The 267,286-nt window shown below is 40.2% G+C and overlaps 23 protein-coding genes and 1 non-coding gene across 43 annotated transcripts; 9 read left to right on the plus strand and 15 right to left on the minus strand.

Moving 5' to 3' along the window:
• The first annotated feature begins 1,159 nt into the window (after positions 1-1,159).
• Positions 1,160-3,447, plus strand: LOC147303956 (type-4 ice-structuring protein-like). Its single transcript, XM_086279837.1, has 4 exons — positions 1,160-1,245; positions 1,995-2,063; positions 2,166-2,289; positions 3,051-3,447. The coding sequence occupies exons 2-4, from the start codon at positions 2,015-2,017 to the stop codon at positions 3,250-3,252; spliced, it is 375 nt and encodes a 124-aa protein (XP_086135963.1). The 5' UTR covers positions 1,160-1,245; positions 1,995-2,014; the 3' UTR covers positions 3,253-3,447.
• Positions 3,448-3,491: 44 nt separating this feature from the next.
• Positions 3,492-10,348, minus strand: pabpc1b (poly A binding protein, cytoplasmic 1 b). The gene is made up of 14 exons (XM_086279832.1): positions 9,567-10,348; positions 8,033-8,226; positions 7,123-7,238; positions 6,739-6,878; positions 6,521-6,615; positions 6,289-6,426; positions 5,951-6,046; positions 5,465-5,831; positions 4,919-5,029; positions 4,657-4,802; positions 4,462-4,546; positions 4,203-4,333; positions 3,988-4,080; positions 3,492-3,888 (listed from the first exon to the last, which is right to left on the minus strand). Exons 1-13 carry the CDS (start codon positions 9,757-9,759, stop codon positions 3,988-3,990), a joined length of 1,905 nt encoding a protein of 634 aa, XP_086135958.1. The 5' UTR covers positions 9,760-10,348; the 3' UTR covers positions 3,492-3,888.
• Positions 6,119-6,255, minus strand: LOC147303958 (small nucleolar RNA SNORA5). Its single transcript, XR_015127054.1, has one exon. It is a non-coding gene; the product is annotated as a small nucleolar RNA SNORA5 (small nucleolar RNA).
• Positions 10,349-12,120: 1,772 nt separating the features above from the next.
• Positions 12,121-20,960, minus strand: ywhaz (tyrosine 3-monooxygenase/tryptophan 5-monooxygenase activation protein, zeta polypeptide). Of its 2 annotated transcripts, none has more exons than XM_086279834.1 (6): positions 20,823-20,960; positions 18,651-18,982; positions 16,978-17,101; positions 16,172-16,335; positions 13,786-13,881; positions 12,121-13,687 (listed from the first exon to the last, which is right to left on the minus strand). In XM_086279834.1, the coding sequence occupies exons 2-6, from the start codon at positions 18,978-18,980 to the stop codon at positions 13,610-13,612; spliced, it is 792 nt and encodes a 263-aa protein (XP_086135960.1). In that variant the 5' UTR covers positions 18,981-18,982; positions 20,823-20,960; the 3' UTR covers positions 12,121-13,609. The 2 variants fall into 2 exon arrangements, with proteins under 2 accessions (XP_086135960.1, XP_086135961.1); XM_086279835.1 differs by having other exon boundaries at positions 20,753-20,841.
• A 4,544-nt stretch (positions 20,961-25,504) lies between these two features.
• Positions 25,505-28,173, minus strand: znf706 (zinc finger protein 706). Its single transcript, XM_086279779.1, has 3 exons — positions 28,062-28,173; positions 26,364-26,499; positions 25,505-26,238 (listed from the first exon to the last, which is right to left on the minus strand). The coding sequence occupies exons 2-3, from the start codon at positions 26,496-26,498 to the stop codon at positions 26,143-26,145; spliced, it is 231 nt and encodes a 76-aa protein (XP_086135905.1). The 5' UTR covers position 26,499; positions 28,062-28,173; the 3' UTR covers positions 25,505-26,142.
• Positions 28,174-36,272: 8,099 nt separating this feature from the next.
• grhl2b (grainyhead-like transcription factor 2b) lies at positions 36,273-56,955 on the plus strand. Of its 2 annotated transcripts, none has more exons than XM_086280525.1 (16): positions 36,273-36,631; positions 38,314-38,485; positions 39,023-39,090; positions 40,431-40,803; positions 41,411-41,469; positions 41,608-41,764; positions 42,543-42,654; positions 46,573-46,667; positions 50,310-50,468; positions 51,318-51,375; positions 51,552-51,691; positions 54,564-54,601; positions 54,740-54,831; positions 55,594-55,679; positions 55,809-55,873; positions 55,963-56,955. In XM_086280525.1, the coding sequence occupies exons 1-16, from the start codon at positions 36,612-36,614 to the stop codon at positions 56,075-56,077; spliced, it is 1,809 nt and encodes a 602-aa protein (XP_086136651.1). In that variant the 5' UTR covers positions 36,273-36,611; the 3' UTR covers positions 56,078-56,955. The 2 variants fall into 2 exon arrangements, with proteins under 2 accessions (XP_086136651.1, XP_086136652.1); XM_086280526.1 differs by lacking the exon at positions 36,273-36,631 and adding an exon at positions 36,690-36,919.
• Positions 56,956-59,369: 2,414 nt separating this feature from the next.
• LOC147303962 (neurocalcin-delta B) lies at positions 59,370-80,383 on the minus strand. 2 transcript variants are annotated; one of them, XM_086279819.1, is made up of 4 exons: positions 80,193-80,383; positions 64,955-65,385; positions 63,033-63,138; positions 59,370-61,479 (listed from the first exon to the last, which is right to left on the minus strand). In XM_086279819.1, the coding sequence occupies exons 2-4, from the start codon at positions 65,330-65,332 to the stop codon at positions 61,385-61,387; spliced, it is 579 nt and encodes a 192-aa protein (XP_086135945.1). In that variant the 5' UTR covers positions 65,333-65,385; positions 80,193-80,383; the 3' UTR covers positions 59,370-61,384. The 2 variants fall into 2 exon arrangements, with proteins under 2 accessions (XP_086135945.1, XP_086135944.1); XM_086279818.1 differs by having other exon boundaries at positions 64,955-65,388; positions 80,193-80,382.
• Positions 80,384-89,942: 9,559 nt separating this feature from the next.
• On the plus strand, positions 89,943-108,733 carry LOC147303963 (uncharacterized). 11 transcript variants are annotated; one of them, XM_086279617.1, is made up of 8 exons: positions 89,943-90,117; positions 90,249-90,364; positions 100,132-100,298; positions 104,950-105,328; positions 105,423-105,594; positions 106,541-106,719; positions 106,794-106,890; positions 107,926-108,733. In XM_086279617.1, coding segments are annotated over exons 2-8 (1,152 nt in total). In that variant the 5' UTR covers positions 89,943-90,117; positions 90,249-90,363; the 3' UTR covers positions 108,083-108,733. The 11 variants fall into 11 exon arrangements, with proteins under 11 accessions (XP_086135743.1, XP_086135749.1, XP_086135750.1 ...); XM_086279618.1 differs by having other exon boundaries at positions 90,102-90,117; positions 90,249-90,370; positions 102,359-105,328; XM_086279625.1 differs by having other exon boundaries at positions 90,102-90,117; positions 90,249-90,370; positions 100,132-100,294.
• Positions 108,734-112,459: 3,726 nt separating this feature from the next.
• On the plus strand, positions 112,460-115,556 carry psmg2 (proteasome (prosome, macropain) assembly chaperone 2). Its single transcript, XM_086279923.1, has 7 exons — positions 112,460-112,681; positions 113,477-113,648; positions 113,943-114,001; positions 114,105-114,223; positions 114,305-114,484; positions 114,720-114,840; positions 114,940-115,556. The coding sequence occupies exons 1-7, from the start codon at positions 112,625-112,627 to the stop codon at positions 115,018-115,020; spliced, it is 789 nt and encodes a 262-aa protein (XP_086136049.1). The 5' UTR covers positions 112,460-112,624; the 3' UTR covers positions 115,021-115,556.
• A 1,752-nt stretch (positions 115,557-117,308) lies between these two features.
• On the minus strand, positions 117,309-135,666 carry ptpn2b (protein tyrosine phosphatase non-receptor type 2b). Of its 2 annotated transcripts, none has more exons than XM_086280034.1 (10): positions 135,442-135,666; positions 134,820-134,910; positions 134,631-134,731; positions 129,906-130,004; positions 127,983-128,120; positions 127,156-127,365; positions 125,273-125,434; positions 123,575-123,771; positions 122,847-122,942; positions 117,309-118,256 (listed from the first exon to the last, which is right to left on the minus strand). In XM_086280034.1, exons 1-10 carry the CDS (start codon positions 135,526-135,528, stop codon positions 118,235-118,237), a joined length of 1,203 nt encoding a protein of 400 aa, XP_086136160.1. In that variant the 5' UTR covers positions 135,529-135,666; the 3' UTR covers positions 117,309-118,234. The 2 variants fall into 2 exon arrangements, with proteins under 2 accessions (XP_086136160.1, XP_086136159.1); XM_086280033.1 differs by having other exon boundaries at positions 123,566-123,771.
• A 2,985-nt stretch (positions 135,667-138,651) lies between these two features.
• rnf19a (ring finger protein 19A, RBR E3 ubiquitin protein ligase) lies at positions 138,652-167,041 on the plus strand. The gene is made up of 10 exons (XM_086279063.1): positions 138,652-138,832; positions 156,453-157,329; positions 160,607-160,815; positions 160,970-161,114; positions 161,243-161,405; positions 161,696-161,810; positions 161,985-162,143; positions 162,907-163,126; positions 163,729-163,872; positions 163,997-167,041. Exons 2-10 carry the CDS (start codon positions 156,722-156,724, stop codon positions 164,781-164,783), a joined length of 2,550 nt encoding a protein of 849 aa, XP_086135189.1. The 5' UTR covers positions 138,652-138,832; positions 156,453-156,721; the 3' UTR covers positions 164,784-167,041.
• Positions 166,679-178,810, minus strand: spag1a (sperm associated antigen 1a). Of its 2 annotated transcripts, XM_086279065.1 has the most exons (8): positions 178,391-178,808; positions 177,193-177,292; positions 175,957-176,109; positions 175,612-175,769; positions 171,577-171,718; positions 170,665-170,791; positions 170,417-170,554; positions 166,679-169,282 (listed from the first exon to the last, which is right to left on the minus strand). In XM_086279065.1, exons 1-8 carry the CDS (start codon positions 178,743-178,745, stop codon positions 169,277-169,279), a joined length of 1,179 nt encoding a protein of 392 aa, XP_086135191.1. In that variant the 5' UTR covers positions 178,746-178,808; the 3' UTR covers positions 166,679-169,276. The 2 variants fall into 2 exon arrangements, with proteins under 2 accessions (XP_086135191.1, XP_086135190.1); XM_086279064.1 differs by lacking the exon at positions 166,679-169,282 and having other exon boundaries at positions 169,289-170,554; positions 178,391-178,810.
• Positions 178,811-181,546: 2,736 nt separating this feature from the next.
• polr2k (RNA polymerase II, I and III subunit K) lies at positions 181,547-183,562 on the minus strand. The gene is made up of 4 exons (XM_086280165.1): positions 183,443-183,562; positions 183,174-183,242; positions 181,831-181,923; positions 181,547-181,648 (listed from the first exon to the last, which is right to left on the minus strand). The coding sequence occupies exons 2-4, from the start codon at positions 183,232-183,234 to the stop codon at positions 181,626-181,628; spliced, it is 177 nt and encodes a 58-aa protein (XP_086136291.1). The 5' UTR covers positions 183,235-183,242; positions 183,443-183,562; the 3' UTR covers positions 181,547-181,625.
• Positions 183,563-183,629: 67 nt separating this feature from the next.
• Positions 183,630-191,801, plus strand: stk3 (serine/threonine kinase 3 (STE20 homolog, yeast)). Its single transcript, XM_086280164.1, has 11 exons — positions 183,630-183,919; positions 186,261-186,341; positions 186,467-186,595; positions 187,035-187,149; positions 187,468-187,632; positions 187,777-187,944; positions 188,042-188,179; positions 188,508-188,633; positions 188,727-188,928; positions 189,032-189,222; positions 189,351-191,801. The coding sequence occupies exons 1-11, from the start codon at positions 183,897-183,899 to the stop codon at positions 189,507-189,509; spliced, it is 1,497 nt and encodes a 498-aa protein (XP_086136290.1). The 5' UTR covers positions 183,630-183,896; the 3' UTR covers positions 189,510-191,801.
• Positions 191,802-192,347: 546 nt separating this feature from the next.
• Positions 192,348-195,365, plus strand: LOC147303970 (2-iminobutanoate/2-iminopropanoate deaminase-like). 2 transcript variants are annotated; one of them, XM_086279565.1, is made up of 6 exons: positions 192,348-192,534; positions 193,265-193,370; positions 193,472-193,526; positions 193,614-193,682; positions 194,407-194,462; positions 194,964-195,365. In XM_086279565.1, the coding sequence occupies exons 1-6, from the start codon at positions 192,470-192,472 to the stop codon at positions 195,018-195,020; spliced, it is 408 nt and encodes a 135-aa protein (XP_086135691.1). In that variant the 5' UTR covers positions 192,348-192,469; the 3' UTR covers positions 195,021-195,365. The 2 variants fall into 2 exon arrangements, with proteins under 2 accessions (XP_086135691.1, XP_086135690.1); XM_086279564.1 differs by lacking the exon at positions 192,348-192,534 and adding an exon at positions 192,541-192,760.
• A 131-nt stretch (positions 195,366-195,496) lies between these two features.
• On the plus strand, positions 195,497-207,336 carry LOC147303971 (uncharacterized). The gene is made up of 8 exons (XM_086279569.1): positions 195,497-201,198; positions 201,367-201,457; positions 202,091-202,178; positions 202,857-202,898; positions 203,055-203,096; positions 203,411-203,453; positions 206,095-206,150; positions 206,603-207,336. The coding sequence occupies exons 1-8, from the start codon at positions 201,195-201,197 to the stop codon at positions 206,687-206,689; spliced, it is 453 nt and encodes a 150-aa protein (XP_086135695.1). The 5' UTR covers positions 195,497-201,194; the 3' UTR covers positions 206,690-207,336.
• On the minus strand, positions 195,670-199,185 carry LOC147303972 (uncharacterized). The gene has a single exon (XM_086279563.1). It carries the CDS (start codon positions 198,209-198,211, stop codon positions 196,688-196,690), a length of 1,524 nt encoding a protein of 507 aa, XP_086135689.1. The 5' UTR covers positions 198,212-199,185; the 3' UTR covers positions 195,670-196,687.
• LOC147303973 (uncharacterized) lies at positions 207,116-214,790 on the minus strand. 2 transcript variants are annotated; one of them, XM_086279566.1, is made up of 5 exons: positions 214,638-214,790; positions 214,414-214,510; positions 211,472-211,750; positions 208,034-208,087; positions 207,117-207,935 (listed from the first exon to the last, which is right to left on the minus strand). In XM_086279566.1, exons 2-5 carry the CDS (start codon positions 214,502-214,504, stop codon positions 207,922-207,924), a joined length of 438 nt encoding a protein of 145 aa, XP_086135692.1. In that variant the 5' UTR covers positions 214,505-214,510; positions 214,638-214,790; the 3' UTR covers positions 207,117-207,921. The 2 variants fall into 2 exon arrangements, with proteins under 2 accessions (XP_086135693.1, XP_086135692.1); XM_086279567.1 differs by lacking the exon at positions 214,638-214,790 and having other exon boundaries at positions 207,116-207,935; positions 214,414-214,516.
• A 1,173-nt stretch (positions 214,791-215,963) lies between these two features.
• Positions 215,964-219,005, plus strand: rpl30 (ribosomal protein L30). The gene is made up of 5 exons (XM_086280944.1): positions 215,964-216,068; positions 216,185-216,233; positions 216,691-216,836; positions 217,989-218,119; positions 218,914-219,005. The coding sequence occupies exons 2-5, from the start codon at positions 216,213-216,215 to the stop codon at positions 218,964-218,966; spliced, it is 351 nt and encodes a 116-aa protein (XP_086137070.1). The 5' UTR covers positions 215,964-216,068; positions 216,185-216,212; the 3' UTR covers positions 218,967-219,005.
• Positions 219,006-223,603: 4,598 nt separating this feature from the next.
• Positions 223,604-238,213, minus strand: laptm4b (lysosomal protein transmembrane 4 beta). Its single transcript, XM_086279646.1, has 7 exons — positions 237,944-238,213; positions 236,529-236,646; positions 231,784-231,857; positions 231,567-231,689; positions 231,225-231,323; positions 229,510-229,605; positions 223,604-226,394 (listed from the first exon to the last, which is right to left on the minus strand). Exons 1-7 carry the CDS (start codon positions 238,034-238,036, stop codon positions 226,320-226,322), a joined length of 678 nt encoding a protein of 225 aa, XP_086135772.1. The 5' UTR covers positions 238,037-238,213; the 3' UTR covers positions 223,604-226,319.
• A 3,994-nt stretch (positions 238,214-242,207) lies between these two features.
• On the minus strand, positions 242,208-250,746 carry mtdha (metadherin a). Of its 2 annotated transcripts, none has more exons than XM_086279695.1 (12): positions 250,291-250,746; positions 249,311-249,409; positions 248,946-249,057; positions 248,558-248,719; positions 248,237-248,299; positions 247,838-248,011; positions 246,834-246,911; positions 246,380-246,451; positions 246,158-246,285; positions 245,945-246,055; positions 245,761-245,860; positions 242,208-244,869 (listed from the first exon to the last, which is right to left on the minus strand). In XM_086279695.1, exons 1-12 carry the CDS (start codon positions 250,666-250,668, stop codon positions 244,802-244,804), a joined length of 1,545 nt encoding a protein of 514 aa, XP_086135821.1. In that variant the 5' UTR covers positions 250,669-250,746; the 3' UTR covers positions 242,208-244,801. The 2 variants fall into 2 exon arrangements, with proteins under 2 accessions (XP_086135821.1, XP_086135820.1); XM_086279694.1 differs by having other exon boundaries at positions 246,834-246,917; positions 250,291-250,745.
• Positions 250,747-252,165: 1,419 nt separating this feature from the next.
• rrm2b (ribonucleotide reductase M2 b) lies at positions 252,166-257,598 on the minus strand. Its single transcript, XM_086279696.1, has 9 exons — positions 257,444-257,598; positions 256,725-256,889; positions 256,420-256,536; positions 255,987-256,120; positions 254,771-254,865; positions 254,515-254,648; positions 253,391-253,495; positions 252,849-252,962; positions 252,166-252,750 (listed from the first exon to the last, which is right to left on the minus strand). Exons 1-9 carry the CDS (start codon positions 257,474-257,476, stop codon positions 252,598-252,600), a joined length of 1,050 nt encoding a protein of 349 aa, XP_086135822.1. The 5' UTR covers positions 257,477-257,598; the 3' UTR covers positions 252,166-252,597.
• Positions 257,599-257,798: 200 nt separating this feature from the next.
• Positions 257,799-260,862, minus strand: LOC147303978 (nuclear transport factor 2-like). Its single transcript, XM_086279912.1, has 5 exons — positions 260,738-260,862; positions 259,290-259,410; positions 259,127-259,198; positions 258,859-258,957; positions 257,799-258,074 (listed from the first exon to the last, which is right to left on the minus strand). The coding sequence occupies exons 2-5, from the start codon at positions 259,392-259,394 to the stop codon at positions 257,958-257,960; spliced, it is 393 nt and encodes a 130-aa protein (XP_086136038.1). The 5' UTR covers positions 259,395-259,410; positions 260,738-260,862; the 3' UTR covers positions 257,799-257,957.
• Positions 260,863-260,980: 118 nt separating this feature from the next.
• Positions 260,981-266,924, minus strand: bloc1s4 (biogenesis of lysosomal organelles complex-1, subunit 4, cappuccino). Of its 2 annotated transcripts, XM_086280918.1 has the most exons (6): positions 266,530-266,924; positions 264,801-264,872; positions 264,603-264,704; positions 263,730-263,873; positions 262,955-263,089; positions 260,981-262,011 (listed from the first exon to the last, which is right to left on the minus strand). In XM_086280918.1, exons 1-6 carry the CDS (start codon positions 266,869-266,871, stop codon positions 261,913-261,915), a joined length of 894 nt encoding a protein of 297 aa, XP_086137044.1. In that variant the 5' UTR covers positions 266,872-266,924; the 3' UTR covers positions 260,981-261,912. The 2 variants fall into 2 exon arrangements, with proteins under 2 accessions (XP_086137044.1, XP_086137043.1); XM_086280917.1 differs by lacking the exon at positions 263,730-263,873.
• Between the last annotated feature and the right edge of the window lie 362 nt (positions 266,925-267,286).

Here is a 267,286-nt window from a genome sequence, read left to right on the forward strand (position 1 = left end):
CTGTGATGGCAAAAAAACAAACAAAAAAAGCCAAAAACAAATTCCAGTCCTGAAGACGTCTGAGAGAAACTAGCTCTCAAACATGATCTCCGTTAACATGTTGCTGTTGACTTTGTGGTTTCTGGGACTCATTTTATTATTATAAAATATTAGGACATTTAAAAAACAGAAACGAAGCTTTTTTCAGAGAGCAGAATTATTCAGACACAGTGACCTGCCCCTTGATCATTACATCCAGTTTTGAAACACCAATGACAAAAAGACTCATCATAAGGCTTCAAACCGGGACTAAATTAACTAATGGATGACATCACGACAGCTGCGTCCATCTTTTATACCACCTATGCTTCTTAAAAGGCAAAGCTATATTATTTCACCCATTGTTCGCTGGTTTCATGTCACCAGGTCGTCTCTAGTTGCTTCCTGTAACTGTTTTACTTTTCAAAGATGAACATAAAATAACAAAACCCGGGACGGTAGAAACTTGTGCTTCAGTATGTGGCTTACATATTACTACGCCATGGATTTTCAATAGTTCTTCATCTGCTTTAGTTTGGTGCCACCCCAGTCCAAAAATCATAGAAAGGCTCCTGGCTTAGGGAACTATAGAAACAGAATATACAAATGGCAAGATTTTTGATTTAACCTCTGTGAACCACACATGGATTTATTGAATTTATCCAATAAGATGATTTGATCTGGACCAAAGTGGTCTTTCTTTAGAGAACTCCATAGTTTACCAAAGAGTCCAGTGCTTTGTACACACACTGAAGAACACATCAATAAACTAATCAGTCATAAGAACTCAGTTTACTCAATATACTCCTGAGCTTTCACAATGTGTGCACATCTTACTGAGAAATGAACACAGAAGCACAACACTGACATCAACCCTGATTTTATAATCACACGTATCACATCTGTTAAAGATGATGTCACCAAAAGTTCCCCCAACCTCACTGGCCTCACTGTGGTAACCTTGATACTGTTCTTGATGATTAAATATTTTTGCCTAATCATCATGATAAGAGCCACACTCATGTTGGCTGTTGGACTTTGCTTGGGTTTGCCCAGCTGGCAGACAGAGCAGCAAGGTTCAGCATCCAGTAATGTTTTTTTTCTTTCTTTCTTTGTCTCATCCAATCAGATCTCCGTCTGACAGGAATGCATCATCACCCTGGGCTATAAGAAGTGTAAGAGTCCTGAGTAAAGCCACCATCTGGTCCACATTCTCCTGCAGCACAGGTGAGTCTGATTTATTTTCTAATAGGTTTGAATTAAAACCTTTTCTCTCCTTTCCCCCAAAAAGCCTTAAATTGTTTATATTTTCTGAGACTTGCTGTAAAAGTGCACCTCGTAGTATGTGAAATGTCAGCATTTAACAGTGACGTGAGGCAGAGCTCAGAGGCAGCAAAAGTTTATTTAAAGACAGGCATTAAATAAGCCAACTCCTACAAACATTTACTATGCTACTTAAATGCAATAATAGAGCAGAACGTAATATAAATGCTGGAAATGTAAAGAAAATGACTTTTAAAAGTACTCTCATGTGTAGGATTGATCCTTAAAGTTATATTTTTACATAAAAATTCTGGAAGAGGCCCTTTTTATGTGCTCTAAGTAAATTATAGCATTTCTTTTGCTAGTTAACAACCAAAGAAGCAAGAAGCTCATTAAAAATAAACAAAAAAAACCTCATTCCAGTTTCTACCCAGGTTGAGCTTCAAGGCTTAATTTTCTCTGTGATAAATTATTTCAAAGGTTTAGAGTATATAAGCTATAATCACTGACTGCTGAAGTTTGAAAAAATACACAAAACATTGATTCTGTTTCCATGTGACAACAAGTCAAACCAGGATTCCTAGACAATAACTTTGTCATTGACTCACCTGATTAAACATGGTGTGGATTTTGTGGGTGACTTCAGGCAAATACTGCTTTTTAACATCTAACGCCTCAAGCGCACTGCTCACCAAACGTTATGTGTTGTGCAGGTGTAATCCAGTCAGCAGTCATGAAATTCTCCCTCATTGTCGCCGTTGTCGTGCTCGCCCTGGCACAAGGTATGACCAGATTTTGACATTTTTGTTAAATATCTATCGGGGAAGGTGGGAAGTTTAAAAACAAACAAAACACTTTATTTCATTTCTGTTTTTTTCCAACAGGAAGCTTTGCACAGGAAGCCTTAAATCTTGACAACCTCAGTCAGTACTTTGAGGACCTGAAGAACAAAATGCCTCAAGACCTGAGTGAGATCATCCGCAACCCAGATCTGGTCAACCAGGCTCGGTGAGTAACCAACTATCTGCAAAACGTCTTCACATGTAGACGTGTTCAGAATGATTAAAACTGGACTTTGTCCACTGTTAAATAACCAGCCAACAGCTCCTCTGTGCCTCTCAGTGATAACGTAATCATGCAAGGCAGACCAGACCCACACAGTAACCCTGAGCACTGCGTGTGTGATAGAGATGTTCTTATCTCTGTGTTTTTACTAGCTGCGATAAGTGCAGGGAAGCTTATTGTAATAATAGACTAGTTACTGTATTTATTTACAATTACTTGGCATTTTTTTTGCATATATATAAATGAAATAGTCATTAATATGTGATCATATAAACCAAGCAGTTTGTAATTATGATTATCAAGCACTTTTTAAATAAAATAAGATTTATTTATATATCGCCAAGATGCTTTATACTATAAGGTAAGGACCCTACAATAATAAAGAGAAAACCTCAACAATCAGATGATCCCTCTATGAGCAAGCACTTGGCAACAGTGGGAAGGAAAAACTCCCTTTTAATAGGAAGTAATCCCCAACAGAACCAGGCTCAGAGGGTCAGCCATCCTCCGTGACTACTGTGATTAATATGCAGTACATGTAGCTGAAATATGAGTATTTCTACCACTCATACTCTACATGTATTTATACCTAGATTGTCAATAAATGAGAGGTGTGAGCATGTAAAGAAGCCTGCCAGTAAACATGGCCAGTGGTGCGTTTCTGATTTCTAAATGTAACAGTGAGTCATTTTCTACCCTAACAGGACTTTCTTGGAGGAGAGGAAAGCCCAGCTGGAGCCTCTGGCCATTCAGATCCAAGAACAACTGAGGGCCGCTTCCACCAACGTGGAGGAGCAGCTCAAACCTCTGGCCACCCAGTTGCAGCCCATGTTTGAGAACCTCCAGAAGCAGGTGGAGGCTATGGTCCAGACAATGAGAGATCAGGCCGCTGCCATCGGCAACTAAATGAAAACGATCAGCTTCTCTAGCAGACGTGCCACCACATCACCATCTTTTGTCGTGGACTGAATTCATACAGCTGCTCGTGTTGGATGGCTGACTTGACATCAGGGAGCCTAAAAATGTGTTTCAGTGCTTGTTAATGTTTGACTGTTCCTCCTGTCACAAAAGCACAAATAAAGAAAAAGACTTGAAACACAACTTCTGTGGTGGTTTCATAATGTGAACTAGTGATGCCTCAGATCGAGCATGTAACAGATGTGTTTTATTATTCGTTTTATTCAAGCAAGCAAAGGTCAGGGGAAAATTGACAACAACAGGTCCAAACATTCAAAACAGAAATTGATAAAATGGCAGAAAGGAATGCTTTCAATCTTTTGTTCCACAGAATTCTCCTTTAAAACCCCTCAAAACTGAGCATTTTTTATTTGAACTTTTTCCCTTTTTTCCCCCCATCTTTCATTCAACAAACCAGACCTGATGTTTCTGTTCATTGTAGGCCGGGCTGGAGATTTGTTTTCATTGTTATTTTTTTTAATATATTATTTATTTTCTTTTTACTTTGTTTTGTGTGTTTTTCAACTTTTTCCACTGTGAAATTCTTTTGTCCATCGGTGAAGCTGGTCTCAAGGTTCCACACTCCTGCGGAAAAAAAAAAGTGACGTTTTCTATTTACAAGAGGCTCTAAATGAAATGAAAGCACTAGCCTCTCCTTGTTACAGCAGCTCTGAAAAGTCATACCTAAACACTTGGGACACCAGCTGAATTGGTCACTGTCTTCTGGGCGGCTTCCTTGGCCTGATGAGCCTGCAGTACAGCCACAGCCTCATCCACCTAAACACAGCAGGTCACCTAATGTTAGCAACAGCGAGCACTCTGCTCTCCTTTTTAAGAGGAAGACTCTTAAAATAATTAACGGCCTGACATTGTTGATAATAACTTGCGTAAGTACTGACCTTTGAGCGGAGAGACTCTGGGGACTCCAGCATGTGGAGCAGCTCTGAGTTGTCGATCTCCAGCAGCATGCCTGTGATCTTGCCTGCCAGGCTGGGGTGCATGTTCTGGATCAGTGGAAACAGACGCTCACCTATTGGAGGGACACATAAGAGATTTAAAGACAGGATGAACAAAGAAAGGCCGTGCCTGTACTCAGTACTACTGCTATAGATAGGCTAAGGCTACATTTAGTCATGGAGAGCTGCTACTAAACCTTACCCAGCATCTGCTTCTGCTCCTGAGGAGGAGCAGCAGCCAGCATGGAGGCAGTCAGAGGCTCCTGTCCCTGGACGTGGACTGCAGGCTTTGGGAAGATTGGAAATTTAAAAAAAAAAAAATTTATGTACATCCCAGTTTTTCCTCAGTTGTAGGGCAGAAAAAAAGCCATTAGTTCTAGATAATGAGCATTCCTACCTGCTGCATGTTAACTTGTGGCTGAGTGTTCATGTGCTGTTGGGTATTGCGAACTCCTGCTGCATACTTGTACTGAGGTACTCCACGCACGGGGGTAGCTGCTGCGGCAGCTGCAGTGGCTGGTCGGGGGCCCATGGTCTGAGTGGCTGAAGGGGGGAAAAAAGAAAAAGAAAAAAGAAAAAGGATGAGCATGAAATATAATAACTAACAAGCAGAAGAGTTACAGGACACAACTGTGTGTGGACAGTGTCAGTGGACTGACCGACTCGCTGGGTGGTCATCATGCGGGGCACCTGGGAGGAAGGCCGCACTGTGCTGAAGGTTTGAGGGCGAGGGCCTGAGGGACGTATTCCACCCGACATGTTCTGGAAGTCTATGGACAAATAAAATCAAACTGCTATTAATATCCCATTTATAGTTCATTAGTTAAATTCATTCAAGCCCAACACACACTCCAGAAGGTGCATTTGAATATTTTAGCAGCACAAACATCTCATTCTCATTTCAGCTCCTTTTCATACTTGTTCTGCTTTCTGACCAGATAAAGTGAAAAGTATGTAAATGAAAACAGCTTTATTGGGAATTTGACTATATTAAGAAACAGTGCTGTCTCTGAACATCTCTAAATGAGCCGTTCAACTGAAGTAGACTATGGACACAAAACGCAGGTGGTCTGCTGATTTTTGCATAATTGGTGAAAATAATAGACAATCTGTATTTTACAAAATAACATATCTTTCAAGTCTCTTTTAAAACAAGAATAAATATCAACACAAATATTACAAAAGGACAACCTCTGAATACTCACGCTGTGGTCGAACATTTTGGGTGGTCCAGCGTGGGCTCGGGCGGAGCTGGGCCATCTGGCCAGCAGCTGGGTAGTAAGCGGCACGGTTCTGGGCCTGGGGGATGGCTGCCATGAAGTAGCCGGACGGCGGGGCGGCCTGGTACGGGTTAATGACTGGATTTGGCACTGCGCGCACACTGGCCATGCGCTGCATGTACTGGTTGGTCAGGTGGGCTTGACGCTCCTCTTTCCTCTGGGCCAGGGCCACGTACAGCGGCTTGGTGGCTACGATACGTCCGTTCATTTCTGTCACAGCTTTGGTGGCCTCCTCTGGGGACGAGAAGCAGACAAAGCCAAAGCCTTTACTGCGCCCTCCTTCCATCATCACCTGAGAGAGAAGAGAAAAGGCATTTATAAATACTACATAGTCACCAACTGCCAGTATCATAATAGAGAGCATTAAAAGATCATTAGTGCCAGCTCATAAAATTCTATTATCGGTCATACCTTGGCACTGGTTATGGTGCCGAATGGCGAAAACTCCTTCCTCAGACGTTCGTCGTCTATTCCATCGTCAAGGTTCTTCACATACAAATTAACACCCTGCAAATAACCAAAAGTAATCTTGTAACTTCTTATAAACACTACATATACAAAGTGATCTCCAGCAGATGTTTTTGTCTGCAGCACATTTTTATCCCCAGGATCCACGGTGAAGGAAAGTGGGGCCCATGAACTACAGTGTCACTGTTGCAGCCATTTTGGCCAGTGCAGCCCACCAAAGAGGGAGCACTGAATTTGACAAAGCTGCGGTCTCTGGGCAGACTTGTCAAGAAGAAACGAACCTGGTAGCGAGTCATGCGGTCTTGCTTCATCTGCTCAAATTTGCGCTTCAGCTCAGTCTGTCGCTCCACCTTCTTCTGGGCGCGGCCGACATACATAAGCTTGCCGTTCATCTCCTTCCCGTTCATCTCATCCACCGCCTGAAGAAAGCATGAAATCGGGTCAAGTTTGTGAACATTTTCTGGCGGATACGATGTTTACTTTTTTTGTTGAAAGAAATTAAACGTGGCTCACCTTTTGGGCATCCTCGTGTCTTTCAAAGCTAACGAACCCAAACCCTCGAGACTTTCCATTTTCGTCCGTCATGACCCGGATACTCATGGCATTACCTAAGAAACAAAAAAACCTTATTGCCTTCCTTTTTTTTTTTTTTTTTTTTTTTTTTTAAATACCTCTTTATGCCAACACTGGAGCAGCTGAAACCATTTTAAAGTTGGGACACGCCGACTTACCATATTTACTGAAGAGCTCCCTCAGCTTCTCATCGTCCATCTCATCGCCAAAGTTTTTAATGTAGACATTTGTAAACTCCTTGGCTCGGGCACCCAACTCAGCCTCGCGCTCTTTGCGAGATTTGAAGCGGCCCACAAACCTGCATTAAAAGGATATTTTAAAACTTACAAGCGCATTCATTATGGGGGACAGTAAAAATTAGTACAGTTTAATTACTGCATAACTGTTATGACTTATTTGTATATTACAGCTATACACTTTTATCACAAACAAACTTCATCAACATTGCACTGAAACATCCAACACTGTTGGTTAACATGACTCAGCAGCTTTCAGAAATTATACATCCAAACACCTGGAAGCCAGTGAATACATTCACTTACACTTTCCGGTCATTGAGCAGCATGCCATTCATTTTCTCAATGGCTCGTTCAGCCGCCTCCTGAGTCTCAAAATGCACAAACCCGTAGCCTTTAGAGCCATTCTCGTCACAAACCACCTTACAGGAAGAGAACACATGCAGCTTTTAAAAACACACACAGACACAAACATGCAGCAACAAGTATACTTAACCTGAACAGTCTGTAGGATCACACTCACATTAAAACATTGTTATTATTATATGGTCATGTTATTGTATATGAATGTTTATATTGTTTATATTGTTATTGGTTGTGTATATTTGTGTGGAAATATTCTATGTACATATATTGTTTAAAATTCAGATCAGATGCCTAACTGCATTTTATTATTTTGAGTTGTGCATTTTTCCAGCGATGATACGTTGAATCTAACCTGTCTCACCGTTACCTTTTCTAATATTTCTGGCTTTGCAGCCAGTTTTATCACGAAAAGTATACCCTGAAAAATAACCTGCATATTATGATTTGTAATAAACCAATTAGAAAATCTAAACACGGTCTAATGAATGAATGTAAATCTTTCTCTGGATCCAGTGTGTCACTTTACATCCAAACTGACTGGTTCAGGGATGCAAACCCTCTCCTCCTTATAATCTGTTTTTCTCTACATCTCCACATTACTATGTTGCAGCTACAGATCCAAATTGACGCGTTTTTCCATCTTTCGTGACGTGAGGAGTGAGTATTCCGGTGTCAGCAGAAAAGGTGAAAAAATGTGTTAATGGGAGAATGCTTTTCACAACTCTGTAGCACATAGTCTCTAGTAGAGCTCTTGCATGCGAATACAATCATACGACCTGCTGAGCCACCTCCACCTCTGCTTTCAGGTTACCTGTAACAAAAGGGAGAGAAAGGGGCAGAAAAGCTTTACCTTGCAGGACAGGATGTTGCCAAAAGCGGAGAAGGTGTCATAAAGAGCCTTGTTGTCAATGGACTTGTCAAGATTCTTGATGAAGATGTTTCCCACGCCGCTTTTTCTCAGTGATGGATCACGCTGCGACCACATGATGCGTACAGGCTGCCCCTTTATCACGTCAAAGTTCATGGTGTCCAGTGCACGCTCAGCTGAAGAGAGATGGAGAAGGGGGGGGGGGGGTTAAAAGAAATGATTAGGTCTGAGTCATCCATTGTGTTTGGGTGTGATAGCAACCAGCTGATATGCAGGTTAGTCTTGAGAGGGGGGGGGGGGGGGGGGTTGTGAAAAGCTGTTTAGCAAACCAATGTGAGAAATCTTGATTTACAAGATTTTTTTTCCCCTGAGCCATTTCAAAGAAATGAAAGCAGCATTAATTCTGTAAAGGTGTTAAGGCACATTAGCATGTGTTAGTCCTCCTTTCAGGTATCATCCCCCAGGGCAACTTCACAGTAGGTGCTTTAATCGACTTCCTTCAGTTCAAACTGGTCCTTCTGGTCACAAGTACATCAGCATATGTACATTAGTAACCTCTTGCGTTCTCCCCACTGAGAGCAGCACAGCAAATATTACATCCTGTGCATTAATTGGGGCTAACCTTAGTTCATCTGCACCTTAATCTCAATATTAAACCCCTCTGGTGAATCTAGATGCTGTCAAGCATCCCCACTAGTTTCCCCAAACTTAGACAAATAAACCTGAAGGCATTGCTGTACATATGCATTTCAACTGGCAACAACTTTAAAATCAGAAAACATCCTTCAAATAAAGTGTGTGTGTGGGGGGGGGGGGGGGGGAGAACACAAGTGGAGTCAAACCATTAGGTAAATATGAGATGATGGAACAACATCTGAACAAACTGAAACATGGTCAAAATTCTGGCCATCGCTGTTGAAGATTAGAAACATACTCAAGAGTCCCTTTTCTCTTTGCTCAAACAGTGTTAGGCAGAAAACGTTTATAGAGGTGGATGGAGGCAGATTTGTGGCCTCTAGACAGAAAAGCATTTTGCAAAAAAAAAAAAAAAAAAAAACTTGTTTGAAAGTCAGCACTCTTATTTTTCCCTTCCTTTAAGCCTGAGATCTGTGGACTCATTGGTTTAATTTAGCACTTTGTGATTTTTGTCTTGAAAGGTTCTATACAAATAAAATTTTACTTACTTATTTTTCCCTGATGCTGATAAATGTTTACACCACCACCTCTAAACTGTTGTCTAATCGTTTTAAGGGTAAGAGTTGGGGTGTTGTCCGCACAGAAGGGAGATAAAAGTGGACCAAGTATTCGCTCGGCAGCCTGCAGCAATGCTACATTACTGGGGAGGGCTGGGCGGACTCGGTGCTGCTACGCCACTGCTGGGAGGTTCACATGAGGAGACCCTACCTACAACATGTCGGCCGCAGTCACGTGTAGTAGGAATAGGCTAGCTCTCACTTGTCACTGATTTCTTATAAAGCACATTTTCTCAAATGTTATATTTAAATAAATTACTTACCGTCCGCCGGTTGCTGGAAGTTTACATAGGCGTATCCCAAGGAACGCCGGGTGATCATGTCCCTACAGACCCGGATAGAGAGGATTGCTCCGGCTGGGCTGAATTTCTCGTACAGCATGGCCTCGGTCACATCTTGATGCAGATCTCCGACGTACAGGGAGGCCATGGGGTAACTGGGAGCACTGGGGTTCATTTTCCCGTGGCTGTGGAGGCTAGTAGAATAATCGTACGAAGCTATATGTTCTTAAAGAAAAAGTTTGCGACGATGAGCCAATACCTCGGTTGTCCAACGGTCGCTAGCGTCACGTCGGTTCGGGGCAGAACGTGATACAACCGTTGACTAGTCAAGTCAGTTGCAGTGTTTTCGGGTAAAAGAATTTATAAGACGGAGATGCTAAAATGGCAAAACGTCGACTTCTTATTGGCTTAAAACTGTCATTCAAACCTGACATGCAGAAATAAAAGCAAATATAGCGGTACTTGGCCTCGCTACGGAATCAGTAACACGTCGACTAAAAAAATTCGATACGTTAGGCAGCCCCTGCTTGTACGTTACCGTCCAGTCCTCGAATGCCTCCTCCAGCTTCACCGACTTGTTACAAAAAGAAAAGTAAACGGAAAAAAAAAAAGATTTTTTGGCGTTTTTTTATGTTTTAAATTTTTTTTGTATTTTTATTTTTTTATAGAATGTGTGCCGAGCGAGCTCAGGAGCACACACGCACTCACACAGCACTGACAGCCGGGGTTGAGGGGGAGGAAGTCCTCGGGAAGTTGTCTGATATATACTACTGGGCGCGTCACCGAAATGGACCAATCATTGTTTGGCGAGAGAGAAAGAAAAAAAAAAAGATAACAAAGGGGCGTTGACCACTACTCTAGGCGTGATGATGAAATCATGAAAAACGTTTTGTTAAATCCTCAAAATGCCTGATTGTGCCCACCAGAAAGCTCTCTTGTTAAGTGATGATGCAGAAGAACGAGCTAAATTCGCGCTCTTTAGTATCAACTGGCGGGAAAGGCAATGCCCATATTCATATACATACATGCAACATTCCCAACTGCTAATCAGTTTTAACACTGAAACTGCGATAGGCATGGCTGAGACACCCCTCCCTCATTTGGCAAGAGTCTGAGGTTATTTAGGACTATATGTAAGGGTTTTAAGGAAGGATGCACACCCCTTTAACTCTACATTATTAAGCTTTCATACATATTTAGTGACTTAAGTCATTAAATGATACCTTTACAGAAATGAAAGAGAGCTTCAGTGACTGTCACTGATCAAAGGTGAAAAGACCCACTGATCTGAAGTGGCCCACTGATCAAAAAAAAAATACCCACAGATATAAAGTGAATAAGTGAGAATATTTTCTCCCACATTCCACCTAAATGCATCACATGTGCCCTTTAATACATCACTATCTGCAGAGGGCAGTGTTTTCAGTCCAGGAAGCATCCATCTCTCGTCAGACCAGAATACAACTGTGTCTGATCTTTAGTGTTAATTTTGCACCTCAAACTGCTTTATAATTCTTCTACAGGCAGTGATATGATGAGAGTACAAGGTTTTATCCCATATAAAGGGTGAAATTTGACATGCCATTCAAATTTTATTCACTTCAGCCACCTAAAATCGCTTAAATCTTCCATAGGAATTAATTGGTCAAGTAGCAGCTATGGTGCAGATGATCAAATACACTCGAGTACGTGTGAGCGCTTCTATAAAAGCAGACATTTTGACATTCATGTGTGTGAACACAATGCCACAACCTTCCCAGTAGTGGACATCCCAGCCGGAACAAGGAACAAGTATGGCTTGTTTTAAAGTTTACTTAGGAGAAACCCTCTTCTCTCTCTCAAAAGAACACGAGTACAGTAGGTCTTTGTTTAATTGAGTCGAAACAAGGATGGATGAGTTCTTGGACAATGTTCTTTGGACAGATGATTAAGATTACGCATGGCAGTGGAGGAGTCCTAAAATGGGCAAATTGCACTCACTCATCCTACTATGAACTCCTCTATATGCCAAAATGATTTGTCTGATAACTAAAGTTTGACCAAAACTGCGGTCATTGTCTTGCTGCAGACGCAAGCACAGCAGGAAATCTATAACAGAATGGTTGAAAAACAAAGGAATCAAGGTGTTACAATGGCTCAGTTATGTCCACACCTCAACCTCATTCAAATGCTGTGGTGGGACTTTCAACAGAGGTGTGAATTCCTGCAAATCTCCATGAACTGAAGCAACACCCTAACATTGTAAATAAAAGTGGGCCAAAATTCCTCCATAACAATGTGTGAGAGTGATAAAGTTCAAATTAACGTAGCCGAGGTCTGTTCTACAAGCTATTGAGTCATAGGATGTGCTTGACTTTTCCCCACATGACTGCTTGAAGCCCTGTGGAAACTTTTCACATGACTGTATGGAACAGCCCTCATTTCTTTGCTTTAAACATTATTTCATGCTTGGGCCATTTGTGGGTTTGTCTCAGTGAAATCTGTGAACCAACAATTCACATCACACATAAAGAACAGAGAAACCGAGCACACCATCTTAATTTGAATGTTTTAATTCCACTTACATGAAAGCACATAACCAAATAACATACCCAAGAGCATTACTCGCCAAATCCTGCATCCCAACTTTTTTTAAAACCAAGATACTGTACTTAGAAGAAACTGGCACTACTTTGTGATCACTAAATGACCTTAATGCAATTTCCTATCAACTTACCTAAAATTCTCATTTTTATATTTGCCATGGTTTGAAATTTTGCCTTTTCAAAATGTACTTTCAAGGAAGATAAATGTAACTGTATTCCACCTAATCCTAAACAGAGATTGCCAGTTTTAAAAGCGATGCCTAACCCTCACACCAGACTACTGAGAACCACATACATTCCAGGAGTCAAATCAATACTCAATAAGGGAATAAAATAAACAAAAGAAAATACAAAAAACACCTGAATAGAAAAAGAGTAGAAAGCCACATTAAAAGCACATGGCAAAAAGTATCCTCTGCACTGCTGAAGAGATAAAATATCAAAAGTTACAGTATCGAGCCATTTTATCAAGTTGTTAACTTTATCTTAGGCTGTCTATATAGCTTGTCACGTGGTACGCAAAACTGCAGGACATTACAGTCTACTCGTTTCACTGATGAGTGAAAAGATGTCAGTAAAATGGAATGTAACCCTCTCAACAAACCAAAAGTAAATTACAGCTTTTGTAAGTGGTCATTCATATAGAAAACCTTTCCTATGCCTGAAAGCACTGTAAAAACCCATTGAGCCATGACACATGTACCATCCATTTACACAAAAAAAAAAAAAAAAAAAAATCTCTACCTGCTACACTGGACACTGACAGGGCCGTATGGATACAAGCAATACCGTAATAGGTGAAACCTGCCAACAGTATGTGTGTACTGCTATTGTCAGATGAAGAAAAAAAAAGTAATGAATTCAGACTACTGTGACCATTTTTTTCCCTTTTAACACGTGCCTCAAAGGAGTTTTGTGGACTAAAGTGTCACAAAGGTTGTAAATGTTCAGTTCAAGTAAAAACATACAAATTATTATCAAAGTTACACTTCGAGGTTGGTTGGTTTGCTTTCCTGCAACAGCAGCGGTTTGCTACAGTGAATAAGGTTCGAGAGAATGGGGCAGATTTGGATCCAAAGGAGGGATTTCATTTGGACTAAAAGAGACAAAATTATTTAAAGGAAAAGAATTCTAAAGGAAATGAACATCCACTGGGTCACACAATGAGTTATGTTAAAAAAAAATAAAAACAACCAATCTATTCCATTCTTTTCCCTGTGGAGGTGTTGATACACTTAACACATACACTTCAATGCTTCAATGTATCTGCACACACATACTGTACTTTACACACAGAGTGGAGTGTAAACATACATATTTGTGCATGTATGTGGACACACAACCACACACACACAACTTAGGCTGGTGAGAGGTTTTAAAAAAAAAAAAACAAAAAAAAAAGGGAAAGAAAACTGCGGGGTTTCTTTTCTCGTCTGAAGTTCAGTTCTTGTCTTCAGCTGGCTGCTCCCCCTCTTCTACCTCAATCCCGCCCTCACCGCTTGGGTCCGACATCCACAGCTGCATTTAAAAAGTGCAAGATAATAAATTTAGCGCTCATGTATAAGCATAAGGGAAAACCAAATTTTAATATAGTTTCATCAAGAGGAGACACTCACAGTCAGGTTGTCACGGAGCAGCTGCATGATCAAGGTGCTGTCTTTGTAAGATTCAGTGTTGAGTGAGTCCAGCTTGGCGATGGCATCATCAAAGGCCTGGAAGACACACAGTGAAACAATCAGGACTTCCAAAACCCAGAGTACAGTCTTGAAAGTGCCTACAGTGAGCTTGTATTAGCAGGGCCAAAAACAATAAGCTAAACAGAAAGCAACAACAAGCAGCCATTTATAGATCTCTAGGATAAAAGGGTACATCTGTGTTGTGCCTGATACTGTAAACTACTTTGATTATATGGGGTGGTCTTTTAGAAACAAGTACAAGTGTTTGCACAAAACTGTGCTCTGGCAGACCATTTATTCACAAATCCATAAACACACTCAATTATTTTAGCCTTTTCCTAACTGTATCGAATGACAAAAAAAAAAAAAAAAAAAAAAAAAAAAAAAAAGTGTCCCAAAGACGTCAACACAAGAAGTTATATAAAAATCTAGCGGCGAGCTGTTATGTGATGCCAGGAATGTCCAGACTACTGCGGTGTCCATCAAATTATTTATTTTTTCTTTCAATAGTATGTTCTCTCATAGTGTGATGAAAGGTATTGCAGTGAGGTTCAGCTTTACCTGTGGTTGCTAGGATATTTAAAAGTAGAACAGGAGGCAGAACCTTAAGCTTTCAGGCTCCTCTTCTGTGGAACCAGCTCCCAGTTTGGATTCGGGAGATAAACACCCTCTTTACTTTTATGATTAGGCTTAAAACTTCCCTTTTTGATAAAGCTTATAGTTAGGGCTGGATCAGGTGGTCACAAACGCTTCCATAGTTATGCTGCTGGGGAATTCCAATGGTGCACTGACTGTTGGTTGTTGGCTGCCCCTGCCAGAATTATCCATCTGTCCATTCGCTTCCGCTTATCATTTTCAGGGTCACGGGGGGAGCTGGAACCTATCCCAGCTGTCTTAGGGCGAGAGGCAGGGTACTCCCTGGACAGGTCGCCAGTCTGTCGCAGGGCTAACACTTAGACTGGAGACAAGCAATCGCATTCGCTCCCCCATTCACACCTATGGGCAATTTAGTGTTTCCAATTAACCTGTCCCCACTAACTGCATGTCTTTGGACTATATTCGCGTAGTTTCTCCCCGGGTACTCCCGCTGCCAGAATTATCTTCCTCTTGAATTCGTTTTTTTCCTTAAAGTGACCTTTGTTGTATTTATAAATAAATCTGAACTGAGCTGAAAATTGAATTCAAAATACGAATCCGTTGCTTTATTGGAGGGTTTTAGTCTTCTTGCCTGGGCACAGTAAATTTGTGGGATCCTGACATGTGGTTGCCATAGGTTAACATGGAAATTACAAGAAATTTCTAAATGATAATCATTAGCAGCTTTATTTTACTTTATAGCAGTGACTTTGGTTTAATAGTGTGTGGCGATACTAACAGATTCCATCTAAACCTAAATCTCACTTTGATTTGATTGGTCACTGTGAAATAAAAGTCTGAATGAATTATATCACTATTTAAAAAAAAATTCAAAGCTTTATCCCACACCCGACAGTTACACTGTTACCCCTATCTTTAGTCTTTGAGTGACACGGACAACAGAAGACCCAACGGCCAACCAGTCACTCCTGTTATACCCGTTTTACTTCTCTGAAGTGTGCTGGCTGTAACACATTCATAGTTCGTACATTACAGTGCACTAACTAAGCATGGTCACAAAAAAACAAGAATACAGGCAGGCACAAAGACACCCATTCGAGCACTTACTGTCCGATCATTTGGACACAAGTGGACCCTAACAGAGTCGTGGAAGTGGAAAGGCTTAATGTTGTCTTTGGTATCAATTACATTAATCAAGGGTCTGTACTATTATCAGCAATTCCTCAGAATGTTGTGAAAAAGAAACGCTGCCTTTACTCCCCCATTTTTCAAGGTCTCCTTTAACAAAATCCTAAAGTATAAAGAGTACTGTAAGCAGAAAATTTTAAAAGACTCATCATCCTTTCCGCTGACAAACTAACAGTGTAGTTTCAAGCATAACCTTATTTCCACCAAAGGGTTAGGGTCATACCAATCAGAGTCAAGTCAGAGACATGGAGATTAGCAGCAGTGCGAGGACCGGAGATAGCAGAATATCAATTTAATCTTCAGACTCATGGCAATGATAGGCACAGAAACCACTGAGTGACACTCAGCTACGAGAGAGTGCACGCGTGCTACTAAGTGTATTTATTATTTTTATGTATCCATAAGGTGATATGCATGACATTAATAATGGCCTCAAAATCAGTACCTGTACACCTCTGGTGGAAAAGTGGTACTAACATCATTTTCATGATGCTTCAGTGCTTTTTAAAGAGAGGGACAACAAACAGAGGACCCTTCTTACCGTCTTGGCCAGTTTGCAAGCCTCCTCAGGCAGGTTTGCAATCTCGTAGTAGAAGACGGAGAAGTTCAGCGCAAGGCCCAGGCGGATGGGATGTGTAGCCTCCATTTCCTTTAGGCTGATGTCATAGGCATCCTGGTAGCCACCTTGTGAGTTCTTAACAATTTCTGCACAAGCAAAAAAGCAGATATGGTTTCAAATGAGAAAAATTATTTCTTGGAAACCACACACTGAATTTTTAGAAGTTAGACAACAACAAAAATACATTAAACAAAAAGTAAAATCATCTGATTAATATTTCTATTCAGCTCCACTGTCAAGTACAGGTCCTCAGAACCAAAAAGATGAAGTATCCAATCATTTGAAAGCGGATTTGATGGATATTTTATGGAATATGTAACAAAAGAACACAATCTTTTACAAAACCACCCAAAATTAACAAAAGAAAAGTAATCTAAAATGCCTTCTGGCAACTAGAAGCAGCCAACACCCTGCTGCTGCTGCAGTTGCCATGACAACCTCGCAGCAGCACTTGCCAGCATTTTGGCGGACAGTTGTAGGTCAAGGACGAGAAGCGCGTTAGCATTCTGGCTAAAAACAACACCTGAACCAGTCCTAGGGTCTCCTACCCTAAAAAGGATGTTCAGGACGCCCAGTCAGCACACGTTCATCCCACCGACCGGCAGCTGCGTGACACACCACCGCATGGTTTTCATAAACCCTGAACATAAGCACTCACTATCACTACCTTGAGTGACTGCACGACAGGATAAGAAGAAGGGGCGGTGTATGATGTCTGTTTTATTTACCGTTCCTCTCGTCTCCGGTAGCCACCTCAGCCAGGTAGCGGAAGTAGTCTCCCTTCATCTTCAGGTAGAAGACTTTGCCCTCTGCGCCTGATGCTTGGGGGATCAGATATTTGTCGAGCAGGTCCTGCGAAAAGAAATGTGGAAGTTTAACTCTAAAGAACACGTGCAACACACACAAACCCCAGCAGTTATAAGTGAGCCAGTGACATTTTTAACTCCTTTTCCCTAATGGCTGCCTCACTGGGCCAGGGTGCTGTTATGGAGGTGCTCAGTATCATTCAGTTACTTCATCCAGAGGGGATTTGCTCACATGGTTGAATGTATTCCAAATCCACCACCATACACTGGAAGTCGCAACAGCAGTTCTCATGCTTTTGAGATCAACAGCGATCACGTATCTGCAGCAGGTGGAGAAGTGCTCCACATGCTGCTATGTAGATCTCACCCAGGCTGCACTGCAGAACAAGACCTACTGTTTGCTGCAGTCCAACCGAGCTTTGCTATTTTTTCTTTACAAAGTATACTTGGTAAATAATTTAAATATCTTTTTATAAGTTTGTAAGAGTGAATGTGTCTCCCTTTATATGTGCATTTCCCCATTTCCACCACAATTAACATGAAATATGTAGAAATCACTCGACAGGTATGTTAAGAGTACACACCTGTCCAGTGAAACTATGAGCAGGGAATATTCCTCTTCCTTTAACGTAGCTGCCAATCATATTCTAGGCCTTAAAATTCTAGGCTACACCCATCTGATTCATCATGTGGACTTTGGCAGGAAGTGCTGAACTTTTTAGTCCTATTTCATGCGCTGCAATTTTAATGCGTACTGGACGCTTCCTGTGTATAAGTTAATATAAAACATCAAAGACAGTTTCATTTGAGTAAAATATACTAATCTACTATATCTACTTATAGTAGAGCTAGATATGCTTTACAACATGCAAACTTTCGTCTATGGAGTTGAATCAGTGTAGTGGGCCTATATGTTTAAGTTTCCTTTTAAAGGTCACAAGGTCACAGGGCTGTGAATCCGCAAATACAGGATGTATCCAAACTACCCAAATACTGAAGTTTATCTGTGTGATATTCAAACAACTGCTAGGAAGAGTGCCTTCATTTGCCTACTTGGTGCTTTGTGTTCATAGTTCCAACTGTGTAAGATGGGCCTAAATACTACAGCTAAGATATTCAGAGGTGAACAGCGACGTAAGTAAAGCCATATTAACCTAGACAAGTGCTTGTATGCTGAGAACTATGACTAATATTTAAATCCTGTTAGCTGCAGGTTTATATTGTCCCTCTTTAGATCCCTACCACATAAACACAAGCACCACAACATACCTGTAGGTGTCACTAATGTGTAAAAAGCATGGTTCTACTACTACTTTTTGTAAGGGATGTGTGTTTGCTTCCATTCATAAGGAAGCTGTTCTTTTTCTTTTTAAACTGCTGTCGATGTTGGCTTTTGCAGCTTGATTATTTAAATTAAATAAATAAATATACACACACACACACACACACACACACACACACACACACTAGACAGAGGTGACCAAGACCGGCCACTATCTGAATACAGGTTGGACTAATACAAAGAGGAGCAGCTGCTGTGCATTTATATTTTCTTGCAACAAGCATTTAGCTTCAACACCTCTGCTCCTCCTTACCCGAACTTCCTGGCAGATCTGTTTGAGCTCCCCCTCGATCTTCTCTCTGTACTCCTTGACCAGCGTGGCCTTCTTTTCGCTTTCAGGCGTCTTTTCGGCTTCAGCCTTCTTTTCGGCTTCAGCCTTCTGCTCGATGCTGGAGATCACCCTCCAGGAGGACCTTCGAGCTCCGACCACATTCTTGTAGGCAACAGAGAGCAGATTGCGCTCCTCGTTGTTGAGCTCCTGGTTCAGCTCTGTGACAGCCTTCATGGCTGCAGCCATGTCCTCGTAGCGCTCAGCCTGCTCGGCCAGTTTGGCCTTCTGTACCAGCTCCTCTCTGTCTGCCATGACTGTCATGTGGGGGTGGAGGAAGGAGAGAGGAAAGGGAGTCAGGAAGGACAAAACAAACAGGAGTTAAGGACGGTGTGTTAAGGGAGGCCAAGCAAAGAAATTGTAGAGAGAGAAAAAGTAGATTTCATTACTATATGTGAATAATGGAGGACTACTGTGCAAGTAAATGTGCTGTTATTCCAGCATAACCTCATTTCTCAGGTATGTGTTAAACATTTTGACTGTGAAGACATCCCCATTTTTAACAAAAAAAAATATATTATATATTACAGTTAGTTAACTGTGAGAAAATAGAACATTTATAACCTTGAAGCATATTACATAATCAAAAACTCTGACAGGAATGTAGCTAAAACAACTGTGTCGGCTGTTAAGAATTCATGGGAACACTGGGTGTGTCCACACCAGCAAAGCACCTTTTTTTTTTCTTAAATACAAATCAATCTGCTTGTCTCGTCTTCACTCGATCGGGCACAGACTTGATTTAAAGTGGTGACTAAATCATTTGGACTCTAAGTCTTTAGAAATACAAAGGGGGAAAGTGCCTATAATCACGACTTGTACAGCAGATACAGTTTTAGGCTTCTTCTGACTCACTATCCTGAAGACAAGAATAGGCAAAATGTCATAATAGATCACAGGAAAAGTGTAGTCGGCATGTAAAAAAAATTATAAGTGGTTATGAAATTCCAGAAAATTTACATTAGATGATGGACATTTCCCCAGAAATCAGTGGTCATCAGTGGTTATTTTTTTATTAGTCTACAGACTATTTTATATCATTTAGTTCTTCCATCAAAATGTCCCACAGCATAAGTTGTCAACATTGTCCGTTTTCCTCTACAGCCAGTTAACACGCATGCCACAGTGCTGAGCTAATCTCAGACTAGTTGCATATTAACTTCTATCAGTCAACGATCGGTTTTAGTTTTAACTTAAATGATTGTAAATCGGCTCATAGCACAGGACAGGAAGTCTAATTTACTGTAGTAGAATACAGACAGTAACCTATGCTGAGGAACTCGTTTCCTTTTTAAAAAAATATGTAGACCCCTTCACAGGTAAAAGATGCTGCAGTATAAAAGGACTACGTGTGCGAATAAATGTGCAGCCTGTTTACAAAGCAAAATATATAAAAGAAAAAAAAATCCCAAACCTATGAATTCATTTCAAAAGCCACAAAATGGGTGAGAAAATTTTCCCTGCATGCTGCCACCTGCACCCCTTAGAGGAATGTCGGCCACCCAGTTTCACGTCACACTCATTCACACACCTGCCCACCCAACGCGTACCATGTAAGGCACGAATGCAGACCGAACAAAAAAAATCATTTTCAAGAGCTTAATAAACGATATGGATTACACAGTCTCTGCGTTTAATTTGGGGAAAGCTTCCTAACGCTGCAGGCGGCTATAGGATAATAAGTGTGTCACTGAGTCGGTTAGAGGAATGAAAGGAGCCTCGCTTCGTTCAGTCCTCAGTGAACGCCCTTTTTCGCTTCCCGGAAAGCAAACCAGACCGCTTCTTCTAGCCACAGTTATTCTCACATTTTAGACTGCTTCATTCACAAAAAAATGCCGCTTAGCAGGGCCGAGAGGCGTCCTCTAAAAACAGCGAGCGAACAAAAATAGATGGGTTAACGTTGCCGTAAGTAACGCTTCCCTGTCAGGCGAGCACCGAACAATGACTGAGCAGCGCGGAGCATCAACGATTTCCACTTACAGCCGCTAGATGCGGCGATTAATGCAGGGTTTAAAAAGATACCTTACCAGAAGCACAAGCAGGGACTCTCTGGATAAAAACACCACCGAGCAAGAGCAGTAAATAGATGTAACTAACCTGCGAGTGTCGTTAGACGGTGTTGTTCCTGATTCCCGGCCGCACAGCTGATGATCTCTCCCGCTCATCCACGGGGTTTCCCTCCAATCAAAGACACGGCAGCAGGGTCGAGCCCGGATGGGTGACGTAAGAAGGGAGTTGCTATGGTAGCCAAATCTAAGGGCAATTTTTTTTAAGACTGCGCCGAATGAGCAAAAAACAAATAAACGAATCTCACAGAAAATTAACAAAAATATGATTATGATAATGTAAAACATTATGTAAAAAATCTTCTAAATATAGATTTAATTTTTTTTTTATATTTACGTACAAACGGCATAAACGCTTGGTTTGTCCGGTACGCCCGCAAGGATGCTTGGGAGATGTAGTTTATAGTTATTATAAATCAAATGAAACTTTTCAGGAGAATTTATACTTATATCTACCATACTTATATCTATCAAGACACTGGAAGGAAAAACGTTTGTGTTTTAAAAAAAATAAATCCTTTGTGAGTGTGTGTGTGTTTGTGTGTGTGAAAGGTCATTATGCAAGAAGATAGAAGCCAGGAGGAGGAACCCGGAAGTGGGGCAGGATTGACATAAAGTGGTTTTGTCTACCTTATTATATTTTCAAACGAGCATATTATTGGCCCGTGGCTTAGATATTAATGTAATTTCAGTTTCACTCTCATAATTTGCCGTTTAATAGAATAGAATGCCTTTATTGTCACTATACAGTTGTACAATGAGATACAGAGCATCTCCTACTCAGTGTAAACATGCTGGGGGTACAGTTCTGCAGCGCTATGTACTCTGCCTTTACGGCCGTTTGTGTTAGCTGTGCACACCTGCCCACAAAGAATACGCATTTTTACTGAGACTGAAAACGTGATAAAAACGATTATGATAACGTGTGCTCTCTATATATGTCATTACTTTTAGAAACAAACACTAAAATCGCAAAATGGCATTTAATTTTTTTTTAATCCAGAAAAAGCTGCAAATAGCGGTGTCTTTGTACACCTTTATCATGTAAAACTATACCCATCAGAGCTTTCTACAAGGAGTGGTCTAACATGTATAGAGAGGAACTGATAAAATGAGGAAATTATGCAAAATTATGTTGGTGTCAGGCTAATATTATGTATACTGAAACTGTTTTATCTAATGCCTATATAAATACTGAGGTACTGTGGCTCTTCTCAGTAGAAAGGCTTCTTCATTCAAATGCCTTGACCCATTGAGTAGTCCAGACATCAGTCATGTTTTTCTAGTTATTCTAGTTTTACAAATTTCAGGTTTAGGTCTATTGTGATGGATCACTTCCCCTGACCTTGTAAAACTGGTTGAAAGTAGCAGCGATCCAAGCAAGTCTGTTATCAGGGTTGGGGATGGACGAAGACACCAATCAGACCCTGCAGTACTTTCTTAGAGACATAAATCATGCACAGAAGTTTTAGAATTAGAGGTGTGCTAATCAGTGGCCAAGCAGAACTAGAGTAAGGTAGATAAGCAGTGTTTGACAAATACAAATAAATATTCCCAACCTCCTGCTGGACATGTTGATCACTAGCTATTATTACACCACACATAAACTAAATGAATGAAAATATTGTTCCACAGAAACACCGAAACAACACAGCAGGTGCCACAATGCCCAGACACTGGAGTTGAGCTGGTGCTTCAGTGTTTCTTTCTCACTAGAGCGATGAGAGCTGAAAATAGATGATCTATAGCCACAGGGAAATTCTTAACCTAATTAAGTTGTAACGAGTTTGTACGAGTGCTCTCATTTTTTTCCTGTGACTCTTGCATGTTGAGATCAAAGACAGGCTGTAGAAAAAAAAATCTTACATATGTGTATGTGTTTATATGAATGAACATGTGTTGTGTTTTTGATTCACAAGTTTACAGATGGGAAGGCAGGATGTGGATTATGTGTGAGGAGGCTGGGGAACAATGTGGGTTGTGAGTCATTTGGCCGAGCTGCTCAAACAACTAAAACAACAGGCAGCGTCTCACTGACCGTGGTGTGTGTGTGTGTGTGTGTTTGTTACTTCTGAGTAGTCAGAATTAAAGGAAGTCAAGCCACATTTCCCCCTAAATGATTTAATTATGACAAAGAAGACAGATGGTGTGGTCTTTATGGTTTGAGTGACTTCACACATGAAGTGCAATGGTGTGGTTGTAGCCATGTCTGCATGGTTGGCTTACACACTATATTCTTGCAGTTATTGTGTTTCAGCTGAAGTGAAGCGTTTGTCATTACTGGACATGTTAAAGACCTCTTTATGCAGACCGAGTTGCATAATGGTTTAGAGGTTTTTGATTGTTAACTGCTGCACATTGAGCCATTTCAGCTGATCCAAGGTAACAGATGCACAATTTGAACTTGTTTTTGATATTTGGTACCGATTCTGTCACTTCCTGTACATATTTGTGTTTAAACTGGTGAGTAAAGCTCTGTGTAGCTGGGAGAGGAGATTAATTTATTCAGTTAAAAATGTCAGAACCTCCTGGGATGATGTTCATGTCAGCTGCCAGTTACTCTCTGTGAGTCATCCTGCCATCCCTACAGTTAAAGCTCTGTATCCAGATACATTCAGTTCTTGGTGGGTGAGAGCTGATGACACATAAATGACATTCATTTACATAAAAGTTTTATGATTTTCCTCATTTTCTGTCGCACAGTAAATACTATTAAAGTGGTGGATGCTTATAATAAACCGGGCCAGCCTACATGTGAGTAAGCCGTAAGCCAAAAACTCAGGCTTCACACATTTTATTCTACTCCCGGGGTGTGTCCGGTATTACTCACTCAGCCTATGCAGCACACCCAAAGCGTCCCACACTGCCTCACAAAAAGGAGTGTAAAACCAGTGGTCATTATCCAAGCACGGTATGCTGTCATGCAATGAACTGAAGTAAAAAAGACAGCCTTACAGTCACGAGACTAAAAATGTAATAACTGTGTAACTACCAGTATTTATTTATCCAGCCTGTTTTCATCTGTTTTGCTCGACAGTTACTATGTAACTAACAGCACAGAGAAAATGACGTGATCAGTGATCACTGTACACTCACTGGCTATTTTATTAGGTACACCTGATGGTTAAAGAGGTATCACAGAATTAAAAAAGGTGCTGGAAATATTCCTCAGAGATTAATGTCAATGCTGACATGATAGCATCACAGTTACTGCAGATTTGTCAATAGCGCATCCCAACAATGCTCTATTGGTTTGAAATCTGGTGACTATGGAAGCCATTTGAGTACACTGATCTTATTGTGATGTTCAACAAAAGTTTGACATTATTTGAGCTTTGTGATATGATATAATCACATATCAGATGGGTACACTGGTTATAAAGGGAGCCATAATACTCAGGTAGGCTGTGGGGTTTAAACCATATGCAGCCTGAACTATTGATACAAGGCATGATAGGTCTATACCTTCACATTATTGACACCAAGTTCTGATTCTACCATCCTAATGTCACAAAGGAATTTGAGACCGAACGATTGCCCAGTCTTCTTCCAGTTTTGGTGAGCTTGTGTGAATTGTAGCCTCAGTTTCCTATTCCTACCTGACAGGAGCGGCGCCCTGTGTGGTCTTCTGCTGCTGTAGCTCATCTGCTTTTAGGCTCAATGTTTGCATTCAGAGATGCTCTTTTGCATGTCTTTATTATAGTGAATGGTTACTTGAGTTGCTGTTGCCTTCCTATTAGCTTGAAGCAGTCTGGCCATTCTCCTCTGAACTGTGACATCAAAAAGCGGATTTCACACAGAGACATTTCACTGGACATAGCCATCTGTCAAAAAGAGGAAATGTGGGAAAATCCCAGTAGATCAGCAGTTTCTGAAATACTCAAGAGTAGCCCGTCTAATACCAATCACCATAAACCGGTTAAATCACATTTTCTCCCCATTCTGATGCTCAGTTTGAACTTCAGCAAGTTATCTTAACCATGTCTAAATGACTAAGACATGAGAAGCAGCAAATCAGAGAAAGTCAGATTAAAGTTGAAGGAGCGCACAGAGCTTGTTTTACACAGGATGCACTGAGCTGTACAGAGGCTCAATATAAGATGCATAAGAAAGAATTTGAACTGAATCTAGCAGAGTGTAAAAAATAAAAACATGGCACTGGAAATGATCTCCAGAGATCCACTTTAAAGCCGTTTTCAGGAATGGAATCGAGGCTCACGCCTGGACTTGTTCAAGGTTGTCCTTTCCTCACTTATAGCCCAAAACAGTAGATAATCCCATCTCACTATTGGGAATACTCAGTTTGGTTTAAGAAAAGGCGGTGCCTGGAAAGAGTGGAGCTGGACGCCCACTCGCTCGCTGTAAATCCACGGTAATTGCCCAAGCTAGTCTCACAATCGGACATCGCACAGACTTTGTTCTGCTCTGCCCAGATTCTGAGTCAAAGACCATTAATCCCGAAGGGCAAACAGGTTCTCACATGCAGCCTCGCTGAGTAATAAGAAAAGAAACAGTCAGGTTTAGAAGGCAGGAGAAAGTAAAAAAGAGACTTTGGAAGGAAGACAATAAATTACTCGGCACAAAATTAAACAACCGACACACAAGCAGAGTGAAGGAACACAGGGACTGTTTGTGATAACATTACCTGCTTAAACACATAATGTATCAGTGAAATTCATCCTTGCCAGAAAACATTATCACACAAAGCAGAGCTACAACAAAGTGAACCTTTAATAAAATGACTTAACAATTCATCATTGGAGCATACATTCATTGGTTTACAATTCATCCAGCAGCTTGGAAATGGCTATCAAAATGTCACTTTTTTTTTACTGAAACAATTACGAAATTATGATGAATTAAAATGAGAATATGCAGTAATAACCAGGCAGACACGACCGAGGACGATTTATGCTCTGAGCACTTATGGATAAAGATTCACAGTCCCAGTTTCCATTCAGCGCTCAAAGCACTAATTAAGAAGACGAGGTCAGTTTTGTCACCGCTGTAACTTCAGCAAACACTGTGCATTTATCTCGAGCGATCAATCCACCAAAGCTAAAGCGTAAAGAGACAAGAGCGGGCAGCAAGAAATACTCCAATACGCCAGTTTGTTCAGGGAAGCTGAATAAGAAGCCATCTCCTTTTACAACTTTTCATCGTTCACAGGTCGTACAGGTCTGCTGTGACATGTATTCGAAGACGAGCACACCGGACTCGACCCGGCCTGTTAAAGAATTAATAGACAAGTGCTTCATGTTGGTCACGTGAAATCATCCGTTGCTGTCAGACTGAGACGAGAGCAGAGCCGGCACAGGGTTGAAGAGTTTAGTATCCATGTCGACGACCACCTACGCCTCCACTCCCTCTAACTCAGGGGGCAGAGGGGATTTTGGGTGTTTGCTCTCAAAGTGCTGCTTGAAGGTTTTGGGGTCCGGCATCTGAGACTGTGAGAAGAAATGAAACATCCAACAGTTGTTAAAGGAAAGGAGGATTTGGAGGAAAAGGCACTGCATTTGGTTTCAAATATGACTCCCACCCTCATTTGGGAGTTCTGAGGGGTCATACTTACTCTGCACACAGCGCAGGTGAATACGAGCGCTGCCTTGGCCGCCGTCTTTTGATCGTGACCTTTGGCCTTCTTCATCTCCGCCTGCTTCTTGGCGTTTTTCTGCTGGGACTGAATCTTCTGATGCCCTCGTGCCATGCTGGGAATGCAGAGAGAGGAAGATGTAAGGACAGAATACTTATGCATGAGCAATCAGTAAGTAAACAACTAATTACGGTTATTTTTGTGTGTAAGGAGCAGCTTAATAATACCATGTTTGCTCATAAACAATTAGAAAACAGTGATCAATCAAGGACAGTGCAAGGACTTCCTTAAATGCAGTTTAGGGTTTAATGCAGCAGTGTCAAACATAAGGCCTGGGGGTCAAAAGAGGCCTGGCACAGACTCAAACGAGCCCACTGAATGGCTTTGGAAAATGTGAAGTATGGCATAAATTTTGGACTTTTAACTGTATTTTAAGTTTCAGTTTTACAGCATTACCTTCACTGATAAACATCACCCTAATGGTCATATTACACCAAATTAAGTTATAGATAAACAATCACATGACATTTTTACGGTCTACTATAGATAGTAAGTAGTTAAACTTCTTTATGCTGACAGAAACACTGATTTCACTGCTTCGGCCCACTTAAGATCAACACGAGCTTTATGTGGCCCACAATGTAAAATAAGTTTGACAGTATTAGTGCACTAAACATTACAAACACTTACCATTGTGATTTTCTCATTTCAAAGAGAAAGTAACTTTCCCCCTTTTTGGGGGACCAGGACCAGGTTTGTCAGCTTTATGCTACAAGGTAATTACATTTTGGCATTTTTACAAGCTTTACAACCAAAGGAACAAGTTTTCTCATGCTCTTACAGGCTTTTAAATGTTGATCTTAGCTTTAATTGACTAGTTTAGCCTGTTCTCTGCAGATCAGATTGTCAGTGAGTGAGAACCTTGCTTGATAACGGTTTGGGTGGATACCAGTAAAGGTTTGGTTATGTAACCAAGATGTCTGTCGAGGCTCATAACTACAGGACAAACAGTCACTGAGTGTGTGGTACCTTTAACCCATAGACCAAAAATAAGGTTCTGCTGAACAACAACACAATGCTGGGCCACAAAAAAAAAGCAACAGATTTTATCATTTAGATTGCTTTTAGGGGGCAGAAATACACCCCCCCCCCACACACACACACACACACACACACACACACTGTGACTGACAGACTGCACTGTGGGGGTCCAGGGACTTGGTAATGTGGCCTTGCTCACTAGACGCTTCCATAAATAGCCCTCTGTTGGTCAGCAATGTTGTGAAGTGTTGTAAAACCACGTTAACGCCATTTTTTTTTAAACAAGCTGCTCTTTAAAAACTAAGTAGCTCCACTGGTTCCTGTTAGTCATTAAAAATGGCTAATGTCGGTGATATATTTACTCAGCTCTTACTGCTTTTTGAGGTTTCGTCGTTTGTCTGCTGCTCTCCTCTGTTTTACAACACAATTTGCAAGTTAACGTCACTTTGTCTTCACTAATCCAGCTGCTAGCTGACAGTTGGTAGCGTTTACACTGTACGTGCTATTCGTGTTAGCTTCGCCGACCGGTTTAACCATATGAAGATTTCACTGCTCGCCGGGAGTAGCATTCTTACAGACAAGCTATATACTCTTATATTATAGCGAATAAATGTTTACAGAGATAAGAGCCCTTACCTTTTAAAAATGGGAGTACGTGTCGTTTGCTAGGTGCCTGCACACTCAAATGTGACAGCTGCACAGTTCACACTAACAGGTGAACGTCATGCTCTGTTCATTGACCATGACAAGAGTCGGTAATTATATACTTTCACTGATTTTAGCGACTAAAAATGTTTACTTAAGAGACTGTATTTGGACAAAAATTATAAAAACAAAATACAAGATAAAACATTTTCTCATCGTATATAAAACTGCATTGCGAATTACAGGATAAGGTAATAATCAGTCATTAAAGATATCAGAAGTGCACCTGTGCTCGTTTGTTCATTAAGTATCATTGTAACATAATATACCATAAAAGTCCTCTTCGTGGTCAGCCAAAATTCTTTTTCTGAGATGCAGAAAGTAAAGGAACAGCATACGAGGTTAACCAAATCTAAATAAAAGGTGAGCTGATATGTACAAATATTGAAGGGATCCCTGAATGCACCGTTGTTCAAATCGACGTGCTGAAGACACAGAATGTTGCCACTGTCGCCCCCTAGTGTCTGAATTACAGAGGTACAAGTGTTTAGATCAGTCACTGTAGTTTCATGTACAGGATTCCACACCAACACTGACTGAGAAATCAAGTCAAGCTTTTTGATTTAAACATAATATGATGGGCCTTGAGTTAAAATTCATTGTGTACCCAGTTTTGTATCATTAATACTGATCTTTAGAGCACAAAAGTGCAAATATTACGCTTGGGTTTTCATCTTCATTCATTTATTTTGTGAAAATAAATTTTGTGAAAATGTAAAAGTAATCGTTTCACATAATTGGACTTATTTTATTACCATTAATTAAAATTGGACATTAGTCAAAATTGGACATTATTCCTCTGTACTGACACATGGTAATCTTACTATTGTATACACTGCTCAAAAAGAATAAAATCTTGATGAATGAAATATTCAAATAGAAAATCTTTATTTACAATATTTAATTTGTTGTGAGCAAATGAAGAATAATTATCAACGTCTGCATTTTCAACTCTAAATCATCAACCTTGAAAAGTTTTCCCTGTAAAGTTTTCCCTTAAGCTGTGAAAATTATGAAAATGGGAAGCAGGCGCAGCAATTTATTGAAACATCTGTAAACACATATGGAAATACAAGATAAAAGGCAGAAACAGTGTTTGTACAACTCCATCGAATTGAATGTCAGTAAGTTGAAGAACAAAGATGTTCATACCAAAGTATGAACATCTTTGTTCTTCAACACAGCCTGAACTCTCTTAGCCAAAATTTCTTGCAATTTCTTGAGGAGTAGTTCTCCAGCTTCTTGAAGGACTCTCATCCAGACCTCATCTATGTACAGTCACAATGATTTCAATCAAACATTTCAGCAGTCTGTAACTCTGTTACCACTGATTTTCAGCCATACTTCCTTCCCCTGAGACCATTTCTGATGAGCCTTCAGTAAACAGATGGATCAACTGAAGGTCCAGATCTATCTGCTGGATTTTCTTCCTGTTTTTTAAGAACACGACTTTCAGATACTGCTCATCTCCTGTAGATTTTTTAGGTCTGCCACTTCTTCTTTGCCCTCCACTTATCCGGGTTCCTCTAATTTGTTGAGGCCACACTCCACACCATACAGAGATATGCCAGGTTTTCAGCTGGTGGTGCTGATGGTGCTATTTTATATATGTCAGGTCAGGTAACACTTCATAATAAGGTCCATCACTAAGGGCGTAATTCACCTGTAATTAAATGGAATTTCAACGCACTTTATTTGAAATAACAATGTAATTATATTTACCTTAAATACTCAAAAAATAAAAACTCAAATACTTACACTAGAATAAAGGGGTAAGCTGTGATATTTTCATTTTGCTGTAATTATTATGAAGTGTTTCATCACTGGTGTTGTCTCTTCTCTGTGTCTTTCACTGGGATTACAGGTGGACGTTTGCTTGCTACACAAGCAAACAGTTGGTACAGAAAGAGTCCCAAAATCTCCACAGTAAAAGAAATGAGCTCCCTCAGAAAAACACTAGGGGGCCTCTTTGGAGGAGGAACCGGCCGTGCTCCACAGTGAACACTTGTATGATGTGTGGAGGAATTTGTTAGTGTGCCACCAGCGTCCACTAACACTGGAACGCACATGATACCAGGAGTAAAATTTAACATCCTGACGTGTCATCGTAACAATCTCACCTCAAAGGTTTGCTGCACTTTTACATTTATCATACATATTTTAACCACGCAGTGCTATGCAAACACTGCAGCAGCACGGCCTGTACGCACCATCATGTGGTTCACTGTGCTGCATTAGATGTTTATCTCTTCTGTCGTTGACACTGGTCACAGTGAAGCTGTTCACCGCCACTCGTTATTTGACTAAATTCAGCTAATATGTAAATGTTCTGCAACTGCAGTCATCACACGATGGATATGCAGACAAGTTGTCTCGATAACACCAAATTATTAATAAGAGTGTGAATAAAAAAACAGGAAAAAACCTGCTGTTTGTGTGTTTTTGTTCATTTCATCACATTAGAGTAATCCAGCCACTGTGTTTGGGTAGGAGAGAGAGAGGAGGATCTATTTTTATCCACTATCAGGCACTATGGTCCATTTTCCTGTTGGAGATTATCTCAACAGGTGTCATGAATTTCTTGAGAGAAATATTATCATTGTGAGAAAAGCCTCCAGCAGGCCTGTTGCGCACCCCCTCCACCTCCCCATACCAAGAAAAGAGAGATAATCTTTTCAGTCTTTTGTGAAAAGAGGGAAATATCTCTCAAGAGAGAAGGATGTGATTATGCTTTGAGAAGGGGGGCAGACAGTAAAAGAAAGAAAAGCGTGTGTAGGGGGTGGGTTGACAAAAGCCACACATTGCTCAGATTCCCCCACCCTGGAGGATGTTGTGCAGGGACTTGCTAGCTTAGGTTTGGGGTGGGGTTCTCCAGCCTTAGGGGCTGTGTGAAAGCAAATCTTCCAGGTGTCAGCTTCAACAGTGGAGGAGAATATTATCTGGCTGTCCATTGTGAGTATGAATAAGCAGGGTTTGCCACAGACAGCAAGAGATGTGTTTTTTTTCTCCTCCATTTGGGTCTTCTCCTCCCACCATGAGGGCTTTCCTTCCTCACACTCAGATCATGGTGTAAATTACTTTTTTGCTATGTTGCTGTCAAATGTTTACTTTTTTTGGTTGTTTATACACTTTATACGAGGTTAAGCAGAATTAAGAAGAAAAATAAAAGAGGCTGGCAGCAAAACCGCACACAGAGGGAGAAACGTCCCCTGTCAGAGGTGAACAAGGCCTCCTTTTCTCCTCTGGAGGCTGTTTAGTGTAGAGGAAGTTGGATTTCATCTTCCCCATTAGCCACTTCCTCTCACTGCTCCCCCTTTCGCGCTTTCCCTTTTTTTCCGAACCAACAGGTTTAGCCGCAGTCCACACCACGGCTCGCATCACTGTGACATGCCACAATGTTGCCAGACCAGTCAGGCTGTACACAAGCGGTGACACAGTCACAACAAATCCACTAGCCGACAACTTTCACTGCTGCTTCAGCAACCCGGCTTTATTGATGTAAACAACACGGGAAGCGCTCGGAAGGTTATTTCACGGCAAGAAAAGAAAGAAGAAAAGAAGAAAGAGACATCAACCCGATTAAAGATTAAACCGCCGATATCAACCCAGTCTGAGGAAACGAGTGTTTCTGTTCATTGTTTCATTAAAACTGATTCCGAGAAATCACATCACAAGGGCATATCATGCCTTCGGGGAGAGGGAAGTTAATTTCTTACCTCCGCGCAGTCACACACGCCTACATCCTCGCAGAGTGCAGCTGAAGGAGAGGTGAGGTCTTGGGTCAGGCAGACATAAGCTGGTCAAACAGAGGCTGATTGTGAAGGTGGTGACAGCTCACCAGCAGCAGCTCTCTGATATTTCAACTGTGACCGTTGGTGAACGGAGTCAGCAGCACTGGAAGGCAGCTTTAGCACAAATTTAAAGGAATTTGTAGTTTATCAGACAAAGCAGATCTTTTTTACGGTCCTGGAAGTTACCAAAATCTGACAATGTGAAACTGAGGTTTGTACATTGCACACGGTTAGTTTAAAGTGCTCTGACAGACTAATTAAAGGGTAGAAAGAGGGTAAGTAAATAGGTTGGAGACTATGGCACACACACACACACGGACACACACAAAGAAATACTGAAGGATTAAAAAATGAAATATGTGAAGAGCAGTTTATAAGGACAACAAAATGTTTTTATGAAAGTTTTGGACAGTTTTATTAACTATAATCCTTTAGAGACCAGATACCAGTAGAGCGCTGGTTATTTACAGAGTTATCAGAAATTCAGCGAATCGATCCGTGGCTCACACACTGAAGTATCTTTTGGGCAGAAGTCCCAAATTTCCCCTAAAGCATCCATCAAGGAGTGAATGTTACCAGAAGTGCTCACACAAAGAGAAAAGTGGTGTATGAATGTTTGGGTGATTGGGTGAATGTGACTTGTAGCAGGAAGCACTTTGCGTGCTCGAATTGAGTAAAAAGGCACTGTGTCAGTACCACTGCAACGCTTTGTTTCATTACTGAGAAAAATTGGGCTTAAGGGTGGTTGGACTGCCTGCATGTGCTGCAGACCATCAGAGCTGCAATGCTGGAGAAATTGTGGTTTCTAAGTTACCTCAAGGATCTTTTCTGTTGTGGTTTTGCAGTGTAGTGGTTTGCACAGTCACACATTCACCTAATGAGTGAAAATGCCCCGATTTGGTCCTGCGAGGTGTCTGGTGCAAAAACCTGCCAAATCAAAAATGCAGACTTAACTGCTCTGGTGACTCTTGGTGAATATGGGAGCAACTTAAAGTAGTAGTTTGAATGTCATTAGGCAAGCTGCAGAGGTTGGGAGTCTATCACACAAAGACAAAGAAACACTTCAAATTAGAATCACCAGTTAACCAGAGAAGTCTCTCAGTGGATTGTATGAGGGAAACCCACGCGTCCAGAGCCTGCATCAATGACACCCACTGCATCAGCAGCACAGAGACACCTGGGACAGCTCGTTACACTGACAAAGTCAATCCATCCATTTTCTTAACTGCTTGTTCAATTGTGGGTGGCACCGTGTCCAGTGTGTACCCTTTAGGCCTATGATCCCCTCCAAACCTTGAACTGGATAACCAGAAGAAGCTTAATGGATGTCATCAGTATTAATTCTGACACCAAAGCTAATATTATTCGAGCACCCATGCTGCAGTCAACCTTATCCTCTATGTTTGGCTTCATTCATGTTCAAGCATGTGTTTGCAACCCCTCATGTCATTCATCCACCCCCTCCCTCCACCTCTTCTTGATCTAACCTCCATCTGAATGTCAACATCCCCCCTCCTACATGCACACATACCCACACCCCTGTCTCCTTCTCAGCTGTGGGCTTCTCAACTCAAACAGGTAGACTCAGACACAAAATCCCAGCCAAGTCCAGACAAGCTGCTGCTCCTGCGAAAAAACGCCTGGAATGCAGGATACACCTTTCACCTCACAGTTGGACACACACACACACACAAACACACACGAAAAGTATGTGGTGGCTCGTGGCCCCTGACTTTCCAGTCTTGCTTTGGCCTGCTTGTGGCAGCTTGTACGTTAGCCCTCGCACGATTTCAGCTGTCATCTCGCCCCATGGCTGAGATTCCAGCAGGCGGGAGTCATGTAGGGGAAGGTAAAGATAAGAGAAAAGCTCATGTACAACCATTATTTTGATCTCACTCTGTTTTCTGTGCAGCGTTAATGAGTCGTGCATGGATTATGAGTCAACACAGACTTGGGTGCATTTAGGTAAAAGCCGCTCTTGTGTAATGTAACAGCCCTCGCTGTAATTTTGCACCTCTCTGGTGTTGTTGAATCTATTTCTTCTGTAATCACATGCATCTTAAAATGCAGCAATAAAGCTGGAAGGAGGTAGGCAACAGAGCTGAATAGAACATTTTTATTTCCTTCTTTTGTCTCTCTGTTGCTCTTTCACTCAGTCTGTGTGTTGTCAGAAGAAAGGGACCCCACCTGTATTTATCTAGCAGTCCCATTTACACACACACGTACACAGAGAGAGCTCAGCCAAGGCCCAGGTGCTCTGTAAAACAAATTGGACAAGGGAGGATAGTAATCACCAACAGGGCACGCAAACACACGCATCCTCAGACACACAAACAGGAACACACATGCACGCACACACACTGCTGACGGTTTAACTGAATCTGAAACGTAATTTTTGGATTTCCATATAAAGGCGCCCGAAAGCATTCATAAGCAAAAGGCTGGCATGTTGTCATGCAAACACTTCCATCAAACCAGTTTGGAAACGTCTCCCCAGCCGTTTCTCAAGCTTCAACAAAACTCAGGTGCAGACTTAGACAACTGCTCGGGTTCGGAGGAGATGAAACGTGATTTGTTTCCCCCTGAAATGCAAAGGAGAAAACAAAGGCAGCAGAAGAATTTCACTTTTTATACGCTTACTTAAATATTTATACCACTAATACTCTATAATAACATATAGATATACAGGTCCTTCCTTTAAACTTCTCTTTGAGTAAAATAAAGGAGTTTTATACTTTAAGCTGTATCAGTAATGCAGATTAAACAGAATCACAGGTCTACTGGGATTTTCCTTATATATGAGCAACACTCAGCACAGAGTCATTGTCTCCCAGTTTATTGCTAATTTTTATGGAAATTTCCCAAAATGGTAAATGATATAACTCAATGAGAGGTTAAAAAAACACAGGAAAATTAACAGTAAAAAAGTAGCATGGATAAAAATGCTTCAAACTGGTGCACTGAACTGTATTTTTACAGATTTTGACTGTGCACAGCACTGCATTTTTTGTGGGTAAATATGCACATTTTAAATAAAACACTTCTCAATCCTGCGACTAAAAACATACAAAAAGATGTAACAATGTAAATTAAATTATACTCATTTTTGTTGATGTAAAAGCAAATTATGGTGAGGCTACTGTGAACATGTGTTACAGTCTTTGTAACTCAGTAACTCTGTAAGAGCTAAGAAAAGCTAAGAAAAAGGGGGGAGGGGGGTGCAAATAAAAGGAAATCATTTTCAGCTGGATTCATATGTTTGACTCTCTGACACTCAGGACTTGGGAGAAAGATAGAAATGAGATATTCTTATAGTATGGGGTTAGATTACCTGTCATCATTCTCTTTTACTTAGACTTCATGGTATTAAATTCATTAATGCATTACACATTAAAACTCATGTCCAGGGGGTCAAAACCTAAAAATAGAAGAAGCTGTAAATCTGTTTACAGCGTTATCTGTTTAAAATCTTAAACTATCAAACTATCAACTTTCAAAAATAACATATATCACAATTGTGCTCAAATAATTAATTTCCTACCACTTATCCTGTTTCTCTTTGACCAAACAAGTCGACATATTGTTTATATACTGAGTATATATAGTATAGTTTTATTTGCTGTGTCTCTGCTCTGTGAATGGACACTTGTGTCCATCAACCGTCTTCATTAAAAAAAGAAAAATGAAGTTTTATATTCAGCAATTATAGATTGTTTGCACCGCACCTGACCACTTCCACAGTCATTGTATGACACACACACACACAGAGACACACACACACTGTTTGCTCTGGCAGGGTATTCCTAAACACTGGGATCTCCTTATACAATAGCTTCATTAAGGGGACAATGGCATTGTGTCAGCTAATGACAGGGCTCCTCCCTGCCTTCGCTCTGCTCTGAGATTACCTGGAACACACACACACACACACACACACACACACACACACACACACACACACACACACACACACACACACACACGAGTCACTATTGAAATCTGAGGGGTCAGAAGTAAAATCAGCCGATGGGGGAATGAAAGACAGCCTGAGGCAGTGAGTGGCCAGTTCGAGGCTGTGCAGTCACGCCTCGAGTCCTCCTGTTTCAAACATAATCAATCATAACAGAATCAAATCATATCTGAAGCCGTAAAAATCCGTAAATCTAATCTGTTTCCTGTGTGTCTTCGTTTTCTGTCTTTGCTTCGCTCGCAGGTAAGGTGGGCCTCTACCTGCCCCCAGCAGCCAATCGGATCTCCTCTCCCCTCGACAGCAGCCAATCAGCGGGCAGACTCGCCCTCAGCCTCAATTGTTCCACTGTGAAAGAATTCAGAGCCACAAAGTTGACCGGCTGCCATTAAAAGAGAGTCATGGCAAATATCGCAATGCGCTAAGTATGACACGCTGATGTTTGTCACCGTAATCTACGTTTAAGGTGAGCGAGAGAGACGCAGAGGGATTGGCTGCTGCCTTACCTGCCCAGGTGGAAGGAGCGGAGGAGAGGCAAGCCAAACACAAACACAGGGAGAGAGAGAGAGGAGAGAGAGGGAGAGAGGGGCAGGGAGAAAAGAAGCGGGGCGAGAAAAAGTCGACTTACCTGTAGCCCAACTTCTGGCAACTCACTCTCACTCTATTACCTGCTCCGACTTGAAAGTCCAGTTTCACAAGGAAGAATCGTAGAGGAAGCTAAATATGTCACAGGAGACAGACAAGTAAGTGATCGAGCCAGAGGAGAGGATCTTTGCTGATTTCTACATGCGGGGGGGAGAAAGTTGTTCAAGTGTTTTCTTTTGAGTCTGTTATTAAAACGAAGCTGCTTTAAACCCGGGATTACCTTTGTTTAGGACACACACACTTTAAAAAATAATAATAATAAGGGGGGTGTAAAATGGGGCTCGCGTACCGGTTTCGCTCCGTTTGGACTGTTTATGACAGATATGAAGCTGTTCTAGGGCCTGGAGGAGAAGCTGACAAGCTTGGCGCCGTGGATTTCATTAGAGGTGAATTCGCCATTTTTGACTGATGGGAAAACCTTCAGGGTGCAAGGACTGTTATTTTTAAACACTTTAACTAAAAAAATATACTTTTTTGTGCTGCTTTTGGATATCATTGCATCGTTTCATTCCCTCCTCCTATTTAAGGCCTAGAGAGCGTGTTGGATCTGCTTGTGAATGGGAACAGTTTGTAAAGCCTGCTGGTCTCTTCTGTTGTTTTCTAACGGGATATACAAACTCCTTTATTTATTAACAGTTATTTTAAAGAAATCAACCTTTGGACTGCAGCGCTAAAATTTTAATAGAGTCAGAAGGATTTTGCTCTTGAAAATTAAAAATTAAAATTGTTATTTTTTCCTTAACAATCATAATAATATTAATAATACAGACCAGATGTTACAGGTGTCCTGCTTTCTCCAAATTCTGTGTAATTTAAATTGTAATTGTGTCTAATATTGTTATAACAGGGATTAACTGCATTAAAAATAATCTTATGCCTTATTTCATTTAGTTAGATCATTCCCAACACGATAATCAATTATTATTTCATCCATTATCATCACTATTAGAAGTATATGTTGCAACAAATATGGTTGTCAAAGTGTGGCTGCATAGTTGATTTTCCAGTTTTTCTGCAGAGCTGCTGTCTCCCGCATAAGTGGAAGCAGCAGGTGTCTGCCTCTATTTTGACACACAGCGTTAACATTTACTCAAACCCAGCAGATTAAAGCTCCAAAACTCCTAAACATCGCTCAGACGTCTGCTTTCCGGCGACCCTCTTTCACAATACAAGCTCGATCCAAAGGCAGGAGCATTATTTATTTGCAGCCGGGTAAAGAAAGCATGCCATCGTGCCTTTTTGTGTGACTCAGTATAAGGAAGACACAGCGGAGCTTCTCTTTTGCCCTTTATTTTCTGTATAAAGCTTTTGCATCACTGGTCGCAGTGCACAAATAGAGAAAGCGGATCTTTCATACACTTACACAGAGATCTATGAAAGAAAAAAATTCTCATTAATATTTCCTGTGTAAATGTCTAGAAGTGTGTTGAAGCCACAAACATGAAAGCCAAATGAAAAATGGCCACTGTCAGACATGACAGGAGCATTTCGTTGTGCAAGTTGCCACATTCGGAGCCTTTCCTGTGATTGGCTGAGCTCAGAGAGATGTTGTGGCAACACTGTGTGTATTTAACTGGTCTCTGATCTGATCTTAAGTGAGCCTAAAGAGCAAAGAGGAAAACACACAGAGAAAAACAGACAGGCGTGAACGCTGCTCTAGCTAATTAGTTCATCCATCACAGTTCAGCCTGGAAAATAACAGTTGTCATGTTTTTTTGATCGCCTACCAAAAAAAACTGTACATGTGTAAAACAGTGTTTAAATCCCTGTGCTTCTCAAGCAAACGTCTGGTAGTGGTGGTCCCCAACGAGAGGAGGGCGTACACCAGCGAGGATGAGGCGTGGCGGTCGTACCTGGAGAACCCGCTGACAGCCGCCACCAAGGCGATGATGAGCATCAATGGAGACGAGGACAGTGCCAACGCCCTGGGTCTGCTCTACGACTACTACAAGGTGCCCAAAACCCTCATAAAGAGCACCTGTTGTCCTTCGCCTTTGATTCTTTCATGCATCTGTACCATTAATGAAACATTCAACATAGCAAAAGTGATAATGAACTCGGTGTGTGTGCAAGTAAGCCCTGTCTAAAAGCTCTGAACACAGTTTTTCTACTGATTGACGTTTATGATGTCACTGAGATCAGATATCCCCAATATGGTCATCTCAGGCACTCACCTGCTGATCAGAGCTTTTTGTTTGTGAGGGGCAGCCAATCAGAGGAAAGCTGGCTGAAAGGAGATGAAATAATAATTAAAATGTAGCAGCATATTAATTAACATATTTTGGACATTTCCTTTCTATTTAGATTTGTCAAATAAGTTAAATCAGACCACAATGACAATTGTTTTAACTGAATCGACTGAAACATTACACAGCACAGAGGTCTGACGTAAACAGGTGACATGTTGCATGTGGGACACTAAACTGGGAGCTACAGCTCCCTTATAGGCTTGACCGAGAGTGACTTGACGGTCCTCCTTTTCTCTGTAGGTGCCCAAAGAAAAGAGACTTCTGCAACTTTCCAAAGCCACTGAAATTACAGAGGAACAGGAGAAGAGGTCAGTGAACACTCGCCTCGTTCGAAACACCACGAAAATACGCCCAACATGGTGGTCGACGTTTCCAGCAGCAGGTGGAAACAAACAAGGGCGCTCAGTGCAATGAAAGTAGACAGTTAAAAAGATGTTCTATGAAAACTGTTTAATACAAAAAGCCATTTCTTCAAAAATTGCTTTCAGTTACAATAGTAGCGAGTCATCTAATCTAAGGTCGCAGTGATATGAGACAAACACCAGGAGCATGAACGTGTGAAAATATCACAGATCAGTGAGTCTTGTTTCACTCCAAGCACTGATACTGAAAGAAAGAAGCCCAGACTGGACTGAAGCCAATGAAAGGCTCCCGCTCCCTGAGGAAAAAAGAAGAATACAAAAGATTTGATGATATAATACGCTCCGGCTCTGGGAGCAAACTGCTGTTATCTACTTACTGATCTGTAAAAAGGGAAACATCGCCTCATTTCCATTTAGACAACATGCTGCGTGAGTGTTTAGAGAAACTGTGCCTGGGAGCATCATTACATTTATTTTATTATTATTTTTCAGCTCTTCAACGCTGACTTGCAAATTAGTGCTAACCTTTAAATGAAAGCAGCTTCTCATTGGAGTTTTCTTCTTCTACATAAACCTGCATGTGTTGTATTTTAGTGGCGAACGCATTTTTACATCTTAAAATATGAAAAGGGGACTTTTTTAAAGACCTGCATTGACCCTCTGTAACCATGTTTATTAGAGTTAAGCCAAAAAACGACCCCCTGAAGTTAAAAAACAGCAAAGAAGCACAAAATACAGTCGCAATGTGATTTTTCTGGGAATCGGCTAAGTCACTGCTGTATTCATATAAATTACAAAAACCTGCATTAAACATCATCAGATTATAATCAGTGGTCTTGAGATCGCAGTTCATCAAATGCTTAGCCTTTTATGCCCTCCATGCAGGCTTTTTACCTGCATGCAACCAAAACCTGATTGTTCATAAACCAAAAAGCTTCCTGAAGTGCCAAAGCTTTTGCCTCCTGCAGACAGATTTTGCATATTCATATACAGATATCTATTTATAGTGAATGCATGTTTTACCTGTTTTATTCCATTTGTTGCTTTAGCGTACATCAAACCCACACAAAAGACACCACAGGGAACCTTTCTTTTACTAAAACGAACATCAGTTTTAGGGCTACTTATGATTATTTTTTTTATTTTATTTTTTTTTGTTGAGGCCGTAAAGAGAGCAGCAGACATTTACCTCAAGATGTAGCTCACCCAATAATTTTACTATCTAATAGTTTGTGCGTTTCACAAGGAAACACATGTAATCCTATTAATTTCATGTTTTTATTCAGGCCGATGTTGCAGAACAACCCCAGCAGCCAAAGCGAGGTGGAGATGGTGGACAACCGCGTTCAGGTCCTCAAGTCCGTCCCCGTCAACCTGTCCTTGAACACCGAGCACCAGGAGACCAAGCGGGAGCAGTTCAGCGGCTCGACGGGGTCGGGGGACGGAGGTTCTCCGGCTGTTGCCGTGGTGAAGGCCGAGGTATATGCGCCCGTCTTCATGCCAGGAGGGGGGGCTCACTACAGGGTGGAAGGAGAAGACTCGGCGCGGGTGATCTACGAACAGAGTCCGTATGAGGTGACCACGGTCAGTCACAACTCGTACGCCAAAGACGACGAGCAGAGCCCGCCTGACAGTCCGTACGAAGAGGAACGAGACGCGGTGAGAATGGAAAGAGTGTGACATGAACAGACACTGATGAAGATAAACATAGAATCGGCTTCTTTTTAAGGGAACACTGAACAAAAAAGCACACTGTTGGTGCTAAACTTGTTGGGCATTGTAGTTTATGTGCTGTTGATGCCAGTAAATCTACAAGATAATCAGCGAATATAGCAACTGTCCAAAGCTGCTCAGTAGACCACAATGCATTGCAATGACAGGATCAGGTCTGCTTCTTTTCTTCTTTTTGCTGTGTTGTTATTATAATCCTATAAACCACCGCTGCATGAATGATGAGGTGCTAGAAGGCATGCCGGGAAGAGAAATAAAGCAGGCACTAAAACAGGAAATGTAACACAAGAGGACTGCTGATGATTTGAACTGTATATGCTGGACAGAGACTGATAAATGTACAAATATGAATCACTCAGAGGTTAAAGGCTCACTACATTCGTCCATCCGATGTGCTCCCTGTAGCTCGGAGGTCTCCAGCTGACCAGGACCTTCACGTCTTTCCACCTGCAGCATTGTTTGAGCAGTTCCTCTAAAATGTGCCTTTATATTGAATAATTTCCTCTTTTTCTGTGTTTTTGTGCCTTTTCAACAGAAGTACCACTCGCCTTCCTCTCTAGCCACAGGTGACTTCTTATTTCATCAGGAGGGAATGTAAGTGACTCAAGCCCACCTGCTATCACAGTGGCTGTGGCGTAAATGTTCACATGCAGACCATTTTGTAACCAGAAGAGCCTTTCGGTGCGATTGTCATTTCCAGTCACGGGGCTCTCGGTGTGTTTGTGTGTACAGCGACAGCTTCCAGTACACGCTGGACGCCACGCGCTCGCTGCGTCAGAAGCAGGGCGAAGGGCCGATGACCTACCTGAACAAAGGCCAGTTCTACGCTGTGACGCTCAACGAGCTCAGCGCCAACAAGCGCCTCCGACACCCCATCAGTAAAGTCCGGGTGAGCATGTCCACATCCGTCTTTAATCTCTCTTTCGGCATTATGACCTGTAGCAAGTAAAATTGCTAAAATTGCTAAAATATAAACTCAGATGTTATGAATCGGATACTGCCCAGAAGAATATGTGGAGATCAAAAACAGAGCTAAAACAAAGGTAAGAAATTAAGGAGAATCTGTTGTTCTTTTCCTTATTTTATGTGATTGGCTGCTGATCGTATTACACATTTCCAAACTCCCAAATGAGGTCACCATATGCAGGAGTAATCCCCTTGAGCTAAAAGGCTTCAAGCTCCTCCAAATGTTCACTTTTAAAGCGGATTTTCTGTTATTTTCTCTTTGTGGTGTCAATAAGAGTATTATCGCTAATGTAGTCATCTCAAGGCCCGGCTCTGGCTGCAGATGGAAAGTGCAGATAAACTCTCAGATTAAGATAGAGTCCAGTATGAAGCTGTGAAGTAGCAAAATATGTGCCTTTAACTTCATAAAATGTGATTTTTTTTTCATAGCTTGGCCATTATGATGTGAGCAGTTTGGCTAGGATAAGCAGGAAACAGTTAACCCTAATCACTCAGACAGAGTTTATTAAAACTTGGGTAAATTTTGAGGTGATCATCCCCTTTTTGTTGTTATATTGATGCAACTCTCTGGAGATAATCTGAGTCCAAAGTTACAAATAAAAGCCAAGCTGTAATATAAAAATGAATGTCAGATAGGACTGGTGTTGTCTGACTCATAAGTCGTGTTAACGTTTTGTTTTCTGTCTCGTCTCCCTCCTCAGAGTGTGATCATGGTGGTGTTCAGTGAGGATAAGAACCGAGACGAGCAGCTTAAATACTGGAAGTACTGGCACTCCCGGCAGCACACGGCCAAACAGCGAGTCCTGGACATCGGTGAGACTTTCACTGCCTCCCTCCATCTTTTTGTCTTCATGTTCCTTCCCATGTTGAACAGATGAGTGAATGAAAACGCACAAAGCAAAGGACAAGATGACACATTTATGCTGGAATGTGCTTAACCAATAAACACAGCATTGCTAAACTGAGAGCAAACAAGCCTCCACCCAGATGTCTGTCTGTGGCCGTACAGCTGCCCACCATCAGACAAAAGGCTGGGCCGTCGCACACGCACACACACCTGAGTCTCCTAATGTCTACGTATGGCTGAGACCCACCACTTAAATCCTCTAATCTCTTTCACATTACCTGGGAGACTGAGCAGAAATAATTGTGAAAAGAGAGAAAAACAATAATCCAAAGCAGGGTTCAACTTGAAGTTGTGAAACTCCATCTCACAGCGTTTCCCACGGGTAAACGCGTTCTCATCTGAAGACTCGTAATCGTCACACTTTTGACCTTTTGTCTGCCGTCGATTTTCAGTTGATGCATTTGAATTTGAACCGTCTTTTTCTACGCCTTGTTGAATGAGTGTGTGTGAGAAGCGAGTAGGCGGTTTGCCTTTTGACAAGCTAGGGCCTGCTCGGAGAGCGGAGATGTAGAGGTATGTGGGAGAATTCGATGGGAGAAGCACACACAGACATAGGCAGCTTGTCAGGACAGGGAGAGGAATGCTAGCCACACTGTTACCTTAGCTGGTCGTGGTCTGTTGGAAGTAATTCTTCCCCAGTTTAGATCTTCATCTTAATTCTTATATTTATACAACCCGAGACAAGTCCCAATCAGCCTACAATTCACACACATCTTTACATCTGCCGGGAGAGACGATCCAGAGGATGCCAAACCCGTTAACATTTTGGACTTCTTTCATTTTTAGTCAAGAAAATATTGGTCAGTTTGCTCTCGGATGGGTAGATCCACTGGAAGAACTGAACATTTTCAAAGACAGTTGTGTCAGGACCACTTTAGTGAAAGTAGGCTCTAATCAGAGACAAAAGATATATGATTAATGCTGCTGTTGTAGTCATAGAGAATTCAGGCCAATATTTAGCTTGAATATATTAAGTCACATTTAAATAATATGTTATGAGCTTTAACTTGTTGCGTTTTTAATGTTTGTTCTTGATTTTTTTAAGCTGATTTTGTAAATGTTGTGCTCCATTTTTTCTCCCTGGTTTTGTGAGTCTGTTCTGTTTGTCTGTCTGTTGGTCTGTGTGGTTGGGCCGGCCCGGCATGCGTGGATTAAGTTAGGCAAGTAAGCACGATGTGGAGCAACAGTTTTCTGACAGTTGTTTAAGGTATATTAGTAAGATAAACATATAATCAAGAGTTCAACTGGAGGCTTGTTTTGTAGTTGTAGTTATGTGTGGAATAAATAACCTTTTCCCCTTTTTTCCTTTACATCCACCTTGCTTTTTATTACGTAATGACGTGCACGCTTCCTCCTGAAAAGCTTGGGTTAAAAACTTTACTTTACAAAGAAGATTTGAAGGTTGCAGCTATAGTAGAATTCAATTTGAAGTGGTAAATCCCAACTTCCAAATCAGAATTTTCAAGTGGAACACCCATCAAGTCAAATTTCCAACTCAGGAAGTTGGAGAAACCCCAGCAACTCCAACTTCACAATCCAAATGCATGTTGACATTAGTAAAACTGTAAAACAGCAACCACTGCTATGTATTTGTGGCTTGCTTATTTAGTGTGTCACAAATACACATGGAGCTCAAGAGCAAAATAAAGTCTGGACCCATAAAGGTCAGGAGTGACATCTGATTTCCGAGATAAAAGTATGCACAGCAACTTGGTTATAGCATGAGGACAAGGAGCTAGGATGGAGGATGGGTTGCAAAGCAGCTTGCAGAGGCAGCAACTGAGTTGAGCACTCAAAGCACTTTCTAGGATTCACATGGGCCAACTCAGGATTCAGTATCTTGGCATTAAATGTTTTCCTAAAGCCCTGTGGAAGATCCATTATTGACTTTTAGTCGTGTTTGTTTGGTTTACTGTGTATTCAGGACAGACAGAAAGTATAGTAGTCTTGATGATAAACAGAGCCTCCTGTTTCCTGACTGTGACCACGGATTTGAAAGTGATATGAGGCATCTAATAACAACATTTCTCAAAATGCTGAACTGTACTTTTAAAGGGATCTAGAGCCACTGTGCTGTTGCTGTGACAGGGCACCCAGGCAATCCTAGAAGATAAAACCTCAGTTTGCAAAAGGGCTCAGTGTTCAGATCCTGGATAGGAGCCCACTTTTTCTAGACGGGTTCCCAGACTACGATAAGTGCAGAAATGATCACACAGCGGACGACAATAAAATAAGAGATTGTTATAACTAAATGAAACGAGAGATGAGTCGCAAAACTTAAATAAAAAAGAGGTTAACTAAAGGGAAAGCATGCTAATTTAGGTGTTAATGAGCCAACATAAGAGTTTCTGTCATCCAGGACTGCTTTGCCCAGGTGCACCAAATGTAGCTGTCTGCTTTCCTGGTCCCTTCATAGACACATAGGAAAACACAGTTAAGAGAAAGAGTAAGATTATATGGCACATTTTATTATCAAATTACATAAATAGTCTTCAAATAACTGCAAAGCAAGAACTTGAATTCATCTCAGCATTAACATGATTACTTGGAAATTAAAGGTATTTTACTGCTGTTTTCATGTAATCGCATGTGTGCGTCTGTTTGGAGGAAGTGTGGTAGCTTTTTCAGCCTGCAATTCTTTGACACCCTGTTTGGCATTTGCTAGTGTAATGAGTTTCTGTTTATAGGTGTGCATATATGATACAAAGATCGTTATCATGTATCAACAGAGAGATATTATCTGCACACGGACACGCTCATCTTTCAAAAAGTATACATTCGTTAAAGATCATGCTGACAAACCAGGCCAGCGATCGAGGACGGGCCGTCGTCCCCGCAGCTTCAGCTAGCTCAGACTGCGCGGCGGTAACTCGAAGATATTCGGTGATCTGAGGTGAATAGCGAGTCGTGGGGGTTAGTGGGGATGAGGCGGGATCCGTCGTGCCCCTGGGCAGCGTCACAGAATGGATCATTTGAATGAGCCTACTTAAAGTGGGCTGTTAGCAGACAGGCATGTTGTTGCTGCTCGCCTTGCAGCTTTGTGCACCTGTTCAGAAAGCAGGAAGTATTGCTGTAACGGTGGTTAGGTTGAGGGAGGAGATGAGCAGTCACTGACAGAGGGGGCGGGGGGCATTGAACTGATCACAATTGGATCTCATCCTCCCACACGAAGATTTTTATTCCAAGGCTATTTCTTGGAGATGATGGATGGATGATGGATTCTATACTTTACTTAGTGGCAAAAAATTGTGTGGCAGGCAATGCTTTCTTCATTATCTGCATATTTGTGGCGTTCCTTCCAAATAACGATATAAACCTTTGGAAATGGGCCACATGAGCACAAATCTCTCCGCAGTTTTACAGTCTAAATCCTCAAAATGAAGGGACGCGTGAAATCTCTTTGCTAAAATAGACAGATGTAAATTCATTCTTACAGTAATGATAGTCATGATTCACTCTTTACATTGAAATAAAATCCCGGGCCACATGTGAGTCATTATGCCAGCATACCACAGCCCTGCAAGTCCATCCTGTTTGTAAGTCTGAGGTCAACAATATGAATCTGATGCACTCATCTGACTGGCTTTTAATGTGGTCCTCTGCGGCCAATAGTCTTCTGTGTTTCCTCCTGCTGCCTTTGAAGCCCGAGTCTCTGTTTGCTCTTGCCGATAAGGCTTTATCTCACAAAAGTGAAGCGTGTCATTTCATTGCTTATCTTAAATAACAATAGCTACCTGCTTTTATTGACCGGTTTGAGGGGCGGTATGACTGTTTGCTGAAGAACTCATACTTGAAATGAACCGTGTCCCCGTGTGTCCCCACAGCTGATTACAAGGAGAGCTTCAACACGATCAGCAACATTGAAGAAATCGCCTACAACGCCGTCTCCTTCACCTGGGATGTGAACGAAGAGGCCAAGGTACAAATTTATTACGGCTGGGTGTGTGTGTGTGTGTGTGTGTGTGTGTGTGTGTGTGTGTGTGTGTGTGTGTGCGTGTGCATGTGTGTGTGCGTGTGTGTGTAGGAAATAAATGTCATTGTAATTTTCCCAGAAACTCCATAGTATTTACTCTTGCTGGAGGCGTGTTGGAAATAAGAAAAAGCAGTGGGACAGGTTTTTTGAGCTGATTCAGTTGTTGGCAAACAAAAGCACTTTCGAATGTGATGCAAGCACCTGCCTGACCCGTAGGCATCACTAACGCTCTTGCGCTCATTTTGAAATCAACAATTGATTCCTAAAACGTTGGCAAATGGTTTCTGCCGCTGTGATCGGAGTGGTTTTGACTGCGTGTCATAAAACTGCCGGGCAGTGTTGCGTAGCTTTGCTCTGTTTGTCCTCCTTTGTGGCCACTCCTTAAACGGAGCCCCGCCGGTGTTTGAACTCCAGAGTGCCCCCAAGGGCCAACACACACACTAGTCTCCGTCCCCACCCTCTGTTGTTTGTTTTGCCCTCATTTCTGTGTGAGCACCAGCGACTGTGTGAATCACTCCGTGTTGTGTGCCTCTTTCATTGTAATAGCAGCCTGGGGACAAAGACAGTGCTGGAGAAAATGCAAGCTCACTTCTCTAGATAAATATTTGCTCTGTCTGTTCATCTTTTTCTGTCTTTCTTTCCTTCTGTCACTCTTTTTGCCTCTCTGAATCTGTACAACTATTGAGCCTGAACGTATGCATGTTGAACCACGGAAACAGGTGTACTGCCCTGCTAGTTTAGTCTATTTGCTCTTCTCTGTCAGAACTAAAAGAAAACCAGGAGGACTTTAAAGAGACAGAGTCTTTTTCACTTCCATGATATGTTTTTACACGCCTGATATGCCTGATAGCAAGTTGAAAAACACTGCTTGTCAAATGAATAAGATGTAAGGCAATAAAGAAGAACACAACACCCAGAGGCTGAGCCTCAATTAAACACAATAGAACTATTTTCAGAGTAAAGCGCAAATGATATGGTGTGCACACCTGAAACAGAGGTTCCTGCTTTAAGTGCTTTTTATTTGAAGAAAAACTTATGTCAGGGGCCGCTTTAGTCAAAGGAAGATTACAACTGTTATACTGTTCTATTGTGTGAAGCCTAAAGAGATCAAAACAGCTGCAAAACCCAGAACAACAGTTGCGACATCAGACACAGCAGAAAAAAGAGGGGCTTAGGTGATGGTGGGTTGCAAAGTGGCTTGCAGATGCAACGTTTAAATACTGTGCCCATGTCAGCATGTCCTTTGACATTGTTGATTTGACTCATCAGCAGTGGAAAATATCGAATATTAAGAGTTATTGGCCTTCTTTTTTTGAGCTGCATTCAGAAGTCACAGTTCTGTCACCAAGAAATCACAGTTTTTGTCCCAGTTTTGGGAGATTAATTTTTATTTGTTTCCATTCAGTTTAACCTTTGCTTTTAGTGACAGGTTAGGTGCAGATACCAAAAACTCCTTAGTTAGGTTTAAGAAGAGGTTGTGGTTTGGGTTACAATATGGTTGTTTACACCATTATCCCTGCAGACTGAAAAGTGATGCCTGCCCAGTGACAGCCAGGGACGTTTGCAAGCACCACCTTGTAATAAGTTGAGAGTAACATACCTGTTTCACTATTTTCTAATGCCCGTGGGTCACGGCACTGAAGCCTAAAAACACCTTGTGTCTATCAGAGAGACACAGCTTTGTTAAAACAGCAGGATTTGACCCGCCCGAGCATAAAAATGGACCAATGCTACATAATATTTAGACACAAGAGCCCATCTGTCTAGAGAGAAAAGTTATTATTGTACGGGAAGACAAACAAACTACTCTGAGAGAAATGGGAGATTTTTTTGTTAGCCCTTTGCACAAGTACTTGATTATTTTTATTATATTTATTTATTATTTTAAACTTTTAATGGAGTTTATTGCTTCATAAATAGAAACCAGAGAGAGTGCACAGCATAAGTTCCCATGTAATATTTTATTTTCATTTTATGAGGCCGAGTAATCTTCCTACATGTCACTAAAGTACATCTCAAGGATTTAAGCTGGTAGTCTTCCAACAGGGTGCTGTTGAGAAACAGTTACTCGATCTTTATCAATTTTTTTCTTTTCTTTTTAGCGGCTCACCTTGCTCTGCCATGTATTTATAAACGGGTGGTGCAGTTAACGGTTGTAGCTTTGGTGTTTAAATAGAAAAATCAGAGAAAATAAAAGTGAGAGAAGTACTGCAGAGCAGAGAATAATAAAAGAATGGCGCTTTAGCATTGACCCTGCCTCTTCTCCACAGGCTTTCCTCTTGGCTGCTGTAGATAATGGAGTTTTTATGGTTCAAGTTAATGACCAACCTCCTTGGCTTTTGTTGTACTGCACATTTATAACACAGACCAAAGATTGATGGCGATGTGTGCCGAGGCTTGACGAACAAGAAAAGCAGAAACATAACAGATTTTTTTTTTCTAACTGATGGGAACACCACCACATGAAAAAGAAAACAGTTTCTCACTGATCTGTTATCGCTGTACTTTTGATTTTTATCTGCTGAGAAGAAAACACATCGCAGGGGAAAGGAATTTTGTTTGTTAGACACTTAACAGCCAAGTGTCTGTCAAAAAAAGGGAGGGAAAGGCTCCCACTGGCTAACTAAAGGTGTTTCAGAGCTGACAAAACTATGTATGCCGAACATTTGAGTTTTAAAATGAAAACATGCTGGCTCGCTTTGGGATTTAAATATGGACAGACTCTAACAAGGTGCTGGAAACATTCCTCAGACATTTAGATTCATATTGAAATGATAGCATCACACAGTTGCTGCACGTTCTGTGATGTGAATCTCTCATTTCACAACATCCCAAAGGTGCTCTGTGGGATTGAGATGTGATGGCTGTGGAGGCCATCAGAGTACATCTGAACTCATTGGGGTGATTTGAGATTTTGCGTGTTATACTTCTGGAAGCAGCAATTAGAAGATGGGTACATTGTGTTTAAATGATACTCAATTGGTACTAAGGGGCCCAAAGTGTGCCAAGAAAATTTCCCCACACCATTACACCTACAAGCAGCCTAAATCATTGATGCAAGACAAGATGGATCCAAGGTTTCATGTTGTTTATGTCAAATTCTGACTCCACCATCTAAAAGTTGCAGCAGAAGTTGAGACTCATCAGACCGGGCGACATTCTTCCAATCTTCCAGAGTACAATTTTGGTCAGCCTAAATTTTCTGTTCTGAGCTGACAGAAGTGTCACCCAGTGTGGTCTTCTGCTGCTGTAGCCCATTCAGAGATGCTCTTCTGCATACCTTGGTTGTAAAGATAGTTATTCGAGCTCGTGATGCCATCCTGTGAAGCCTAGAGATGATTGTGTGGGAAAATCCCAGTAAATCCGTTTCTGAAATACTGTCTGACAGCTGTCTGATGCTGGTTGTCTTGACCATGTCTGCATGCATAAATGAACTGAGTTGCTGCAATGTGATTGGCCGATTGGATATCTGCGTTAAAGAGCAGCGTATCTAAAAAAGTGAGGACTGAGTGTACTTTTATTCCTAAATTGCAGAGTTAAAGTATTTTAACATTTCCACCTCTCCTTCCTTGTTCTGTGTCCCTGAAGATCTTCATCACAGTGAACTGCCTGAGCACAGACTTCTCGTCTCAGAAGGGGGTGAAGGGTCTTCCTCTGATGATCCAGATTGACACTTATAGCTACAACAACCGCAGCAACAGGCCGCTGCACAGGGCCTACTCACAGATCAAGGTCTTCTGTGACAAGGTGATAGATCACTTCTTCTGTATTTCTTTATATGTGGAGTCCTTTAGCCAGAACCAAATGCGCCTTATTTGTTTAGTAAGTTTGATTATTCTTATTTTCTTGACTCATTCATTTCTCAGGAGAGATTTTAAAGGGACAGCCCACTCCAATCGCACATGTGCATGTTTACCCTCTGGCCTATAATGCCGTTTTTGTCCATCTAGATTGTTTTGGTGTGAGTTGCCCAGTTATGGAGATATCAGGTGTCTGCCTTTTCTTGAATACAATGGATATAAAAATGCACTTGCCTTGTGTTACTCAGGGTGACAATAAATACCCTCAAAAACTCTTTTCATGAACTGTGACCTGTTTCCTTAAAAAAACCCTCATTAATCTTTGTTGTGAGCTGTTTCTTTAATAATTAAAGGCGCCTAAAATGTGTGACTTAAAGAAGTTGTAGTTTAAAGGACTATAAATGAAGTTCGTGCCTTCATTTTCTGTACAGATTACATAACAGCTCAAACAGTGAACTAAATTCAGAAGCTTGAACAGAAATACGCTACTGTGAGTTTAACTGCTGTCTGGTTTTGTCTCAGTTCATGTGGCATTGACGTGAAGTCATTAAGCTGAAGTTACTTGTGTGTTCTGAGCTGCTGGGAGTTACCAGTAAGAGGCGCACTCACTGTAAAATATTCAGACAGGTAGCTGCAGTGAGGCAGTTATATCATGACATCAGTCCTCCCTCTAGTGGTCAGTTTATGCATCCTCTGCACAAAATGAAGCTTACACACACACACACACACAGATGTGTTTTTTTTCTGAGGCTTGTTCGTATACACAAACTGATGTCTCTTTTCTTTTTGTTTCCAGGGAGCTGAGAGGAAAATAAGGGATGAGGAGAGAAAACTGTTACGCAAGAAGTCGAAAGGTACGAGCCGAGTGAGAAATAATTTAGTTTTGAATGAAAATGAAAAAATAATCAGAGAAAATTATAGCTCCAGGGTTCAGTTTGAGGTTTGCAAATCACTGTGAATATATCTCCCCTTCATAAGTAATAATTGTTGCTATTCATATTCTGCTTTTTTCATTTGGACTTATCTCCAGGGAAAGACGGAGGCGTCGGGGTGATAAGTGCCACCAAGAAGTCCGACACCACCTATTTCAAGACCATGACCGACTTGGATGCCCAGCCCGTGCTCTTCATCCCCGATGTTCACTTTGGAAACCTGCAGAGAGCCGGACAGGTAGGTCACCTCGTCTTTTTCTTCTTCTTCTTTTTTTTTAAAAAAAAAAAGAAGAAAAAAAGCAAACTTTGTATTTTTGCAAAAATGTAACCCAAAATATCTGAATTTCACACATGTCCTTAGAGTAGATAAAGAGAGCCCCAACTCAGTAGGTGGCAACATGAAAGAGGAAACACAATGGGATAAACAAAGACCTATTAAGAAAACTGGATAAAAGGAACAAATAATGGCGTGCCTGCAGAGCCTACAGGCTGAGAGGAAGCTTACCTCGAGTCTGTCTTTGGCAGAATTAAACAAAAGAGATGAAAATATATGAAAATGTTCAGTCATTAATATTATCTGTGAGTGGTGAAAGTATGTGAACCTTGAGGATTAGCAGGTGAAATGAGAATTGGGTGTGAAGTGATACCATGTTTTTATATAGCGAGCAAGGATCAAGGTCTAATCTTTTTAATATTGTGGAGGAAGTGTATCGTGGCATGAGCAAACAAGACCTATGAAAAAGCGTTTTTGTTGCTTCTACGGCTGGAAAAGGTTACTGAAGCGTCTCTGAGGAGTTTTAACTCCATCAATATACAGTCAGACACAAATAAAGACTCGGTGGGTTCATAAAAATCACTCCAGATGTGTAAAAGCTGTAGCACAAGACTGAAAAACAAAGGTGTGCACAAGAAGGCTACAAGAGAACGCTACTGCTGTCCATCTGCTCTTGGCCAGAGGAGCCCAAAATAAAGTTTAAGGGTATAAATAAGAAGCATTATGTTTGGAGATATGAAAACACTGAATCCAAACACGCAAGAATTCAACATCCTTCCATATTTCAAATTCAAATTCAAATTCAAATTTTATTTGTCACGTACACAGTCATACACAGTACGATATGTAGTGAAATGCTTGGACAACTGCTCGTGACCTAAAGAAAACAAAAAAAGGAAAGGCTATGAATAAGATAGGAAATAAATATGAAAAATTAAAAAGGGTAAATTTAACTAGGAAGGAATAAAATATAAATTAAGGTTAAAAATGAAATAACTGTACAACACAAATTAGAATGAAGGGTAAATTTAACTGGGAAGAATAAGATAAAATATATAAATTAAAGTTGAAAATAAAATAACTGTACAACAAAATACACAATACACAATATAGAACTATATAAGAATGTATGAAGAAATCTAAATCTAAATAAATATATACACAATAACAGCAGCTGTACAAGTATTAACTGGAAATGAAGAATATAGTGACCAGTGTTGTGCAAAAACAATGTCCAGAAAGTCCAGTGTGTGTGTAAGAACTGTATGTGTGGGTCAGTACTGTGTGGTGGTGTGATTGAGAGACCGTATCGCCTGCGGGAAGAAGCTCCTCCTCAGTCTCTCTGTGTTGGTCTTCAGGGAGCGGAATCGCTTTCCTGACCTCAACAGAGAGAACAGTCCATTGTTGGGATGGCTTGGGATATTTTGGGATATTTTGCTGGATCTGTGCCCGGAAGGATGAAACAATGAATATAAGAAGCAAATTATAACTATAAATTATACAATCAAAGAAGAATAAAATTAACCTGCTTCCTGAAAGTCAGTATTCCAGACATCCTTTTCTCCAGCAACACTTCCCAGTATTTCCTGGGGGAACCTGGGGCATTCCCAGGGTTGACAAGATATACAGGGTGTATCAAAAAGAATAATCCGATTTCAAAGTGCTTTCATTCCTCAGCCATTTAACCAGTAACGATCAAAACACGTCCTCTTTGCTGGGGAAGCAGAACAGCAGCCGTGACTCCAGACATACTTGCACGAGACGAGTTTGACTATTGTTTGGACATATGCTGCATGTCTGGAATGGGACACATTACACATTTACATGTAAAACTTTACATTCGGCATGGATTTTAAAATTTACTGCAAGATACACCACCCTGTATAATAGTGTTACGGCCCCTTCCTCCAAGAAAACCTAGAAAGGGAGGCCCCCAAGGGGCATTCTAACCAAAATCTCAAAGCATATCGACAAACTGTTTTTGACCTGGAGGATCAACAGTTCTACTCCAGGCTCCTTCAAGAGCCTTACCCTATCCCCAAGGCTCAGCCCAGCCTCCCTGCACATGAAAATCATTTGGGGTGGCCGTAGCTCAGGAAGTAGAGCAGGTCATCTGTTAACTGGAAGGCTGGTGGTTTAGATCCCTGGTTGCTTCAATCTAATGCATCCATCGGAATATGAATCTGTGTGAATCCTAGATAGAAGAAGGGCTTGTGTGAATGAGCAGGTTTAGAAAAGCTATATAAGAACCAGATGGTTCACCAGTTGTTGCCTTTAGAATCTCATCCAAACCTGGTGCCTTGCTACTGGGCAGCTTCTTAACTTCCCCAGCAACCTCTGCCATTGTAAAAGTCTTCCTTCTTCACAGAGGACTTTTGGCAGGGTTTAGGAGTTCCTTGGTCAGAGGTTCTCCTCCCAAACTGAACACGGCTTGAGCTAAGCCCTGCTATCCAAGTCCTAAAAGTTCCTAATCCAGTAGAAATCTTGTGTAAGGACCTCAAATGTCCAGTTTATATTCAGAAATCCATCAACATTGTGGAGTTAAATATACTCTGAGCATTACACCTGATCAGTCACCTCGAACACGGGGTGAAGTCATCTTAGAAGGTTCACATACATACCCCAACAGAAATCTGTACTACTCGAGAAGTTTCTCCAAAAACAACCGAGCAAAACATTCTCGTCTCATTTGCTTAACTGTTTTTTAAGGAGCCATGTAAATCGTATATGTGCAGAAATATAGAAAATTCCAAAGACTTTTAGATTTATTTCTTCGTGTTTTTATATTTTCAATAAGATTAATTTCTGCCACTAATACCTAAAGCTTCCTTTTCAGGTGTTTACCTTCAACACAGAGGAGATTGAGAGAGAAGGGTGAGTACGCGTCAACACGAAACTCCTGTTTTCATACAAATATAAGTCATGCAAATGAAAGCAGTTTAAGTGCACATCACCGCAATGGAAAAAAGAAGACGTGCTTGCGCTTGACCTGACGCTGTTCTGTGTTTACAGGAGTGTGGTGGTGAAGAGGATGTTCAGGTCGTCAGATGAAGATCTGTGCCCGTCTCCTCACAAGCAGATCAAAGAGGAGGCGCACAAGAGAGGTACGAGCACGGCCGCCTTCTCCTACACCTGGACGTCATCTCTTCTGTCTTCTTTAAGTGACCTTCTAGAAATGACAAAGTCCAGGAAGGAGAGCAGGGAAATACGCAAGAGAGTTTGACATTTCTAATGATTAACGATGCAATTTATAACAAATCAGGCCCGAGAAAGGGAAACACCGTGCCCAGAACCTTTTCCATCCAGATATTTTCCATCATACGTAACACGAGCAGCACTATTTACGCTTAGTAACAATTCGATCATTTTGATTTAACTGATTATTTGGATAAGCAACATGAAACCGTTCTCAGAAGCATCTATGATTTGTCTCACCGGGTAATCTTCTGTATGTTAGCAGATAGAGGTACATTTAGCAGCTGTTCTGGAGCTTCACAGATGCTTACGTTTCCATTTCTTCCAAGCACTTCTTCTTCTTCTTCTGTGAGACTGAAAGTTCATTCCTTGCAAGGTTCACTGAGTCACACCACCTCCTTTTGCAGCCTCCCGGCTGTTATGAAACTGCATTTTTCAGATTTCCGATCGCTTATTTAGTCTGTAAAATGTCACAAAAACAAAATGTGTTTGTGTGGCCCCGAAGGACTGTTGACATCAGATGAAAAGTAGTAAAAGGATTTATAAATGGTTGCTGATTAGTTTGACAAACACAATACCTCTAAGTGCTTCCGTCTGTGCACTCCAATCATAGGCACATTATTATGTATATAAACTAAAAGGTGGCCTGCTCTCCTCCCTCCTGTCTGCAGTGCTGCTGTATGTCAGAAAGGAGACAGACGAGGTGTTCGACGCTCTGATGCTGAAGTCTCCCACGCTCAGAGGCCTGATGGATGCTGTGAGTGATGCCTCTCTGTTTGTACGTGGGAACTAATGTCAAAGGCACAGATTGTTTGCAGCCCGAGCGCCTGTTCATAAGCTGCTTTTTTATTTTTGCTTCTTTTCTGTTTTTTTTTCTCATCGGTAGATATCAGAGAAATATGGCGTGCCGACGGAGAGGATAGCCAAGGTGTACAAGAAAAGTAAGAAAGGGTGAGTGAGGCAAACAAAAGGAAGAGGAAACTAACTTGGAGCTTGAACTTTTTCCACACGAAATCAAACTTTTGCTGTTTTTGCGGCAGGATCCTGGTGAACATGGACGATAACATCATCGAGCACTACTCCAACGAAGACACCTTCATCCTCAGCATCGAGAGCTACGCAGACGCCTTCAAGATCATGCTGACGGAGATTTGACAGCTTGTTAACTGACTCAAGAGACTGTGGGGGAAAAAAATCAAAAGAGACACTGTGACTGGTTGATAAGCTGACTGGCATTACTGGAGACAGTCCACTGGAGCTGTACAGATGCTTTGAGGTCAACGTGGAAACACGTGATATCTCTCCCACACTGTTACACTATGAAGCAAATTGCATTTCCTGATTGTCTTGTTGAAAGGACGTTCCTATGAACTGGTTTGGGGTTAGATGATGGACCACAGATTCGTATTCTCCAGTTTCACAGCATGTTTGTTTTGTATAAAAGAATATGTATGCTTATCCTCATTCTGTACAGACTTTATGTTGCCAAATAACACATCAGGAGTAGACTTGTGAAATGCCTGATGTACTGTATTTAGCTGCAGCTTGATTTAGTTTACCCCAAGTAATTTAGTAGCTTTGCATGCTGGCCTTTTTTTGTTAGATGTTATTTATTAATGCTTTAATGAGATTTTAAATTTCGCAATTTATCCAAGAATTTCAAGTGCTACATTTTAGTGACTTTTAACTAGTACTCTTTAACAGTACTCGTTAAGTTTTAAAATGTCATATCCCTTCATTTCAGCCGTGTTGTAGTATTTACAGGTCAAAATAAATATGATTTCTAGTCCTAAATGAGAATAACATTTGAAGACTAAAAACAATCTCATTGGAGACACGCGATATGCTGTTGTTGTTGGAAACTCAAGTGTTTGGTTGTGTTGAAAAATTAATAAAGGTATGGCGATATCATTTTTTGGCAAAACTGTGATTAGGAGTCTGTGAGTTAAATGCTAGCATGCTCACTAGTACACAAGGAAAGACTGTTAGACTAAACATAGAAAAGTCTGGTTGCCAAACTAATAAATTACATATACAAGTGTGTTTTCTTTGTGCATTTTAAAGCAGCTCAACATTAAACACAATGAATAGAACTGGAGTCAAAGACAGCAGCTAGAGCTGTACTATGCTATGTATGTATGTATGTATGTGTATATACATATATATATATATATATATATATATATATATATATATATATATATATATATGTTAAAGCTTTTAAAATTTAGGTGAGTTGTCTACATTTGAACTATTATTATTTGTAATCTAGAGGATGTAATGTGGAATGTTAGTATGCTAACATTTTCCAGTTAGCGCGGTACACTAGCTAGCTAAAGCTAATAAGAGTTTATTTTATTAAAATAATATTTAAGCTTTCAGCTGCTAGTTTATTCACAAGGGATCACCAAAGCGACAGTTTCGCGCTTCATTCTTACATCAGATACTCTTTTTAATGTAATCCTAAAGGGATTTTATTTCTCCTCCCAGGATTGATCCAGGTATTTTCTTTTAACTTGTTCAGTGAATGTATAAACTATAATGTGGAGCCACTGATATTTTTTTTTTATAAAATATTTAGTTCAACTTTTGTTCTCAGAGAGGCTCCAAATGTTTGAGTTTCATTGCAGTTTCATAACAGCTAAGAAGCTGTCCAAGATGTTGCTGTGACTTGGTGAACAGTTTTCATGAATATGCTTTCAGTTTAACAGAAGTCCTTACAGTGAATGGGGTCTTGAACACAGTGTGCCCGGACCAGGCTGTTCTCGGTGAGTATTGTTAATTCCAACCGCCTGGGCAGCCGAATGTTGGCAAGGCAAGGTGGCTGTTAGGCCAGCAAGACTTTGCATCTCCATAAATATCAGAGCACATTTGCAAATAGCTAGCTTGCAAATTCCAAGAGATGTTTAAAGGTCACACCACTACATTGTCACCTAAAAACAAATCTTGAAAGTATATTTGGCAACACAGAAACACAAGAAAATCACATATAGTTTGTAGTACTTTCTGCCACCATTGTGATTTAAATAAGAATGCATTCTGGGACAACTGGTTACCTGATGTCCTCTGCTTTAGTCTTTTATTTGGGATCTGTTTACCTTTACTTGCTGTGCAGGGTACCAGCACGTTAGGGTCTTGATGAATTGCAGTGACAGTTTATTTCATGATGCTTTGTATTTTTTCTATTAATTATTAATTATTTCATTTTGGCATTCGTATTGGCACCTATCAGGTATGCTAGCATGTCATTTTCGCATAGTTTATCACCATGTTAGCCTTTACCAATTAGAACTAAACACAAACAACACACTAAAACTAATAAGACTTTATATAAATTGGTTGGAGTCATTCTGTTTCCCCATTTTACATCACCAATAAATATTGCACTTAGTGGAAACATGATAAAGGGCCCTCTGTTCAAACCTCCAAAACAGGAGTGATTTTACAGTTGGAGGCCATTTTTGTCATTCCTCATCTTTTCTGTTGTTGATTTTTGTTTTGTTTTTACTAGCTTTGTATTTGGCTAGGATCTGTGTTACTAGTAGTAGCATGAGGCCATACCTGGACCCTACCAAAGGCTGCACCTGCAGTCCTCTAGAAAAAGTTAGTCTCAAGAGCATGGAGGAAATTCCAGGAGACAGGCAGTTACTCTAGGAGAGCTGAAAAGGATCTTAGAAGGTCCTTAACCCATTAGCAGGACTGGTATCATGCCCGGGCTCATGTGGAGAGGGTATCCAGGTAGTTCCAGGAGGACAAGGGAATTGATACACTGATTGGCCCCCAAGGCTGCCTGACCTAAATCCAACTGAACACCTCTGGGACATTATTTTTTTGGTCCATCCGACAACACCAGGTTGCCCCTCAGACTGTCCAGGAGCTCAGTAATGCCCGGATCCAGATGTGGGAGGAGATCTCTCATCATCCATCAACTCATTAGTAGCATGCCCCGACATTGTCAGGCACACGCACAACCACATGGGGGCCCACTGTGGGTTGGTCATTTCCATTTCCATTAAACAATATGGCATTCTTTAGTTCCTAACACATTACCCAGACCATATGAATACAGATATCCAGCATTATTGTTTTCCACTTTTTTAAGCCTTGTATATAATCTGTTGGGGATTATAAGACTGCTATGGCATGAGGAGTCAAAAGGCCACAAATTATAACTAATTAATCCTGTGGAGAAATATGTATTTGTAGCTGTCATAACATCACAAACATAACCCATGTGGAGGTGCCTGCAGAGAAAATTACAAAGTAATTAATGGACGTAGACATTTTTTCCAGTCAACTTCCTTAACAGTGTGTCTTCAAATTAAATATCATTAAAGACAGTGAAAAAACAATAAGCCTTTTTCCCCATTTTATCTTTATTTTAATAACAAAATGGACATCCTACACAGAACACATTTTGCAAGTTAACAATACAAAATCTACAAAATGACAGTTTTTTGGATTTTATTTTTTTTGTTCGACAGGTCACAGCTGTACAGTATAAACAGATACAATACTGTGTTTTTTTCTTTTCCTTTTTTAAAATTCCTCTACATTTGGCACTTGACCACAAGATGCTATTGAAATGACATGTGAGACTGTAGTACCAATCGCCTCATTGAAATGTTAACAGTGTTAATTAAATTATTATCATTTTTCCACCTTAATATCACATTTATCCAGACAAGAAGACTTCCTTTACATCATGTTCAGCTTTAAATCCTAAAAAACCTTTTGCTTGAGAGATGCTGACTTTATTTCACCCTTGTTTCATCTGTATTATTGTATGGCTGTTTTACTTTTAATGTTTTGTGTGTTTTATTAATTTCACTTGTATTTTTAATGTGTATTTTATACCTCATGTGAGCTAGTGTGTTGTAGTTCTTTACTATGTATTATTTATTCCTCCGCACAGCACTTTGGTCCATTGTGGTCATTTTAAAGTGCTTCACAAATAAAGGTGGTTATGTACGGTAACGTCAGTGCATCGACCTGTCAGTTAAGCAACCGTTATCATTTACATCTGTCACAGCATCAATTTGAAATTGATTGATTTTTTATTTTTTTGCACGTGAGACAAAAACTGCACGTTCAGGACACGACGTCACATTTCCGCAAGAATGTAAGATTACATTGGAATTTAAACATCGACGCTGAGAAGTGGAAAAACTTAACTGCCGGCATTTTATTATCTTACGTCAGTGTAGGAGACTTTTAAAAGTTTTAAAATGCAGCAGATGATATTCAAAGCTGAATGCATAGCAATATGTGTGGTCCTCTCCTTTTTTTTTAACATCTCTAGCATAAATATGAGTGAATATACTGTACAACTTTCTTCCACATCATGTTTGTCAAGAAAAAGAAAATGTTCATCATCACATTCCAATAATTTATATGTCAACATTTTAAAATGAATCTCTTCCATTGCAGCGAATTGCTACAATGTTACCACAGAGTAAAAGAATATATAAGTACGTACTATATATATTCATATAACATCTATCTTTGATTTTCAAATTATATACTTGTTGAACTATAGTTGAAGGAGAATCACAGCTCGGTTTCTATGCATATGCCAAGTTCGTGTATTCGTAGTTAAAATTAATGTGTGTACATACTGTATGTGTGGGTGTGGATACAGAACTTGGCATGAAAAGTCACTTTCAAAGAAGCAGATGGTTGTAATCTGTAGTCACGATATTCCCCTTCATTTAGACATCTGAGTCAGTTTTGGTTCCATGTAACATTCCTCCAAAATGTACAAAAAAAATTCAAACAAAAGACAAAAATAAACAAAAAATAATAATCTTTCATCCCCATCTACAATTACTCTTTGGTTAAAAACTACAATTCCCAGATCTTCAGTCTACTGTAAGCTCAGAACGCTTTTAGGCCCACGCTTACTTACTTCATTTTTTCCAGTGTTGACATGGATTTACACTGCAGTACTTAAAGAACCACCCAGTCAGTCAGTCACACAGAACAAAGCCAGCATGACTCCCTTTACATCAGGAATAATGCTTTCAATAACAACAAAGGGGAGGAAAACAAACAGCCAAAACTTGATTTGGCTCAGAGTACCTCACAAATGTGCTGAATTATCCTCACTGGCCGTCCTCTCAGACAGAAAGCACAGCTTTCACTCTGCGTTTCACAAGTCTTTGATGGGATTTCAGTTCTTTTGACTTATATCTGTACCTTATGTGAGATAACCCACATGTGTTTGTCTGGAGTTTTTGACCAGGCGTAGAGGCGCATGAGCCGTGTGTGCATGTAGGAATCTGAAAGATTATATACTATTTGTAGCATGTGCATGTTAATCTGTGTCTGTTTGCGTTCATGTGCCTCTAAAGCTCGAGGTATCCCATGTGGAAGAGAAAAATCTCAGGTGTGTCAGATGGGAGAGATTTTGAAAATGTGTTAAATCTATTAAACTGCAGTGGAAAAAGTCCTTTTTTCGTTTTACTGCCCAGCACTGCTGGGATCACACTGAAGCAGTCGGACAATGGAGGGATCGTTCTTCGCTCCATCGACGAACTCCTCCAGGGACAGTTTACCTGTGAGAGACATAAATGACTTTAACAGGTGCTGCAATATGAATAGTTCAATTTTAAAAAGCAGCTTCAAAAAATATATATTCACTATTTTTTCAGCTCTTTTTTATAATCCATGAACTGCTGCAAAAGCTGGCAGGAGGAGGAAGAGACAACAAGCACAACCACACCAACTGTGAGTGGGAACCAGTTTTTAAGGACAGACACAGAAAAATCAAGAAATGGATTTGTGCTTAAAATGTAGCTGCAATAAAACAAAAAAAAAAAAAAATTGGAAAAAGCAGTGAGCCATGAAGTAACAGGCCTCCTCTCCTGTAATGGCGCAATTTAAAACAAAGCAGTTAAAAAGACTGATAACTGCTGCTGCTGCCAGTGAAACAGTTTCCTCTAAATCTGAAGAGCACCTTCAAAATTTAGATGTGCGTTGTGTGTGTGGGGTGGTGTCGTAATCTGGCTCTCTTTATTAGACAACCCATGCAAACAGAAGGTTTGAACAGAAGGTGGGTGGGGCTGCTGTAGACACAGTCATAGCTGACTGATCTCATTGTAGGGAGATCCTGTCATGATTCCAGGGTTCTGTGTGGATTTTGAGCTTTTTTTGTTTGCTTTTATTATTAACATCACCGTTAATGTTATTATTAAGTTGTGATTTCTCTTTAGTTTCACTGCTGTTTAAGACTTGCTAGTTTTGTTGTTGTTGTTACTGTCAGGTTGAGGGTTTCCATACTTGTAAATGTGATCGTGAGGCTGCGTCCACACAGGAAATCATTTGTAATTACTAAATGGCAATGCAAAGGGGGCAGATCCTAAGATGAACTTTTCTCAACTACAAGGCGAGCGATACAAGCGTCTACCCATTGGGGCACAGATTATAAGCGACTGCAAGGTAATGCATAGGTTGCAGGGTTACCGTGGCAACTGGAGTCTGGAATCTCTGTTGGCTTCAGAGCGATAGGCGATGAGGGAATCACTTCCTGTCTGGACGAGGCTTTACTTCTTATTGAATTTATGGAGTTTTAGTGGGCTAGTGTCAGTTTTGAATTCTTGGTTTTTTGAATTCCTCTTCCTGGGTTTTTTAGTTCCCTCTGTTCAACCCTGTGGCTCTTCTTCCTCTTTAGATCTTATTTAGCGTTTGCCTCCTTATAGAAGTGCAGTTTCACCCTTTTTTAAATTCCTTGCTTTCGACCTTTTTACTTCCCGCCTTTACAATCGTCTTGATTGCCTTCACATTTGTTTCATTCCCCATCAGCTCTCAGTGTATAAACAGTCCCATTTTCCTTGCAGATCATCTATTGATGTTGTCCACGTTTTCTGTGTTGATTTCTGATTTTCAAATACTTACTTAGTGTAGTATTTGGACTACAAACAGCCAATAAAGTGCTTGCTTTTGATAAAACTTAGTGTCCTCTCTCCACTACCAGAGCTTATACATACTCACGCTGAGTATGTATAAGTATTGTAGACAAACTATTTGAAAACTGCAATGTTGAACATGAGCATCCTTTGCTGACATTAATAAATGGAAATAATAAGAACAGATAATAAGGAAGCCTTACCATCTCTATTTGTGTCCATCTGCCTGAAAATCTTATCTGTGCGTTTCTCAGGTGTGGATTCGTCCTCAGGCATCTTCATCACAGAGGAAACCATCTTGTAAATGGCCTGAAGACAGATGGGGGGAAAAACAGTTTCAGTATGTACATTTTTAGGGAAAAATAGTACCGAAATAGTGTTTCGTGCACTGAACAATAAAATAACCTTAATGTCCTTTTATGCAGGTTCAAACTTTCTAAGAGTGGCTGTAATGCATTACAAACAGATGATATCTCAGTGGAAAACTGGAGTCCATTAAGCACAACTGCAAAGTGCACAAAAAAAGATCATCTTAGTGACCCATTGATCAACTTATCTCTGCAGGGAAGAAGCAAGATAGAGTGGCCCTTTCATTTATTTTTCACTCTTTGCTGCCTGATTTCACCGCAGGGAAATAAACAGAAAGCGTTCATGTAAATAAAAAAACAAACAAACAAAAGAAAAGAAATACTCTTTGACATTTTTGTTTTAGGTTTTATTAAATATATGGAGCAGAAGAAAATTTCCGCAATAAAAAAAAAAAAAAAAAAAAAGGTTAAAAAAATATGAAAATCACTTTTGTTAATTCAGATTTTGTTAAATCTGAAGGGTTGTGGGTGGCGGGTTCTTTTCCCCCCCACCTTCCTTTCATTCCTGCATCTCTGCATGGGATGATTTTAATGGGAGAACAAGTGAAACATTTGTTGTTATCGTGAGGAATTTTCTCATCATTGCAACTGAAAATTAGATGGTGATTAATTTCATCATCTCATAAGCTACTTCTTTTCCACTAGTACCCACTCGGCCCGCATTTTAGGGTGTGCCATGAGGTGGCAGAACCTGGTATCCCCCCACTATCTCTGCCAGGATTCCAGGTGAGCTGAGTCAACCCACAAATGTGACGTCAACAGAATGCATGCCGCTGATTGGCCAGAAAGCGTTCCCACTGGATGAGTCATGAAAGCATAGAGGTTCTTGTAATTTATGGATGGACAAATAGGTCCTTCGACTGGATTAGCTAAAAATCTCTAGTTCACCGCTTTTTCCTCATATACCAGTAGTTCACTATAACTTTTTTTTTTTTATTTTTTAAACAGTTTTATTACAAAGAAACTTAATTCATCATGGTAAATGGCCTGTATTTGTGTAGCGCTTTTCTAGTCCCTAAGGACCCCAAAGCGCTTTACATATCCAGTCATCCACCCATTCACACACTGGTGATGGCAAGCTACATTGTAGCCACAGCCACCCTGTGTCTTACAGACTAAATTCAAACTCGGCCTGCGTGGAACAGCTAATGTATCGGATTATGTCCAGATATAGGCTCCATCTCACCTTACGCATGCGCTTTAAATAAACACCGACTTTGGAGAATGGGATTACACCTTCTTTGGTACTCGGCTCAATTTAGCGCCGCAACGTGTGATGTAACAACATGTGTACAGGATTGCTGGGTTGTGTGAGAGCGTGCGTGATGCTCCGACTGACGTCTGAAGCATTCGTCCAATAAGGCGAGGAGCCTGTTTCCTGTAGAGTAACGATGGGGAAGTGCGCAGCTGTCCCAACTAGTGTTGAGCCAATATGACAATCAGAAGGTGGACCACACATCGCAGCCGAGTCTTTTTTAGGGAAGCAGAGAGGAACTTCTGGTTTCTTAAATTACACATCGTTGCTTTCCCCGCTGTGGGCAGTGAAATGGTTCAGAGCACAAAAGCAGATATGATGCAGCAGCTGGTATGGATGGCTGAGCAAAATATTGCTCCACTGCAGGAATAGTTTTATGAGCAGGGGAGCATGATGGCATGCAGCTCCCTCTAAAAAGCCTGAGGGGTACATAAAGCTAGAGAAGCAGAAAGATGGAGGGAAATAAAGTTAGAAAGGAACAAAAAAACAAAGCAAGACCCACCGTTACGATCTCGAGCATCTCGGCCTTGCTTATGTACCCATTCCCGTCCAGGTCGTACATACTGAACGCCCACTTCAGTTTCTGGTCCAGCCGACCACGTGAGGTCACGCTCAGAGCGATGATGAACTCCCTGAAGTCTATAGTCCCATCTCCGTTGGCGTCAAATGTGCGGAAGACGTGCTCAGCAAACTTTGAGGCGTCACCGTAAGGGAAGAAGTTGGCGTAGATCTTCTTGAACTCCTCCATGGACAGAGAGCCGCTGGGGCAGTCCCGCAGGAAGCCCTTGTACCACTCGGTGATCTCGTGCTCGGTGAAGTCCGTGTTCTCCATCAGGTCTTGCATGACGTCGGGACGGAGCTTGCTGTTCTGTTTACCCATGGTCACTGCTTGCGTTGAGGCTGTAGTCGGTGTGAGGGCAGCGATGCTTTAGACTGCTGACAGCGGAAAACAGAAGACATTAAAAGGTTGTTAGAAAATCATCTGCAGTGACCTCGAGGCTTACTGAGACAGGAGGTGGGAAGCAGATATAAATGGGAATAAAAGCGCTTAATGCATTTTCACACTTTAACTTTTCCGCGTAAATATCTCATATTTACATAAAACCATTCATCACAAGCTTTTATTTTTAGGCAAGGCAATAAATCCACATTTTACAGCCGAAAAACGGTTTTGCTCTGTCATATGAGTGAGTGAATAGCTCAATATACATTCATCACCCACGGAACAACAGCTTCATTCGCTGAGTCGAGTTTGCCATCAGCTGATAAACATCCAGTCCAATATTATCTGCTAAATGCTGGTCTCCCTCTGTGTTTATCGGTGCATGCTGCAGCCAGAAATTAGCCTGATGAGAGCAAAAAACAGTAAACTGCAGTAAACCTATCCCTTAAGGTGTTTTGGCATGTCCTAGCATTGTAACGTCACATTTACTTGTGCTGCTCATGTCAAACAAACTTTGGTAAAATGTGCATTTATAATTTTTCCCTTGGATGAAGACTTTACTAATCCCACACCCAGAAAATTCACATGTTAGAGCAGCACAAGGGTCAGAAAGAATGAGAAATAGGAAGGACAAAAACAGTATACAAATAATACACTGCAAAAACTCAAAATCTTACCAAGTATATTTGTCTTATTTCTAGTCAAAATTATCTCATTACACTTAAAATAAGACACAATCAGCTACAGGGCAACATTTCAGTAAGCTAAAGGAACTTGTTTCAAGACAGTGAATCTTGAAACTAGAGAAAAACTAGAGATTTTTCACTTGTTCCACTGGCAGATTTTTTCACTTAATACAAGATATTTTAGCTTAAAATAAGTGAAAAAATCTGCCAGTGGAACAAGTGAAAAATCTCTAGTTTTTCTCTAGTTTCAAGATTCACTGTCTTGAAACAAGTTCCTTTAGCTTACTGAAATGTTGCCCTGTAGCTGATTGTGTCTTATTTTAAGTGTAATGAGATAATTTTGACTAGAAATAAGACAAATATACTTGGTAAGATTTTGAGTTTTTTCAGTGTAATAATAATAATTTGTACCATTTATAAATTTTATTTAATGCCTTTGATTAAATTAATGTCACTGATTAAATCTGTTTATATTCTCCACTGTTCTTTCTTATCTTTCTGCAGGGAAATCACTTATGTGGCGCTGAACTAGCACATGCTCTCTTATCTTATGTGATTTTATCTTTTTCATTTATTTGGTGGCTGATTAAATGGAAAAATGCGCGCGCACACACACACTAGATAAAAGGAAAGCATAAGCTTGATCTTGTGCACAAGCAACTGCAACACAAGACCATTGTATGTTCTCATGGTGTAGCACTACGACAGATGCACAACCACACCTATAACATGCCTTTCTGCCTGTGCATGCATCTCTGCAGATGCATCTTTCATTTCCTGCATGAACTCTGAGGCTCATTCGCAGACACAGCTATCAACATCCTCTGTAATCGCAGCCGAGATGGCTTATTGAGCTGGTATCAAAACATCTGACAGCTTTTCTTTCATTTTGATTGAGGAAAGTAAGATAAACACAGTGTGACAAATGTTGCACTCCTCCATAACTAATAATTTGGTGCAGAAAGGAAACTCAGCAGAGGACACAGTTCATCGTCTTCCCCTGTAGCTAATTTGTTTAGCACCCTCCCTTGTCACACTGCTTGCTGCTGAGTTCTTCAGGCTAAAGAAAGAGGGAAGCTGTAAAAAGCTTAGCCGAGGATAATGACAGATACAATCAGCAATGTCAGGTCGGGTCGAAGCAGTGGAGGTACTTTGCTCCAGGAAGGGTAATAAAGTTCCAGGACCTCTCTGTTTACACTCAGGCTTTTGGCCTTTTTCCTATTCCAAATCTTGACAATGAAACTTGTAAACCTCATAAAATGTAGCAAAAACAAACACATGTGAACTTATTAGCTCACAATAACTACACGTTAGTCTATTGTAAGCTCTTGAGTGAAACATACAGGTACAGTCTTCAGTTTCTTAATCATCATCATCATCATCATCATCATCATGTATGCAGACAGTTTTCTGCTCATTTAGCTGATCCATTAATTCATTGACAGAGCTTCATACACACTGTGGAAACAGCATGAGCTCTTATAGCTAAGAGGATTAAGTCAAACTTCTGCTACAGAAAAAAAATAAAATAAAAAAAAAAGGCAGGAAACAGATTTAACCCTCATCAGTTCATTTAGCAGTGACAGTAGTTTAAGTAATCCTGCAGCAAGTGTGAAAGTGTGTGCGCGCGCCTTGAATTAAACAGTCTGTGTTTTTATTGGTTTTTCTTAAATCCAATTTCGTCTTCTTTTATTTCACACTCACACATTTTCCATAAACAGGCGGCTATAATCCTCTAATTAACTCAGAGTAAACAATGAGCGCAGACAGTGCGGCAGCCACCTCAGACGAGCTCCCTGCTGTTTTACCAGTAGTTCACTCCCATTCTGCGGCAGCGGGAACAGAGATTAGCACCTGTTTACACACCTATCCTGGAGCAAAACGCCACACGGAGGGGAGGGGGTCTCCGACTGCACGGTGGATGTACGGACAGGGAAGCGAGTCTGTGCCTTTAAATTAGACAGACGCAAACAGTCTGGAGCTGAAGGGTATAGCTGATATATGGACAGAGAGGGGGGGCTTTATCCTTTCATAAACCCATTAAAGACACACACTAATCTGAGGACACCGTTCCCTAAACATTACACTCCTCAGGATTCTGCTGGTATCTGCAGGATGTCTTCTAGATCTTTGGCGTTATTTTTAACTCTTTTTAAACCGGATTTTAAGGAATGCTGCTTTTTGCTTAACCTGCAGGCTATAGCCTGCTGTGGACCGCATGTTTTTGTGGAAAATTGGTAGTCTGTGTATGCTACACAGAATTTTACCAGTGTTTGTTGTATAAGTAACAGAGCACATTAGCTGTGTCTGGTTACATGAGGGCAAAAACACCTCGACCAATTGGTAATGTGGGCTGCTCTTGTTTATGTTTGTACTGCTGTTGATCCTTCAGCTCAGCCCCTGGAGATGTGGCAGAAGTCACAATGTCTTTGTGGTGAAGTGAAACTGAGTGTGAAAAAAGCAGGATGAGGATACAGATTGAACCCTTTCCCACTGAAGCCTTAGTAAGTAAGCATTAAGTCTGATTCCCCACAGACTTCTGTGGAATCTGCACCAGCCCCCTGCTGGACATCAAAAAAAGTGCAGGTTTGAGGCACCGTGACCATCTTTTATATACAGCCTATGGGCATTCAGTGATTCCTGTAGTGAGTCTGGTGACCTTTACGGCTCTCCTTTTTCAGGCACATCTGTTCATTATCATACTTCTAATAAGCTTTAATAGTCCTAAAAGTTACTGTATGAAATTAAACCTTCAGGGTGTCAGTTCATAAATTATTGAGCCTGCAAAAAACATATCAGCTTATTTTGTTTATTTTCTTGTTTTACTTGTTCACCGCATTTAGAGCAAAAATAAAAACCTCACATCATGTTACTGATTCACATGTAAGAATCAGAGTGCAATATCTCTAAAATTAGAAACATCCTGCGATACTGAAAGGCTAATTTTGTTAGTTCACTTCTGTACGACCCCAAAGAGTCATGAAGCAGTCACTCTGCCCCTCAGTGAATGGTTGTCCCGCAAGAAGTAGTGATTCCTTACAGACATTTTATCATCCAAGAAAAGATAACACAGTATTTACAGCTTAGGACTAAGAAGCAAGTTCTGCATACCCAGGATTGCTAAGACAACTGCAAACCGAGTGAATAGATGATCCGGGTTTGTTGGAACTTGAAGGCAATCAATGTTAATAACCAGTAGTACCCATTAATGGTCTAAACAGTCCCCCATCAAATCATTTCCCGCTATGAATTCCAGACCCCCAAGTGTCTTTGAACCCCACATTTAAAATCCATCTTTATAAGAAATCTTATCACATCCAAAATACATTTTTACGCCTAACATACAAAAACACAGCTTCTGTTACGTACGTGTGCCCAACCCTCTGGTTTAGTTTAGTTTCAGCTTAAAAAGATAAGATAAAATATTTTATTTTCCATTTGTACACATACACCGAGGACACAGAAATCTTGGGCAGAGATTAGAGTCAAAGCCAAATAAATTCAAATATGTGGGACAATATGAAGTCATTTCAAGTATTAAACAGTAACTTGTGAACTGACTGTGGTATGAAAAAGTATTGCATGATATTGAAATATATATATTGCACTTCTAGTTTAGCTGCTCCTTATTTTGTTTTTTCCTTCAGCTCGACTGTGACAAGAAGCTTATCTTTTATATAAGCTTATATATTTAGCTTATCTGCCTTTCTGAACATTTATTTTTCTCCTACATTTTCTGACATTTCCACTTCATTCATAAACTCATCCCTTATCTGACGCGTTGACTGGTGCCACCGCAGCCTCGAATCTGCATTTTAATTGCTCGATGGATTCGGGTACATTTTTTTGATTATTTGGTCCTGCGTAGTCATGACGACTGACCCTGCAATCACTCCTGTTTATCGCTGTGAGTGGGCCCAAATAAACAAGAAAAGAAAAGCGCATAATTAGTCAGAAAAGAATGAAACGGCACTTCCTACAACGACTGATGGCTTGTTAGTTTGCTTGCTTTTAGCTGCGGTCCTAATCACACAGAGTCCCTCCAGCTTTGCTGTTTAAACATTAATATGGAGGAACTGAGGCAGCTAATACGTCCTCTCTCCATTACTTTAAACCAGAGGGGGAAGGTTAATTAGTATTGCCCTTAATGGCTTTACAAAAAAAGGAAAGAGCAGAGGTGGATTAAAGCATGTTGACAGTTTAAATATGTCTATGTGTTGCTTTTAAGGTTATTTTCACTCTACATAAAATTTGCTTATTGTTGCTAATTTTCCGTACATACCATTAAAGAGCTGAAATAATCACAGAAGAATAAACTGATATAGCAGAGACAAAACTGGCAACTCAACTCAAACTAGTGTTCCTCCCTGTTCAGGATCTGTACATCCTCATCATTGAAAGACTTTAGGCCGATCTCCAAGTTACCTTAGGGGGAAAAAAGCTATTTACACCCAGCTGAAGGCCTTCCTGAATGAATATCAAATTTTGAAAGTGTTCATTTATATGCTGTTGACTGTCAAATCTATTTTCCTTTAAATTATTGGTTCTTGATTGTCTTGATGACATCAGGGGATGGACAGCGCTGAATTTCCATAATTTTTACAGAAATTTACAGAGGTCCTCCTTTTTAAATCCTGTGGCTCCAGCTGTATCCCTACCTTTGACTTTTCTTCTTTGGCCCCACATAAAAAAAAAAATCCAGCATCACTAATCTAAGTATAAAACTTGAGTCACATGTCAACACTGTGCAGGGCTTGCAAAATCGCTAGCCCGACGTCCCGGGGCTAGCGATTTTTCCAGTCGGGCTACCAAAATCTATCTCTGCCCTGCCCGTTGGGCTACTGTAGGAAAAATATATGTCAATGCTTTTGCATTCTTTTGGAAATGTAGCTGGGTAATTATGTCATTGGCATCGGTGAGCCACTGTCAATATGTGACATATTGAAATCGCGTTTGAATTTGCGCTTGTTTTTTGCTTTCACTTTGCAATTGCGCGAACTGTGTATAGAGAGCGACAGTACTGATTGGTGAGTGATGATAATTTGCGCACCAATTCCTCTGACATCGTCTTATCAATCGTTAGCTTACTATGCAAACATGACAAGTGAAATCTCCCGCAGAAAGCTTAAACATATGAGAGGTTGATCGCGCAGAGAATCGCTGACCGTTATGTGTGTGTGTAAAAGCAGCAGGATATATATTTTAGTTCTGCTGAGCCAAATAAGACAGGTCAGGGTGAAGAAGTGACAGCCAAAGAAAAGCTTACCACAAAACGGAAAAGTTATGACAAATCAGACTATAAGGCAAAAAGAAAGTGCAGCTTTATGGTTTCATGGACAAAAGAATTTCTGTGGCTGCAATATGACGAGCTAAATAACCGGGGCTGCACATAACTGGTTCGCAGGTGCGCATTCGCTGTCAAAAAAAAAAAAAAAACGCGCACAAGATATGAAGTTGCAACGCGTGTTTGCATACATAAGATTTTCAGGAGGAGGACAGACATTTGTTTAGAACTCTTAAAGATGTCGAAGAAGCTCCTTTAAGCAATTACTTTGGTGTTCCTCCACCTCCAAACAAATGTCAGAAGGAGTCCGAACCACAAAAGAAGCACGTATTCTCGGAAAAGTGGTTTCAGGAGGTGAGCTGGCTTCAAACAAATGATGAACGCACAGAGATGTGGTGCGGAATGTGCCGTGAAAATCCCACTCTAGCGGACAAAAACAGTGCTTTTTATATGGACGCAAACGCTCGTTGCAACTTCTTATCTGGTGCGCGTCTTTTATTTTGACAGCGAATGCGCACATGCGGACCACTTATGTGCACCCGTGTAAATAACATAATGTTCTGCCGGGTGTGTTGTTGGTTTTCTCTCGATTTCTGAGTCGACAAGCGCCTTTGTTACTGGGACCAGTCATTTTAAGAAAGGCCCCCATTAGAACCCATGAGAAATGCAAGAAATGCATTATTGCTCAGTCTGCAATATCTTTCCCAGAACAAACACCAATTGCAAATAACATACTAAAAATAAACCTGAAAAATCTGTTTAGAACAGCGTACTATGTTGCAAAGAGTGAACTACCACTGGCAAAATGTAGCAGTCTTTGCAAACTTCAAAAAGCTAGATCTTGGTTCCACTTGTCTCTTACCCGTGACTTCAGTGGAAATTTCAAATTCAGGATCTGACACAGACTGATTCATGTCCTACACAGTTCTTACAAGTTCATATAAATTTCTGTTCAATTAGAACCAAGTATTTGAGTTGATGATTGTAATTTTTATACAATGTTGTAATTTGTTTTTCAACAATTTTTTGATTAATGTTTTGTTTCCTTTACAATATTATACATTAAAGTATAATATTGTAAAGGAAACAAAACATCAATCAAAAAATTGCTCTCTTTTTTATTCGGGCTACTTAAATTTATTTTGGGCTACCAAAAACTGAAGAGTCCCTGCCCGAAGGGCTACCAGGGATTTTGAAATTTTGAGAGGCCTGCTGTGGTTAAGTCGCCTATCTTTCAGATGAGGTGGCTATCAAAATTCAAGTCCATCCTGTCTAGAAGCCACCTAGAGACACTGATCCATGCCTCTTGCCTGGATTATTTTAACTGTCTTTTGATTGGAATTAGCCAGGCCAGACAGGTTCCATCTCTCGTCGATTTTAAAACTTCATGGCTTTTACCCAGTGTGAGCTGCTATCTGTCTTGTACTCTGGCCCTTTGTATGTACCTGTACCATACGCAGGTACATACAATTATAAGTTAATTCATAAAAGGTAGTTAATTCACTAGCTTTTATGAATTAACTTATAGCTGATTTATTGTTTTATTCTGGTTCTCTCATTTTTATACATCGCTTTGGTCAGCTGTTATGTTGGAGTTTTTTAAGTGCTTTAGAAATAAAGTGATGGTGATGATGACAAAGAGTTATCAGACTCATAAAATCAGTGATTTCACCACATCTTCCAGCGAAAAGCAGACTAAACTTCGAATGGCACAAAGGCTGATGAGGACACAGCAGCCTTGAAAAATTAGACGGTTTGCTTTGAGGCTATGAATTAATGCTCCAATCCCCTTTGTCCCAGTCTAATTTGTATTTGCACATTTCTCTCACAGAGCCATGTTGCACACTTATTACGAGCCAAATAATTAATATAATGAAAACTTAACTTTAGGTTTATCTGTGTCTAGTTTGCATCTCCTCTGCGTTTTTCTTTTCTCTCCACTGTGATCTGTGACTGATGAGATGATTTACAGTTTAACTGGTAAGTAAGCACAGGCCAATTAGAGCAAATGTTTTCCTGTCCTTTTTATTACCGCTCATAAAAAAACTAACAAACTATTTCATACAAACATATGTATAAAACTACAAGACAGATTTAAGCACATAAAGTTATTCTAAGTATTTAGTAATGCACAGTATTACTCCTATGATGATGTGTGAGGCCGTTTACACACCACCCTGCAATTATGGGTAACCACAGGAGTTACAGCTGCAAACAAACCCAGTTTACTACCATCATTATTTGCTCACAAGCATCTGAAACCATCTCTGTGGCACTACATTTTTAACTGCAGGAGCTACATTAGCCAGAGAAATCTAAACAGTGGTGTTTGTTTAATATCGGACATCAACAACTTCTTCTACTATTTCCGGATGGTTAGAAAATTCTGATGTCAAAACAATTTATTTGGCAAGTAAACGCACGTCATGATGGGTCACGATCATTTTATTTAGGGTCCGTGTAAACAGTGAAGATCTGATCTGAGCTTTAATGAGACTGAAGAAATTTTGCACATGTAAACATCGCTAATGTTACATTAACCTTTTGCTCTGACCCCCGTCTCCCTCAGTTAATCAGATGTAATTAAATCCAACTTAAATTAAAGCTTAGCTGCAGCAGGTTTGCCATTAATGATGTGTTTTCGATTCAGGCATGGATGGCTCTCTCTCTTCCACTATCATGCACAGTTCATGCAGCCCTCTGAGACAGTCGAGAGGAACGGCTCTCGGTTGAAGGTCTGTCTGTATTTTAAAAGAAATACTGATGGGAAAAAAGCTGAACATCTCTTCAGCCAGTCACCCTAAGAACTCCGCTATTTCTAGCTCTGTGAGATCACTGCCAACAATTAACCGGTAAGGCTCTTACCTGGTGCTGCAGGCGGACCAGCGATGGCACCGTTACATAACTAATGCTTTGACAAGTAGACGGATCTTGCGGTTTAGCCGGGCTCTCCCTCGACCATCTCATAAGGTCAGCACAAGAGTGTGACTCTAGTCTAACCCGAGGAGGGGAGAACGGGCCTGAGATAGAGCCGCTGACCTCAGCCTGCACAGGTGTTAGTGAAGCTCTCCAGAACAGGCTGTCTCTTTCAGTGCGGCCTTGACGGTGCACACACAGCCACCATGAGCTTTAGTGTTCGAGGTTTGAGGTCTTTAGCAGAAGACGGGATACACCTGCTGGGCCTCCAGGCAGATTTAACTCCAAAAACAGCCCAACAAACAAACTGCACACCTGCAGCACCAGCATCATCAGTGGCACCAACAGGAGGATCAAAGCCAAGAGAAGAGAAAATACACCTTTAAATCCACCAAGAACTACACCGAAATCAACCGCATGTAGAAAGGAAGATTCAGTACTTACACACATATTTAACCTTTTTTTGGCATAAAATAGATCTTAACATGCTTAAAATGCATCAGTCTGACAGCAAGTGGGCTTAGTTTTCAGAGAAAGTCAAAAGCCGCTGCTGTAAAGTTGGATTTGAGCATCACCACAATCCCCGTTTTATCTTTTTCTAGTCTTGAAAACAAAATCCAACGAATTGCACAGCCCTAGTATGCAGACAGCTCTTCGCACTGTACTACACTTGACTCATTCGTGCTGTTTGACTCAAAGGGCCTCCACACGGCATTCGTCCCAGAACATCTCACTGCCCACTTACGCAACAGCCACAAGGCTCCATTTATATCCTGCAGGTAAATCTTAACCCCACAGCCCAACAGATAATCCAAGAACAGATCTGAGGTCGTCAACGGAGAGCGCGAGAGGCCGAAAGAGACACGATCGCAGATAGACAGTTTATGAATGACACATTCATAATGAAATATGATGCATCTGTGCCCGCGCTGCAGAGCTGAGGGCGGCTATGCTTGACCTAACAAGCAAGCAATTATTAGACCTACGGGGGCGGCAATCCGATCTCCACCCGCAATTCAAAAGTTTGTTTCATCTCAGCTGTGATAAGATATTAAAAATGACACTTTTACCATCTCACATTAGACGAGGACACATGTGAACGCCCCCAGAGGCTCGGTTTACGCAACGGCAAACCGACGTCACAACCAGCCTCTTTCGTCTTTGAGTAGCTTATCTGCAGTTCTCTTCCACTTCATCTGCGTTTGAAAGAATGTGTGATCAGATGATTGTGGCTGTATAACTCTTTAAAACTCTTATATATGCTGCCTTCTAGGCTTTAGTACGACCTTCAAACCTGAAAATCACAGATCTTTGTCCCCATGTTATTTTTGGTGGGGTTTTTTTAAAGTGCTTCCATATTCAAAAATTCAGGCCAGTCCACGTTAACTAGCACGTAAATCCACCACTTTAATGGATAAATGGTCAAAGATGTTACCAGGTGATTTGATGAAGCATGAGGCAAAAATGATAAACAAGACAAACAAGACAAACAAATAAACTGTCTTATTTCTGCAGGAGACGTGCCAAGAGGAGGCTGCGACACATATTCCAAATGAAAGGGAAATACTGGACGAGGTTCAAGCAGCTGGCAGCTTTAAAATGTTCTTCATCTCACGTCCTTTCTGTTTCTATTAAATTCGTTTCATCCTCGCTGCCAGTTTGCTTTGTTGAGTTCAACTTGACTGACGTTTGGTGCATGAAAATGAAGTATGAAAGCAAACAACAAGGCCTTGAAAGCCTTATTTACAAGCGCAGTTTTAGTTATAGATGAACTTCGGAGTTATTCCAGCGGAGTGAAGTGCAAAGCCGACAAACTCCTGCATTTTTTATGGGAGAAACGAAGCGCAAAGACACACTGAAGCATCATAGGTAGTCTCGTGCAGCTGGAAAAGTGAGGTTTCGCTCATGTCAAAGGTTAAAACACATAAATATAAACATCTTCTGGCCACCATCCATCAGCGATCACATGCTTGATGATCCCGAACATCTCAAAGCACCTCAGATATCTGCTGCAGGCCGCATAGCTCTGGGAGCACACACACTCACGTTACAAGTGACGACGGCTGTTCGGTGCAGCATGCCTTAGCAGCTCCTTGAATGTCTCCGAGCAACTCTATCTGCCGTGTTATTTAGCGTAAGGTCAGAGTGGGATTGCTGCTGATTATCCAACACAGTCTGAGGATGTGAGTGAGGTTTCACTGGGTTTCTGCCGGTGAAACAGGATGCACAGACCAACAGTGAAACTCAGTTGTAGTAACTTAGTACGACAGCGACTCAAGGTTTAGGTTTAGGAAAAGTGAAACAACTTAAAAGTCAAAGCAGGTTGGTAAACTTAATCAACTCCAATTACATGTGAAACATCATCCAGAGCTGAATCAATGACTATTCAGCTGAAATGTTCTGACTTTGGATTCTCAGATTTGATCACTTCGTGAATTTCTTGGTGACATGATCCCAAACATATTTATAGACCACTGGTCAAAACACACAGACCCTTAATCATTCGTCTTAATCATCAAATAAAGTAGAAACGATTCAGAGTACATGAAAACAATCGCTCGCTGCATAAAATGTAAAAGTTTGGTATTAAAACCGAGACAAAAACTCAAATTACTCTTAAAACAAAAACTAAAGCTCTTCATCCACACAGGAAGTGATTCTCAGTGACGTGACAACCAGAGAGTGCTGAAAGTCAACAACCTTCAACTCCAAGAAAATAATGAAACGCTTTTCTCGACTCTGAGACGCATAAATGAAGCCACTGCCGATGACAGGATACTGGTGATTGACTTATGATAAGATATATAAATACATCAGAGGGTTTCCAGGGTAACCTGGGCCTAGCGACTAACCTTCAGCGTGAGCAACAGCTTTAAAGTTTTAAAGTTAGCCACTTCTGTCTTCTAACACCCCCTATTGTTTGTGTTTATCTTAACAATGCATTTATTACTACCGGTGTGTCATTTCATCGGGGGGGGGAAATATCATTATGTCTCTGAAGGAGCTCCAGCTTCTGACTGTGAAAGTCTGGGATGATGCTGGTGTTTTAAATAACCATTTTGTTTTCTCATTTGTTCATGTAAACAAAAGAAAGTCCTTCTGCCTTTCACCACATACTCTTTAAAAACTCAGCGAGCACAAATCTGATGTGAAATAACAGAAAAATAACAGCTACTGTTTTTTTTCCAAGGATACATATCAGACAAGGGAGCCAATATTCCAGCAATTTATTGGTAAATCCCCAGAAAATAAATAAGTAAATAAAATAAAACCAAATTTATGTGTCTAGCTGAAACATATCCACAGTTTTATTAATGGACATACAGAACAGACAGTTAATCCATCTGCTCCTCTAGCTTTAACTTCATGCTTGCGCGACGAACCTTTTGGCGTTCGACATATGCTTAACGTGCACTTTGCTCTCCAATGTCAAAAACGACTTCTTCCCTTCCCACGGCAACAACTTCATCATAATTCAGCGCACATGAGCTCCCATTGTGAGACAGCGTTGTGCGTCAAGGCGCTGCAGAAAACCACAATCATGACACCGAAGCCATTATGAGGGAGCGAATGAGAACAAGATAAAAACGAAAAAAAGAAGAAAAAAAAGGAGCGTCTCTGACGACGACTCCAAAGGAGGCAGAGCTGCAGAACGGACAAACGCCATCACACACTCACAGCAAAATGCCACTGATTGCATGAGAGGGCCGCTTATTTTTGCACAGAGTCTCTAAATGTGAGTCTCTCCCTGAAACAGCCTGTTGTAAAGACAAAAGGCTACAGAGATGGAAATGTCAATCTATCAGATGACTAAACAACTCCCACCCCTCTCAGTCAGAGATATCTGCATGCCAGAAATGTGGCTTTCTATCCAAAACACAGTCCATGTGACAGGTCGGAATCTGTTTCTTCTCTCTCGTGTTATCTCCAGCTTTCTCCTTCACTTCCTTTTATCCCCCCCCCAGTCTACTCTCTCTAAAAAAGTGTAATTCAATTTAAAGAGGCGCAGACTGCTGCTCAGACAAGCCTAACTACAGACCAGGCTACCAGTGCGGTCAGTCTGGCCCAAAACAAACTGAGAAGACACCCACGCCGGTGAAAATAGAACATCTGTTCAAATTTAGCACACATCTGTGAGCATCCTGAAAGCGTTTGACACCAAGGGGGCCATTATCTCGACTCCACCCTCCACAGGTCTTTCAATTATCTTGTTATGCTGTATTGGCCGCTCGAGCTGTTGAATTACTAAAATCGAATCAGAAGTCTGGAAGCTAGAGGTTTCGTGTGTGAGTGTGTTTTCTGTTTTCTTTGCATGCGAATGACCCTCCTTTCTCCCATTTCTTCTGGACCACTGAACTCTCGGATTTATTTCTCGGCTTCTGTGTCCGTTAATGTTTTCCCCCTCACACCACCTCCCTGTCTGATCCCCCCGTGGCCACTTCACTGGAACCATCAGAGGAAACTCAACCGTAATGCACCACAGTGTTTACATCAACAAATGAAACCAAAAAGACGCCTTAAAAAAAGAAAGAAATTTGCACGAGTTCAACTGAAGCCTGGAGGAGCTACTTGGAGATGGAGCTTCAGTCAGTTTAATCCTACATTAGCTGCTGGTCCGTCTCATGGAAACCTGAAACCAACAGAGTCAATATTTTATATATTAATTATTTACTCTACATGCTGTTGGGAGGAAATCTTCACATAATGGGCACCAATTGCTACCAATTGATTGCTATTAAACAGCAAAAATATTCAGCTTTTTTGTTATGAGCTAACCAAATTAATCAATCCATACCCATTTAACTCGCATTAAATTTATTAATTACTTTTGCTCAACCTCAGGAAGAGTGAGAGGGATGTTTTATGTGTGTTCTATAGGAAAAACAAAACATGATTTGTGTCAGGTTAAGCCAGAGTCTCTTGATAAAGCAAAAGATTCAATTCATTTCAGTTTTACTTATATAAAATTGAAGCCTTTACCATCCCTCAAAAGAAATCAAAAGGACAGCTTCTACAAGTGGGATTTATTTTATTCTAAATTAAAATACACGTTATGTTTGTCAAAATGCTCAGACTTCTGTTATTTAAGCTAACAGAGACTCTTTGCCTTAAGTATATGCAGCTCAAGCAGGCTTACATGTGGTCTGCAGTGCATGCAACTACACTAAACAAACAAAAAGCAAAAGACTCAGATAAGAGAAGCAGAAGCCTGCAAATATTTGAAACGCTTTCTGGTGGTTTCTCAGTGGCTTTCCTTTTTGTGCGTTTTCCTTCTGGGTCTTCTTCCAACAGCTTATTAGTGCACTGACCAGACACCCCACACTTTAACCAGAAACTCTGCAGAAAGCAGATTGCCCACTCACCTGACAAAGGTGAAGCAGCACCACCAGTCCAGTAAAGCTACCCTTGCCCTGCTTTAATCCACTGGCTAACTGATGTGCATTTGCTGAAATGAGATACCCTGCTTCACTCAGCCTTGTGTGGTAGCAGGACTCCCTTCTTTTTTCACTTCCTGTTCTCACTCCTGCTTCAATCAAATGGAGAGTGCAAAGACTGAAAACGAACACCTCTCTTCTCTTCAGGGGCTCATTTAGGACAAGAAGAAGCACCTTCATCCGATTAGAAATGTAGGTAAAGCTTTATCCGCTGCTAGCGTCGCGAAATACCTCTGCAACTGCAAAGTTATGTTAGAAAAACATGTGCAAAAAAGGCTGCTTGTTTTGGTCATTTAAGACAAGCGAATAAAAGTGGAGGCAAGCGCTTTGGAAGCGGTACAAGGACGCTTCTTCAACCTGTAAAGTCATCTCACCTGAGTGCGGGGAGGGAAAACTGAGGAGGGGTGGGAAACAAAGTATGAGGAAGCGGGCAAACTGCGAAGGAAGAGACGAACACAACATCAGCGACAGCTTACCTCGCTTTCAAGTTGCTGTGGGGGGCTCGTTAGGAGTCTCTTTAGAAGTCCATTATTAGTACGAGGACGGTGAACGTTTCAGAGGAAGCAGAGCTGTGCGGTAGGTGAGCTGGAGTTTCCCGGGTGCTCGCAGTCCAAACTCTACCAGGCTCTTTTCCCGATCCGCTGAACACACTCTGCTTAGCCCCACAGCCTCTGGGCGTGACGTCAAGGCTCGGCATCACGTGGAGCGGCAGCGGCCAATGGGAAGCCACGGTTTCCTGGCAACAGGAGCCCGGCACCTGAATGGCGATTAGCATTTAAAACCTGTAGCCACAAGTTGTTCGTTTACTAAAGAGTATATCAAATGAAACATAACCCCACTGTATTTAATAGCATCTATGTGCTTATTAATGTTTATTAATGTTTTATAATGGTCTATAAACATATAGAAGTAATTGTTTTATAAGTCATTTTGTGGCTAATGGCCACCTGATGCACATACACAAGAATACAGATCAAGAACCTGTTTAAAATAATTTAAAAAGCATTAAAATAACTTATACTTTTATTTACTTATTAATTGCTTACAAATTATTTACCATTAAAAAAATTAAATAACGCTGCACATACAGCGCCACCTTTTACTAAATATTTACACAGTTTATGGCAGCTCCGGCTCTTATTTAAACATTTTCTCCAGTTTTGCATGCGTTCTGTGTCTTTTACCTGCCGTACTGTTTGTTTCTCCCCTAATGTGGGATGTGTGCAAACTAGACCTTCGGATGGATTCAAATGATAAAGATAAACAGCTGACACTAAGACTACATTTTCAGTCATTTGCATTAAAGTTCAGCTTACTTGCTTTGTTTTGCATTCTCTTGATCAGCATAAATGCGCTTGCTTATTTCTGAGTATTGCATGAGGAACAGGAGGGTGATGATAACCACCATCCATTTGCTGTGGCCCAGTACAGGTGTTCCCATGCAGGCACATTGGGAGCCATGCTTTGGCTAAGATGATTAAAGGAAGTCAAAGCCACAGGGATTATTCAGACTGTGTTCCAGGGAGTATATTCTTAATGGCCTTATGAAGTACACCGAGAACCCCCTCCCTCCTGTCGAGTCAGCAAAATGCTCATCACACTGATCACAGCAATCCATTACCTGTTCAAAACAATGTTCGATGAACATTAATCACATATCCATGCACAGGAATCATCTCAGCTTCTTTTGATCTCTTTCTAGTGTTGAAATATGTAATAAAGGATTACAATAGAATTCAGAATAATTATTCAGCAGGGTGATGGCCTCCCTTGCTCAGATTCACTTAACTTTGTTTCCTGAATAGATGAGCTTATAAACATAGCGGTGGTGCTTGCAACAACAAAATCTGATCATGAAACACCATCTGTTGAAACAGGGAGATAGCGAGCACACCCAGTAGATCATTCAAAGTTTAACAAATACAGTTTTGTGCAATCAGTATGATCACAACATAAGCAGCTTCAACTGTTGATACAAGGTAGGATGGATCCATGCTTTCATGCTGTTTAGCAAAAACAACAAACATAAAGGCTCATCATCATTTTTGCAGTCTTCTATTGTTTAACTCTGGTGAGTTTTTGTGAATTGTAGCCTCAGTTTCCTGTACCAGTTTACAGGCGTGGCATTCAGTGTGCTCTTCTGCTGCTGTAGCCCGCTGCTTACAGTTCATGATGTTGTGATTCAGAGATGCTCTTCTGCATACTTTGTAACAAGTGGGGTTTTTTTTAAGTCCCTGTTGCCTCTCACTGGTTATTTTCTGTTTTTCAGATCATATTCTGCAAACTCTAGAAATGTTTTTGTGGAAAATCCCAGTAGATCACATTCAAAGTCACATCAGGTCCAGGTTCAGATTCCTTTATTGTGAATTGTCCAATGCAAACACACAGAAAATCACAATTTTATAAGTGATTATAGTGAAACAGTCACAATGATAAGTGAAATAAAATCATTTAAGATAGTATTGCACTCTATAAGAACATTGCCACCCACTGCACATCTGGATCATTGCATTGCGTTATTAACTATGCGTTACACAGAAATCTTCGATTGAAATCATGTTTCTGGAAATGTGATTGTACAAAAATATAACAAAATTAAACTGCATTTAAAAGTTTGGGTTTTAACCGTATATGCAAACATACAGACAGATGGAAAAGCTGCTAAAATCTCAATGCATCAATTTTCAAGTTTGAAAATGGTACAAATTTAAACACGAATGCTTGTTTAAGGACAAAATGCAGTTAATGCAGTGACATTAATGTCTTTCTAGCACTGTTTGATGATATAAAGCCGCAGTTCTCTGTTGCTGCCTTTAACCGATTGTTACTCTTAACTGAGGTGAGAGCTCATCAGCGTGTTTGACCCGGGGCTAGAGTCCCTGAGTATTGTGTGAAGCCAACACTGCAACCTCTGACTAATAGGTTTGCATAACATTGATCTGACTGGCTGTCCATTGAAGAGCTGCACACACACACACACACACACACACACACACACACACACACACACGCACACTAGTGAAGCCTGGTGTGCCCCAGCTCAAACAGCAAAGAGTCTTTCTAAATCAGTCAGCCCATGGCTCTACACGGGCTCCATCATTAGGTAACAGCGGCTTTACGGATGAGGCTAAGTAGGCGGTTCTGGATGGAGAAGCCACTGAGCAGCACAGCAGAGGCCCAACAACCTCTTCTTAATGATTATCTGTTACCTAATCAGACAGAGCCAGCCTTGAGCTGCTGAACCTGCTGAGGAGTGTGGCCAAAGTTTGGAGGTGAGCTAAGCTGTTTGGCAGTCGTCCCTAGGCTGAGGATTGTTATCTTATTAAGGAAAAGTTGCACATTCAAAAAACTTGCACTCAGATTCTCATGGAGGATTGCATCATGATGTCTTTGCTGCTCAGTGAGTTTATATTCTTATTTTCAAAAATTTCTCCCGGCACTGGTCCGAAAAGTTATTAACAAACTGATGCTGTATAGACATGTCTGATTTCCAAGTATTATTTATGTGTCTTTGTATTTGCAGACAAATGCTAGTTCAGAGAGAAGCAATGAGAACACAAAAGCAGCTTCACTGAGTTGACCTGCGACTTCACTGTGCTGCGCTGTACGTCATGCACGGCAGGCTAATGCTCAGGCTGACTGGATTACCCAGCAGGTGAATTTATTCTCAACCAGAACACGATGCACGTTGCGTGCCAGGCTTCTTCACAGCGACTCAGGTGTCAGCTTTGCATGTATGTGTGTGGTTTCTGCTTCTGCACGACATCAGCACCTGCAGGAGGGGATGTCCTCTGAAAGAATAGCCCAGCTTCACAGAGTGGCCTGAGTCATTGAAGACAGGTGTTTTATATATATGAAATAGTCCAACTTTTTACTGAGAGAAATGGATTGCAGATGTCCTCTAGCAACGACAGACTTGTCTGGATCTTGTGTAAAATATACAGTTTATGCAAACAGAATGCTGTGATTTGTAAATTATTTTAGGCACAAAGTCAGCACATAGGTTATTTGTGGATGGATTTCTGAATTTAATAATAATAATAATAATAAACTTTATTTATAAAGCACACTTAAAAACCAAGGGTATGCCAAGGTGCTTAACAAGTAAAATAGAGTATAGGAGGAGGATAATAGAAATAGGACCAAAGCAAGTACTAAATATGCAAGCAGATAACTGTCACTAATACATAGGAAAGCAACAGGTACAGAGCAAACAAGAATTTAAATGAGCATAAAAGTGCATGATATAAAATCATAAAAGAAATATTAACTAGAGGGAAAGGCAAGATTGAATAAGTGGGTTTTTAATCGTGATTTGAACAGTGCAATGGAATCAGATGCGCGGAGGTCGAGAGGAAGGGTATTCCACAGTACCGGGGCAGCCAGAGCAAACGCACGGTCACCCCGGGACTTCAGTCGAGATCTGGGTTGGGTCAGAAGTAGTTGAGTGGCAGATCTGAGTGTTCTAGCAGGAGTATGTGGTTTGAGAAGTTCACTAAGATAACTTGGCGCTAATTTATTAATAGTTTTGAAAGTAAGGAGTAATATTTTAAATTGAATACGGTACTTTATGGGCAGCCAATGCAGGCTAGCTAGGACAGGGGTAATATGGCAAAATTTCCTGGTACCAGTCAAAAGGCGGGCTGCTGCATTTTGGACTGTTTGCAGTTTAAGAAGAAGAGAAGAGGGAAGACCATAGTACAAGGAGTTACAATAATCCAACCTGGAGGTCACAAAAGCGTGAATAAGCTTCTCCAGGTCCTCATGCGGAATATAATGCCTAGCCTTAGAGATAAGGCGCAGTTGGTGGAAGCTAGATCTCACTACAGCAGACACTTGCTTATCGAGTTTGAGCGAGCTATCCAGCAGTACACCCAAGTTACTGACATAGTCACAAGAAAAACTAGCAAAGGAACCCAGGGCAGCACAGAGTTGGGCACGAGGGATTTTACTGTTGAACACCACAATCTCAGTCTTCTTATCATTTAAAACGAGGGAATTACTCAGGAACCATTCTTTGACCTCCCGCATGCATTCTTGAAAGTAGTGCAGGGACACAGCAAGGTCGTCAGTAAGTTCAAAATAGATCTGTATGTCATCGGCATAACAGTGGAAGGCGATATTGTATTTTTCAAAGATTGCGCCTAGAGGGAGCAAATACAATGAGAAGAGAATAGGGCCTAAAACTGATCCTTGAGGCACACCACAACAGACCGGAGCGGAGGAAGAGGAGAAGGTGCCTAAGTGAACTGATAAGGATCTATCAGCGAGGTATGATTTAAACCAGTTGAGGGCAGTGCCTCTAATACCCACAGTGTGCTCAAGTCTTAGTAATAAAATGTTATGGTCCACCATATCAAAGGCCGAAGAGAGGTCCAGTAAAACTAGGACCATAGAGCGTCCAGTATCAGTGATTACAAGAATATCATTAAGAACTCTAACCAATGCTGTTTCAGTGCTATGCAATGGCTTAAAGGCAGATTGAAATTTCTCAGCAATATTGTTCGTGTCCAAGTACGCCTGGAGTTGGGAGAGAGCTAGTCTCTCCAGGATCTTGGACAATTTAATGCCAACAACATAATTTTGGGGACAAAAGATAAAGTGCAATATTAGAAGTCTATCAGGAGGGATTTGCCGCTGTGTATGCAAACACTTCACCAACCTAATATTTGTCATCATAAGATTACCAAGATTTAGAGAATACAGAGAAATCTTTGCAAGAAAGAGAAAAGGCCCGAAACCAATACCATTGGTACTAAAAACAAACATGTTCCTGTGATGGAAATCTCAGTAGGGATTCAGGAGCACTTCTTAAGAAAAACTGTCCTGTTGTTTAACCAATAAAAAGTTTCATTTTGATGCACGCACAACTAACTTTTGTCCCCCGTGTAGTTATTCACAGAGCGATGAAGCCAAACCTATCCTTTCTTCTCAGCTGTCAGTCTCTGCCTCCCTCGTTTGTTCATGTCACTATTACCCTAATTAGCCGTGAGATCTTCCATCTGTTTTCATTTATTTATTTACTCAGTTATTGTTCATTTTTTAGAATTGAACAGCAAAATAATCAGATACTTTTGTTTGTTCAAATAATAGTAGTGAAACAATGTGGAGTATCTTTTTGTACCTTTAAAAGTACAGTCGATATGATGTACTTGTTTGCATTGTTGCAGTTTGTACGTTGTAGAGATAAGTCTCCAGGATTTTGATCATTAATGTAAGTGAAGAAAAACTGACCTTTAAATAAAGGTCAGGTATGCGGTACTCATTACACCTGGAAATGGGTTTGCTTTTCTGGCCTCACCAACCACTCAGATTTTTCACTGAAGCTCATGTCTGCACCTATAGCCACCAGGCACATGCAGGGAGTAAAGAAGGTTTGTGCCGTGAGGTAACAGGGCCAATATGCACTCATTGTCCACTTCCTTAGGTACACCTGTTCATTTTCCTTGTTAGCACAATTCACTGCATTCAGGCACGCAGCTGAAATTCTAACTGAGCATCGCTACTTGTTAAAACCAACATATACAGAAGAGCATCTCTGAACTTTGAAGCAGCAGAAGACCACACCAACCTCCGCTCCTGTCAGCTAAGTGCAGGAGACTGAGGCTGCAGTTCACACAGGCTGATTGAAATTTGATAACAGAAGATTAGAAAAAAATGTTGCTTGCATCATCTGATGGCTGCTGCAAAGCTCAGATCATCTCAAACTGGTTTCTTGAACATTACAATGTTCAACAACAATCTAAATCCAGTAGAGCACCTTTGAGATGTGTAACTTTGGGAACATTTATTTGACAGAACTTGAATAAATGGTAAAAGCTTTTAAATCTAAGAGTAAATATGAGTTTTTATTGCATTTCTTTTTATATTTAAATGAACACAAACCTTTGCACCTTACAATCTAGAAGAAACTGTGCAAATGTGAACTTTTTACTGCCGGAGCTTTATGTTTCGCTTTAGTTCTTGACTATGTTTCACATGGTAATATCAAAGTCCACTAATTGCCCTCGTGGGTACATTCATGCAAGGGAAAAAAAAATCATCTAAATGAAGCACATTTTTGTGTTTTCCTCCACATTTCAAATATACATGAAAAACAAAAATAAAAAATGTTGAAGTAGATAAGACAGCACTGAATAAATATAAAAGTCCTGTGTCCTCTCCATGGCTTTTTGTTTTATTTTTATCTGCTCATACAGAGAAAAAAAGGCACGACTTCAGAGCTGTGTGCTGCCAATAAGCAGAGTAAGGATGGGCCTCATGTCAGCGATCTATTACAGGCAGTGTAGTTAAGGACTTTTCCTTTCTCTGTTCTCTCTTTGCTGTGTCATGTGAAGTGTGACACCTAAGGCCAGCTGTAACACCTGTCACCTTTCTTTAGACATGAGACTCGAACATGCAACGCCACAAACTCTGTCATAATGAATTGTGACGTGTTTATTTGGAAGAACTGGTATTTCCCCAAAAATCCAAACTCTCCTTTGACCTTCTCATCTGACACGAATCACGTGATCAGAGACGAAGAGCACTGAAAGTGCTGTGCAATGAGGCGGAGATGTAATCGCTGCGTTTACCATGTGAGTCAGCACTTTGCTAAAAGGCCACCTGCTGTCAGATGTGGCAGCAGATGGAAGTGGAGCTTGGCTGGAGATCTGAACTGGCTTAATGAAAGCCTAAATGACTCTTGGCCACAGAAAGAGAGAAGCTTGCAGCTCCGTACACGCTTAAGGGTGAGGTTGAGCTGGATGGGAGGAGCCGGTGAAGAGGAGAAAGAGAAAAGAAAAAGACAGACACAGGTGTGGAGGAGGAGTGAAAGGACAGAGGGAGAAGAAGAAGAGAGCCTGAGATTATGCAACAGTAAAAAGCAGGAAAGCTGCTGATCTGCAGTCGCCTTGCACACATGACCTTCCCTGATGCTTTGATGCATAACACACACACACACACACACAGAGGCAATTACATCAAAGCAAACACCTCAGGTTCATCAGGTGAGGGTGATATGTAAAGCTCTGCAGCAACACTACAAAATGTGTTTGATCAAACAAGAAAAGTGGCCCTAAAATATCCCTCCTCAATTTTAGCATTTCTACCTTATCTCAAAGAACTACAGCTGCAGAGCAGTATTCCTGGCAAACTTGTGTTTGCTTACAATGCATGTATGACAGGTGGTTAGACAAGCTTTGTATGCAAGCTTTGCAAATATTTTACCGTCCAAACTAGGGGTGTTATCACTGTGTATTTATGACAAGCGTGATACTTGACTGATTGACTGATTAAATGTTTTATTTCTGACATGTAAATATGAAAACAGAAAATAAACAAAGCAAAAGAAATACAACGTTGAGTTTTTTTATACAACACAATTTACATGCCTGAAAAAGAGTAGGGTGATGTTTACACTTATGTGATCCTACACTGCTCAATACTATTTAATAATTTACAAATCATTGTTCACTGATTCATAACCAGACCATATGCAAGTGTACACACACACACACACACACACACACGCACACATATACACATAAAAAAATATCAAACCAAAACAAGACACTACATTCTTACATTTTGCTACAAACCCTGCATTAATTTGAAAATGATCATTTTATATTATTTAAAAAGTATCAATAGTTTTAAATGATGTAATGTGAAATCATGTGATGACACAACATTTCACAACACTTCAAACCAAAATACATGCATTACTTTCTTACTTTCTTTAGTAAGAAAGTAAGTATTTCACACTGTCTGTGTACCTTTCTCTAACTATACTTACTGACATGCAGACTTAGAACAAGAGTCTTTCTCCGCTCATGTACTTTGTCATTATTTTAAATTTAAGAGGCTAAACTGCTAAGTGAGCATATCTTCTATCTCCCTAAAAAAAACAGTTGTTTACAAGAGATTTTAAAAATGTAATAAAATCTTTAAAAATGTATATATATATATAATGTTACATATATATTTAGCAAACTGCGTGATAGAGCATGGCTGCTGCCTGAAGATTCATAGCTTTAATTTGTTGCAGAGTCTCAAGCAGGTCTCCACTCCACGCCAGAGTCACAGATTAATGTCTGATTGCCACCTAGTGGTTGCATGCTCAAAGTAATCTGTGTCCTTGTGGAAATCCAAGTATTTGAGGCTCAGAGAGGAGTTCAGTGCTATAAGAAGCTTTTGGTCGTTAAGAGCTCTTAGTCAGCACAAAGAGGACAGTTTCTCTTCCTCTGCTGGCAGCTTCATAGTTTGTTTCAAAGTTCAGCTTTCAATCAGTAAATCTTTTAAGATATTTATTAGACTCAAAAAATTCTGCCTTCCGTCCCTTAAAGTACGTGACTTCTTGTGTATGAGTGCATTTTCTGAAAGCAGTGACCATTGTGTCAGACTGTTTAATTGAAGTTTGGGCTCATCTCACCGTTCAACAAAATCATCGAGAACTGCGACTGGTCCCAGTCTTGCATGTTTAAAAATGCTCCTATTTCCATCCGGCTCTGACACATATGTGTTTTCAGGGTAAATGATGTAAGGGTGGGAGCACAAGCTGCTGTGGGGCCAGTCGAGGAGCCAGTCGAGGAGCAGTTGTGTTAGCCCCGAGGCAGACTGGTGACCTGTTATAAGTGTAACCTGCCTCCCCTCCTACAGCTGGGGTAGATTCCAGCCTTTTCTGTGACCCTGAAATGGATAAGCAGAAAAAAATGTCTGAGTTACTGTAACATCTTCTTCATCTCCCACAGCCTCAGTTTTCCTTAAATTTTCTGACTTCACCAGTTTTTCAGGACTTTCATCATGACTGATGTGAACGTGACCCATCTGAACTCTTTTAGAAATTTGGGATAACTGGATGCACTGGCTTATATTCTTATGGTTGAGCATATGTGGGTTGTTTGGTGAAAAAAATAAAGCTTTTATAGCCTCCAGTTATGCTAATTAGGATGAATTGCATGTGTACAATGCATAATATTTAGGGGGTTAAACACTGTTCATAATGTAAAAATTTGTTATTTGATTTTGTGCTAATGACGCTTTTTCTTTTTACTCTGCCCTTGTCATTAAATGGTTTCCAGATTACTTATAAACCAAATGTACTCTAAACTTCCTTTGAGTTTCATGGACTGTCTCTTTATGGACAGTGGCGACTGACCTTTGATCGTTCTCTAAGGCTGGTGCACCAATCAGCATCCAGGAAACAGCCACCTGCCCAGTCGCTGGGAACAGTGGTTTCTTCCCGTTCTCTCTTCTCCGTGCTGGAGGGAGTACATGTCACAATGTGCTGTCAAAGAAATAATCCTCGTAAGGTCTTATGTGTTTAATATTTCTCTAGAACAAGCTCTTTTCCCACCAGCTCGCTCTTCATGCCAGTTTGAGGACGCAGCAGAGACAAACCACCCAGGTTTCAGCTGAAAGGTAGCTCTCTTACTTATTTTAAAAACACTTGCTCTCCAAGCACACAGGAATGTTTGGAATAATTTTGTCAGCCTACGGGCTCTTTGTTACTGAGCTCGTAATTAATATGCATAATATCACTAACTTTTCAGCCAGAATGAGCAGTCTGTGCTATACCCGGCGTGTAAGGAACCTGTGGGCTCCAGCACTTGCCTCTTGGGTTCTTAAGGCGACGATCCCGCACAAACCTGTGTGCCAGCTAAAGAAAGTAATGGTATTGTCCAGCTTCTCATTTACAGTGAAGACATTCAGGAGATCCTGTGACCTGTATCATTTAGTATCAGATTGTGTGTGTGCAGCGTGGAAAATGATGGAAACGAATGATGTTGGGTCAGAAATTTTGAAGACAACAAGGTAACCAAGTTTTTAGATCCAATTAAAATCAAAGATCCTCTGGAAAAGAGCAGAATTCTTGAAACAGGGTTTATTAAACCGAGTCATATGAACAGCAAGACAACACATAGCAAAGCTAAGTGATAACTAAACCTCACTGTACATTTGACATGCAATCTCTGAGCCATTATTATTATCCTCTACACTCCTGCATTTCACTTAGATCTATTTGTTGATGGCATCTTGATTCTCGTATCTTCTTTCTAACCAAAATATGCTCTTATTTATTTATTTTTCTGTCACACCCTCCACACCAGATGTTCTTAGATCATCACCACTACCTTCTATATTTGCCAAACACCACACAAACCTCCCTATTTCATTTATTATGTGTTTGTGTGATTTATTTATCTGGTTTTCATCCCAGCTCTGTTATTATTAATAGTATTAATATTAGTTTAAATTATTATTGCTATTATTAATTTGTATATATTATAATTATGATCTAGTTTATTTTATGCTCCAGATCCAATTCATCCTTTTTGCACTTGTATTCAATTCAATCAGCTCCATTTTCAACTTATTTAGCTTTTAATCTTTTATTAGGCTGATAATCCAGTAAGGGATCTACTATCCCCATTTATTCCTATTTTATTATTCTCTTCTAGTCAGTTTTGCCCCAGACTCTTTCAGTCTCTCTGTATTTTTGCTTAACAAATATGATCTTTCAAATTAACTTCCTTAAACAGTGATAATACTATTTTTCAGCAGGAGTATCTATTTTCCTCTGTTCAACAATTCTTAATTTTTATGCAAACCTATTTCTTTTCACTACTTTGTTGCTCCTCTCCACACACCTTAAGGATGATTTCTTAATTTCTTTCTTTATTTTTATGTGGAATGCTCCTGACACAACCCCAAAGGGATTTGCGTCTCTGGGCGTCTTTCACTTGTTAGGCAAGTGTGTAAAACCACCACAGTTTGGAGCCACTCAAGTGGGGCAGTGACCTTAACTAAAAGCTTCTTATGAAATGATGAATAAAAAAAATAAGATAATAATATTGAATGCTAGCTGCTTTTATTGCTGTTGTTGTTGTTGTTGTTAAAGCTCCTTTTGTCAAGTATATCTGTCTATAACTGTCATACATGTCCGCACGCGTTGTTTAATAAGTCTACACCTGTTGAATTTGGTTACACATAAGGGTTAAGATATAAAGGATTGCCTCGTTACTAATTTTTAATTGTTACTTGATTATTATCGTTGTTACAGTAATAAGTAAACAATCACATTATGAACAAACGTGATCGAAATAACTCTCTCTGACTCTGTTTGCATGAAGAGCCTGAGGTATTAATAATGCTTAAAGCTTTGAAATGTGTACATATATATATATATATATATATATATATATATATATATACACACACACAGTGGGGCAAAAAAGTATTTAGTCAGCCACCGATTGTGCAAGTTCCCCCACTTAAAATGATGACAGAGGTCAATAATTTGCACCAGAGGTACACTTCAACTGTGAGAGACAGAATGTGAAAAAAAAATCCATGAATCCACATGGTAGGATTTGTAAAGAATTTATTCGTAAATCAGGGTGGCAAATAAGTATTTGGTCAATAACAAAAATACAACTCAATACTTTGTAACATAACCTTTGTTGGCATTAACAGAGGTCAAACGTTTACTATAGGTCTTTACCAGGTTTGCACACACAGTAGCTGGTATTTTGGCCCATTCCTCCATGCAGATCTTCTCGAGAGCAGTGATGTTTTGGGGCTGTCGCCGAGCAACACGGACTTTCAACTCCCGCCACAGATTTTCTATGGGGTTGAGGTCTGGAGACTGGCTAGGCCACTCCAGGACTTTCAAATGCTTCTTACGGAGCCACTCCTTTGTTGCCCGGGCGGTGTGTTTTGGATCATTGTCATGTTGGAAGACCCAGCCTCGTTTCATCTTCAAAGTTCTCACTGATGGAAGGAGGTTTTGGCTCAAAATCTCATGATACATGGCCCCATTCATTCTGTCCTTAACACGGATCAGTCGTCCTGTCCCCTTGGCAGAAAAACAGCCCCATAGCATGATGTTTCCACCCCCATGCTTCACAGTAGGTATGGTGTTCTTGGGATGCAACTCAGTATTCTTCGTCCTCCAAACACGACGAGTTGAGTTTATACCAAAAAGTTCTACTTTGGTTTCGTCTGACCACATGACATTCTCCCAATCCTCTGCTGTATCATCCATGTGCTCTCTGGCAAACTTCAGACGGGCCTGGACATGCACTGGCTTCAGCAGCGGAACACGTCTGGCACTGCGGGATTTGATTCCCTGCCGTTTTAGTGTGTTACTGATGGTGACCTTTGTTACTTTGGTCCCAGCTCTCTGCAGGTCATTCACCAGGTCCCCCCGTGTGGTTCTGGGATCTTTGCTCACCGTTCTCATGATCATTTTGACCCCACGGGATGAGATCTTGCGTGGAGCCCCAGATCGTGGGAGATTATCAGTGGTCTTGTATGTCTTCCATTTTCTGATGATTGCTCCCACAGTTGATTTCTTCACACCAAGCTGCTTGCCTATTGTAGATTCACTCTTCCCAGTCTGGTGCAGGTTTACAATACTTTTCCTGGTGTCCTTCGAGAGCTCTTTGGTCTTGGCCATGGCGGAGTTTGGAGTCTGACTGTTTGAGGCTGTGGACAGGTGTCTTTTATACAGATGATGAGTTCAAACAGGTGCCATTCATACAGGTAACGAGTGGGGGACAGAAAAGCGTCTTACAGAAGACATTAAAGGTCTGTGAGAGCCAGAGATTTTCCATGTTTGAGGTGACCAAATACTTATTTGCCACCCTGATTTACGAATAAATTCTTTACAAATCCTACCATGTGGATTCATGGATTTTTTTTTCACATTCTGTCTCTCACAGTTGACGTGTACCTCTGGTGCAAATTACTGACCTCTGTCATCATTTTAAGTGGGGGAACTTGCACAATCGGTGGCTGACTAAATACTTTTTTGCCCCACTGTATATATATATATATATATATATATATATAAAAGATTAAAAACAATAAGTGAGCTGTCATTTTTAGTAAATAAAGACGTCCAGTTATGTAATAATATGATCTAAGTTTAAATGTTTGAATAAGAAATCCATGTTAAGGAGACATCTGTCGTTTCAAGTCATACTGCTTTTAAGAGCCCTTATTTTGAAATCCTGCGCGTTCCTTAAAGAGTTCTTCCTCTCTGAGGAGCACCCGGGAAAGAGCTCAACAACTGTGAGTGAATTTACAACATAAACAGGTTTTGTGGGTCGTGCTGCTGAGCCTGGTCCAGGGGTGGGCTGTGACCGACAGTCTCACAGAGCATTTAACCTAAAACACTGAGCTAATGAAAAACGTGGTGATTTTAAGAAAACATTAGGGCTATACCTTCCAAAAGTACACCTTGTCGCCTTTTCTTAACAACTTTTCTTTGACTTCGAAATGTCATCGAGGTCAAGGAAAGAGAGTAGGATGGTACATAAGGGAGTAGGGAAAAGAGAGCTGAGAATCCTAACGACCTTAAAATGGTCTCCGTGAAGCTAACCGCCGCTTATCTGCGGCTTAAATTTTCTTGCGCTCCTGCACTAAGTTTTATGGTAGCGCTTCTCCTTCGTTGCTTATTTTTGTTCAACAGACTAAAAAAAAAGGATTGACACATCAGAATTACGTTTATTATAGTGTGCCTTTGAAGACACAGTAAAGGTGTGTGTGTGTGTGTGTGTGTGTGTGTGTGTGTGTGTGTGTGTGTGTGTGTGTGTAAATGAAGAAATGAAAATGAGGATATGAAGAGAATATGTTTTTTAATTTTTCATTTGATTTACTTCTATTGGAAATTCAGTCAAATCTTCTTGCAGTTGAGAAGAAATTTCCTTTAATTTCTCTGGAATCTTGCGGCATCTTTGTGAATGTTGGCACACAGGTAGAGTAATCAACTGAGAATTTCATGTCAACTATTATGTCCTTTAATTTCTCCAGAGTCATTGAGTGCATGGAGCTGAAGCTCTGCACACATACAGTGTGGGTGTCCCACAAGAGGAATTAGTTGAAACTTTTTTGTTAATTGGTAATTGTTCTTCATAATTCTGGGTCACTCAGTAAGATTAACTTAAAATGATTAAGTAATGAGAATAATTTAAGGGCTGATCCATTTTTAAATACCTTCGGAAACTTACTAAACAGATTTAGATCATTCTTCCAGTCAAGTCAGGGTTAGCCTTGAAAATTCTGCATTTGTGAATACAAATATTTCAGTTAAAAGCTGTTACAGGAAAAATGATTCTATGTTTCTTTACCTTCTTTTAAATGTGCAAGCATGCCCTTTTGTCTATGGTTAGATTAGTTTAGAATTATCTTTTTAGACTTTCTCAGCAAAGACATACTGTTTTGGGACATATTGTTTTAGATTGTTTTATCTCTCACAGCTTTCTCCCAGCTCTCTGCTGACGAGACTAGCGCCACATATGGAGTTGTTTATTTTATCTGTTTTGTATTTTCTTATCCTGTTCTCACTGTCTTTCCTATAAAAAGTGCCCAGCCTCTGTACACGTTGTGAGTTGTTCTGAACAGCTTACCCGTGTGCACGTTAAAGCATAAAAAGTGATCTTGTCTCATTGTGTCTTTATTTCTCCTGGGTCTTTTACAGAGTTTTCCCCCAACATTTCTTGGTCCTTCGACAGCCGGAGCGCCTCCATCGTGTCCCATCTCCGTGACCAGTCCACGTTGTTCGTCTGTCGACAGCTCACACACCAGGTGTGTGATAAAAGTCCAAGAGCGTTTAAATTCGGGTCTTGGCCAACGTCTTAGAAAGCGACCCACGGTGGTGGGACCCGATCGAGGTGGACCAGACCCGGCGACACTGACCAGGTAGATACAGACACACTGACACAATCTTGCGTAAAAGCGCATTTTGAATTCAGGGAATTTAAAATAGCGGAAGTAGCTCGTCGACTGGTAGCTCTGGGAGCTCGTCGACTGGTAGCTTTGGAGCTCTGGGTAGCTCCCCCAGCTGGGTCTAGACTGGGTCTAGGGAGTAAGTAGCTCTGGGAGCTCCCCTTATCATAAGGGTTCTGGTCGCGCGCGCGTCGAAGCTGTGTGTGTGTGTGTGTGTGTGTGTGTGTGTGTGTGTGTGTGTGTATTGTTTTAATTAATGGAGCAAGCTGAATTTTCACGGTCCAATAAGAGACTGAGCTGCTCCTACTGTGTTTTTCTTTTACTGCTATTCACTGACGTGCTGGTGAGTTGAGAGAACGGTCGAGTTCCGTCTCGTAAAGTTCACACCGCTTTTGGAAATAGTCCGAAAGTAGAAGGGCGTGTGAGCAACCACTCTCGTCTCTAATACCAGCGAAGGTGATAGCAGCTGTATTGTGTATATATTACTTAAACAAAAATAAGTAAATACATAAATAAGATGGGTAATCAAGCAAGTGAAATTAAAACTCACTCCTGCTGACGAGCAGTGGTGAGAAAAGAAAAGTCCAGACGCCGGACAAAAACAGTGTCTGTAAACTGAGAGATTTAAGAAAACAAAATATAAACAGTCAGAAGAACAGAACTCAACTGCCAGTTTAGTAAAACCAGAAGACGAGACACTGTGCAGTTCCCACAATCCTTTTAGTAAACCATCACTCACTCCTGCAGCCGCATCTGCAGCAACACCCATATCAGGAAGAACATAATAATCCCTTATTAAGTGAAAACTAGAGATCACAGTAGTTTTGTAGTAGTTTAAAAGGGTTGAAAACAGACCCCACTGAGTAGATATAAATATAAAAAGTACGAAATAAAGATAAACAAAGGGAAAGTTACAGTAGAAATTATCTTTAGAGTATTTGAAATTAATAATAGCAAGGATAACAACCTGTAAAGTGATATTAACAATGAAACACAGTTGGCATGATGACCATGCCCAGCATGTATAAAATGAATATAAAGCAAATAATTCACACGAAAATATTTTAATAAAATAAATAAGGTATATTAAGGCTGTGTCACTGTTCAGCCAAGGACAGTGTGTGAAAAGGTAACTGTCTCCACCCTGGGAAAAGGATGATTCTGCAGGTCATCTGAAGCCCTTGATGGATACAAAATAAAATATAAATAATATATTATAATAGAACTGCCTGGTCCGCCATGCAACAGAGAGAACAAATGTGACCGCAGATTGGATGAATTCAAAATTATCTGTTTGCTGAATAAGATGATCCTAACTATCAAATTGGCTCAGGAGTAGTATAGTGGTACACACTGATAAAATATTATAATATGCTATTGCTGTTATATAAGACAAAGAGGATAATATTAACAATGACATAATATTAATATGAAGAGGCACCTTAATCGGTTATGATGTGAGGTGGATAATTGTTAAGCAGTAGTCTGCATCAAGCTTAAGGTTTGCTGAAACTCAGTGTAATGACATGTGAGATGAAGACAATACGGAGAATAACTAAACTAATGAAGTGCATAGAGGCACTTGACCAGCTTGAAACCTTCATCCTAGAATGACACATTGCTGAGATATAGAGCACACCTATAATAACAACCAATAAGCAACCAATATTTATTTGTTTCTTTTAGAGCAGAAGCTGCTGTAACACACCCAAAGAAAGACTCTAGGTCTGACCAACCGTTTCAGTCATGGGCAAAAAGATGTCAGTCAATAAAATTCTAAAAGATAATTTATTGACAAAAAATATATCAAGAGATAAAAGATAAAACAGTCCAGTGTCCCACTTAAGAATTGTATAAAAACACACAGTCCCAAGGCCAGAGCCAGCTATGCCACACAGCCATGCCACACAGCCAAGTTGCACTCCACATGTTGCCTTTAACAGGGTTAGAAGTTGTCCTTGGAGACCCACCACCCTGCAAGCATATAGTCAGTGGTCACTCAAGCCTCTGCAACTCTGCTGCCTTTAGGCTGTGGCATATAATAGGCCCTGGACTGCACAGAGAGACAAAACAACACACTTAATATAAAATTCATAGGGCAAAACCCATCCATCCCAAACATATCTGATTTCATCACATTACATACCTGCACAGAGAGACAAGACAACACAGCAGTGTTTGTAGTGTGGGCTATAAGAAGACCGGTGTATCAGTGCAATCAAGTACACCTGCCTCTAATTAGTCCAACCCCATTCCAGCCATTGGCTCACCAAAAATGTGACACACACAAAACCACTCCCAACCCAGTGCAACTTCACACAATAATATGGAGCTGAATTAACACAGGCACATTAGTCTACCATGTTACAAGCTGCATGCTATTAAAAGCCAACATATGCAGACTTCTGCCTTGTTCGGGTGGCAGCATTTTTCTTTTTTCTTTTGTGTCCTGACACGTTTATGTTTTTTGTTTTTGTTTGATTATTTTGTTGGTTTTGGAAACGAATTTAAACGAACTTGTGACAATACTTGAGAATCACAGTGACACATAGTGATTAGGCATATGATTGAAAAATGCCTAGGTTTAGAGCTGTGAGCTATGAGCTGTGAGCAATGCAAAGTTAAATATATATATATATTTGTATAAATGGGAAACAACCCTAACTTGAAAGTTTGAAATGTGTGAGATCCATGAATTGTTTGAAGAACTAGAAATTATCTAAAAATGCCTTAAGTGAAAATGTAGAGTTGCATCTATTCTCCCAAACCAAAAAAAAAAAAGGAGAAGAAGCATTCTGTAACTTAGAAATAAGGCTGACGTGTTGACAACAGACTAAAACACTAATTCGCAGGTGGCTATCAGGAACAGAGAGGCGAGCAAAGTCACAAACACCAAGGCTGCAGACAGCCACGCAGAAACAGCAGATAACATAGAGACAACGCCTACTAGAACCGTGGAGAGGAAGGTCACTTCACACGAGATTGTAGGAGTAGGCCACAGAGAAATAATGCAAAACAGTTTTGAGGCAGCCACTTAAACTGACAGTTTTCAAAGGACAAATTAGTTGTAAAGTCAGCTTCAGGCCACACAACTGTACAACAATTAACTGCCCCTTTAGAACTAGTACATACAGCAAGTGGCCGCAGGTGCTTTATTAAATGCATATATGACCCGTCGTGTCCAGTAAATTTGCTAGGTAGAGACGCTCTGACAAAACTTAAGATAGCAGTCATGCCATTCTTTTCTGGTATTACACCTGAGTGCATGCTAAATGACACACGCCACATCCACTTTCCAGAAACCGACCGAGTATCACAACATTCTGAGATTTAAACAAACTCCAGGCCCAGATCCACCTTATGATCAGCAAGTGTGGAAGCTAGGAGAACAGCATTTGACCTTACAGCACAGGCCGAAATTGTGTAGGTTACGCAGTAACCACAGATAGTAAAATAATAGAAGCAAAACCACTTTCTTCTTCATATTCTGCACAGAGCGCTGAGCTGTCAGCTGTGATTTGCGCATGTGAAATACACAAAGATAAACAAATAACCATTTATATAGACAGCCAGTATGTTTTCTCTGCTGTGCATCATTTTGCAAAAAATCTGGAAAACCAGAGGAATGATTACACCAACCGGAAAACCAGTTCAGCATGCCAACCTCTTACAACGCCTCTTTCATTGCTACAGGCAATAACTTTGCTGACAGAGCAGCAAAACAGGCGGCACAAAAGACAAACATCACATTGATGGCAGTAAACACACATCAGATTCCACTGGATGTGTTGAAAAATGAACAAAAAGCAGCAAGCACAGCAGAGCAGGCAAAATGGCTAAAACACGGTGCAGTTCTGACAAACGACTTAATGATGTGTTATGGCAAGCCAGTGCTGCCAAAATCTCTCCACAAGATGGCGGCATTAGTGACTCATGGCTATACGCATTTGTCATCGGGGGGAATGACCTGTATTGTCAACTCTCATTTCTACACTGTAAATTTTGAAACTTCAGCAAAACAATTTGTCAGAACGTGCATGACGTGTCAAAAATATAATGCTCAGGGAAATCTGCGACCAAAAAGAGGCCGTTTTCCCACTCCACCTTATCCTTTTCACACAATTCATATGGATTTTATTGAACTAAGCGAATGTCAAGGGTCAAAATACGCCCTAGCGGTTATAGACGTGTTCTCAAAATGGCCGGAAATCTATCCAGTGAAAAAGGCAGATGCAATTTCAGTAACAAAGTGCCTGTGCAATCACTTCATACCCACATATGGCATCCCAGCTTTGATACGATCAGACAACGGCACTCATTTTGTAAATGATGTCATCACTAAGGTCTCTGAAGCACTCGGTTTCAGCATAAAACACCACTGTGCTTATCACCCTCAGAGCGCAGGCCTTGTAGAGAGAACTAACGGCACTATAAAACAAAGGCTCAGGAAATGCATGGCAGAAACAGGAAGGCCGTGGCCTGAATGTTTGGGTTTAGTGAAAATGTGGATGCGCTTAACGCAAGGCTCCCATAAACTAACTCCATTTGAAATCATTCATGGCAGGCCGTTCCCACTGCCGATCACCAGTCAACCAATAGACAAAGCAATCAGAGAAAACACATTAGCAGAATGGATGTCTAAGCTATTGGAAAACAAAGAGATCATTGTACATAATCAACAACCTGATGATGTTTCTCCAGTGTCTTGCAGACTAAAGCCCGGTGACTGGGTTCTGATCAAGGTGCTCCAAAGGAAAAACTGGAGCACACCCAGGTGGGAGGGGCCATACCAAGTCCTCCTCACTACACCGACCGCTTGCAAAATTGCGGAACGACCATCCTGGATCCATCAGAGTCACTGCAGGCGAGTAAGTGAAGCCATCTAAACACAGCTGACCAATGGCGTGTCCAGCGGGGTGGCCTGGGGGGGCACAGGCCACCCCCCAAACCAGACTGGCCACCCCAGGTGCCACCCCAAAGGCAAAACGATAAAATTCAATCAAATATCAAATGTCCGATTATGTTTTCACGGTGACGCTCAGATATCCGAGTGTAAGTGAATGCAGCATGGCTTCTGCGCTATGCGCATCACGTTAGCAAAGGTAGGAGAGCCAAGCGCGAAAGACGGCACTGCAGGAAACAATTTTTCGGTGAAAGAAAATGAGGACAGGTGAACTGAACTTCAGGTAAGAAGTTATGACCTGCAGTCTATCTGGGTCAGATATAAACCAAGTTTAGGTGGAGTTTATTTTCATGTTGCTGACTTTTTACTGTCAGTTGCAATAACTCATACTGCGTTTTAGCCAGCTGGGTGGGTGCTATGATGTTACTGATAGTGAACTTTATTTTATTCATAAGGTTAGTTAGTAGAGTTGCCAACGGCTCCTTAAAAAAATGGAATGGTCCCTCATTCAGAGAAAATATTACGCGTTTCGTATTGAGCTGAGAAGAGACGCAGTTTGTCCCGGACTTTAGCTAGAATGGAAAAAAGACACAAAGCTGGATTTATTCTGTCTTTATGCTGCACAGCTGCCTCTTCTTCTCTCATTCTCTCCCCCTCCCTCTCCTGTTGCTACTTCAATCATGAAACTGATCAATGATCAGCTGATCGGCTTTTCTCTCTTGTTTGTTTATCGCCCACCTTGCGCCAGAAAGAGGAAACCAGCGGATATTGCGCTAAACAACAGCAGCACGTTTAAGCTTGATCAGCTGTTGTTAGAATGTATTTAATATTAATTTCTAGTATCAGCTGATGTTTGCTGGAGCCACAGCTGTAAAGCTGCTGGTCATGATGTCTGTTTAGATATGTGGTGAGAGGGAAACATGAAGATGAAACCAGGAGATGTCCTTACTGAACCATCAGAGCTGAACAGGTGATGGAGAAACAGGTTTACCTTTTAGGTGACATGAATGAGTTGAAGTTATCAACTGTTTCTGAGAGATAAATAACACCAGGATCCTTTTTTATGTAGCTGACAGCTGGTAACTGTGCAGGGGTGGGTCTAGCAAAGTTTTGCCAGGGGGCCAGGTAGGGCATTAACAGGGAAAGGGGGGCACAAAGAAATACTTTTCTTTCTTATTCTCATTTAAAATACCTAGTTTTTATTAAATAATTATCTAAATCTTACAACCAAAGTTTTTATCTGACGTAAAATGTATAGAAATCATACATATACCAACAAGACAGTGTACATCACTGTCACAACAGCGTTTGTTTTCAGTCAAAGTCTTTATGGCTTTACTACCTGGTGGGTCGGCCTGTAGTGAAAATGCCCAATTTTTCTGTCCCAGTCCAGCCCTGCAGGTTAATACTGGCAGTGTCACCATGCCAGCTGACTGTATTTCATCATCAGCCAGTGTTGTTCTTTATCAATATTACCAAAGTTTATCATAAGGCAGCATAGAAAGTATTTACTTGCTTTCAGGTTTTATTCAAATATTAGTCTTTTCATTTGTTTCTCCACTTTTTTCCTGTTTCAAAATCAAACACCAGTTTGTGAGAAGATTATCTTCTTTTTTTAACAGGCAGATAAAGTTTTGCATTGGAACTGGCTAATTTGTCAATTGTTTGTTACAAATGTTCGTATTTTAATTTTCAAAAATGTTTTTGCCCAAAACATATGTGCACTATATGTCAGTAAAAATACTATGCAAATATTGCTGTCCTTGAATGCTGAGTAAACACTGACAAAGCACTGATTGTATCTCTTGTACTTTATCAACGCAGTATCTAAAAACTTTGCACCGTAGTGGTTAAAATCTCATTCTAATAAGAGTTAAAAGTGCATTTGGTTATTAGGTTTATAGGATTATTGAATTATGGTTAAGGGTTGGTAGAATTTTTTTTTAAACATTATCTGCCAATTAAATCTGCCACCCTTCTCCAAATCTGTGCCCCTACCTGGCCCCCCCAACAAAAATTTTCTAGACACGCCACTGCAGCTGACAGCAGGCTTGCCCACTTGTTGTGATCTCGCCCGGTGGAGGGGTCAGCTTTCCTGGCCGGGGGGTCTACTCGCGACAGGAGGGTGTGTCCCGTCGTCATGAGGTGGTGGCTCTTAATAACTGCAGTGGCCCTGACCATGGCCGGGCTCCTCATCTTTGCTTCCGTGAGGGACAACAAGTCACGCAATATGAAGAAAAGGCAGACACTGTATGACAAAGGACAGTACACCAAGTTTCCCCATGGCTACGCCACTAACTTTTGGTGGCAGTTTATGAACACTACAGCTCACTGGAATAATAAAACTGACTGCTATGCATGTACCCATATGCCCCTATCCTCGCAGACGTCTGGCCTGTGGCCGTACAGCATACCTGAAGATCGCAGTTGGTGTCTGTTGGGCCTGGCAACACATCCAGGCTACGGTACTCTTTGGTCCAAGGCCAACTACAGCATCCCAGCAAAAGCAACCTGGAGGTCATCATCACCCACAAATGTGAACTGTTCCGGACAGACCTACCTACTGACCTGGCCCCAAGTCTCAGACCCACTGCCTGATGTAATTCTACTGAACAAGCTGAACGCAGCGCAACTGCCAGTATGTGTGATGAACAATGGATCGCGGGCAGTGGGGGAGCTGCCTACTCACCTATCTACCGGATGCCACTACAAACAAAGACTCAGTACCAGACAGGATGTGCACGGACGGCACCAAGCAGTAAAGGAACCAGAGTTTCGCATCTGAGGAGGAGTGAAATTCTTACAGAGCTTGATCCCCGGCATTGGAGCTGCCGAGGTGCGGGATCATGTGGAGATCAACCGATATGCTCTGCTACGACGCATCAACTTTGACAAAGACCCTGGGACCGGCTTTAGCAGGAGAACAGAAGGCCATCAGAACGATGGTGCTGCAGAACAGACTGACTCTAGACCTGCTAACAGCATCACAAGGAGGAGTTTGTAAGCGGAGACATTTATGAAGCTTTGCAGAATTTGACCATTCTGCAGAAATATGTCACTGACCACACATCTGGAGCAGCTACACCGCCATGTCTAAGAGTAATGATTTCAAAGATGATAACAACTACAATGACTGCTTATGTTGCCGTGCCTCAAGAAGAACAGCATCCCATTGCAATTCTGTTAGAGGAGAACTTGTAATAACTGCTAATGAATGACGTGGTGATTAAAAATGACTTGTCAAGTGATCATGCACTGATTAACACATTAGTAGTTTATGCAGGTACAATATAAGGTTTTTATCCTTTATTTTTTGTAGTTTAGTTTTATTATTTTTTCTTGTTTATTCCACTTGTTATTTCATTTACTATGATTTTCATTTACTATGATTTTCTTTGTTCTTTTTATTATTTTATTTTGTTTTATTCTTTAGACCAAATGATTTCCATTTCTGCTATGCTGACATTTTGAAAATTAAAAAATTGCTTAAGATACTTAATAAATAACCTTCACAGACAATTGTTGTATACATTTAAAATAAGTTAAAACAGGAGGGAATGTTACAGGAAAAATGATTCTATGTTTCTTTACCTTCTTTTAAATGTACAAAGATGCCCTTTTGTCTATGGTTAGATTAGTTTAGAATTATCTTTTTAGACTTTCTCAGCAAAGACATACTGTTTTGGGACATATTGTTTTAGATTGTTTTATCTCTCACAGCTTTCTCCCAGCTCTCTGCTGACGAGACTAGCGCCATATATGGAGTTGTTTATTTTATCTGTTTTGTATTTTCTTATCCTGTTCTCACTGTCTTTCCTATAAAAAGTGCCCAGCCTCTGTACACGTTGTGAGTTGTTCTGAACAGCTTACCCGTGTGCACGTTAAAGCATAAAAAGTGATCTTGTCTCATTGTGTCTTTATTTCTCCTGGGTCTTTTACAGAGTTTTCCCCCAACAAAAGCAAATTGGTAGTATTCATTGAACAGATTCCAGTCTTGATTATTTTCACAGTTGTTTCACATCCTGGGGCAGGATGAGTCCCCTGGCCTGCAACCATAAGTACTGCATTGTAATACACTAAAATAAAAGATTTGCCAACTCACTATCACAGAAAATACAACCATGTACATCCATTTTTTTAAACTCCATTTGAAAAGGTTTTTTTTCTGTTTGGTCACCTGACTCCATTCAAAATCTTTAAGAATGCAGCGATTCATTAGAAACCTTCCCAAGCTACATGCACTACGAGCTTGGCTACGTAATGGTGTCACGGCAGCTGTCAATGACGTGGGTCTGCCGTAGTGAAACTACAATGTTCAGGAAATGGACTAGAAAAAGCAATTCTTATGTACTTAATACTAAATACACGTCAACGTTTGACAGGTACCACCGTAGCATTGGTTACCAATGTCATTAAATTTACCTGTCAGTGGTTCTAGTCATCTGGATGATACATTTGGGGATAATAAAAAAGATAAAACTGGATTTTAACTAATGTCAATGCTAGGCAATAATCCAGATCGTAGTGTAAAGTTTGGAAACAGGTGGGAACTGGTCCCAGTGCCTTTCTTTTCTGTTTACCCTCTCCTTTACGAATCCTGTGCTTTATCCAATCAGACGATGGCAGAGGACAAACCGTGGGCTCTGATCTCAGAGGTGGGCGAGCAGGGTTTCATCGAAGAGGTCACTGACATAATAAAACAACACTTCAACATAATCTGCCTCAGAGACTTTCTACAAAACCCCCAGCAGCACGGCCCAAAGATCCAGGCCATACTGATGTGGAACACCTTCCCTGCAGCCGAGCCGTCGCTGCTCAGCTCGCTTCCATCACTAAAAGTGGTCGCCAATGGAGGAGTGGGCATCGACCACCTGGATGTGCCGTACATTACCAGTCTCGGGGTGAAGGTGGCCAACACGCCCGGCGTGGTGAGTGTCGCCACTGCAGATATGGCTATGGGTCTGCTGCTGGCATCCGCAAGAAAGATAGTTGAAGGTGAGGTCAAAGGTTGAAATCTGATCCCAGGGTGGAGCAGTTTGAGTAAAACCCAAAGATATTTAAACTGGAAATATGGCAATGTTTCTCATAGGTCACCACATAGCTGTTGACCCCAAGACTACCAGTATACCACAAAGCCTGGTGGGAGTCGAAGTCACCGGGTCGACTCTGGGGATCATCGGAATGGGACACATCGGATACAAAATTGCTCAGAGAAGCAAAGGGTTTGATATGAAGATCCTGTATCACAACAGACACAGAAGGTAAGCACCAATTCATCGAACAGATCAAAAAAATCCTGCTAAAGTGACCTGAATAGATACACAGTACTTCACTACTGCCAGAAGTATTCACTCACCCATTGCAAAACTCAGATGTAGCGTTGTAAATAGGGATGGGTATTGATAAGATTTTCACGATTCCGATTCCGTTTTCGATTCTGTTTAATGATTCGATTCTTTATCAATTCTCTTATCAATTCTTTTTAAAAAAGGAGAACACTGAGGTCGATTAGCTTAGAACTTTGTTTAATATCTTCTCTTTGAACAAGATAGAAATTTAGGAGTAACATGGTCTTACAAACCCAACAGTGAGATCTTAAGAGATCCAGCCTATGGCTCTTCAATGGGGTGTCACAGGGTCCCCAGGAAAAAAAAATTGTAAACGTAAAATAATAAAATAAATATTCTTCTGTAGCAATAACAAAGTATAAAATAAATTATTCTGTAGCAATTACACAAGAATATCCAGTAATGTCCCTGCCTACAATTAAACACATTCACTTACTGAACTTTCGTCTATCCTGGCCCAAAAGGAGATGCTACCGGTAGACTGCAGCGAGAACTGCCAGCATCTGAGCCAGCCAGACTCTGTCTGTCTCTCTCATCATGGTCACCTAAATGCACAGTAATGGCAGGCTTTGTAAAAAGGCAGATCGCGCTAACATAATATGCACTGTTAGTTGATTATTCACCTGCCGCATTAACGGGAGAGGACGTGCAAACGTTACCGCTGCTGCTGGGTTGAGATTCACGAGTCCGGAGCGGAATTAAAAACACGACATTCATTTAAGGTCATCGTGTGTTTTGTGAGCAAATGCTTTTGGCACTATAGTGTTTTTGAATCCCAGCTTTTAAAGAAATCTGACATTAATAAATGTGGCAGCATTAACTGTACATTTGTGATTGCTTTTTTTTTTGTGCTGTTCAGGAGCGTTGAAGATGAGCAGTCAGTGGGGGCGAGTTACTGTGAGAACATGGATGACCTGCTGAGGGAGGCCGACTTTGTTGTGCTCGTTGTCAACCTTTCCCCTGAAACCAAAGGCCTGATCAGCCACAGGGAGCTGTCCCTCATGAAACCCACTGCAACCCTGGTCAACGTCAGCAGAGGTGAGGATACTGTGACTGCGAGTCTTCACCAGTCTCTGAGTTTCAGCCTGATTTTGTGACTTTTCATGTTTCAGGTCTGGTTGTTGATCAGGATGCTTTAGTCAAAGCTCTGCAGTCTGGAGAAATTCGAGCTGCAGCTTTAGATGTGACTCATCCTGAACCTTTGCCCAGGTAATATGTCTCTGAAGACACCCACGCTCTGCAGCCAGAGCAGTACATCACATAATAATAATGATGAACTCTTACATGTGAGGCACTCAAGGTTAATGGCTTCTTGCATACAGTGTAAACAGACTCTTATTAGAACAAAACAGGGCCTTTAAGTTGTGTTTTAAGCCATGCAGTGCTGGTTTCAGTGTGACGCTTGAAGAATCTTACATTTAATATTTTTTCAAGATGTACAGTTAAGTCCATTATTTGTCAGACAAAGACAAAATCTTTGTAATTTTCCCTCTGTTCACCACCCAGTGGATTTTAAATCAAACAGTCTGATTAAGACGCAGACTTTCAGCTTTAATTCAAGGGGTTCAACAGAAGTAATAGATTAACTCTTTAGGAATTACAGACATGTTTATATATACATTTACACATTTTTTAGACACTCAAAATTAATTGGAAAAACTAAAAACAAAAGCTAAATATAAGGACGGGTTTCAACAGTTGTTTAAAAATCCTCTGCTGTCAATGACTTACTGAAGTCTAGAACCAATGAGTGTCACCAGATGCTGTGTTTTCTACTCTCCCAGAGCTTTACTGCATCCGCCTTCTTTTTCAGCTGGTTTGTGGGTCTCTCTTCTTTCAGTTTTGTCTTCACTATCTGAAAAGGATCTTTTATTGGGTTGAGATTATGTGACTGACTTGGCCATTGAATAGTATTCCATTTTTTTGCCTTGAGAAATTCATGAGAGTATTTTTTCATTGTAGATTGTGACAATATTACACCTACCTCCCTGAGAGTGTTTGTGATTTGGTTAGGTATTAACAATGGAAATGATTCTGTCATCATGCACTTTTGTTGTCTTCTGTGGTGTTTCAGTCTGAGCCGTTTTTCCTCGCTCTCTCTGATGTGTTCATTTTGTTTGGAGAGGAAAATATCCCCCCTTTACCAGCCTGTGCATGCAGTCACACAAAATGGGATGAAAATTAAAGGAAGCATGAATGAACATCAGCTGTCTCCTGATGCTTTTCTTGCTGTGTTCTGTGCAGGGATCACCCTCTCCTCAGCCTGCCTAATGTACTCATCACACCCCACGTTGGCACCTACACCTATGCTACAATAAAACGGACGGTTCAGTGCATGGTGGATAATGCCGTAGCAGCTGTGAATGGCCTACCTGTTCCCAATGAAGTCAAGTTGAAATGATTGCCAAGAATTTTTTCTATTTTTTTCTGTCCCTCCTATAAAAGAAGGTGAGCTGGTGTTAGTTAGAGATTTATTTTTGGCTCTTTGGTTTTATTGTGGACACTTGTTGGGCAACAAACTGTAAAAACGTAGGTTTTTGTGAAGAATAGGACAATATTCCTGCTATAGGATAAACTGTGTTGAATCTCTGACTGACTGTTGAAACTTTAATTCGTTTGAGGAAAAACTGTTTCATGTTCACGTTAGCAAAAAACTTGCAATAAAAGTCAAAGAACGAAAGAAAAGTTGCAGCTTGAATGCAACCACTCTTAGTTTATTAATCGAGTTTAAAAAAAAAAACTTCTTATTTTTACATGTCACATGTTTTTAAAGTATGTTGATGTCATTTCAGTGGAAAATATGTGTAATTATTATTATAATTCTTACTCATTATTATTACTCACTTCCTACTAACACAAGGCCTTTTAGGTGGGTGGAAAGTCTTTTTGGGGAAGTTGCAAGGCTGATATGTGACTGCTTGTCCTTATGAGTGACCATCTTTTCCTGTTTGGAACCAGGCTGATAACTCTGACCATGGTGCACTTATGCCCTGGACTGCTGGCCAGAATTACATCTCCAGCTTTGAAAGAAAAATAAATCTTGTGTACCCTATTTTCCGTGTGAATGTGGTGGTTTTCTACTGGTCACTATTGGAACTCATTTCTTTCTTTTACTGAGGCCATTGTGTTGCCTACTTTTTAATTCAATTCAATTTTTATAACTTAATGTTAAAATTATATAGCGCCAAATCACAACAACCGTTGCCTCAAGGTGCTTTATATTGTAAGGTAAAGACCCTACAATGAAAAAAAGAAAGAAAACAGAGAAAACCCCAACAAGCATATGGCCCCCATATGTGCAAGTGCTTTGGTGACAGTGGGAAGGAAGAACTCCTTTTCAACAAGAAGAATAACCAGGCTCGGGGAGGGGCGGCACCCTTAATCCGCAACTGGTTGGGATTAAGGGAGGAAGACCGAATAAAGACACGCTGTGGACGAGAGCCAGAGATTAATAATAATTAAATAATTTAATGTAGAGAGGTGTATAAACAGAATACGAGTGAAAAAGTTGACTGAAGAAGAAAAACTCAGTGCATAATGGGAATCCCCCAGCAGTTTAGACCTACTGCAGCATAACTGCAACCCTAAAATTTGCTGGGCCGCTAGTGGTAATAATGTAATAAGGTTGCAGAAAAGCAACTTTATTACAAGCAGAAAAATGTTTCTCATAGGTCACCAAATGGTAAATGGCCTGTATTTATATAGCGCTTTACTAGTCCCTAAGGACCCCAAAGCGCTTTACATATCCAGTCATCCACCCATTCACACACACACATTCACACACTGGTGATGGCAGCTACAATGTAGCCACAGCCACCCTGGGGCGCACTGACAGAGGCGAGGCTGCCGGACACTGGCGCCACCGGGCCCTCTGACCACCACCAGTAGGAAACGGGTGAAGTGTCTTGCCCAGGGACACAACGACCGAGACTGTCCAAGCCGGGGCTCGAACCGGCAACCTTCCGATTACAAGGCGAACGCCCAACTCTTGAGCCACGATCGCCCCGAAATAGCTGTTGACCCCAATACTACCAGTATACCACAAAACCCGATGGGAGTCGAAGTCACCGGGTCGACTCTGGGGATCATAGGAATGGGACACATCGGATACAGAATTGCTCGGAGAAGCAAAGGGTTTGATATGAAGATCCTGTATCACAACAGAAACAGAAGGTAAGCACAGTTTGGACAGTTTATGAGTTTATGCGACAGAAAATTCTGTAATAACTGATCGAAAATATCCTGCTATAGTGAAATGAATACACACTATTCAAAAGAATTAAAGGAACACTTTAACACAAAATTAAATCAGATCTCAGTGTGAAGCACAGGGCGCCCACCCTGGACCTGCCAATTCTGGTATTCTATTGAATATGTTAACCAGGCTCCAGTGAGCACAGGGCCAGGATGTCGGGCCCTCAGAACCCCCTAATGAAGTCTGTTTCTGATTGTTTAGTCAGAGACATTCTCTCCAGTGGCCTGCTGGAGGTTATTTTATAGCTCAGGCAATGCTTATCAGGCTCCTCCTTGCACTAAGAGGCCAATACCAGTCCTGCTGATGAGTTAAGGACTTTCCAGCTCTCCTACAGTAACTGCCTGTCTCCTGGAAGCTCCTTCATGCTCTTGAGACTGTGCTGGAAGCAAATCTTCTGGCAAGTATTGGCGTGCCATGCTGGAGGACTTGGACTACTAGTGCAGCCTTTGTAGGGTCCAGGCATCATGATACCAGTAGTGACATTGAGCCTAGCCAAATGCAAAACTAGGGACAAAACAGTTTGAAAAGAAGAAGAGAGAAAAATGTCACTAGCCTCCGCCTGTAAAACCAATTCCTGCTTTAAGGTTTGTCTCATTGTTGCCACTTTAGTGCACCTGGTGTTAATTTTTATCATCACCAAAGCATTTGATACTGATTAAACTCCCTCTGCTACTCAACTGATCAATATACCAGAAATTTAACTGACTTGATGCTGTTTAAATATATATTAAATATCCCAATTTTAAATCTGACGTTAATACAGTGTTTATTGTACATTTGTGATTATTTTGTGTGTGTGTATTGTTCAGGAGAGTTGAAGATGAGCAGTCAGTGGGGGGCGAGTTACTGTGAGAACATGGATGACCTGCTGAGGGAGGCCGACTTTGTTGTGCTCGTTGTCAACCTTTCCCCTGAAACCAAAGGCCTGATCAGCCACAGGGAGCTGTCCCTCATGAAACCCACTGCAACCCTGGTCAACGTCAGCAGAGATGCGAGTCCTCACCAGTCTCTGTGCTTTCAGCCTGATTTTGTGACTTTTCATGTTTCAGGTCTGGTTGTTGATCAGGATGCTTTAGTCAAAGCTCTGCAGTCTGGAGAAATTCGAGCTGCAGCTTTAGATGTGACTCATCCTGAACCTTTGCCCAGGTAATATGTCTCTGAAGACACCCACGCTCTGCAGCCAGAGCAGTACATCACATAATAATAATGATGAACTCTTACATGTGGGGTACTCAGGGTTAATGGCTTCTTGCATACAGTGTAAACAGAATCATTAAGTTGTGTTTTAAATGATGCTCTGCTTGTTTCAGACACATTAAAAAAGTTTAAAAAGCTGCTTGAAGACCCTTACATTGAAATCTTCTTCAGTTGGTTTCATAATTTGTTTACCACATCTGACTTTAAAGATTTCAAATCTTGTCTCGTCTGACCATAGAACAGTTTTTCACTTTGCCTCAGTTCAGTTTAAATTAGATTTAGCCCAGCGAAGACATTATTTTAATTGGGGAGATGTGGGCTGGAAGTAGTTCACTTTCAAAATAAAAGCATGCAGACACCGTGAAACTCACAGAATAAAAGATTAAAATTACTTCCACCCTGTGACAGATGTAGGGATATCCATGATAGAATCAGGCCTGCTTTTAACGCCTTGCCCACAGATGACGGACATCCTGTATCGATTTTTCAGCCTTGTCTGTTGCGCCCAGAGATTCCTACAGATTCTCAGAATCTTCATAAAGTTTACATTCAGGAACATTATTCTAAAATTGTTCCAGAATTTGTAAACTTGATTGTTGACCCTCTGGCTATCTTTACTTCTGAGACACTCGGCCACTCTAAGGTGCTCTTTTTATGCCCAACCATGTTACTGACCTGTTGCAAACTGACTAATTAAAGCTGTTTCTCTTTAGTAACTTACATGTCTGATTGTTATGCAATTTTCATCTTCTACACCACCTTTAATCTTACTTTAAGCACAACAAGCTGGAGAGGAATATATTATCCCTTTACCACATCCTTGAAGGCATCCTTCATTTAAAGAGAAATAAAAATAGAATAAAAATGAAAGGAAGCGTGAATGAACATCAGCTGACTCCTGATGCTTCTGTGAAGCATGTATATATATTTATATGTGCAATTCTGCCGAGTGTAAATAAATTATGTATGTTTTTACCACACATACAATAGTACATATAAGGACAGAAGGAGGGACGGACGGATGGGTGGATGGATGGATCTATGGATGTATGTATCGATAGATAAATGAACACAGCACAGTTGAGGCAACAGAGTTGAGGATCTCTAACGCGCAGTAAATCTTTGCAGAGCTACAGTCTGACCGTTAACATGCCTGATCGTAATAGAAACACATAAAACACCACTTTAAATGACAGTAAGTAAAAAAAACACTTGGAGCTTTAAACAAATCTGTGGATGCTTGTTAAAGAAGTCTACTTAAAACTATTAAAAAACAAACAAAGCTTCACTGTAACATTTAACTTGGGCATCCCCGCGTGGTACTGAAACCGTCATCAACAGTCGACACAGAGCCGAGCAGGTCCACAACGCGAGGAATGAAAATAGAAGCGAAAGTTGCCTTGGGATTGTAATTTAGACGTCTAACTTTTAATTTAGTTTGTTTATCTGAAGGCTTGTAGGGTCGTGTGTGCCTGCTGGCTGAACAGCACCATGTTTATCTCCTCGCAGAGCTCAGCACCCTCCTTCAGAGATTTTACCCTCGTCATGGTGAGTGACGGACGAAAATAATCCTCCCATCAGTTCCTGCTTCATGCTTTCATATGAGACTCGTGTAATCACCAGGGGAAAACAAAAGCTTCACTTCTGTGATTTTCATCCAAGAAACTGGCTGTGTATAAAAATACCTTTAATTCCTACACGTGTAATGCAAAAGTCCTGTTAAACCCCTTGGATTCAAGCTGGGTGTTTGCGCCACGGTTACAGCCTTATTGTTCACTGTGGAGGGACGCAGAGGCACAGTCTTGAGCCAGCCCTTATTTCTTTGTATTTTCAGAGCAGTCTTTTTGTGTGTCAAGCCACTAAATATTTACCTGTGAAACATTCAAGCTCATAAAAGACACCTAACTCAAGGGATGAATGAATGACACATGACACTACGCGCACCCTGTCACGATAATGCATGGCAACGTTTATTCCCATTGTTTTAGTTACATCTATGGAAAATGTTAAAGAATAATAGTACAAATTTGTTTTTGCCTGCTGTATTTCCATGTATGTTTGAACAATTTGTTGCACCTGTTTTCCATTGTTATTGCAAAATATAAAGAAATAAGGGGTGACTTTAAACTTGCACAGTGCAATAAAACTACAAAAAAAAATGCAACTGTCCTAAAACTTGAAAAAAACTTAGAGGCCTAGTAAAAACTGGACCTCTCTAACGCATGTTTTTCTTTATCAGATGTTTTGCACAACTAAAATGTGCTCAGGAAAAGGAAAAAGTGATTAAAACGATTCTCGCCTTCTCTTTACTTTTGTTACTTCTCTCCCTCTTTCCTCCTCCAGCCTGCGGTGGCTGTAGGTAACGTGGGTCAGCTGGCCGTGGATCTCATCGTGTCCACTCTGAACATGAGTAGGGTGGGCCACATACACACTGACTGTCTCATCCCGATGGCCGGGAACAACCCGTATGCCAGCAGCAAAGAAGATGGCGAGGAGCTGCACACTCCTGCTGAAGGTACAGTTGGGTCACTGCTGGTGCCTGTCTAACACAGAGATGTCGACATTTCTGATCAGAAATTAAAAACAAAAACAAAACGACTCAGAAATGTTCCCTTCAAGTCTACTGTCTCTTTACTGCTGTGCGCTGGGATGTCCGCTATCCCAACTGTGATCTTCTGGTTGTTTTTAATCAGCACTGTCTTATTAGTTGACATTAGTCCTGTTGTTGTCAACCATCAGTCAGGTGATCAGCAGTTTTGTCTGCAGCTGCTGTGAAGTCAAAAGAAAAGTAACCCTCTGTAATCCACAGTTTACGCAGCAGCAGAACTGAAGCTGGCGGTCCTTCAGATCAGAGCACCAATTCTTCAGGTAACAATCAGTCATCAGTATGACGTCAGTTCATTCTCTGAGTTCCTTTCATACTGTATGCCTATTGTTGTTTTCTTTTGTTCTACCTTTGTTTAAACTGCAGTCAAAGACCAAAAAGTTTCGTCAGCTGCTCGTGTCCTGGATCAAATCCAGCGGCTTCTCCAGGACTGTCGTCCTCTCCAGCAGCCACGCCTACCAGAGAGATGACCAGCAGCTGCAGGGGTAAGTACGACGCCATCGCCTTATTTCTTCACTTTTGCATTTTTCAATCATGTCTGCTCAACAAACACGTGTCTCTGCTAGCACTCCTTTGAGGTACCTGGTCACGCCGTCCCTGCTGAAAGGGAGCGCGGACGCTTTGAAGGAGCTGGGCTGGAGGGAAATGGAGCGAGTCCCGGCCTTCCCCGGACTCACAGACGGAAACACGGAACCACGACTCTGCATCCCCGGAGGAGGCATCACCAAAGGACTTTACACAGACAGGTAGAGACAGGAGACCTGCAGGTAGACAAAAGATCATCAAAAACACAGGGAGCTGGTTTTAAAATGATTTTTATTTTTGTGTGTAAGAGCATGGGTCACTGTTACAGTTTAATAATTATTCCAATATAAATCACAATAAAGGTGTGTTCAGACACTTTTTCAGTATGTTGAAACGCCTCAGTAAGACTTCCTTGTTAATATTATTTGTGTTTGTGTGATCACGTGTGCTGCACAGTTGCAAAGAGGACCTCCCGCTGGCTGTGCTGCTGCTCTTCTGTTCAGAAGGTGACAACATCCCCGATGCCTTCGCTCTGGCGAACCACCTCAACGACTGGCTCCATCTGCTGGACGATAATGTAAGTGACACCACGGCGCAGCATTAAAGCAACCTAAAGTTTCAGAGGAGTGGTAATGTCACTGTGAGGAGAATCATTGTTCTCCAATTCTCCTTTCAGAGCAAACAGCCCAACAAATGGAAGATCCCGACTTCCTGGAGTCTCCTGTTTGGAAACGGCATCCCGCCTGCACTGTTCTGATATGTATAGTGTTTTAGTTTTTTACCCTCTATAATTTGTGTTTAATGCAAGACGTTTGCTCCACATATTGTCGTTTTCAGACCTCAGCAAACTCTCGACTGGGGTCAAACCCGGTGACTGATGGCAGCGCTGACATATAGAAAGATGGAAATTGCCCACATAAATCTCCTCCGTCTTGGAAATGTATCTTAAATAACTAAAACATAACAAAATAAAATGTACAAATACAGGATGTGACCCAAACATTCACTTCTGGACTGCTATTTCCTGGTTTAAAAAAATGTTTTTCTAATAAAAAGTTGCTACAGGAATGTGGTGTGAATTCATCTTGATTGTGGATCACTGGATTAAGCCTCCACCCACTTAACTGAAAGTGGTTGGCCAGGCTCCATGCTGTATTCCTGGCAGTCCCACCTCTCTGTAATTTGATTCTTTTCTACAACCTATAATGGTAACAACAGCACAACGCTCCGATTCAAGCCATTTTGTGGTTTTCCTTTCAGTCTGAATCATTTTCTGTGTGTAGACCACTTGTGGGAAAGGAATGTCCTGCTGACAGCAGAGATTTTTTTTAAGGGAGAGCAATAAAATAAAGTCCTGGATCTGAATAATTTGAAAGAAACAAGTAAATTTGAACTGAGGACATTAAATAAAATGGTGTATAAGCAGTTGAGGATTCCTAGTATAGTTTTGTATCTTGGATTTGTTTTCAGTTTCATTTTCACACTTTTGTTTGCTCATTTCAGTTCAGTTTTTACTGCTAATGATTTTTCAAGTTATTACTTTTAATTATATCTTTTTAAATTAATATGGGGGTATTCATCAGGGGCAGATTTAAGGAGTTCAAAACATTTTTTGTAATAAAAGCACTCTACTAAGTGCCATTTAGGCATAAATAAGTTATTAAATATGTACACACAAGCCACTTAATGTTTATTTGATAGGCATAATTGACCACATTGAAGAAGAGAAAAAATAATATTGTTTTGGTTATTTTTTTGTTAGGGTACAAAAGATACTCACCTGTTTCTGTAGTTATACCTTTTCAATTGCTCTAATAATCGAATCAATCAATCACACGGCAGCAACTCAGTGCATTTAAGCATGTAGACATGCTTGAGATGACATGCTAAAGTTCAAAACAAGCCTCAGAATGAGGAAGAAAAATCATTTAAGCCACTGGTGAATGTGGTGTGGTTGTTTGACGTGCTGGTCAGAGTATTTCACAAACTGCTGATCTGCTGGGAGTTTCCCACATAGCCATCTCCAGAGTTTCCAGAGAATGGTCTGAAAAGGATAAAATATCCAGTGATTTTCTGGATACCTTGTTGGTGTCAGAGGAGAAGCAGAGGACTGCTTTGAGCTGACAGGAAATCAGTAGTAACTCAGAATTACTGGTTACAAATGAGATATGCAGAAGTGCAAACCACGCTGGGTGCCACTCCAGTCAGCCAAGAACAGGAAACTGAGGCTTCAAAACTAAACAATAGAATAAATTTGGAAGTATATTTCCTGGTCTGATGAATCTGCTGCAACAATGAGACAGTCAAAACTGTCCTGTCATCAGCAGTTCAGACTGCTTCTGGTGCTGACCACGCCCACTTCCAAGTCTTGTTTTTATTAGTCGTCCCATTTCTTAAGCAAGAAGCTGCATTTTGTTTTCTATATAGTTTTAATTCAGGTTTTTAATTCAAATATTTTAATACTGACAATATTTCTTATCCTAAATTTTAGGATTCTCTCACATCCTGAAATTAGATAGAAGATTATAAGATGCCACGGAAGTAAACCAACAAAATACAACATAGAATAAAATTTGAACACAATAAATTGTTCATGGACAAACACAACTATTTTAAACTGGGTTTTTTCTGTTGTATAGCTCTTACTATATTTACTGGGTCTCAGCATTTACAACCACTGTGGGCAACAACCTACATACTGCTAGTTTAGCTTAGTATGAAAACTAAAGGAAAAACTGACAAAAATCTATCCTCCTGCTACTAAAAATGTTTAGTTTTACATCTTGAACACCAAATCATCATAAAATTACATTTAAAAAATGACTAAATATAATTTTATGGATGGTTATGTGTCTTTGTAATCTTCGTTTAGCTTACAACTGATAATTTTAGCTAACCAAATACTAATTCTTCCAATTTATCCAACTTCTTTTCATCCAAAAGAAGACATATATTATTGTTTTAATATTATTATTATTATTGTTATATTTAATTAATATAGCACCAAACCAACAGGTTTGTAGATAAATAACCACAGAAGAACAGTTTGTATGTAAACTAGATGATACCAGTTTTAATTACAGATTACACTCTAAAAAACAAAAACAAACTTAAGACAATTTGTTTCAAAAGGAGAACAAGTCAGCTTTAAATCAGCTTTCTACTTTATCCAGGTGTGTAACATAAGCTTTCGTCCTTTTTTCTTCTTCTTTTGGTATTCAGGGTTTCCTTTACAAGCAAAAATATGTCATTTTGTACACATCTCTCTTAAAAAAAAAAAAGAAGAACACTATGTACATCATGGAAACATTACATGTCACTGAATTTCTCACATGGGAGCGAGACAGTGTGTTTCATTCAGCCGGCCCCACATCACCTGAAAAACTTCAAGTAATTTATTATAAAAAATAGAAAATTTTTTACTTTTGCCTCTGAAAAAATGTTTTTTACCCTTTTCCAAAAATACACATATAAACAGCATTACAAATTGGCAATGCATAGCCCCTATTTTCAGTCTGAATTTCATGAATGTAAATGAGCGTAAAAGAATGAGAAAGCTGCAAAATAATATTATTAATGCCAAAAAAGAGAGCGAGAGAAAGAAAAAACAAATCTTTTGACTCCGGAAGCAGCATTGACAGTTTAAGGTTGAGGTGTGGCCAGAGGGGTAAAGCGCTGGTGTGCTTGTCTTTAAACGAATGTCAAAGTGTCCACTGTAAACAATGAGGATGAGAGATCGGAAAGGTGAGCCGGAGGTGGACGTGATGTGTTCCTGATGGTAGAAGAAACAGAAATGTTGGCTCTAACTAATGATGATAGGCCGGTATGCAAGGAAAAAAAAAGACATACAAGCAATGAAAAGGAAAAGGAGCGCTAGCTGAGGACATGGAGGTGAGGAAGATTGGGAGAGAGCTGGAGTTCCCTGCCGATGTTGGCTTTGCTGCCAGAGTTGTGGCTACAGGTGGAGGTGGTTAGTAGTCGCTGGTTTTCGCCCTGTGAAAAGAAAATAAAGAAAAATAAGTTCCTGTTAAACTCAAAAAAACTTTTTTCTGTCGGTCAGTGAAGCTTAAGAGTGATCAAAGGAAGCCGTGCTACGAAAAATCCCGTTAGTATCTTAGGCTTGGCCGAGCTGCCGTGATGAAACCGCAGAAAGCAGGAATCTAAAGATCACTTTGATCACATCAACATCAGACCGACTATCAGAGCAGCAAAAGCAGCTGTTATGCTTAATAAAACTCGTCACACTCACAGGGGGTTTCCTGCATACAAAAATCCCCCCCAAAAGAAAAAGATCACCACAACTGTTTATTTGTTTATGGCCAGCAATACCATAGTAACCTTTTGTAACTTGAGGTCTTTGTCTCAACCAATCATATTTATGTACCCTCCAAAGGCTCGATGAGAGCCAGGAAAACCCCCGAGTGGTTCAGAAGCTTTCAGCTGAAACACGAAAATGTTTCGTTATTTTAAAGCGTCCAAAGACATCCCTGTTTCGTTCTTTGCTTTTAGGACTAGCTTTTAGATACCAATATGATATTTCAGTGCCCAGTGTTTGTTTTAAAAGGCCAACCTCCAACAGTATCCAGCTGCTGAAGTTGCTCGTGTTTCGACTGCTGGTGTGGTTTGCCCTGTGCTGCTGATGATGCGTACACTTGGCTGTGGTACTGTATGAATCTGTGCTTCTGTGGGGAACGTTACCAACACACTACTGAAGTTCAGGTATACAGAAATGCTAGTGTAGTACCCAGCCGCACCCAGAGTACAGTAAAGGTAAGGAGTCTGTGTTAATTCAAGTCTATCATGCTCGAGTAAATTCTATTTCAACAAACAATGGCAGTGATTTTTATTGCACTTTCTGGAGGGTGCCAGAAATTCCTCTAGGCAGGAAAAGCCCTGCACACAACTGTAGTATGTAGTCATAGAGTCAAAGTGAGCTACCAAACCAGCTCCTCCAGTTCCAACGTGCAAGGGTAAAGACGTAGTGTAATCACAACCAACAATGGTATGTTACGGATACAGCCAAGCTTTTCCCCACATCTCAGAGAAATGTTCAATATTTTTGTAAAGTAAAGCAAAAGTTGCCCTCTCCATTAGATCTAATGATCAGTGCTAAAATGAAGAACGTAGATGACTGCTGTAGAGCTGGAGTCGGGCCTGAAATTACACTTACATTAACTCTGACTGCTTTAATAACACATCAAACTACATGTGTGTAGTTTCAGCCTCTTCCGTTTTGAGGTCTGGGACTGTTGGTTGGATAGAAGTAAACACTGAAGCGCTTTACGTAACTTACAGGCACTTCAACTATTTCCAGACACACAAGCAAAGAAAAAAGAAAAGAAAAGAAAACGATCTAAAAATTAGTTGTTAGTTGAGCAACAGGAAGTGTTTTTGATCTTCCAGCCTGTTTAAGTAAGAAAAGCTGCTGATTTAATATTCAAACTTTATAAAGTCCAAAACACAATTGATGCACTTCACAATACACAAATCCACTAGGAAAACAGACACAATAAAGTCCTCAAGATAGAAAAAACATGCAGCAAATCCAGACATATCCACTCATTATTTTAAAAAGTTAAGCCAAAGCAGATGTTCTTTAAACCTGCATTCTTTCTATGTGGGGGGCAACTGTTTAGGGAGGCTTTCCGAATTCAACAAGATTATTTTAATATATTTTACTGTCTGCATTAAGTTAGAAGAAAAAGGATCACAAATCAGGGTACGCCTTAGCAGAGCCACAGGCAGCTGCAATCAGCTGTGTACTCTTTAGACCAGGGGTGCCCAATCCCGGTCCTCGAGAGCTACTATCCTGCAGCTTTTAGATGCATCCCTACTCCAACACAGCTGAATCAAATGGTTTGATCTCTTCAGCATGCCATCATGTTTGGCAAAGGCCTGATAACAAGCCATTCATTTGATTCAGGTGTGTGGGAACAAGGATGCATCTAAAAGCTGCAGGACGGTAGCTCTCGAGGACCAGGATTGGGCACCCCTGCTTTAGACTGTTTTTTAATTATCATCCTGAAAATACATCAATATATCTTTGAACTCTTTGATTTGTGTGTTTGAGATGCACTTCTGGCTGCTTCCTCTCACAAATGTTACAATGACACAGGTGAGGTTCCAGAAGTAAAAATCCCATTCATGTTCTCCAGGAGGATTTTTGATTATGGGCCATAAAACCAAAAAAACAAAACTAGCCTACCCACAATCTTAAATTGAATCGGCAACGTCTGTGATTGGTGGAGGCTGGTGTTACCGTGGCAATGTTTAAATCTGCAGATTGCTTAGTGGGAAGAAAGTTCAGAAACTGCAAGAGCTGTCACTGTAATCGGGAACAAAGAACTGTACCATACACACAACTACACTATCCTTTACTAAACACAAACACACACACACACACACACACACACACACACACAGACATATATATATATATTTATATATATACACACACACACACACACACACACACACACACACACACACACACACACACACACACACACACACAACACTATTATTTTACAGCAATACAGAAATGAAAAGAATTCAGTTTGATTAGGTTTTGCACTATTGGGACGAGTAATTTCTTCACCATTAATTGTGTACCCAGTAATGCACCTTTTTTCTTTTGTTTTCCTTTAATTTTGTGATCCCAAACAAAGATTTTTATGGTCATGCTTTACCTCATGGGTTGTTTGGCTTTGATCAAGGCCTAAAACTCTCAGTATGAGGATTTTAGGAAAAGTAAATAGAGAAAATGAATGGGGAAATTCACATCTGGAACCAGAGCCTTTTTAAAAAAAAAAAGCTTTTCTGGTGTTTCACTGCTACTTTGGCAGTGCTGCTTATTTTGTGTGTTAGCCAGTAAATAGCTTAAAATGAGCTTTGTGAAAACAGAAAGCAAACTGCTGTGAGCAGCTAAGACTGCTGATTTTTCAAAAGTTAGCGCTGACTGCATCTTGATGTGGCGTTTGATCCATAGAGGCGCACTTTCAGCTGCTTACAACAACCGAATATTTCAGAAATACATCGACTGACAAAACACCGAGTGGATTTCCGCTGGAGCACAGGTATCAAGATTTTAAAACTGAAGCTGTGGGCGTTTGACCATCAGTAGACTCAGCTGGGTTTTCAGTCAGACCCACTCCTCATTTGTCAGAACGGCAGGATGGAGGGCTTCATCAAAGGTCCAATCACTGATGTATTTTTCTATAACTGCCAAGGGACAATCTATGCTTCTGCCTTCTCTTTCCAGGCCTCCTTCCTTGCATGACTTTTATTTTCAAAGCAGAGGTTGTTGATTAATCTTTCGTACGCCCACTTTCTTGACAGGGTTTACTGCAGAGATAAAACGCTGACGGCAAATTCAAATATATGATGCATAATAATAATTAGCATTTTGCATTGTTCCAACCGAACCTGACATTTCAGAGTTTCGAAAACCAACAACCACAAATGTACTCACACTCGCGCAGCATGCTAGAGTGCAGCCAAAATTAACAACTCCAAAACCACAAGAGCCAAGCAAATCATCAAAGGAAGAACAAAACCCCAAGAGAAAACACAGCAATACACACTTACATACACACACCTGCACACACGCAAACACACAGACCTCCATGTACAAGAGTGGGTGTTCTTTCTTTTGTTTTGTTTTTTAAAGCTGCGGGTAAATTTCGTCCGTTAAACGCGCTCTCCGTGGTTGTCGTTGCTGCCTCAGAGGGGGGTAAAGATACACCGCCCCCCGCCGGACAGCCGAGCTCTTGTCATGTGCAGCAAATGCAGCCCAAACTGTCCAGGAGAACCACAACAACAGTGTAAGATCTTCACAGAAATGGCGCAGTTTTGCCTGTATTACTGGAACAACGCTGACATGTCACACAACAAAGGCTGCCTTCTCAGAAGTGATTCAGTGAGAAGCAGTTTTTTTTTTTCTCTTGAGGTGCACTGTCATCAGAAATAAGGTGTCAACCTGTGCCTTCATGAGAACGTAAGCTGTGTGTCAGCTGGCTAGGCTAGAGGAGTCGATGCATAAGAATTATGAGAAACAGAAACAGAAAATTATAAAAGCTAAAAAAAAATGAAGTTTCAAGACCGACTTGGGGTAACTTCTGCTATTAGAGGTTTAAGTCACACACTGGGAAAGCCTGTGTATCCCTTAAAGTAAATTAAAGTGTAGCTGAAAAATGACTTGTATCCTCTTGTATTTGACATCGTAACAGTGGTCAAATAAAAATTCTTCTCCGCTGTCTACAAGAAAATAAAGACCTAAGAGAGTGCAAAATCATTCGATGCCTCAATTTATGCATTTTAACACCTCGCTTACTGCTAAAGCCATTTATTAAATACAACACAGTGGTGTACCTGACTTCCATTGGGGTAATTAACCCCAATGGACTACCTAAATTTGCCCACGTTGATTATTTTTTACACACATATGTAACGCTTGGCAGTCCAAATTTCAGCAGGTACTGACATGGTGCATGAAAAATCATCCCAGAGAACACCAACTTGATGATTTGACTATAAAAAACAAAAAAGAGAGTAAAAAGTGGTTTAAACCAAAACTTTAATCACCTTTTTCTCTTCCTCTCAGAGTCATTTGTCCTGGACTTGCTTTGGGGTGTCTTGGCTGTGCTCGATTTGGAGATGCTGTCTTCCCTGCGTCGTTTTCTGCGTAGAAAGGAGGAACGCAGGTAAACAGTTGTTTAGTAACAACGGTACATTTAATTTTTTTTTACACATGTAGCCTGTAGCCAAGTCCAAATGACACCAAACAGAGACGGTATAGTTTAACATTTTGTCATCAGTTTTTACTCCTGGTTTTATAGATTCTAGTTTTTCTCAGATTTGTTTCCAGAGTGGATTTTCTCATTTCAGTTTGGTTCTCATTAGAATCAGTGTAAGTTTCAGTATTTTCAGTTATTATAATGTGGGAAGTAATTGCCTGGGATAGAATAAAGAAGTCAGACCAGTTTTAAAACACACTTTATAATGACAATCGGCTGTGCTGACAAATGTGACCAAACTGAAAAAGTCTAAAACTAAAGATGTTTCCTCTAAGTTTGCCATTTAAAATTTAAGTACAAAGTGTCATTTCAGTTAATTTCATTGTTTTGTTTGGTTTTTTAATCCCAGTTTAATTTTTTCTTCTATTTTTTATGGGTTTCATCGGATTCACTTTACATCTATCCTCACTCTGACATTCATACTTTGTTAGAAGTTGAACCAGTAATAGGTCAATCAGCTGATTATTGGCTGATAATCTACACACGCTTTTTGTTTATCAGACTCACTGTACTGACTGTGCTGTGCTGCCATCGAGCTCCTGCTCCTTGCAGGGAGACTGTGCAGGCGCTTTGCCATCCTGTCTGTAGTCCCCTCCGTCCTCCTGCTGGCTGCCATTGTGCCGCTCCGTCGGACACCTGGCCTGTGGCTGAGGTGCAGGGGGAGACTCTGATAGCGGCTCCTGATCTTCCTTGGATAATTCCCGCCATTGATTCTACACGGAAAGATTGACAGCAAACAGGATGGGAACAGCAGTACTTTTTTCCAGTGACAAAACATTCTGTGTGTTTCCACTCTGTAAAATGACATTGTGCAACAAAAGTATATAGAGCAGGTTAGGTTTATGAGGTTAAATACGTAAATACAACGCAGAGCGCCTGGTGCTGCATGTAAAGGACTGTCTCAGATAGCATTTTTCAAGGATAAGGATTCAAAGACAATACAATGTAAAATCTGTCTACCTTTTAGGACTCTCAAAAGAAAACAAAACCTAAATTTTAAGAAGAATTTGGTAGTGTGTATCGCAGTCTTCTAAACCTATTAGCTCTGAATACATTACTGCTGTGTCCTTGTCTGCTCTTGTCTTCATCTCCACAATAATTGCTGAAGACAGAGAGCAAAGACGGAAACAGTTATTTTGTAAGTAAAGACTAAAAGTTGACTTTGTATTCGGTTTGTAGCAGTGTTGGGGTAATGTATTACACATTTATTGTTAGTTAACTACTCCCTCGAGGGAGTAATTAGTTACACTACACGTTACATGGCAATCGCCATGGTGATTCTACTGTAGAAACATCAACAGGGAGTAATGGAGGGTATAGTCTGACTGCTCAACACTTCCTTTGTTACGTGTTGAAGATCAGGCTCTGGGTGCTGGGCTGAGGACTGCATGCACTCAGCTTTAACATCACTCTGAGTCTTGCCTAGCTTAGCATTTGCATGCTGTCTGTGCAGATGTTTGCAAAGAGTCAAAGTTGTATTGTATTAGCATATATTGTATTAGCAGTATAATACAATTGTTTCCATCCTGGACGCAGTTTGCGCTTTACAATTGCACACTCGCCCTTTTGCGCAACAAAAAATTTATGTTTACTACTTCAACAAGTGCGCAGGAAGTTTTCTTGGGAACACATTGCACCCAGCAGGATCATAGTGATGCACACCAACCAAATCAGTGTGGCCATAATGTGGCTCCCTTACTGACAAATATAGTTCCCTTGATTTACAACTTGGGGATTTTGTAGATAAATAATATTCCTTCCATATAAAGTAAACAGATACCATGCGTTTGATTTATATTTACTGCTATACTTGTGTTTATCTATGTGTCCTAGAAAAGCTCAGACTCAACACACAGTCTGAGTTTAAATGGAAGAACAGAATACCAATGTTTTAGTTATCATTTTCTTGCATTGTAATTCACACTGGGCTTATTATAATACTTTGTTTGAGCCTTCAGATCTCAAGTTGTCAGCCTGGCTTTCCAATCCCCAAATATTCCACCATCTCTCTTTGACTAATTCACAAAGTAAGCCCCCAGTAAAATATGAAAATATTTCGCAGTCTGCTGATTCTAAATCTTTTTCAGAAAAAAATAACTCCTGCTAAAAAAGTGGGACTACACACAGGCCTCCAAATTTACACACGAACAACGGATTGAGAAAGAAAGTCACCTAATTGTTTTTTATTTTTTTATTCCTGTCTGGAACAGCTACCTGTACAGATGAGTCTCCCATGATAAACTTTGCCCCTTCAAGGACAGCCATGTATGAGAATCGCAGCTGATCAGGAGTCTGAATCAGGCCCATTCGGTATTTCCTCATGTTCAGCAGGATGCTTTTGATGTCTACTGATGAGGGGTCTTTCCTCTTGTCCATCTAGAAGATACACCAATAATACACATTTCCATTAACCAGAAGGAAATCCCAAATCTCTTTATGTTAACCCATGTTTTCAAAGGGAAATCCAAATCAATTTAATCTCCATTATTTTTTCATCTACAGCATAAACTTGTAAATAACCTGAATGTTTGAGTCTGTATTTTTTAAGTTAATCCTGTATTTATTCAAAGCACTGTCTGTTTTGGAAGGCTATAGTGAGTAAACTCTCACATAAAATAAGGACAGTGAATGGTTAACTACAGTACAACATTATCACTCTGGAAGCCTGCCAGATTCTGTCAATGAAACACAAACACAGTGACAGCTTGCCAGCTGGTTTAGAGGAAAAAGGAGCTTTCTGACATTTCCCAACAGGCTTTATTTCCAGGATGTTATATAAACTATCAAAACCTGCCTCTAAAGCTACACCTTACTGTGCTCTTTTAGGAGGAAGGGCAAGCAAAGACAGCCATAATTTCAGTGTAGAAGTTTTAAAAATATTTTTGTACCCTTACACTGCGTTTTCTCAAAATGCAAAACTGTGTTGTATTTGGAGTGTGGGATAAACGTAAATGTACTTCACTTTTATTTTTTCAGCATTTTTTCTCTTATATCTATGTGCTTAAGGTGCGTCAGTCAGACATTCAAACACAATTATTTTCATATTCAAGCGCCAATAGATTCATTACGAAAGTTACTGAGCTCATGCCATTTCTTAACATAAAGTGCACATACAAATATCAAATAATAACTTGTGTGTTAATCTTTAAAATAAGCACAGGTCAAAGAGGGCAAACCTCGCCCAGGGCAGCGCACCCTCTGGGCAGTATTTACATTTAAGAGAACAGTATTGTATTTTGTGTATATATATTTTGTTTTTGTTTTCTTTGTCCTTTTTCAACGTAAATAAGAAAATGTGTAGTACATTGAAAATAACAGATTCTGAGGTCAACTCGAAGGAAAGGCATATGTGAAATGTAAAAGTGAGGTCAAAAGTCAAACCTGACACAATTAAACTTCGATCCAAACTATAAAGTGATTTTTAAAATCCCCATGTATCAGTTTCATTTCTTAAATGTTGCCAATACAAACAAAGGCAGCAGAATTTAAGGAGAGTTTTAAACACAAAAGATCTTTTATGGCGGTTTGACCTTATTTCACCTTGAAGAAGAGGACAGAGGTCCAAAGTAACCATATACTTAGAATCCCCATATAGCACTGCCTCTATGTTGTCAATACAAACAATGGCAGTAAGAAACACATTTTAAAATATCTCTATATAGCATTATTATCTCTTTGACCTTTAGCTCAATCTGTTGACTGTGAAGGAAAGATCAGAGGTCAAATGTGGCATGATATGATAAATCTTTCTATATACCATACTTTCTATATGTTGACAATACACTGCAAACTTCTAAGACTTGTAGCTTCTAAGTTATAAAGCTTTTTTAGTAATTTTCGACCATTAAATCAATATGTTGACCCTGAAGACATTGGTGGATGTAAGCCAAATTTTAATGGACCATTAACATGACCCCACTCTACACCCCTACAAAGTTTTATCAAAATTCATTCAAAGCTTTTCAAGCTATTGTGCTTACAGGCAGAATGACACACACGCAAACACTACTACAAAAATAATCTCCTTGGTGGAGGTAGCAAAAATACATGAAACGCATTCAGTCGGAGCTTGCGTAGAACAAAGACCCAGGACTTACCAGGACCAGGCATGTGTCAACTAGTGAAAACGTCCCTGAGCGTCCGATTCCAGCGCTACAGTGCACCACAGCTGGTCCTTGATCTGTGCCCAGTGCTCCAGATTCCCGCACCTTAAAGAGGAAGTTTAGGAAGGAAGCCGGGGACTCGGGGACACCAAAATCGGGCCACGTTGTGTAATGAAAGTGGTAGAGCTCCCTTTTCTCCCCTGTCTGTGAAAGGAGATAAAGCAGGGCTCACTAGCAGTTAAACTCTAAAACTTTGCTCTATGTGTATTTACACTTTCAGTTGTCTTTATCAGTGCTGACTGGGGTAACTGGAGGTTACTTCAGTTTAAGAACTGGACTTGGCAAACAAGTCAGCAACAACACTTTCAGTTTCTTTTTGTTGAATAAACCTGCTCCTGAAAAAACACCAATCCAGCAAAATAAACTTGGCTGTAAATTTCCATTAAGAACGCTCCTTTTGGCGCTCATTTTAAATATGATGAAACAAGTAGCTGGAGGATTACAGAAACTCAAAATTAAATGATTTGATTTTACGCTGTACTTTGTGCATTTGCCATTTATTTAAAACGTATCAGACTGCTCTCTTGCATCGTTTGCACCTCATTTACATTTTCCATCGACATCTTCCCACCTCCACACTGCAAAACCTTTGTTTGCGTGGGAGAAAAGCTTTGTAAAAATCTGATAAAAAAACAAAACATAATAATAATATGTGTCATTAGTGAATAAGGGCAAATCTTTGGTGTGAAACCTCTAAATTTTACTTCTCCTTCGCCACCTTTTGCTGGTAATTCCCCACACTGAGTAATGCTGTGGCCTACTTGAATGTTCTGCAGCTCCAGCCTTCTGGTGGTGTAGTAAGACTTGGTGTCTTCTGACAGCAGTGTGACCAAGAAGCGTGTGTCTCTGAAGGCCATCTCCCTTTCCTCTGCTGTGGGCCAGTACTGGGCACACTTTTCCTATCACATGAGAGGAAACACACACATTAAAAGGAGAAGTAGAAGCGGCTATTCAGGGACGCTGAATAATAACTTTACACACATTGCAGTCAAATATCTTCTTAATTCTACCCGGTGACACTGACGCTAACGTCACATGACACAAAACATGTATAACTCTGCGTAAAAAAAAGTATTTGTGTACTTCCTTCCTGTAGACGTTTATGTCAGTTAGTCCCTGCCAAATGTAAAGCCTTGTTCAATTCCAATTCAGCAAGTCTAAGTTTATCACTCAACTTTGCCAATCTACAGAGAAGATCCTTGTGAGTTTAAAAATATCTGTTGATTAGGTGCTCTGTATCTTTCATTTCAAAGAAAACCGGCACAGAGTGAATCTCATGACCCAGCAGGATCCACTTCAGCTGCTTTACGGAGAAACAGAGAGGTCACAGCTGCTCTGCACGACAGACTTTTAGTGTGCGTGTTTAATCTGAACATTGCAGGATCACTGGAGTTAGAGGAGTTGAGAGGTTTGGCTGCATCCCAGATCCACTCAATACATCTGTGTGTGAACACACTGTCAAAACACTGAATTCCAGTAATCCTGCTGACAGGAGGAGGGCGAGAGTACATACAGATTAAGCCTCTAAAATTTATAAACCCACATTTTTTCACGTTTCATGTTGCAGCTCTGCATCCAGACAAAAAACAAACAAACAAAAACACAAAAACACATTTCTCCCACTCAAATGGAGCTTTTCCAAAATGGCTTTTGCAGTGTGTAAATATAAGGATGCCAGGTTATTGTTTCAGTGTGTGCAGAGTAACACGAGCGTGTCGAAAAAGACAACTTAAGCCATCCTTGCGAGGTCTGTCGGCCAGTGTTGTAAGAAAAACAAATTCCTTCAGGTTTCATGCCAGTATAGGCAAAAAAAACACAGTAGAGCTGTTATCAGATAATGTTGTGATTATGAAAAAAAGGGGCTTAATATCACATTGTGACATCTCAGGAATGCTGGTTTGGAAAATAAAAACAAAAGATTGCATTTTCAGCCAGATTTAAAATCGCTACAGAAAAGGACGATACTAAGATGTGTAAGGAACCGACCCTGTTGAGTAAACAGCTGTCTGTGAGGCCTCAGTTGGGGGGTTGAGATTATCCATCGCCATCACCGACTGCCTCTTTTTACCAAATGTTGGCTTTTTGTTGCCAAGGAGGTCACGTGATGCTTAGGTCTGTCCATTTGTTTGTTTCCCTGTTTATTAACAGGATTACTTAAAGCTTAGTGAAGGATTTGAATGAAAATATTTACCAGAGAGTGTGGGCCTGGGCCAGCTTAAAAGTAATTAACAACTGAAGTCAAGTCAAGACTTGGATGTGGGAATTTCTCTACTGTTGTGATGAGACGAGGGAAAATTGAACCCTTTGCAAATACACATCAAACCGAAACACTGTGAGACCTCGCTGTGAAGTTCTTAGGAAAACGTCATTGGATCCATGGATGCAGTCATGATTATTGGATATTTCATCGTGGATGTAAATGTGGTGTGTTACTTGACATCTGACCATTTAAAAAGTTTAATATGAGCACTAAAAAGTGCTTAAATTATTTCACACTACCAGCAAGCAAGTAAGTGTGCGTGTGTGTGTGTGTGTGTGGCTGAAGATAAAACAGTCGATCTCTTGACAAGTTTTTCTGTGGTCTATTTGATATTTCTGCAAATTTCTGTGTGTGGGTGCACACAGTCGAATAACAGAAGTCATACCAGAGAGTGTAATCTGTATCTGCTGTACTCTACACTCACCGAGCCTTTCTCTATGACTCTGTTGAGCATGATGACTGCTTTGGTCTTTTGCTCCCAGATCATGAGCCAAAAGTGACCACAGGTGTTCCTGAGGGGGCCCTGTGGACAAAATAAATAAATAAATAAACAGAAAAACAAACAAACGCTTCAATCAGTTACACAGCTGGAAGAGTGGGAGGTCCACAAAACAAATTCATGTGATGTCTATGCTTTGAACAATAACATCAGATCCACTCAATATATTAGCCATGCAACACACAGAGGTTGGTCTCTAATCTTATGGTCAGCATGCCGCAGAGATTTGCCGCATGACAGCAAGAGTTAAAGATCAAAACTGCTAAAGGTTGCCATGTGGCTGAGCTGAGTAAATTATTGGTGGGCTGAAAACCATCAAAATGTCAAAGGTCTTTCATGAGTCTCTTAAAAGTCTGCCTTTATGTTCAGAATACATAAGACAGAGGTACAGTAGTCAGTAGTCTCTGCTGCATTCCTGCTAAACAGAAATAAAAAATACAAGTGCTTAAACATCAAGATGACCGGCTCATTTCTTTGATATTAAAAAAACCCTGCTCCTTCACATCAGGACCTCTCCAACATTAGACACATTCAAAACTCTTTGAAAACTCTTTTTTATTCTTCAGCATTTCAATCATAATGAGTTTCAATTTATGATGCCTTTTTTTCAAACTCTGTTGATAATTTTACAGCACTTTGTTTTTAAATGTGCTACAGGAATTAACTTGACCTCACGAGCCATTTCTCTGGAGTTATGCTGAGGAACATTTTACGCGGTCTTCAGTCGTCAGCCACAGAGAAGCCCATCATCACAGCCACGAAAACATAACATACGGGATTAAAAAGAAAGAAAATTAAAGGATTAAAAGTTTTAAAAAAAAAATCATCATCACATTTATTGATGTGGAAAGTAACTGCTGCAATTTTGGTTATAGTTTTAAATGTGTAATGATTGCTTTGTGTAACTACTTTCAGCTGACTCTGATCAGACTAGTGGGATGCTGTAACATTTTAACAAACCACAGATGACTCATCTCCAAAGAAGCAATACAAGAAAACAAAAAGTGTGAAAAAAAATAACCCACTGGATGTTATGGATGACTGACAGAACTCAAGTGTGTAAGACTAGACTAAAAAATGTTGTTAGTCAACATCTCAAAAATATCCTCCGGCCCAACTCTTTACAATCTGTTACTGAAGTGAGAAACACGCGATACAGGGTTGTCGTGTTTAATCGTGAAAACGCTCAGTAGCTTTAAATTAGCGAGGTAGCAGTCAGTGCATGGTGAGCAGAATCATAAATAAAGAGTCTTATCAGCCCGGGCTGTTTAACTGTGGTGATGACCGTTGAAGTCATTTGTCCTTTCATTTCCTGAAGACTTGAAAATATTCAAATCTGTGTAGGAAGAATGCACGTCTGGTTAAGAACCAATGGTAAAGGTTTTGGTTTCATACAACGTTTTGCACCAACTGAAACCCGTCACATGATCACCACAACTCTTGTGGCATGAATTCCTGACTCTTAAAGAGAGAATTTCAGCTGATATTTGTAATAACTGTGTCCTCAAAATGTCAACAACTATTAGTCACGCCAGATAACGTAGCAATAAAAAGAATTTCAAAGGCTAATTATGTGAAAACACCCTTTAATTCTTTTCAAGAAGCAATAAAAGATCAGTGTTCCTTCTGATAAATAAAACTCTGTTAACGTGAGTGTTTCACAGCTTCTAGCCTACCTCTCTTCTCTCGCTTCACAAACTTGTGGTATTTCTTAGGTTTCAAATGACTTTTATCTTAATGTCATTATATAATATGTTGTTGCAGTCATTCTGATTTAATTAGTAAAGGCTAAAAAAAAATCACTGACAGAGTTAGTGATATAAGGAAATATTTTCAACAAAACTGCAATTACAACCGGTGGTAGAGAGATTTAGACATCATTATCCGACAAGCAGCAACCCTGGCAGCCAGCCTGCAAGCTGGATGAGACGTGCTGCTTCCAAAAGCATCTCTGTATTTCAGCGATTGTTTTTAAACACGAAAGCTTCAGTTCATGTGTAATATCCACAGCTTATGATGTAACTAAATATATTTCCACAGTTTTCAGGATGTCTTTTGCCATATCTTGTTCTTTGAGTTACTAGCAAACACACAACCACAGAAGATATACTGACCACACCGAGTATAATTAATATATACCATATCTTAGTGTTATATTAATATCTTATACAAACTGCCATGCTAATACAAAGTCCTGAATTTAAATATAAAGGATGAGAGAGGTCATGACAGTGTTGGTAAACATCTATTAGCACAATATTGATACAATAAGCACTACTGGACTTTCATGACGTTGAATTTAAATTGGCCATAACGTCAATGACACAGTAGCTCATCCGTCACAATCCTTTACAACTCACAAAAAAATGTGACCTTGACTTTCAGCACAGTTTAAGTGAAGAGCTATTAGATAATCACCACGCGCATATTTTATTTCACTAAAATATGACAAAAACTCAGAGGAATAGTGGTTCTTGTGAACTGTGTTAGAGACGGCCACAGTTCACAAGAACTTGCTGTGGCATTAGACACGGTCCTTTGGCTGGATGAGCAAAGCAAATTAAACTAAACAATAAAACTAACAACAAAAACATGTCTGAATTAGTAAAAGGAACAGAATTACTAAGAAGTATTTTTAAATCTGTGTAATGGACCTCAGAACCTGTGCAACCAGACATATGATAGCTCAGCTGCCTCAGTAACAACAATGTGGATTTTGATTAACTGTCTACTTCTGACTGCTAATCTCCATATCAGGAACAACTGAGCTAAAATAATAAATGAAGCCGCCACAGGTGTGCCATGTGTGTAAAGGATTTGAATAAGCACATATGGATCATTATGGAACTTCCTATGACCAGCTTTCCTCATATGGGGGGGTTTACTTTTTTAGCTATAATGCACCTTATACTTCACTCTGCTCAATAAAGTTCACCCTTTATATACCATCGGCTCAGCGGCCAGTCCATTTCACAGCCACTCTTTAACTGACTGTAATTCTGTCACTGTTTGTCCTACAGACAAAATTCAAACTGATCCGGAAGATAGAGAAAACCAACTTTATGGCAATATTTGATGTATCATGGCAACACAGTAGTATCTACAAGGTACTGTAGTCTGAATACAGACAGGGAAATCAGCTCTGCCTAGGTTTTACCATGTGTGCTTCACATTACCATAACTCATCAAACATTTTGGGATAGAGAGAAAATTCAAATGCCAGCTCAAAGATCAGAATTATTTTGTAGTTTTACAGCCACAGTAATTGGGGATTAAAGGGTCAAACACTGGTAACTGTATTGTCTTATGGTGTAAAACAAACCAAGTGTCCCCATAAGAAGAAAAAACAACTTTGTTTGGTGATGCTTAGTTTTTATACTGTCAGGTCCAATTAATCCAAAATAACTAGGAGAAATTAAAATTGTATTCTGAACAAGAGCTTTGGTCTCAGGAGGCGCTGGAAGCAAGAAGGACCACTTCAGTTTCTGTTTGTCAAACAGGGTTAGGTTACATTCAGAGGTAAGTCTCATTAATAACCTCTTACAAACAGGTCTATTCACGTCTGCCAAGTCAAGCCAGTAACCTGAATATTACAAAAAAAATCCTAATGTTCCCACTTTAATGCAGACTTTAACTCTTTGCTTCTTCTTTGATGTGAGAATGGGGGTAAAAGTGTAAGTCGATATCTCTAAACAGGTCGCCCTTAGTCAAATTCTCACCTGGAAGTTCGTTTTCTTGTGATAACAGATTGAGTTACTCAGCTCAGGGATTTGCTGTGCCGTGTTATGTCTATTTCCACATGCAAATAACTCTGTCTAACAGCAAATGAAACATCCAACCTGCTTTATTTATTTTGAGCTCTTTTAGTTTGGGTTTTGTGGATTTTTAGAAATTGGAGGCTGAGGTTAAATAACAAACCGGGTGGTAATTGTACACAGGTTAACATAATAAATAATTATGAGGAGAAGAAGGGCATATGCAGAAACTATTATGCAAACTAGCCACATGTACACAGTTTGATAAGAACTGGGGGGAAAAGCCACATTCATATAAATATTACAGAACTAAAAGTGTATATAGAGAGATATTTTAGGGCCTAAATAATCAGTCAGTGTTAATAAATAATGGACTATATGGACCTAAAAGCAAGATCCTTAACACTCTGGTGTCCAAACTACATGACCGATTTAAGATGACCTAGCATCTTAACCTTATCCTCACCGAGTCTAAGGTTTCAACTTGTGTCAAAAGCGCAGACTTCAAACTAAAAACATGACAGAGCAGTAAAGTATGTTTTAGTTTGAGGCATCTAAGTCCTACTGCACAAAAACAGATTGAAGCCAACAAAATAACCATGATTATGTTGTCTATCTTGTGGACCCATGTTGTGGAAGCTTATTAAACACTTTATGATGCGCTAATGATACTGTTAAACTACGTAAAATAGTACATACAAAAGCAAAACGTGTTCTGAATCACATTCAGCGTTATATTTTGAACATCTCAACAGATATTTGGGATTCAGGTATTTGCTTTAGTTTGATAAAATTCCAAGCACCATTTGTGGGGCAGGATTAGGGTTAGGAGATAGCACATATAATGACTTAGACCTCAGAGGGTTAACCATGGTGTAGAACTCCTTGGACTTGCCTGAGTCAGGATGTAACTCCTCTGGGCTTCCTCATTCACTACCAGACTTGCATTGATGTAGTCATTCTCTGTGTTCTTCAGCTTCACCCGACTGTGATCGACTGCAAGTGGGATAAGGGAAATGTTATTTGGGCATGGGCTGTGAATTGACAGGTAAACAGTCTGGCCTTTATACAAATGTTTACCTACATGGACTGACATCCCGATATCTGTTTCTGTTGCGATTCTCCGGATACTTTGCCACTTTGTAGGAACACTCGTGGGACTGGTTCCTGATTTCCTGGACAGCGGGAGTAAGGTTTAGCGACACAAAAGAAAAAGTAATGAAACAAATCACTACGTGTACCAAATTCAAGCGGTTACATTTTCAGTTCCGCCCCTCTCTGAGCATTTTCACTAGGCATATATTATCACATGAGAGCAATCAGAAAACCAGTTGGTTTACTCGTAAACACACGCGGTAACTTTCGGCAGTCATTACATATGAACTAAGAGCAGGATCTTCCCGGGGGGAGAGCGGATTTAACAGTGTAAACAAGTCCGTAGCTATGTAATGTAGCTAATCGCTTCAACCATATGCACGGGCTTATGACATTGACTAAGCTTTCGGTAACATTAAAAGTAAAGTATGTCAGCGACTTCTAAAAATAACGCAAATCATGAAAATGAGCTACAAAGGAAATTATTTAGGAAAGACGGTTATAACTTTATAGTAAATGCATTCCGGACTGTTAGTTTTACTCCAATAAATGCGCGCTTTAAGTACTCACAATCCGCGTTAGCTTTGCGGTTGCTATGCTAACAGACTTACTGAGTAGAGTTTCTGCCACCGGCCCTCTGAATCTATCTCCTCAAACTTCTGGTCCATCTTCACCGTAGCCGTGCCAATCTGTTCCATAGCCGGTTGGGTTGGTTAACTTTTTGACTTTCTACCTCATTACTTTATTTAGGACAGAGAAACCTTTACCCGAACAGTGAACCCTTGCCCTCGCCGCGGAGCTCTCGCTGAGTGTTTGTCCGTTATCTCTCTGCCGCAGTTGTCATCCAAAAGTGAGAAAGGTGCGCATGCGCCACAGAGGTCCCTCCAGCGGTTAACGAATCAAATGCATCAAAGATGTTTAGCGAACAAACAAGATGTCAAACTCCAAGAAAACTTTGTCTGAAGGACTAGTTTACAGTATACATCCACGGAGTTCTATCTAATTTCATATTAAAAATGCACTGGTGCGCATTTTTTTAAGCTTTTTTTTTTGTAACCATGCTCCCTTTTATAAGTTGTCTGTTGTGTGTACGTGTGTGTGTGTTGGTGTGTGTGTGTTTTACATTAGTATTTTGTAAATTATTAGAATATCTCTATGCCACTAAAGCTTCATTCAGTATCTATTGCTCTGATGGCAAATAATCCGTTTTATTACCTCTATCAAATAAATTAAAAGCCTGGCAGGCAAATAAAGATGGCTTGGGGGGCCGGGAGGGGGGGGGGGGGGGGTATTTATTAAAGTATTTAAAACTAAAACATTTTAACAATGATTCAAAAAGCAAATGTATCTTTGACATAGATACATTGTTATTACATTATGTAATTGGAAAATAACAGTGTTCACACTTTTAGAAAGCAATACATTTTTAAAGTTTCAGCATAAAGTCATTTTCATTTAAGCAAATATGTCGGCTGAACTGCTAATTAAAGAAAATATCTAATAATACAATTACATGGCAGCAACTTAGTGCATTTAGACTATAACTGGTCATAGTGTAATGGGGTGGGGATATTGTTTTGCACACTATGGACCCTTTACTACTAACTAAGTACTGCTTAAAGACCACAGCCTATCTGAATGTTTTTGCTAATGATCCCTGTATGAGCACAGGGTACCCATCATTTGATTGCTGCTTCCAACATGATAGCATACCATGTCACAAAGCTCAAACTGGTTTGTTGAACATCACAGTGAGTTCACTGTACTCAAATGGCCTCCACAGTCACCAGATCCCAATCCAATAGAGCACCTTTGGGAAGTGTTGGAATGGGAGAATTAATAATATAATATTTTGTCAATATGGATCAAACACTCTGAGGAATGTTTTCAGCACCTTGTTGGATCTAGGCCAAAGAAAATGAAGGTAACTTTGAAGGCAAAAGGAGTACTAATGAATGGCGTTTTAGCAATGAGTTATTACAGCAGAGTTATTTTTCTTCATATATTACACCAATGACAGAAAACAAAAACAACACAACAATTACAAGTTTCTGTTAAATAAAACAAAACTCCCAGGAGGACAAAGTACACTTGGGTAACCTGATTCTTGTTAGTCAAAGTAAGCAAAGGGGTCAAATGAAGCATTTCTAATGTTACAGAGGTTCACATTTCCCTTTTCACCTGTAGCAGGTTTGTCAAAGCTAATGGTTCAACTGGCTTTTTGTTTGTTTGTTTCTGAGGGAATGAAGGATCAGATAGAGGACCACAGAATTTCAATTTATATAGTTACTGTGATGTACACCGTCTGCACACCGTCACAAACTTTAGTGAACTTTTTAAAGTTGGGCAGTCATGGTCATGTTAAGACATGTTACTTATCAACAACTAACAAATATCAGCTTGCTTTGAGAAGAAGAAAGTTGTTCTTAAGACAACATTTTTAAAAAACTGCTATTACAGTGACGTTCCCTTCTTTCTTTCTTTTTTCCCCACAGTACAGCAGATGTAAAGGAAAGTCCTGGTGTTGAGACCAGACACATAAAAGTGTTCTCCGTGTAGTCGACCACTAAATATTTGGGTTAAGACTTGTTAGTGGTCATGGCAAAAATACAGTCAGTGTTATTTTTCGATTAGGATGACTCATAAAAAGAAGTTGAATGCTGGAGTTGTGGGTGTGTTACAAAACTACTCAGCAATGTCCGCAGGGGGACAGTGTTTCCTCTGCTACGTAAACACAGGCATGGTCTACGTGTCAAGTCATCAGCTGCAACAAGGAAGAAGTTTTCTAACTCAGTGAGTTATTTCACAAATAAAAGCTTCGTCCGGGAAAAGTAAAAGTAGGTAAAAAAGTAAGAGTAAAATGTTAAAGGTGGTAAAATTGTCCAGGTGATTTTATTTGGATTTGCAAATAATATGTTATTTTACTCATAAGAGCTTATCAGAAAATAACATTTTAGCACAAATTAATCCAAATTCTTAATATGTTTAGCCTTTTTAAACAAAATTCTTTATTTTTAGATGGCAGCTTATTTAAAAAGCATCTGACAAGATAAAAGTGTCATCTTCTGCCATTTGTAAGTTTTACAAATTAAAGAAACTTTAGACAATTTGGGAGAGATAAGATACACACATTAAATGGTAGACAGACACTGCAAAAACAAACAAACAAAACAACCCCAAACAAACAAATCCAATATTCATCCAAATTAAATAACACTTTCATTTGAAAGATAATAATCAATAATTTTGTATGACATATAGTGCCACAAATGTTTATGTCATGCACTTTTTTGTATTGTGTGTCGAACATAATGCAGAATGCAGTTTGTCCTACTCTGCTGCAACCTATTAAAAAGCTATTAGAAATTGTAGACTTTAGAAAACAAGAAGAAACTGAATTGCTAAAGATTTGAACGAGGATGTAAGTGTTCTCACTTCCATTTATGTGTGTGAATGAGAGTGAGACAGTGAAGCTGCAAGGAGTAAAGGTAGTGAATTATTGAGACAAACAAAACCCCAAAGAAAAGGCTAACGTTTGATCATTCCCTGTAGGTTTGATATCCCCTGCTGGATCACATATAGAGACAGGTGTGGACACTTACGGTAGACTGAGATAGTTTGGACATGTGCAGAGGAGCAGCTGCATGTGTATGTATATATATATATATATATATATATATATATATATATATATATATATATATATATATATATATATATATATATTGCTTTACATCGGTTCTTCCACCGCTTATTAGAAAAGCCTTTATCGTGAAAAGCATTTATTGTGAAATTATCATATTACATATCGGAAGTTTGAATGTTGTTTTATTTTGGTGTTTAACTTGACCGCGGTAATCAGACTCGGGGAATGTACCTCGGCTGTCCTGCCAGGTTTTTTCTGCTGCTACACATTTTCAGGTACTGCTTCCTGCGAAATGGAGACAACGGTGTACACTTCAGCTGTGAAGTAAAGGAAAATCAGGGGGAGGTTGTACGACGGTAAGTTTTCACCTCGTAGCTCGAACCAGCTGAGCTTTTGTAAGATCAGAACTTCCTTCTCTTCGAGGCTGCTGGGATGCTAGCAATTTTTTTTTCTTTTTTTTTAGCTTTGTTAGCTTGTAAAATTTCCTTGTTAAAGTGGTGGTCGACAGAAACCTTTATCCGACACCAAATAAAGGTTTACGAGCGCGAAGGGGTGCTTATATAAACCACCCACTTGAAGTATTTGTTAGTGAGTGAGCATTTGGCTTCGGCTCAGCTGCTCAGCAACTCTTTGGGCGATTAAAGTTAAGTCACTAGCCACCCGTAGCTAGCAGGCTAACCCTGGTTAGCCAAGTGGAAATTGTAAACAATATTAGATCGTTTCTGCGCTGAGCTCCACACGACGAGTAAGGTATCTCATGCATGAACGTTTTTACTACTTTTAAAATAAGTTGACAGAGCTGGGTCTTTCCAGCTTTTAGTTTAGGGCTCTAAAAGCCGTGGCCACAGTTGAACTTTCGGAAAATATGCAACTTTAGCCAAAGTTCTTCTGCTTTTGTGTTTTGTTAGACATTTAGGCTAATATATATGTATACATATATAGTATACATGTATGTATGTGTGTATGTATGTATATATATCTATAAGTGAAGACGGTTTACTTCTCTGTTTTGGGGGTTGTGGGGGAAGGTTAATGATTTTACACTAAGTAACCTGCATGTAAAATCAATTTAACTATTACATTATGATCTCAATACAGATACTTCTGTACATTGTTTACTGCTGTCGCTTTGTATCACTGTTTTAATTAGTAGTAGCATATCAGTTGCTCAGTCCTTCCTCGATGGCGGTGCTGACTTTTAAAGCATGCATGTTAAATAAATTCAGGGCATCTTCACTGGGGCTTTCCGTCAGTGAGTCACGGTGCTTTTGCTTGCTCTTGATCCCCTGTAGCATTTCACTTGAACAGAATTAATTCCAGATTTGGGATTTGTACACAGAACCAAACCATTTGTGCTGTAGCTTTAGGAAAACTTGGTCAGTTCGGTGTTTTAATGTAGAAACTCAAACTTTACTATTCTTTCAGCGGCACAAGTGACTTGGTTAGTCAGCTTTTTTGTTGCTGTAGTACTACTGCCATGTTACACATAAATATATGTTATTGTTTACATCTCTTGAAACTAGGAATTTGTTTTAAAAGAAATATTACACATATCTTATGCACCTGCTATTTTCGGATGAGAAAATCTGTTTTTAAAAAATGTATAAATAAATAAAGAGATGACTAATAGAGGTCAGCCCCTCGTGGAAATTCATCAGAGAACTTTATTTACTCAAGCATGATTTGCATTTTTCCTTATTACATGATCAGAACACCTTAGGTTTCTGTCAGGTAAGGTAACACCGACTCATTGTGTCCTCGCCTGCCTTGCCTTTAATAAAAAGTACATTCTTAGCTAGGTAAAACCCTTGACAGGTGTATTGGTGGTTTCTAAAAAGTAGGTTAAAATGTTCTTCTTGTACTTTTATGATATAATACATTTAACTTTTATTTGCAGCTAACCAAGTTTGGGGACAGAAAACAAGAACTGGTTTCAGCTGATGACTAGTCTCAAATTGTCAAATCTGCTGAAATGAAACTCCTTCAAAGCTTCTTGGTTTTATTTTATTTTATTAGTAACCTGTGGCCGAGCCACAGAAGACCCTTGAGCTGAAGCAACATTTGCTCTATTGCAGTATTCCCTCTTATCTTATTAGAATGATACACGTATGTTGACTTTTTCTGTGGCTTGTTGAATGAACTAGCAAATAAGTATGTGCTGGGAACTGACAGAGAATATTTAAACATCTTTTTTTTTTTTTACTGTCAAATAGGGTTAATAGGGTTTTTAGGGTTTTCTGCTTGTGACAAATTATTAAAATGTGAGTCTTTTGTTATGTGGGAACAGTAATAGGTTATATTACAGCTTTATCTTTGTGTTTATGATTATGTAACCAGGAATCCAGATAACATAAAATAGACTTCTGAAGAATATCGTAGTAAATGTGCATAAAACTCATCCTGGTCTTAAAGCAGGACATATTTTAATCTTCAGCTTAGTTCTGTTATATCCCTTCTACTGTAGCTTTAGTAGACTTTGGCAGTAGAATTTCAGCCAAATAAATTTAGAGGCTGTGAAATCAGTGTGTCCATGGCATATATTGCACAGTGAGCCTCATCTCTGCTGGTGAATTGTGAGTCGTTGTTTATGGGGGTTTCTTTCCTCCTTCATTGTAGAACAGAAATAGCTAGTGCTGTCCCCCGTCCCCCATAAATTCACCAATCTGCTTCCTGCTGTTTATAGTGAAAAGTCTTTAGCGGACAGTGGAGGGACTGTTATGTTATGTATTGATGATGAGATGCACAATGTGGAGAACTGAAGGAGTGGATTCCCCTAATGTCTCCTGTTCTGCCCTAAAGTAATGAGTGTTGGCCCCCAAAAAATATGACTTTCGTTCCTGGGAATCTCTTGACATCATTCATGACATCTGTGTTTGCCCTTTCACTTGCTGTAAGACTTTGGCTTTGTAATGTTTACATCAGGCTGGCATTATGTCTTCATCACCAACTTTGCTGTTAACTCAGATGATTTAGAGGGTACATGAGCTTCTGTGGTATTCTTGGAGGAAGAAGAGCAGGACAGTTAAGACTGAATGAATAACTCGATTTCAGACAACAAGTCATTATTGAACTATAAATTAGTAACTAACAGTGGACCAAAAATTGGAATCCTAAATATCGACCTACGTATGCCAAACACTTTAGGAAAGCATCACCGGTCTAGTGAATTCAGCACAAGGAGGTTTTTTTTTCCTCTTATTTATATAGTTATTATTTTTCCCTTGAAAAGTTTCCTTTCTGCTTCCAATCATGGTCACATTGTGGCACAATACATGTCCTGCCAATGGCTTTATACAAATCCACTGACCCGTAATGATGGTAATGCATCAGCAAAGAAAGGGAAGAACATGACTTGCATCTAGTAAATATGCTGTATTTCCTAAGAGAGTGTGACTCAACTATAGAAGAACACTGCCATTCATTTGAAGTAGGTTTATTTTAAAGTTTGTATTTCTTTTTCCTCTCTGGTTGCTAAGTATAACAGCTGTTTTCTTGTTAAATATTTGCATAAGTCAAACACCACTGTGTCAGTTTTGAGCACTGTAAAATATTTTAGGTACTTTCTAAAATAAAGACCTGGGTGATATTTAACTGCGGTTTCATATTTGAGAATTAAAGGGGCGGCGACACAGGATGTGACTAGCAGCAACCAGAAATGATGCGGATAATGATATTCAGCGATTTCAGGTGACAACCAGTGAAATAACAGCTGGCCACGTAAAGGTGGTGTGTCCCCGTCCAAACTAAGAGATGGTATGGATATAATTGATTGACATGTGACAGGCTGATAGATTAGAGAGTTACTTAGGCAGTCAGAGCATCAAATGTCCACTAGCCCTCAAACACCAGCTAAGGAGTGAGGTACAAAACGCGAATTGGTTTCTTTGTTAACTGGAGACTAAAACTGAATGCAAGTATCACGTTTGTTACAGTGATCTCTTGAAAAATCTGCTCGCTGAACATTTCGCGTCTGTCGTAGCTCATATGTGTCTGTATCTATCTGATAATGTGGTTACTTTGGAGTAGGGCTGCCACAAACGATTATTTTGACAGTCGACTAGTCACCGATTATTTCTACGATTAGTCGAATAATCAGATCATGCATCCATTGGACGTAAAACATACAGTTTATTGCACCAGCATGCATCTGCTCTTATATAACTATCATTAGCTTACAGCTTGAAGTGTTTAAGGTATGCGCTAACTAAAAATAAAGATAAGATGATAGTTTATTAAATTTTAATGACATCTCCAGATTGTTTCGGTGGAGTTTAATAAACTCAGCCGTCTGCTCCTTGCTATCTAAAATATAACAGGACACCGGAGTATACTCTCGAGTATCTCATACTTCTGATAATCAGTTGTCTGCTTGACGTTTATTCAGCTGTGTAAAAACTATAACTTTATTTCTCAGCCAAACCGATTTACTCAGGAACAAATGAAATATAAAAAAAAAAAGCCAAACAATAACATTTTTAAGTTATCTAAGTGACTTATATTAAATGTTTAACCTGAGTAGCGAAAGACGGCGGTGGGTTTGAAAACGATTTGCCGGGAGTCCGGTGTTCTCACAGGCTCGAGTGAGCCTTGAACCCCGGCTAGCTATCGAGCTGGTGGGTAACAGACGTCTCAGAAAACGTCGGAGCGCTTTTGAAAATATGTGGTGTCCTGATAAACTGAGCAGATATTTGAGGTTTACACAGCTACATTCTCGCCTGAAAACATGTTAAATGTTTATTTTGTGACCCAGAAAGAATAATAAGAGTAATATTAAAACTAACTAGCTACCGCCATTGTTGACAAATGCGTTGGGCCGCGCTATGAATTCTGGGACACAGCTTCTTCTTCTTCGGGGTTTAACGGCAGCTTGCATCCTTGTACATGCAGTGCTGCCATCTTCTGTTTCAGTCCGTTATTACACTCTTAAATTCTACTACTTATTCCTGCGTCTTTTGGGATCTTACAAAGCTTCAAACGACGCGTCGACTATTAAATTAGTCGTCGACGATTTTAATAGTCGACGTAATCGGAACTAGTTGACTAATCGTGGCAGCCCTACTTTGGAGTATATGTCATGTTGGAAACTGAAGTGTACACAGCATCCAGTGACACAGACGTGCATTGCCATAGCCAGTCAGTTGTGAAAGTAACCACAAATTTCACAAACGTTATTGGAAGTTAACACTTGAATTTTCAGAGCATCTGGATAGAAATCACCAAGCAACTTGGCATTCGTGATGGTATTTATATCCTTTTGATTGATTGCATTGTTTCTTCTTCTGCCATTTTTCTAATTGACTGGAAGAGAAAGGATCACCTCGAGTAGAGATATCCCACTGCTAACCAGTGTTTTGGCGGCAGTGCGGGCAAACCATGCATAAGTATAAATGCTGACAGCGGCGTTGGCTACATGGCAGGCTCTGGCAGGCATAATTTCAGTTTTGTTTGTGTGAAATGAAAAGCAGCGGCATAAAGCCAAAGATGGGCATTGTCAACATCCAACTAAAGTAAATGTTGTTAGGTTACAAGATTTACTTGGTTATTTCTTTATTTTATTACTTTTAAAACTTTATTTGGTTCTGTTCGTTCAGGGTTTTAACACAAACCTTTTAACGTCTTTAAAATACATATTTCCCTGATGCTTAATGGAGGACTGGACGAGGGCATGCTTGCTAAGGGTGAAAACCCCTCTCCAGAGGCCCTCTGTAGACCAATACCTCCACAAAGAGACACAACCATAGCACTGTAAATTAACCATAAGCCTGATCAGAGGGGAGTTTAGGCCTGGAAAGTTCTTCAACAACCCTGTGGTTATGATGACAGAGTTCACAACCCTGCTGTGCTGCAGAGAGAAATTTGCTCTCAGCTCTGTTTGGAAATGCTTAAGATTTCAGTCGGTATATGGCATTAACCGTGCTGACGCAAAGCTCGATGCACAACAGCTCCATGGTTGGGTTCATTATTTCCCGTTTATGGTTGGATGAAGCAGAGCTCACTCAGAGTGTCTAATGTCCATTCTTTATAACACAGCCTTATTATTTACTGTGTTTATATTACAATGTGTTGGCATGTAGAGCTTAAAGAAAAGTTTGTTTATAATGTAGCTTTGCAAATAGTTATGTCTTTTGTTTTGTGTCTTGACTTGTGAAATTTAAATGGTTCATTTTTCTCGTTTATCTTTGTTTGAAGCTCACAGAGATGAATAGATATCCCTTTGTGAAATAGGAAAATGATATCAGCACTTCCTGTCCTAGGTGGTAGAAAGTCATATTTCCCTGCTGTCTCCATGGTGATACATGAAGATGAATGTCATAATGACATGATAGAGTTTTGCTACGCAATCATTGCACTTCAAAAGAAGCTGTTGTCTCATCACTGTGTAGCAGATACAGTGGAAAAGTACCTCGCCCTGTTGCCTGTGACTCTGTTTAGTAAATAGTGCAGCATCAGAGGCATTCGCTCATGTACAGCCTGTCCCCACTCTCTGTTTAATGTCAGACATTATTATTATTATATTTGTCTGGCAAATAATGGGCTCAATAGAGTCATTACCCTTCAGGTTTATTTCGATGTCCAGCTGAGAGAAAGTTGGCCTACACCTTATGAGTGCGGGGAAATTGAACAATAACCAGTTTGAATTTGCTTCCATGCGTCTGATCCCGTGGATAGAAGCAGTGACAGCTGTACAAAAGTTAAATTATTTCTTCTTGGTGTGATATGTAAACACAGCTATGTAAAACAAAAAATAGATTTTCTATAGCGTTTGTCATCTAGTCTCTGGGCTGTCCCCTGGCCCCACGCCATGAACTTTGAATGCATTGTCATGATCAGGAAATCTGTCCTCAAGCTGGAATGTAACCAGAAGTTGGCGTACGTGATAAACACTTTTCTGAGGAACATTCAGAGCCACTTATTTCCAGTCTGGGATGGTAAAAGTATTTTTATCAATATCCCAGGGAGCTTGCATCATCTTTACCTAAATATAGACTCACCAAACTCACCGCCAAAGGTTTTCCTCATAATGCTATCACATTACCAAAAAAGCACCCATAGTCAAGTGCAAACTATTTTAAATCAACATGAGACGGGCGTCAGATGATGAGAGCCGAAATGTGACGGACTGGGTTCGGTTCAAAAATAGAAAAAGTAGATTATAAAAACAAAAACTGGCCAATTCATGATACAGGAAATGCCACATCTGGGTTGACAGCTTAGCTGTTTAAAGTACAGGACCGTAATTATGTTAGCCTAGATTCCCAAGGCACAAAACAAAAGTTTTCTGGTTCATTATGAAGGGTGTGTGACTCTGGGTTGGGAGGTGAGAGAATTCAGCTAGGCACTCAGTGAAACAGATATATAAATGCCAGTTTAATCAACACAGTATTTCTATTAGAGTGTCTAGTGTGCTGTCCATCAGCAAACATTACAGATTTATGTGCCCCAAATATTAGCTAAATTGTTATTTATTAGTAAAATAAGTGACAAAATTCCTCTCTGAGTCTGAGTGCACCTCGTTTGGGGTAATTATGGTTCAACGATGGCAGTGAGCAGGCAGTTTGTGGGCAGCTTTGAACTGCCCATTCACCTGCAGTGTGTCAAAACTATGTGGTACAACCAGTCTGTCGCTTGTCCAGTTGTTGGTCCATCAGCATTGTCCACTGTCTGCGCTTTTCATGCTGTATGTATTTATTTATTTTTAAATCTTTGAGGTGGGGGCTGTTACGCAGGTCGTAGAGCGCGTCCTCTACCAATTGGAAGATCGGTGCATCGATCCCTGGCACATCCTGCCCATTTACCCTTGAGCAAAATGTTGGTGTGTGAGTGTATCCGAATGTTGGGTATAAGTGCTTAGATACAGTAGAGTATAGTGTAGTATAGTATAGGGCTGCTCGATTATGGCAAAAATGATAATCACGATTATTTTCACTGAAATTGAGATCGCGATTATTTGACGATATTTATTTAACCCTTTAAGACCTACTATAGAACCAAGTCCGCCAGAGCTTATATTATTTTTTTACATGTTGTAGTGCCATTTGTGGGAGCATTTCAAGTTGCTAAATAACTGTTATAGCCCATATTTTAATAATATGTATGCATTAAGTCCATAGTAACTACATTAATTGCAAAAAAGTGCAATAAACTACAAAAAAATTTAAAATCGTTTTTGTTTTGTTTTTTTTACATATATTTCTACTTGGAGAAATTTAAGAGGCTTATCCTTCAAAACTTTAAATACAAAAAAGTTGCAAAAAATAGTTTACAACAACAGGAAATTTATTTTGAGTGTCTTCATAGTTTTATTTTGGAGATACACCAATTTTTATATACACTGCAGGTAAAACAAAAAAAACAATCCTATGATGCAAATTTGCAAAGAAAACAGCAGGTGCATCAAAATAAACTATTTCCAGCAGTGCAATTCGAGTTCTAAGCATCCCAGAAACTATTCAGAAAAGTCAAACATGACCAGTAGAGGTTTTTAAGGTCTACAAGTAAAAAACTACATTTCCGCGAAAATGACGTCACTTCCGGTTTCGGCCAGGAAATGGCGGACATGAGACAGTTCGCGCTGACATCTGTTTCACTGTGGGAAGTGTTATGAACATCTGATCGGATCGGCAAAGCGTGTTTCTGGAATATTATGTTTTTGTTCCTGCAAGCGCTTTTTATGCAATTTTTGCAAAGCTATATGTGGAAGGAAACCGTGACCGAGGACAAGCTGATGGCATAAGTTGTAAGTACAACTCCTCCGGTTTCATATGCAAAACAAATTATTGCGCTAGCTTACGTGGTTCAGATTCTACAGGGATTTAAAAGTAGTTACACAAAACGGAGCGTGCTGCTCTGACCGGATTTAAAGGGTTAACAATGACTTTAAAAAATAATATAAAATAGTGTGCAACACCACTGAAGTTTTTTTTTTTTTTTTTTACCTCTCTTTTCAACCAACGGCAGTCACTCTCCTCTCCAAATAACTTCTGCTTAGCTTTCCGAGCTTCCCTCGGGTCCTCTTAATCAGCGGTCTCCAACCTTTTTTGCGCCACGGACCGGTTTATGCCCGACAATATTTTCACGGACTGGCCTTTAAGGTGTCGCGGATAAATGAGGGAGAGGCTAATAATCGGCTCAGTCATTTTTAATGATCGTTGAAAGCCCAGATCGTAATCGTGATTAAAATTCGATTAATTGAGCAGCCCTAGTATAGTATGAATGTGTGTGAGATTTGGTGAATGAGGCTTGTAGCAGAAAGCTCTTTGAGTGCCCAAATTGAGTAGAACCGTGCTATATATGTACCAGTCCACATCTCATGTTTTTTTTTTCCCTTTTCTTTTGTTATCTACACAAACAGATCATGGTGTCATAAATAAAGCATTATGGCCTGCATTTGTATAGCGCTTTTCTAGTCCCTAAGGACCCCAAAGCGCTTCACACTACATTCAGTCATTCACCCATTCACACACACATTCACACACTGGCGATGGCAAGCTACATTGTAGCCACAGCTGCCCTGGGGCGCACTGACAGAGGCGAGGCTGCCGGACACTGGCGCCACCGGGCCCTCTGACCACCACCAGTAGGCAAACATGGGGTTAGTATCTTGCCCAAGGATATTTGGCATGCAGCTAGGAGGCAGCCTGGGATCGAACCACCGACTTTCTGATTAGTGGCTGACCTGCTCTGCCACCTGAGCTACAGCCACCCACATGGCTCTTCTTGTATGTAGTATACAGCTTGTTGAGCGGCACTCATGTGACCAAGTGGAATAATAAATAAATCAAGTTGACAGCAATAAGTTATGTTACTGTAAGTGCAGTAAAAACTTCCCATATGGAAAAGAAATAGTAAAAACTTATATGTGATTACTCATGAAAGTGGCACTTTCTCATTACTTTCATATATTTTTTTAGTAAGTATACAAAACATACAAGTTTCATTATATAATTTTTCAAGGGATCTTATATGTGTTTTCACTCTTGTATGCTTTTCATACAAATTTCATACAAGACAGATACAAACTTTATAAGATTTATATATATCTTTTCCATATGGGTTCTGAGCAAGGCTTATACTGAAATGCAGAGAAAGTGTCGTACTAACTACCTAGAAAGGGTTGTCCTGTGGATTGTTTCATTGTCACTGATATCTGATCTAGTTTCGTGAGTCTGATATTGGATTCAAATATTGAATCAGTGCAGTCCAAGTCTGTATAAGCAGCTTATGACCCAAAATCTATAAGTCAAGTGTGTCACATTCAAAATACCTGCAGTACTACAGTAGTCCAGACTGTAATACAAACACTTCGGTTTGTCAGGCGCAGGCAATGCTTATGACTGTTATTAGTGAAGCCGTTTGTCATTCTGTCTTTTTCACAAAGCAATATTACAGCAATAAGAGCTACTGAAGAAAGAGACACAAGAGACGCTGGACTTTCTTATTACATAACACAGATAATGACAAACTTTAACTCCAAGGACATAAATTGAAGTTGATAAAAGGTGATAACTTGCAATACATGAAAATATTATTCCAATGCTAATATCAAAATTCAGTCTAAAATTCATATTCTGCTGTGTGTTAAATGTGATAATATTGTATCATTGGGTCTCTGGTGAGGTTGATATGTGTCCTGTTGTTTTCACTTTATCTGAGTTTAAGAGCTACTTTTGGAATAAAAATATTATATCATATGGAAAACATTTAATATCAGTTAATATGTACATTAGATTAGAGCTTGTCCACATGTCTGTAAAACCAGTGGTGACATTTTGATTGGATTCGAGGGGATGAAGCGTTCCACTGGTGTGACCTTACCGCTGAATAGATCAGGGTGATTTTTCGGGTCAGCACATGGTATTAAATGAATGGAATCATCATCAGCGACATGTTGACTGTTAGATGCTTTTTTTTAAGCTGATGGACTTGTTTACCTTTGGAAGTGGAAGAAACACTTTGTAATGATGGTACTGGAAATGGTTGGAAAAGGATGTTTGTTTGGGCGAGGGCCAGGGGTTCTGTTTATAACTTATCAATAGTTCAAAAATGACCAAAAGTATTTATGAAATTGAGGCTTGATGTGCCAGCATGCACTCACAGGGCAACAGCGTAAAATGTTCCATTGCAGTTTGGCTGTGCACCTAATTGTCTCTTTGCAAAATTACAGGCAAGAGAAACCTGGATTTATTTCCTTTATTGCAGCTCAGCAGCCAACATGTTATTGCTCTGGTCTCAAGAGCTTTACGTGTTAAAACCATTACCGCGGTAACGCCAAGTGACACTTTTTACTGCTATTTCCCCTTCTTCATTTTGACACACAAATTATAGTGTGGCTCCAAATGAAAGGCAACTATGTGGCCTTACACTGACCTGCATCTTCATTTGAAAACCATGGGATTAAATCATCTCACGATGGTAGTCATAACACTGCATGAGCTGATGCGAACTTGGCGATTTCCTTTAAGAGTTGACTGAAGACTGAAAGCATTTATTCTATCTCAATAGGATTTTTACCCTGAGGTTGTCTCAAGAACTGGGACACCATCCCAGTGTGTAAGCCTCGCTTGCATGTGATTGCCCCTGAGCCACAAAACCTGAATACATGCATGTGCGTGTGCTCGCACAATCGTGCATACTGACCTAAGTCACATGGAAAGTCCCGCTCAGGCTTGGCACATAGAAGAGGAAGGATTTTCCAGTTTAATTATGCCTGAGGGTGTAATTTCACGTTGACTTGTGGTTTGCTTGAAATTGCTCTTCTGTCTTGGTAAAAATTTCCTCTTGCTCCATGTCTTGGTTACTTCGCCTGGTGTGTCATTACATTGTGTTATAATGTAGGACTGCAGGATTCAGGCATCACCTACACTTGTGCTTCCCATGTTGCGGTTCGCCTGCTGTATGATAACTTGCCTTCAGGGTCCCTAGTCTAATAGGGCTTTGGAGTTGACGTCACGCCGCAATGCATTGTGGGAGCGCAGCGCCATTTTCGGGGTCTACGAATCAAAAAAACACACTGTGTTGGAACGACGACTACAAGAAAGATGCTTAAAAGCAGCTCAAAAGAGAGTGAACTGTATAGAGACCGATTGCGTCCAGAGGCGAAGCAGCGGTACTTGCAGAAAATAGCGTGCATTGGAAATGTGGACCCGTATGAAATACAGCCGTGGAGTAGAAACCCCGAACACCTAGCGCTACTGACGTAGCCTGACATATTTTCGTACCTTGTCTGTGGAGTCAGCGCGTACAAGTCGTCATTCAAACAAAGGTAAGTCAGCTCGAGTACTGCGTGTGAAATGCGTTTGATTTCCCTGCAAACATTCACATTAGTGCAGCATAAATTCATTCATGAGGGGAAATTACAGTGAGAACATGTGGAGGCTGTTAGAGGGATAACAGTGAGTTCAGTGCATTGATGTGACATTGTCCTGAAGGATTTAGTTATTCTTTATGGTTAAAGAAATTGCACTAATTTATTCATATTTATTATAAATAATCCTAATTATACATCTTGCTTCCATGTTTGTATCCTGTGTCACTAAAAATACATTTTTAGTTTTATACATTGATTAATGACCTGCAGAATCTCCTTATCATATTAAGTGATTCATAATTGTCACTTTATGCTTTCCCCATCTCTAAAGTGATGACATCCTTGCATTACATACTTTAGGTTCATTCTCTGCAGGCAGGTTTCTGACAGAGAACAGACAGATTTACACTAACATGCAGCGATGGACACATAAAGAAATGAAAAATCACATGTATGTGCTAACTTTCTAAACACTTTGTTACATTTATGATAAAGTAGATAAAACACATTTATGTCGGCCATGGCTCATTAGTTCTTGTCTTTAAATGAACTTTGTCTGTGTGTGTTTCAGGTGCTGCACTCTCAAAGACTGAATGAACCAGCATTGCAGCCATGGGTCACTGTGAGCATCACAGGGAAGGTTGAAGTCGCCCACTGCAGCTGTATGGCCGGAGTCGCAGAGAACTGCAGCCATGTCGCTGCTCTTCTGTTTAAAGTAGAAGCAACAGTCTTGATCGTGGCACAAGGACTGTTACAGATGAACCTGCTTACTGGGTTTTGCTGGGTAATGTGACCAAGATACAGCCAGAGGTTGGCCATAAGATAGACTTCTCCTCTTCAGCTGCCCAAAAAAAGGCTCTTGATCAAAACATAAACAGACCATCCGTAGTGACAGGTAAAAGAAGCCGTCCTCAAAAAAGGAAAATCCCACCTGCTACTGTGGAGGAGTCTAGATGTATGCCTGTAGTGCACTGCCGTGTAAATAATTTGCATTTACTGAATATGTACTGACTGAGTCCCACTGTTCAAAAGTTGAATAAAGAAACAAACTAATTTTTGCCTCTTTTTATTTTATTTTATTAAAACCACCTTATAGAGCATCACATCAGTAACAGTGTAGAATCCATGTCATTTATAGTTTACAAATGACAAAATGTTTACACAAAATCATGAGTGTTTACATGATATCACCCACTACTAACATTACTTTATTTACTGTATCTTTTGAAAAAATAACAGCACAAGACTTAAGAACATTTAACAGGAGCAGGTTTCATTCTTCCCTGGTTTTATTATCACACTGTTCACCAAACGCAGCAAACCTTCACCATCTTATCCAGGAGGGTCACCTCTTCACCCTCACATGGAAGAAGTAATCTGATTGGCATGGTGGTTTGTTTGAAGCAGGTCCCTCGTGTAGCGCTGGGACCCAGTCACGATGTTTCATCCATTTCATAGGCTGGTTTGCTGCAATAATGCCAAATAATTAGCAACTCTATAAATAGACGGTAGTTCTGCAAAATCACTCAGTAGGATGTTTGTTCTAATTTGCTATGAGCTCAGAGTGCATTGAAAATGAAACTAATAGGCTATAAAGAGTGATATGAACATATTTAGAACTTACCGGAATGAAACTGTCTGGAGCACCAACAGATATTTGGAGATGGAAGAGAACTGGAGCTCGTCTCACAGCTGCTATCCAGGCTGGACGCCTTCGTTTGCTAACATCGATACACGAGCTGCCTCATGTTGCTTCCAGGTTGGGAAAGAATGAAAAGATAAACCCTTTTCAAGCTTATTTTCTTGCTGGTCGTGCGATCGAACATTGCAGCCGACCACACAGCAAATACGAACCATGGCTGTTGTGTGTGCCTTCGCTCCCTTTTCACTTGCGCTAGACCCCCAAAATGGCGGATCGGGCCTAAATCCTTTCCACGCCCACCCCCGTGACATCACGCTCCAAAGCCCTATATATGGAAGATTTACTGCTTTTGTTAGTCAGTGACACACTGTGCATGTGTCACCTTGCACACAGCAGCTTTTCATAGTTTAAATTTCAAATGCAGAATCTCTTATTTAAAGAAAGTAAAAAAAAAAAAAATGGAGTCACCAGTTAAGGTGTATTCTTCTTTACAACTTTCATTCTTTGGCTGCAATGCTACAGCCTAATGAGATGCAATTATGGTTGGCACGCTTTTTCTCCTTTATCTTTATGTGACAGTTAAATGCACAGCTTAGCGTAACATTAAAAATACTTATGAGGTAAGGTCAAGAAAAAATGTCTGCTGGAAACGTCTAGTCTTCTGCACACTGTCTGTTTGTTGTAATTTCTTCCTAGCAACCTGAAGTGCTGTACTTAACAAATATAAAGTTTAATTATTGACCTCAACCAAGTGGTTAAAACAGAAAGAAATACTTCTATATTTTGTGTCATATGATGACAACAGTTGTTAACATTTAAGGCTGGACCAATTCAACATTTCTATTTCTAAAGTCTCCAGTGATGAATTTGTTGAGACCGGTTATTTTATACCAAATCTTGATGATTCCACATGGATTTCAGTGAAAAGATTGAGCCCACCATTACACAAATATTGTTGTGTGGATTTTAGTGCTGAGAAAACTATCGTTTGTGGGGGATTTCACACATCAGTACAGCTGATGTGCACGTAAACTGAAGGCTTCAGTCACACAGGTCTAGAGACCAGTTGGCAACCACCAGTCATGAGTCAAAAGTTAGTAATTATTAGTAAGTAAATACTAAGTTACTAAAGCCCCATTTATGTAGGCCTGGAGAGCAGTCCCATCTGGGAAATATTCACCAAGCAATAGTGAAACTCTGAAGAGTGCATTGCAAACCAGTAAAGGCTACAGTTAAACATAAAGTAAAAGTTGCACTGTTTTTGATACATGTTGGTTTCAGTGGGAGGGCACAACTTTTACTTTGAAAGTAAACGTTTTGTCTCACTACCACACCTTGTTTAGCTTGTGGGTGTCTGCAGATAAGTTGACATCTTTCATGCAAACTGCAGGTGACCACAGCAATGTGCGAGCAACCAAAGCAATAACCAGAGGCAGCACCCTCTTTGCAGCCAATTTCACCCAGCAAGCTCCAGCAACCACTACACATTTTTCCCTAATGACCGGAGGTTGCCAAAGGGTTGCCAGCCAGTCTCTTGATTGGTGTAATAAACTTGTACATCAGATAAACATATATAACTCTACTTATTAAACTAACAAATGGCAACAGACTTCAGATAAAAACAATGAACAGTTAAATATTTATTGGTGTTTATCTGTTAGATTTTTATGTCTTTAGACTGCGGCATACTGCTGTCATTTACGGTCATAGTTTCTCCTCTTCAACACACACGCATGCACACACACACACGCACACACACACACACGCGCACACACACATATGTAGAGCTGCCAAGAGATAAGTGAAATAAAATACTATTCATTGAGTTGATGGCAACACTTTATATTACAGTAATGCAGTAAAAGCTTCCCAACAACGGAAACATCAAAGTAACTTCCCCCTTGCTGTGTGTGTGAGAAGGAGCAGCTTATCATTAATATATATGAACGTTTATGCACTAAGGGTTATCCTTATTTACATTATTCATTATGTTAATGACACAACTGGGAATGTGCAAGGAGCATCTAACTGCAGGTGAAGGGCTGTGTAAATAAAACTGGCAGCTATTAACCATAATTAAAGTCTTTTATATTATAATAACATTTGCATTGTAGCCATTAGGTATGAGGGCATATGCTAATGGTAGGTACTTATCAGTTTTGTCCCAACAGTAATACAGATACAGTCCTGCATCTGGTTTAATACATTATGTGTTGTCAGATGTGCGTTTGCCAGTGTATTGCATACATCTGTCATGTTCATACGTGCGTTTCAGGATATTTGTCTCTGAAGAGATGGGACTCTTATGCCGTGACACTGTCTGCAGACTACTGGCTGTATTTAGAGCTTGTAGATGTGCAAAAAGTCAGCCGAATTTAGTTTCAGTCAGCATCAAAAGGCTACTGGGATGCATTTGAGTTGTTTTTTTTTTTTTTTTTTTTTTTTTCTTTTTGAACCTGCCTGCTGCTAAACTGGGAGATAAAAATGGCAGTTTGGGATCAAGAGTCATTTGATCCAAGCATCTTTTTTTTTTTTTTTTTTTTTTTTTTTTTTTTTGGATGTTTGCAGATTTTATTGGGTGTTGCCAGTCAGAGCTGAGTGTGAGCACCTGAAAGACCGCATTTCTGAATTTTATTGCATTTATAATCTTTTAATGGCCTTTTTAAAATGCTTCAAGCTCGTGATCAAACCACTAACCAGATTCACTGAAAGTGTTAAAATGTTACATTAATTTAGTTGAGTGTATGTTATTATTAGGTGCCGAACTGAATCTGGTTTCAGGCTCTGCAACTAAAGACTTTTTTCTTTTTAGCCTTCCCCAACATTAAAGTAGTTGATGCTGACTTCGGCCTACATGCCATGGTACTTAAAGGTGGAAAAACAGCAGCCAGTCAGACTGAGGTTTGTAGGTTACGAGAGTGCATATGGTTGCTTTGTCCCAGTTTAGATTTGCAACAGGCTTGTTAATTAGTCACCTTTTGGCTCCCGCTGGAATTTTCCTGAAATTAGTCCCTAATGGCAAACACAAGTTTGCAGCCTGCAGCAGCCAGTAGAAATCCCTTTTGTCCTTTATATTGCTTTAGGGTTTTTAAAATACTTTGCAATTCATGATACAAACATGAGCACAGTTATACAAACATGAGCACAGTTATATAGGACATGTCAAGTGAGGGCAAACTTGGAAAGCGTTGATTTCTGTAATTCTGTTTATTTATTTATTTATTTATTTATTCATGTATTTTTTTTTTAAATACTGCGAGAAGATAAAGGTGTGGAAACAAAATTGTGTTTAGAAGAGCGTGCATATTTTGCTGAAAGCAAAACAATCATGGTAAATTTTGTGTTGGATGGATTGGATAAAAATAGGCCAGGTCAGGTGGAAGGTGGTTAGGATTAAAAGAACTTCATGAAGCATTTTTGATCTCATTTGCTAGATTGGATTAGTCAATGAAATTTAAGACTCGCCTCTGTTATGCCTGTTATTTTGACCCTTAAACCCTTCACATCCACCACAAGTGCGTTTTCACGCTGCTTTTACAGGTGAAGAGCTTATGCTTAAGTTGTGCAAACAAGCAGTGAAAGTACTTAAGGCTAGGTGAGGCTGCAGAGAACTACAGGCACAGCTGTGGCTGCTTTTGAGATCTATGGTGGAAACGCAGGATTTGTCTTGTTTTGCCTACACTTGACTAATACACACTCGAGGGAAAGCATGCAGCTATGTGAGAATAATAGCATGCACACACTCAGAGGCACAGAAGACACGCCTGAGAAAATGCCTGCAGTCTGCCAGAAAACTCTTAAACGTCAAAGAAGTGGTTACGCTTTAACACAGAGGCCAGTGAACAGCCTCACGGATGGCTGTCTTGCTTTTAAGATTCTCTTTAGTTGGATGGTTGTTTTGCATCTTGAAATAGTGTTGCCTCGTTTTGCAGCCAAGTGGTTCTGTTTTTGCAGCAGATAATTAAAAATTAATGCATTTGACTTCAGCACAGCACCTGATATTTTCCTCTCTCTCTTTTTTCCTCAGGTTTGTGGCCTACATCTGAACTTGTTCATCTTGGCCATAAAGGAACCCCTTAAACTGGTGTGACTTAAAACAAGGGCAGATCATCTCACACACCTGCACACCTCCTAAATCAGGTTCCTGCCACCATGTCCTAGATAGCAGTCTATTTCCTGAGCATCTTCCTTAAACCCTAGTCCCTCTTTCCGTCTTCCTTCTCCGTACCATCTCTAATCCCCGATCCCAATGTGGTAATTGCTGGTCACAGCACCAGTGGCGCCCAGTTTGGCGTGATGAGCAGCCTGCACCAGCAGCATCATGGCAGCACAGGCTCAGAGCGAGATCTTCACTCTGCTGGCTCCTCTGTTAGCCTCCCCACAGTTAGAAAGACTCCCAAGAAGCGCCGTCTTTCTCTCCATGCAATCTTTGGGCGCCGACGCCGGCCCGAACGTGACCCCAAGCGCAAGGCGAAGGCTCTGCAAGCTGAAGTTGGGGTGGATGGTGTCGTCAGCCTCGAAACTGCACAGGTAGAGACTTTGCAGGATAAAACTGCAACCAACTCTCCATTAGATGTAGCGTCAACTTCTTCAGTGCCAGGGTCTTCGTCAGAGCTGCTGGAGTGCCCTTTGTGCCTACTGCGCCACGCACGCGATCACTTCCCAGACATCATGACCTGCCACCACCGCTCCTGCGCAGACTGCTTGCGACAGTATCTGCGCATCGAGATCTCAGAGTCACGAGTCAACATCAGCTGCCCCGAGTGTGCTGAGCGCTTCAACCCCCACGACATCAGGATGATCCTGGGAGACCGAGCCCTCATGGACAAGTACGAGGAGTTCATGCTGAGGAGGTGGCTGGTGGCTGAACCTGACTGCCGCTGGTGCCCAGCCCCTGACTGCGGGTAAGAACCACAGCTGAGGGATTAGATGGCCCCTGAGTGAATAACACACAGGACTAGTTGGTGTAGTTCAAACATAATACACAAGGCAAAAACTTGGGAAATGAAGGCTTTTAGATTTACATTCAAATGTAACTGAAGAGTAGGAAGGAAAGTTGAGATTTGCAGCACTAATTACAACAAGGCACGTGTAAATTTCAGACAGCTTCCAAAATTTTAAGCCTGTGATATTATCCTGAAAAACCTGCAAATTCATATGGGCCAAAATCTTAGTTTTAATTACCTGAGATGTGCCTGATCTTCTGTAACTTTGATTAAACCAGTGCCCAACTCCTAAAATAACACACTAAGGCAGAAGATCAAGGAAATTTCAAGACTGTAATCTGACCCTGTGAAGTTTACTCCAGCTTCTGCATTGATGTCTCGGCTAAAAATAACTCGTAGCAATAATAGCCGCATTTATTCTGTCAGTCAAAAGCAGCGAGCAGTCAGTTTATGATGATGCCCGCTGTGTTCAGACTGCAAATAGGTTGTAAATGAGCAAATATTCAGTATATAGCCACAAATGAAGGAGCATGTATAACAGTCTGAACAATACATGAACTAATTTATGGTTGGATCAGGTGTATTTTACTTGTTCTTCACTGGCCTGTGCACTGTATGTCCTCTACTGGCCAATAACACGCCGTTTTAGCTTCTGTACAATTAAGTCCTTCTTTCTCCTGATTGGCTGTACTTGGCTAGCTTGTAACCTTGTGCTTCTAAGCACCGCCTCCCATCAGTGTAGCTGTGCCTTAAATGACCATATAAGGAAATTCATGATCAGCTGACATCAGACTAGAAGACCCACCACACAACAAGCATTTTGAGTAGTATAAAGGTTTTTATATACACGGACCAGATTATCTGAAATTATGGCAGTGTTTTAGTATAAACATTCAGCATCATGTGACAGAAAATAAAGGAAAGCATAACACACCCTTCAGTGATAATAATCTTAAAATAAGGCGAAAAGTTATTTAACCTAAAATAACAAGTTATAAGCTGAATGAAAAAAGACAAAACAAAAACCCTATTTCAATTATTAAAGTTGGAAAAAATTTGCAAGTATTGCAAGTTGCTGGTTTGGGGTAAAAACGAGCTCTGCAAACCTCCTAAAAATGTTAATAAACTGCTGTTTCTTGCAGTTTGAAATCTTTCTTTTTCTCTCTCTCTCTTATATGTCAGAGGCAGTACTGGGTTAAGGTCAGTTCAGGGTCTTGTATGTTTCGAGCCGGGAGGGACTCAATAGTTTGCTCACAGGGTCCTGAACTGACCTCCATACGTCTCTTGCTTCTCATTGCACCATTAGGCCGTGACTGCCTCCATGCACACAGCATACGTGTACTGCTAATGTACCCTTACATCAGTGTGTATTTGGTTTTGCTCCAGGTGCTGGCTGCACTATTTTGTTGTTTTTTGCTTTGTTTTTTTATATTTTTGCTCCAGTCAGCCATGATCAGTTCAGCTCTGTTGTTGTCTGCTTCAGAAATGGTTTCACCCTTCACTCACTCTCATGATCGTCTTGCATCAACAGTGCTGACCCTTGTCTGCTGGAATAATGGCTCTTTCATGAGTTTGTTGCAACTCAGCTACAAACAGCTCGACTCTGGCTTGCTGCCACACTCCTCGCTGGTTAATGCTCTCAGTCTTTATTGTTGTATAATTGTGCAAATTACTGGGCTCTGTTGGTCAGCTCAACTGTGAAGTTTGTCAAATTTGAGTCCTCATTATTCCTTAAATAAACAGCTGAATCATCTTTATGCAGTGAAGTTTTGCTCAGTTTCGGATGGTGTCCTATTTAGTTACATGCAAGCATAACCGAAACAGTTTTTCTATTTTGGGCAAGCTTGGGGTTTCTTTTAAAAGTTGAGCCCAAGTATATCACTGTAGGTGTTACACTACCAGTTAAAACTGGTTGAATTATGGTCTGACAGTAAAATGTATGTGAGGAAAACAAGATGGGGATAATACCAAAAGGCCATTTGGCAATATTTTACCACTTTTTACAACGTGCCATCGGTTCACCTCACCAAGGTGTTAGTGTAGACTGTCTAGAAACTGTGCAGACTGGCTGTTTTGTTTAAGTACATGTTCACATTCAGCCTCTACTGCTGCTTGTCAAATGTGTCAATAAGAGGATAACAGAGTTTATCTGTTAATGCTTACATTCACTTTCATTTCTTTCATCAGAAACTTGACATGTGATGAATAGTTTTATATATTTACTCTACTGCTTCTATTTTTTTGTATTTCTTTTTTAACTTCCTCCTTCCTCCACTGACCTTGAAGAAATGTTAGATGTAATTATATAACTTTGCATTTAAGATAACTCTAATCTACCTTTTGTAAGGTTAGCCTTAAGGGTTTAGTATGACTAACTTGTCTTCCAAACTTATCATTTTGCTTCATTCGCTAACTTATAAATCCCATTGATTCCCACCAAATAGCGTGCCTCTTTAAGTTTCCAGCTGCAGTTGCTGTTGCTCCCTTGCTGTCAGCTGATGTTAACGGCTATATTAGATTAAATGCTCATCTCATGTTAACAAAGATCTTGACTCACAGCTGTGTACGTCAGACGGTGCTGCAGCGTCTGTTTAATTTGAGTTTGGTTTTTTTTGTCTTTTTTTCTTGGGAATTCATCCTAAACTGAGCAAGAGGCTCGTCCTCCATGTTCTCCTCACACAATCACATTTAGAAATGTGGAAGATGATCAGGGTTTGAGTGGAGCAACTAAGAGTTCCTTACAAGCTGCTTGCTGTCGCACTGTTTTTGCTTTTCCTCACGTCCCCGTGATAACCATCATGCAGGATCCTGAATGCCTCTGAGTTTAAATGAAGCTGTCATATCTGCTGCGGTATCTAACACAGAAACCATCCCCCATGTCTCACCCCTGGAGGGACACGAGGGGGGCTTTGAGTCAGCAAGCTTGGGGGAAACAGTCACTACCATTCATAATATTCTTGTCACTGATATAAAAGCAGGTTATTTAAAGCAGCAGTTGTGATGGGATATAAATGACTGCTGCAGCAACGGGCTTTTATGGTGTCACTTTGTCAAGTTTTATGTGCTCATTTATAAAAAGAAACATTCCTGCCACAAAAAAAGCCCTCTAATAAGCCACTGTGATGACTGATGTAGGTTGCTATGGTGATATGCCATCCTCCAGATTTGATTATACCTGTAGCGGCAAGTCCATTCTGTCTCACCAAATTTTATTTACCATCATTTCTCTTTTTAGTTATGCAGTCATTGCATTTGGATGTGCCAGCTGCCCAAAGATCACCTGCGGGCGTGAGGGCTGCGGGACAGAGTTCTGCTACCACTGCAAACAGCTGTGGCATCCCAACCAGACGTGCGACACCGCACGGCAGCAAAGGGCCCAACACTTCCGGCTGAGGAGTTTCAGGTCGTCCTCACTCAGCTACAGCCAGGAGAGCGGCGCTGCAGGTAGCCCACAGATAGGTGCTACCATACAAAGCTCTCAGATTAACCTGACCTGTTCTTTGGCATTACACATTAACGGACACTTGTGATAAATTCACAGTGCACAGAAGCTTTATCATTTTAAGCACAATATTCAGTCTGTTTTATTCTGCACCAGGTGATGACATCAAACCATGCCCTCGCTGTGCAGCCTACATCATCAAGATGAACGATGGAAGCTGCAATCACATGACCTGCGCCGTCTGCGGCTGTGAGTTCTGTTGGCTTTGCATGAAGGAGATCTCTGACCTGCACTATTTAAGGTAAGACTTCCTCCGCCCTATGCTTTTCTTATTTTTTAGGTTTCCTTTAATATTTACAGCTTAATATTTACAGCTCTCTTTTTGTCTTAGCCCTGTGAAACTATTTTATCTCTCTTGTCTCCTCCCAGTCCATCGGGCTGCACCTTCTGGGGGAAGAAGCCGTGGAGCAGAAAGAAGAAGATCCTGTGGCAGCTTGGCACATTGGTGGGTGCTCCTGTGGGTATCGCCCTTATTGCTGGCATCGCCATCCCTGCAATGATCATTGGCATCCCTGTCTATGTGGGCAGAAAGGTGAGAGCTCCCAGCAGGCAACAGGGGTACAAAATGTGTGTATTCAGAGAAGTGAGAAGTGGTGAAGATCTTGCAGATTAGTACAGAGAGGTTGTGTTATGCCTGTTTTTTTTGTTTTGTTTTGTTTTTTTTGTACCAGTTTTGTGTTCCTAGTACAGTATCTTGCATGTAACAAGTTTGTCAAATGTCAGCCTTGAGATGTGGGGACAAAAGGAGGTGTGTGTTCATCATTTGTGGCTTTACTGCAAAGCGTGTGAAGTTAAATCATACTGAACAATTATTCCCATCAGATTCATACTCGCTATGAAGGCAAAGACATCTCCAAACACAAGAGGAACCTGGTGATAGCTGGCGGCGTGACGTTGTCTGTGATCGTGTCTCCTGTGGTTGCCGCGGTCACTGTTGGTGAGGAAAAATGTCTTTTTGTTTTGTTTCACCATCTGTGCCTTCATATTGTGCCTTGCTTGTACCAACACACTGAGTTTAAACATGTTTCGCCCACCAGTATTTTCTTAGTTAATCTGCTTACCTTACCTAAGTGTCAGTCATAATAATTTTTGTTCATGTTGTGTTATTTAGGAATTGGCGTTCCCATCATGCTTGCGTACGTCTACGGTGTTGTCCCGATCTCCCTGTGCCGGAGCGGAGGTTGTGGAGTCTCTGCCGGCAATGGGAAAGGAGTGCGAATTGAGTTTGACGATGAAAATGACAACATAGGCAACGGTGCTGCAGCCACAGGTGAGAGTCTTATACTGTACACAGGCTATGGGAAGAACTTAAAGTCACAGTTCAGACAATAATGATCCGTTAATGAATAATTAAAAATGTTGTTTTAAGCACCATGGTGCTCTGCATTTAGCTTAGGTCAATTTTCAGGTTAAATATTTAACAGGGTTGATAGAAAAGATTACTGTATGAGTTTGTTCTCACGGTTAGGAATGCATACCAGTCATTACTCTTACATCTGGCCATGCCTTTGTTTTTATGCGCATGACATTCATTACTCAAAGGGCTGTTGATGGAAGATGCAGAAAAGTATTCAGGGCGTGTGACTGTGTGAAATGACTGGCACGATATCAGCAATTGTGATGAACTCGGGGCTCTGCGTGACGGCGAGACGTGTTGTTTTCTCGCAGCTTCTGTCATCAATGAAAGTCATAATTATTAGTACAGATGACAGCGAAGACTTTGACCTTTTCAGAAACATAAGGTGTGAGACGTGATGATGTCCTTTTGATTCCAATGAGAATTTAATGATGTGTTGTTCCAGGATGCATGGTAAAGTCATACCAAGTTCACTCCTGAGTTTATTACTTATGTGTGTCCACTTTGACGTTACTGACCATGCTCCATTTGTATTAGTTTCACTTCTTTGGGCATTTATAGTCACAGGATACAGTAATACTATATCAGAAAGCCACATTGTTGCTTTAGTTTTGTCCATCAAACTATTCTGTAGCCTAATAAAAGCTCACACTGTGTCCCCCTTTTCTCTGGTCAGACACAACCTCAGTAGCGGAGACTCGCCTCAACAACGCCAGCCTCGGCGATGGTGCGAGTGTTGGTGGTCTGACGGGCCTGAGCCTCAGTGTGAGCGGAAGCAACATGGAGCGCTGCGGCGTAAGTTCCACCCAGCGGGATAACATGAGTGACAATGCCAGCACCACAGCCCTCGCTGGGACCAGCATCACCGGAAGCCTCTCGGGCAGCTGCTACAACCGGTAAATGGACTGGACTGATTGTGTGATAAGCACGCCCAGATGAGCCCAAACAGAACACTGTCTGAGGGAAAATCCAATAGCTATTCTAAATTGGTCGTACTTGTGAATGGGTGTCTGTTGGCCCTGTTAATGGACTCCACTTCTCGCTGACAGCTGATGAAAGCTGTGATAGGGTTCAGCTCCCCTTCTCGTGACCCTAAATTGAATATAAGGGGTTAAGAAAACAGACAGATGAATTAAAATTAACCCTTAACTTCCTAAATTTCCTTAACTCCTTTCTTTAACTCAGCAGTGCACTCAAAATAAAAGCTATGAGACGTCATTCTTTACTTTCATCACTTAAAAGAAAAAAGCATGTTAGTCTTTTTTTTTCTTTTTCTTTGTATTATTTTCTCTTCATCGTAGAAATTTTGCACTTCTATGTGAGTGGCAAATGGTGCAGTCGCACAATGTTATCAGTGTCTGTGTAGCTTAGAGCTTTCCAAGCTCCTTAGACCATTTTATCAGTGTTAAATGTTTTAGGACTGAAACTACATCGATGGGCTTGTTGTTCACTTGTCAACTGGACTTTCTAGTTGTTTTGACTGCTTTTACTTTTCCAGGATGGAAGTCCAGGCCGACGTCCAGAAGGAACGCTGCAGCCTTAGTGGGGAGTCTGCCACAGTCAGTCTGGGGACAATGAGCGACAACGCAAGCACAAAAGCCATGGCGGGGTCCATCCTCAACGCCTACATGTCTCTGGAAAGGTCAGCACTCAGATTATACACATCCTCCTTGTTCTAGTAGGAATTTGGTGACCTAGATTTGTTAGACTTGTAGGCAGCTGCCCTATGATCCAATAAGTTAAATGTAGGTGATTTGATTTTGCAGAGACAACAGTCTGGAGGTGCAGGCAGACGTGGAGTCTAAGCAGGAGAAGGTGAGACACGGAAGCGCCAGCAGCAGCCTGGATGAAGCCAGCTGTAGTAGCAGCTCTGCTGGCCTGAAAGGAGCTACGTGCTCGTGTCCCTCCACCTGTCGCTGTGCTCAGCAAGCCAACCACTCCTGCCCCTGCCCGCCGTGGTCAAAGGATGCCTCCACCTCTGGGGTCAAAACGAGCAAGGGCAAGCGTTGGAAAAAAGCCAGCAGCATCAGCAAAGGAGAGGCAAAAGTTAACGAGATCCAAACAGACATGGACACTCAGCTTCTGGAGCAGCGCAGCACTAATTCCTCAGAGTTCGATTCTCCGTCCCTGAGCGGCAGCCTTCCTTCTGTGGCTGAGTCGCACTGTAGCCACTTCTCATCTGAGCTCAGCTGCTCAGACCCCGAGACCTCGAGACCGGCTCCTGCACCCTGCTCTCCCCCGATGGACGCCCACCCTCATAATCCCATCAGCGCCTTCAGTGACGTCACCATCACGCCCATGCCAGAGGTGGAACACGACCGCCTGGAGCACTTCCCACCTCAGATTAGCCACTCAGCCTTCACCTGCCGCCTGCTGTCTTCATCTCCACCTGCTTCGCCAAAAGAGGGAAGTAGCGGGACGTTTCTGTACATCAGCGAGGAGAGTGTTGGTGACACAGAGCCGGAGAAGGATGAGAGCTTGAAGGAGACCATTTGCAGCGCTGTGCAGCCTGTAAACCAAACGAGAAAACGCTGTATACAAACGGACATCTAAAGGAGCTCTTCAGGCATGATACTGCACAAACACAGCAAGCTCAGTTAGCCTTATCACCCAGTGCCACTGTTAAACGCAGGCACCGTCCCTACCCTCCATGCATCTTGGGAAGCTGGTGATCAAGATTAAGGCTATAAATTAATTATATATATATTTTTTTAGAAATATCTGAATGTCAGGGTTGAGGTTTAAGTCAGAGATGGAGAGAGAGGGATGGATTTCAGGAGCAACAAGAACATGACCAGATGTGTGACATCTAAGCGAGATGTTAAAGCACCCAGCAGTGCTTCAAGGCCTATAGTAAGTAGAGTTGCATGTACGGGGACAGGTGTGTAAAGCAAGTTATCAGGTGGTGCAGAAGGTCCAGCTTTCATGATGATCTGCAAACTCTTTTCAGTCCTGGTGGGTTTTCCAAATCCCACAAACCAGATTTGACCCTTTCCCTCCTCAAATAAGAAAAGAAGCAGAACTGAAAAAGCCGGATAAGAGCAAATAAAATGTCTTGACAAAACTGAGCTGCTATAAAGAAAAAAAATCCACACCAACTTCTCCTTGAGCACATTAGCAAAAAAGAAAAAAAAAAAAACGAGCAAAAACCAGAGGGATGTGTCCCCGCTGTGGTCCACCACCAGCTCTTTCTGTGAATTCTTTAAATGGCAGCGAGAAACGCCGGAGAGGAGTCGGAGAGGAGCGTGGAGGCGTCTGCCAAGCATTTACACTTTAGAGGGACCAGCTATTCACCCGCAGATTTTATGGTCTGCAATCATATATAAGAAAAATATTATCTTTGCTTTTTGTTTAAAACGTGATTCCTGTCATGTGTTTGCTTATTTTATTTTCCATTTTGGGAAAGTTGGTTTTAATGTTGAAGCCCTGTGTTGGGTCCAACTGTTTATTATAAGCGGGTGGGAACTGTGATATCAGAAATACTCAAATACTCATCCCTTGAGCTCTCCTTTTTTATTTGTTGTTGTTTTGGTTGCACCTGTGCAGATATAAAAACCTTCACTGCAAGCTTTGAATTGAATCGTGCGGCGTATTTAAGAAAAGGGATTTTTAAGCTGTTCCTTGTAAACAAAACAAAGCAGATCCCAACATTTCAACAAGCATTTCAGACTTGTTTTAAAACTAGAACTACTAGAAGTACCCACGCAGTAAGAACAAGCGTGTCAGGCACACCGCAGCAAGTTGCAGTCAGAAGTTTATCCGAGCACATAAATCTTAATCAGTATTCAGTAGCGAATGTACAGTAGTAATGTTAAATTGTTTTCCCCTCATATAAATCAAAAAGCTATTTTTTATTCAGAGCTTTGGGTGTATTTTAACTACAACATGTTCTTGTGATGTTTCTGAAGACCTTGCAAATGATTAATGCAGATAATTTTATAATTATTGAACCTACAGTGCCTTTCGGGGGAGGGGGAGGGGTTTTATTGTGTTTTGTTTTTGTTCTCTGTGTGTTTCATCAAATGATAAATGTAAAAACAATTTGATAGTTATTATATTTGCCACATAAAATGCACCAAAACTTGATAAACACCATTCCCAGAATGCTAATGCGGACTGTCGCAGTAGCTGGTGTTAACTACCAAAGAGCCGCTCTCAGGCCGCTGCAGTGGACACGTCAACAGTGACAGAATAATTTTTTAAGCAATCTACTTTAGTGCGTAGAAATTGAAAATCAGAGCAATAAAATATTGGATTAAACCCAGTACTCACAACCAAAATGTTTATCTGAATTTAAATCGTTGTTAGGATTATTTGTTTTTAATATTCCCCTGAAGTAGCCAAAGTTTTTAAAGTTTATGTCATGCACAAGTTGGCAATAAGATCCCTTTAATCCAAAGCAGTCGGCATCATGAGTATCGTGAGCACAGTGACACTACAGGCTACGGTAGCTTTCAGCAGCTGGAGCACATTTTCAGCCCGACCACAGATTGCTCCTCTGTGACGTCAGGCAGCTCGTGGTGAGCTGGCTATCTGCTAAAAATAAATAAATAAATAAAATGTTTTGGTAAACCTCACAAGCCTCTAGCTGCAGGTTATTCCCTCCGTTTTGTAACCTACCTGCTGCTGAAAATGATACAACTTCAGAGTCAAATAGATCCTCCGAGGTTTTATTATTTGGAGACGAGTGGCAGGTGTGTTTTCTAATTGGGTCAGATAAGCTTATGATATTTTAAAAAGTATGTATTACCTAATTATTTGCTTTATAATGTGCATGCAAATGCATATCGTTTAATAAACTTCACAATCAAGCTTGCTGTGATCGTTTTGTGTTCATTTATTCGTGTTTCAATTTGAAAAAACACAGGCACATTAATGCATTCTTGTAGCAGTTTATTTACATTTGCATTCAGTCTATTTACATACAGTACATGCTTTTACATTCATGAATGAAGCTTTACATCAAGATTTTTTTTTTTTTTAAGATAAGCCTTTTATTTTTACAACACAAAGGAAAACAAGACTGGAAAAAACTAACCTAATATTTTTATACTTGCAAAATAAACTGTGGCACAGTTTGCTACATTTTAAAGAAATACATAGCGGATGTGGGTGATTTCAAAAGCTTCTGCTCCTGTGGAGAGTTGACAGAGGTGATAAATTATGTTTGCAAAGCTTGGTAAGCATCTAATTTGTCCTTTTCAAACGTGTGTAAAAGTACATTTCAGCCTGCACACAAACGCAGGCTGAAATGTGGGAGAATGACAAGCCTGAGGGTGGAAGCTGAAAAATGACTTTCCATGGAAGCCTTTTCTGCCAAAGAAAATTTACGGTACATTAGTCAAAATTTTCGTTTAAGTCCTATTAACTCAATTAATTACTTGAAACTGGGGAGGGGAGGGGGGGGGGGGGGTGAGATAACAGGTAAATAATTGAGATATATGAAGTTTTTTTTTTGTTTTTATTCAGAGCTTCTCGCCCCCAAAATTGGTGGAAACAAGCTTTCAATTTGCAAGCATTGCTGCTTTCTCTTATAGGCTAGGCTCCCAACTCAAACAAACGAGTTATTGATGTTTTTACTTAAATAAAGTACATTTGTATCACTGTAATAAATAATTTTCTTGTAATATGACAGTTTTTGATAAATATATCTGGGTGTTTAATCAGAGCCTTATCGGGGGTCTTGTTGCAGCAATAAGGGCACAGACATGCGGACATTAGCTTTAATTTAACTACTATATACCTACACAAAAACAAAACAGTCATTAATTACATTAATTACTGAGCTACAGTACAGTGCATTGTTCTGTAAACTGTAACACTAACCTAAGCAGAGCGATATTTAAACCCAGAGAGGTACGTGAACTAAAAGTCGCTTAAAAGGGACTTTTAGTTCATGTCCCACTCACTCAAAATTTTTATTCAACATTATTTGATTTGTAGTTAAGTGACCGTTATGTATCTTATTGGTCTTTTATCGTCTGTCTGAAACAAGTCTTTTTAGTTTCTGTTTCTTTAAGGCCCCCCCTCCCCCTCACTATAAGCCCAAATTCTGATTGGCTGCCCTTCGACTTGCTTCTAAACAGAACCCAGTGCTTGTTAGTTCCGCCTCCTTATTCAGACATAGCTAGAGCTGATTGACCATATAAGGAAGGGTATTCCGAGCTGACATCAGCTCAGCGCTAGTGTTAAACACAACACAATGATTACTTTATAAAAGATGATGTAATTTTTTGAAACAGTGGTAATATGAAATTCCAGCAGCATTTATCAGACATGAAATAAAGAAAAGCATCATGGGTCCACTCTAAAGTGCTGACCTCAGACTTTTTTTTTTTAGCTAATCTAACCGGTGAAGCTTAAATTCACGTTAGTGCCTTTTAGGGCACTTCCCAACACTAATAGTGATGATAGTTTATGTGATGTTGTTGGCTTCTTATTTAAATTAATAGCAGCTCTTATCACACTACATGTAAACAATAACAAACGCTTTGGAATAAAATAGCTGAAGCTTTCATATCTTGCTGTGCAACACACAAACACACACTGTCTGCACTGCACTGATCCATTCCTTTCAAAGCAGATTAAAAAAAACGCAATCAAAATTAAACATTTAATCTTGGCGCATTTCATCCTAACTGTGGTAAAAATCTCAGTAAGGCACGCTTGATACGCACTCTCTTTCCCCTCTCTCAACACTCTTTAACAAGTAAGAGTGCTCTGGAGCCTGTTACATGAAACTGGACATTACATCATAACGTGAATGATTTATAGTGCGAGCGGGTCACAAGTACCTTGACATTAGCCTCTTTAAATAAAGCTTACCGTTATGTAAGCTTGTGTACTCAGGAGTTACGTGTGGTTCGCACACATTGCAGATGAAGCAGAGCTGAAAAGCTGGTCGTCCACGGTTCTCGTCCCAGGAGTTCAAAAATAGTCATTTGCATTTCTACGCTGCTTATTTGCTGTAGCCGATTGCTTTAAAAGTCCTGCAGCAGTATGGTAAGTGTCCACACCTGTCTCCACATGTGAACCAGCAGGAGACATCAAACCTGCAGGAAATCATCAAAGGTTAGCCTTTTCTTTGGGGTTTTGTTTGTCTTAATAGTTTGTAACATACTTGAAGCCTTATCTGGAGATAATAAAGTGGTAAAGCCATGTTCCTAACTAATTGGAGACGTTACAAACACATATGGGATATGTCTGGATCCAGACCTGGAGGCTTGTCAACTACAGTGATTAAAGCATCCCATACTTGTTTACCAAGTATCAGCTGCCGTACCAGCAGAACAGTTTCTTTCTTCAGGTTTCAAAACCGTCAAATTAATCCTCCACACTCTTCTTCTTCTTTAGTTTGTTTCCTTCAGGGTTCACCACAGCAGATCACCTGCCTCCATCTCACCCTGTCTCTAGCATCCTCCTCTGTCCTACCAGCCCTCTGGACGTCCTGCTTCGCTACATCCTTGAACCTCCTTTGTGGTCTTTCTCTTTTCATCCTGCCTGAAAGCTCCATATTCAACATCTTTTATCCAATATATCCACTATCCCTCCTCTGGAGATGTCCAAAACATCTCAGCCTCACCATTCAAACTTTGTCTCCAACCCGCTCAGCCTGAGCTGTCCCTCTGATGCACTCTACTCTTTCTAATCCTGTTCATTGTGGTCACTCGCAATGAATAGCTTATCATCACCTCGAGCTCCACTTCCTGCCATTGCCACTGTCTCCAAATCATCTAAACCTCCCTTTTGCTGTTGCTCCTTGTCACGTTCCCTAACAGTCCGAGGGATGTGAGGAAAATAACGAAGCATGTCCAGATTGAAAAACTGAGACAAGTAGGCAAACGAATAAAGCAAAGGTTTTTATTAACAAGTAAAATGAAAGAGGCAAATGTGCCGCTATCACCTTTAAAGGAAAAGAAGCATAAGAAAGCAAGTTAAAAAGGTTAAATCTCCCAAAACACCCTCCTCTGACACTCATCTCCACCCGCTCCACTCTGCCTGCAGCCTTGCTTTGGACAGTTCACCCCAGGTATTTAATCTCACCCACCTTCACTACCTCTCCTCCTTGCATAAAGGGACTGAACTTCCAGTATAGTTTTATAACCTTGTGTTGCATAATGACAACTACAATGAAAATTAAATCTAGTAATTGAGGGGCTTAAGGCGACATGATGAACTTGTTTTACCCTTGGTGTGTGCACGGTGTTGTCCATCAGGCTCTGTCTCAGCAAGCCCGTCACCACCTCGAGCTCCTGCTCCGCCTCCCGGACGTTTGGGTCCAGTCGGAGGACTTCCTGGAGGTCACTGCTAGCTGAAAGGTAGTCCTAGAGGATAGTCATTCATACAGAGAAATCAGGAATGGGAGGGGGAAGAAAAATCCAACGCATTATCTTAAAATGACAAGGAAGAGGTTTATGAGGGGGCGTGCCGGCACCTGTAAACCTTTAAAAGCCAGGGCTCGTCTGTAGAAGGCTTTCTTGTTGTTCGGCTCCAGCTGCAGCGCCGAATCGCAGTCCTGCCGGGCCTCTTCGAACCGATTCAGTTTCAGGAGACAGATGGCTCTGGAGGAGAAGTAAAGGATTTGTCAGACGGTCTCTGTCAGTGATGATCAGTATGAGGATCAGGCTACGCATGGTTAGATTACTCCACACTGTTTCAAATACAAATGAAAAATCTTCAAAATATGCACTGTAGAAGAGTAGGGACAGATGCATTTTCCCCAACATTTCGCACAATATCTTGTTAATATAGAGATTTTTGCAGGATGTAATATTTACAGGGAATCCACATGTGTCCAGCAGTTTAGGCTTTCATGTTTGCAACACAATATTTCATCTGAAATTCCTTTCAAATATACCGATACACCTTCATGGGGCTTTATCCAGAGCAACAACTGGCAGTGCATCAGATTTGACATGCCAGGTGGTCATATGGTGCCCTCTACTGTTCCCCCTGTCTACCTGTAAATGGAGAATTAGCTCTGAGCTCTGCATCGCTCCCTACCGCGAGAGGCCATTTTTCTGTGCTGACAAAGTAAGATCAAAACATGCAATTTCATTGAAAACTTGTGACACTGACGAGCAACTGGGGGAATGTGAAGGTGAAGAACGACTCTCATTTAAGCCTTTGCTGCAAGAGTAGAGAAACTGGCATTATTTCAGCGGATTTTTACACAATATTTGAGCTGAAGCTTCTTACTTGATGTAGGCAGCTATTCTGTTGTTTTTTGGGGGGTGGCGATCAAACTACCCACCTTTCAAACAGTGTTTCTTTTGTAAAGTAATTCAGGCGCTCTTGTTGCAAAGACCAGTCAATTCTAGCGTCTGTTTGGGTTGTTTTTTTATACCTGTTTGTGTGGAGCGCACATTCGTCAGGTTTTATGGCGAGACATTCACTGTACTTCTCCAGGGCCTCCTGGAAGTGGCCTTTCTTGACCAGACTGTTGCCTTCCTGTTTAAGCAAAGTGAAGTGGGCTTCTTTTCTTCTGGCTGTTGGCAGAAAAATGTTTTTTTTTCCAACTGAAAAAGATAACTTCATAAAGAGTTCATTTTCTTCAGTGCAAGTTATTGATTGGTTAGACAGATCTGGGGCAGACTGTACTGAATGGTTTGTCTTTCAACAAGCCTCTTCTACAATTTCTTCACACCGTTTCAGGCCTTAATAAATCCAGCCTGTCGGCAGCAGTCTCTGTGGACCAGCGGAGATGAGTCAACTCCTCCTTAGTTAGCGATCGGCTGTGCTGAAAAAGCCAATGCGGCTAATGAGTTGTGGAAAAGACACACGCAGCGGTACTTAAACATAAACACAGACTCACAGGTACACAAAAAGATAACATTAATCAAATGACACAGCTACTACTGCCAACTCTCGAAAAAACGAGCTAAGCAGGCATTAAAAGTAATATACACTCACTAGCCTCTGGATTAGGTACACCTGTTCAACTTCTCTTTAACAAAATTATCTAATCAGCCAATCACATGGCAGCAACTCAGTGCATTTAGGTATTTAGATGTGGTCAAGACGGCCTGCTGAAATTCAAATTAAGATTCGATACAGAAAACAAAGGTGATGTGAGTGATTTTCTGTCTGAGTATTTCTGAAACTGTTGGCCAGCTGGGATTTCCCCCCACAAACATCTCTAGAGTTTTTGGACAATGGTCAAAGAAAACAGAGAAAACATCTACTGAGCCAAAGTTCTCTGGAGAAAATGCCTGTTGATGTCAGAAGTCAGAGGAGAATGCTTCAGGCTGAAAGGAAGGGAACAGTAACTCAGATAACCACTTGTCTCAACCAAGTCATGCAGACGAGCATCTCTAAATGCACAACAAATGAGGAACCTGAAGCAGACGGGCCTCAGAAACAGAAGAGCACACCTCCTGTCAGCTAAAAACAGGAAACTGAAGCTACAGTTCATACTGGCTCACCTAAATTGGACGACAGACTGGAGAAATGCTGTCTGGTCTGATGAGTAATGATTATTGCTGCAACATTCACATGTCAGGGTCAGAATTTGGCAAAAATACATGAAAGCATTGAATCAATCCCACCTTATATCAACAGTTCAGGAGGTCCAACCCAGTAATAACAAAGTATAACTAATAAAGTGTTCAGACAGAGTTACTTTAGAAAGCATTCAGGCCCAAAGCACTATAAAACTACTGAATTAAAAAGCCTGAACCAGCTTTTGAAACTCTTTTTAATTTTTCTCTACCAAGAAAATTCTACTTTCATCCATTTACAATTGAACCAAAGCACAAAGTGAAAAGGCCTGCATGCTTTCTGAAGCAGCTCGGTGCTGAAAGCTTATTTTTTTCCTTTAGCTGAGACGTCCGTCGATACCACAAACCACTCAGTGCTCTGTTGCTGGGAAACTAAATTGATATGTGGAGCATGAGTATTTGAGATCAATCACCTCTGAAGCTGATACAAGCTGGGAGTCAAGCTGTAAGGAGATAATTTAACAGATACAATCTAATAACATTACCAATAACACAGTCAAAACAGACGCGCTGGCACCGGCGCTGAAGCGTAGTGGCAGGTTAGGAGGTTTCGGGGCTGTGGGAGAATAATAACACAAGCTTGTGCAATCTTTGATTACAGGGTTATTTTGATGCTAGCTTGCTGTAGAGGTTGTGTTTAATTCTTTTCAATCCAAGCATCAATAGATATGTAATTTCCTCTGGCGGATAACACAGCTGTGTTTGCAAATGCCGAGAGAGCAATAGCTTTAATCATCGCCACTAACGCTAGCTCAACTAATAAATGCAATGCTCATTTAACTTGTGTTGTTGCAATTAAAGGCATATTAACATATTAATGAACTCGAGGCTTCATTAAGTCTAATTGTTTTAACGGATAAAATTATAATTGTCAGAATTTTAATTCATTTTAACTCTTTTATTAAGGAGCACAGTTTGGTGTTGTTTTGTGTTGCGTGTTTGCGGTTTTATTTCCTGTTTTGGGGAAATCAACATGAAGACAGAAACAACACAAACGTGAGTTTATGAATGAATGAATTGAACATTTGAGACACTCAGATTGACTTGTTGTATTAGAGAATTGTAGATGTACACAAACAACTGCAGATTCTAAGATCATCAGTCCAATTTTACATAAGTACAAGTTATTCAGATGTGTCACAACTTTGCTAATGTCCGGAAGAAGACCCAAACTGTCACCCTCATATGAGAGGAAATTGATTTGAATGTTCAGGAACCAACAAGGCTCAAGCCATGAACTGGAAGCTACTGGGACACCAGCATCACTGTCCAGTGAAGTCAGTTTTACACCACACACTGAGATGGTGCTGATCACAAAAGAAGCCTCTGCTCCAAAATCGACACCTTCAAATTTGCAAACTCCTTCTGGAGAAAAGTTTAATGGTCAGATGAGACAAATATTAAACTATTTGGCCTCAATGGTAAGAAGTATGTTTGGAGGAGTAAAGGTGAGGCTTTCAAGCCTAAGAAGACTGCACTAGCTGTCAAGCATGGTGGTGGTAGCATCATGCTATGAGGCTGTTTTGCTGCCAATGGTATTGTTGGATGGAAAAATGAAGAAGGAGGACTACCTCCAAATTCTTCAACTTCACCACAACAGTTGGATGTTTGAAACCTGAACACATTTGCATGTTCCAACAGGACAATGATCCCGTTCCCATTATGAATGGATAAAGCAGGCTAACATTAAACTTCAACCCCGCTGAAACTTTGTGTAATACACGTCAAAGCTGGTTCTGAGCCAGAAAACCAACTAATTTAAATTAAGTTTTCTGCCATTACAATCACTCAAATATCTACCCAGAATTATTCCAGAAGCTTGCTGATGGCTACCAAAGACATCTTGTCAAGGTGCAACTTGCTAAAGGACATGTAACCACATATTAATGGGGCTGTATGTATATATACTGCTGACCTTGTTTGGATCAGAGAAAATTCAAAATAAATTCAAACCAATCCAATCACCCAATCCTTATCTTTTAAAGACATTATGATATGTGCAGTACAATCATTCCACCCTGGAAAAAGAAACGTTCAATGAACTCATTAAAACCTCAAAGTTACCACCACATTCTTGCTCATAATGAGCAGATGTGAACTTCTGGCCACAACTTTATTTTACCACAGTTTATAATAACTTAAGATGCTGTCTTACATTTCTTATTGTTGGCATGGCGTCATTCCTCCTCAGTATGATGGAACAAAATGCATTACTGTAGGAGGTAGTGATTAACAGTGCTGCGTATTTGCTGTGACAAATTTAAGCAGCACACATGTTGCTTTTAACACTTACAACTTCGATCACTTCCTGTCTCCTTCTGTTTCTGGCTTCATATTCATTCAGCTTTGTATGTGTTAGATCGTGTGTTTGGAGTTTTTCATTAGACAAGTACAAGTAAACAGATTTATCTGTTAGTGTTGTTGTGAGTTTTACAGCCTTATACTGCTCCAAAACTATTTACATATATTTGCATTTATGGCACATTTGGAGTCTCCTGGTTCTTGTGAGCAGTTCGAGCGCAGAGGAAACTTGACCTGGATTGTTCCATTACAGCAGCACTATAGTCTGTGTGGATCGTCTTTACTTTGCATTATTGATAGTACACCCAGACAAACACACACACACACACACACAGAGTCTCTCAGCTGGAGCACCTTCACCACTACTCAGCATTTGCACGCTGATTCTGCTCACTGACTTCTGCTGCTGCTTTATTGTTCAATTATTTACTGTTTCTTTTAAAAATGCTACGTGAATGAAATCACCCAAAGAACTGTCTTTAGTCAAGAAAATCTGGATTTCTTTAAAAGGCTTCTTTGTTTGCATCAGATGTGCTCATCACATTTAACCACTTAAACTCACAGGAATGGTTGTTCCTCACCTTCCTCCTGGGCTGCTCTGGCGGCCCTGGCCTGGGCCTGCTCGATGCTGATTGGTTTCTCTCGGTGTTGCAACTGCACAGACAGGGGGACGACGGGAATCTCTGGAAGCTTCTGTCTCCACTCGGGCCCATCCTGCTCAATCAGCATCTTTGTGAGCCTGTCAGAGAACAAAGAGACTGAAACTAGTATCGCAAAGTGTTTCGCATTAGCAAGACTCGCGCAGGGACCCAAAGGGAAACTGAAATGACTGAGACGACTTGGTGTTACGTAAAATCTGACTAAACATGCACCAGCACATGAAGCGGCTGAAGTTTCCCGTGTTTGGATTTTTGTGTTCAGCTGACCTGTGGATGCTGTCGTGAGCCGCTTGTATCCCTGTGTCTAACTGCAGGACGGTCTTATAATCCACGTAGGCCTTTCTGTAGCGCTCCAGTGACTCATAGGCCATGGCTCGACGCAACAGAGGCTTCAAGGAATAGGGCTGCAGCTCCAAAGCCCTAAGAGGATCAGAGAGGAGAGGCGGAGACTGAGGGATCTGAACATGTGAATGAATATTTGACCGACAGGCTGTCGCAGCCTTTAGAGCAAAGAAACAAAAAGCAGGAAGCTGCTGGATCCAAAACTGCATCACTGTGGATGATCTACATGCTGTGTTCCACAGTTACAGAGAAAACAGTTGCAATCAGGGTGTGGAAAAGCAGCTTGTCATTCAGTTTTCATGTAAATAATATTGAATTTAAATAAAACACAGCCCACATGTCCCCAACTGGGTAATGTCAGCTTTTGAGTTTTGCAGGTTCATGACTTCCTCTAGTTTTGAGAAATGATTTTGTTCTAGTTCAGTATTCTTCACGGTCTTCTGTTAATGGTTTATTTAATATGAGCTTTTTTATTTGTCCCTATAGTTCTTTGCTTGCTTGTAGATGACTTAAGGTTTATTGGTTCCCTTTTGTTAATCCCACTGTGTCCCTCCAGTCTTGTCTCTGTCTCTTGTCTTTCACTGTTAACTTCACATGTTCGAGCCTTTGTCGGTATCTTATTTCCTGCTTCGTTTTGGTGGTCTTTTGTCTTTTGTGCTTTGTATCTAATTCATATTCTCTTGTCTCATTATCCCTGATTTGTTCCTGCTGTGTCTCCCACTTTTGACTCTGTTAAAATAGTGAGTATAAGACAAAAAAGCACAAAAAGTCCCCCTTTAATAAGTTATTCATAAGTTTTCTTGGCTGATCTCTTTAGCCCAATCTCTATCTATGCGTTTCTCTCTTTATAAGCTGGTACTGGTAAGAGTAGATGTTCCAATCAGGCTGTAATTGTTGCCACTTTGGGAAAATTAAAGTGGCAACAATTGTTTGTGGCATTCAGAGCCTTTTCAAACCAGCTATCTCTCAAATAAAATCACACATAAACTTAGCACTCCACAAGATGGTTACGACCATGACACCAGAACGGTTCTGGTTCTGGCCATCTTTTAAATACAGTCTGTGATCTGACAGTGTTTTGGGGTGTGATGTCAGATCTGTGGATTCATCTCTCAAACCTGGAAGTTATAACCAGTAATAAAACCGACACTAGTCACGTACTTGTTGCAGTCCTGTATGCAGTCTGTGCTGTTTCCCTCCTTCAGGTAACAGGCTGCTCTGTTGGAGTAGAGAATACACAGGTCCTCTGGACTATCAATGCCTGCAAGGGGACAACCATAATCACATTTCTGAAAGACCAGATTCATTTACGTCATCTTGTGATCTGAAAAGCAGGTGTAAGGCCATGCTACACATCCATATTACCAGCAGTTCTTTAGACTTTGTGGCCTAAAGTGCTCGAGAGAGAAGCGGAATCAAGAGAAGTGAAGCAGTTCAATTGCAAGTGTCCAGAAACGCTGAAGGGGTGAAAGGCAGACAGATAAAAGGCTGTGTTAAGAGATCCCTCGGTAGAGTCATTTTCTCCACTGTCCTTTCCACTCTAGTGCAGTTTCATAACCGCTGGGAGAGCATCAGTCTTATGTACAGCTTCCACAACCCACAGCGCATCATCATTATCATACACTGTTCTCACCAGCTTTCTGATTGAAGTCTATGATTAATCAAGTCTAAACGTTTGGAATCTGGCTACAGTGCAAGTGCAGAAAAAGCCTTCACACTTGCCAGCTACAAGAGTAAAAGTCAGCTGAGTGCTCTCTGTGCAGCGTGGCATTGAGCCTCACGTAAAAGCCCCATGCATCAGCACACGACTTCCATCGACAGCAACTTGTCTTGTGCCAACACTCCACTGCAATCACAAATCACCGGTGCAGAGACGCCTTGTGTCTCTGCTTCATGCTAAAAAGTGAAGTGACCTGAAGTCATCCTGCAGGCTGACTGGAAAAACAGTGGTATAATGCATTCAAAACTGACACGGGATACGTTGGATTGTGGAACCAGGTGACACTGAGTCAACTTGTTTGTGATACCCTTACCAGGGCTAAGTCACAGATGCTACGAGAGGGTGTCTCTCAGGCTCTGTGACACCCATCTGCTGTTTTTGGCGACTCTACACTGAGTCACAGAGGTGGAAAAGCTACTCCAAGGAATCCAAGGATGAAAATAAACAAGAAATAACTTTCTGGTAGCAAAATTACTGTTATTTTCTAAAACTATACATGGTTTAATCAATGAATCAAGAAATTAGCAGTTAGATAAAGCTCCTCTAACTATGCTATAGTATCGTGGCTATAATCAGATTTGTTTATCCCAGGATCACATGCTGTGTAAGAGAAAAGAAACCGCTCATGTCACCCCCCACCTGCTTCAGCACATCCCTCAATGGCCTGGGTGTACTTCTCCAAGGCGTCTCCAAACTGTCCGTGTTTGAAGAGATGGTTCCCTTCATTCTTGAGCCGGGCCAGGTGAGGAGGTAGGGCCCCGGCGGGAGCATCCAGGTAACTTGTGTCCACTGCAGGGCTGTCCTCCTTCTTCTCTTGCCCACCAGCAGGGCTGTTTTCTCTCTGAGTGCCATTGACCGCCCCCTTCTGTGGAGCCATGTGAGGCTTTCCCCCGCTGCTTCCACCCCCGCTTCGTGTCCCACTCCCTGCTGTGGCCTGATCCGCGCTCGCTGCCCCTCCTCCGCCGCCCGGAGGTTTCTCCTGCGCGTTCCCCATAGCTGCAATCCCTCTGCAGTGTGCTCAAACTCTGCCTCTACCTCTCTCAGAGCCGCAGCTACATCTGAGCCTGGATGGGGATTTCTGCTGGACACACCCCCGACATGAGGCGTCAGATGTGATGTCAGCGAGGGGGAGGGGGGAGTGCCACAGCGATGCAGTGCTGCAGTAGGACAGCTCTGAAGGGAGAGCCTCAGTTTAGACTTCAGAGCAGAGGAAACCTGGACCAGACACACACATGCGAGACACTTTGATGCTTTAATTCATCAAATTGTAAGAAAAAAAACCATTATAATTTCGATTATACATGATTTACGCTGTATTACTGGAGAAGAAGTAACTGACAGGCAACATTTTGACACAGTGGAAAGATATAAATGTTTAATTACTCTTAGGATAATTGGAGTGAGCTGCAAATCTGATCAACAGCAAACAAACAGAATATTAATCATGTAAAATTACATTTTGTTGATGGAAAACTCAGTCCAGTAATGAAAACAATCATTGAATCCAGTCCTGTTTGTCACCTAAAGGGTAGTTCAGCAAAGTAATTACTTTGTTGATGAGAACACGTTGTTCATAACTCTCTCAGCAGCATCTTAGCTGGAAGCAGCTCTCTGTCCAGCACCGGGAAATTAAATCAGGCTTATTTTCTATTGGTCAACATTTTGGCATGTAATTACATCAAATCACAGGTTCACACAAATGTTTTATTAGAATCTTTTAAAGATGGAAGTTTGAAATGAAATAGCTGCTAAACCCAAGTGCAAGTAATGATCCCAGTGAAGGCTTTGTTTGCTATTTGATTTGGTATCTCATCTTAATGAAACACATCATTTTAGTTTTTTGTTATTATCTATTATTTGTTGTGTCTTATTTGTGTAATATGCACCTTTTTGCACCTTTGAGTAGAGAGAGCGCAACAGTTTGAAATCTTTGTGGTAAGCCAAACTAAAAAGTTGCCATGCAGATATTAAGGGACTAAATGAACAAAAAAAACAGATTTAGATTTAAATCAACTTAAAAGCTAAACTTGGGGAAACAGTGTAATTTAAAGAAGTTAAAGCTATCATAGTGCTGCTTTAGATCAAAAATACACTCAATGGACACTTAAGTACACCTTGCTTGTACTGGGTTGTGTCATGTTTCGGCTGTGTGGCAGGCAGGAGAGGACCCAAACGCAAACTCACGGGGACAGAACTTGAACTCAAAAGCACAGCTTTAATTGCTGGAAAAATAGAACACAGGCAATACAAAACTAAACTGGGAAAGCTAATCATAAAGTATACCAGGAGACTCGGGGAGAATCACACACAGCATGAGGGAGACTACGACACTGACAAAGAGAAACACAGGGCTTAAATACACAGAGGGATAACGAGGGAATGAGACAGAAGGAGAGCACAGCTGGGAGTAATCAGGCTGGACGAGACAAGGGAAGCAAAACTAGAAATACTCACATGAGACATGGACCTTCAAAGTAAAACAGGAAACACACTGACTGAATTCTAAACATGCAAACTTAACAGCAACTGGGGAGACAGAACATAGGAACCTGAAACATGGTACAAAACATCACAGTGGACATAACATGGAACACAGGGAAGCCATATGACAAAGCCAAAGAACTAAACCTATGATAACCATAACAGACCTATGGAAACAAGAAACAGTACAACAAAGGACTCAAAACATAAACCATAATATAAAAACACAAGATCTCTTCAAAATAAAATAGGAAACATAATGAGACGCAGACATGACAACCAGAACTTGACAACGTAAGACACAGACATGAAACACATGAAGAGCAGGGGAGACTTAACATGGGTTGGAAACACATGGGGGAACTAATAAGCAAATGAACATAGGAGACCTAATGAGCTTAAACATACTATAAACATCAAAATGAACTAAAACTCAAAACACTGGGTCATAAGACCCAGGATCGTGACAGGTTGGTCCCCCTTTTGCAATCAGTTACCTTAACTCTTTAATTCTTCTTCTATTGTGCAATTTTGGTGAGCCAGTATGTTTCCTGTTCTTTGTGGACAGGAAACTGAGGGACCCAATGCGGTCTTCTGTAGCTGTAGCCGGTCTCCTTCAGGGTTTTACGTTGTGCATTCAGATACGCTCTTCCGAATAAGTCACTTGTAAGCAGTTGTCATTTGAGTTACTGTTGCTTTTTTCTTTCTTTTGTTTTTTTAATCGTCTCAAAACTCTGTCCAATCCTCTCTGGCGTCAATGATGCAATTTCACCTAGAGAACTGCCACTCACTGGACATTTTTTCTCTTTGGGAGATGGCTGTGGGAAAATCCTGGTAGATCAGCCTGTCTGGTACCAATAACCATCCTACAGTCAAAGTCAATAAAAAAAAAACCTTTGGGGGTGAGGGGAAGAAAACATCGCAGTCTCATTTAATCTTTATTACTATGAAAAAGGCCAAAAAAACAGTTTGCATTACACAAAATCAGGTTACTTCCCCCTGCTGCATTTTGTTATTCTGAAAGGCAGAGTCCATTTCAGGGGTCGAAAAGCTGCAAACATCTCATAGCAACAGACCAATTACACGTGACTACATGAATATAGAAAAGTCTACAAGAGCTGAAACACAAATTTTCCTGTCGTCATGGAGATGCTACTACCGGTAATTAAATCAGCTCATCAGTTAGAAAAACTGGGAAAAAACAGTCTTGACCAGTTAAAATAGTTATTATTTAATAAACCAAAACAAACTTTCATACATTTTTGACAAGCAAATGTATTGTTTAGACCGAGAATAAAATGAGTAGTTCACAAATCTGAAGCCAGGTCTATTTATTTACATGATCCCACACTACAAACAGTAAACAGAGTCAAAACTGCTCCTCTCCTCTTCTTCATCGGGCATCGAATACAACCACTGAAATCAGAGAGTCAAGGAAATCCACAGCAAACGTAGCAACCAATTCATAAAATATCAATCAAAATCAAAATATCTGAACACTCTTTAGCAAAAAGACTCACATCTGAAATAAACAAGTCAACTGGTCATTTTTAATGTTTTCACAAGTTGTCTTCATGCACACAAAGTCAAAAGGATACATCTCTTTGTTCTCTTCTTGTACATGATCCTGTAGCCACACTCTCTGCATCTGATCGGATCGCGGGCTTTGATTTCGTTCTCGGTGTGACATTCTGCAAGTGACGAGAGAAAACATGGTGTTATGTGGTCAAGTTCAGTTTGAGCAGAGCAGAGCAGCGGGCAACACCCCCTCACATAGTTTTTCTGCTGATGTTAATGACAGAGAAAGTTTGGACCTATGCAGCTACTGAGTCAGCAGAGTGTTGGTAACTTTTATTCACTTAGCGCACGCCTCTGAATTCAAAGAGGTGTGGCCCAACATTTAGTCCATAATGTGTAAGATGTATTCATTTCAGTTCATTCAGATTGTTACTGAGTTTTTACACCTTGCCAAAAAACTTATTAGAACTAAAATCAGGGTGGTTCTTTTTCCAGATGCAAGATGACCAACATTACGTAATCATGGTGAAATAATTATTATTGGTTCCAAAATAGTAACATTGTATCAGACTGTAAAGGAGGTTTAATATTTCCCACTGTAAACATCTAGTGAGCCTAATGTGTATGTTATGTCCTCCAGATGTCTCCACCACAATGGATTAAGTAGTAAAGACACTATTCAAACACAAGAACATCATGTAACTCTCAGTTAGTACTTGTGTTTTGCACCTGGAAGCACAAATACCCACAAGGTAAAAAAAGAAAAAGAAAATCATCATACATACATACAGAACAATACAATCAACTTATCCCAAGCTAACTATGATTAAAACAGAGATTAGAAAAGGAGTAGGGGTCATGAGGCTATAAAGGCACCTGAGATGTAATTTCAGTGAACGGAAATTCCACACATGCCAGGTATCACAGCTTTGAATGCACAGACCGGTTTACAATAGGCAAGTTTTGGGCTCCAAGTGTTAATTAGTACCAATACTGAACTCATATTTATAATTACAGACGGTAGTTATGCGAATTTTCATGTATTAGGTAAAACAGGACATGATATAGTGTGCTAGACGGTTTTCTCTAAAAACTAGTGTTGTAATACCTGGAAAAATACACTCTTAGCGATCTCTGAAGCATTAACTACGGATTAATCCTTAATTTATTAATGTCGGAGAGGCTAGTTATACACTCTAAATTGAGCTGTAATTTATTATTTGTCAACTTATTATGAGAGAATTGTTACTATGAAGGAACACATTATGAACAATATGTAAGGTCTATGCGGTGTAATGTAAGAAAAACATCCAGAGGAGAAGCAGCCGTGATGGCAGTGATGAAAGGTTTGCATTAGAGCAGGTAAAATCGTACTGTTTGCATTACCAGCGGTGGTATTACTAAAGTAAACGTTGTAACATACCTCCACATATGTAGATCATAGGCTGCTGCTTGGGCGGCTGTAGATCTTTCTGCGTATCCATTTCTGATTCTTAACAAAAAAATAGAGACAGAGAGATAACTGTTAACAACATGCTACCAGAAACAGCATGGTACTGCCCGAAACAGACTAAAACAACCCAACCGGTATTTAGAGCAAACAACAAATATCTTTAAAGTATCTAAAAACGCTGCATAAACCTAACAGATACGGAGTACACAGGATGGAAAGATAATAACAAGGTTTCTCACCGTTTAAACACGTTAGCTGTTAGCTGTTTACCTCTCTTTTCATACTCCACAAGGCTCCTGCCTGCACATGCGTAGAACAGTCGTGCACCTCACAGCAAAGTCGCTTGTGATTGGTCGGACGATGTCTTTGAAAGAGACCAGAGAAAGCAATTGTATTTTTGTGAACAGCTCTATTATCAGTAACATTTTATTCACAAGTTTCAGTTGTTTAATTGATACAAATTATTCAATGTTTCTAAGGAGAGTATTTTAAGCCGTTTTGTTTGTACTCCGCTTCTGCAGGGGGCGCTGCGTTGAGGCCGTAACACCGTCATCTGACGATCCCTCAGCTGGCGCTGCTTTAGTTTTTGACAACAACGATTCAGTCGACAATGTTCTCGTCCTGACTGCTGGTCCCAAAAGTGCCACGAGTCCCTATTAGTGTGTTTTCTTTTTAGTTTTGAAGTCGTACATCATGGAGACGTCTGCGCCCAAAAGGTTTGTGTTAATTTGACTACGCTAAAAATGCTATTATTAACGAGCTAGCCGAACAGCTAACGCTCGGTGGATGTCGCCGAGCTAGCTGATGCTAAGCTAACTTATCGTTGCCAGTCTTCTCTCAAACTTTCAGTTCTGTTCACGAATGTACAGACCGTTCCTCACACAGAGGCGCTCTTTCCTGAGCCCTCAATTGAGTGTCTAATAGATTTGGCTAATGATGTGGTCGTTTTATGTTCCCAAGTCTCTGTAAGAGTGTTTTGTTCAGTGGTTAGATTTGCACTTGAAATATCATTCAATCGCATGAATGATCGCACTGAATCAGTCTCTAGCTTCCCGAGTGTCCTGCAAAAATTGAATTACTGTGTCTTTTTATGTCTAATATTGTTGCCTGTATTTGTAAACAGGCTTTAGTTATTAGGCTTTATGAAGGGGTTAGACATATATATATAGTAAAGACGTGATCTCTCTTTATGAGTCTGCGTTATTGTTATTGACTTTCTTGGACACGTAAAATGTCCTTGTAAAAGTTAAAGGTCCTCCATGTTTTGGCTTGCCTCTTTGCGTGATCTCTATTAAAAAAAAAATACATTTTGAATGTCAGTAAAATTTTTTATCCAAATAAATAAAAGATATATAAAAGCCACTTTGCCAAATACTGATTGCAGCTTCTACTGCTTGCTCAGAGTGACTTGAAATCCTTTATAAGAGATATATGCTTGATAGATCACAGGCCATCATTTAGAACTGTTTAAATGTCGAACACGGTATTTTTTTGGCACGATTCCTGAAGACAAACCAGTATTACACGTTACTGATTACTTAGTTGGTTTCTGTTCTGTGGTGGTTCATGGGTTCACAGGCTCAAAAAAAGACAATGCAAGTTAATTTTACTGAATAGCTTTTTAACCACAAGGCGACAGATCTGAAGTCTTTGTATGATTGCTGTACTATTTTTAAATTATGAGATCACACATGTTCAGATGTGCAGATGAGAAATATTTATTTATTCCATTCCATGAGCAACCCTTTTGTTACAACACTATAAAGGATGAATAATAACAATAATAATAATAATAATAAAGTAATATTATTAAACATTTAGGTTGACAGAGTTTGGTAGGAAAGATTTCCTATTTAAGCTATGTGTGTGTAGTTAACATAATCAGAGATACTAACTAGCAATAAAAACATTTTATCTTAAATAACATGATTATAATAGAATAGTAAAAATTTTTAAATGAATGATAACAAAATCAAAAGAAATTAGAACTGCTTTGGAAATCATTGACAAAAATAAAATTAAGTGTGCGTAATATAAAGACAATACAAATATAAAGTAAATAGTGCTTAAAAGTTTACTATAACATTCATAAATGTACAATGAAATTAAAGAATGAGTCTACAAAAATAAATATTTGAGCAAAATAAGTGATGATGATGATAATATTAATAATTATTATAATAAATATAATAATAGGTATTGAAATAGTTATAAAACACTATGTGAAATTCAGACTGAATAAGTTTTTTTTTATTTTGGATTCAAGAAAAAACGGCAATGTTTTCAGCTCCTCTCACCTTCAGTAAAAAGCTTCTCTGAAAGACTTTGAGGACACCATACTTGAACGTTTCTGTTCTGCTTAGTGGAAATTAACAGGAACAGCAGGATGTGAGGGCCTTTCCAGCTTCATATAGTGCAAACTTTTCTAAGGGGTAGTATGGAAATACCCTTTTAAAGGAAAAACACACACAATCTGTTTGTTGTCTTAGTCAGAGCTCATGTAGGATCATTTTTAAATGACTGAATCATTGATTCATTGTGTTTGATTTATTCACTAGAGCCAGACTGAGGAACCTTATTGAAGCTTGCGTTGCTCAGGGGGAAACAACCTCCTTTAGTCTCGTATTGCACGTGATAATATTTTTGATCAAGTCAGAAAATAGTGAACAGTGCATGCTGGGTTGTGTTTTCACTTTCACAATAACTTTTTTTGTCGATCACTTTGAACTTAACTAATAATGACTTATTCCTGTTTGGCTGTGGTGCTGATTTTTTTTTTTTTTTATCTGTGAAGAAGTATTACCTCATATTCTGGTGTTTGAAAGCACCGATACACAAGCCTAAAAATATCTTTAAATGACAGCAAACAGAAATAATAACAGGTTGCAGTCTCAGTGTGTTTGACATTTATGTCCAGACTAAAAATCACCCACAGCCGTTCATTTATTTACAGATGCTGAAACGATGCCGTGTCTCCTGTTTTGTAATGTTTAGATTTGCCTTTTCCACTTATCATTGCTTTCACTTTTATATTGCTGTCTTATTCCCTTTTTACAGTAAGCTGAAAAAGCTGAGTGAAGATAGTTTGACGAAACAGCCAGAGGAAGTGTTTGATGTTCTCGAGAAACTCGGTGAAGGGTAAGAAGTCTTAACTTCCATTTTTACAGCTGACCATTGCATAATAAATCGTTTTTTAAGCGCTGTCAGTTGTAATAAAGTACTGCAGCCATACATGTGACTTTAAGCTTTGTGTGTGTTTTTAGTTCCTATGGCAGCGTGTTTAAAGCCATTCATAAGGAGTCCGGCCAGGTCGTGGCAATCAAGCAGGTGCCTGTGGAGTCAGATCTGCAGGAAATCATCAAAGAGATCTCCATCATGCAGCAGTGTGACAGGTGGGACAGCAGTATGTCTCATACCATACGCCCATTTTTGCCCTTGAAAGCAAGGTTTTTCCTCAATATAAAAAATGTGGCATCCAGTAAAGTGGTTTGAGAGAAAATCATTGTTTATTTGCAGACTCAGAATACATTTTTGCTTATCATCTGCCCTAAATAACAGGGAATTGCACAGTTGTTCTGTTTAATTAGATAAGAGCCTGTTAGTGTTAACTGTACGCAGACCAGTTGCACTTAGCCAGCCTTCTCTCAAAGGTCCATTCTGAGCCAGGAAAAGCCTCAAAAGACATTTTACAGAGATAATAAAGGAGGAAGTATGACATCATCATCATAGCCCATGTAGCTCTCTCGTGTCTGGATCCATGAGATTTTTTTTCTCACTTCTGCTCTATATTTTCTCCTTTGATAACCACTCCATGTTGCGTTTCCTCCCCAGCCCCTATGTGGTGAAATACTATGGCAGCTACTTCAAGAACACAGACCTGTGGATTGTGATGGAGTACTGCGGCGCTGGCTCTGTCTCTGACATCATCAGACTGCGCAACAAGACGGTGGGTGTCTACGCTGAGCCGCAGCGACGTGTGCAACTGCGCTAAAACTTTATTTAAAAGTGCCTTTGACCTGTTGTCAGTAACGACTACAATGGTGGCTTTAATTCACTAGTTTTTGTGTCAGGAAGAAAATATTTTTTGATAAAGTTTCAATTCAAAGTGCAGTATTTATTACGACTTAAAAGTGAAAAGATCTCCAGGTTGACCTTGTCTTTAACTGAACTCAGCGAACTAATGATTAAAAAAAGAAACTACAGACAAGTGCAGCAGTTAATGGTCTGTTTGTTCATGTTTGGTTTTTAATCTTCAATCTCTCAGCTGACAGAAGATGAAATTGCAACCATCCTTAAGTCGACGCTGAAGGGACTCGAGTATCTTCACTTCATGAGGAAGATCCATCGGGACATCAAAGCAGGAAACATCCTTCTTAACACAGAGGGACACGCCAAACTGGCAGACTTTGGAGTTGCTGGACAGCTGACGGTAAAATTGCAGCATATGTCAGTAGTGATAAGATGAAGTAATGTTTGCCAGCATGATACTGTTTGTAATTTGCTTCTGAGGAGTTCTCGCTTGGTCCTGTCATGCTCTAAAAGTCTGGGGGTAATATATATTCCCACTCTGTAGGACACCATGGCAAAGAGAAACACTGTGATCGGTACTCCATTCTGGATGGCACCCGAGGTAATTCAGGAGATCGGCTACAACTGTGTAGCTGACATCTGGTCCCTGGGCATCACATCCATAGAGATGGCAGAGGGTAAACCTCCTTATGCAGACATTCATCCAATGAGAGTGAGTGGAAACATTTGTTCTTGTTTTAAATGTGTTGTGAAAAACTTTTATCCTCTTTTTTTTAATCCACCCTAATCCTGTTATCGTGTTTCTGCAGGCAATCTTTATGATCCCGACCAACCCTCCTCCAACATTCAGGAAGCCGGAGCTCTGGTCAGACGAGTTTACAGACTTTGTCAAGAAGTGTTTAGTGAAGAACCCGGAGCAGAGAGCGACGGCCACACAGCTGCTACAGGTAAGAAGATGACCTCGCCACCACATACATGGATTACTACTATTATTATGTTATTTGAACAGGGAAGGACACTAAGTTGCTCTTAGTGTCCTTCCCTGTTCAAATAACTGATACAAGATGAAAGCAAACGTATAAAATAGAGAGCAAATAGTCTTCCCCAGATACCCTGGAGATTTGTAAATATGGAAAATTTAATGCCGCCTCAGGCACATAGAAACATCAGAGGGTGTAACACATGATGCTGGGTGGATATACTCGTATGGAAATACATTTGCATGTAAAATATAGTTCATATAACTTTTATCTTTTTGGTCTTGTGAATCTCCAGCATCCATTCATCAGCCAGGCCAAGCCAGTTACGATCCTGAGAGACCTGATAACTGAAGCCATGGAGATGAAAGCCAAGAGGCAGCAGGAGCAGCAGAGAGAGCTGGAAGAGGAGGATGACAACTCGGTGCGTGTGGTGATTTATTCACAGAAAGGTCTGGGGTGAAGAAACCTCAGATGTAATGCTGCATGTCTTAACTCTGTTCTTTATTCCATCCAGGAGGAAGAGACTGAGGTGGATTCTCACACTATGGTTAAGTCGGGCTCAGAGGGCGCCGGAACCATGCGCGCCACCAGCACTATGAGCGACGGGGCGCAGACAATGATTGAGCACGGCAGCACTATGCTTGAGTCAGACCTTGGCACTATGGTCATCAACAGTGACGATGAAGACGAGGAGGAAGACCAGGGATCGATGAGAAGTGAGCGGATATGATGTCTGCCTGAATGAGACTGTCTCCAAAATATTCTGTCCAGAAAGCTTATTTTGTTACCTTCGAGTTTAACCCATTTCCTCCTCCACAGGACATGCCACCCCCCAGCAGCCGATTCGTCCTTCCTTCATGGATTACTTCGACAAGCAGGACAACAAGGCGGCCCACCAGCAGGAGAGCTACAACCACAACCAGGCACAGGAGCAGCAAGGCTACCATATCCAGTCCAAAAACGTCTTCCCTGACAACTGGAAGGTGCCTCAGGACGGAGACTTTGACTTTGTGAGTGTCATCCGTGACTCTGTTGTAGTGTTATTCATTGTGGAAATGTTTACAGCAGCAAAACAGAAGCAGCTCTGAGTGTTGTGACTCATTTTTTCCGTCTGTTGTTTGTCTGTGTTGCCTCTCAGTTGAAGAACCTGGACTTTGAGGAGCTGCAGTTACGCCTGACTGCCTTGGATCCCATGATGGAGCGGGAGATTGAGGAGCTCAGGCAGCGCTACACTGCCAAAAGGCAGCCCATCCTGGATGCAATGGATGCCAAGAAGAGACGACAACAGAACTTCTAAATGCCCCTTCTGACCCTGTCCTCCTCTAATCTGGATTTCCCTAAGCCACGGTAAACAACAAATTCTGTCCAGTGATTTCGGGGGAACCAAAACAATCTCATTGGATGCCCTCTGCTGTTCTGGCCGCCTGTTAGCTGACCTCTAAGTGAAGTAAGATGCTTCCTTTACTGGATGATGTCTGTTTGGTTCTGGGAATCCACACCCTTCCAAAAAAAAGAAAAAGGAGAACCAAGCTGTGGCTGTAACACATCTGAGAGTCACACAAAGAATTTCCTCTTTAATCAGCAAAAAGCCTTTTCTTCAGCAGGAGCAGCGAGCGAGGTCAATGGCATTACCCCCACCCCCCACCTCCCCGAGACTTTTTACCTTCACTGTAAATAAAACATAGAGCCTAGTTTGGAAATACCTGCGACAAAAGCTGTGGAGGTTCATCCATGACCAAAGACAATCGAGGTGATGTTGATGATGAAGTTGCCTTAAAATATTTGAAACCTGATTTTTCAACATAAGCAATGTAGTAAAACGACCGAGTCTTTGGATGGTCACGTTTGTTTCCTCAGCTGGAGAAGAGTTGGACGAGAGACTATTGAAAGCTTAGAAAAATCCAGTGAATGTCAAAGAACAGATTGCGCATGTTTTCAGCTATTTTGTGGACCAGCTTCTCTTTAGTCTGCATTATCTTTTATTTAAATTAGGTGTTTTTCAGGTATGACGTTCTGGGTTTCCTTATACACCCAGTGCACAGTCTATAGTGGCAGATCTGAAGCATCTTTTAGTGCCTCGTAAACACACACGACACTCCCTCACTGCTCTTCATCCTCAACACCCTGAAACGTTAAACAAACGTAATTTCCAAATAGGGGGAAAAGGTGAAAGTCATTCCTAAACACTGCACAGCATTCTTTAAATGTTTAAGTTTAGATAATTTTGATTTCTTTTGATTGTTCCACTTTGACTGATTGACTTGAGGCAGCATTAAGAGAGCTGAGTGACGAGGCCAGACCCTGAATTATTGCATAAATGGTTTAATTGCTGTTTTCCAATTTAGGAAAAACACATCAGGTTGAGAAAAAAAGACTCGAAAGACGTAACGGTTGTACTTAAAACCAGAGCCGCTACATCAGCCACACACGTGATTTCTACTTGTTCTTTTTATTTTTAGATGATAATTTTTCCTCCATTGGTTCAAGTTTTCTTTTTCTTTTTTTTCTTTTTTTTACCCTGCAGCTTTTTTCAGCTATCAGTGAGAGTGCTTTCTGTTTCCTGATATTTGAAGGGGAGAAAAAGACAAAAAATGTGCTTTGTGGGTTTTGGGACACAAGCTTTGGCTTCTTTTATGTGAACATGAAGGCTTTTTCCCCTGTATTTTTAATAAGTGAGGAATGTTTTCCTTTCTTATCATAAATGAAGTCAGCTGTAAAATTTCCCACACGCTGCATATGCTTGTTGGACCACTTTAATAACCAAATTCAAAGGAATTTAATCAAAAAATGAAAAGAAGGAAAGAATTTGTAGGTTTTTACTCCCAAAAATCATTAAGCTTGTTGAATGGTTACTACATTTTTTGTTTTTGTCTATGTATCTGGCTTCTGGCTCTAATTCAGCTCTTCTGCTAAAGTATGTGTTACTTTTTAAGCGCTAATAATGACCCTGTGAATGAATGAATTCATCCTGTCTTAATGTTAAAAACGTGCAGTGAATCTGCTGGTTGCTGTTACATATGAATGTGTTTTGTAGGTGAAGCAGATGGAAACCCTTCATGAATTAAGCCTGCAGTTCACACAAGCATTCACTTTATTTATTAACCGCTCTGCTTTCTTTTCTTTTCGTGACACTGGTTTAAATATTGTGGCTGATTTGGCTGTTAATATTTTGGCCCTTGGTCATGTAAATGTGGTTGGACTATGCATGTTTATACTTAATTTTGCTCTGTAGTAGAATGCTGTTGTATAAGGAAAGAGTAATGTTTAAGAAGAAAATGTGGGCTTCCTTTAATTTTGCTTTAATTAAAAACTATTGAACACTGAAGAGTCCAATAGTTTGTTTTGGGGTTTTTTATGATTTTGTTTTGTTTCTTTAGAACTGGCTGTAATATGTACAGTTACCTAAAGCCACCTTTTGCTATATCATTATGATTTTTGTCTTCATTTACTTCACTTATTCGGTTTATGTAAAGATTGAAGGGTGTAGAGTGGAATGTAAGCATTTAATTTATTATGTTCTGTTTGTAATACTTTAATAAAGTTTCAAAAATGTTGAAAAAGTAATAAAAGTCACTTATAGTTAACCAGAGCTGGCTTTGGTCTAATCTTTAGATGTGGATGGATTAATACCAACATGACATGATTAGATACTCTGATTTCATTATGTAGACTTGTGTTACTTTTTTTGGAATTGAAAAAAAAAATACAACAAACACACACTATGAAAAGTGCATGAAAGTTTTTGTGTTGACTGTCACATCTGCTTTATTCTTAGCCTCTAGCACAGAGAGACAGGTACATTTACATTCCTGGATGCCAAAAAATATGAAAAAAATTCCCATGAAAAGCTGAATAGTATGTTTTGTGTTAACTAATGTGGAAAATAAAAATCGCTGTGATTTAGTGGTGAATTAAATCTGATTAATTGCATAAATCATGACCCACTGGCTCTCGTTATCGACCCTGTATTTACTTGGTTTCGGATCGATATCAAAACTTGGGGCAGTACCGCTGATCTTTGCCTTCATAAAGGCAGCTTTGACGCCCTTCACCGTAACTCTTCTGCCAAGGGCGCATTTCATTTTATATTTAACGCCTTTTTATAGCTATAAGCGCGCCTGCTGCTCCTCTATTCAGTGCGGTACGGTAGACTTTACGGAAACAGTGTTCCTTCTTTTTCTGCAGCTTTTCTTGCACAGTTGCATTAATCACAGCTCTTCGGAAAGGTTGGCAGCAAGTTGAAGAAATCTGGGAAGCATGTCTGCGCTCAACAGAAGGATCGTTAACACTGCGTCGGCCCCGGCTGCCATCGGCCCATACAGGTGAGACGTGGGAGCACAAGGACAGTCCGATGTTTGATCAGGGCCTGGTCTTACAGTTCAGTGAACTCACAGAGAGAACCAAAGTTAAAAGTTTCTCAGTGGGGCAAAGGGGCCCCAGCATAGCAGGAAACCGAGTAAGGTCGACAAGCAGCTGGCTTATAATGGCTTCAATTCGTCGCCAAATCATCTACACACCAAAAGCTCCTGTGAGGCAGGGAATATACAGGTAAGGTGTCCCGAAGAAAGTGCTGGGACTTGTTCTAAATCCATCATAACTCGATCGAAGTTCACGTGGTTTATCATTTATTTGGTGGATGTCACTCCTGTCAACCAGCAACAGGAAACTGAGGCTCTAGTTTACACAGGCTCACCAAACCGGACAGAAGATTGGAAAAATGTATCCTGGTCTTGATTTATGCTTTAACATTCGATCAAAATTCGGCAAAAGGGAAGGGGGAGGGGAAGGGAAAAGGGGAAAAAAGAAAAAAAAAAACTATGTCAATGTAAATGAGATATATACTTTGTTGCCTGATTTGAATAAAGAAAGAAAAAAAAAATTCGGCAAAAACAACATGAAAGTGTGGCAAGTGGAAGTGCCTTGTATCGGTGATTCAGCCTGGTGGTGCAATGGTGTGAGGAAATATTTTCTTGGAACTGTTGGCCTTTTGTTTCACTTTCTCCTGCTGAAACATCATCCTGAGAAAGAAACGTGTGTGTGTGTCGTCCTCAGCCAGGCGGTGATCGTGGACAGAACCATGTACATCTCCGGTCAGCTGGGGATGGACGTCGCCTCCGGGAAGCTGGTAGATGGAGGAGTGCAGGCTCAGGCCAAACAGGTGAAACTCACTTCTGCCAGTGTTTAGATCAGCTACAGCAGAAGTTGCATCCACAACAGATTCCTAAAATACGAACATATCTTTCCCATCGTGTCCTTCAGGCACTCATCAATATTGGGGAGATCCTTAAAGCTGCCGGCTGCGACTACAGCAACGGTGAGAAACTGAGCTTCTCCTCGTATGTTTCACATGTTCTGAAATTTAAACACGAGCTTTCAGAGCACATAAACCCTTTCATTTCAGTGGTGAAGACTACTGTGTTACTCGCAGATATAAATGACTTCAACAACGTCAATGAGGTCTACAAGACATGTAAGCCAGCACTATATTGTTCCTTTCATTTTGACCACACTAGCAGGGAAAATGACAGTGTGACAAGTTTAGGAGTCACCTGACCGATGCGCTCACTTAGCTTTTTCTCTGCTGCTCGACAGCAGCCTTCTACTCACATCCTCCTCGCTGATCATAACAGTCAGGTGTAATGGAAGCTCCAGCACCCAGAGAGTTGTAAATAGACACCACAGTGCAGGCACACAACTGTAACCCAACCTTTCCCAGCAGGCAGTGCTGCACTAGGCATTTACTCCCATCTTTCTCCCTCACACTGCCACCGAAACAACAGGCAGGTTACTTTCCCTGACCGTGGTGAAAGGAAGGAAGGAAGATGTTTCATTAAAACTCTGTTTTGATCCTTTAAACTCAGCCTTTACTGGTTTATAAAAATTGGTTTAAAACTTAAGTTAAGGCAAAAATGTGCCTTTCCAGGTTGTCTGTGTGTGTTACCATCCTCAGCTGCTGCTATACACCAGACAAAGGAACTTTCTACCCAGCAGCTGCAAAGCACCTGTGCTTGTTGTTTTATTGCTTATCTATGTAAATAATCTAACCACTCATAAATAAAGCCTTTCATATTATTAGAAGCTGAAATGAACCATTCAAATTGAGATTCATAGTTGGGTTCACTGATGGAAGTGAATAACTTCACCGTGGTTCTGCAAATGCATGCAAATCTAATGAAAATGTTTTCCCTCCCCAGTTTTCAGCAGTAACTTTCCTGCCAGAGCTGCCTACCAAGTCGCTGCTCTCCCCAGAGTGAGTGTTAACCACAGCTTTACACACCTTTAGCATTGTATTACATTATGTCACACCCACTTTAAAGTCACTGCTACTGTGCACATATGGATGATGTCATGAATTTCATTTTTATGCTGATTGGAAACAGAAAGGTTGAAAAAGGAGGGATTTGCATTTTATTTTAAACCACAAATTAAACTATTAATCATGTTTTCCGGACTTAATTTGCTTACACTGTCACACAGCGGAGACTCTGCTGATATTTGGACAAATGAGTAAATGTAGTGTAAATGCTGCTTTTGGCCAAATTCAAGTTATTGCTGCTAAAGTTGGATCTACAAGCTACAGAATTATGGGGATCACTTGGTTTTTCATGGGACTGCAGAGATGTGTATAAAAGCTTTTTGCAGGGGTTTTTGAATGACTGTGTGCGTGTGTTCATTTTTGGACACTATTATAATTTAATATTTCGCCTCTGCAGTCATTTCTTCAACCTGCGTCTCCTCCTTTTCTCCTCAGGGTGGGCTGGTGGAAATTGAGGCGATCGCTGTTCTCGGTCCTCTCTCCGACTCCTGACTACCCGGCTGCATTACTAACAAGCTGTAGCGCCACCAATTATTATCATTATAGATTCACTGTGGAAGCTTGATTGTATTTCCAGAGAACACCTGAAGAGCCACGAATTTCACCAAAGTCTTTTTCAGTCTTTCAAGATTTAAATTCAGAGCAACATTGAGTTGTTAACACTTCACAGCCTGCTCGTTAAACAGACAGTAGGGATCCAGTAGGAGTGGACACAACATCAAGCCTCTTGGCTTCTGGTTTGATAACTTCACTCATTTAAAAAAAGAAAAATGCTGTAACACATCAGTGTGACATGTTTGCTTTCATCCTGCATCAAATTAAAACACAGAGAATATGTGTACTAGGTTTTTTTTTAAGGTGATCTTTTTATTTTTCAACAGCTTATTACTAATTACGGATTTTGGGGAATACTAAAAATCATGACACATCAGGAAAAAAAATCTTATAAAGGACGTGAAGCGATGTCACTGATGTTGTCACTGCTGATGTGACGCTATACCTTGTTTATGGTAGTACCTGAACTGCCATAAAGTTATGTTAACGCTGTGCTTTAGATTACAGCCAGGAGTGTGGCAGAGGAGGAATTTTGCACTTTCATATAAAATCCACTTTTGGACTAAGTAGATCAGTTATTGGCTGGACTATGGAGGAGAAGTTTTTGCAGAAGTTCCTGTAATAACCTACCAGGAATCTGCACAGTTCAAGTCCTTTATTTAGGTGTGGGATATTCATTAATCGCCACCACTTTGGCGCTAAGGGGCCGCACCTGACCACGTCCCACTTCCCTGCTCAAGTATGTTACAGTGGCCTTGGCAAATTCACACTTTGTCAGGTTGAGTGTCAGAGCTTATTAATCTTGAAATCTGCATGACACACTGGCAGACAGAAAAGACCATTCGGTGAAAATATCAATTCTGGGGATCTGGAACATGGAAAGTAGAATATCTAAACAACATTATTGGTGTGTTTTGCCTCAGTGTTATTGATATTTATATGCTTCTATTTTAAAAACTGTAAACTCTCACTGTGGATGTAAGAGCCAAATTGTGGATATTTTGCATCCACTTTATTGTGTAATATTTTAATTGATTGTATTTGATGGCTTAGGCCCCAGGAAGACTAGCAACCACTGTTGTGGAAGCTAATGGAGTTCCTTATAAATAAGCAGACAGATAAACACTATTCTAATCTTATATTACATTCTTAGCAAATTTACAGCAAATGAAACAAAGCACAAAGTCACAGTTGTTGTTTTTTATTTTATTTTTTTATTTTAATTTGTGGTTTGACGCTGTTTCTTAACGTAAAATGTCCTGTTGTAATTGGACATTTTGAGATAAGAAACAGCGCCAAGCCCCAACAACACTTCCCTCATGGTGCTTTTTATTGTAAGGTGAAGACCCTACAATAATGCACAAAAACTAACCCCCTAGAGCAAGCACATTGGCGACAGTGGGAAGGAAAAACTCACTTTTAAAAGAGAGAAACCTCCGGCAGAACCAGGCTCTGAGATGGGGGTGGCCATCTGCCTCGGCCAGTTAGTGATGAGGGAAGGAAGTTGGGGTTTTAAAATGTAATTTAGGTTGCTGAATTAAAAGAATATTTGACGCCAGTTTAAGAGTTTTGTAACATAATCACGTGCACGTTTCAGTTCAATTTTAACGTGCACATGAGAAAACCCTCAAGATGACATTTTGGCTCCTCAGCTTGGCATGTTTTTTGAATATGCTGACGACCGCTTCGTCAACCACTGGGTTGCTTGACCTCATTAACAGTATTGGAGAAGGCCACTTTTCACGGAGATCATTGGATACTTTCAGGCCGAGTTGTTCAATGTTTTCCATGGACATTTTGTAGCTTTTGGACAAAATTTTGTTCCAGATCTTGTGGGAAAGCCTCTGTACAATAAACTCTGATGTTCCTGCATTCCATGTAGCTGCCTCATTTTCTCCCTTCATAGCGTGCATTACCAGATCTTTGGTGACATTTTTCACAGCCTCCTGGTACTCTTCCCTGTTTTTAGAGACACTAAGTACTCTTGTTGGTAATGCCAACAGGTGTTTGGTGAAGGTTGGGACAGTAATACTATCAAGCTGTTCCCTCAGATTGAAAATCAGATATTTTCCCTTGCAGTAGTGTCTTTTGCAAAGATCCTTGAGAATGGCCTTGTCTATGTTTTTCAGACATTTGGGGGATAGATCCAAATGTTTCAGCTCAATTTCAGGCCAAATTTTTTCAATCAGGCGATCGCTGATGCAGTCAGCAGTGAGGCGCTCTGTGAAGAGCTTGTATTTAGTGGAGACTTGTTCTATGGCCTGTGAAACCACCAACTCAATCACTTTGTTGACACACAACTTTTCCCCACTCAGACAATCAGATGAGGACGACTGTGGGGTTGCCGTCTCCTGTGTTTCAGTCTGAGACTCTACTAATTCTATTCTCTGCGTGTCCAGTTCTGTCTGCATTTCTGGTATGTTTGTCTCTGCCTGACTTTCTTTAATCTCGCTGGAGTCCTCACTCTGTGGCTGCAGAGCTTTCTTGTCCTCCTCCAGTTCTTTCTGTTCTTTCTCTGCATCCTGACATTTTGTGATGGCCTCTTTGACTTCTTCTTTTGTGTCATTCACCACTTTCTGTTCTTCCAGGAGTTTCTTAATTTGTTCCTCCAGGACTTTTTTCTCCTGCTCCAGATTCTCTCTCAGTGTTTGTTCTTTCCACAGAGCATTCCCCATAGTTTCTTTCAGATTTCTTTCATGTTTCTGGAGCTGCGTGAACTTGGCAGACAGAGTGTCCTTCTCCTGTTTCAGCATCAGGATTTCGTTGTCCCTCTGCTGAAGCTGCTCTTTCAGACGGTTCATCTCAAGGTCAAGGTTGCTGACCTTTTCCTGATCTGAACACGTCTGTTCCTCTTTTTCTTTGGTGGCGCTGCTCACCTGCGGTTTGCGCGACACTGATTCGTCAGTGACTCCTGCAGCTTGGTTCTCATACAGCTCCAGCTTGGTGCGCATGTTTGAAATTTGAGTCATCATCTGTTTGATTTGCTGTCTGGCTCTACTTTCACCCTCTTTTAAAAGTTTGTTTTCAGTCAGAGAGTTTTGCAAGGCTTTCCTAACCTGCATGAGGTTGTCGAGTGCACTCTTTGGCAGAGTGAAGACAAATTCTGGTTTTCCTTCCTGATTGCTCATTTTTGATATTTAACTTTGAAACAAATTTAGCGTGTTACACTAAATAAGATATTCAAATGTGAATTCGATATTCAGATGTGAATTCGATATTCAGATGTGAATTCGATATTCAGATGTCAATCAGGGTTTGAAGTTGGCTGTAGCAGAACAAAAGTTCGTCTGGTGAATCGCTCGTGACTGTAAGTAAGAAACGTGCTTGACCAGTGTGCTGTTTCACCCCTATTTATAGAATTTTGGTGACTGTGATGTCATGGCCTGATTCTCTTTGCTTTGATGTTTGAAAATAGGTCCCGCCCATTGAAAATAGGTCCCGCCCACAGGCTCTCAGAATTTGTCAGTTAAATTCATACATTAATTTGAAATATGTTTTTGTTTTTTTTTTTAATTTTAATTCATCCCTCTTCTAAATTTAACCTAAGCCCATTTTCAGAGCGCTGCGTGTTCATCACAGCCATAAATATGTTAGAAATGAAGAGATTTCACTGTGTTCAAGTACCAGATTTAGTGCTAATTTTATTCAGTCATCCAGTGTTTGTTTAGCTTGTTCAAATGTTTCAGGTGCTGTAGAACATCTGATTAGTATTGTTCATTAATGCTTGTTTCCTATTCCTGTTCAAAGTAATACTCTGCGCACGCAGCCAGTGAGAAAACGTCTAACGCTAGACCCGCCCCCGGGAGTCAAGCTGCTTGCATCTAATGTCTCTCAGTTACATAGTAAACAAAGCTTGCAAGGAATCACGAATCCAGCATCATTACTAAACATCTAACAGGTGCCAAAAAAAAGAGCAACATTGAGTTGTTAACACTTCACAGCCTGCTCGTTAAACAGACAGTAGGGATCCAGTAGGACTGGACACAACATCAAGCCTCTTGGCTTCTGGTTTGATAACTTCACTCATTTAAAAAAAGAAAAATGCTGTAACACATCAGTGTGACATGTTTGCTTTCATCCTGCATCAAATTAAAACACAGAGAATATGTGTACTAAGTTTTTTTTAAGGTGATCTTTTTATTTTTCAACAGCTTATTACTAATTACGGATTTTGGGGAATACTAAAAATCATGACACATCAGGAAAAAAAATCTTATAAAGGACGTGAAGCGATGTCACTGATGTTGTCACTGCTGATGTGACGCTATACCTTGTTTATGGTAGTACCTGAACTGCCATAAAGTTATGTTAACGCTGTGCTTTAGATTACAGCCAGGAGTGTGGCAGAGGAGGAATTTTGCACTTTCATATAAAATCCACTTTTGGACTAAGTAGATCAGTTAATGGCTGGACTATGGAGGAGAAGTTTTTGCAGAAGTTCCTGTAATAACCTACCAGGAATCTGCACAGTTCAAGTCCTTTATTTAGGTGTGGGATATTCATTAATCGCCACCACTTTGGCGCTAAGGGGCCGCACCTGACCACGTCCCACTTCCCTGCTCAAGTATGTTACAGTGGCCTTGGCAAATTCACACTTTGTCAGGTTGAGTGTCAGAGCTTATTAATCTTGAAATCTGCATGACACACTGGCAGACAGAAAAGACCATTCGGTGAAAATATCAATTCTGGGGATCTGGAACATGGAAAGTAGAATATCTAAACAACATTATTGGTGTGTTTTGCCTCAGTGTTATTGATATTTATATGCTTCTATTTTAAAAACTGTAAACTCTCACTGTGGATGTAAGAGCCAAATTGTGGATATTTTGCATCCACTTTATTGTGTAATATTTTAATTGATTGTATTTGATGGTTTAGGCCCCAGGAAGACTAGCAACCACTGTTGTGGAAGCTAATGGAGTTCCTTATAAATAAGCAGACAAATAAACACTATTCTAATCTTATATTACATTTTTTTAATAGACGGTAAGCATTATACATATTTTATTTGGATTTCATACATGAATTTATCTTTTGGCTTCCTGTTTTTTTTTGCTAGTGCTAGGCTACTGGACGACACCATTAGCTAACCGGTGTTCTCTATACAGAGAATTGAATGCCAGTGTACAGCCCCTATCAAACGTTTAAGATCACTTGGCAAACCAATATATATTTAACATGGTTTTATCTTAACAAGATTCCAAGTAGAGCTTCAACATGCAACAAGAAGCAATGGGATTGAGATAAAGCTTTTTTTGAGCATACAATTTATTGAAAACAACGCTTAAACTGAAACAGACTATATTATGAAAGAACAGGTAACTATGGCTTCTCTTAAAAACGTGGTCAAGCAAAATTCCAGTAGCTCCCCTGATCATTTTACCAACACAAAGAAGGAGAAAATGATCTAAATATCTTAGCCCAGCACAAATTTAGCTCTTTTTTAAAATTACTGTTAATCTCCACAGACAATTTCAGTCAGTTTCCACACCTATGTGCCAGTTAATTATGTTTACAGTTGATATTTTTATTCACTGATACATCACACAACCATTAGGCTAGGTTATTTAGATCATTTTCTCTTTATGTTTTTTGTACTTCAATGGTCAATATATTCACAACATGAACCTAAAATTTCTGTAAATATGCCAAAGTTATGATACATTAAAAGTCTGCTGGTTTGGCTTTATGTGGAGTGTCACACTTCACAACATTTCTCTTTTCTTGTTCTAACTCTGCCTCTCGTTCTCCCTCAGTTCAAAAAGCCGTCGGCTCGGCCTTGGCTATCGCCTTCACTGTGATGACCTACCATCGCCCGCTGGGCTCCTTCCTGCCTGACAAAGAAAACCAGAACATAACCTCATCAGTCATCTACTTTTTGAGAACCTTGTTCTCATCTCTTTTCGCCTCACTGCCCTCGCTCTTTTCGCCTCCGTGCTGCCCTGCTTCACCTTCATCCACTTCATCTGCTCTTGGCTGGTTTGATTCTTCTTCGCTTGGCGATCCAAGACGAACTTCATGGAAAGTCCTTGTGGAGAATGGCTTTATTGAGCCACTGTTGGCCTCGTTTGGTATTTTGACTGGTTTAATGTGGCTGGACTGCGCTCTATCATGGGTATACACTGACTGATATTTGCTCCTCAATACTGTGTGGTGCTGGAAGACTAGCACACATCCTCATGATTTTGTGATACAGTACAGAATACGTTCAGCTTGTCAAATTTACATAAATCTTTGATTGTTACCAGTGTGACTCTGAAGTGCTGTACTGTATGTTTGTAAGTTTTCTCCCCAGCAAACACAACAACCCAAAAGGCAGAGGAAGATGGTAACCATAGCACAAAAAGTTGGACTTCTGGACATACTAAAAGAAGGTAGAAGTTACCGTATTTTTCGGACCATTATAAGGCACACTAAGTGAAAGAAAACAGTCAGACAAATCAAACTTTACTCAATTCATTCTTCTTGCTTCCTCTACTTCCGTAAGCTACCATTGATGTTGAATTATCTCGCAGCTGTTCTATTCCCATGTTCTGGACCTGAAAACAGGGTTTGATCTTTGTTTTCATTCTATAATACTGCACCTATTTTTCTAGGAAGGTTTGAACTTTGAGGGTGTTTAAACAAGATACAAACGTGTGAAAATTGTCTGGCTGCTCCTGTCTTCTAAGACTTTAAGTTAGAAAGAAATACAAACTTTTCTGTTAATGTTCTGTAAAGGCAAAAAGACATTTATGCAATAATCATGATTTTTCTTTCACATCTGTTTTAAACCATGGACTTAAAGCCCCGACTGTGTCTGTATTAGTGTTTGAATGTATAAAAAGAATGAACAGGTGAAAGAGATCGGCTGCAGGCTCAGGAGAAGGAAAATAAACACCAGAAACAGAAAGAAGGCAAAACCAGAGATAGGATACTGTAAAAGAGTGAGACAGGAAAGAGTGGATATCGTTTGATTATATTCTAAAATTCATCGGTGAACGTTCCGACTGTGTGCTTCTCTGCAGATGTCAAGATCTACAGGAGTCTCTCTTGAGCTCAGCCAGCGGCTACAGCAACTACATAGGGATCCTCAACTGGTGTGTTGTCATGCTGGTGAGTTAAACCTCAGTACATGTCCACGCAGAAATGAAAATGTACACCAGCGTGGCTTCCAAAACTGCATAAGATTTAGAAAGTAAGACCCTCATTCAGCTAAATCTTACAGGTCTGGACAGTCCTTGTTAGTCTTTCCTTCTGCCTCAATACTCACTGTACTGCCATCTAGTGGTGGCATACTAACATGTACAACTCCTTGTGTTTGTAAGCTGGAGCTATTTCAATTGATCATGGATCAAAGTTGGATCTGTAGTTATATCACTGTGGATTCATTTTAATACACCATAATGAACAAATTAAAATTAAATGATACTTGAAATTTAAATTGTTGTCCTTATTCCTCTGCCTGTGTTTTTTGAGGTGCAATTGTGGCACAGTCCAACGGGTCAGCAGTTAACACCAATGTCTCCTATATGCCCCGTATAGCCGTTGCCATTCTGCTTCATTACCACATGCTGAAACCTTTGAGCCTCAAAATGCTGCCTGCAATAAATATATTTAGATTTGACTTATAGTTTGTTTTTTGTAGTTGAATATTGTGTATCTGTCATTCTCTAAGATTCTTTAGTGAAAATCTGAAATTGTGATATGCCGAGTTAGAACATTTTACTTCTTTGAGTATATTGTGAAAAATATACTCAGCAAAAAAAATTGACCTAAGTCTGTGTCTTCCAGTGGAGGATCCCAAGTGTTCAGAACTCAATGAAACTGTTCCAGGTGTGTAAACACAGAGACACTAACTGCATCACTCACAGTGGCTCCAGGAATAAAGCAAGAGTCAAGAAATATTTGCCTGAAACTGGAGCGGCCTTCAAACATATTTAGATTTGGCTTATAAAGAAAAGGTATCCTTTTATTTGTTACTTCTTAAAGGAAATTGATCTTTCTAGGATGGTGGAGCAGCTGCTGAAAGCTGTGAGTATCAAGACTGCACATCAGAGACTTTTTCATTTATACGTCAGACTTGTTCTAAATTAAATACTTGACTTAATCCCTTGATTCTGGTGTTGTTGCCTGTTGTTTTTTGTATTGTTTTAACATTTTTGAAGTGAGATTTATACTGTCTCAAGAGTTACATTTGTTAAGCAACAGTAGTTCAACCTTACCAACCTAGACACCTTTTCCTCTCTCCTTTTCTAATCCTCCCCCTGGCTGCCTCCTCCCAGGTTTCTATCCATCTAATATATTCTTCTGTTGGTTTTGACATTCCTCTCTGAACTTTGTGGCAGAGCTGCTGCAGTTTGGAGACCGGGAGTTCTACAGGGACTGGCGGTGAGTCGTCAAGCATACATTTTCTGTGTGACTCCCGAGTTAATGTGATGGCGTGAATTGATGTACGTCCTGAGATTTGATTTTCACCCAGGTGTCATCCACATACCTGAACCAATGACTTGGTGGTGTTTCCATGGTAGGAAAACAAAGCCCTCTTTTCCACCTTTTCCATGTACAAATTGGCCACAATGAGTGAAACTGGGGAACCCATGGCACACCCATGTTTCTGCCTGTGGAACTGACCCATTGTTCCAAAAGCAAACACACTTGGTCGATGCTGAGAGTGTTCCTGTTGTTGAGGTTGGAATCATCCTGTAATCTCTTACGAACTACCTCCAACGCCTCCATGACTGGGATGCAAGTGAAGAGAGATGTAACATTGTACAAGACCATTGTTTCATCTGCCTCCATAATGACATCTCTCACCTTCTCAACAAAATCCAAGGTGTTCTGGATGTGGTGTTCAGAGCTGCCTATCAACGGGTTGAGGATCCAAGCCAGAAAAATAGAGATGTTATAGGAATTTATGAATGAACATGTGTAGTAGATTTGTGGTCTGCTTTCTTATGACAGCTGGCCTTGCATACAGGTCTCACACACATGGCAGGATTTCCCTTTATTTCATGCTGTCACGTGGTAGTTAAAAAAGCCTCTTTATTAATTTGGAGTCTTAATGAAGCCTTAAAAAACTGCGCTGCATGCACTTCTTCATGAAAGTAGCCACAAGGGGGCAGCTTTGAGCCAAGATGGTCAGAGCTTTCCTCAAATCAGTGGCCAGTTATTCTATTTAAATTATATAAGAGCTCATTGTGGTCCATTTTCAGGTCAGTGTGAGACTTTCTGCTGAATTACAGAGTGCTGAGTGTTTTAGATAGATCGGTGGGTTGTTCTGCGTCCTGGTGCGTTACTATGGAAATGAGGCTATGATTAAGGAGGCTGCTCTTAAAAGTGAGGAAGTGAATTCCCTCCTCTGTGTGTGTGTGTGTGGCCTGCTTAAGGACCTTTGAGGAAGTCAGTTAATGTCTCCCAGAGTTTGTGGAATGAGGAAGTAAAACAGATGATGAATGATTCTTTCAGAGGACTTTTATTGTGAAAATGATCAGAGGAATAAACTGAAACTCACCTCAAATTGTTTTTATTTGTGGACATGTTTACACATTCCTATTTATGAAGCCCGGCGTGTGTTACAGGAATACTAATATGCTGTTACTGTCCCTAATACATATAATAAAATTATCTGGAGCCTATCAGTGATCTAATGGAGGAAAAAAACAATATCCTGTGGCCACTTTGCACTAAAAAGGCCCAAAGCAAGCCAAGAAAATTCCCCCCAAACCGAACTGAAGAAGCTTCTTGGATGAGAGGTGAAACGTCTTCAAGCAACTTAAAGAAGTCCAGACGCTTTTCTTTGCAAGCTCCTTTGACTACGATGACCCGGATGACTGAGAACCTTCACAGACATTTCCCCCCAAACCATTACACCAACACTAGCAGCAGAAGCCTTAATCATATAAGGCAGGATGTTCGTGAGCTGGTGCAAGTCCTAGCTTTAGTTTCCTGTTTTTGACTGACTGACACCCAGAGTGTGGTCTTCTGCTGCTGTAGCCCAGGTTCAGAGATCCTCTTCAGCATACCTTGGTGGAAAAGCAGTTTGTGAAAGCTCAGTGTGAACTTCAGCAGGTCGTCTCGATCGTGTCTACATCCCTAAGTTCAGTTGCTGATGGGCTGATTTTGATATTTGCATTAACAAGCGGTTGAAAAGATGTGCCTAATAAAGTGGCCAGTGAGTGCATATTTTAAATAAAATTTTAAAAGTGTGTAATTCTTCCTGATGACATCCTCCTCGCCGATCATAACAGTCAGGTGTAATGGAAGCTCCGGCACCCAGAGAGCTGTAAATAGACACCACTGTGCAGGCACACAAGTGTAACCGAACCTCTCCCAGCAGGCATTGCTGCAATGGATGTTAACTCCCACCTTTCTCTCTCGCACTGCCACCTAAACCACAGGCAGGTTACTTTCCCTGACCCTGGTGAGGAGACGTTTCACTAAAACTTTGATCCTCTAAAGTCAGGCTTTATAAACACTGGTTTAAAGGACATCCGGTTAAGAGCACGTGTACAGAGTGAACCTTCACACAACTATAACTCCTTCTATAAGTGAAAGCTGGTGTATAAATGAATAATGGCTGACCCCCCACTAAATGCAGCTGCAATACTGGCAGCGCATTATTACCTTGTTTTAAAATGTCTTAAGCTGTAGATGCTGGTTTTGCTTATTGTAAATTGCATTTAAGCTTTAATAATGAGTAATAAATCTTAAGTTAAGAAAAAAAAGTGCCTTTCCAGGTTGTGTGTGTGTGTGTGTGTGTGTGTTAGCCATCCTCAGCTGCTGCTATACACCAGCCAAAGGAACTTTCTTCCCAGCAGCTGCAAAGCACCTGTGCTTGTTGTTTTATTGCTTATCTATAATACATGGGTAAATAATCTAACCACTCATAAATAAAGCCTTTCATATTATTAGAAGCTGAAATGAACCATTCAAATTGAGATTCATAGTTGGGTTCACTGATGGAAGTGAATAACTTCACCGTGGTTCTGCAAATGCATGCAAATCTAATGAAAATGTTTTCCCTCCCCAGTTTTCAGCAGTAACTTTCCTGCCAGAGCTGCCTACCAAGTCGCTGCTCTCCCCAGAGTGAGTGTTAACCACAGCTTTACACACCTTTAGCACTGTATTACATTATGTCACACCCACTTTAAAGTCACTGCTACTGTGCACATATGGATGATGTCATGAATTTCATTTTTATGCTGATCAGAAACGGAAAGGTTGAAAAAGGAGGGATTTGCATTTTATTTTAAACCACAAATTAAACTATTAATCATGTTTTCCGGACTTAATTTGCTTACACTGTCACACAGCGGAGACTCTGCTGCTATTTGGACAAATGAGTAAATGTACTGCAAATGCCGTTTTTGGATTCGGTCAAATTGTATAAGCTAAACTCGTATTTTCCTCATGTTCAGTCCTGTTTTTCCACTGTTTGTTCAGTTTGGGTTAAATTTACATTAAACGCCAGGGAAACAGCTGTGCGGGGAATCATTTCATATTTTGCCTCAATCTGCGTCTCCTCCTTTTCTCCTCAGGGTGGGCTGGTGGAAATTGAGGCAATTGTTGTTCTCGGTCCTCTCTCTGACTCCAGACTAGCCGGCCGCATCATTAACAAGCTGTAGCGCCACCAAGTGTCATTATAGATTCAGTGTGGAAGCCTGATTGTATTTCCAGAGAACACCTGAAGAGCCACGCTGAATTTCACCAAAGTCTTTTTCAGTCTTTCAATATTTAAATTTACAACAGAGCAACATTGAGTTGTAACTAGTAAACAATTGCTATGAACAATTCAAAGCAATTTCCATCTTCTACAGATCATTAGAAGAAGATAGACAGGATACAACCTTTTACCTTAAAAAGAAATGGGAAGCTGAACTGACCATAACAGAGAAGGGATGGGTTAGTATGTGTGAAATACAACACAGTACAACGAATTCGCCGTTGCGGAGGGAATTTTGCTGGAAAAATTTGACGCGTTTTTTTCATTACACCCAAAATTATAAGTAAACAAAGTCCACAGAAATGTTGGAGACTGTGTGGACATTCATAGATGTCCACACATTCAGTTGTTAACACCTCAGAGGCTGCTCATTAAACAAAGAGTAGGGATCCAGTGGGACTGGACACTCAGATGGAAAAGCCCCAACATCATCTGAACCTCCTCTTGGCTTCTGGTTTGATAATTTCACTCATTAAAAAAAAAAAAAATGCTGTATCACAGTGTGACATGTTTGCTTTCATCCTGCATCGAATTAAAACACAGAGAATATGTGTACTCGGTTTTATTTTAAGATCTTTTTAATTTTTCAACAGCTTATTGCTAATTACAGATTTTTGGGAATACTAAAAATCATGACACATCAGGAAAAAACCCTCTTAGATTTACGCCTACTTTAAATATGATAATAAAATCAAAGCTAGCTACCCCTCACCCCCCAAAAAAGAAATATAATATCTTCTAATATCTAATATACTTTGGCTTTCGTTTTCACAGAAACAAACTCTTAGGTTTCAAGAATAAGTTAAGGACATACAGTTTATGGTGCTATTTCATTACAGATAATAAATAGTAATCTAAGCTTCTCTCAGCTGTTTACTACCTGTTACAGATAAAGAAACCTAAGTGCTGTTGAACTCTATTCACAGTCAAAGAGGAGAGACTGCAGACATCCAGGAGGAGGAAGAAGGCACAGTGGTGACTGAGCACCTGGACTCAAAGTGGTTTCCACGGGGTCTGGATCTTGGCAACAAGACAATGTCTTTCTTTCTCATACACACACACACACACACACACGGACATACTTTCACTCATGCGTGCAGATAAACTCCTCTGTGCAGTCGGTCATGTCGCACGTCACTCACTGGGAGCTGGAAAAGAAACGCAGAGAGGAGGACGCATATTGGAAGAGTTCAAATACCAATTTGTGGATCATGTGACATAAAGAGGAAGCTGCCGGGATGCTCACCAGGTGTCTCGTCTGTTTTGGGCTCTGAGTCAGTCGCTCCGGCATCCCCTTTTTCTGTTTAGAAAGACAGCAAATTAAGACATGAACAAGCCGTCATATTTAAGCTGTGTTCTTCTTATTTTGGCCTTTAGGTGCTGACCAAACACTACTGTCCTCCTCTGTCCACACAGCTGGTACAAACTCTCCTGAAAACACTTGTCCCCAGTGTTACTGCACCACACACACACATTTTAGATCAGTTTGTTTAAGGTATCAGGTTATGTTATGTGAGGTTTATTAGCCCTATGACAGACTGGCCACCTGTCCAGGTGTGGTGGGCTCAAGCAGAAGAACAAAGATGAGTGTATTTTTCCAGGTTTGAGGTATTTTGTCTCTTTCACCAAGTCAGAAATGTGAAACAGCTCGATGGACTGTTAGGATACTTGCTGCCAGCATTCTCGGTTGCCTTATGATTACATTTTTAAAATATATTTATTTAAAGCCCATATTTTGACTGGACAGTGGAAAGAAGAAAGGAAAACTGGGAGGAAGACATGTAGTAACTGACCTTGCGACAGACTAAGACGTGCTAAGCTATTGTAGTTTAGAGTTAAAAATATAAACATAGAGCTAGAAAAACTGAACATAAATCACCCCCTTTCAAATGTTTTAGCACTCTAATCCTGTCAGATTTCCAGCTTGCAGCATAATGAACACAATAACCAGAACCGAGTTGAAGTGTTAGCATGTTTGCATGCAAACAAACAAAACATCTGACTGTGTTACAGCACACTCCCAAAGTATTGTTGTAGTCTGAAGTGCAGATTTTGCATGAACTTGAACTAAAGCCTCCCTCCCAAACAGAAAAGGAAATTAATCTCCATGCAAACACCTTTAATCTGAAGGTGTTAAAACTTATATTGCAGAACTAGGAATAGCAGATTTCCAGCAAGTCGTTCCTTAAAAACAACCTGTAGCTGCGTCAGAGGTGGACGAGCCGCTCTGTCAGCTCTGCTTATGTGACACTCGATCCTCTCTCTCCACTGGCTGTGAAATGGAGGCGTGGAGGCTCAGCCGTCCCGACATCGCTCGTCGCTGGTGGAAGCCCTATATGTGTTGGAACGCTCTAGTTTCTATGTGGACTCAGATTGCATCTTAATGATACCACAGTGACAACAAAGTGTTGGCAACACAAACACATGCTCCATCCAGCATCTCTACACAGGGCTGTGGCCATATTTGAACTCAAAGTGAGTGAAGTTGGATGGCGCAGGGGGTGAAGATCATGATTTTCTAACTATAATGATTAAATGATGAACAGTTAATCTGTGAGACACATCCATGAAGATTTTATGGTAGCATTACTTCATGAATATTTTTTGTACAATTTTTATTCCACTTTTGGAAACTCTAGGAAGCCTACAGTCTGAGAGCAAAGTGCTCTGTTGGGATAATATGGCTGTATGAGGTCTATAGTCATGATGGGGACTAAGCAATCAGTGCTTTGGATCTGGAGACGCTAATATTCTCTCTCTTTCCAGTTACCGTCAGAGTGTTTAGACAATCTGAATTGTAAAAATATCACTATAGTCTAGGACTATGAATGTAAGTCTAAGAATAAACTTTATCACAAGGGAAATTTTTAAAATTAATTTTAAAAGTAGAGCGACTATCTGTCTCCTAAACCCTGACAGCTCTAGGAAACTCTATTAAACACAAGTAAGCCAGCAGGCGGAGAACAAAGTGAGGTCTTTAACATTTGATGGGGCCTGATTATTCATGATTTTGCATGTGAGGAGACAGGTTTTAAATTCAAGTCTGGATTAAAAAGGGAGCCAGTGAAAAAAAGCCAATATGGGAAAAACATGCTCTCTCTTTCTAGTCCCTGTTAGCGCTCTCACTGCAGTGTTTTGGATCAACTGGAGGCTTTTCAGGGAAATTTTAGGAAAACCTGATAAGGAAAAGGAAATCCAATAGTCAAGTCTGAAAGTAGCACATGCATAAAACAGTTTTTCAGCATTGCTCTGAGACATGGGCATTCATGCTTCTATTTTGTGGCTAAAAATTACTCCAAGAATCATCACAGATCTTAGACTGAAGACACAAGAATACATTTTTATAAATAAGCAACATTCACTTAATTTCGCCCACTACAGCAGCATCGAGTCTCATAGAAGCTAAAACCTCTAAAAAGTTTGGTGTTTGATGTTTAACCTGCCACCCTGCTCGGCCCGCTTTACTGCAATGAACACTTTGCATCAGACAAAGAGGAAAATGAAGTTGACCTCATCATCATTTGCTACCTGCTCGTCATTTGCATCACTAAGTAACTTTGTGATAGCAGTGAGTGCAATGCTGCTCTTGTCATGCAGCTTCCTACAGAGCGCTTCCATGTATAGATGATCGCTGGCGGACAGGCATGCAGAGCTATTATCACAATGCAGGTCTGAAGAGCCTGCTGAGGTGCTGTCTTGGAAGTTACAGCAGAAATTTCTAATTTAGAGTCCTACTCACAGCAGAGGGCTGGGAGGCAAAGCAAACACAACAAATGCTTTATTTCCAAGTTTAAATCACACAAATATCCTCAATGCTTTTGGCCAAACAAAAGCTATCAGCTATTTTTTATCCTCTATCAAAATGTCAAATCCCTTTAGTGACAGCTGCCAGGTTTTAATAAATGTTACATTTTACAAGGTAAACCCTCAACAACATCACGCTTTGTGTGTGTTTCAGTCAGTGAAACTTCAACAAGTAGTCTAATCCACGACTACACAAAAGCGTGTAATTAAAAGAATTCATACGAAAATTTAACCTGATCAGTTAAGCTTGTGCAATATGCAGACAGATCCTTTAATAGGTACTGATCATAGGTGTGACCTGGAAACGCATTCTTGTGGCCACCCCGGTGTGTTCATTAGAGGCCAAAGTCATGCCAGTGTGTTGTTGGATACTGCGTAGTTACTACAGTTGCGGAGGAACTAAAAACGGAAGAGACATTACGTACCTTTGTACTGCGGCATCCCATGTTGAGGTGGAATAGCACCGCTCAGGTTACTGTTGTACATTTTATCCATCACTTGTTTGGACACATTAATTATGCGACTACTGTGGTAACTTGTTCAAGAGGTGTCAAGAGAGAAAATCTTCCACTCCAAATGTTCTGAAGTGTCATTTTAAGTAACCCAACTTATGCACGCACACACAGGTTCTTGTCCTTGTCTGCCTGATACGTTTCACGAGGATGTGAGCAGCGATTCCCATAAATGTTCACCTTTGCATGAATTACAACGAGCATTTATAATGTGCATGTTTATAAGCTCAGACTGAAGATACAGTGGTGTTGTCATGTGCAGAAGAATTCAAAATAAAACATTAAAACATTACAGATTCTAAGAATATATGTAGTAAAAGGCCTTTTGTGAGTATTTAACCTCATTCCTGTTTGTGACTCCCGCCTACCTGGCTCTGGGGCAGGAGCTTCAGCCTCTGAGGAGCTTGCTGCTGTCTCAGCGGTGCTGTCTCCTGCTGCTGCTGAAGTCTCAGCGGGCGGGCTGCTGGCTGCATCCTGAGACTCTTCTGCTGCTGGTGGAGTTGCAGCTGTGGTGTCTGCAGACGCGGCTGTCACAGCAGGCTCTTCAGCAGGCTCATCTCCAGGCTTGGCATCGCTTCCCTCAGCAGGTGTCTGGTCTGGAATAGTTTCACTGTCCTCAGCTACATTCCCATTTTCATTGGCCGCTCCTGTTAGCAGAAAAAAGCATGAGCAAACATTCATTCAGGCCGTTTATTTGGATAATATGAACAGCTAGTTTTATAGATTACAGCTGCAATATAGATTACAGTAGATATATAGTTTAAACACAGTAATAATGGCTTTCACTTAAAGCCAGACATATTATAAGGTATTTATATTATCAATATTAGTGAAAATATGATACAATGTTGACAAAAAACTCTGTTTATATCATATATGTACAATAAGAGTGAAAGTCCCGAGCAGTGACTGTGAGCCACAGCCTCGTATAGCACAGTTTGACACCAGGGTCATTTTCACTTTTGGTTACCAATGGTGATCAGGTTCTGCGGATAATTTTCAGTGCTCCTTTAGCTGAAATTGATTTTAAACACTCATAGTATTTTTCTATAAAGCTTTCTGTTTCACCTCACAGATCGTTGAAATCAGTGGACCTTGAGTTAAGTTTAATTTACCAATTCAAAAGAAGTCATTTGAGGACACGGTGGAATATAGAGATCTAAAAAACGAAGCATATCTGCTAAGAACAAGCATTCCTGAGTGATACTCTGGTAGGATCAATATTGTGTTTCCTTTGCCTCAGTTTATTTTTTGCTTGTTTTCCCTCCATGATGGCATCACAGGTCACTTATCCAAAACCAGAGGGAAGAGTTCATCTGTGACCGGCCCATGTTAGGCCACAAATATTCTATTAACATCATCCAACAGTGGATAACTAATTCTATTTATTTTTGACTGTGAATGTTTGAATGCAAACCATGGAAGCAGGAAGAGCTGAGAATCCATGCACTGCTTCTAAAACACAGGGCTAAAGTATAAGAAGCAAAAACAAAACAAAACACAGCACGAAGAACCAATGCTCACACATAAAAGGAGCCTGACAGGAAGTTAATGTTTCTATTACTGAGGTTAATAAACACTTAAATACTCAAACAGCACAGTTCTATAAACAGGTTGCTGCGTGACAGGGTGCATCACTTCCCTGTTGACTTTTTTCGGAAGAATTTGCATTGCAGGTATTTGCATGGATCACAAAAGTCTTAACTCTCAACTTTTAATATTCTCAAAGCTCCTCGAAGCTTGGCGAAGAAGCAAATTACTTCTTGAAACAGGTGTCACGAAGGAGCAGTGACGACAACATAAAACTTCAGAAAACATTATTCTACATGCTGTCTTTGTGATTTTGGGTCATAATTGGAAAAGTTGAATGAAGGCTGCTGATTTAAGGGGACCAATAAAGCCCACATAGACTGCATGTAAAAGATAAGATAAGATAAGATAAAAAGAACTTTATTTATCCCGAGGGAAATTCTTTTGTCATACACATGCTCAATGCAGCAAGAGAGATATCAAATAACTGTAACAAGTAACAATACAAATATATCCTGGATGTAGATGGATAAACTGATCAAGCCTAATTCTAGACTAGATCCTCTGTTCATTTTTTGCCATGTCTGTCTGCACTGAAATAACTTGTCTTTAAATCAACAAACTTTTCCTCCTCCTCCTCTGTTGGGAGTGACAAGTGACTTTCAGTGAAACGAGTCAGGCACATGCAAACTTAAGAAAACATCCTGATGGATTTCCATGTGACCTCTAAGACACTATTTCCAGAGCACAGGCGGGAGTCACAAACAGGAATGAGCTGTTTAATTCCATGCAAATTTCTCCTTGTCACTTTAACAGGGTCAGTGGTTTATCAGCTAAGTCCATGAAAGTACTGACTTCTGTGTATGTGTCTCCATGCTTTCAGGGCAGTAAGCAGCCTGTAATGAGTGCAAAGAGACACTTGCTCAGAGGTGGTCTCACTTAGTGAATCTTTTACCAGTTTTTCTTTCACTTATGTCAAACAATGCTTAAGCCTGCAGAACTGCACACTCACATTTCCACCATTCAAATGCATCAAAAGTTTTGTAAAAAATGACACTTAAAAAAAATTGAACATATTTTTTTTAATCTTGAAACGCACCACAGCCGGGGCCATCGCTGACCTACTACAACAAAGGAGCGTCCAGAGTGGCTTCTCCATTTCCTAATGAAACTGTAGACTGTCACTAAATCTGCTTTCGTGCCCCCGTCTCTCTCGAAGAGAGGACAGAGCCAGGAACCACCGTTAAATAATGACAATAAACTTTCCCATCCTGTCACAGTGGAGCTCTGCCTCATTAAAAATAAAGACATCAGATGCTGTACATTTGCATTTAGACCAAGTCCTTATCAGAACAGTGCTCACTTCAGTATAATTAAAGGGATGATGCAACATTCCTACCAGCATGTTAGAAAGTTATTTACTGTGTTGACTGAATGAAAATAACCATATAAATTTGTTAATCAAACCCTTTTTGAATAACAAATCTGAATTCAATAGAAAGTAAGTTTAGAAACAGATGCAAAGTTATTTTTTAACTATATGATGTCGTTGTTTTTGGATGAGAGCTTTGTTTCCAGTCAAACTCTCACATATTTACTGTGACAAAATAAAACAATATCAAATTTGTCCACTTGCAAGATACTTGCAGTGAATGGCACATATCTCCCGACTGGACAGATGTTTATGTTTTCAGAAATCTCACTACCTTTATTTAATATCATATACTTTACAAGTATAAATGTTTTTTGTTCTTTTTGTTTTTTTCTTTCTTTGTCTCACCTGTAGTGCTGGCTCCGTTGCTCTCCTCGAGCTTAGCGCTTGGTCGAGTCGTATCTACCGCTGAAGTTTGGGTACTGGTGGAGCATCCCATCCTGCCCTGTGCACACAGAGGACTGTGAGCTCAAAGTTAAGAGGTGAGGACTGACTGTGCCTGCACTGATGACGTCGTGCATATATATCGCTTCTGTAAAATGAGAAACCCTCGGAGGACAGCCTAAACGCACCGTCTGGTCGCTAAATTCCTTCAGTTCCGTGCGTAATTACGCACATTTCCTGCAGTAAACGACTTCAGGTTGTTGTGTTGTGGTTGCAGGTCTCCAGTTGGGCACGCAGGTGAAATGTTGGCTTTTGTTGTGTACTGTAACTTAGGCTGTTTCCCTGAGGCTGGCTCAGGGACGAAAATACATTATTCAGACAGAGCGCAAAGGCCACCTCTTGGGGCGGGGAAAGTGAAGCGCGACGCTCTCGCCACACCAACAAATAGCTCTACTGCCGACGTGCCACTGAGCAAACATCAATAGTAAATAGCCCTAATGCTGGTATAGCTTACAAAATATTTAATTTAGCCTTGAGTTTGTCATTTTTTATATTAATTAGCTTGCTTAACTGTAATATTAGAATTTAAGTCATGATCATTTTAATTATATAGCAGACGGTCTTTGACCCAAAATGCTTAACAGGCGCACACATCTGTAATTCAGGTCTCAAGAGCCTAATTGTATAATTACATTTGCATAAACAGACAACATAATAAAATGGATAATTAAAAAATAATAACAAAAAACATATATATATAAAAACAGTCAAAATAATAGAAAACATTTGTGTGACCAATCCACGCGGGACCTCAGACTTGACCAAAAGCAACTGAAAATATGTTGGTCTTAAGAGCCGATTTAATTTTTTTAATTGTTGAAGTTCTTATGAGGTGTGGCAAGCTATTCCAGAGTTGGGGGAGCAATGTCAGCATTTAGTTTTTAAACATGAAGATGGCACTGAACTCAATGAACTCGAGGCAAATTACGGAGTTAAAAAGATTCCATTCACCATTTGATTGTCAGAAGTATAGAAAATATTCATAACAAACCAAACTAATAATCGATGATTGATTTGATACTAAAAATCGACTTAAAGCAGCCTAATTACATTAAAAGTAGGACACTGGGTGAAGAGGACTCAGTTAGATCGCTGCAGCGAATTTCAAAATAAAAGCACAACCGTTCGGAAGTGGTAAAGTACAATCTTTAAACAACACATCGCTTTTTAACACTGATTAAAAATAGTTAATCTTCTGAGTTATTATTTATTATATTATGCAAATGACATTTAGTTGCATGAATCCATTTATGTATTGCTTTTAATATTTAGGCATACTAAAGACTACCATAATACACATTTTTTTAATGTAAAACACCACAGATTTGCTTAAGTTTAGCTATAACATATTGTTTAATTAATTAATTTTTTAGTAAAAGGCTAAGTAAAATGTTTCAAATAGACGCGTTTGTCCACTATATATCTCACTGCAGAAGTATCTGAAAACGACCCTTAGCCGCCTGCCCAGTCCTGTTCTGCGCATGCTCGCCGAAGTGATACGAGCGCAGTGCACCATGGGACTTCCTTTCTCTCCGAGGCCATATTGGAGTTAACTCACAGTAAGACGAGCTCCGAGTTTTATTTATAAAATAAATATGATTTTCGCCACATTTTCACATTTTGCTGTGACCCACTCTTTAACGACAGTCCTCTGCTATCCTCCTTCTGCCCGCAGGTTGGCCGGTCCGGACTAAACCGCAAACATGGTGGCCGCAAAGAAGACGGTGAGCGAGGCCGGAGTGCACGCGCTACTGCACGGCCAGGCTTCACGTGGAGACGTGTAACTGCCGGGGCCTGCTAGCTAGCGCTGTAGTACTCCGCTTAAAACTTGATATTTCTACTCAGTGTCACTTAGTGTTGATTTTTTGCTGCTTTAAATCTTATGAAATACTTGATTGTTATGACAGTGTTTATTAGTGGCCGCCCGTTTAGTTCATGTTTAACTGTACCGGCAGTAGAGCTAATGCTAATTCATAAAATCTAATAGAAAATGACGACAGCAACGTGGACCCTTCCCCCTTTAATATAAAGTTAAAACATGTTTAAATGTGTGCGCTTTTTATGTGTCCTATTATAGTTATCATATTTATTATATTCGATATGTAGTGGAGTGTGAGAGGTGTGTAGCTCCTGTACTGTCACCGACTTCAGATTTTGATATATGTGTGTGTCTGTGTTCAGAAAAAGTCTATGGAGTCCATCAACTCCCGTCTCCAGCTGGTGATGAAAAGCGGAAAATACGTCCTGGGCTACAAACAGTCCCAGAAGATGATCCGTCAGGGAAAAGCCAAGTTGGTTATCCTGGCCAACAACTGCCCAGCTCTCAGGTATATTAAGACTTTCCTAAATATATTTTTCTATACACTATTTTAGCTAAGGAATTGAAAGGGATTCAGTGTGCTACAAAGAACTATGACAAGTTTAACAATAAAAGGAATTCTTTATTTCTTTATTATTTTAAAAAAATTTTTTAAGTGAAGTGAGGTTAATTAATGGGAGGGCACTGATGCAAACATAAATTGGTATTACCTTATTGAGCTGCTACATATGTGCTAGTGAATAAGACGACATTCACCAGTGAATGTTTCTATTGTTTGTTGTTTCACATCAGTATTATTCAGGCTAAATGTTCAAAGATGGCGTAATAATGAGCAAAAACAAAAATAGTTCAACTAATTTTCAATAGTAAGAATCTGTGTACCTGCAAAGTAAATGACCAATTATCAACACTTTCTCTAAATCTTACTGCATTGATCATAGTGTATGTATATATGTCTGTATGTACCCTGCCTCCATTGCCACTCTGAACAAAATTTTACACAAACATCGTCACACATGGAGAGGTTATTTAGAAATTATACACCCCAGTTGTTTGGATTTTCATATCTATTATCTTCCTGTGAAGGTGGTGATACGTTTTCCGTTTGTGTGTGTTTGGTTTAACGTACGTTGCTTGGATGCAGGCGTGAGGCAGGTGGTCTATCAGATAGTTGGTCCCATCCTTGTAATTTCTGTGCAGGTTGGAAGGTTGTACTTGTTGCGCTGTCTTTTAGTGCAGAGGCACAAAAGTATACATGTGTAAACTTAATTTTCAGTAGGTAAGGACAGCTACATGTTTGATGTAATCATACTCATGTGATACAGCTAGCAGATGCCAGTCATAATTCAGAAAAGTTTGGGATCTCTGCTATTTATTGTACACTAATTGTCTCCAATATTGATTTGTAGAAGATGCTGAGATATTCATTACAATTTTAACAAATTTCATCTAAATGTTGATTATAAAGTGGTTAACTCAAAAAAACAATGTGCAGAAACTTCTCTACAGTCAGTATAATCAAGTGTTAGAAGGATCTATGGCTGTACTTATCTGCACTTGTTTCTTTATATTTTAAATTGTCTTGTGTCAGCTTTACCCTTTGTTGCAGTATTTGACCACATGTGCGTTTGGCTCACATTTACCTTTATTACCTGTCCAGGAAATCTGAGATTGAATACTATGCTATGCTGGCCAAGACTGGTGTCCACCACTACAGTGGAAACAACATCGAGTTGGGCACAGCCTGCGGCAAATACTACAGGGTGTGCACACTGGCTATCATCGACCCTGGTGAGTACTCATTTTTGTTGTGAAACCTATCTTCACTGAACCACTTCTTAACCTCCACAGGAATTAGATGTTATATACGCTGTGGGAGAAAGTGTTAAAAAAGCCCAGTGGGATGTTTGAGGCACCAGCTGGTGTGCATCACTGCCTGCAAGTTAAATTGATTTGTGGGCGGCGAGTTCACAAACATAAATCTAAAAGAATTTCAGCCAAAACAATATTTTAGTTCCCTAGGAGATATTAAACGTTCCAGATGTAACTATCTTAGTTAACAAGTACTAGAGGGACAGCATTTAACACATAATATGGAGAGTAGCCAGGAGGGAATGATTGTTTTTAGGTCTTTGTTTTAGCACCCTGTTCTTAGTTTGAAAAGCCACTGGGACAAATGACCATAATCCATGAATCAACATAACATTCAAAACAAGCTTTAAAATGACAGTAAATATCTCAAAAGTGACAGATCTGACACTGATATGGTGGACTTCCCTGGGGAGTAGATTGACAACCTCCCCCCCTCCTCTCTTGAGCCTGTTAGAGGCAGATGCTGTCACTAGTCCCACTCAGGACTAGTGGTTTGCTAGATGAATGCTAGTCAGAGCTTTTAGTTGAACTGCCAGCACTTTACAGTCAGTTTATATAGAGATCTTCCAGTGGCAACATTTATCCTCACAATGTCATTATTGTTTTATTTGTGTGGGGCATTTAAAGACATGCAGCATTTCTTCAGGCGGTATAAGTGTGCGTCTTTGTATATGTGGCAGTGACTCTGACTCTGCTCCTCTTTTCCTCTTCAGGCGATTCTGACATCATCAGGAGCATGCCGGAACAGCAGCAGCCTGCTCAGTAGATCTGTTGTTATAAATAAAGTTGGTGTTAACAGAAAGAAGCTGCTGTCTTTTCATTTCTGATTGCTGTAACCTTTTCTCTCCTGTGTAGACAGTTACAGGAAGCTGTTTAAAGAGGTCTTTCTTCATAGGATTGTCACCTCATAAACCACCAGGATCTGACCATTTATCACACAGTCAAAATTATGCCATTTTATTTTGTTTCCCCGTCACTTACATAAAGCTTCGGGATGACTGTGTGCTGCACTGTGACTGTATTTGAGTAAGGACACTTCAGTCACAGGCATTAAAAGCTTTAAAAGGTGTTGGCTACATTTGTTACACATAAAGTTGATGTCCTCTGGATCTTCAATGCTAGAACCAAAAACAAAGTGGTGCAGGTCTCTTGTAAACATAGCTGACTTGATTTTTAAAATAAACCCCTTCTCTAAATGCAGACTTAATAAATTTACCCTCCTGGTTGTCAGTCACTCTTTAAAAGCCTCAGATTAATATTGTCGATGTAATCTTTTATGTAACTCATCTGGAGATTTTAACCGGCATGAACAAGTGTAGGTGATGAGCAGCATCATTTCTCAGCGCTTGTGTAACGTCAGTGTGTTGGACAAGTCTTGTATGCTGTGAGTTCACATGTAGCAGGGCTCCCGGCAGTCACTGAAACGCATAACTGGTGTTAACCAATCCATGAGGCTGTGGAGTTTTTGTGTAGCTTTTTACTTCTACAGAGGTCACGGCGTGGCCACAAAAATCCTCTGCTGTAGCGGATGCCTTGCTGAAGGGCAGTTTGGTAGCGTGGGTGGATAAAGCTGATTAATCCTTTCATGTTTAACTGCTGATGCACGTCAGACTGAGGCTGACTCGGGCCTTTTTTATTTTTTTGGTGCCCTAAATTGTAGCAGTTGCATCAGTTGTATTAAAAAGGAGAAGCCTGCTCTCAGGATTTCATCTGAGAGAGAACCACTCAGGGAAACATGAACAATTCAGAGCAATGGCAGATAGACAGGGGGCCTTACATATGACAGAATAAAGAAAAGTTTGCCTGAGGAGCAGAGAAAACAATCTGAGGATGACCATGTGATGTGATCTTAAGGCTCTGAGCACACTGGGTTTATCTCCCATAGACCTATTTTTAGAAAACGGCACATTAAAAATGAGATTTTAACAAAGTATCCAAATCTTTCTTAAAACAATGGAAATGTGCATGGACCAACTTAGTGATTTTAAACTTTAACATCACCATATGTGTTTAGCATTGATCATAATAATTTTAAAAATGCTGGTAACCCCCACACATATCTTACATCCCCAGCAGCCAGGGCTTAATAAAAACTGGCTCTGGTTCGAGCCTTGAATGCAGCAGACTAGTAAAGATGCCTTTCAAAGTGAGACATCCATGGGTTTCACTGAGGACTGAGACATCACACCTCTGCTGATCAAGGCTCCCCATTAAAATCAGAATTCAATTCACAGGTCTGGTTTTGACCTCTAGCACTCTGAATGGTGAGCATCAGCGAGCAAGAGGGCTCTAATGGCACGCGGTTTGTTATCAATCCCTACATCTAATGGAGACAAAACCTTTACAGTTGTGGAGATCAATCTGTGACCTGTAATCTTAGTGGACTCGTTCACAAAGCAGCATGGCTGGACTGGCGATTTTTCATTTTTAATGGCCAATGGTCTTTTTTTTGTTGTTTGCTTGTTTTGGGGTTTTGTTTTTTTTGGGGGGCGGGGGTATAAACAGTGAAAGGTGGTGGATTGGCCAGATGCTGGCAGATGTGTAAAAATAACTCCGTTGTTTGGTGGTGGCTATGGTGGAGCTTCCACAGATGCCAGCGGGTAGATGAGGGAAAGGGGAGGCAGGAGGAGGAGAGACCCGAGGCAGCCGCCGGTCCGAGTGTCAGGTGAACTGAACTTCAGGTGAGAAGTTATAACCTGCAGTCTAAGTTTAGGTGTAGTTTATTTTCATTGTGCCAACTTTTTACAGTTAGTTACAATAACTCATACTGTGTACTAGCTAGCATGACAGAGTTTCTATTCAGCTGGGTGGGTGCTATGATGTTACTGATAGTGAACTTTATTTTATTCATAAGGTTAGTTCATTCATTCATTTTATTTTGTTGGTTTTATCTGATATAAAGCACGTCACAGTTTGTCTTTTAAAAGGTGCTTTAAAATACATTTACTTACTGTGGGAAATATGGGACTGTGATCTTTCACATGTTTAATCAAATTACTGAAATAACTATTTGTTTTTACTGCTGTGTATACCATGAGACCAATTTAAAGCTATAATCAAACTGGTGACATCAGTTATAAATGCATACATGAACTTAGAATGGACGTGCATTGGGAAAATGTGTTTGATGTACTATTTAGTGCAAATTTGAATGTTTTGAGCATGTGGGCTGAGTGCAGTGCCTGAAAACCTGCTGAAAGATACCAATGATATAATAAATTAATCTCTTAGATGCTGTAACAGTAAGTTTGCTGCACCTGCCCAATGACCCAGAGAGATACAAGCTGTCCATCATCCATCGAGTGCTTTGGCCCAGTTTTCTTCCACTCATTGTTTCTCTAAGCCATTTTCTCATTTCCCAATTAAACTGAATGAAATAATTTCTGGTAATATCATTCTAATGAAGCAGGTGCCTTGTGTGAAATGAGGACGATATCAAAGGACATCGGCGTAACTTTGGGGGCATCAACATGAGTTTTTGTTTTTCTGGGATGTCACTTTTTAACTGAAATAAAGTTCTTTGCGTCACATTGGCAGGCCCTGTATGTTATACTGATTACTTTTCAGTGGTAAAAAGCATCACTTACTCTAAATCTGAGTGGACATTTACTGGGATCTTTGTCCATTACACTTCCCTCATTGTCTGGTTGCACATACAGAGCTATTTTAGGTCTCTCTTTTGTATCTAATTCAGTAAATCTATCTTTACTTGTTTTATCTGGTTAAAATAATCCTGAAAAACATTTTGGTGAAGAATTTCAGGATAGTCATTCTGTACAAATCCTTCTGCCAGATGTTGAAGAAAAATATTTTTTAAAAAAACAACAAAAAACCCCCACACACAAAAAAAAAAAAACCCTTTCTGGCTATTGTGTCCCTTTTCAAAGAGTCCTTTTGAATCAGATGTCAGTGCTGCAGCCCTGCCCTGGACAAGCAGTTCAGCAAGAAGAGGGACAGAATGTGACCCAGTTTATTTTCTGTCAGCGTCCCAGTGGCAGAAAGTAGGTGAGCTTGTCTGTCTGGGATCGCACCGTCAGACCCAAGGTAATGCCGGCCACCATTATGAAGCATTTTAAATCCGCTCTCATCTGCCAGCTTGTTTGTACACAGTTGCTCTGAGGACCTTTTTCCCCCCAGTAGTCTCAAAACAAGGCTGCTTAAAGGTTTAGAGCTGCTGCTGAAGTATGAGGAGAAAAAATGCTGGCTAAGTTTGAAAAAAGCTCAGACACAGACATAAAAAGACATATTCCACACTTTATTTAGATAACAGTATTTCTTTAAATTAGCTGGCTATGTTCAGTTTCAGCTCCATGTTTTTATTTTTGGAATCCAATAATAGAAACACGAGGCTAGAAATCAGCTGGGATATATGATTCAGTTTATTACTTGCTGCAGTGATTCCCAAAAAAAATGCCTTAGGAAAAGCACCGGTTTGATAATTTTCTGTATCAGCATGTTAAATGGACTCCCACCTCACAAAAAAAAAAAAAAAGAAGCCCGTTACACTGGGCTCCCATTCATCACAGTATATAAAACTAGTTTGAGCTCCTTCCATTCGGCTCCTCCCATTAAAGCCAACTTTATTCTGATTGGCTGCTCTCTGTAAACAGATGGCCACTGACATCAATCAGAGCCAAGAGGAGAGAGAAACAGTTTAAAACCCAATGCAGAGATTATTTTCAAACAGGGTGAGCTCATTATGCACAACTGTGAAAAAAGCTTCTACAAATGTATGTCTGACAGAAAATATGAAAGTAAGGAGAATCTTAAGATGTTTAATTTAATTTCAATCCCTGTCTCTCACCAACGTGGCTGAATGTATGATGATACCAACGTTAAAAACACGGGTCTATCGGCCGGGGGAGTGAAAAGGATCAAAAGTCCCCGATGCGGCAGAGCGTAGCGGCAGAATACTGCGGCGTCGCAGCGGCTAGCCGATTTGCTAAAGGATGATACTCATTGTATCAGGTCACATGATAAACTGCACAGGTATTGGTCTGATGTATTATCAGAATGAAGATATTAGGTTTGAAACTAGAGATGGACTAATGTTTCTCATTCTAGGGTTTCCTGCTAGATGAGTAACAATAACGTACTAACAAGTAAGAGCCTGTTTGCCGAAGGGAAGAGCATCTTACTACAAGAGGTTAGTGAGCATAAGCTGGGTATTGGAGGATGGCATAGGGTACTATTTGACTTAGGCTGGGGACCCTGTTTAAACTATTTAGAGCCTGATATCTCTATTATTATACATTTTTGGTTGTAAAAGTGCTTTCTGTGGTGCTTTTACTTTAGGTGAAAACCAATCAACACTTCCTGGAAAAAGAAGAAATTAAGTTAAAGCATAACAGCTCCTCTATAAATAATTTCCCCCTCGAAAACAGACTCAAATTCAGCACGGACTAGATGTTTTAGCTTTTTTATTATTCAGAATTAAAGACGTGAGCTCATGCAGATCCAACAAGAAAACAGAGGAGAACAGTCTCATAGTGACTAATAAAAAAGAGCCATCAGCCATCCACTGGTCCAGACACTGTCCAAGCATTAAAGCCTGCAAAACTTAGCAGAAATTCTCCAGACTCATGAAAATGTTCACCTCTGCAACTTTGCAGACAGATCACACAACAAAGATGGAAAACACAAAAACAACCACAGATACAGCAGTTTTCAGTGAGCGCACACTGAGTTTAAAGTGCAATTTCATGTTCAGCTTTGTTGGATTTGCAGAAGCAGAGGCCATAATTCACACAAACAAGGATGAGGACAGAGGGGCTGACACATGGCTACACTGTGGACTACAGTATTAGTATCAAATAGAACAAAACTACTTCATGGTGCACATACAGCTGTGGTCAGACGTTTACACACACTCATCTTGAACATGAATGTTAGGTTAAGTTTTGGCTTTTATAATGATATATTTGAGCTGTTGTTTTTTCAGGGAAGAATGATTATACAGCTTAACTCCGTAAAGCTGTAAGGAGAATTGTAGATTTGCACAAGGCAAGGCAAGGCAAGTTTATTTGTATAGCACAATTCAACAACAAGGTGATTCAAAGTGCTTTACAGAGACATTAGAAACAAGAACAAAGTTAAAATTGTCACACAGTTGGGTTGTTCCAACAGGGCAATGACCCTAAACACACATGGATAGAGCAGGACAACCTTAAGCTTATGGAATGGCCTTCCCACAGCTCTGACCCCAACCCTATTGGAAATCTATGGACTACATTTAAAAGTCGGTTCCATACCAGGAAACCAACCAATTTAAATTAATTTTCCTGCCAAGAAGAGTGGTCAAATATCCAGCCAGAATTATGCCAGAGGCTTACTGTTGTCTAACAAAAGCGTCTAGTTGAGGTACCACTTGCTAAGAGACATTTAACCAAATACTAATGCTGCGTGTATACATCCGAGGCTATGAGAAAATTCAAGATAAATTGTGCATCTAGTTCTTGTATTTTTAAAGTAACTAAAGATGTATGTTGTGCAATCATTCCACCCCAGATAAAGAAGAGTTCAAAGAAATCATTAAAAGCCCAAAAGTACCAGGCCATTCTAAGTAGATGCAAACTTCTGACCACATCTGTATTTCCAAGCCTAACAAGTTGGTGAATGCACTGTTGCATAGACTGAATAATAAAATGTAATCCATGTAAACTGATTAAATACATTATATACTGTCTACTGACTGTTTTCCTAAACGGTTCTTGACAAAGGACAAGCATTTGCACTGTTTAACTAGCGTCATATAATGTATACTGATTTTGTGTTATTATGCTGAACTACTGCTTTAGAGTCCCATCCAATGTTTTCATTTCAAGAAAGTCACCAACGCAGGAAACATCTCATCGCCGCATGGGAAAACTACATGTTACGACACATACATGACCTAGGAGTTACATGATAATGTCACACGCAGGCAAGCGCACATAAAAATGTAAACACACACATAGAATCTGCATGTGCAGCAGCATGTCACAGAATATTTATAGGAAATGCCCTCAGCCCAGCTAAGTTAGCTCAACTAAAAAGATCAGCTCACACACCATGATCCATGTACAAAAAACAAACAAAGACGCAGTCGATGCTGTTGCAGCCAAAACTCGACCACAACACGAGACAGATGGGAACATTTCCACATATTTATCATTATCATTACTCACACACGTTTCTGTGTATTGGGTTTTTGAATGTGTGTCAGGTTTGTGCTAAGGTCTTCACTGGATTATCACAAACCTTTTCAATTTTGAACATACGAAGGAGGCGGCGAGGAAGGCAAAATGGAATACTGGGATTTAAATCAACGGTGCGAACGGGTTTACGCGGCCAGTTGATGGGTTATGGGTTCACATACTGTGGATACAAAAGGAAGACGAGTAATTAGCGGTCGCAAAACCTTTCTTGAAACACTTTCCCAGCAGGACGAGCAACATCAGCACGCCGGAGATATTTTATAAGAACAGGAGATCCTTTTAGTATTCGTGTGATTTCTCTCAGTTTTTACTGTGATACAAAAACATCTTACAAAATTTACATTCAACTAAGGAAATTTTTCAATTTCTGAAAAAAGTGCTTTTGTATAACTAATAATGTAAGTTTCCTTCTCGCTATTTTTGTTGCTTTGTCTCTATTCAGGTAGTTTGTTTCTAGACAAAACACTGCAAAGGAGGTTCACAGTAATGTGGGTTAACAGTTGGTGGCCAAACCGTTGCACTTTTCACGTGAAGAAAAGTGCACATTAAGTCAGGTGATCAAGGCGTGCAGGAGTCACTTCCAAGGAACAGCAGCTACCCAGAGGATTGGCTGAATTAGCGTTGGCGGTGGGGTTGTAGTCTGAAAGCTGATCTGATGCTGTCCTTGGAAGAGGACAAAGGGGACGAGAAGAGGGGGCATATGTCACAACAACCGGGAGGGTGGTGGTGGAGGAGGGGATTAGAGTTTATGGCAATACTGGCTCAGGTCGGCCTAATTTACTCTAAAGTTGGCAGGAATCCAAGCTGGACCAGCATCTAAGACATTGTTTTTCCAACACGATGCAGCCAGCATTGGAGTCCTACTGCTGTAAGGAGATGTGGTCGGAGGATTGGGGTACATAATCCAGCAGTGAGGGTATATCTCATGCCTCCATATACTGTGGGGGAGGCTCCTTTGGTGGGATGGCAACAGCTTCCTCGTATGGTGGCAGCAGAACCTGAAGTAAGAAAACAAAAGTAGCTGAGTTCCAAATAATCACTTAAAAACATGCTGGCACTCTTTGCTTTCACTTCCACTTGGCAAGTGCTTACACACAAGTTGGCAACATCCATACAAACTGTGAGCGACCACCTAAATGCTAGGTGACCCATGCAAAGAGTTTTCAGGGCAGTATAGACTTCTCTCTGAACAATAAATACAGAATGAAGCCTCACAAAACCACTCACCAGCCAGTGGGGAATACATATTTTTCCCTAGCAAGCAGTGGGCACCAGGGGATCACTGACCAGTGTCTAGAGCCTGTGTCAGTTGAGCTTTAGCAGCTGATTTCACTGCGACTGCCAGCAACATCTAGCAACCAGTTGACAAATACTCATTTTTTCCCTGGCAACTGGTGATTGTTAGGCGGTTGCTAATGGTCTCTAAGGCTGTGTGACCAGAGCCTGAAAGCGATGTGCTGGTACTGTCCAGAGCCTACATGTTGTACCCATTTACTGACAGCAGGGGGCCAAAAATGTGAACAACTGGTCCATGGGATGCTGTGTTTATGCTGTTGTTAATAGACAAAGAGCTTCATTGTAGTCAAATGAAGCTACAAACAATTAAAGCAGTTTACATTTAAAATGTACTGTAAATATTTCATATTGTACAGTTTGTAGAGGAAAGAGGAAAAACACACAAACACACACACAGGGGCCCTGCTTTACAGGCCAGGCTGCACTCCTCTCTCTATCAGAGCTCCTTCTCTGTAAATGGTGTTATAAAACCAGTACTGCTGCTAATTCAGTGAAAGTGTGAGAAAAAAAAGAATACGCTCCGAGGGGATGGAACTGTGAAACAGCCAGGGATGGCCGGCAAACATATCACAGAGAGGGTTTGAAATAAAGCAGACAAGCAGACAATTATGTAACATGTCCAGGAGAAGGGGAAGGACAGAGGCATATAAAGAGAAGGGACAGAAAAAAATCCCAGAGAAAGAGAGAGAGAAACGACCCTTGTGCATTTTAATGGCATTTATATAAAAGCACTGCAGATAAACAGCTGGGTACTTGATGTTGGTGCTTGTAAAAAGCCATTTAGACACACCTCCAGCTCCATAACAGTAAAAATAGACGCAATGCTCCATTCAGCTGTGTGTGGACACAGGAAACACAGCGATAAATCCACATCATTATTAAGGCCAACGAAAGCTATTTTAACCTCTTTATGTGACACAAATATTTGTTGAACTTAAACCATTTGTTGTCACATAGCTCTCTTATTGAAATTCACAATGCTTATGCGGCAGCCTTCAGGTTTTTCAGCTTTCAAGTCTTTCTTTTAAAGAAAAATAAATATTCTGAATAAATATTTGAATTTTTTGGATTTTTTTTACATTTATTCAACTATATACACAATGATAAATTAATACATTTATATATACACAGAGAGATGTTTTGGTTTACATTAGCCAACTAGAGTGTTTCTTTTTAGATTTGTTTCTTGTATTTAATTAGATGTTTAGGTATATTCATACATTCACTGTGATTTTCACAGGATTTTCACTGATTTTATAAATAATAAATGAAGGAATCTCTGTACGTGTCTCTCTGTGTTGACCTTGACCTACTTCACATTTGCATGTGCGTTTCTGGGGACATAAAGAAGTCTAATATCAAGGCAGTGACTCTACATTTACCTGCTAAATTATTTTCTTTTTTCTTCGAATATATCTAAGAGTCAGTATAATTCTAGATTAAGTATTTGCTTGTTTTCTTAATCTTCTAATTTAATTACACTGAAATAAACACACTTGACAGTGGAGAGAGGGACTGGCACGTATCTGATAGTTGCTAAAAGGCCATATGATACACAATATGACTTCAGCCCCTGCTGGATTAGCTGCCGGGTGTGCAGTCTGTTTCACAAGGTGAAAAACGTCAGCAGCGTGCAGCAGGGCCATGGCGGCACAAGGACAAAGTGACAGATGAAGTGCTGCGTACTGAGACGACAGCGGCTGTGAGACAGATTAATGTCTTGTGTATCATCCTGGAGGATTACAAACGGACAAATGGAAACCGTGACTATGGTAAAGCCTTTCAAAAACCTTGTGAGTGATCGCTGAGGGGGAGCATGTGGAGTGGACTATACCTAACTCTAAAAAGCTAGCCAATCACACCTCAGGACAACCTACAGGGTCTACGATACAGTGTCCCATCACTGACTATATACAGCATAAACTAACATTAAAGAATTTAAGTACAATTACTAGCCACTGTATAACCTGCAATGCAACTTAAGTACATAATGTGACACATGTAGACAATTTATACATTTTAACCAGAAGGCTCTTAATCACTTTCATTTCTCAATATAATAGCGCCTCACTGGTTAAACCTTACTATATAGTAATTATGTATTTATATAAAAAGTTGGACTCTACAAGATTTTATGCTCAACACATACCAGCTTCATCTTTGAAAAAGGCAAATTTATCCAACAAAAATGACTACTGCCGTATTTAAAGAAACATTTTTAACGTTCACTTTGGTGCTACTGTAAGTTGGCTTCATGTACAGCCAGCAAAAACATTTTAAGAGACAATAAGTTCACTTATGAATGGATCACTTTGCTTTCTGCATTCTTTTTAATAGATAATTTAACTGAAATAACACAGACACTGAAGAAAACATCTAAATCTGAGGTTAAACAGTTACACTTTAAAATCTATGACCAGTAACCAATCTATAAACATTATTTTGTCCATATTATTATTTTGTTTATGTATTTAAATCAAAGCGACTTAGAGTTCTTTGATTTTTTTCATTCTGAATTTATGAAAAACTTCTAAAATGCTCTTCTGTGAAGGGTTTGTATTTTTATTGCAGCTAAATAATCCCTGATTATTGTCGAGACTAGAATTTGATATATTTTAGTGAAGTTAATGTGTCATACAACGAGATGAAAGTGACTTTTCTAAGTGTACATTTTTGCTAATATAATGAACAGAGAGCTTTCAAACCAAAGTGTAAAAATCAATGCTGTGCAAATGCAATAAAATGAAGTTCTGACAGCAGAAGGACTGTTAGTGTGTCCTTGAGGTGAGACGCTGGTGGGTGGCTAAGCGGACTCACCGTGGTGTCGTTTGTGGTGACATAAACCAGGACCTCCGTGGTGCCCCTGCCGCTCACATATCTGTAGCAGTTCCACACACAGCCGATCAGGTAGGCCTGTCACAGGAGGTGAGAGCAAACACACAATGACCTTTAGAAACACTCTTCATCATTACAGATGCTGCTTGCTGTGATCTCATCCATTTATCAACATTAGGCATGACGATGGCAGAGATGCATCATATTGCTGTTACAGACTGGTGACACATGGTGATTCAATTCAGCTGTTAAAAATTAAGACAGTTTTATGTTTGGACATTTTCCTGGATGTGCCTCTAACATTTGACCAAAAGCTTCTCTGAGCCTTTGCCTGCACTGAGGTTTGTTCAGCTTGGCAAAGGAAAAGGAGTTCCATTGTGTATGTGTGTGTGTGTGTGTGTGTGTGTGTATGTGAGCAGCCTGCTGAGTCCTCTGCCAGCAGTAAGAGCAACTAACAAGAAAGCCAAGCAGAGCATAGCCAATTACTTTAGCATCTTCTGAGCTGACCTCCTCAAAGAAAGCAGCAATCTACATATATTTAAAATGCTGACAGCACAGCTAGCTCTACTCCTCGAGGATGTTTATTGGGTTTTTGTTTATCATTTTTTCTCTGCTCACTATTCAATATTTTTTTGTTTGTTTATGAGGAAAATAATGAGTAGTTGCACAGTGGCCTGGCAAAATCTGCAGTTAACTATCTTGTCCTTTTACTTTGTATGCCTCTTCTCTCTCTCTCTCTTTAGTCACAGAAACATTCATCCATTCACATTTCCTCTGCTGCTTCATCTTCAGCTCCTTTCTCCCTCCAGCTTTTCCTCTTCCTGCCTGTGACATTTATGCCAAATGCAGTCAAGTGGAGGATGTTGGCTTTAGCAGGGACTTTAGCAGGTGTTTGCTATGTTCTGACAGCTGAATGTGTCCTTGAGGACTCACATCTGGCGTCTTTCCAGCAGACTCACATATGATCTACATAGAAGGCAGCAGCTCATACATACTGCACATTCAACCCATTAATATAAATGAGCTTCAATCCATTTTTCTTGGCAAACGGCACAGATCTATAAGCTCTTTTTAAAGCAGACTTTTTCAGGGAATAAGCAGCCAGGCTATCCCACACACTGAAAGCTCAAGATTCTAAGACATGACATTTATAACTCTTTTGCCTGCGAGTCCACTAGTGTGTCTTCCAGTGGCTGCTTCCTGTCATAAAATTCCAGCTCCGGCTTTGGATATCTGCCGAGAACACTTCTAATCTCAGCTTAGAAGGGAAACAACTTGATTTGATTGTACAGATGACTGCAACTTCATGCCCCATCTCGTCCAAGAGCCCCAGAGCATCACTCCGCCTGGAAAATCATCCAAGCATTAAAGGAGAATTTGTTTGATGGGAGTTGGTTTCCTGCTGTCCCTGACCCGCTGCTCTCTGACTGTGTGATGAGCTCAAGAGGAGCATTTACAATAGCACATTCATTAAACATGCCATATGGTTGATTCAGCTATGAGATGAGCACAGTGTGAGACTTAATTGCCTTAATTACACTACAATGTGAGGAACAAATGATAAAAAAAAAAAAAAAAAAGGATGTTTCCAGAGTGAACAAATACTCAGTGAGTGTTCTGGAGTATTTGTTTTCTGTGTATTTGTACAGTTTTATACGAGATACAAAAGCAAGCTATGCTAGAATATTTATCCTTACCTTGAAGGACAGGATGCAGCCGATGAAGAGGAGGACTGCAAAGACTAGGCACATGTTGTTGGTGGACATGATATCCTCTTTGTATGGAAATGTCCCCGGCTAGAAGGGAAAGTGGGACAGGAGAAGATGAAATAAGTCAAATGTAAAAAGCAAAGAGAAATGTTGGACCTAAAACACACAACTGGCCCTTCAAAACATAAATAAAGAAATATAAAATAAAATAAAAAATCTCAGTTACTCAGTATATTAGCACCTAAGCTAATAACTAAGCATCTTAAATTCCCATTAAGATGAAGACAGCTGTTGAGGTGGATATTTTAGTTGGAATGAAACAGTCCTCACCAGCTGCTGGAGATAGTCCTGCACCGTGTTGGGGTAAACCACCACACTAATGGCTACCAGTGTATTAAGGGCAAAGTCAAATATTTGGTAGCAGAAGAATGGAATGATCCAAGCAGCGTGTTGCTATAGAGGAGAGATTCAGATCAGATAAAAACACTCGGTTAGTTTTCCCAAGTTCAGATTTGTGCTTGAATGTCATTTGCTTTTGTTCGCTCACCTTGTAAGCACCGTATGTCGCCATGCCACATATAAGAATCATGAGTAGGGATATTGCAGTGGCTATGCAGATATCTGAGGAAAGATAAACATACAAAGCAATGGCATGAGAACATGTCACCTTTAATGCTTTCTCTGAAAGACATTGACATTGTACTCATTGGTGATCAGATCAGTGACTGATCTACTTTACAATTAAGCTCTGATGGTATAATGGTTAGAAAATATATGAAAATTTTCTGTTTGAACTATACACACTGTGTTGAAAGGGGCAGATTAGCTTTGTTTGATTTTTGTAGGACTAGATTAGACCAGCTAATCAGAGTTCGTTTTTATCTGTAGGAGTTTTTGATGACTTGTTTTGCTCCCACAATAAATCCTGCAATTAATAGGCAACGTTAATTACCCTGTGGCCTCATTAAAGTAAACTATCCACACTGCAATCCTTTAAAATTGACCATAGAAAACAGTGACAGGTAAAAAAGTCATATTTATACATTTATAAATTATAAATGAATATCTGGCATCACACCAAAATTTAGCTGGGAGACTTAAAAAAAAATTTAAAAACATCGCTGCATTTAATATTAATTTGGGTTGCTAGGAATAAATTCAATTGTGAGTAATATTACAGGTTAAAAAGAAATATTTATGTGTTAACACTCTTATAGACTCCTACACCTTTTCCAGGTTGTTTCCGTGAAATCCATTTGGGGTGAAGGCTTTTCTGCTGAGGTGTGCTGGAATTTTTTAGATTAACATATATTCATGTCATGAAATGTTGTCACGGTAAATGTTTTACAAAAGAAAATATTTCTGATATCCAATAATACAGATCAATGTTAATTATCAGTCTTCCGGTGCACTATCAACGTAGCCAGACTCCTGTTCACTTTTCCTGCTACCTGAAGCCAACTCAACAAACAAGAGAACAAGTACACCTTTCAATACCAAGCATGACTCCAAACACCACAGATCACATGCTAGTATCTACATCACACAACACGATCAACATGTGGGTATCATTATGCAAGAGTTGTCCTTCTCACGTTCACATTACAGCTGTGAGAATCCCGATGCAACACTAGTCGCTATCAGTGTAGCTCTCAACAAACATCGCTAACATGTGGCCGAACCAGGATATCTGTGTGTATGTGATGGTGTGTAAGAAGGATCCCAGATCACTACTGGGAGACGCTATACTGACTAATAAGTGCTTGTACTGACAGTGAACTATATTAGTTATTATTCCATAACTTCACAAGCTTCACCCTGGTAACACCCAGGAACAGAAGACATGCTTTTAAGCAACACAGACACAGAGGTTCTTACATACTGCATATAAACAATAAACAATACACGCATACATAAACAGACTACCACTCTAACCAGTGCCACATAAGCTTTGTGAGAGGAGACTCTGTCAAGATGACCGTTTTAATCCGAAAGAGAATTAGAGCAGTCATTTTTAATCAGAGTAGCCGCTGACAGTATCTGTGGTGCTCCAGAGGCGACTGTGATGATGATAGCTGCTGGAGGGGAAGCACTGAAAATACACATGCACGCTGATTTGTTCTCTACGGTGCCCAGCTTACTCAGCTATGTCTGTGCTGAGAGCAGCGTTCTCAGAAACGAAGTGGTTGGCAGAAAGGACAGATGATGCTACAGCTGCAGAAACACGTGGAGTTGCATGGACATGACAGTTGATTTTTAACGAACACCAGCATACATTCATATACTACTGTTAATGAGCTACGAAACTGATGCTGCTGATACATCTTCAGCATCGACTGATCATAATCATTCTTGGCTTCAACTTTGCAGAAATAAATGTTTAATTATATGCGTAAAACTACCGAAAAATGACTTGCTTCTAGCGCTGCCATCTAGCTTCTCAGGTAACATTTTCAGTTGAATCTCTCATGGAAGGAGAGGAATTGAGTAAAGTAAACACCACACGGGTTTTCCTTTCTATTCCTTTATAGCAGAGGTGGGACCAAGTCATTGTTTTGCAAGTCTCAAGTAAGTCTCAAGTCTTTATCCTCAAGTCTCAAGTCAAGTCTCAAGTAATGTCAGGCAAGTCAGAGTCGAGTCTCAAGTCACTGGTGTAAAAGTCCGAGTCAAGTCACAAGTCTGAAACTTTGAATTTCAAGTCCTTTCGAGTCTTTAAAAAAAAAAAAACGAAAAAAAGCATGTTGCAGTTATGCTAAATGTAAATGTTAGACCATGTAATTTTAAAATCTGTGTTTTTCTCAACACATACAAAATAGTGAACTTAGAAAATATACACAAATTGTGAAATTGCACCTCTTTAAAATGCAGCTCAATTAAACCTAGCTCCAAGAATAATTTTCACAGACAGTTCTGAGATAAGCTGCATGTTATTCTTGGATGCGGTTGTAGGACCGGCTTTAAAATCGCATGACAAAAATATCATACACATTAAAAAAACTGTATCACCAACGTAGCCTGGAAAACATTTGCTAGTTAGATGAAGTCAGCTATCTCATCTTAGCATATTTATATGCATATTTATAATTATACGGTTCTTGGAGTGAGTGCATACACTCATGAAGTTTAGTAACTTCAGGTCACTGCAACAAGCCCAGGTACAGTTTACCAACGGATGGGTGCAGGACCTTGAAATGCACCGTGTAGAACGAAAGACCATCGTACGTATCATAAGTTTACCAGTCTCACAAATCGTCTTCATAAATACACATTCATTAACAGTTTATTAATAGGACCTTTGAGCTCAACGGTAATTAATTAGTAGTGGAAATAATTTCTGGTACCCATCACAGAAATGTAGCAGTGACAATAATACTGTATGCTGTAATCGTACTGGGCAATTAGTGATACAAAAAACCTGTTTTATCCTGTGAATAAAAGTATATGTTTTTATATATGTCAATGTACCATAATAACAGAGGCGAAACGCAATATTGTGTCAGGACAATTCACTATTTATGCACAATAAATAAAGGAGCATAGCGCGACAATTTCTGTTCAGCGCCAGACTTGCTTGTAACCTATATCACCAGTTATGTTATGAAAGTGACATATTAACTACTAAAAAACACTGACCTTTGTGTAAATGCTTGGAGCAGACTAACCTGTGAGCTGGAGTGTTCTGGGACGTTATATTTGATCTTTGAATGGCTGCAATCCAGGCCACCCGTCGCCTCTTTGTTACTTCGGAAACATGGCTCGAACAATTTCTCTTCAACGAGGTAATCCGATAACAACCGATCTCTTTACCCGTCGGCTTCCCGTGGCTGTCATGCGACCGGCTATTGCAGTTAATAATACAACGGCTTCTTGTGTTTCTTTTTATCGCTGTATAACTGATTTTAATTGAAAGCCTGCGTGCGCTAGTACCGCTTGCCACGAGTTCCCAGAATCCTTTGCGGTTCTACCCGTGAATGACGTCACATTTTCAATCTCTATATAATATGCATGTTAAATTTTGTATTTGGGGTAAAATATCAAGTCTTTTCAAGTAAACCGGTTCAAGTCCAATTCAAGTCCCAAGTCATTGGTGTAAAAGTCCAAGTCAAGTCACAAGTCTTAGAACATTTTTTCAAGTCAAGTCTAAAGTCATAAAATTAATGACTCGAGTCTGACTCGAGTCCAAGTCATGTGACTCGAGTCCACACCTCTGCTTTATAGTATAACTTAGTTAGCCACTAACCAACCATCTTTTACTTGGTCAGAAATCACAGGAAATTCCTACAGACACAAAATATGAAATTCTGGGTCAATGTCAATACTGATATAGTCTATCCTTGTTGTTTTTAAGCACAAATATACAGCACTTTTTATACGTCTTTGTAAAAAATTATCCTTCTCAGCTGCATATTTCTTTGAACCTGAGTATGCTATTTTTAATAAATGTATAGCATTCATTTTTTCTTATGTTGTAAATTTGCTCTGTACAGTCTTCTTCTTTTTTAATGCTATATTCTTCACTTTTGTATGGCTCTGCATGCTCCATCTGTCTGTTACTTTGCTGCTGGAATATGTGAATTTCCCCATTGAGGGACAAAAAAGGATATTTCTATTCTATCTTGTTCTTATTTTTCAACAGGAGCAAATACAGACAATTTCAGCTCTTCATCACACTGTTTTCCAAAATTTAGTCAACGCAAAATTTACACAACAAATAAACATCTGTGCCTGCTTTTTTATTTGCTGATACATCACATTAGTTTGGCTATTTCCAGTCTGTTAAATAATGAGAGACAGACACATTAGCTTTTCTACACATAAACCAATACATGCATAATCACTCTCTACAGGCTCATTCTGAATGAGAAAAAGTAAAAATCCACACAAGCGTTTTTGGTTCTACCCTTTCTGGATATGGCTGACAGCAAGAAATCCAATCAGTGAAATCCAATCTCTGAAGCACAAGAACAGGCCCTAACATTCACTTCTAATATTCAGTGGTACATCTAGAACAACCAGAAATGTTTGATTTAAAGTTGCAACCAACTTTTTTTTTTTTTTAAATCTCCTATATATCCACTAATAAATTAATCAATCAGTTCCCTTGTGGATAAAATATCAGAAAATTGTCTTGTTTTATATAATCAACAGCCCCAAACACAAAGCCAATCACTTCACAACAGTAAATCCTTAAACTGGAAGAGCTAAAACAAGGCATGGGTTGACTTTCTACAGTCTGAATGCTTCGTTGAGGACATTTATCTTTTAATAACGGGAGGATTAGCTGCAACTTACTCGCATCGTCCATGACGTCGATGTCAGTTCCCAGCTCAGAGCTGGTAAGGTGGTAGCGGTACTGAACTGGGTCATTAAGAGCTGACAGCAGGATAAGTAAGACCACCGCATTGATGAGCTGTGAGGACAGGAGAATCGATATTACAGTTGAACAAAAACGTGCAGTTAGTAATATAACTCAGATAATGTGACAGCTGATTAGTAATGATAAGTTAAGATGCACTGAGCGAGTCAGGCAACTATAAAATAACTCTTGTTTTCCTCTTACACCTTCTTGTATTATTTATTAATGCAACTTGCACTACTCTCTTGCACAATATCAGTTTTTAAAAAATCTTTTCTTTAATTTAACCTCATTTTTTATTTTGTAATCACCTTTGTATATATAAAAATATTTGCACTACCTCTACCTCACACTATAAAGTCCTCCCTACGGATCTATGGGACTTATTTATTGTTTATTTATTGTAGACTGTACTATTGATTATTCTTTATCCTGCTCCTGTAACACAATAATTTCCCTTTTTGGATCAATTAAATATCTATTTATCTGTCCTGAATGAGGTATCATTTAGAGGTAGGACAAGGTGCAGATATATTTAGGAGACAGGTGTTCAAAAAGATTGGTGACCAGTTTGACAATTGCCAGACAATAGAAAACAAGGCAATATATCTAAACTGCTTTCTCCCCTCTTTCCTCATAATCATCACTGATTGTTAGAGCTCTAATGTTATGGGTAATTTAAGGAAAGTGGTATTGATGTACTGCTGAGCAGCTTCAATACAACATACTGGAATTCAATACAACAGAAAACCATAGGACTGGGAGAACAAGCTCATCGGTCTTATGTCACCACTTTCACCTCATGTGAACACATCTCATGGAGGTTTTTGTTGCTTTTTATGGCCTTGTTGATCGGTAGTAGCTCAAAATAAGGGAGGCTTATGAAGATCGGGGATTTCACCAGTCTTACCGAACTATGTTTACGACTTTAAGTTATCCTTTCGGGTGGGAAATATCGGAGACAAACTATATTTAACTGGGTAAACATGTGTAGAGATGGAAAAGGAGGCATCAACAGCCTAAAACTGTAAGCTTAGGATTATTTTAGGAGGAAACACAAAAATAAAAAAGAAACGAATTTGTTAGACACTTTGTTTATATGCTTATATAGCCAAAAAACAACAAAAAAACCCCCAACAGATGCTAAAGGTTATTTTGTTAACATTTTTTAATTATTTCATACGCTGGCACCCTGTTTTTAACATAAGTGAAAAACATGGAAAACAGATGGAGTTAGCTGTCTAATTAACATGACTCGATATTTATTAAATATTTTTAGAATTTGTCCCACATATTCAGCCATATTCATTCACGTCTGGGACCTGACGTGAGATGAAAAAAAAGGACTTACCATATACCATATTCCCAAAATAATGGTGCCTGTTCGTACATGGCAGCAGAGGCAGCAGCTCGTCGAGTACCACCGGTCCCACGGCGAAATCATCTTTTTGTCCACACACTGAATTTCAGGTTATTTCATGAATGCCGTCGAAAACAACTGACTAGTCAAGGCTACGATAACCGAAAAAAGGTGGGAAAGATAACGTCTTCGTTGCTAGGACCGCCGCCACATCCAGCGTCTGTTTGAGGAGATGTTTCAGCAAGTGGGAAACACAGAAACAGAGAGCCGTTAATCTGGCTCACCCGGAGTCACGTGACCACGGGAGGATTTTTTTTTTTTTGGCCGGGATGCAAACGCTTCATAATCACGAAATGTTTCAGCAGCTCTTTGTTTGTCCAGTTTTATCTTCCACGACACATATAGCTTAATTTTATTTCCTTTGTTAAAACAACCAAAACGTTAAGTAATAGAAAAAAAGTAGAAAAAGCTCAGCATTAAAAATAAGAACAAAACAATTCAACAGTTCAACGACCTTAAAAGTCAATATTTAGAACAGCCACCTATATTCTTCAACACAGCCATGAACTCTCTTAGGTAAACCTTCTTTTCATGTCTTTAAGTAGTCTTTAGTAATAGTTCTCCAGGCTTCCTGAAGGCCTTTTAAAGCTCTTCTACCTTTTCTTACCTTTTGTTACCTTTTTTTGTCCCACACTGCTTCAATAATGTTGAGCTTTGGGAAGGCCAATCCATGACTGATTTAAATCAGATATTTCAAATATGGATTCACCACAGGATCTGTGATTGCAGATTTTTTTTTTTTTTGGCATACCTCAGCCATTTGTCCCCGTTTCCCTTCACTATTAAATGTCAAACTGAGTTGTTTTTTTATTGATGATAAATGATGTTTTTTACGAAAGACTGCTAGTATTACAGTAATACTGCTAGTATGCTAGTAAGAGAGTACAATCAACAGATACAATTCAAATTTATTTCTTTGGTAAGATGTTATGTGTAGACAGCTCAGGTTCATCCCTTGAGTTATGCGCCTTTTTGTGTTTAAATGATTCATAGGTCAGTGTTAAGTAAATTAACAAACAAAGAACATTCCTCTGAACATGGTCAGGTACAAGGAATGGACTTAAAGAGAAAATGCACCCAATGTCCAAATAAAAACTTTGAAAAACCATCAGAAAGCCTATTGCTCACGACCATTTTAAAAAAAAAGTAAAAAAAAAAAAAAAGTGTGGCTATGCCAAAAACATTACTGATTCATCACTGATTTGTTTGGTTTTTTTTGGTTTTTTTTATATTTTTTCATTATTTCAGGTTTCAATATATAAATTTCTAACTAAATCTGTTTAATCAAAAAAGCATTGTGTTCAGAAAAAGGAACAACAGGTCAAGAGAGACCGTCACGGCCCTCTTTTTTGACACCATATGCTTAACACTGAAACCAAAAGAGATAATTTCATTGCACCATTTTTTTCTTGCTTAAACAAAAGCCTCAAAAACCTATAGATTGATGTGCTTTTTGTAATGTTAAGAGCATGAAACTCCAGTTAATCTTGTGCCATTTTGTCTCTGTCTGTGCAAACATCACAGACCAAGCCTGACAGATGGGCCAGTGACCACAGCTCTGCTAAGCTCCAGTGGGTGGACAGCATCATCGGCACATTAGGGGATTTTCCTCTTCTGCTGCCATGACTTAACACCGATCAGACATGCTGGAATAAGACAAAATCTCAAAGTCATGGTCCCATTTTCCAGGCTGAATAGATTTTCTATATTAATTGTGAGTGTGTCGGAAGTTTTATTATACAAAGGAACGGTCCAACTGTCTATTCTTTTTTAGAATAGATGAGCAAGTTGCTATGTTCTTGTTTCAGTTTGTAGCTGAATCAGACCTCTGCATTTCAGACACAGGGATAGATTTTTTTTAAAGCAGCATTAGCAAATGCTTTTCATAGCAAGGCTTTTAGCAACCACAGTACCATCCATTACAGAGTGACCTTCTCTATTAATACATCTGCCTCTCATACACACACACAAAAAAGAAGAAAAAACCCCACAACAATCCCCCCAAAAAAGGGAAGAATGGGGAAAAACCATGATGGTCCACTGAAGTGAATGCGAATGGACAGTGAGCCAGAGATTGTGAGAGATTAAAAGCCGGCAAATCCTAAATGAACTGAGAGATAAAGGATGGAGAGAGATGAAGCGAAGGAGGTCAGGCTCTGTGAGCGTGCCACGCGACTGCCTAACCACATTGACGGATGCAGTGTTTTGGCCGCAAGAAGGTCACTGTAGCCAGGGTCTGACAGAGTCCTGACTAGTGACACAGATTTGTACTGTAGCAAGCAGTGAGTCCTCACTTTAATCATGCCAGAATTGGGATTACTTTGACGGCAAACAAACTACATTAGAAAGAAAATACGAACAACAGGGAACTGTTAACAACTGTTAACAACAGTAAACAGAGTAATGGTACCATTGAACATTACTTATTGATTTAGCCATTCCATACTTGATGGTTAACATGGCACTATTAGTAATACTATTTCTATGTTTCAGTGTCACTGACTACCATCTGTATAGGCTACATATAGCAGTATATAAACTATTAACTGCTAATATGAAATATGACATTTCTCAAAGTCTGCACTTGGATAAAAGTTTAGCTCTCTGGCAGAGTGAGTGCTTTTTAAAGGCAGTTTTTATAAAAGAAAGCTTGCGGTGTTCCACAAGGCAGTAGTTAAGGGCTACTTTTATTTTCAATTTTTTGAAAAGTATTTTGAAGATAATGTCAAAAAAGTATGCATGTTGATGATGCAACATATGCATCACCTAAATTAGTAGTAAGGAAAATTTATGTGTTGGACTTGCAAGGCATTACTAAAAGGCTGCAAATTAATAATACTATATAGTTCATATATATATATCAGATCTGGAGCATGCTACTGGCTGATCATCTGGTCAAGTGCTTTTTAAAAAACATCTTAAAACCCCCTCCAAAATAAAACCCTGAAATTGCATTGAACAGAGCAGCCAGCTCTTCATTATTCTTGCTGTACAAATGTTTACAAGAAGCATAAACAGCTATCCTGGCTAAATGTGGAAGATAAATTTAAGGCAAGCCTCCTGGTAACCATGCAAACTGTTTTATGGAATCATACAATAGACTTCTTTCATGATGCCATACACTCACTGGTCACTTCAATAGGTGCACCTTGGTAGTCCTGGGTGCGACCCTCTTTTGTCTCCTGTACAGTCTTAATTCTTTATTGCATAGATTCAACAAGGTGCTGGAAACATTGCTCCCTATTGACATGATAGCAGTGGCTGCAGATTTTGTGGCTGCACATCCATGATGTGACTCCATCTTTCCACTATGCTTCAAAGGTGCTCTCTATATGTTTGAGATAAGGACTCAACATGGTCAGCAACAATACTCAGGTAATTGTGGCATTTAAATTATGCTCAGTTGGTACTAAAGCGCCCAAAGTATACCAAGAAAACATATCCCACACCACTACACCATCACCAGCTCAACAATTGATACAAGGCAGGATGGATCCATTATTTCATGTTGTTTACATGAAATTCTGACACCACTATCTGAAAGCCGTAGCAGAAATTGAGACTTATTAAATCAGGCAGTGTTTTTTGGTTCAATTTTGGTGACCCTGGTTATTTTGGTTAGCTGACTGGAGTGGCACCTCGCATGGTCTTCTGCTGCTGTAGCTCATCTGCTGTGAGATTTGAGGCGAAGCTCTTCTGCATACCTTGGTCATAATGTGGTTATTTGAGCCTGTCTTTCTCTGGCCTGCTAACTGAATATTTTCTCTTTTTTTGAACCATCTTCTGTAAACCCTAGAATAGTTGGTTGGCACCACCAACCATGTCACGTTCAAAGTCACCTTTCTTCCCCATTCTGATACTCATTTTGAACTTTGACATCTCATCTTGACCATTCCAACATGTGTAAATGAGTTACCGCCATGTGACTAGTTGATCAGATAGTGTTAATGAGGAGTTAAACAGGTGTACCTAATAAAGTGGCCAGGGATGGTATGTTTTCGCATTTGGTTAATTTTTACATATTAAAGAAAAGTGGCAAAGCAGCTGTTTAAGGCACAGGTAATCGATCAAATCAACAATACACTTCACATGAGAATCTCATGTTAGGAGAATCTTTTTAAAAGAGTTAATAACACCAAAAACCTTCTTCACGATATGAAGGGAAGGGAAAAAAAACATTTCCATGACAATGTGATACAAGCACTTCTCATTTAATTTTCATCTTTACCAAACAAACATAGAAATTTCATTTTTATCTCCTCATTAAACAAAACCCTTCACAAAAAAACATTTCCTAGAGACAAGTATATAAATACGTTGATTGAGTCATCATCATATTCATCAGTAAAAATTTAACAAAAGGGCACCTGAAACCACAGTGACATATCACTTTATCCTCTGCAATCTACCAGGTCTACCAACAACTACCACCATCAGCTGATCGACGCCTTGATGCACTACATCTCACAAAAACATGGTAATGTCCCCTTAAACTGGATGCCCACATGAAAGCTGCAATTCGTCTCCATACAGAAAGCTATTACAGTATAGATACTGAGTGGTACTATGAGTGGACCAAGTACTAACATTTAAAGCAAAAGTTTGATCACTTTATCTCATTCTATTATCAAAGTCATGCAAAATTAAATCAATTCTGACACCAAAACTTGCAACTGGATGGAAACTATAAAAAGGACTCCAACGCACTTTCTATACAACTACAAGTTAAGGCAATGGAATTAAATTCCTTTTATATATGTCTGTAATTCTGTGAGTGTATGTATGTGTGTGTGTGTCTTGTTTAAAATCAAATAGATGTGGAGTTAAAGCTGCTCCACGTCATATCTCTAAGTATATCCTCATTCTCAGTTTAGGTCAAAAACATTTAGCCCATCACACATCTTGGAACAAAGGTCCAAACTAAAAAGATTAAAATAGTTCACAATATGCAAAAGATGATAAAAACATTTCTTCAAAATCAAAAGGAACCAAATACAGCCTTTTGCACAGTGCAATTACAGAACTGGAAAAAGCCCTTACAATCTGTACATATGGCATGGCTTTTTCTAGCACAAAAGTGGAAGAAATGTTTAAAAAAAAATCACAAGAGTTCAGAAGTGATCATTAGGTATGGAAAAAAATCTAAATACAATCCAGTCAGATAAAAGACAGACATACTCAGGGCGATATTGTTTATAAAAGTACAGGGATTACACATTTGTAGTCCTACTGCAGTATAGTTTAATCCCACTAGTAACTTCACAATACAGTGCCTCCCGGTGGTTCATATCAGTTACTGCAGCCTAGATGTACAGTTAAGTCTCCAATGGGGATCCAGAATCAGTTGTTTAATATCAAAAATCCAATCTGTCATTCAAAAAGACTATATATCATATCATTTACTAACTTTCAGCCTCCCAACATTTCCCTTCTGACACCCTGAAGCTCAGACAGAAGTGTTTTCATTTATTTGTAGCAAAGCTGGGTTTTGTGCATACAGTTAGACAGGTGTACAGTTAGGAGTTGGACAGTAATGGCTGTGCTTCTATGGCTAAGATGCCTTTCACACCAGTGTAACTGACATTGACCACAGCTGCCACTCATTCAGTCATTAAAAGCACAAACTACACACCCTACAGCAGAGTGTTTTCACTCAAATGACAGAAATATTAGACAAAAGAATACACAAACCTATCTCAAAACAATACTCACATGCCATATGTATGCTGACAGAGCCGTGAGTTGTGGTTCAGTCACGCAAGAGTAAAAAAACAGGACAGCAGCCTCTTTTTAGGGTTGCCTGGTGATTGGATTTATTTAATATTTATGTTGGTAACGACTGCGAGTAGTTGTGGTGACCAACTGGTCGCCCAGAAGTTGAGCATGGAACACCCTCAGCCTCTGGGCGACCACTTTCATTCGCAAATGTGTCTTCAAACAAACATCATTATTCTCAGACAGATTGCTGAAGGTTTTAGAATGATGTTGCAATTAATCCAAGTCAGTCTGCACTGATGGCGATGACACAACTCTTTCCAGTATAGGACTTGACTAGGCTGGTTTTCACCTGGTTGTATTCCTATATAAAAGCAAAGTTGCCAAGTGCCTATATCATTTTGCAGCTACATCACTGTCCTGTAGCACCCATCAGTACCAATCAATGTGTCTAATGGTAGTAGTCACCTGAACACCCTTACAGCTCTTAATGACGGATGTCACATCAAACCCAGTATAAAGAGCAGGAGTATCTTAATCTGTCAGTGTACATATGGGCATGTGAGTGAGATAGGTATATTTCTCTGCTCCATAACCTTTCAATAACTCATAGGGGGCTGCTGCACAGAAATCAAAACAAAGTGCAACACTGTGTGGAACCAAAAAGTGTGGTGTTCTGGTAAAAAACAGAAAAAAAAAAAAAAAATCACAAAAGAAATAAAAATTTAAAACCCGTTTTATTTTTTGGGGTTAACAATTACATACACTCTCAGAGGGGGCAAATAAAGTCTCAAAACAAAACACCTTTGCTGTCATTAAATATGTACCTCCACTAAAAGCCCACCTCACCCCAAACTCCACTCTGTTTGCAGTATAGCAAATAGTGCAAATTAGTTAAGTTTTCAGTCCATAGGACTACATTTCATCTCTGAATTTCGCCAAGCAGGTGATACCTTCCACCTGTTTACTTTTTTGTTTGTGAAACTGATCTCTGAACTGTGTACCTGGTAATTATTGCATGTGACACGTTTAACAATCATTTGCATATGCTTTGTCTGGACCTGTGAGGTGAATTCATGTCTCCCTTCGGACCTTTTTCTTCTGGGAGAACTTCGGAGGCTCCGCAATCTGCTCTGACCTCTCTGCACGGAGATGAAAGAAAAAAAAAAAGTTTTTCAATTGAAATTTAAGGGCATCCAGTTACAGAACATTTCCTCAAACAAAAGTAAATTCAACAGTGTTTCAACAATGTGTATTATTCGGTTTTCACACGTGCTCTGAATAAATGATCTGATTGACTGAACAGCATCATGTGGGATGACTAACAATACACTCAGCTGGTCTGCATGTTTCCTGTGTGAGTACTTTCATTAATGTAGAGACAAAGGAAAAGGCTGCACAGGCTGCTAAAATAACCCTACCGTAATTACAAGAAGAGCTGGACAGAGTAAAACAGAAACGGTCTTAGATTTTTTTCTTCAAAAAAAGTCAACCAAAGTTAAATCTTACATTTTCTTAACTTGGGACTTTTACAGTGTTGGGCCAGAAAAATTTCAGTATTATTAATTTGTCACATTAACGACGTGTCATTATAGTAAAGTTGACCAAGTGTCTTTCCAATGTAAGCTAAATCTCTCCTAAAGTTTAAATGAGCTGCCACTGTCAGTCTGGGTTGCTGTGGGAAAGCAGGGTTGGCCTGTAAGGCAGGGTTAGGAGAGGTGTGTTGACAAGTTGGTGCCGCCCTTCTGGCAGCTGTAAAGAAGTACTGATTAGTGCATCCGATAGAACAGCAACTCTCTGGGATTTTAGCTAAGTGAAACTGAAAGATGTTCAATGGATGGCTGGAGGGCAAAGGACCGCAGTACTGCTTTTGCCCGCCAGGTGGGCGTGTCACGTGATAACTATGAAATAATGACCTTGGGTATATACCCACAGATAGTGACTTGTGTTTAAATGAAACCTAAACAAGCCGCTCTTAGAAATGATTACAACACAGTGAACACAGATTTGGAGTCAGAGATGTTGAAACCTACTCTGAGTGGAGGTTATGCTGGCATTCTGCCTTTTGGAGGGCAGTGCAGGAAGCTCTTGGGGTTTGGGTATTGTGTTGACTACGTGCGCCGTGCTCACCGTCTACAACCCAAGAAATGATTATATTACAACAGGTTAAATATTCACTTGAAGACCTGATTTTATCAGCTTGGTTTGGTTTATTACCTGAGCGTCAGATGCAGCCTCCTCTTCTGTTTTCTTCTTCTTTTTCCTCTTCTTTTTCGATTTGGCTTCTCCGCCGGACGGATCCTCTGTGTCCCTCTCATCCTCCAACACCTGACGCAACAATAAGACATACAGATCAATTTATGTGAAGCCTATAATAGAAACAATACAGTAAGAAGCCAGAATTAAAACAAAACAAAACAAAACAAAAACCTTATTGGGGACAGGCTGTTCTTTCTGCACAGGAGCTGGTGTCACCAACACGGGGGGCTCTTCATAGTTTCCCCAATGCTCCACTGGGGCATTCCAGTCAGAGCTGGGATCTGCTGCTGCCATCCCATCTAAAAAAACAAATCACACAATACAGATGGAAGATAGTTAGATGGTAAAAACCTGAAGAATCTTTTTAGGAGGATTTGATGCATAGCTACTTACTGAATCCTGACCATTCATCATTAACCTTAGGGCGGCTTGCCCACTGCAGATCCACTGAATTTGAAATTGGATCTGTATGAGACAGAAGGTTATTTGTTAATTTATTTATTTTAATGAGGGACGTAGACTCATTAATCTAGCCATGACAATTATCAATCAATAAGCATCCACACTGGAAGCGATTAATCGCCTTGAAGCTGATGGCTGGTTGCTTGCAGACATTTCTGTATCTAGTTGCCTTGGTAACCCTGTAATGTATTTACTGCCAGGTCACATGCCAATCAACGGCATCACGAGCTTTCATTGTTAGTCACTTCAGTTCCGTCATTTGCAAGCCTTATCCTGGGTCCCGCCCACTCTGTGCTGGCAGCAGCACTTATTTTCCCCGAGTGTCACCGACTCGCTTCCAGTGTGGACACAGCTGAAAGGTCTGGTGTGTGACTGGGTGACAAACCTGTGGTGTTTAGTCCCAGCATGGAGAAGGACACTGGGCTGAGGTCAGGCTTTATCCGGCCATCAATGCCACTCCACGCTGTTGCTGACAGCACACAGAAAGACAGGTTATGCTGGTGGAATGCAAACAAACTGCAGCGGAGATTAAACGTTAACAGCATGGTTTCTAATATGAGGCTGGAGTATCTTGTCTTTTTTCCACTGGCACGTTTTCTTGAACACCTCACAGCATGAAATCCAGTCTCCTGGAGATAAAATAACTAAATAAATCAAAATCACATTATACACAAAGAAAGGTCTACTCTAGTTTTACCAAACATCCTGCTCAGTTTCATGATAAATGCACTGTGTTTACCTTGGCAGGCTTACAGTGAGCTTGACATCCACAAGGTTTGTCTGACAATAATCCATCAGGACAAGCCGGGTTATTACTTGGGCTGCCCTTGTTGAGGCAGCAGTTAACTCAATTTTAAATTTTCAAAGATTTAACCTGCTGTCATAGCTGCTTACTAAATGTTAGCTCAGGTTATAATTTCATTAACAGACTGTCTTTATTTTCACTACACCCTGACCTTATGTCAGTGGTGCCAGTGCTGTGACAAAGCCAGTTCTGTCTCAGTGTCTTCTGAGAACTAGCCCACACTTGGAAAGCATTAAGAAATGATCTTTACATAGAATTTAGAGGATTTGTGGGCTACATCTGCCAATTATTGATGAGTTTCTTGCAGTAGGGTCTCTCACAGCCACTGAGTTTAAACTGCTATGCCTGCGCCAGCTTTTCGACCTGGTTTTATTCTCTCTTCTGCTGAAACTGATGCTAGATTGACCACCAGAATCTGCACTAGTGGAAAAGGGGCAAAGGTCATTTCATTTCATTATCAGCTCTAATGTTTCGTGTAGAGAGAAATCTCCTCCAGTATGTTCAGTCTAGAATCTCTTATGTCATACAAACTATTAATATCTACATTTGTGGTGTAAAAAGGTTTACTCAGATCTAGATGGTACCTTGTGACTCCTGAGCCCACGGCTGGGGTTCTGGCTGGCCCCTGTAATGTGTAGCTGCTGAGATAGCACTCCACTTGTTTCCCTCCATAGTGCTCATCTGACCTGGGATCTTCAAGGACATATCATTCCAGCCTCCACCATTGACCGAAGGTTCCTTCCTCCAGCTGGAGGAAACTGAGGGAACATGCAAACAGGAAAGACCATCAGAGTCCCTCAGTAACAGTTTTGTTCAAAATATGTCACAGGAGGAGAGTTCAGACCAGTTCACTGACAAGAAAACAACACTTACGAGCAATATTGAAATTTCACTGGACTGAGCAGCTTGAAAATCACCTCTGTGATACCTTAAAACTCTGAATAAGTTCACGTTTAAGAGAGCCTCATAAAAAAATGGTTTACCTTTGTCTTTAACGGCTTCACTGGCTGTATCTCCCTTTCCAGTGGTTCTTGAATGAAAAGACTCTGAAACAGGGTTGGAAACAGGGTTATTACCACATAATACTGTGTGATAATGCGGGTAGACTATATATCAAAATTGCATACTGAATATGCTACCTTCTTCTGTCATTTTAGAATAAAATACATTTGCCTTAATGCACTTAGTTGCTGCAATGTGACTGGCTCATTAGATACTTGTGTTAATGAGCACCTCAACAGGTGTAGCTAAAAGAGTGGGTGGTGACTATATTTAAACATAGTGAATTCCTTCTACATGAATACCATGGTTTCCTCTGTTCCTCTTGTTAACTGCTGCTGGTACAGTTGCCTCCACGTGCGTTTTTGATGCTTCCACACTTCCTGAACCGCCAGAGTCCTCAGGACCCTTTTCCTTCCTGCGCTGCTGCCTCTTTTCTCGGTTACTGACTTTTGTCTCCCACACACCTGGATGACACACACATACATGCACCCCAAAAATAACACGACATTCTAAGGGAATGTGGTATATATCGGACTATGAAGGATATTTGCTCATTACTATATTTTAAAGAGTCTGGCTGCAATCAGAATGACAGGACATGCATGAGAAGCACATTCTGCATAATATTAAAATGTCCTTTTGAAAATGAGAAGCTATTGTGACATTTCCGCCTCAACGGTTGAGCTGTACCGTCATCAGGTTCCTTCCCATCGTTTGAAGACAAAAGCTGAACTGGTTTCACATCTGTCTTGTTCTTCTTCTTGTTCTTCTTCACCTGCACCGGGGCTTGCACCTCCGGTTTCTGTGGACAGAAATAAAAGAACAATCAAGTTACCTCATAATAACAACTTTACTGCACTTAATGTCTTTTATTATTTATCATCCCAACAGTAGTCTCCAAATGTATTTTTTCACTGCACAGAAGTGGAGTTTTAGCAGTATGTCACCAGTAATAAAACTATCTTGCAAAACATCAACAAAACTGAGCAATTCAGGGAAATGCTGCGCCTACTCTGCCCACCACTGGTTTCACATTTCCTTAATTTTGATCATACCTTCTCAGTTTTGATCTGTGCTGGCAGCTTAGAAACTGCCTCAGCCACTTTAACTTCCTCTTGAGCCACAGTCACTGGCTGCCCATTGGACTGAGACTTCTGGAGGGGTGAAAAGACACAGATAAGAAACATACAGCATGACAACCCAGAAAAACAGGGAGTGCTAAAGAAAATATCAACTTACTTAAAATAAAAACGACAGTTTTTGCGTCAACACTAAATTATTAAGCCTTATATGACTGGTTAATAACACACTTATTGTCTGTTAGCTTGTTTTAAAAGTTATATTTAACAGGTTAAACAGATTATCGCTTTCTAAATACGAGCTTCAAAGAAGCGCGCCTGGGTTGCGGACGTCTTTAAAACCATTTTCACTCATCAAAGCGAAAGTTGAAGCTTCAGGTGGCTAACGATGACGTATAAACTAGCTAGCTAAACAGGAGTATCAGGTGGTTGCAAACACCGATAACACCTTCCCTTTCTTAATAAAATACCCTACCTTCATCCATATGCAGTTAGATTACGGGTTTATTTTTGTCACTTGTAAGTGGGTCGTGGAATTGTCCCTAGATGGCCTAATTTGTGCTGTGTAAACAAAGTATACGACGAGCTATACGACCGTCAATTCATACATGCCAGGTAGCTAGCTGGCTAGCTAACGCCAAACTTAACCGCTTTTGTTAATAAAACAATAAAATAAGTGTCTAACTGAACTGTTTTGCAGAGGGAGCACTTAGGTTAAGGAGTTAAATGAACACCCGCGCGTGTTGTGACTGACTCGCTGTGATTAGACGGCTCGGTAAAGGCTGCTGAACGTTGTGTGGACTCAGATGCTAGATTTTCCTCCTTGTTTCTCCCTTTTGTATGTGCTCATGGTTTTGTATATGTAATTGTATGTGTATGTGCATTTTATATGTAAACTTGTTTACTTTAAATAAAGTTAGTTTAAAAAAAAAAAAAGTAAAGGCTGCCTGCGGTACCTTTTCTACCGTTTTCTTTTTGTTCTTCTTCTTCTGCTCTTCTGGTTTGGCAGTTTTAGCGAAACCGGCCTTGAGGGGCTCACCGCCGCCGCCGCCGCTGCTGCTGCTCCTGCTGCTGCCGTGTGTGACCGGGGATCCTCGCTTTTTCCCAGCTAGCAGCCCGCCGCAAACAGCGGCCCACGACAGACTGATCAGCAGCAGAAGACCCGCCGCGGCCGTGGACAGGATGACCCACGTCGGGTACAGCTCGGGCTTCAGACCCAAGTCAACCCCGAATCGAGCCCGAACATATCCCTGTCCCGAAGACAGCAGCTCCTTCAAGTGGCTGGAAAGCAGCTCGGCTTTCTCCAGCGCAAGACCTCGCAAGTCTCCAGCCATCTTTCAAAATTGCGCATACACTAGCTGTAGCTATCATTTCCAGCGCCCGTGCTAACGGAGGAGTGGCTAATCTAATCTGACTGTTAACATCAAGGCTACAAACAGCAGCATATCAATACTACATCTGCTCAGTATTAAAAAGCTCACACTCACAGGTTTGTCCAGGACAGCATCATGCACTTACACGAGCCGCTCTGTAAGAACAGGAGCTTTTCTGTCTTACCCATGAATTTGAAAATTACCCATGCACAAAATACTAAAACACATATGCTATATAAATGACACCTGTCCTGAGGTTAAATGTACACGTAGTTGTTGAAAAAGTGGTTCCAAACAATTATTTAAAAATACAAAATAACAACTTAAAAATATAACAACTAAAATCAGTTACAACCCACTTTTTCTGCTTTGTGTTGATAGACTCTTGTAATTGTTAAGCCTTAAAAGAAAGAGATAAAACAGTGAGATGAAAAAGAAGTGACACAATCCAGTCAGGTGTTAACTCCAAAAACACTAAATCTTTGACAAATTTTGTGTTTATCCGATCTTTATGTCTAGATTGTGTCACTCTAACCAGTTTAACCCACATTACAAAAAGACAACAAATTAATTTTTTGAAATTTCTTTCTTTTATTTCATTTAACTGCATTTACCCTTCACTTTCATGCGTTATTACATTACACAGCTCACGTTTTATTTCTGAGAGAACACTAATATTAGCACTGATTTGCAACCCAGCTGCTCGAAATCCCGTGAGTGCACATATAAAACATTACTGTACAAACATGTTAACAACATACCGAATATTATTAAACAATACATCCGTGGTCCTGAGTATTTTGTTTGAGTTAGACTTATGTCATAATCTGTGAATTAAAAAAAAATCCATTCATCCATGTTATCTTGTGCAACACTGTTACTCTAATATTAACCCTGGTGCTTTATAATTTGAATAAAATAACCATAAATGTTTTTCTTAGCTCACAAGGGAGTAATCTATTGCCTTTGTAGCATAGTTTCAATTATTTTCTGAAAAGTGTACAAAAAAATGTATTCAACAAACACTCAAAGATAAATACTAAAATTACAAAAAAAGGTAGGTTCTGAAAGTTGTTTAAATGAATGAAACTGTATGAATATTTAGTATGACGGTGATTATCTTTAATTTAAAGGTTAATAATTTCTAAAACAATATTTATAAAGTCCACTTTTTCATGTCACAGCATACAGCAACCAAAGTATTGCATAAAAAGTGTAGCTTTGATGCCTGAGCTGAAATAATTTTTTTGGATGGTTTATTATTTGTTCTTCTTACATGCATAAAAGAAATTTAGAAAATAGAGTCCTTTTTGAATTTTTGAAGCCCACATTGTCCACCAATCATAAAATGACCCACATCACATTTATTTCTTGTCACCTACATTTGAGAATAAGGCTGTTGTTGGTTCTCAGCTGTACAAACATTTACCTCTTGCATTCATTTACAACACCTACACATATTTGGCAAAACATTTTTTATTGTATTTTAAAAGTTAGAAAATATTAAAGCAATTTGCCATAGAAACAAGCAACACGAAGCAGAAAAGTAAAAATATATTCTGTGTTTTTATTATCCACAATGCTCAGTGAGGAAAGAAATACTATTTATGTCACCTCCCTCATTATTTTATCACGATGGCAAAATGTTGATGCTCACCCATTCTACTTATAAACTGTACTGGTTGCTAAATAATTCTCCATCTCTAATACAAAACAAAAAAAACATCCCAAAAAACAATAACAACAAAAAAAGAGTACAGCCTTCACTTCGTAGCACTGTATCAGTATTACAGTAAGACTTGAAAACCTCTGTTGTATAATAACTGTATGAAAATAAATAAATAGGTTGACCGAATGTAACAAATTTACAGTAACATGCCATGTCAGTTTTTAGAAGTCTGCGTCTAGTGTGAATTCACCGTCCATCATGCTCGACATGACTCCGAATCTTTGATACTCTGCCACCCGTTTCTCAAAGAAGTTGGTTTTCCCCTCGAGTGAGATAGACTCCATGAAGTCAAATGGATTTTCAGCTTGGTAAACCTTGGATTAAAAAAAAATGAGGAAAAAAGACAAAAATAGGTTTAATTTCACCCATTCCGGTGTGCAGAGGGTTTTGAACGAATGATTATTAGCATTACCTTGGTCAGTCCGAGATCAGTGAGAAGCCGGTCAGCCACAAACTCGATGTACTGCTTCATGAGGCAACTGTTGATTCCTATGAGATCTACTGGCAGGGCCTCTGTGAGAAACTCCTGTATATGAATAATAACGATTAGTGACTTATAGCACTGGTACGACCTATTAAGATTTTATTGCTTCAGAATGTCATGCTGTAAAGCAGCGGTGGGAAACTCCAGGCCTCAAGGGCCGGTGTCCTGCAGGTTTTAGATATCACCCTGGATCAACACACCTGAATCAAATGATTAGCTCATTACCAGGCCTCCTGAGAACTGCAAGACATGCTAAGAAGGTAATTTAGCCATTTAAATCAGCTGTGTTGGACACATTTAAAACCTACAGGACACCGGCCCTTGAGGCCTGGAGTTCCCCCACCCCTGCTGTAAAGCTACAACTGATCCACTGCAATGTGAGTTAGTGCAGACAAAATGAACAGGAATATGAGGTGAATAGCATTTAATAAGCAAGCATATAATGTATGTAATGTGTAGCATTAGCTGACCTGTTCGATGCTAACAGCTTTGGTGATGATGTCTCTGACTCTCTCCTCTGATGGCTTTTTCACCAGGTAGCTATACAGCAGGCAGGCAAAGTTGCAATGCAGACCCTAGCAAAGAACAAAAAAACATGTCAGAACAGCTGATCTGAAAAAATGTGTATTCATGGTGTACTTAGTCCCAGGTTTATTTTAGGAGACTTGTGTTTACACAACAGCATTTATTACATCAGCTTGATCTCAAGGAAGAACAATGATGGTCATGGTTGATACAGCACCCCCTGGTGAATTGTAAGAGAACTGCATGTCCAACAACTACTATTTTGTAATTGTTAATTAATAGGGTGATGATTAGTTTCAACACAGTGAATGCTGAGTGAAAGAAAACCGGGTGTCAGCAAGATGTAAAAGCAGTGTTTTCAGAGTCTGCCACCATACAGTCAGCATAAATGACCAAAAACTTGTTATATTAACTAGTTAGTTGATATGAGGCTCTTGATTTTTTATAACAATAAGATAATTTGAAAATCTGACTCTCAAAACAGCCAGTGCAGAGCTGCTGTTGTACAGTGTTTGCTATAACAGGGAAATATCTGTCTGAGGGCATTTTCCAAAGAGCGAGGTGAATGTGCAGTCATGACTCTGCTGCCAGCTTTGACAGTATATTGGTGTTTATGATTGCTGTTTAATCTTTCATGTTTATTCTTATCATTTGACTTATTTTTAAAGACCAATGTTGTCTTTACAGCATATATGAATTATACAGCTCTTATGAATTTGGCCGCTGAGGCTGCTGCACAAAGTTAAGGAGTCATACCAGTTATAAGCATGACAATGCAGGTAAGGGCAGACATACTGTTTCTATTTCTGAAGGTTTTCCACAGCAGTTCAAACTTATGGTCATTATGTGCATCTACTCATTTAGTCACATAAGACTGACAACAGACAAAGCTAGATGGAAAACACTCTGTGCTACGCTGTCATTTGGAAAGGAATAATTACATAGATGCCACACCTCCATTTTAAATATGAGCTGCTTCTCTTACCCACAAGTATGTCTGATTCGCTCACAACTCAGGGATACTTTCAACACATCAGAACACATATTTTTGTGCGTGAATTAGTCTCACCTCGTCCCTGCTAATGAGCTCGTTGGAGTAGCTAAGGCCAGGCATTAACCCCCTCTTCTTCAGCCAGTAGATAGCAGCAAATGAACCAGAGAAGAAGATGCCTTCCACAGCTGCAAAAGCCACAATCCGCTCCCCTGGGGCACAAACGTCAAAAATGACTGTTAAGTGATCAAACACGAGGTTCCTTCTAGGACAGTTTGATGTTATATTTAGTTTTCAGTTGTCGTGTTTTTGTCAAGTTTTGTTTCTCCCTTACCAAATGTGGATTTGCTGTCGTTTATCCACTGGAGGGCCCAGTCTGCCTTCCGTTTCACACAAGGCATGGTCTGAATGGCATTAAACAAATAGTCCCTAAAACACACAAACATGAAAACACATGAACTAAAGACTTTTTAATGTGTAATTATACTGTAGTAACAATATGTAGGGAATAGTTTATTTTGTTTGTCTTTAATCAAAGACACTCAGGAACAGGGTAAAAATAATGCAACAAGACTCATGGAGTTTGCTGAGTGTTTAGACTTAAAAGCATCTGTAAACAGTCTGTTGATGAGTGACGTTTGTTGTTTGAAGGCACATCAAAGTTGCTGCAGCTGGGAAAACAACGGCAGTTACCGCAGAACGGTCTCGACTTAACCTGTGACAAACAGGTGCAGGAGTCTGTTCCAGAAACCAGGCTCAGTGAAAACTCTGAACACCTAATAAAGGTAACTTAAACAGTGGATCAGTCACCAGGTAGTTGCCTTTCTCTGACCCTTTCCCTCCTGCTGGGCCTGACACAGCTGTCTGACAAACTATTTAGTTTCCTCATTCAAAGCACAAACTGGAGAGCACTCATTTGCCTACGTTTACGTCTTTAGACTCTCTGAACATGCAGTGAACTATTTATCAGCTTTTAATCTGTCAGTGAGACAAGGCTGCAGTCTGAATATATTCTGGAAGCATTTCCTGTTGAACTGCTTACATGTCTTGAAATATAATAAATAAATGCTGCCAAACAAGACTTTTTAAAACAGATGTAAAACATTCTTACTAGGTGAGACTGACTTTACAATCAAAGATTAATTACAAGGCATCTTTAATGCATGCTTTCATGGTGCTACATGAATAATATTTATAAGCAGAATGTGATAGGATTCAAGTTTTATCATCCATTATGAAAAAATAAAGCTGGGTAAATGATGATTTGCTGGACTTTGCTGAATAAAATCTGACAGGCTGTGTATTAACTTCCTCAACTTCCTCTTTTTGTTCTGTAAACAACACACTCTGCGTTGAAATTTTAGGTCTACTGTATTTAAACCCCAGGTGCTACAGTTTGTTGTAAATCTCCAGAAAGTTTACAAAAGCAACTCATACAGAAGCGGGTTAAGGATTCATACTTTCATTACAACATAAACACGACACAAAAACTATTTTCCGACTTGCTAAAATAAAAAATAAATAAAACAGAGCCACCACGAGTAACTGACCTCTCCTTCAGGTCCCTAATGTAAGTGTTGATGAGCATACTGTACATCTCTGAGTGGACAGTCTCTATGAGGATCTGAAAGCTGTAGAAGGATCGCGCTTCAGGGACCTGCACCTCCTGGCTGAACCTCTGCACCTGTTGTGTAGATTAAAAACATTTGCGATGAAGCGTGCAAGTCCCACAAAACACTTGAACCACACCAAGTAAAAAAAAAAAAAATTTAGAGTGCCATCTGCATTTATGTTAACGCATCAAGTACGGTTATCTTTTGATAGCCATTCTTGATGTGTGACTTCATTTTTGAGGGCTTCTAGTAATATCAGTTTCATTAATTTTGCAGTTCAGCTGCCAATGCATCAAATGAGCTTGTTCTCAATCTACATGCAAAATATATATTCTTGAAATTTCTTTAGAGGCCTGCAAACTAGTCTCACCAGGTTCTCATTGACGATACCGTCGCTGGCAGCAAAGAAGGCTAAGATGTGGGAGATGAAGTGTTTTTCCTCTGCCTTCAAACGGTCCCAGTGTGCCAAGTCTTTGGATAGATCGACCTAAAAAAAAAAAAAACCCATCAAAAGCACACCTGTTTCAGTTCCTTCATTTCATGTGTGGATATCAATATGTGCACAGTGGAAAGTAGCAGCAGCAGCAATTGTCAAAACCTGATGGTTAGACATTGTTGCATTCAATATTTTCTTCCTAAGATCACTCAGTAAACCACTCAAAGTACAGTACCCACCTCCTCCACGGTCCAGAAAGAGGCCTGGGCCTGTTTGTACATCTTCCAGATGTCTCGGTACTGGATGGGAAAAATGACAAACCGCCTGGGGTTCTCTCGGAGCAGAGGTTCTTCCTCCGTCTCCAAGCCATTCTGGCAGGCTGTATCATCTTCTCTGAAGCCGTTCTGCAAACAATCCTTTACATTTAGTTTGGTGTCTGTCTCGTTTTTGTTGCATTTTTTACTCCTAGTCGCTGTTTCTCTCGCTCCACACAACTCGTTTTACGGATTGTCCCTTTACTTACAACACGGAGCACTGCGCTTGCGCGTTAACTCTTTACAAAACAAAGGACATAACATTAACGTGTCCACTTGAAAAACATAAATGAATAAAGCAAGATATTTTTGGTCGCCTTCCATACACATTTTAAACGCTTTAGTTGATTTATTTATTTATAGTCGTTATTTCCTTAACCTCAAACACCGTGACTGACAGCTAACACGAGCAGGAAAGCACTTTCACAGCTAAAACTTGCCGTAAACCCTATTATTTGTCACATTTAGCTAAAAATATGCTTTTCCGAAGCTACAAAGGCTTTATCTCCCCATGTTTCAATAAAGGGTAAGGTTACTACACAGCTACAAACCTACAGTTACACAACCGACGTCCTCGATACACACAGTAACAATAAACGTTTAAGCTAGCTGTGCTTCAGGCCGATAGTAATGAGCTCCAGTACCTGAGAAGATGACTTTCTCACCGTCGGAGTCATTCTGAGGACTGGATTTGGGTTTTTTATTTAGCTAGCTTGTACTCGGTGCCATAACCCTGCGGACGTAGTTGTAGCTCTGTTGATTTGACACTTTAAATCCCCACATACGGGTGTATAGCGCCCCTAGCGGAAATACTAAGAAGTTCACCTTTAAAACAACACGTGGTACGGGTAGCACGATAAAACTTCCGAAAATGACTAATACCGTGATTTTTACCTACTCATCTCACTTGCACTATTAGACATCAAGCAACACCTATGAGTAAAGAGATTAAACTAAAAAAAAAGCTATTTGTTACAGGAAGGCAAGACAAAACTGTAGTTTAGAGTAATAAATTCTTTATTTGAATAGAAATGTTATTAATACATGCATTGTAAACACCAAAAAAATGTGGAATATCTTTCTAGAAGTGGCAGCATGACACCGCAGTGTGAATTCAGAACTGGATACAAGTGAATGTGAACCTACTAATCCAAATCACTACACTGGTATGTTGTGTATCCCCAGTCGAAACACATCATTCGTGCATGCCCACGCACAGTTTTGGGATTTCAGCATAAACACTTGATGGAAGGCCATCGGTGGATCATCATCTACCTGTTGGAAATAATTAACAGCAAAATCGTGAAAAACTAAAACTGTAATGTTGGCAGGAATATAAACTTAAATCACATCAGCATAACTCATTAGGACTCTAAAAACACTGCAGTAATGATAATAAAGCACATTGTATTGTAATGTAGAAGCCATACATGTTGTTCAGAGTTAACATACAGAGTAAAAACAGCAGACCCACACACACTGGTAAGAAGTTCTCTATCAAACACTTAATGAACTGCAACACATCATTTATCTACATGCTCTTCAGAAAGTGAAACAGTCATTTGTACTGGGAAAGTGCAGCCTGCCACAGCCAGACTATCATGAAAATAAACATAAAACTTCCCTGCCACCCTGCATTTCACTGGATTTAAAAATGTAACTCTTCCAACCACAAGGGGGCAATCTACAAAAGCTGCTTTCTCAGAGAGAGTAGTATTGGATCCCAACACTCAAAACAATGACACCTGCAGGTCTGAATGATGATTTTAGAATAAAATGTAAATGTTATTTTTTTTTTTTTGTTTTTTGGGGTGAACAAGGTCACATGATATACACAATGCCACTGATATTTGTTCCTCCTCATCTTTTCTGACTGAGCACAAATTGGGTAAAAAGACCCATTAGTGAGAACATTTTGTGTACATTTGAATAAATTCTGACCAAAACTGTAGTCGGAGAAGTGATTTTACTGCAGATGCCTTGACATGGTGTAAGCTCATCAGTCCTTCAGCCAGATGAATAAAAAACATAAAATAAAATGTGAAGAATCATAGAATACCTGTAGCTGTCCAAACACCATGATGAGGATACAGCTGTCTACTGTGGGCTGGAAGTCCTGTTCTGTGATGATGTGCTTAATGCGCTTGAAAGGCAAGTTCTGTGAATTGTGAACAATATTATTGTTTAGACTGATGTGCTGATGAAAGGAGAGGCGTAAAAATATTATTAATAAATTCACAGACACAACATAACCTGGATTAGAAGCAGCATTTATGGAGTTTCTTTGTGCATGCCGGACCAACAACCTGCTAAAACAAGATACTTACTACTAGTTTGCCAGTTATAGCTTCTCTCCCCTGAAAAGGTGATCCTTCCCACGTCAGACAGGCATCAGGAGACTGCAGAAACATTTTTTCTTTCATAACTATAGGCTCAAAATATTTTTAACATCCAGCGTGATGGAACTGAATAGACATCTGGAAAGCTTACATAAAGGTTACCCAGTCCCATCCTATTGGTATTGTCAAACTGGTTGTAATACTCCTGGACAAAGCCCTCTCCAATCTTTTGCCAAATTTCTTTCTCACAGGCCATGTTTGCAGCTTTGGATCTGTAAAAGAAGACAAGCTAAGTAAAATAAGTCAAGAAATGAGAAGAAACTTGTGTTTATTATTTACACTTAAATAAGACTTTTCTGGTGTCTAATGTGCCTTAAACAAAATATGTATGTAAAAATGAAGGGCCAGTTAAATGACTATCTTAATGGACAGCCTTTTGAAATTGCCAATAAAGGTACTGTCTAATTTAACCCTGCATTTAATGTATTTATATTATTACAGACAGGATTACTTCAGATGTTTGTCACTGTATTTTACAACCTCAATCGCAAAAAACTTATACATAAAAGGAACACAATAAAACATATTTAATGTTTAAACTCAGAAAAAAAGTGCCATTGTTAAGAAAAGGGTACATAAAATTGCAATTGTGAATAAAATACAGCCTTATGCGGTTTGGAAATCACTGTTTGCATTTTGTTTGTGTTCACATTTTACACAGTGTCCCAACATTTCCAGAATAGGACTCATATTTTATTGATTTACACACAATTTCTTATGCCATTTTGTTACGTGTGTTGTGTTTAACCTAAGTTTAAGCTGCTGTAACAAAGCAACTTCCCGACTTTGGAGATTTAAAAAAAAGAAAGAAAATATTATCATCTTAAATAAACTTTATTTTCAACCACTGCGAAGGACTGCAGGCAGGATGTAGATGAGTGTCAGGGGTGACTTGTGACATAAACATAGAAGAAAAAGTGAAAGGGAAGGTTTACAAGATGATAGTGAGACCTGCTGACAGAAAGACAGGAGTCTGAGCGGAAGATGTTAAGATTTTCAGTGGGAGTGAGCAGGATTACAGATGAGTACATCAGAAGGACAGCTTAAAAGAGGCATGCTTTTACAAAAAAGAAAAAAGAAAAGAGCCCCACTCATATTTTAAATGAAAAAACAATGGGTTGCCTCTCGTGCTGAAGGATACAGATGTGACTGCACAGCTGGGGGGAAAATGAGGCCTGCTTCTTTAAGTGGTGTGGTTTCTTCGTGCTAAAGTTTCAACCAGCTGCAGCGACTATAGCAAGAGAAGCAGATTCAAGTCTATTGGGAGTTAACCAAGTTGCTGTCCAGGTATTTTCAGACTAGTTGAGATTAGTTAACGCAGTCGGGATTAAGCAGAATATAAATCGGAGCTGTCGCAATCCTGCCGTTTGTTAACCAGAAACCCAAGCTGCGGTCTCAAAGTTTTGGCTAGCCTCTGCTGCCTTTACCGAGAACTGTTTTTAAAACCTTTGTCTCCACATTAACCTCATTAAACTCGTGTCAACAAATCCTCAGTAACCCGTCATCTTCATTAGACACTTGACTCAAAAAGTACTTTACCTTGTCCGCTATTTTTGCTTGCTTTTTTTTTCTCCAGCAGCAGACGTTTCGGCGTGGGGAAACGAGTCAAAACGAGGCGACCGGAGTTCCCGCTTCCTCCGACTTGTGACTAACGCGTGACGTCAGCACAAGCCGCCCAATGAGAGAGCCTCGCAGTTCTCCGTCAGGAGCTTTTCCTGCTCACCGAGTCCCACCCTCTAAAACACTAAAACTCAGGATCGCATACATGAAACAGAAACGAGCTTGTCTCAAATATTTTTTAATGATTATCTCAAAATCGTAAACCAAATACATACATGTAAAATTAAACATTTTTAATATCTAATTTGGCAAGTAATCAAAGAACCAGAGCTGAAGCTGTGACCATTATTGGCTAAACTTTGCAAGAAAGGGGCCGCACTGCATTAATCTGTTAGGTACTGTTGCTCCCCTCTCCATGATGAGGTCCAAAGTTCCTCTTCTTCCTATTTAGACTGCAGCTTCATCACTGGCACAAAACATAATCAGCAAGTGACAACTAATCTATAATGTGCTTTTTTTCCTAAAAGGTGCAATCAAAGACGTAGCCTCGTGTCAGAGAGAGGCAGTAAGATAAGGCTCGAAATAAAGTGAATACTTTGAAATGGAAGACGTTAAATGCTTAACAGGATAAGATCAGTATTGCTCGGCGGGTGGGGGTGTAGAAGAGACAAAGAAATACAGCTCAGTTCATAACAGCGTGCAGGTCTTTACAAACACTATCAACAGGAATGTAAGTCATAAAAACAAAGCTGGGTTATTTCTCTGTGTATTATTTGAAGATCTTATTGTACCTTCTATACAGTGCTCTACAGGCGAGTGGGATGACTTTGTCCTCCTGACTTGCCACAAATTTAACATCTTACATTTTCTTCACCATTAGTGAAAACAAAACCAAAGACCCATTCAGGCACTTTAAAAATAATTTTGCTACAGTTCAGTGTTTGTTGCTGCCAGGGAAAGGACTTTCAGGAGCACAGATTGTCTGCACCCACTTGACTTCCAGTGACTTGTTCAGAAAGGCTGCTATTGCTTTGTTGAAGCCACTGCACCAATAGATCCTCCTTGCAATAGGTGGCAGTAAAAGTCATCTGTGCAGTTTGGCCCAACAGGCCTCTGAGGTTAGAACCGAGTTATGTTTTGAACGTTCAAGCGCGTCACTGTTCCGGCTGTGACGTGAAATAATCATCTGTCCGAAACACGCTGGGGACTTCTTGACGCTGATGTGGTGCTGGTCGTCTTGGACTGGCTGGTTTCTGAAAGCAAAGAGACAAAAGTTAAAAACCTAATAAATGAAGTGTGGTTACAACTGCTGGGGGAAACCTTAAAAAGAACACTGACTCCGCAGGCATGATGCTGTTCTTGAACACCATCAATCTTAATCAGACATATAAATAAAAACACTGTGGGTGTTTTTGTTTTTATGAAATCTGAACCTTTACTCATAATGATCTCAATGAAGTCTGGATAGTGACTACAAATGACCTGGGTGGCCTTGATCCCAATCTCTGGACAAACAACAAACGTTGAGCAAATCAAATTCTGTGTGGATGCAACTGAGGTCACTAACGGCAGATCGCCAGTTTCCTCCATGATCGTGGTGGAGGCAGTCAATTTTTTTCTTTTTCAGAGGCAATAAATGGCTCAGCAGATATTTCACTGTCTAAAAGGAGAGCACCTAATATTTCCCCAAATCTATTTCATTCTATCCCATTTAGACCCAATGTGGAGAAAGTGGGCAGGGCATGTGGTTTTAGCCATCAGCAGCATTTGGGATCCTGGCTAAATGCATCAAATGCATCTCGGGATAGATGCATTTGATGCACAGCTATGGGTCTTTTGGGAGATTTTTTTTTTTTAATCCATAAGCATTTTTCGACTTCTCCTTCTTCTTTGTAACAGAAAAGCTATGAAGACAAACCTCACTCCCTTTGCTTCATTCCAGTGGAAAAGTACAACCAAATAAAGTATGATATTAATTTAAACATTGTGAAAAGTGCTGGTTGTTACAAGTAGCAGCAAAAGCTCTGGACTGCAACCGATTATTACAGTACATTGCTACAGTAAGAGTGGGCAGCCCACAGCTGAACTAGTTTGGGAACCTTCTAAATAATAAGTTTTTGTTTAATCCTGCAAACACCAAACTCAGTGGATAGTGGAGAAAATTTATAATTCACAAGTGCAGAAATTGGCTCTTACGTTTAAGAAGCCCGGGACAGTCATTGTGCGGAGGATCTTCTTGAAAGCACCCGGTAGTGTTCCTAGCTCTCCCTCTGCCTGTGTGACCTGCTCCTCCATTGCGCTGACATTGGCTCCCACCATCTTTACAAAGGCCTGCAGACACAACAGCATATTTAAGATTCACTACAAAAGTTACAATATTCAATTTACCTGTGGTTGGCAGACAGAAAAGACAGCTGACACAGCTACGCTTTGTCCCCAGTCAAAAATGACTGTGCTGTTACACCAATGATGGACTGTTACGTTATGAAGCAGACATGCAGATGCCGACCTTGGCTCCACAAATAATTGTAGTCCAGTCTGACTCTTTATTACAAATCAGGAAATATTAATCATATTTTGCAATGAAAAACAAAAACAAATGTGTCTTTAATTTTAACTATAGATTGTGATAGATAATTTTTTAATATAAAAAGGTTTATGCAGTTAATATACAGTCATGTGAAAAAGGAAGTTTACACAGCACTCTATCCACTTCTATGAAAAACTTACAAACTTAAACTTGGCGTGCACCACCTGAGATAAGGGCTGAACAATGAGCATAAGAACACCGTTATCGCTTCAATAGGAATTATGAGCCCAAGTAGCTGTCAGGTGATAAAATGCACTTGATTAACTGATCATCAGCAAGTGTGAGCACCTCTGTAAAAGCAGTTTGGCAGTTTGCTGGACTGTAACACCGAAGTGTGAGTCAACACAACCTTCTCAGGAGTGGACGTCCCTGAAAGTTCACCTTAGGTTTGCAAAGTTGGATATTCGAAAGTACTCTAGAGTCAAATGTGAGGCCACCTGTTTGACAGCTAAAGCTTGGCTGAAACTGGGTCATGCAACAATGATCAATGATCCCAAGCACAGCAGCAAATCTACAACAGAAAGGCTGAAAAAGAAAAGAATTAAGGTGCTGCAATGGCCCAAACAAAGTCTAGACATCAAACCGATTGAAATGCTGTGACGGGACCTTAGAGAGCTGTGCATAAATGAATGGCTGCAAACTGATAAAGTCATACAGAAAATTATTACTTCAAGTTATTTCTGCTAAAGGTGGTTCTACAAGTTGCTGAATTATGGGATGCACCTAGTTTTTCACAGAACTGCATAAGTTCCTCTGAAAAATTTCACATGACTGTTTATCATGAAGTAAATTTTATTTTTGTCTCATCACAAGTTACCTGATGAAGACATTTAATGACATTCAGCTGAAGAAATCGTGAGTATGAACTCAAATAAACATAGTTTTTGCAAATAAGGTCCCCTTTGCTGGTAGATTACCAGACATTTGAATGCATGGTAAGCTTTTACATGAGGAACAGGAACTAATACTTCTACCTTTTCGGTACACGAATGAATAAATAGAGGAAATAGAAAAACAAACAAGTGGCTCAGGGTCTCCATTTGTGAGGATGATACTTTCTGTATTTAATTATGAATAAAAACACTGCACACAAATCAATATACATCAACTCACAATCACGCATTTCATATTAGAGTTGTTAATGTTGCTTGCAGTTTGGCAGGATGCCTCTCTGAGGAATCCGTGTGCATTATAAAAGCGGCAAATGAATATTTTATACAAAACAAAATGAACCGTATGAAACAGTCGCTTTACCTCCAGCTTATCAATTCTTCTGTATATCTGTCTCATTTCATCAGACTTCTGCTGGATTTGAGGTAGGTTTTCATTCACTATCTGCGAGGTATCGTTACGGATCTGTAGACAAAACAAGACAGAATATCAGAAGCAAATTATCCGCGTAATCTAAAACATGAGATGTAAGACACACTTTTATATTCTGACTGAGCTTACCATATCCAGCATTCCAACAAACTCATCCACTCTTGTCAGCATCTCTTCCAAGCTTTTCTCCAAGCACAGGATCTATATAAGACAATGATTTTAAAGTAAGGGTCCCAGAGTGTGTGAAATATGTCATAGGTATGCTGCCCACACACAAGCTTCAATACGTTTAGATTGCATGGCCAAAACACAGCAGCCTTTGTGCTCCTTCTTCAGCTTCTCTGTAACATGCCTTGTATCACGCATATCCACTTAAGACTCAAGTCACATGGCTTGGGCTTGAATCAGTTCTCAGGCCATTCTTCTAATGACTTTGGAAGTGACATGAAAAATCCCACAACCCAGTTTTGACCTTAACAGCAGTTACTCGCACCTTCACCCAGATTCAAGCCCCTCGAGTTAGAATTAAAAGCTTGTAAATATATGACTTTTCAGAAACTTTTCCTGCCATCAGATGCTCTAGCAATCATTCTGGCAGCAGCGAATCATCTTTGTGGTTTTCCTCCTGCCTGGCACCTCCATATTCAGCATCCTTTGTCCAATATATCCTCTATCCCATCTCTACACATCTCAAACTCTAGCCCTTCAAACTTTACTACTAAATTCCTCAACCTGCGCTGTCCCTCTGAAACACTTGTCCATTCTGCTCAATCCCAGGGAAAATCTGAACATCTTCAACTCTGTCATCTGTCTTTTTTTTGGGGTCAGAGGCAAACTGAACAAACCATAAATCATAGCAGCACCTCGCAAATCTTCTTTTACTTTTGCTGCTATCCTCTTGACACTTGTCTCTATCTACTTCCCCCATACTCTCTTCCTCACCTCACTTGTGCCCTGTCCATCGCTTTGGATGGTTGACTCCAGATATTTAAACTCATCCACCTTCACGATCTCTGCTCCTTGCAGCTTCACATTTACACTTTCTCTCTCATTCACACACATGTATTCTGTCTTGATTTCATTGACTTTCATCCCCTTTCTCCCCAGAGCATACTTCCTGTTGGTTAATGGTGAGGCATAAGTCATGTGAAGGCCAGATTCGACGTTAATGCAATTTAAAAAGTAAGCTTCAATGTTTGCGAAGGTCTACTTATACTGGTGTTTCCCCTTTTTCTATCAAAGTTCATCAGGGGCTAAATTGTTACTCCAGCTGCTGTTCTGACAGCCTATAATTTTTTGGTTTGAGTAGAGTCCGTGCAGGTACGTGTCTTTTTGGGGCTGCATATTTCTTGTGAGACTCATTAAACCCAGTAAAATGTGGGCCACTGTCTTAGTATGTGGTGCTGGTGGACTGCACTACGCCAGTGCACTCGTAGAGCATTTAAAACACAATTCTTTCTACTTTGTACCTGTTTTTGAAATTAGTTGGCCTAATTTGGGACTTCCGACATAAACCTCTGCAATACATCTTTACAGGCCAGCTGATGTAAGAGGAAAGCCAATCCTATCACTACTTTCGTGTCGCCTAGCAACTGTCATTGCCAACACCGTCCTAGTTACTGACAAAAGCAACGTGAAACTTTCTTGTACCGTAACGTTCTTGTTGTATAAGAAAATGCTAGGTAGAATAAGACATATAGTCCTTAATGGAGACGATGTAAACCAATTTATTTGGTACTCATAATGAAAGTGGAACACTTCGTTTACAGGAAGACTGTGTAGGGCTGCTGCGGTACTGACAGTCAAATCATAAACAAAGAGCTAAACATAGCTTAGCTGCTGATATAACAGCACGCACCTCGTCTCCTGCTGTCGCCCTGATGTAGGAGGAGTAGCTGAGCGCGGTGTGCCTCAGCTCCTCGTCGTCCTGCTCTGGGTCGTGCTTGTCGGTTGTCCCGGGCTCTGCAGCTTCATCGAGGCTCGGGCTTTGAGAAATAACGTTAGCTGCTCCTGCTACTCCTGCCCCCGCCGCTGCTCCAAAGCTGGGGCTCTGCGACACCGTCCCGCTGCTGAGGATTTCGCTCACCATCGACAAACTGCTTGCACTCTGAGAGACGATTCCGCTGTCTGTGCTGATCTCAGCGCTGGACTCCTCCAGGGGAGACAGCAGGCCCACCCTGTCAACCCGTTGATGGTCCATGTCGCTTGTCTTTCTGATCTACTGCCGTGTTTTGCCTTGTCAAATGACTAGATCACGTGTGTCGCACAATGGACGGAAGCTCGTAAGGGACAAAGGTGTTTTTAGTGCAGCAGAAAACGGAAAATGTAAATAAAGAAAAATACAATATAAATAAATAGAATATAATGAAATACATTCTCAATGGTGGAAACAAGCGCCATTTATTTGCATGTCTGCCCCTTTGGATTCATGCATCAAAATTAATAAATTCCATTAGCCACTTGAGTTTTAAAAAATGTCAAAGTTTTTCAGTTTATTTCCCATCATTTTCATCTTAGGACACGGCAGTTTTACAACAGAATTCCAACCACTGGATCAATTTTAGAGGTTTTACTCTTAAATTTTAGTGCTTTTAACTATAAGGCAAACTTACAAC

Source organism: Aulonocara sp. 'chitande type north' Nkhata Bay, linkage group LG22 (genome assembly GCF_057382095.1).
Source record: "Aulonocara sp. 'chitande type north' Nkhata Bay isolate Kocher_YH1m ecotype deep benthic linkage group LG22, A_spYH_male_GT1.1, whole genome shotgun sequence".
Classification (NCBI taxonomy): domain Eukaryota; kingdom Metazoa; phylum Chordata; class Actinopteri; order Cichliformes; family Cichlidae; genus Aulonocara; species Aulonocara sp. 'chitande type north' Nkhata Bay.

Excerpts from the sequence above, each read along its gene's own strand:
- rpl30 (XM_086280944.1), top strand. The coding sequence starts at position 216,213 with ATGGTGGCCGCAAAGAAGACG. Across the intron at positions 216,234-216,690 it reads TGGTGGCCGCAAAGAAGACG|AAAAAGTCTATGGAGTCCAT; the intron begins GTGAGCGAGGCC and ends GTCTGTGTTCAG. Across the intron at positions 218,120-218,913 it reads ACTGGCTATCATCGACCCTG|GCGATTCTGACATCATCAGG; the intron begins GTGAGTACTCAT and ends TTTCCTCTTCAG.
- LOC147303972 (XM_086279563.1), bottom strand. The coding sequence starts at position 198,211 with ATGAGCAATCAGGAAGGAAAACCAGAATTTGTCTTCACTCTGCCAAAG.
- rnf19a (XM_086279063.1), top strand. The coding sequence starts at position 156,722 with ATGAGCAGCCTGCACCAGCAGCATCATGGCAGCACAGGCTCAGAGCGA. Across the intron at positions 161,406-161,695 it reads CTGTCTATGTGGGCAGAAAG|ATTCATACTCGCTATGAAGG; the intron begins GTGAGAGCTCCC and ends TATTCCCATCAG. Across the intron at positions 163,873-163,996 it reads GCCTACATGTCTCTGGAAAG|AGACAACAGTCTGGAGGTGC; the intron begins GTCAGCACTCAG and ends TTGATTTTGCAG.
- grhl2b (XM_086280525.1), top strand. The coding sequence starts at position 36,612 with ATGTCACAGGAGACAGACAA. Across the intron at positions 38,486-39,022 it reads TGCTCTACGACTACTACAAG|GTGCCCAAAGAAAAGAGACT; the intron begins GTGCCCAAAACC and ends TTTTCTCTGTAG. Across the intron at positions 40,804-41,410 it reads ACGAAGAGGAACGAGACGCG|AAGTACCACTCGCCTTCCTC; the intron begins GTGAGAATGGAA and ends CCTTTTCAACAG.
- LOC147303978 (XM_086279912.1), bottom strand. The coding sequence starts at position 259,394 with ATGGCCTGTGAGAAAGAAATTTGGCAAAAGATTGGAGAGGGCTTTGTC. Across the intron at positions 258,958-259,126 it reads CTATAACTGGCAAACTAGTA|AACTTGCCTTTCAAGCGCAT; the intron begins GTAAGTATCTTG and ends CACAATTCACAG. Across the intron at positions 258,075-258,858 it reads TGGTGTTTGGACAGCTACAG|GTAGATGATGATCCACCGAT; the intron begins GTATTCTATGAT and ends TATTTCCAACAG.
- LOC147303956 (XM_086279837.1), top strand. The coding sequence starts at position 2,015 with ATGAAATTCTCCCTCATTGTCGCCGTTGTCGTGCTCGCCCTGGCACAA. Across the intron at positions 2,064-2,165 it reads CGTGCTCGCCCTGGCACAAG|GAAGCTTTGCACAGGAAGCC; the intron begins GTATGACCAGAT and ends TTTTTCCAACAG. Across the intron at positions 2,290-3,050 it reads GATCTGGTCAACCAGGCTCG|GACTTTCTTGGAGGAGAGGA; the intron begins GTGAGTAACCAA and ends CTACCCTAACAG.
- polr2k (XM_086280165.1), bottom strand. The coding sequence starts at position 183,234 with ATGGATACGCAGAAAGATCTACAGCCGCCCAAGCAGCAGCCTATGATC. Across the intron at positions 181,924-183,173 it reads TATGATCTACATATGTGGAG|AATGTCACACCGAGAACGAA; the intron begins GTATGTTACAAC and ends CGTCACTTGCAG. Across the intron at positions 181,649-181,830 it reads CAAGAAGAGAACAAAGAGAT|TGGTTGTATTCGATGCCCGA; the intron begins GTATCCTTTTGA and ends CTCTGATTTCAG.
- spag1a (XM_086279064.1), bottom strand. The coding sequence starts at position 178,745 with ATGGGGAACGCGCAGGAGAAACCTCCGGGCGGCGGAGGAGGGGCAGCG. Across the intron at positions 176,110-177,192 it reads TGCATACAGGACTGCAACAA|GGCTTTGGAGCTGCAGCCCT; the intron begins GTACGTGACTAG and ends TGATCCTCTTAG. Across the intron at positions 170,555-170,664 it reads TGGCTTTTAAAGGTTTACAG|GACTACCTTTCAGCTAGCAG; the intron begins GTGCCGGCACGC and ends ACTATCCTCTAG.
- LOC147303970 (XM_086279564.1), top strand. The coding sequence starts at position 192,564 with ATGTTTGATCAGGGCCTGGTCTTACAGTTCAGTGAACTCACAGAGAGA. Across the intron at positions 193,371-193,471 it reads TGCAGGCTCAGGCCAAACAG|GCACTCATCAATATTGGGGA; the intron begins GTGAAACTCACT and ends CGTGTCCTTCAG. Across the intron at positions 193,683-194,406 it reads CAATGAGGTCTACAAGACAT|TTTTCAGCAGTAACTTTCCT; the intron begins GTAAGCCAGCAC and ends TTCCCTCCCCAG.
- laptm4b (XM_086279646.1), bottom strand. The coding sequence starts at position 238,036 with ATGATTTCGCCGTGGGACCGGTGGTACTCGACGAGCTGCTGCCTCTGC. Across the intron at positions 231,858-236,528 it reads CGACGTCATGGACGATGCGA|ATATCTGCATAGCCACTGCA; the intron begins GTAAGTTGCAGC and ends ATCTTTCCTCAG. Across the intron at positions 229,606-231,224 it reads GCTGCATCCTGTCCTTCAAG|GCCTACCTGATCGGCTGTGT; the intron begins GTAAGGATAAAT and ends CTCCTGTGACAG.
- rrm2b (XM_086279696.1), bottom strand. The coding sequence starts at position 257,476 with ATGACTCCGACGGTGAGAAAGTCATCTTCTCAG. Across the intron at positions 256,537-256,724 it reads CTTTCTGGACCGTGGAGGAG|GTCGATCTATCCAAAGACTT; the intron begins GTGGGTACTGTA and ends TTTTTTTTTTAG. Across the intron at positions 253,496-254,514 it reads AGCTCATTAGCAGGGACGAG|GGTCTGCATTGCAACTTTGC; the intron begins GTGAGACTAATT and ends GTTCTTTGCTAG.
- LOC147303971 (XM_086279569.1), top strand. Across the intron at positions 203,097-203,410 it reads TGGAGCAGCTGCTGAAAGCT|AGCTGCTGCAGTTTGGAGAC; the intron begins GTGAGTATCAAG and ends ACTTTGTGGCAG. Across the intron at positions 206,151-206,602 it reads AAGTCGCTGCTCTCCCCAGA|GGTGGGCTGGTGGAAATTGA; the intron begins GTGAGTGTTAAC and ends TTTTCTCCTCAG.
- mtdha (XM_086279694.1), bottom strand. The coding sequence starts at position 250,668 with ATGGCTGGAGACTTGCGAGGTCTTGCGCTGGAGAAAGCCGAGCTGCTT. Across the intron at positions 249,410-250,290 it reads AAAAGAAAACGGTAGAAAAG|AAGTCTCAGTCCAATGGGCA; the intron begins GTACCGCAGGCA and ends TCACCCCTCCAG. Across the intron at positions 246,056-246,157 it reads AACAGCCTGTCCCCAATAAG|GTGTTGGAGGATGAGAGGGA; the intron begins GTTTTTGTTTTG and ends TTGTTGCGTCAG.
- psmg2 (XM_086279923.1), top strand. The coding sequence starts at position 112,625 with ATGTTTATCTCCTCGCAGAGCTCAGCACCCTCCTTCAGAGATTTTACC. Across the intron at positions 113,649-113,942 it reads GCTGCACACTCCTGCTGAAG|TTTACGCAGCAGCAGAACTG; the intron begins GTACAGTTGGGT and ends TGTAATCCACAG. Across the intron at positions 114,224-114,304 it reads GATGACCAGCAGCTGCAGGG|CACTCCTTTGAGGTACCTGG; the intron begins GTAAGTACGACG and ends TGTCTCTGCTAG.
- ywhaz (XM_086279834.1), bottom strand. The coding sequence starts at position 18,980 with ATGGCAGACAGAGAGGAGCTGGTACAGAAGGCCAAACTGGCCGAGCAG. Across the intron at positions 16,336-16,977 it reads TACCGGAGACGAGAGGAACG|AAATTGTTAAGAACTCACAA; the intron begins GTAAATAAAACA and ends TTGCTTGTGCAG. Across the intron at positions 13,882-16,171 it reads CTTGCAAACTGGCCAAGACG|GCCTTTGATGATGCCATCGC; the intron begins GTAAGAAGGGTC and ends TGTGTCTTCCAG.
- LOC147303963 (XM_086279616.1), top strand. The coding sequence starts at position 99,087 with ATGCCAACCTCTTACAACGCCTCTTTCATTGCTACAGGCAATAACTTT. Across the intron at positions 105,595-106,540 it reads TATCACAACAGACACAGAAG|GAGCGTTGAAGATGAGCAGT; the intron begins GTAAGCACCAAT and ends TGTGCTGTTCAG. Across the intron at positions 106,720-106,793 it reads CCTGGTCAACGTCAGCAGAG|GTCTGGTTGTTGATCAGGAT; the intron begins GTGAGGATACTG and ends TTCATGTTTCAG.
- stk3 (XM_086280164.1), top strand. The coding sequence starts at position 183,897 with ATGGAGACGTCTGCGCCCAAAAG. Across the intron at positions 186,596-187,034 it reads ATCATGCAGCAGTGTGACAG|CCCCTATGTGGTGAAATACT; the intron begins GTGGGACAGCAG and ends TTTCCTCCCCAG. Across the intron at positions 188,634-188,726 it reads AAGAGGAGGATGACAACTCG|GAGGAAGAGACTGAGGTGGA; the intron begins GTGCGTGTGGTG and ends TATTCCATCCAG.
- znf706 (XM_086279779.1), bottom strand. The coding sequence starts at position 26,498 with ATGGCACGAGGGCATCAGAAGATTCAGTCCCAGCAGAAAAACGCCAAG. Across the intron at positions 26,239-26,363 it reads TCACCTGCGCTGTGTGCAGA|TCTCAGATGCCGGACCCCAA; the intron begins GTAAGTATGACC and ends TTCTTCTCACAG.
- bloc1s4 (XM_086280918.1), bottom strand. The coding sequence starts at position 266,871 with ATGGACCATCAACGGGTTGACAGGGTGGGCCTGCTGTCTCCCCTGGAG. Across the intron at positions 264,873-266,529 it reads GGGCGACAGCAGGAGACGAG|ATCCTGTGCTTGGAGAAAAG; the intron begins GTGCGTGCTGTT and ends TGTCTTATATAG. Across the intron at positions 263,874-264,602 it reads GAAGAATTGATAAGCTGGAG|CCTTTCTGTTGTAGATTTGC; the intron begins GTAAAGCGACTG and ends TTTCTTTTTCAG.
- LOC147303973 (XM_086279567.1), bottom strand. The coding sequence starts at position 214,504 with ATGGGATGCTCCACCAGTACCCAAACTTCAGCGGTAGATACGACTCGA. Across the intron at positions 211,751-214,413 it reads CAACGGAGCCAGCACTACAG|GAGCGGCCAATGAAAATGGG; the intron begins GTGAGACAAAGA and ends TTCTGCTAACAG. Across the intron at positions 208,088-211,471 it reads AGCTCCTGCCCCAGAGCCAG|AAAAAGGGGATGCCGGAGCG; the intron begins GTAGGCGGGAGT and ends CTTTCTAAACAG.
- pabpc1b (XM_086279832.1), bottom strand. The coding sequence starts at position 9,759 with ATGAACCCCAGTGCTCCCAGTTACCCCATGGCCTCCCTGTACGTCGGA. Across the intron at positions 6,427-6,520 it reads GACACGAGGATGCCCAAAAG|GCGGTGGATGAGATGAACGG; the intron begins GTGAGCCACGTT and ends TGCTTTCTTCAG. Across the intron at positions 4,547-4,656 it reads CACAAGTTAACATGCAGCAG|CCTGCAGTCCACGTCCAGGG; the intron begins GTAGGAATGCTC and ends ATCTTCCCAAAG.
- LOC147303962 (XM_086279819.1), bottom strand. The coding sequence starts at position 65,332 with ATGGGTAAACAGAACAGCAAGCTCCGTCCCGACGTCATGCAAGACCTG. Across the intron at positions 63,139-64,954 it reads AGATGCTCGAGATCGTAACG|GCCATTTACAAGATGGTTTC; the intron begins GTGGGTCTTGCT and ends ATCTGTCTTCAG. Across the intron at positions 61,480-63,032 it reads GATGGACACAAATAGAGATG|GTAAACTGTCCCTGGAGGAG; the intron begins GTAAGGCTTCCT and ends TGTCTCTCACAG.
- ptpn2b (XM_086280033.1), bottom strand. The coding sequence starts at position 135,528 with ATGGAACAGATTGGCACGGCTACGGTGAAGATGGACCAGAAGTTTGAG. Across the intron at positions 134,732-134,819 it reads ATATCGGGATGTCAGTCCAT|TCGATCACAGTCGGGTGAAG; the intron begins GTAGGTAAACAT and ends TCCCACTTGCAG. Across the intron at positions 125,435-127,155 it reads TTGACACATGCCTGGTCCTG|ATGGACAAGAGGAAAGACCC; the intron begins GTAAGTCCTGGG and ends TGTATCTTCTAG.